The 288,358-nt window shown below is 41.6% G+C and overlaps 1 protein-coding gene across 1 annotated transcript; it reads left to right on the plus strand.

Moving 5' to 3' along the window:
* The first annotated feature begins 278,170 nt into the window (after positions 1-278,170).
* Positions 278,171-282,718, plus strand: HOXC13 (homeobox C13). The gene is made up of 2 exons (XM_088469287.1): positions 278,171-278,860; positions 281,163-282,718. Exons 1-2 carry the CDS (start codon positions 278,197-278,199, stop codon positions 281,417-281,419), a joined length of 921 nt encoding a protein of 306 aa, XP_088325413.1. The 5' UTR covers positions 278,171-278,196; the 3' UTR covers positions 281,420-282,718.
* The last annotated feature ends 5,640 nt before the right edge of the window (positions 282,719-288,358 follow it).

A 288,358-nucleotide genomic window follows, 5' to 3' on the forward strand; every position in this document is an offset into this window, starting at 1 on the left:
TGCACAGTTGTGCACTGGTGCCTCCCACTTCTCTTTCTACTCTGGTTAGAGCCTGTTCGTGCTGTTCTCTGAAGGGAGTAGTACACACCGTTGTAGGAAATGTTCAGTTTCTTGGCAATTTCTCGCATGGAATAGCCTTCATTTCTAAGAACAAGAATAGACTGTCAAGTTTCACATGAAAGTTCTCTTTTTCTGGCCATTTGGAGAGTATAATTGAACCCACAAATGTGATGCTCTAGATACTCAACTAGCTCAAAGGAAGGCCAGTTTATAGCTTCTCTAATGAGCAAACCCGTTTTCAGCTGTGCTAACATAATTGCACAAGAGTTTTCTAATCATCCATTAGTCTTCTGGAGTGATGGTTGCTGGAAATGGGCCTCTATACACCTATGTAGATATTCCTTGAAAAACCAGATGTTTGCAGCTAATATAGTAATTTACCACAATAACAATGTATAGAGTGTATTTCTGATTAATGTAATGTTATCTTCATTGAAAAAAACAGTGCTTTTCTTTCAAAAATAAGGACATTTCTAAGTGACCCCAAACTTTTGAACGGTAGTGTGTGTGCTATATAATATATATATATATATATATATATATATATATGTGTGTGTGTGTATGTGCATGCGTGTTTGTTCCGATGTAATATGTGTGTGTATTATATTATATATATATTGTCGAGGCTGGATTATTAGCTGAGACAAGATCAGTTTAAAATTGAATCGCAGCGACACCATCTTGAGACTGGCCGCAAGACGCCATTTTGTGAATGGCCGCCTAAGTGCCATTTTAGATAAACTCACACTTTAGTACATGTGGCGATATTACTATTAGCATCATGCAATTGCATCTGTGGCCATCGCCATAAGTTACGGCGATTCACCAAAAGCCCATTTCATGACTTTACGTAGTTTGGGTGCTCTGGATAAAGTGTATATTATTATAATTCCCCTAAAGGATATATTGCATTAGCTAAACACAGCAAATGGCCACGTGACAACTAGCCTGTGTATACAAGCTTCCTGGATATAACGTCTGCTCTCACTCCAGGTGGCCCTGCTCGAATACACACCTTACATTAGCAGGCTTCCTGCAATAAAATACCTTCAAAGCCAAGAGTGTTATCTTAGGTTTGGGTCTTGTAGCTGTGCTAATTTGCATTTACACAAGAGCCTGGGAGAACAAAGGACTTTACTTTTGAGCCTGGGAAGGGTGGGGGCTGCTGAGAGAGGGGGGCGTGTGGAACTATAAGGTTCAGCATTCCACACTGCTAGGTGTTCACTTAGTTTAAGTGAGATTTAAGAGCACCATTTCTCATACACACATTAATACGTACAATTGCGCTGGTAACTAATCGCATATTAGCGAATGCATAAGATCCTATATGAAAACGCTGTTCATTAGCTTTATGAGCACGCATCTGCTCCAAGTTAACTAGCGTCTTTATATCAAACCCCGCATACTCACACATTACATATCCACATACAAGGTTCCATAAGCTTTAAGGTATAAGATTTAAGTTTGTTCATTTACTAAATAAAGATTATTTGGTAACTAAGGTTTTATACATGCAAAGTAAGCAGTGTTTGGTTTTGTACTGATGCATACTCTTTCAACAGAATTCCGGTATTATCAGTGTGGAGATCGCATAATGCATTCTCAGCTTATGGACCGCAGAGACTTCAAGCAACAAAATGTATATTATATGAACAGCTGTTAGGATGTTGCATGGGGCGGAAAACCAGAGACCCTCAGTTGTTGGAGGCTGGGTTGTGTCTATTTGAATCAGCCTGTTAAATGCTCTGTAACAGATACATCCCCCTTGAGGACCAATGTCATCAGCAACAAACTTCTCTATTGTGTTGTCTATTTCTGGGGGGGTATAAATATGTGTGCTCCAACACTAGGGGCCAAATGTAATATGTAGTCTATTTTGGTAAATTGCGAGTTTGGTGCCAAACTCGCAATTTTTCACAACTCTCCAATGTAATAGGGTGTCTATTCACTAAAACTAGCATTTTTCAGAGTTACTAAAACTCTCCATTCTCAAACTCGCATCAAGATGTTTTCACATTGAAAACAATCAACTCGCCCAATGTAATAGAGTGTCTGTTTCAGACTCGCAAAAAAAAGATTACCAAAAGTCCCCAAATAATAGACCTGCTTGAGGCTAGCGAGTACATCCTGAGCAGGTCAGATTAACACAGAAACATGCACATATCCATGAGATATGTACATGTTTCTGTGTGTACTTATGTTAAATGTTTTTAAATAAAAAAAATTACGTGCACCCCCTCCCCAAAAGCATAACCAGCCCCGGGCTTTATAAAGCCTGTTCTGGTTCTAAAAATACAGGGGCCAAATTGTGTAGGGGGTCCCTGTATATTAAGAGCCAGCACAGGGCTTTGTTGAGCTGGTCCTGGTTCTGGAAAATCAGGGGACAAAACGAGTAGGGGTCCCCTGAACATTCCAGAACCAGCACTGAACTCTGTCTAGTGGGGGGATAATGCCACAGCCAGGGAAAACCTTTCACCGGTTTCCCCGGCCAAAGCATTATCCCTGACCGCTAGTCAGTCCAGGCCGGGGATCCCTGGGGAGTTGAGGACCCCCCCAATAAAGGGGTCCCCCTTTCCAGGTCGCGACATTGTATCATTGATGTAACCACAAGATTAACATCAATTAATCTTGCGGCTACGATGTAACGGTTCCCACAATAGACGTCTATGGGGATTTCTCACCATAGACGTCTATGGGACACACAGGCTGGCCGCATTCAGCTAATCAGGGAGCTGCTCTGACGGAGATGCTCCCTGAAAAGTTCGGAGGCTATTGAATTTGCGAGTTTCAGTACAAACTCGCACTTTTTAAAAGTGCGAGAAAGTGCGAGTTTGTACTGTTACTAAAACTGACTACCTTTTACATTTGGCCCTAGGTCTTAGTCTTCTTGCTGAATGCTGACTGATGAGGGGTTTCTTCCTAATGCCTAACATCTGGACCAGAGAGCGCTGCGTATGTATACTGTACTTGGGTTTGTATAATTCCTTTGCGCCAGATTGTGTATGGATCAATAGCGTGTAACTGACTGTACTTTTACTTGAATAATACTTTGTGCTTTGGAACCACATGTTCCAAGTCTGGAGGTTTTATTTACTGTATGACTGCGTACGCAAAATAGCGTCATCCTTAGAGGTTTATAGGTATAGGCAGGGGTATATAGAGGTTCAAATATAGATTCCTTAATATATATATATATATTAGGGGTGAGCGGGTTCGGATTTCTGAAATCCGAACCGCCCCGAGCCCCCCCGATCCGAGGCCGATCCGAGTCAGGCTCGACTTTTCCCGCCTGACTCGGATCTGAAATCGAGGCAAAACGTCATCATCCCGCCTTCCGGGTCTCGCGGGTTTTGGATCCTATATAAGGTACCCGCATCGGCGCCATTTTCTCACTCGGCTGTGGACAGTAAAGAGGGAGGGTGGGAGTTAGGGCTGGCTGGGCTGTGTAGTGTAGTGTAGTGCAGAGTAGTGTTGTGCTGTGCTGCGCTGTGCTGCTGTTGTCCATAGGGGCTGTGTCCACTACTTCAAAGTCCATAGGGGCTGGCTGTGTTGTGCTGTGCTGCTGTTGTCCATAGGGGCTGTGTCCACTACTTCAAAGTCCATAGGGGCTGGCTGGACTGTGTTGTGCAGTCAGTTGTCCATAGGGGCTGTGTCCACTCCAAAGTACTGTGCAGTGTCCCAGTCCTAAAGGGGTGCTGTAGTGTTGTCCAGGGGGTGCTCTGTTTGTCAGGGGTGCTCCCCCCAAGTGCTAAAAAAAATATATTTTTTCTGTGTTTGTGAATTGTGTGCGCAGTAGCCGCACGTGCATCAACAAAGTAGTGCCAAGCGTGCGCCTGTGTCATAAGTAAAGGGCCGGCTGGCTTGACCGTTAAAGGGTGCTGTAACCCCCAAAGTACACTCCAAACCAAATAAAAAAATATATTCTGTGTTTGTGAATTGTGTGCGCAGTAGCCGCACGTGCATCAACAAAGTAGTGCCAAGCGTGCGCCTGTGTCATAAGTAAAGGGCCGGCTGGCTTGACCATTAAAGGGTGCTGTAACCCCCAAAGTACACTCCAAACCAAATAAAAAAATATTTTCTGTTTGTGAATTGTGTGCGCAGTAGCCGCACGTGCATCAACAAAGTAGTGCCAAGCGTGAGCCTGTGTCATAAGTAAAGGGCCGGCTGGCTTGACCGTTAAAGGGTGCTGTAACCCCCAAAGTACACTCCAAACCAAATAAAAAAATATATTCTGTGTTTGTGAATTGTGTGCGCAGTAGCCGCACGTGCATCAACAAAGTAGTGCCAAGCGTGCGCCTGTGTCATAAGTAAAGGGCCGGCTGGCTTGACCGTTAAAGGGTGCTGTAACCCCCAAAGTACACTCCAAACCAAATAAAAAAATATTTTCTGTTTGTGAATTGTGTGCGCAGTAGCCGCACGTGCATCAACAAAGTAGTGCCAAGCGTGAGCCTGTGTCATAAGTAAAGGGCCGGCTGGCTTGACCGTTAAAGGGTGCTGTAACCCCCAAAGTACACTCCAAACCAAATAAAAAAATATTTTCTGTTTGTGAATTGTGTGCGCAGTAGCCGCACGTGCATCAACAAAGTAGTGCCAAGCGTGAGCCTGTGTCATAAGTAAAGGGCCGGCTGGCTTGACCGTTAAAGGGTGCTGTAACCCCCAAAGTACACTCCAAACCAAATAAAAAAATATTTTCTGTTTGTGAATTGTGTGCGCAGTAGCCGCACGTGCATCAACAAAGTAGTGCCAAGCGTGAGCCTGTGTCATAAGTAAAGGGCCGGCTGGCTTGACCGTTAAAGGGTGCTGTAACCCCCAAAGTACACTCCAAACCAAATAAAAAAATATTTTCTGTGTTTGTGAATTGTGTGCGCAGTAGCCGCACGTGCATCAACAAAGTAGTGCCAAGCGTGAGCCTGTGTCATAAGTAAAGGGCCGGCTGGCTTGACCGTTAAAGGGTGCTGTAACCCCCAAAGTACACTCCAAACCAAATAAAAAAATATTTTCTGTGTTTGTGAATTGTGTGCACTGTGGCTGCACGTACATCAACAAAGGAGCAGTGCCAAGCGTGCGCCTGTGTCCCATAAGTAAAGGGCCGACTGGCTCATTTCTTAAAGGGTGGTGTAACCCACAAAGTGCACTTCTCCAGCAAAAATAAAAAAATATTTTCTGTGTTTGTGTGCGCCTTAGCCGCTCGTATATATCAATATAACATAAATGGAGGACCAAACTTTCTCTGATAAAAATAAAATAGGGAAAGATCAAGAACCACTTCCTCCTAGTGCTGTTGCTGCTGCTGGGAGTTGTTCATCATCCCAGAGAGGAAGTAGGAACACCACTACTTTTACTAAACAATTGACCCTCCAACAGTCCCTAGCGATGAGGATGAAGTACGACAGCAGTCATCCTGAAGCAAAATGTATAACTGAGGCCTTGACTGCTATGTTGGTGTTAGACGTGCGTCCGGTATCCACCATTAGTGCAGTGGGATTTAGACAATTGATGGAGGTAGTGTGTCCCCGGTTCCAAATCCCGTCTAGATTCCACCTGCATCCTCAAAGCAGCAGCGACAAGCATGTGTCTGTCTGTTAAAGGGTGGTGTAACCCTCAAAGTGCGCTCCACAAACAATAAAAAAATTCTTCTTTTTTTCTCTCTTTGTGAAATGTGTGGGCTGTAGCCGCACCTGCCTCCTTAAAGTAGCAGCGACAAGCGTGCGTCTGTCTGTTAAAGGGTGGTGTAACCCTCAAAGTGTGCTCCACAAACAATAAAAAAATTCTTTTTTTTTCTCTTTGTGAAATGTGTGGGCTGTAGCCGCACCTGCATCCTTAAAGCAGCAGTGACAAGCGTGCGTCTGTCTGTTAAAGGGTAGTGTAACCCTCAAAGTGTGCTCCACAAACAATAAAAATATTCTTCTTTTTTTTTTCTGTATTTGTGAAATGTGTGGGCTGTAGCCGCACCTGCATCCTTAAAGCAGCAGCGACAAGCGTGCGTCTGTCTGTTAAAGGGTAGTGTAACCCTCAAAGTGTGCTCCACAAACAATAAAAATATTCTTTTTTTTTTTTTCTGTATTTGTGAAATGTGTGGGCTGTAGCCGCACCTGCATCCTTAAAGCAGCAGCGACAAGCGTGCGTCTGTCTGTTAAAGGGTGGTGTAACCCTCAAAGTGCTCCGAAAAATAAAAAACTATTTTTTTTATGTGTTTGTGACTTGTGTGCAATGTAGCCGCACGTGCATCAACACAGTAGCAGCGCCAAGCGTGCGCCTGTGTCATAAGTCAAGGGCCGGTTTGGACATCTGGTCCGGACTGAAGGACGTGCCAACAATTTCTAACAAGTCTACTGTCACTGCAAATGATACTGTCCTCAAAGCAGCAGCGACAAGCGTGTGTCTGTCTGTTAAAGGGTGGTGTAACCCTCAAAGTGCGCTCCACAAACAATAAAAATATTCTTCTTTTTTTTTCTGTCTTTGTGAAATGTGTGGGCTGTAGCCGCACCTGCATCCTTAAAGCAGCAGCGACAAGCGTGCGTCTGTCTGTTAAAGGGTGGTGACACCCTCAAAGTGTGCTCCACAAACAATAAAAATATTCTTTTTTTTTCTGTCTTTGTGAAATGTGTGGGCTTTAGCCGCACCTGCATCCTTAAAGCAGCAGCGACAAGCGTGCATCTGTCTGTTAAAGGGTGGTGTAACCCTCAAAGTGCGCTCCACAAACAATAAAAAAATTCTTCTTTTTTTTTCTGTCTTTGTGAAATGTGTGGGCTGTAGCCGCACCTGCATCCTTAAAGCAGCAGTGACAAACATGCATCTGTCTGTTAAAGGATTACATCGGTGACAGCATCCAAGTAGGCATGTCAGACAGTCCGTACCTGTACTGGCAGGAAAAAGAAGCAATTTGGAGGTCCCTGTACAAACTGGCTCTATTTTACCTGAGTTGCCCCCCTCCAGTGTGTACTCCGAAAGAGTGTTTAGTGCAGCCGGGAACCTTGTCAGCGAAAGGCGTAGGAGGTTGCTTCCACAAAATGTGGAGAAGATGATGTTCATAAAATGAATTATCATCTCTTCCAGGGAAGAGTACAGAGGGACCTGTGGTTGTGGATTCCAGCGGGGACGAATTAATACTCTGTGAGGATGAGGATGTACACAACACTGAATAGGGTGAGGAATCGGTGGATGAGGAGGATGAGAACGACATCTTGCCTCCGTAGAGCCAGTTTGTGCAGGGACAGATTAATTGCCAGCTTGTTTTGTGGGGGCCCAAACGAACCAATCATTTCAGCCACAGTCGTGTGGCAGACCCTGGCGCTGAAATGTTTGGTTTGTTAAAGTGTGCATGTCCTATTTATACAACATAAGGGTGGGTGGGAGGGCCCAAGGACAATTATCTTGCACCTCTTTTTTTTCTTTGAATTATGTACTGTTTGGGGCCTAGTTTTTCAAACTGCCATCCTGTCTGCCACTGCAGTGTCACTCCTAGATGGACCACGTGTTTGTGCCGCCCACTCGTATCTCTCAGCATAGTCATCCAGCTACCTCGGTGCAACCTTTTGGATATAAAAACACTATTGCGAGGTGTGAGGTGTTCAGAATAGACTGGAAATTAGTGGAAATTAAGGTTATTGAGGTTAATAATAGCATAGGAACAGAAAAACACACAAATTCTGTGATTTTAGCTGTTTTTATGCTTTTTAAAAAAAAAATTCAGATCCAAAACACAAAACCCAGAACCCAAAACACGGAAGGGTGGTTTTGGCAAAACCAATCCAGATCCAAAACACGAAGAAAGATCCAGATCCAAAACACAAAACACGAAAAGTGGCCCGTGCACACCCCTAATATATATATATATATATATGTGTGTGTGTGTGTGTGTATGTGCATGTATGTATGTTCCTATGTAATATATGTGTGTGTTATATTATATATATGTGTGTGTATGTGCATGTATGTATGTTCCTATGTAATATATGTGGGTGTTATATATATGTGTGTGCATATGTCCTATGTAATATATGTGTTTGCTATATAATATATATATATATATATATATATATATATATATATATATATATATATATATATTAGGGATGTGCGCCTGACCATTTTTGCCGGATTTGGATTTGGTTCTAATTCGTCGTCCGGCTTTGGATTTGGATTTGGATTTGCCAAACTGCGGTGACTGGCTTTGGATTTGGATTTGGATTTGGATTTGGATTTTTTTACAAAAATTGACAAAAAAAGCTAAAATCACATAAATTGGTCTTTTTTTTCTTCCTAGAGTATTATTAACCTCAATAACATTAATTTCCAGTCAATTTAGACCATATCACAGCTTATAATATTGTTTTCAACATTATTGGCCAAAGGTTGCAGTGAGCTGACTGGTTACTAAGCGACAAAGCAGCGGCACAACGACACAGACACCACAGTATAAAGCACATCTATGACACATTGCCACACAGCAATGGCAGAATTGAAAAGTAGTGCACCCACCCAGTGGGGTACGGCCAGCAGAGTCACAGTACTTGTTTACAAAGTGTGCTACGGCCCTAGGAGTCACAGTGCACAATCTTATTAGCATTACACCGCACATAGGGCCTGATTCACATTACACCATAAAGTAGTGTCTCTTATTTATGTTACGACACACAGTAGTGCCCCTTTTACACAATGCCCACAGTAGTGACCCTTTTACACAATGCCCACAGTAGCGGTGTCCCTTACACAATGTCCCCCAGCAGTGGTGCCCCCTATGCAGTCCCCTTAGTAGTAGGGTCCACTATGCAGTGCCCCCAGTAGAATGCCCCCCAGTAGTATGCCCCCCATTAGCAGGCCCCCCCAGTAGTATGCCCCCCATTAGCATGCCACCCAGTAGTATGCCCCCCATTAGCAGGCCCCCCCAGTAGTATGCCCCCCATTAGCATGCCACCCAGTAGTATGCCCCCCCAGTAGTATGGCCCCCCTAGTAGTATGGCCCCCCCAGTAGTAGGCTGCCCCAGTAGCAGGCCTCCCCCAGTAGTAGGCTGCCCCAGTAGTAGCCCCCCCTGTAGTATGGGCCCCCCCTGTAGTATGGCCCCCCCTGTAGTAGGCTGCCCCAGTAGCAGCCCCCACCCCCAGTAGTAGTAAGCCCCCCCAGTAGTATGCCCCCCCAGTAGCAGGCCCCTCAGTAGTATGGCCCCCCCAGTAGCAGACCCCCCCAGTAGTATAGCCCCCCCCAGTAGCAGGCCCCTCTGTAGTATGGCCCCCCAGTAGTATAGCCCCCCCCAGTAGCAGACCCCCCCCAGTAGTACAGACCCCCCCCCAGTAGTATAGCCCCCCCCAGTAGCAGGCCCCTCTGTAGTATGGCCCCCCCAGTAGTATAGCCCCCCCAGTAGCAGACCCCCCCCAGTAGTGCAGACCCCCCCCAGTAGTATAGCCCCCCCCAGTAGCAGGCCCTTCTGTAGTATGGCCCCCCCAGTAGTATAGCCCCCCCCAGTAGCAGACGCCCCCCAGTAGTGCCCCCGGCCCTTGCACAAATAAAAAAATAAAAACTTACCTGTATCCCCGCTCCCGCACCGTCCGCTCTGTCACACGCTGAGGAGGGAGCTGGAAGACGGAGCTCATGTGTGAGCTCCAGCCGGCTCCCTCTGTGCAGCAGCCAATGAGAGTCTGTGTGACTCTCATTGGCTGCTGTAACAAACACACAGCTGCCGCTGGCGGCTGTGTGTCTGTGTCTGTGTAGGGCAGAGCGCTATCACTGCGCTCTGCCCTACACGCGAGGAGACCTGATGTCGGATTCTCTAGTGAGAATCCGACATCAGGCGGCCGCCGTTCGGCCCCGAACGGGGATCCGAGTCAGGCGGTGAACACCCGAACAGGGTTCGGGTGGACTCGGATCCCCAATGTTCGGAGCGGTTCGGATTCCACAGAATCCGAACCGCTCATCTCTAATATATATACAAATACGTGTGTGTATGTGCATGTGTCCTATGTGTGTATAATATATATATATATATATATATATATATATATATATATACAGTATGTGTATGTGTCCTATGTAATATAGGAATGTGCTATACTATAACAGTATATGTGTGTGTATGTGTATATATTATATATATGTATATATATATATATATATGCTCATACATACACACACATGCAAGGAAACCCCCTCCTACGTACCCTGCATTTACCCCTGGCCACACACTGTCGAGGAGTTGACATCTGGCTGTGTGTGAGGCACAGTAGGAGTCACCAAAGGCAGGAGTTGGTACCAAAAAGGGGTGGTGCCAGGATAGAAGAGAGGAGGAGTCAGGGTTATTACTGTTAAACCGCCACCCCCTAAATTAAAAGTCTAGATCCACCACTGTCTTGAGCTACTGTATGAGGTTACTACTTGTGAAGGAGACAACAGCTCTGACATCACTTGAAAAATTATTTGCAGACCTCCAAACTGTCCCGATTTTGGCAGGACAGTCCTGCGTTTTGGGTATTATCCCGCCATTCCACTCATAAACTGCAATGTCCCATGTGGCGAGGGGGGGTCTAAGGTTGGGAGGTCTCCCTCTTACCTGCTGCTCTGCATAGCACTAAGTAGAGGGACTGGGGGCAGCTCAGCAGCTTGGGATGCGCTGGGCATGCCCCTAAAGTGATAAAAAATGGGGATGTGATGCACTGCCATGCTCTGCATCATAAGGCCACACCCCTTCAGCGGGCACAATGTTCTGCTCCCCTCCTGCCTAATGTTGTAAGGTATGTGAAAGACGGCAATGATAATACTAGGCATTTTTAATTTATCTCTTTGTCAGGATAGGTCTTTTTCGAGTCGACTGTCCCAGGCCGGCTAGTCTTTTTCTATAACTACTGGTTGTAGTACCCGGCTTCGCTTGGGTGGAAGTCAGTGACATGTCTCTCCCTAGGCAGCCGGCTCCCTCCCTCAGTAGACTGCACTCTATTGATCTCTGCCACTTGGACACCTGCTCTGTTGTACTGAGCTGCGCCTCCTGCACAGGAACCACCACTAGGGACTTGTACTGAGCTGGCCCCTCTGTTCTCTTCAGTGACTACCCTCAGGTATTCTCATCACTGAGGACAGTGCTGCAGCCTCCCTAGATGACAGGGAGCTCCACCGATCAACGCACATAACGGGTCCGTGGACAGCAGGTACACCAGCGCTTTTGTAATGGGTCTCCTCAGGTGGCAGCTGCCCTCTTTACTGCAGGCTCTGGACTCCTCTCTCTGCTCACAGCAAAAGGTCCTCTTCGGAGCATAGAGCTGAAAATAATTTAAACTTGCTGAAAGCAGTGCAGGAGACTGCTCCCCGTGGCGTCACGCCCACAGCCCCCTGACTACCGATCATGATGATCCTTAGCCTAAAACCTGCCTTGGAAAATTACCTATTTAGTGGTAAAAAACGCATTCACAATCGATTAAGTGGTTCCGTAGTTTATCACAATCAGACAAACAAACAGACATTCACATTTATAAGATAGAAGTGAACCGCCTCGGTTTTGCATGGGAGCAATTTCATCTCACCACAGCCCTCTGCATCTCATAACAACCTACGCCATGTCACCACAGTCCCCTGCATCTCACCACACGATTTGGTGCTTTTTTCACACATGATCTAACTTACGATCACTCGCCCCTATACGACGGGTCGTGATACAATCAATCATGTGCCTCACAAAAAACATGCGATCATCCAATAGATTGGGCTTTAGTTTAAATAGAGGGCTGGGCTTCACTGGGGGTATAAAAAACAGCAGCCATTTTAGGTCTGCGCACTTCTGTTTGCTCTGTGACTAGTGAGGCTTGGTTTTTGAGCTGAACGCTCCACATTGCTAGCTACTGTGCATTGCTTTGTATTGCCTGGCTTTACAAAATGCTTTATCCTGCTCTATTTCCTGTGTTCTATCTTGCTTTTTGTGGTGATGGATCCCTGCCGTTATAAAGCTCTGCTGTCCTATGCTGTGGTCAAGCAGAGTGAGGAGAGGGCCCAGCAGAGGATTGGTTGCTGGAGAGGGAGAGTTGATCCTACATGCCCCTGCTGATGGAGATGAGGGAGAACAATCCGGACGACTACCGCAACTTCCTGCAGATGGATGACACCACCTTCCAGGAATTGCTGCGTCTGGTGACCCCTATATCTGGAAGCAGGACACCAAGTTTCGGTTGGGCATCATGGCCGAGGAGAGGCTCATGGCTATGCTGAGGTACCTGGTTACGGGACGCTCCTTTGAAGACCTAAAGTTTGAGATCCGCATCTTGGCTCAAGCTTTGGGACGCATAATCCCTGATACCTGCAAGGCTATCGTGAAGGTGCTGCAGTTCTGTTATTGTAAGGTAAGATAAAACACACACCACACTTTTTTTTATAGTTAAACCAGAAAAATGTTTTATTTAAAATTTCTATAGTTTTATTTAGTTATTTGTAATATTAAAGACTCAATAAAACTGTATTTTTATGTGTGTTTTTGCAGCCAACATGGCCTATAAAATATATACAACATAAATACTTATATTAAATATAATATATATTTAGATTTATAAAATTCTAAAAGTATCTTCATGTTACCTAAACCCTGATAAGGATGGTGCAGCATGAGCTATGGTGTTTGTGCCACAGATTTCAGGGGTACAAACACATGCTGCAAGTGCAAACTCAGTGGTCCCGGCCCCATTGAGATGCACTTCCAGCATCTGTTCATTAAACGGCCTGAGTCTGTGTCACAAACACCATGCTGCATACAGCACCATACCTATCAGGGAGTATGAAACTTCCTCATTACTGTGCTAAACTATGCCAACATGGTGGATTTTTGTTAGAAAACAACTGTATAAAATACAAAAAGTATAATTACAGGGGGGGACCCACATCACAATTGTGCGAAAGCAGCATTTTCCTCATCAGCTTCAAATAATGCAGAGAAAATACTGGGCTGGGAGGGTAGAGAACTGGGTTTGTAGGAGGAGGTGGATGGTGGAATATGTTGGAAGGAGGAGGTGGGTGGGGGAAGACATTGGAAAGAGGAGGTGGGTGGGGGAGCAGGATGGTAGGAGGAGGTGGGTGGGGGTAGAGTTTGAAAGGAGGAGATGGGTGGGGGAGGAGTTTGGAAAGAGGAGGTGTGTGGGGGAGGAGGTAGGTGGAGGTGGATGGGGAGGAGTTTGGAAAGAGGAGGTGGGTGGGGGAGAAGGTTGGTAGGAGGAGGTGGTGGGTGGGCAAGGAGGTTGGAAGGAGGAGGTGGGTGGGAGAGCAGGATGGTAAGGTGGGTAGTTGGCCATTGGTGGAAAGTATGTCTGTGTTGATAAGTAGGTGGGTGGTGGCATGGTGACTGTATCGGGGGCAGGAACTGCGGGCCGGGTTACAATGGTTGTGTCAGATGCGAGTAGAGAGTCCAAAGCTTTGAATATGCTGGGGTGCTGGGGATGTCAGGAGTCTGTTAACATAGAAAAATAAAATTATTTCATATAGAATTTTTTTTTTTATTCTTTCACAGTTCCCTACAAGCAGAGAAGAGTGGATAGCCATTGGGGACTAATTTGAAAGCCGTTGGCAGTTCCCTAACTGCGGGGGAGCTTTCGACAGCAAACATATTCGGATTACCCCACCTGCCAACAGCGGGTCGTACTACTACTACTATAAGGGGTACTTCAGTGTTGTTCTGATGGCGGTGGTGAACTCCAACTATGAGTTCCTGTTCGTAGATGTGGGTAAGACAGCCTGCTTCCGATGGTGACTTGTTTAAGAACACGGCATTCTATGAATGGCTCACCACGAAGACCCTGCATTTGCCGTCCAGAGGGGCAACAAAACACAGCCTGAACTATGTATTCATAGCTGACGAGGCTTTCGTCCTTCATGAGAATGTCATGAAGCCATTCCCACAGAGGGCACTTAATCATGACTAGAGGGTCTTCAATTACTGACTATCTCAGGCAAGGCGAATAGTAGAGAACGCCTTCGGGATCTTGAGCAACCGATTCCGGATTTTGCATACCCCAATTAATTTAAAGGTGGAGAAGATTGACTGGGTAGTCACCGCTTGCTGTGTCCTGCACAACTTCCTGCCCAAGAAAGGCAGCCGGCAAAGGATATTGGGCACAGCTGCAGTGGAAGACTTAGACCATCCGGAAGAGGTTGCTCAGTTCCGCTCAGTGGCTGTACCACCAGTGATGGAATATTTGGCCTACTTTAACGGGGATGATGCAGTGCCGTGGCAGGAGGAGTATATCTGAAAAAGTGGTGGGGGCTCTGTATTTTTAATTGCTTGCAATCCATATTGTTGGGTCTCTACTTACCGAAGATGCCTCTGCTGATTTCCCCGCATCCTCTTGCTGCGCTCTGCATGCCTCTGTCTCTGCCATAACCTGCACAGATGGATGGACAGGATTCTGCTGCACCAAGAACATGAGCTGCTCGTAAAACCACAGCTTGCTTTTATATATGGTGCCAGTTCCAGCTCCCGATCACTTTGAATTTTCCACCTTTTTGTATTCTTTGATGAAGGCAGTCCGCAGATTTTGAATCTTACTGCGCACCCAATCTATGGACGCAGCATCATGGTATGGTTTTTTGTAGTCAGCCAGCTCCACATACACCTGGTACTGTTGTTGCTTGTTGCTGTACATTTTGGAGTTTGTGCGCCACAGACACTCATGTGTAGCTCCATGAAGCCAGTTACAAAACCCGGCTCACGATCCAGAGACATTCCTAGAAAAAAAGAAAAACGTGGACATTATAAAATAATGGACTTATTCGTGCCACCCCTAACAGTTGGGGTGGCCATTGAACTTCATAATTGTGGCCCCCATATAACGGGGGCCTTACTGGACTTATTCGTGCCACCCCTAACAGTTGGGGTGGCCATTGAACTTCATAATTGTGGCCCCCAAATAACAGGGGCCTTACTGGATTTATTCAGGCCACCCCCAACAGTGGGTGAAAATTCTTGCACCCATCGCGCCCGATTTTGGATATCCACGCTCCCGATACCCGTGGTATCCAATTTTTAAAAAGTGGTTGCGGGGTTTTCAGCTCTGAAAACCCTGCAATGCGTTAAAAAAATAAATAATTCAGCACTTACCTGCCCCGCGGTCTCCACTGCTCGCGGTGGCCTCCCCGGCCTCCCCTCTATCTTCTCACTGGAGAGGGGGCTGCTGGGAGTCCTGAGGGCTGCTGGGAGGCTCCAGGGGCTGATGGGAGGGGTACACATATACCGGGGATCACACACACACTCATGCACATTCACACTCACTCATACACACACACTACATACTCTCCGCTGCTACAGGAGACCGGGTTCCGACACTGGATGCAGAAGACAGCACTTTGGAAGGTGAGTATTACTGACTAATTAAGCAAATTGGAAACTTCCAATTGCTTAATTAGTAATTAGGAGGTGTGCTGCCGGGGTCCCAGAGCATTTACAGACCTTTTTTCCTAAAATTGTGGTTTTTACGAAAAATTGGTCATGCTCTGGAGTTGTGCAACAAAAAACCTCCCGGCACGCAAAAAGTCAAAATCCCCGCTCCTGAATGAATAGCAAAATTCCGGCACCTGCAGGCAAAACCCCACAGGTGCGGGATTTTTGCTATTCACGCACCCAATTGAATATGCCCCTATGTCTCAGATTAAAACACCCAGTTTCTCCCAATCTAGATTTTTAGGACAGTGACAGCAGAGGATAATGACAAGAAAAAGTGCAATTATGATTGGCCACGATCGATAATTGTTGCTGCGCATGCACAGTAAACGCGCATAAGGTCTTTTAATTTATAATTTGCATATGTGTGTGTGTAATCTCTATATGAAATAACGTCCCTGGTTTAGGGGTCTGTCTGTTCGTTTGGGATGATCTTTTGAACCACTGGACGGATTTTGATGGGGTTTTCACTATTCTATACAGCATTGATCAAGGAAGGTTTAGGTGTATGAATCGAAATAAAAAATCTTGCACCAAGCTGATGTATAGGAGTTAGCCAGGGTGGTGAAACAGCAAGAGTACACTTCAAACTGAGCCAATCAGAGAAAGCAATGTGTCATGTTGTTTAGCTGCAGCCTAGAGAGGGAAGGAAGTCAGGGACTGAGCAGGGTCACGTCTGAGGTAGACAGTGAGAGAACCCATGAAGATGCCCTGATGCAGACATGCAGACATGGTAGCCAGGAAAGAACGAAGGGAGACATAGCTATCAGGAATTTAATAAAAACAAACAACAATCAGAACATAATTAAATGATTTCTATTCGATGGTGTCAAACATTGGACTGGCACCATGAAATGTTAAAAGCACTACCATGAGAACAAAACATTGACGGTTAGTAACCATTGAATTCTGTTGTCCATCCCTACACTGAATCTGCAGACGGACTCCGACCTCCACTCCTCAACCGTGAAGTGCTCCCTCTCCAGCGTGATATTCCCGCTCAGCCACTCGCCCTCAGTGAACAGGGGTCACTTCCCATGGAATTCAGCACTGTTCTGGGACGGGGCACCATGGGAAGGAAACTCAACAGGAAGCCAAGAACTACAGGGCACATTGTGCAAAGAGGACATTGCTCATCACCATGTACGGCAGCTGGAAGGGTTGCACATGGAGAGTGCGGAAATATGCACAGGTGCACAGCCCCGGGGACATGCTGCTGATAATGCTTATGGTAGCTGCAGTACAAATCTCTCATCCATGATCCTCCTATCCTTCCCAGCACATTCCAGTGGCTGGGCCCAAGCCAAGTGCAGGGTAGCAGCAGTGGAGGTTGTGGTGATACTGGTGAGATGCAGGGGGCAGGAGTAAGAAGCAGGGGGTTGTAGTGAGATGCAAAACCTGTAGTGTGATGCAGGGGGCTGTGGTAAGAAGCAGGAGTGAGAAGCAGGGGCTTGTGGTGAGATGCAAGGGGCTGTGGTGAAATATAGGATGCTGTGGTGAAATACAGGGGGCAGTAGTGAGAGGCAGGATGCTGCTGTGAGATGCAGGGGGCAGGAGTAAGAAACAGGTGGCTGTTGTGAGATGCAGAGGACTGTGGTGACATGGCGTGGGTTGTTATGAGATGCAAGAGGCGAGATTAAATTGTTCCCTTGTGAAACTGGGGTGGGTCGCTACTGAGAAACAAGGAGGTGGCACTCAAGGCTCAGCTCAATAACGAGGAGACCAGCCTGTAGAGGTGAACATTTCAGTGATCTTAACTTTCGTCAGGACAACTGTGCAAAATAAAATAACATAAGTATTAAAAATTTATCACCCAGTGGCCATCCACTCTGACACAGCTTCCGGCAGGGTCACGATGATACCAGCACATGCACTGCATTAACAGACTCCTATGGGGACTGGTCCACCAACTTGTGCCATCACCATAAAAACAGAATAACAGGCTTTAACAGAATAAACAGCAGTGTATTACAGTGTATTACTGTAAAGCACACTGTAAAGTACCACAGATTTAAACATTTTATATATATATATAATATATATATATATAGTCACTAAGATCCCGGCTCTCCCATCCTCCGTATAAATACTATATACCGGGTGCCTTCACAAATGCATACCAATATGCTATATACTTCCCAACGGTGCGGCACTCCTGGTCAACACATCACGCTCAGACTACGGCAGGTATGGCAACGTTTCAGTGCCCTTTAATCGTGTGGCACTTTTGTCAGGATAACAATGACTAGACATATGTCTTACCTTAATATTGACAAACACCAGGTGGACGCCATTGCTAATTACGGGATCTCACACCCGATCAGCGGCGCGTGTGACATGACATCATCATAGCCCGACCCACGTGTGGGCAAGACGTCATATTCGTGCTCCCCATCACCATAGAGACCAAACATGGCTATACAAAGAGAACGTGGAGTACATTATTCGCATAATATCAATACAATAAAACCAGTTATTTAAAAATTACTATACATTAATGGTTCATATTGCGCTCATAATAATGCTATATAGGAAAATGAACCCCCTATAATACTCACACCACTTAACTGTACTATAATCATGTAACATATCCATAAACTTGTATTGTAGTAGAATAACCAAAAGCTTTCAAAATCATGCATCGATTAACATGTAATTCCAAATTTGTGATCTATCAGATAATATGCCCGTGCGGACTGTCTTACATAGGCAAGACTGTGCAGGCTTTCAAGGAGAGAATGGCAGCCCATCGTCATTAAAACAGATTCCGCGAGAACTGCGGAATCAGGCCCTGATTCAGAGCCGGACGCTCTGACAGAGCGCTCGCTCTGAATCAGGGCCGTCTTTGCTCCTTTTTGGAGCGGCCTCCTGGCCACTTGCATAGCTGTGGGTGACCACCCACAGCCATAGCGAGCGTCCAAAATGATGGTCGCGATGGTCAAGACCATCGCGACCATTGGGCTTTCGACGAGACCGTGGTAGGGTCTCGCTGCCGCAAGTCCAGGAGTGCTTTTGGCTCTATCAGAGCCAAAAGCACTCCCACTGACATCACTAGTGATGTCAGTGGGGCCGGACCCAGACGGTAGGCGTTCCCATGGGAACGCCTCCGTCTGGGCAGACACGCCCCTGGCACGCCCACCAAAGGGGGCGTGCTGTCAATCACCATCGACAGCACGCCCCCTTTGGTGCGAGACCCTTAACGACGGCTTGGCCGTCGTTATTGGGGTCTCGCGCATGCGCAAGACGGAGCCGTCTCAGTCGTGCGCATGCGCACTTGGGCACCATCGACCCGCTTGCGAGCGTTCAGCACTCTCGAGCGGGTCTGAATCAGGCCCTCAGTGTGTTATACCTGCCAGCACGAGGCCGAATAGTGCGGCCTCACGCAGATTTTACCTCGCACCTACATGAGGTGCGAGGTATAGTCCGACAGCGGGGACTCGCGCGCGGGGTCTCGGGGACACCCGTGCTTGGAATCACCGCTAATCGAATCCCGACCTGCGTGATAATTGGATGTGCCCCTTAGAGCCCTAAAAGCTTTAGGGATTTTGATAATGTGAAATCAATTTTAGATATTTTTTAACACTATATAGGATAAAAGAAACCATATTATATTATAGAAAGTTATCCTACCTGTGTTCATACCTCTCCTGTGTCCTCTGTGTCCATCCACCTATTCCCCATATCTGTTTTATTTCCCCTTTCTTTAATGTCTCACATGTCACCTCTGCTCCTCTTACTACTTCCATCCCTTACTTGGTTACCCCTTGCCCCTCTCATATACTGTCTATCTCTCTTTAACTCTGCACTTTTCACTCCTTCCTTCCATCTCTCATCCCTGTACCTCTTACTCCCTCCTTTCCTCTTTATCACCCTTACGTTTTTTTTTATTTACAAAAAAAGAAAACACCAGTCATCATCATGATGACAATGATACATAATATACAGTAGGTAGGTATTCAATTAGCCGCGGGGTTTACCCTTGACTAATTGCCAGCCAAAATCCCAGTGGCGGGGAAATAGCCTTTTTCCTGCGCCGAAACATCGGGACTCACGCGCGGAAACACACTGATTCCGCATAAACAGTGGAATCAATAGGTTTTTACCCCGCGCATGAGCCTGATTTGGTGTTTTTTATGCGGATTTTACCTCGCACCTACATGAGCTGCGAGGTAAAGTCCGACTGCGGGGACTCGCGCGCGAGGAATCCCCGCTAATTGAATAGGTCCGGCGTGGCAATTAGCTGCGAATATGCCTCATAGAGACCATCATCATGAGACAGACAGGTGACTGATCATGTTTGTGGAGGTGGCTAAGTCCGTGCAGGAGCCACCACAGCCAGCCTAGACGCTGCCCCCATCACATGGAGGCCAGGTAGCACCGCAGCCTCTTCCCTCCGGGGATCTGCCCAACTACAAAAGTCTCAACTCTCAGGCGGCAGCAGCCATTTACACACATGGCGCCTGCAGCTCACTCACCTTCCCTAGGATATTATAGGTGGCTGGGGTGGCTCCCTACCTCCTGTGTAAGTGACACTTGGGTCTGGGGAGAACGGAGGAAGATCCCCCCCAGCACTGAGCTCAGGCACGGCGGTCACTGACCTCCTGGAGATGACTGCTTCCACAACGCATCCAGCAATCACATAATCTGACAGCCATGGCTGCGGGAGCAGGTTCCCGCACACAGCACCTGGCTGCCCCTGCAGCAGTATTATGGTGGCAGCAAGCAGGCATCGGGCCCCCTAGGACAATTGGATCTAGGTAATCCGGCTCTGGCACCCAGTAATGCATCAGGACTCCATGATGCAGTTTCAGCAGGACAGCATAACCAACCGGCATGCTGCCTGCTTTAAAATTGTTGCACACCCCCTTTATCCACCAATAAGAAGGAAGGGGGATTATCAGTATGATCTGCAGCGGATGGACAGTGCAGCAGCAGGAATGAAAGCACTGAGCGGAGCTGCAAAGTCAGAATCACAGCTGAGCAGGGAAAGCAGACTAAAAATTCAGTGAGGGAATAAATTGGCGGTATACCTTACCACTGTATGCCACCCCACTTCGAGCACTATATATATATATATATATATATATATATATTGTAACATGGGGTATAGAAATGAGGACTCCAGACATTCAGGTACTCGGTAAAACAGTGTCTTTTAATGGCAGCAGACACTGCACTTTAGCTTAGTCCTGGACACACACAGGCATATAACACAAATAAACAACTAAACATAAAAGGTCACAGCGTGCCTCGTGCTTAGCAGTCAGCAGTGTCCATGCTCTGCCAGGATAGCCCTTTCCTTAGCACTATAAACACATAATCCTACTACCTGGCTGCTAGACAGCATCAGGGCCATGAGCAACAGGTGTGTGAGAGTTTTAAACCCTTCCTGTGATGCTCAGTGATGAGTTGCAGCTGGGCCTGTGCAACTGTGAAAACATGGAGTTCTACACTTCCCTTGCTGCAAACTGGACAGGGTTCACTCTAGACTCCCTTGGGGGGAGCTGATCCCACCAGAATGTGGGCAAATCAGGTGAGAGACAACCCCTCTCAGCACAATGTATTTATATAGTAGAATTGCATATTGCATACAAACAACCAAAAAGTAAATCCTTTATTTAATGAGTAGTCCAAAGTGGTATCTTTGTGGAAAATCCCATGGCACTTGCATACATGCTCCAATATTATTCTTCTCATCATTAAAAAACCACTTCTCAAAAACATTAACAACATCATCCTCATAGAAAAAGCTTTAACCCCTTTATAATGATTAACTCCCCTCATCCCCTCATCCTCACATCAATTAATCCCCACATCCGCAATTAATCCCATTCATATTAATTAACCCTTGATTACCTCCCTAATTTACACCAATATGGGATGTAGACAGGATCCTGACCGTCAGTATGCAGATGGCCACAATTCTGACAGGGGCATCCCAACGGTCACAGTCCCGACAGATTTAGTTGGTAAGTATTAGGGCTTGGTTAGGGTTAGACACTAGGGCAGAGGTTCCCAAATGTGGTCCTCAAGGCACCCCAACAGTTCAGGTTTTTGAGATAGCCTTCCCCCTATAAACTCCCACAACAGCAACACCCTCTCCATTAAGGTGTAGCCAGTACTTACTATAGGGCCTATAGCTGAAAGGAAAATTGTCCCAGTTTTCAAAAATTCTAATTCTCTTCTTTCTACATCAACATTCAGCTACTTGTTTACTTCCTTAAACCAACATGGCTTACTGACGTGACACGTGTTTCATAAATTAAAATCTTGGAGGTTTTTGCTTTATCTAGTATCTAATTCCACTGTCTATTCATCTCTAAATTTGTAATTGGTACCTTTGAGCCTAGCCACTTTTAACAATCTGTCATAATATCCATAATATGCCGGACCCAAGCATCTGGGAACCAGCCCACTGCTTCCTTGGTTTTGCCAAGGTTCACAGTTATGTAATGTACAGAATGGGCCGATGGATGGGCCTTCCAAACCACCGGATGACCATTCCAAGTATTGCTAAGGTTTGTGCACAATAGATCTTGTGCATGCACACTTTCCAATCATCTGCCTGATATGTTGACCCACTTACTTGTGATGCCATATTCAATGGATTCTGTGCCTGAAATATTGTTTGGCCATGTGTACACACTGAATGATGTGAACGATATATCTGCACAATATATTCCAGCGATATGTCTGTGAACGATGTTGTTCACAGATTTATCAAGTGTACACATTGACCGATGGCCGGGATGATATGTCATTTGTCGGCTGTATGAACAATATATTGGCTAGTGTATACCCAGCATTACTTGCTCTTTTTTGTTTTACTCCCTATTCAGAATCAAGCCCACAGTCACATGGCACTTTATGTTATGAACAGAAAGGCTTTGGAATGCCCCTCTGAGCTCTGTCTGTACTGTGACATCCTCCTTCTCACAATGCTGCTATCAAATGACATACTGAGGGCAGTGAGCCTGTATCTGTGTACCAGACTGACTGTGTAGGTGTCTGGCAGCCATTTTTGTTCGCCAAAAAGAGATTTTGAAAATGGAGACAATGATTTGTAGGAGGATATCTAATGATGGGTACACAATAACAGATATATTGGCTGATCAATTGATCAGTCAATATATCGGGTGCCTGTTGGCCAGTGTGTACCAACGATATGTCTGTGATGTCGTTCACAGACATATTGCGTCGGCTCTGTTGCACAGCCGATTGCAGATATATCAGTCCATCGGCAGAGTGTACGGGCGGTCGACACTTGAAGCAGAGGCCACGGGGAGGGGGGCAGGACATACCCTCCGGCCAGCGAGACCCGAGGCTAGAGACAGATGATGGTCGTTCAGTGTGTATGACGACCATCATCGGCAGGTATATCTGTTCAGTGTGTACCCAGCTTAAGAAAAATTAGAAATGCTTAAAAGGTACTTAACTTGTTATTTAAAGAAAACTAAAATCTTCTATGTGGGATTGCTGCTTTAACTTAGCAATATCCAACCCATTTGATTTAAATACTTATTTTTGTAAATGTAGCTAATTCTGCCTTGCCTATCAAAGCATTTTAAATCTATCTGGTATATTGCATAATGCAGGGGGAGAATCTTTGTTTTACATACCATTTTTTTTATTTGTCTTTTTGCTTGATAGCTCTGTCATTATCTTTTTTTATCCTTTTTCATCCAAACAGCCTCCATAAATGTGATGTAAAACAGCACAGTATGTAAAGTATCCATATGTCATTGTGTGTAATGCTTGTAAAACTGTACACAGAAAAGAACATTTATATCAAAGAAATTTTAGATCTGCAATGTTTTATGAATGCCCCATTGACCTCTATATGTTTTATAGTGACTAATGCTGCTTTAATTTTTTATGAGGTTTTTATTTCAAGAGATTATTATTCTTCAAGATTAATTTATGAATTGAAATATGTTATGCTAAAATAAATTTTTACAATGAATTGCTCTGACCTAATACGTGTCTTAGTTGCTCTATCTTTAAAATAATAAAAAGATTTTAAGAGGATTTTTTTTGTCAGAGATTTAAATGAATCACTCATTTAGTGGTAAATCATTTTACAGTTGTGCTAGAGGATACGGAGATGGTTAACCAACTGGTAAATACTATAAAAAACCCAAACAAAAGACAAATGCTCCCCCCCAGAATGCTGTTTTGGAATGTTTGCACATTGTGATTTTATTGTATCTATATTAGCATACTGTATACAACACCCGGAACCGATGCATGGGTCCCTCTTGCTGAAACCCCCCCCCCCCCCCCGCTAGCCACACTTTGCCACAGTCTCTTCCCTCTGGCCCCCCTCAGTTGCAACCATTGGTGGGGGGTGAGGGGAGCACGGCACTGCTGACACTGAGCATGTCTGACTCAGGACACACCTTGTGTAAACTAGCAAAGGGCCCTGGCACATGGCAGGTCTCTTCAGTCTGCACTCCATCCCTTACTCTGTCAGGCCCCAACCCCTCTTTCTTTTGCTCTGCCCTCGCTCTGACTGTTACTGGTCCTCCCCCCTTCCCCCCACTCCAACCTAGCATCCCATTCTTCTCTATCCTGTCCACCCCCTCCACCTGCTCTGCTCCATCTGCACCCCTTCGCTCCGTCACAAGCTGCTCTCCGCTCCATTCTCTCCCCTCCGCTCTAGTGGCGAAAGTACACAATATTCTCACACTCACACATGCACACACTTATAAAAAGGTTCCCTCACATTAAGCTTAATATTAGAGGTTTTATTATCAAATGCTTATGTTGTGAAATGTAATGAATATGATATTTAAGGTACAGAAACATAGTAGACAAGTCATGTTTGGTACCATTCTAAATCCCTGTTTAATCGCAGATCTCCGGTTCTATATGCAAGGAGATCGCATCATGTATCCGAAAGTTATGAATTATAGGGAATTAGTGGTTAGAATGTATACCGCTGTATGTAGTGTCTTTAGCTAGTGTAAACCAGTTCTTCGGCGGGAAAACCACACAAAGCAACTTCTGAGAAACTGGGCAATACCTCTAGTGACACTGTATGAACTGACCTATGACCTGGATCATACCAGAATGTCCAGGAGCAAGAACCTATGGAAATCTGTCAACTAGTTTCTTTGTTAGAGCTGAACTCTGTAAGGTATATAACCTGCCTGCTGATTCTAGTGTACAGCCATTCTTCTTAGATGACCACAGGCTTCTGGATAGACGACTGTATACTGGGACCAGTGCGCATGTGTATGGCTTGTACCTTGTATTTACTTGCTTTTTGAGCTAATTGTTTAGATCACAACATGTTATACTTTTTCATGTAAAATATAACTTTTTGTGCCTTGGATTGGAAAGCAATTATTTCAATATAGCGACATGAGATGCTAAATAGCGACATTTAGGTATAGCGATTAAGGGGTATCCATACCCGGTATCTGTGGAATTGTCGTCAATTTCCACTTTCATATAGGTGATGGTGACGGCTAAGGCCCCGTTGTTTACCACTGCACCGAGTGGCACCGGGGTCTGCTCCATTGCTCTAAAGAGGCAGAATTTACAGGCTCCAGGAGCCCAGCAGACTCCACTGGCTGTGCAGTTTATGCAAATTATGGTACCCGCTCTGGGTCTGTCATATGGTGGTGGTGCAATGTCCCATCCAGTGCCAGATTTATCTGGTTCGACCATGGTTCTTGATGCTGTTATGCGCTCTGTTTTCGGTCAGTTGTTGTCTCCTTCTTTTTCAGGTGCTGCGAATGAGGTTTTGGCCTTCTGTGGCCCAGCAAGGCAAGGAGGCATTCATGCAGTTCCTTTCGAGGAGGAGCAGCCGGGTCTCTCCAGTGAGTCTTTGTCTACTTCTCACTTAGGGGCATATTCAATTGCCTGGTGCACTTTCCGCCTACATCACTGGTTTTTGGTCCAGAAAAGTATTGTGCGCGCCCGCTTTTCTCCCCATTCAATTCCAAGGGACGTGAAAACGGGACCCGGTTAAACTCATACAGGCGAAAAGTGCTGTCAGTTTTGGGGAAATCTGCTTGACACCTCCCAAAAGATGCAGTGACATGGGGGATCAGTATGGATACCCCCGAATAGCCCTGCTGAAGGTATTTGGGGTACTTAAATGGTCTCAATAGGTGGTAAGTTGTGTATTTGCATGAAGGGTGAAGAATAGCATTTAGCAATATTTTTTCTGCAAAATAACCAGTCCTAGCAAATTTGAAGTACCTGAAAATGGGGGCTAACATATTTAAAAGTTGCTAAAGTGCAGTTTTAAAAATCATGGAAAATCCACCTGCCGCAAACACCTGCAAAGTAAAAAACACCTGGGGCATACTTGGGGACCCCCCTGGAGTCTATTTCGCTAGTTTTTATTTTTGTCCCCCAACTCTGCACTTTTTCACCCCCAAATCGAAAGTACTTTTTTGGGGTGTCCTAAAGGTTTTTTTTTTACTTTTTGTTGACGCAGTTTACCTTTGGGGGACTGTCCTAACACTGTATGGGGCTTCCCGCAACTTTGCACCCCAAAACCCCAAATCTGCACTTTTTTCTGCCTCCATTCAGAGGTGAATCTTTTTCGCCTATCTGAATGCATTGACTTTCCACTTAGGCGAAAAGTAATCGCAATTGAATTGGGTGGAAAGTCTTCAACTGGCGAAATGACATCATCGGTAAAAACTTTTCGCCTATCACGGCTGTTCGCCGGCAATTGAATACGGCCCTATGTGTGAGGAGTCTGTATAAGGGCTTCTGGTTCAGAGGATAGCACTGGTCGCGCTGACTTTGGAGGCTTCTCCAGTGGAGTGCTTAAGGTGTTTGCACAAGCAGAGGCAGTATGGTAGGTGTTCACAGGATGCAGTAAATTTGTTGGAATCTGGGAATCGAAATCCTGACACGGGACTAAACATAGGCATCGAAATGCTGATGCCAGTTTAGAGACCGACACCGGAACCCTGACAGCCGCCATGCCGAACGTAAGTACACCGGAGCGCCTTAGCTGTTAGCCACGGGGGGGAGGGTTAGATTTAGGCACCACAGGGGGGGTTAGGGTTAGGCTTTGGGGGGGAGGTTAGGGATAGGCACCACTGGGAGGGGGGTTAGCCACCACTGGGGGAGGTTAGGGTTAGGCACTAAGGGGGGAGGGTTATGTTTAGGCACCAAGGGGGGAGGGTTAGGTTTAGGCATTTACGGGGAGGGTTAGTATTAGGGAGCAAGAAAGGAGGGTTAGGGGGAGAATAAAGGGAAGGTTGGTATACTTACCTGACCCCTGTCGGGATACCGAGCATCAGGATGCCACTGTCGGCATTTTGACAGAAGGCATCCCGACTGCCGGTATTTCATACCAATTCGGGTGCTCATGATACAGGGTCTTAAGTAATTCCTCATTGTCATCATTGAAAGCCTCATCTGGGTCTGGCAGTGCCAGCAATGCAGACCCTTGCAAGCATAGGCTGTGTCACTGTTTGAGCAGCATTAGTGTATCGTCTTCTGGAGAGCAGACAAAAATCTTTCCATGTGCCAATACAACGGTGCTGCTTTGCTTAGGCCAAGGGATCAGATTCACATGGGCTGGTACATTGATGTTTTTACGTTGATAAGTAACTCTAAGTAGGCCCTTGCTGCTGCTAAAAAAAGCAAATGGCATTGGTGAGGATGGGTACAGGTTATATCACAATTTTCTCAGCGTCATGTATGTGTTTGCATTTGCAGTGTGCTACTTGGAGAAGCACCTTGCTGTGCACATGAACATGTTTTTTTAATAAAATGTTATGCACAGCATGTGCCAGCTGAGGGTAACGTTTAGCGGGCATACAATGAGGGGTTCTGTTGGAAGCAACATGGATTAGTTCTCATGAACCTCAGCTGTAAGTATGTTGAGGTTTGTTTAGAGGCCACAGTGTCAAGGTTAGGAGATGGTTTTGCCTAAGCTTGCACCTGAGGTCTCTCAAGTGAAGGGCAAGTGTTTTCCATATATCAATAGCCAGTGTCCCTTTTTGGTTTCAACACCAATGTCTTAGATGTGTGATATCCTCATCAAGCCAAGGAGTGTGGTTGTCCAGGGGATGGGTGGGGGAGCAGAGACCGCCACCTGGGAGACAGTCAGTGGGTCCTGGTCTGAAGTTGAGCTCCTTCTTTGGTGGATGTGGCTGCCATGTCTCAGTGGCCTGGCATGTACCCATGTCGTGTTGACGTAACGGTATTATGGGATGGTTTCCTTCATGGCTTGTCTGCTCATAGAGGGGGAAGTGCAGGTGGAATTGCCCAGGAATTTTCGATCTGTTGTGAATTTTTCTGTGGCGGTTAAGGAGAAAGTTATGAAGGAAGTTCAATTGAATGATTGGTCCATTTAAGGAGCCGTCTTTGCCAAATTTGGTTTGTCCCCAGTGGGAGTGGTCTCAAAAAAATTCAGTTTAAGTCATTATCTATCTTATCCTGAGGGCTTTTCGGTGAACAATGCAATCCCAGAAGATCTTGATCGAGTGACATCAGTCCTTTGATAACATTTGGTTATTGTAAGATATTTTGGGGTCAGGGCCCTCATGGGTAAAATAGATGTGAAATCCATCTTTCGGCTGTTGCCTTTGCACCCTGACTCTTTCTGTTTCATGGATTTTTGGTTGCTTGCCAATGGGTTATTCACTATTGTGTGCATACTTTGAGAGATTTAGCACGTTCATACTTTGGTGCATAATCAAATGCATAGGGGAAGGGAGGTGACTCTGGATTCCTCTCGTTTTCACTCCTCCTTTCAGATGTCCTAGCTTTGTTTACAGAGTTTGATGTTCCTACCACCAGTGATAAAACTGAAGGTGCATCCTGCATGCTGTCCTTTTTAAGTATCGAGATCGATGCCATAGAAGGTCTTTGCTGTCTTCTGTCCGATAAGGTGGTACAGCATAGTGAAGCGTTTAATAGGGCTTTGGAGTCTGGTAAAGTTACTTTCAGATGCAAATGTTGCAGATGTTGCTGAGTCTCTTGAACCTCCTCTGTCCGGTTATTCCCATGGGTCAGGTTTTTTGCTAAAAAATAAAACGGTCTAAAGCGGGGGCTCGCAGACCACACAATTATATTCGCCTTTCTGTGTAATCTAAGAGGGACCTCAGAGTTTGAGAGGAATTCTTCTCTCATTTCAAAGATACATGTATTTGGCTTACCTCTATGGAGCCCAATTGTGTTCTTCAATTGTTTACTGATGCTGCAGGCTCAGCCGGTCTCAGAGCATACTTTGATGGGAGACGATATGCGCCTCCCTGGCTGGATGAGTGGGTGACCAAGGGTTTGACAAGGAATCTTCTCCTTCTCAAACGCTTTCCGATTATGATTTCTCTTGAACTCTGCAGTTGCCTTTTGCAGAATAGTATTGTGGTTTCTTGGCCGATTATCTCACTCGCCAGATTGCCATTTCTGTTCCGGCCCTTCGTTTACTAGTCTATATAGTTTTCCGTTGTTTTCAGTTTAATATTTTGTTTTGAGCCTGGCATGGTCCAGATGTTCAGACATTGATGATACATTGTCTCATTTAGATTGAGTGCGTGTTTTGGGAGTTAGCCCCATCTTCTAGTTGGGTTGATGAATTATGCCCTTTTTATGTGTGGCAGGTTAACAAGTCGGCCCGGCGGTGCTAGCCACCAGTCGGCCCGGCAGTGCTAGCCACGGCGGCCCGTGCACCAGGTCTTAGAATCTTTCAGAGTTATCGCTTGACCTAATAAAAATGGTTTTGCAGTGCTGACACAACCTATAAAGTTACCAGATGAGTTGATTTAGCAACATAAATGAAGTTATGGACATTGAAAAAGTATGTGTAAATGTTAGCATAACATCAGACTTTCTATTGTAATGTATATTAAAACATGAACCACAATTTATCCAAACAGACTTGCTACAAGTATGTAGCTACTATAAACCTTGATATCAACTTGGTTCAAGTGATACAAAGAAGCAGCATGAGATCAGTCATTTGAAATTCTTCATGTATGATACAAATATGCCATATATTGCTCCTAATTAAAGTGCAGCTAATGCAATATTATGGTATTCAGGCCGATCATGGACATCCCAATAATATCTTTTTGATGGTTTTTGCAAATATCCATGTAAGTAGCTATTATGTGCCAGTCGGGTACAGGTCTATCCACTAGTAGTGGGATCATGGGGCCCCGTAGCTGGCGTGTATGCTTCCAGCTCGTGCACAGTTCCAATGTATATAATTATCTCCACGTATGCACTGTAAGCGCTATTCAGTGGTCAGAGTGCCTGATGCGGCGGATGCCATTGTCTCCACTAATATTAAGTCCATGGGATAATTTAGCCGGCATGAAGTGATTCCAACCCAGACACCATCTAGATGTGTGCACCTGTCAATATGCACACGTTGTAGGCTCTGGTCAGCGCTCTGAATGTAAGGTGTGCTAAATCAGCAGCCCTTGATACAGGGGTCTATTTACTTAGCCTTGGATGGAGATAAAGTTAACAGAGGTAAAGTCCCAACCAATCAGCTCCCAACTGTCATTTTTCGAACACAGCCTGTGACATGGCAGTTAGGAGCTGATTGGTTGGGACCAGTGGCGGATTCTACCTAGGGACTGCAAGGGTGCAGTCTCCCCAGTAAAATCCTCCGCTTCAGTGGTAACACTTTGGCTGGAGGTGGCTTTCCATTGGAAGCCTCACCTGCCAGTCATGCACAGGACAGGCAGCCCCAGGGAGAAGTCTCTTCCCCCTGGGACTGCTAGTCCAGGCTGCGATTAGCCCGTTTAGGTTTAGGGGCTACACCAGCGATGTATTGCATCCACCTCTGTGGACTGTATGCCCTCTTCTATAGGTCACCATTTAAATAGGTTTATAGCTGTGCTCATTGGATAGTTACTATAATTCATTGATGGCTTATAGATGTTTAAAGTTCGACAAGTATGGGTATATGTTAAACTGTGTTCTTTTAAGAAATTCATGCATTCAATCTACTAATATTAAATCCATTTTGCTTTCAAAAGTAAAGGTAAAAATACATATAAAAACATATATTAAGTCTCTATAAACTATATAATAATAATAATAATAATAATAATAATAATAATAATAATAATAAAAAACAAATAATGAATTACATTAGTCTTAAGGCGGGTATCCACTACTAGATATACAAACGAGAGCACGATTACGACATTGCAATCGTGCTCTCGTTTGTATACCTAGTGATGTGCCTAGACTGCACGTTGACTCGTTGCATGCGTGATTTGCAAGCGATTGCACTATAACTACATCATTATTGTGCAATCGCTTGCTAAAATCGCCTAATGGATATCCCCCTTTAAATGTTTTTTTTTTACCATCTGTATCACATTACAATATATATTTTTCATGATACGAGTAGTGTATATGTTCACTTGTCACACAGACAAAATGAGAGCATGTATATGTATAAAACTATATATTTTATATTACTATTATATAAATAAAAAAAATACAATCATAAATGTTGAATATATTTATTTATGCAAATTCATATAAGCTGAATCATATAATTTACTGTACATCCAACAAATATGCCAAAAAATTGTTTTATTCAGACCAATAGTGATAAAATAAAGAAAAGAAAAATAGATGTTATAAATTTGGTTTTATATTTGATATTATTTATTTAATTCATATCATCATAGATAAACCCATCCCACTAACACAAAAGGTCCACCAGGACCTGTGATACCGCTGACTCCAGTAGGGAAAAATCAGCCTAATCCGCGCATTGGTGGGGAGAGCAAGATCTAAATCTAAACTAGATCTAAAGGCAGATAGCAACTGCCTTTTGGGACGAGAGTTGGCCTCCCATCTAATCGTAAGTGAAGTTGGTGTGCATATGGTTATATTGCTTAGTGGGGCTGCTCTGCTCTGCCACCATACTTTAGCCCAGATTTATCAACAAGTGATATGCTTGTTATCACTTACTAATCTCAGATGGTGCTCCAACCAATCAGCTTCTGTCATTTTTCAAACACAGCTTGTACAGTGACAGCAGCTGATTGGTTGGAGCATCATTTAAGATTAGCAACGAGTGATAACAAGCATATCACTTATTGATAAATGGGGCCCTTTATCTTTCCTCTTTTTATTTACAGTTATAAATAAAGCTGACCCCCTACACACAAATATGCCTTTGTGTCATTATTTAAAATGTTTATGGTTATTGGTATGTTCTTTACTTCTACACAGGAGTAGTCTGACATCAGACAATAGGGCATTTACTGTGTGGCAGCTCTGAGAGTTGCTGGCTCAGCATGACAGCATGCTGAGTCCAGGACAAACAATTTTCCAATGGACATTGAGTATATACCTTAGTCTAACCTTTTGCCATACATAATAGAGTTAAAAGTCAATGGCAAAGTCTGCCCTGGGCAACGCTTGTTCCCTAGTCAGGAGCTGAATTCAACTATGGGAGCTGTTTATTTAATTGCTAGCACAAAAGGTGTAATTGCCATTATTTCTGTCATGATAAAGGTATGTGTCTCCACTGCAAGAGCACAGACAGCAGCGCCCAAAGCTACTTAGTAATTAACCCTTTTGACACTATAGACAGTGTGATATTAGTAAGAAACCCTCCTTCCCCTGCTGCACATATGAAGAGGCTATTATTTAAAAATGTCCAGAAAGAGCACGTAGAATATGCTGTTACATATTAAAATTGATGTTTCCTTTTGTCTGCTACTGAAAGTTATTTAATAAAAAAAACTATCTATTTATCTATTTCTCTCTCTTTATCTTTATTTTAAACAAGCCCTACGATATGACCATTCCAATACTATCATCTGAGTCTTTTCATTAATATTTGTAAATAATAAGGTTGCATAAGAGAATCAGACACATGGTCACACAGATGACCCATTGCACGCCATGGAGTGTATTTTGAACACGAAACAGCCAGAATATTTAGAAAGTGTACAATGACTTTCCTATCTAATGTTGTTTCCAGCCAACAGGTATTAAAAAGGAACGCAATATTCATTTTATTACTAATAGAGGAATATAATGCTTTATTTTGTTTACAATTTATCAAAAACATCTCACTATAGCTTTGCTGGGTAAAAGAAGTATCATCGACCACATAAGAAGACAGGGGTCTTTACCTGGAAGCACAAATGAATTTTGCAAAAGGATGGGTGGAAAAAATTAAGTATAATTGGTTAATGTATCCATTAGCAACCAGGTATGTCTACACTATATGCAACTATGGGGCTTATTTATCGAAGGGAGAAAATAAACTATATCAATGGCAATAGGGCTTATTTTCACTTTTCCCTGTACATGATGGAGATTACCACCAATGTCCATCTTATGATGGTGAGAACAAAATAAAAACATATAAAAAATGCTTTATTTTCAGAATAAATAATTTTTTTAAATGCCTTTAAATTCTTTAAGCCCAAATCTAGGCAATTAGCGGCAGGCCAGCTCTTACAGTACATGAGCACAGCTGCAGAGTCTGGCCTGGAAGAGCGGCAAGTTCGTTGAGTTGAAGTATTGCTCAACTGCTTGTTGATACTTTTTTTTTAATAAACTCTGGAGATAAGTGCTTGCACATTGCTAATTCCCCTCTTCACCACCATTGGCAAGCATTATTGATTCATTGGTTCTGTATTACAGAATCCAAACAGCCCTGTAACACCTTTGCATGTAGCAGCCCCTAATGTTCAATATAAGGAAATATTTCCTTAGGTTATAAGACAGCTTTAGAATTGTATCAATATAATTTCTTTTGAATAAGTCCTTGTCTAGTTGGTCGCAACTAGACAACCTCTGTACAAAATCTGTAGCAATGTTGAAAGTCTTCCATTTCATTTGTATACTGTAGCATGCAGGTGCAGCATTTATTTTCCGTATTACTCGTTTACTATTACTAAAACTGGGTATACACGCTACAATTATCGGGGTGATCCGCCCGATATCCGCGCATCGCCCCGATAATTGTAGCTTGTGTGCGGGCGACCGAGGGTTAAATATCGCTCGGTCGGGCATGCCGGATCGACCAACATGCCCCTCCGATGCGATATTTGTGAGTTAAAATGCCGGCCCCATCGGGCAGCGTATGCCCAGCCGCGGCCGACAGACCAACATTTCCTGTGTTCCTTCCCATGGAAGGAGCAGGGAACACGGAAATGTTTCCTCCCCCTGGGGGTAAAGAGCACAGATGTCGGGGCTAATACACTGTGAGATATCTCACAGTATATACCACAGACATCTGCGGCCTGACAGACATTTTATCTGCCAGTGTATGCCCAACATAACCAGTTGGTCATTTGCTAATGGACAAATTCATAGCAAAGTCTCCACACCCTCATAGACATCTGATATCAGAGGGCCAACCCCTGTGCCAGTCAGTGTTGTGTATTGCCCTTTGCAGGGAATGAAACTCAAACATCAGCAATAAAAAAAGAGCCTCAGTAGACTATTTGGTACTTGTAGCATGGGGTAAGAGTGAATAAAGTTAGCTTTATCTGCTGACACTTAGGTTGAGTGGCCCTGTTATTACTAAAAGCGTACTGTACCATTGCAAATATTGCACAGCCCAAAGACCTTTTTTGTCAGATGTAAAGGTCACAATGTCGGTAGGACATGCTGTCTGCCACTACAGATATCCCTCTTTTAATATGTATGCCTGTTTTACATTGCATGAGAATGTCTTACTACTGTGGTGCAATGTGCAAGTAATTTCCATAAGCAGTAAAGTAATAATTATAATGACACAAGAGACCTCTGAGCACACAGTAGTGCAAATTATCTACTGGTAAGAATACTTGCAGGGGTATTCAATATGGGAGCGAAAACATCGTTTTTGCGTTAATATCGGAGGTATGACGTCATTATCGCAGGTTTTTCTTTTACACCATATTCAATTTCAAAGACTTATCGCAGTTTTAAAAAGTCTTTGATAAAAAACGGGGATAACTTTTCACCATTGAATAGGTGTCGAAAAAAAGTGCAGAATTGGGGTTTAGGGGTGCAGGCTTAAAAAAAATAGCCTGCACCCCTGGGAATGACATTTAAAAAAGAACTGTGTCAAAAAAAGTTTTTTAAAAAAAAATAGGGACACCCCAAAAAATTATTTTAAAAATTGGGGTAAAAAAAAAAAGGGAAAATATTGTATAACAATAGGGAAATAGGTTCAGGGCTATTCTGCAAGTATGCGGCAGGTGTTTTGAAGAATAGAATTATAGCGGCAGGTGCACAAATGCAGAATTTTTAAAAATTTACTTTAGGGACTTAAAAATATGCTAGTACCCATTTTCATGTACCCCAAATTTGATGGGACCACTTAAAAAAATGAAAAAAATAACGTAAGTGCTCTTCTGCAACACTTCTTCAATGTCGGGAAAAAAACACCTGCTGCGGCTATTTAAATCCCCGACTTTCAATTAAAGGCTAAAACGGGGGTACCCATAGTGATCCCCCATGTTTTTACAACTTTAGGGTGGTCTTACAATTTTTTTAAGGAAAAATTCGTAACTTTACGCAAATCCAACTTTGGAGTTTCCCGTTTCGTTAATTTTATATTGAATACGGGGATAAGCGGGAGCGCGCCCGATACTTTAACGCAGTTAAAAACTCCGATATGAAACGTTAACTTCGACAGTGAAGTTAACGTTTCATATTGAATACCCCTCTTGGACTCAGTCATGTATTCATTGGACCTAAAACAATGTGTGTATTTGCTGAGCTCAGCAAATACACATCTCTCTTTTGCCTGGGCAAACATAAATTAAATTCTCAGTAGACTTTAGGGAGAGAGGTACAAAGCCAAGAGTGGGAACACATTTTAACCCCTCGATGACCAGAGGCATTTTGTATTATAAGTACCAGACCAATTTTCACATATTTTTTTGCAATGTGTCAAGCATTATAATTGTTTACTCTAATAAAGTGTAGCTTCTTATCCTCATGGGTGTAGATATGTGGATTTGCATTGGCAGATCTAGAACCTCATGCCCCATATTAGTGGCAGCCATTATCACTGCATCTACATCCTCCTCAGGGTTTTGTGAGTGAACATTAGGGAAATGGCCATTGCACATACAAGTTTAAAAAAAGGTACATTATAGACCATCAAATAATTATATGCATCAAACTTTCTCTCAATAAAATACTATGAAATTGTGTGATACTGAGCTAAATAATATACATGAAAAACCTATGTTGTCCCTTATGCTTTCCTTTACCTGTCATGTTATAAGTATCTTGCTTCTCTACCATAGTAAACACAGTGCAACTCACAGCTTTGCAAACTTACTTTCAAGAAATAACCTGTGGGGATTGATTGATTTGTACACACACAATGGTGTCCACCATTAGCATGGTTTACTTATCTGTGTCCAGGACTTTAGTCCATGAGACTGCCTCATCCTGCTGGCTATGTTTACGGGTTATGGTGGGTACACACTACACGATATGCTCCCTGAGCGATATCGTGTAGTGTTGTCCCCGGCTGGCTGTGCTCAATGTCGTTCATGACATTGAGCACAGCCGCTGAACGATATCATTAACGATATTGTTCAGCGCCGGGCTCTCTCCCCCATTCCCTGACATGCAGCAACCTGACGAGATCGTCAGGTTGGCCTGCATGTCAGCCCGATGAACGATGATGACGAACGACCCGCTGGAAAGCGCGTCGTCATCATCGTTCATCTTTTTGGGGTTAAAAATGGACGATAAAGTGGACGACTGAACGATAATGATATCGTTATCGTTCAGTCGTCCACTTTATCGCCCAGTCTGTATGCACCTTTAGTGTTTCTTAGGCCTGGATATGCTGTGCATCCACTAGCTCCCCTGGAACTCCCTTGTGGTGTCCTTGGCTTGTCCCTTTGGAATTTTTTTCAGCAGCAAATGGTACGGGACCAGACTTGCTGTGCATGCTGTTCTTCAGGTCCCGATCCTGCTACTCTACTGTCTCTGGGTCTTTGTGTTAATTGTGCCTCACACTGTCGGGACGTATTGAGCTATTAGGGCCTCTGGGGTATGTGAGCTTCAGCACCAGCTAAGCCTCTGCTATCTAAGCAAGGTACCATCTACATCCATACTCGTTATCTGGGCACTGGACTTCTGCTCCATCTATGCCTCTGCACCATCCAGGCCTCTTCACTAACCAGGCCTCTGCACCATCCTGGCCACTACACCATCCATGCCTCTGTACCATCCTGGGCACCACAGCATTCAGGCCTTTGTGCCATCCCAGCCAATACACCATCCAGGCTTTTGTACCATCCTGGCCACCACACCATCTTGGGCTCTGCACCATCTAGGCCTCTACACTATCTAACCCTCTGTACCATCTACCATTGAGGACCTACTACATCCACTCCTACTCCTTCCAACAATATGTGGCTTCTCAATTCAAACTTCTGCATCAACACAGTTCTGCTGCACCTCAGGGCCTTTGTCCCTTTCCTCCCTATGGTACCTTGTCCTTGCCCTGACCAACTTGTTACCTCCATCTTAATCTCTACCATTGTCACCTTGCCCCAACATGCCTAGTCCCCCCAAACAGGCTTATTGTCCCAGTTAACTTACAATATTTGCACTGGCATTACCAAATCTCTTCCATAGCCTTTACCCCTAGAGTCCCCCAAGTTTCATTGTGTGGAAACATTCACCACCATCTAGAATGTAAGCTTGTAAAAGCATGGCCCCTGATCCGTCTCACATCTGTTTCAGATTTTGTCTGTTTCATTAGTAATATATCCCCTATGTTCTTAATGTATAACTTAAGTGCACCCAAGATGGCTGCATTATCCTCTACTATGTGTCTCATTTCTGTTTCTGGTCTCATCTGATTTGTGATGTAATTTGTACCTAATGTTCTTTATGCATAACTCGTGTGTGCCCAAGATGGCTGCCTCACCTTCTATTGTCTCCTGTACATTCCTACTTTTATATGTTTATTTGTATCGTGTTTTGTTCCTGAAAATATAAATTACTGTATGTACCAATGAGAGAAAAGTACAAATTTTGTTTATAAATAAAATAATTATTATATCCCAGTCATGTATATGGATATCTATCTATCTATCTATCTATCTATCTATCTATCTATCTATCTATCATCTACATGGCCACATAACCCTTTGACAGGTGTGCAAACTCTATGCTATGACCCCCTAAAGACTATTGGCATCAGAGTATAGCACATACATTTCCATAGCCTTCGAGGTATACACATTTCCAAAACTGTAAGGCACTTTTTTGACAGTCAAACGCACATTCCATTAACAGGAGTTCACTTCACACATTTCCACAACTAAGTACAGTCATGCATCCTTACAGCTAAACGGGCGTGAATTATCACAGCCGGACAAATGCACATACTGTACACACATATTGATTGAAGATATATAAGTATATTCATATATATATATTCCAGCAACCAGCTGTACACATACATTTCAGTCAATAATCCCATAATAATCCCATTTTATTTATTTAGTGATGGATTTAAGTGCATCTATGAGTTGACATTCTGTGCATCAAGTAAGTAAATGTGTCGGAGTGCACAAGTGTTATTTTAGATGCAGATATGATATCTAATGCATGCGGAGGACACTGGTACATCAAAGAGATGGATCAGGGGTATTTATTTGGAAGTGCAGTATATTCAGGGCACAGAGGCACAAGATAAGCATGCCCCAGTCATTTTTTGGGTTACACAGATCTTTGAATTATGTTCCTCATCAAGTGTAAATTGTGTGTCTACACAAGACTGGCCAGTTACTTGGTTTATGATGATGATTGTGGGGGTATTTAATATTGAGTGATGTGCTGCCAAAAATCTCCGCAATGTCCAGCTGTGTACATTTAATATTGTGGGAAATCTTTAATAATTCTCTTGTGCACTACTATGGGGTACAACAAAAAATGAGCAAAGATGTTGATCCTTTGCCCATCCATTTCAGGCAGCTCAGAATTTAATTCTACTCTTAGGGGCATATCCGATTGGCCATGAGGTTTTGCCTGCAAATAATTACATGGACCTCGCAACCAGTTTTGTATTACTGCGGGTATGTACGTTCCTGATACTCATGGTATCCAATTAAAAAAAATCGGGAGCAATTTTATTAAATAATATACCCGTACACAAAAAAATGGGGAGATCAGCCTGTCTCAGCAAAAAGCAAAATAAATTTTAAAAAGCAAACTTTTTTGGTTTCATTTCATACAAATTAAATGAAAACAAATAGAAAAAAGGTAATTTTGGAGTAATTTTAGGTAAAAAAACCTCAGAAAATCATAATGTGAAAATAATAAAAAAAACTTTTTTGTTTAGATTCAAACTGATTGATTTTAGGGTAATTTTAGGTAAATTAAAAAAGTCAAATAAAAATAAAAAAGGAAATTTTATTTGATCTTTAAATGTTTTAATTACATTTGGGGTGCAGTAATTAACAAACAAAATTGATTTTGGGGAACTTTGAAATATTGGACTAATTGGGCTAAATGTAAACTTCTAATTGCTTAATTAGTCATTGAGGGGGTGTCTTAGGGGTTCTGAAGCAAGTCCCAACAATTTTACCTAAAACTGAATAAGGAAAAATTAGGCCTGCTCTGAAGGTGCACAAAAAAATTGCACACTCAAAAGAAAAAAAAAATCTTGTACCCAATCGTATACCAAAAATTTCACACCTGTAATTCCCGTGGCATGAGATTTCTTTTAAAAATCGCTCTCAATTGAGTATGTTTCTTAGACTTTCAGCTCAATTAGTAAAAAATAAATAGTTGAATTATAGATGAAAATATAAAAGTAAAAAAAAAAACTTTAAACATTGAAAAAAAAATGTATTAAGAAAATCAAACATTTTTTTCTTCAGTTTCCTAAAGGCACAAAGTACACACAAAGTATATAATAATGCCTAGTTCACACATACAATAAATCAGAGGACCTTAGACATAAAGATCCTCACACAGCGAACACACTCACAAAAGGCCCACACACAGAGGGCCTGATTCAGACCCGGTCCTGTTTACCTGCATACCAATTACATTTATCAAGTGAATTCTGCTGTTGTTCCAGTCTCCTCGTTACCTGCATTTGTCAAGTTCTACCTGGAAAACCTGCTCCAGTATTGCCTCAACATTCTGCTCCAGTGCTATCTAGAAAACCGGCAACAATCACTGGTTTCTGGGATATACATCTGCAATCAGTTACAGTGGCGTAAGTTCATCCCAGACACCTGGAGGCAAGTTATAATTTGTTGCCCCCTCCCCGTCACAGCCGCTGACACTGTAACGTAGCAATTTAGGTAGAGGAAGGCGGCAGCTGATGGTCTGACATGGAGCTCTCCACTAGTGTATGGTGGCTTCTCAGGTGCCGGGAAGGGGTGCCATGTATTGGGCAACCATGACAGTATACTCCAGGTATATAATTACAGGCGTAAGTGGGGTGAATATGTTGTGGACAATTGAGGAGGTGCCCCTTCAGAGCTGGAGCCCAGTGGCAGGTGCCTCCAATGTCTCCCATAGTTCTGCCCCTGGTCAGTTATCCATTCCTGGGCTATTTTCCTAGACTGGTTCTTTGGTATCCTGTGTTATCAGCCTGCTAAAAGTACCAGCTTTAATTTTGCACTATACCCTGTATAAGTAATAAAGCCTCATTGGCTCACCCATACCCTAGTAGTGCTGCATTTTTTCTAATCAAGCAAACACACAGGGGAATTCCTCAGTTACTGTGACAAAGGCCTCTCAAAGGACAAAAGCCTCTCAGGAACATGAGCCCTGCCTCACTGGGCAGCTGAGATTTGGCATTACGGGAGTAGGGATGGATATCGATTCTCTATGGTTTACCATTGAGAAGCCAGCCCATCTCTATACAGGAGGAGAGCTTTAGGCCCAGGCATGTGGGAATGGCTGGGAGAGAAAGTTGTATCAGATTGTTTTTCAACTGTAAACCTGAGTTCCAATGTATACAGCACACACGTTGAATGGCTGCATTCTGCATGAGGCTTCAAAACCATGAATCATTCACCTGTATCCAAAAAATAATACGAGAATCCTTCACTTTGACATATATCGCATATTGCACCCTCTCCTCAGCTAACTATCAGGCAAAGCGTATCTATTAATTTCCACAATATATATAAATATAATTTTACAAAATAAAATAATAAGCTATTTAAATCCTCCTAGCAAGAATATCTGCATACAAAATAAAATGATAGTAAATGTGTTATTAAGTAAAATTAAAATAAATGATTTTGTCAATATAACAAAGAAGAAAAAGTGAATTAATGTAAAGGTGATGGTAAAGAGTCATAAAACTGTCAATAATGGATGCCCCATTATAGGTTACCATTATAGCAAACCACAGTCTAAGCCAATAATGTTCTACACATGTTGTGTTCCTCATTATAATAATAAGTTCATTGAATGTTGAGTATACAGTGTAGCTAATCAAATGCAAATTGTCAGTTTTGCTTGGCAATTAAGCAATTAAACAATCAATGATGACTAATGCACATACTGTACGAGATAGAAATTATTTTCTTATGTGTGAAAGTAATTATTATGTAGCAATACAGTAGGACATTATGTACTAATAAAAAAAAGTTTGGACTCATCCTTGTATAAACCGAAACAGGATAACAAATAGCAATTATAAGGCTAATGGACCATTGTACGTCTACATAACTTTTATTTTATAACACAGATAAACATTTTATACAAGTAACAAGGGCACCAATGCAGAAGTCATTACAAAGCAAATTACCTGATCTAATGAGCTAATTAAATAAAAAAAATATATCCAGATACCCACTGTTGAAAATTGTACTACACATATATCTGATTTTTTTCCTGAGAACCAGGGGAAAAATATTCACCTAACTAGGTAACAATTGCTGTCATAAAAGCTAATAAACAGTTCTAGTAAGTCTCATTTTCAGAAACCCCACTGTCAAATCTTCCTGCAGGATCATGTGCTTCAATATATAATTTATTCATTAACATGTTAACATATTCTATCACAGTGTTTCCCAACTTGGTCCTCAAGGCACACTAACGGTTATGGTGATATTCATGCTTGAGTACAGATGTTAAATCAAAATAACTGAAATACTAATTAAGTCACCTGTGCTCAAGTATGGCTATCCTTAAAACATGGACTGTTATACCCCTTTTACACCGAGCAAAAAATCCCGGGTTGATCCGCATTAACCCGGGATTTTTGTTGGTGTAATTGGATCCACCCGGGTTCCAGGGACCCGGGGATCCAACTCGGGTATTTTGCAGGGTTGGCCACGGGTCGTTCCCGTGCCACTCTGCGGTGTAAACGGAGCGATCTGGGTCAATGGCGCTTGGAGATGACATCATCTCCAAGCGTCCACTTCAACGCCGGAACAGCCGGGTCACTGCTGACCCAGCTCTGGTGTGAACGGCGCCGACTCGGGAATATCACCGGGGAAGTTCTGGGTCTGATACGGATTGGACCCTGTTCCTACCTCCGGATTAGACCTGGAACTTTGGTATAAGAGCGGTATTAGTGCACCTTGAGGACCGTGGTTGGGAACCCCTGCATCTATCTCATATGCAAACATATTTTCCAAGTTCTTTTTACAACTTTGATTAAGGTTATTTTCATATGACTACTACTACTCTAAATATCACATTTCCTCAGACAAGTCATACTGACATTTCATAAAGGTGTCAAAGATAACGGGATAAATGTAATAGCTGATGAATTGCAGATGGCTGTGAGATTTTGGTGATTTAGCCAGTAGATTTAAAGCAACAATATTTTAATAGGTAAAATTAATGCCACTTTAAATCTATCAACTAAATTGCAGAAATCTCGCTCCTGCCTGCAACTCGCAGGCTATTACATTTACTCCAATAAGTATTTCAAATAGATTTTGGAAATAATAAGCAGTAGAGACTTTATAATGTTTGTTATACCAGGGACAAGGTATGCATTAACTTATAAAATTAAAATTTTATTATATCCAGGTCAAAGGTCCAAAGGATCAGTGGGCCTGATTCAGCATGGATCGCTATTGCGATAGCGTATATAGACGAACAATTGTTGCGTACTGCGCATACATATGCAGTCCGTGTGTGTGGCGGCAGCATTGTGCTCGCACTGCGATCACGCAGACCACGGAAAACAGAGTGAGTGACAGGCAGTCAGCATTTGGGGGTGGTGATTTAGGAGTGGTCGGAGAAACGCGGGCGTGCCTGTCCATTTGAACGCCGTTGCCTGGGCGTGCATAAATTAGCCACTGCAATGGCATATGCAACTTGAGTACTCACTGCGTGCGACGAGATTAGCAATTTCTGAGTAAGGTCTGACCTGTTGTAATTGTGCGTGAGGGGCCAATGTTACTCGATGTTCCCGATGTATACGCAGGTCTACAAGGTATTATGGATGTGAGATAGCGGTAGTAGGCAGTAGTGGGCGTCTCTATGCTGGCTGTGCGACGTCTTTGCGATAGCATTCATAAGCATATTTTCGCCGCAGATCTGCATGCGTAATCGCCGCCGTAATCACGATCCGTAATTAATCAGGCCCAGTATTAATAAAACTGGCATAACAAGGACCAAGGCCTAGTGATTAGAACAATAAGGGGTTTTATTTAATGAAGTGGGGTTTAAAGCCCCCCCCCCTTTTTAAGGCAAAACCCAGTGTTATGGGAACGGAAAAAAACTCCACTCTAAATTTTATTGAACAAAATCATCATTAAATTGCACTGTATTAAATAAACCCATAGGGAGTGAATACGTTTGTGAAAGTGACAATTCTTCTGTGATTTTGCCATTGGATTTAATGTGGCTGAAAGTCATGAGTATCCCAGGGATTCTGGGAAAGTGGAAAAGTATGGTTTAAACTTTAAACCAAAATCAACAAAAGCTTGTGTGGAGGCTCAGAGGTACTGTATATTTACTAAAGTCCAGGTTTTTAGAAGTTAGGTTGTTGCCCGTAACAACCATTCAAATTCTACTTATTATTTATCTAGCACCTTCTAAAAGATAATAGCTACAATCTGATTGGTTGCTATGGGCAACTACACCGCTTCTAAAAATCCGCACTTTAGTTAATTTTTCCCATGCAATGTCAATAGGAAACACATCAGTTAAGTTAATTAAAATATAAACAAAGATGGGAACTAAAGATATGTAATAAAAAAATGTTGATCAATAGCATATGTGATAGATTGTTATGCTTAAACTGATATATGTTAATTTTTGTATTGGGGGGGTGGCAAAGAAGATTTTTTCCCTGGTCTCCACTTGGTCTACAACCGGCCCTATCTCCAACTTTCTATACCAGGCCAATAAAAGACACTAATACATTATAGAAACACTACAGGCTGCACTGTTAGCTGCTAATTCTATAAGCAAGGTTTTTTCTGATAAGTGTTTTATGCATGAAGTACAGGGTGTAATGCTGGGTACACACTGGCCGATATATTGGGCGATCAATTGATCGGCCAATATATCGTGCCCCGTCGGCCAGTGTGTACAGACGAAATGTCTGTGAACAACGTCATTCACAGACATATCGCATTGGCTGTGCTGCACAGCCAATGTACTGATATGTCTGCAGACATATCTGTCCATTGTCAAGTGTGTGCGGGCGATCAGCACACAGGGGCGTCAAGAGGGGGGGGACCGCGAGCGGGTACTACTTGCCTGGGTCCAGCACAGCTCCCCATCCACAGCAGCCCAGCACATGCTGCTGTGTGCTGGTCTGCACTGAGAGACTGTCGGAGGATGCTAAAGCAGCAGCCCGAGCAGTCCCCTATGCGCCGGGCTGAAGGGCACACAGCGCTCCCCTCCCCAGTGTGCAGTGCCATGTCACATATGTTTTTCTTTTTTCGAAGGGGACGTGGCCACGCCTTCCATGATTAGGCCACGCCCTATCCGCCGCCAGTCTAGCCCGACCCGCTGCAGCATGCAGATGATGATTGTTCAGTGTGTATGAACGACCATCATCTGCAGATATATCTGCAGATCACTCAATCTGCAGATACTGTATATTGCTATAGTGTGTACCCACCTTTACACTCACTATTGGTTCCAACATTTTTCTTATAACTTTTAAAGTAATGGATGTAATTTAGTGAAATGTGACACAGACATACCTTGGTCTATGAGAAACATGAGGATGTCATAGCAAGTGTTGAAAGTGTTCACCATTAGCATCCAGGCCAGTTTGAAAGTGTCGCTCCATTTAATGGAAGGTTTTAACCAATATATTGGGAGTCACAGTCTCAATAATAAAAAAAGAAGAAGCAGGAATACCTACTGACCAGCAGTGGCGGCTCCAGAGCAAAATTCAAATAGGGGAACCACACCCACTGCCATCCTCACTTGCTCCCCTATTTGAATTTTTGACTGCGCTGCTGACTAGTGTGGGAACAGTTGGCCTTCACTTCGCTAATACATGAACAGCTGGCCTGGATGCTAATGGTGAACACTTTCAACACTTGCTATGTCTTCCTCATGTTCTCTTAGACCAAGGTATGTGTGTGTCACATTTCACTAAATTGCGTCAATTATTTTAAAAGTTCTAAGAAAAGCTTTGGGGCCAGTAGTGAGTAAAACACCCTGTAGTATGATGAGACATGATAGGATGGCAGATGAGTAAATGAAAACTGCTTTTGTTTTGTTAAACAATAAAATGCTGGTATACTGTATATGCTGCATAAAATAGTTACTGGAGATTGTTATTGAACAACAGTAATTTTTAAAGTACTTCTACTAGATTACATTTGTGCAATGTAAATGTATGTATTCATTGTTAATGTGATGATATTATTGCTGGACAGGAATGGTTGATTTACCTGGACATACTGTTAAAGAGTGTACACAGGAGAGCAATAGAAAAGGAAAGAGCTAAAAAGAACAGTCAGGCAGATATGAATGAATAGCACAGGAAATGAAAAGATGATAGGGAGAAATTGATCCAAGAGAATGAAAAGAAAGCAAACATAGACACTTCTCTGTTAAAGATCCACCGACAAAGAGCCTTAGGTTTGGGATGGCTATCGACCTTTGAAGTTAAAGGTTAACATCCATCAATGGTTAACAACTATCGATGGTTAACCACCAATGGTAGATGGTTTTACCATTGATGGCGAAGATCCAATGGTTCTCTGCCATCGATGGTACAGAGCACCCCGTTTTTTTTTCTTGTGCTCAGAACCGGGACAATGAGCCTAGCTCCACTCCCCAATGTGCCTATGAAGCTCCGCCTCCCTCATCTGATTGGCTGCTGCCCAGTTAGTAATAGAGCAGGACTGTCCATTGGTGGGTGAAACCATCAATAGTTCCCCTGGCAATGGTTCCATACCATCAATGTTAACAATCAATGGTGACCATTGATGGTTAACCCTGAGATGGCCATCCCTAGCTCAGGCCCAGTAAGGCAACAGATCTTAAAGCTTCTGTTAATTCACCCCTTTATAAATCAATTTGTGATTGACACTTGGGCTAACCCCCCAGTGTTGTGATTTAAGCCACTTCCTGCACATTCTGCCCTCAGTCCTCCTTTTGTGCCAAAATGTCAGATAAATATAATAAAACAGGAGTCTTGAAAGCTGACATCTATATATGTGTGCTATACCAGTTACTGGACCCCTCAGATGCTAATCAGGATCCTGTGACAAATTCATGTACAACATTTTTGTAAAAGCTCCTCACAAATGTTCCTTGCACTTTCCGAATTGATATTACACTTTATCAATGTGCCCTAGTGACCCACACACTATAGCAGGGTAATGAAGTCCCATAGTCTAATACAGAAAGAAAACATTTATTCTTTGTTTCACCAAAGTGAACTATAAGCTTAGATCGGAACACGTTTATCTCTTATATTTATATCCTCAGTGACAGGTGCAATAAAATAGGAAAATACACAGAATATTTGTCTCTTCCATTTCTTTTTAACAAATCTTCCCTAGATTTTAGTCTGGCATTATTCCAGGCATATAAGCTTAAGATTTAGGATATCCCCTATTAAACAGTCTCTCATAAAGCTCTTGAGCTTGTCTCTCTTTATAGCTATTTTGCCAAGAAATAACGCAAGCTGGAAAAGACGTATACTTTCTCTGAATAACACCCTTTATTTCTGAAGTACAAAGGTCAATGTGTGGATAATTCTAAACATTTTTTTTTTAACAGTAATAAAAATGTAGGTAGCAAGACGAGCGATGGGGGTGTTGCTTGCTATATATTTTCTATCATGTATTTGTTCATTATTTTACCTAAAGTGAAAAGTCATTTATCTGTCTCATCAGTGGAGCTGAACAATCCATTTAGTTCTGCTCTGCAACTAATATGGGAATGACTGTTTCTCTAATTCCAAACAAGTTGTACGTAAATTAGAACCATTAAATGTTTTAGAAGTGGAAATGATATAAAAAGATTATGATAATCCACAAGAATGCCTAAGGGAACGATTTACGAAATGCATAGTTTAGCTAATCTGTGCCAGGATCCGAAGGGGGTAAAAACAAAATCTGATATATATATTTCCTAATCTGACTGACTGTAAGAAGTGAAAACTGACCAACCACATTGCAGCAAAACTTATGTATTTAGCAAAATATTTATTTATTTTGCGTCAATCACTAAGATATAAAGATCACTATGTTGCAGACAAACAATAAGACCAATATACCAAAATAAAACCCAAGTCTAGACTGCTTTGTGTTGATTCTGATCATTTTTTTAAAATTTGTGTTGAAGTACCAAGCAATGGGGCTAATTCAGAGATGTGCGCTAACCCCATGTCCATGTGCAGTACAGGTACTGCGTGATCGCATGCAGAACGGCAGCAGACTGACAGTGATTGACAGTCGGCTGCCTTTTCTGGGCGGGCAGGGGGCGGCAACATCCTCTGTTTCTCCAAACGTTGGCGCCGCTGTCGGGGGGGAGGGAAGAGGCAAGCATCTCTGTTGGCTGACAGAGATTTCCTGGCCTCTTTTGAGTAACTGCGTTTTTCAGAGGATCACAAAGATGTTCCAATGCTGCGTCCATGGACACTGCTCAGAACAGTATTGCTTGCAGGAGGCGTGATGCCTCCTGCTGCATTACCATAATAGTGCTATCACAGCTGCTACCATAGCAACTGCGCTAACAATAACGTCAGACCTTGAATCACCTCCTATATTATTATAGTTCAATCCTATAGATTGTAAACTTGCAAGCAGGGCCCACTTACATCATTGTCTGTCTGTTGCTACCTAGTCTTATTTTATTACTGTTTTGGGACGGGATGCATCAAGTATCACATTTTGAATAATTTACATCCCGCCACTGATTGCATGCATAGCTGCATTTAGTAATGCCTTATGCATGTAAAATAATAACAGCTCTCCCTTGCGGTGTGAGGAATTCCAGGTTTATGATCCGGGAGTCCTTTTGCACATGCGCAACTATCGGCCAGCATATGCCACGGGCGACACTCATATGGATCCTATTGCATCCCTTTCAGGGAATGATGCAGTAAGAAACCCATTATTTTCTATTAGACAACGTCATCTATAGATATTGTGGTGAGAGGGATTGTCTCTTACCTGAATTACCAACATTCTGATGGAATCCGCTCCCTCCAAGGGAGGCTGGAGTGAAACCTGTGAGTTCTGCATTAGCAGTGGAGGTGTGGAATTCCAGGTTTTCACATTTACACAGACCCAGCTGGAATAATCACTGGAGCACAGGAAGGGTTTACAACTCTCACACACCTGATGCTCGTTGCCCTGATGCTGAGTAGCAGCCAGGAAGTAGGGACACAGTCTTGTAGTGCCAGGGTCCAAAAGCTATGCTGGGAGGGCATGCCCAAATTGTGGCTGCAAGCCACTGCTGACTGATTAGCACAAGGAGTGCTGAGACTATTATGTTTGTTTATTTTATGTTATGTGCCTGTATGTGTGCAGGCCTAAACTCACGTATGCTAAAGTACAGTCTCTGATGCCAATAAAAGACACTGCTTTACCGAGTACCTGCTTGTTTGGATTCCTCATTTCTATACCCCATGTTACAATATAGGTACAAGTGCCAGAGAGTTTTGAATTTCCGGATATTGGTGCATATGGGGAACGTGGTCAAACTTTCTGAGTTTTTACTGCATTTTGGGCTTAATGCATCATGCCCATGTCCCCAAGATTTATGTACAATACCCCTTTTACACCAGAGCTAAAACCAGGGTTATTGCAGGGTTATCCCAGATTGCTCCTAGGTGTAAAAGAGGCCAGGGTTCGATTCACGGGTCAAGTGACCCGGCAATCCAACCCTGGTAACTTGCATGGTTTTACAAGGGAACAACCCGTGACATCCTGCAGTGTAAACGGGAACCCCGGGCAGAGGAGTAGTGTGGAACCATGGCACCTGGAGTAAGTGCATGTCGTAGCGCCCCTCTCCCCCCCCTCCCTGTACTCAACTGTGCCATTGGGGTATGTTAAAACTGTGGGGGAATACTGAAATGAAGAGAAAAAACAGCAAACAGTGGCAGTATCAAGCTGGGCATTGAGGTCCCATTGGGGTAATAGAATGCTTCAGTGATACACTATCTGACATTAAGGGGTTGCTCCTTTGCATTGCTTTATTTATGTATAGCACCTAGGATCTGACTTTTATCTCCTTTGAATCATTGTTATTAGTCAATAGAGCAGATTGTATTATATATTCTGATCATTTTGCTTAAATTGACAAAATACATGTGTTAGAGTCAGATTCCACAGGGTGCACAGCTTATTACTGCAATTACTGCCCCGAGCAGCTATCACTGGAGTGGGAACACCTATGGGAAGCTCCATGTTCAGCTATGCTCCTACTTCGCAAATATACATTGCACCTATATTAATGTGAGTACTACTAATCATGTTCTGTCTACCACCATTATTACAGGTCTCCTAATACAGTATTTTTTAAAAGATCTTTCAAATAACACTTTGTGGTAAAATCTAGGAACACCTCATTACTTTAAAAATCAAAGCAGTGACTTTTTTTAAACTCATACCTGCCAATAAGAAAAGCAGAGGAGAGGGATGGTGACAGAAACCAAAAAGAAAGGAGTAGGCAGTGGCAAAGAGCCGATCCCATGGTAGAGAGGGGAGGGTATTAAAGAGGAGAGAAGTGAATATAATCAATCTGACAGGAAAGGGGAGGTGACAGAAGATGATCACAGAGGAGGGAGGGCCGGAGGGGAGGCAATCTGGGCAGCTTGAGGAGCATGAAATGTAGAAACGGATCTCAGATCCATAACTTATTTAGGATATAGAACAAACAAATCGAGATAAAACTAACAGGCGGCCATCATACTGTGCAGCGCCCCATGAATTCCGGAAACCTGGATGGCGCCCTCTGTCCATTTTGGTGTCCGGAACTCATGCTCCACTGGAACCACCCTCGCTACTCCCTTGACCCCGGGTCAATTGACCTGGGTCATGTTTACAGCATGGGGACTTCCGGGTTTCTCTGCGTTTGGAGATTATGTCATCTCCAAGTGCTGGGAGAAGTGATCCACTGCACCCGTGTGCAGTGTGAACGTCGCCGATCCGGAAATAATCCGGATCAGCGCCGCAGTAGAAAAGGTCTGTCCTGGGTCTGACCCAATTTGAAACTGTGTTCCAAATCTCGGGTCAGACCCAGGAAAAGCAGTATAATAGAGACAATGATTGTCAATAGTAGTACTCAGGCTGGTTTACCCACAAATAAAATACAAAACAACTTTCCAAATGGGAAGTTAAATTCAATGCAAGGGTCATTAAGACACAGGCAACAAAAGTTCAAAGCCAAGGTTAGTGAAGGGAGCAGACAGAGGGGCTGAATCACTACGGGTCGCTATTGTGATCGCGGCTGAAATTACACATGCAGATCTGCTGCGATAATATGCTAATGAATGCAATCTCAAAGCCATCACACAGCCAGCATAGAGCTGCCCACTACCGCTATCTCACATCCGTAATACCTTGCTGTCCTGCGTATACTTTATATAAGGAAAATAAATAGTGTAATGGTGCACTGGTCACATAAATGCATTAAAATATAACTTTTATTCATTTATTTAAAATAATTGTAACACCAATAAGTAAATATTAACATATCCATATACCCTACATATATTGTATCATATTCACATGAATAGGGTGAGAAAATATTTCTAAAATCCGTGATAGGAATTCATGAAGAGCACACATAACAAATAGAAATCTTTTCTTTTTGTGAGTATAACTCCTGTACTTATCTCCAGAAGCTATGTAACAACCTCACCAATAACTACAGGATATGTCCTTGCAGCATTAGTTGCACCTTGCAATTGTACAATGTTGCTAATCTCTCAATATAAACCGCCACTGAAATGAACTACATGGAGATGCAGATTTAATAAAATTGATTATTGTATGTGCGCTTGCATGGCGTTGATGTGACCAGTGCACCATTACACTATTTCTATTCCTTATATAAATTACTTGATCTCTATAGTGGGTAGCACCTTTTATTTGAAAATTAACATTAGTTTCAATAGAATATCAAAGAGCAGGTCATGCACTAGTGCAGTTGTTCTCTTTCTTTATCAGTCCTGCATATACATCGGGAACATCGAGTAACATCGGCCCCTCATGCACAATTACAACATGTCTGAACTTACTGCCAACCTCGTTGCACGCAGTGAGTACACAAGCTGCGTATGCCGTCGCAGTGGCTAATTTATGCATGCCCATGCAACAGCGTTCAAAAGGAACATGCACACCTGCATTTCTCCAACCACTCCCCCGTCGCCACGAAAACTTTGACGTCCCATCCCTTGATCTGCGATGGCTTTGTATCTGGGTAGGTGATCGCAGTGCGATCTCAATGCCAAATCATGCACGTGCACAGCGGTGCATACGCATGCACAATACGCACCATCGGCCGATCTGCATATGCTATTGAAGTTGCAATCTGTAATAAATCAGGCCCAGAATCAGGAGATAAGTATGGTCATAGAAATCCAATACAGCTGATTGCTCTCAAGTATCGGAGATGATCTCTTACTTTAGTGGTAGTTTAAAAGACCCCAGTTACATATACATAAGTCTATGAAACCGGTAGTGAACACTGATTCTTTAAATGTTTTGGAGAGGACAAAGTGGAACTGGCACCTCAATAAGAGTAACTCCACTGCATAAATTATCCACTGCGATGCCCTACTCAGCTTGTGTACTCACAGCGTGCGACAAGGTTAGCAATTCCTGAGTACGGTCAGAGCTTGTGCAAGTGTGCGTGAGGCTGCAATCGTACTCAATGTTGCCGATGGTTTTGCAGTTTTGCTAAAGATTACAGAGGTATGTAAGGTAAAGTGGGCGTCCTTATGTTGTGCTGCGACGGCATTGCGATCGCAGTGGATTAGCATACTATCGCAGTAAGACTGCATGTGCGTAATCGCTATTTCAATCGCATGTTGTGATCCGTACTGAGGGCCTGATTCAGAGATGGACGGAATTGCACAGCCGCACACAAGCGGCTGTGCAATTCCATCCATTTAAAATGCAAATGCAGAAGGTGGTGTCACACACCTCCTTACTGCATGTGCGTGATCCCAGCATTGTTATCCAGGTCGCAGCCTGGGGTCACCATCAGTCACCATAGAAACAATTGCGACCATCAGTTGCGATTGTTGTCGATGTTCCATTGGCCAGGCTGCGGGAGCTAAAGCTTCCCGCAGCCTGGTCGGGTCCTGGCAGATTGCCAGGCCAGGAAGTCTGCGTACACCCATGCAGACCCTGGCCTCGTCCCTCCCGGAAAATGTGGAGTGACACGCCCCCATTTCCGGGAATGCTTCTAAGGAACACCCACCTCTGCCTCCCAAATGCTGCAGCCTGTCAGGCAAGCTGTGGCTGGGACACACTGTGAGTGGGCTCGCAGTCGGAGGGCTGTACATGCGCAGTCCTATCAGGCCCTGAATCAGGCCCAGAGTCCAGTGGTCAGTGTCAGAATTCTGATATATATTACTCTGATGTTTTTGTTTCCGCTTTGTTTTGGCTGAAGCTGAGTAGCCTAAATCTCCATGAAACTGAGCAGCCCAAGCACTTGAGAAAGTACAGCTTGTACATGTATCCAGCAATGATTTTGTCAAAATGCCACATTCTTGGTGTGTGTTTTTGGGCAGTTTACAAACCTTTGGATTTACTAAACAAAAAAACCCCCAGAAAATGTCTGCACGATCACCATTTCCAACCCAACATACTACAAATTGCAATCTCAAATTTTTACATATTAAGAATAAAACTCTTTGGATTTATTAAGATGGCATTTCCCAATTCATGGGAAAAGCTAAAACAAAGAGGTGATTATGCAGACAAATATGGCAATAGGAATATGGTAGAGCTGTGGAACCTTATGAAAAGACTCATTATGGAGGCTGTGGTGAAGAACATAGGTGAGAAGAGGATGTAGTTTAAATCCCGGTGGTCAGGATGCCGGCTTTCACAATGCTGGTGCCGAATCCCGAAACCAGTCAGAATCCCGGCACCAGCATCCTGACTGCCGGCATCCCTATGGTACCCAATGGGGTAAAGGGGAGGGTTATGGGTTAGGTACTAGGGGGAGGGTTAGGGTTAGGCACTGGGGGGGTTTAGGGTTAGGCACTATTGGGTGGGTTGGGATTAGGCTACGGGAGAGGAGGGTTAGGTTTAGGGGCAGGGTTAGGATACTTACTGACAGGAAGTGGCGGCTCAAGAGGTGGGGCTGCAGCACAGTTCAAAATTGAAATAGGGGAGTCACACCAACTGCCAGTGAGTCCCAGCCAGTGACGTTTGGCTTTGTTTGAAATGGCAGTTGGTGTGGCTTCTCTATTTGAATTTTGAACTGCGCTGCAGCCCCACCTCTGCAGCCGTCACTGCTGACAGGTGTCGGTTACCTAACCCTGTTGGGATTCTGACCGCCGGTATCTCGAGCATTGACATCATGTACTCAACCCTTGAGAAGGGCAGTAGGGTGGATGAGCCAGAGCACCAGAATCAGGGTCCCTCATACTATGTTAATAGGTGTCAGCGGTGTGTGATGGAGGTCAGTCCACATGATAAATAGCTTAAACAGGGAATGGTTTATTAACCAGGTAGAACAACAGGATGTGTGACAACACAAGGTTAATGCAGCACAATGTAGGAACATGTAGTATAAGGCAGATCCAGCCAGGAGCAGGATGATGCAGTAGACGTGCGGTGAGATGGAGCACGCACCTGCAGAAACATGAAATGGTGGTAGTGGCATACACTGGGCAGTATATGGTGGTGACACAGTGGTTTATTATTGTACCCACCAGTGTCCAGCACAATCTCCACTTCGGGGACACTCAGGAGCATATCCTTTTTATCCAGAGGACGGTAGAGAAAGATGCTCGGTAATGGCGCGCCTGCACAGTAAGCACATTGGGTGGGAAGTCAAGCATACCCAGTAATGAACCTCCATTACTATGGGGACACAGCAGATACGAGGATCCTGCGCAGAGCGCTCGCCTCAACACCTCATTCTCAATGTGAGAATACAGAGGTGCAGGCCAAAGACAGATTCATTCTTCACATGTACGTGTTTATGCAAATTTAAGGTTTAGTATGATTATACCTTTTTACCTTTTATACCAAATCTAACTCACATTGTTTGTTTTCTCCGTTTAAAGCATTAACCAGTATAGTGAAAATATCATGTGGGCTAAACCAGTGCTACCCTTAACTTGGTATGTGTAGTACATTGGGCCTGATTCAGATGTGGCCAGTATTCCAAAGCTGCTTCCTTGAGCAATATCGTCCAGCAAATATTTAAATGCTGCAGGAAGCAGTCTATAGGAAGCAGGCACCTCCTGTCAGCAATTGTGATCCGAAAGCAGCATCCATAGAGTCTGCATCATATTACCATCGCAGCCATCAGTTGTATATATTTAATTTATACACTCACATGAGCACATATATAAAACAGCATACCACATAATGTTACATGTTAAAACACCGAAAAAGGGTCCGCACCAGAAAAACAAAAGAATTGGAGCCTGTAACAAGTATTCAACAGATTTCCTTATTGAAATCCTTGTTATAGTTGGTTTTCCATGAATGCTGGGATGTGTTAAGCTGCATACACACATAAAGATTTTCTGTCCAACCATCCAACTAGTTGATTGGTTGGAATGAAAATCTGGTAAGGGATGAAAGCAAATGACAATCTGCAATTTGCTCCCGAATGCCAGAAAATGGAAAAAAATTGTTGTTTGAACAAATTGTTTAGATCAAACATTTAACAAACTTGTCTGATGACCATTTTCATCTGTATTTAGGAGCAAATTGCTGATCATTTTCATTCACTCATTTACTCCCATGCGTTACCAGATTTTAATTCCAACCAATCAACTAGTTGGATGGTTGGACAGAAAATCTTTACGTCTGTATGCAGCTTTATGGTGCATACACACGATCAGATTTTTCCTTCAGATATGAACGATAACGATTTAAAAATCGTTCAGTCGTTCATATCTGAAGGAAAATCGTTCATATCTGACATGCCTGAACGATGGACGATCAACGATGCGCGTTCCCGATGGTCAGATAACGATTTCTGACATCTGATGGGTTTGCAGTCAGACTTGGACGATTCCATTCATTTTAATGCAGTCAAAAATCGTTCAATCGTTCAAATCGTTCAAATCGTTCAAAACTTTGTTTAAATCGTTCAAATCATTCAGATCGTTTAATCGTTCAATCGTTCATCTGACAAATCTGACAAGTCTGACAAATCTGACCGTGTGTACGCTCCATTAGAGTGATAATGTAATCTGGCTCTACTAGATTCACATTGCTGTTTTATGCCTGTAGTACCATGCCTCACCACTGTGCTGTTATACTGTGCTGTATGCTGCAAAATCATGTTGCTTTATGTTTCTGCTCAGTTCAGTAAAAGTTGTTGAAAGCATGTCTATCACAGCTCCTGGTCTCCATGCCTGTTTGTATGAGTGAGCACATACACAAACGCTACAATTGGTGATGAGCAGAACCCAGGCCACATCTCCCAGACCAGAATGGAAGTGGAGTGCAGCGTTTGTGAGGGTATCACTGTGTACTCCATTCAGCTGCAAGTACCAGTAAGGACCCGCTACCATGGCTATGCACATAGGCAGATTAAGTGACTTTGACATAGAAAAGGATGATTGGCTCCTGTATACTGAAAAACTGGAACAGTATTTTGTGGCAAATAATGTTGGTGAAGAGAAAAAAGTGGCAGTTCTATTAAGCGCTATGGTGGGAAAAGCCTACGGTTTGCTCCACAGTTTAATAACCCCTGACGAACCTGCTGCAAAGTCATTTGCAGATACTATTAAGATTTTGCAAAAGCATCTGTCCCCTAAGCCTCTCCTGATAGCAGAACGGTTCAGATACCATAAACAGAACCAGAAGGAGGAGTCAGTGGCTGTGGCAGAACTGAAAAGACTGTCGTAGCACTGGAGATGGCCTGAACGATGCCCTGAGAGATTGTCTGGTGTGTGGGATTTCAAGCAAGAGTGTGCAAAAACGTTTATTAACAGAGACAGATCTTACGTTCAGGTGGCACTGTCTATAGAAACTGCAGCTAAAGATGTTATGGAGCTACAGATAGGAGGAAAAAGTGGAAGCTGTGCTAAAGGCTCCCTCACCAAAAGACATGTCCAATTTCACTCCTTCGTGGGCAGAGCCGTAACTAGACTTTTTGGTGCCCTGTGCCAGAAAGAGCATTGGCGCCCCTCTCATTTTTCAAAGGGACATAATGCACCCAAAAAGGGCCATGGCTTCATGGGAAAGGGCCAGGGAAGAGATATAGGAGGCCAGGAGATGCTGGGGATGAAATAAGAGGAAGCTATAAGTGAGAATGATAATAAACAGAAATTTGACAGGCCCAAACAGCGCCCCCTGCACTGTGGCGCCCTGTGCGATGGCACCGGCCGCACTACCCTAGCTATGGCCCTGTTCGTGAGGTTCAATAATTATTACCATAGATTCTTGTCATATTTAGCAACAGTTCTGTGCCATTACATCAGTTGTTCCAGCAGGGTCACAAATGGATATAGTCAAGAGACTGTGAGCATGCTTTTACACAGGCAAAGGAATTGATTATGTCAGACACTGCATTAACACACTACGAGCTCTTGCTTCCTGTCAGAGAGGCCTGTGATGCCTCAGATTATTGAAGCTGTTATGTCACATACTATGTCAGATGGACAGGAGAGTCCTAATCGCCTTCAAATCTCATGAGTTATCCAAGGCTGAACGTAACTATGCACAAACTGACAGGAAAGCCTTAAGCCTGGTTTGGGGCATAAAATGGTTCATTTAGTATTTATATGGCAAGAAATTCACGCTTATAACTGACCATCAACCGCTTTTGTCCATCTTTAACCCTCGGAAGGGTTTCCTGTCACTGCAGCTGCACGGATGCAGCGCTGGGCCCTGTTCTTAGGTGGACATTGCTATACTATAGAATTTAAGTGGACTGCCCAAAATGCTAATGCAGATGGTTTGTCACGATTGCTTTTACAGACCGCCCCATTGGCACAGAAAAACGGGGATTCTTGGGATGCTTAAATATAAACAAATAGGCTGCACGAGTGTCTGACCATGTAAAACAAAACAGAGTGATGCTCAAATGTTCATGTGTTTCAACATTTATTATAAAACATACGATAATTCATATTTGTAGGGCAATAAAAAACATATATTGACACTTAATAAAACCAAGATAATATATTGTATGTTGCTTCTTGGGATGTTTTCACAATGATGCAAGTGGAATGTCTTCCCATTACTGCCTGTTTGATCAGATGCAAGACTGCTGGAGACCTCCTCTTTACTCAAGTACTCACAGAGACGCAGAAAATGGAGGGTTGCACCACTGTGCCAGCAGTTGGCCCCTTACTTTAATCAGAGGCGAGAGTTGACAGTTAATTTTGGCTGCCCCCTCTGGGGGGTTGGATCATCATGCCTGTCAAACTGCAAACAAGGCGAGGTCAAAATGAAGGTGCAAGCCAGGAGTTTTTTATGGTGGTCAGGGATGGATCAGCAGTTGGAGGATATGGCCAGAGAGTGATCCCGGGTGCCAATTTATCAAAAATATGCCTGCACTAGCGCCATTGTACCCATGAGAGTGGCTGTCCACCCTTAGGCAGTGGATTCACGTAAACTTTTTGGGATCTTTTATGGGGTCCATGTTTCTGGTGGTGGCAAATGCCTTTTCCAAATGGTTTGACATTTTTACAGTCACTTCTACTTCAGCTGTGCATATGGTAGAAGTGTTAAGGAGTCTTTTTGCCAGAACAGGGATGCAGTTGGTCAGTGATAACAGGTCTCAGTTTAGCACTGAAGAGTTTCAGACTTTCATGAAGAAAAATGGAATCCGACACATTGTCTCTGCCTCGTATCACCCGACTACAATTGGACTGGCTGAATGTTTCATACAAACCTTTAAGTAAGCTTGCTGCGCCATGCACACAGACAGGGGTACATGAGAACTCAAGCTTTCAAATTTCTTGTTAGTGTACAGGAATGTGGTGCATGCCACAACCAATCAAACCCCAGCTATGTTGTTCCTGGGTAGGAACCTCAGGTCTAGACTGGATTTGCTCAATCCAGATATTTGTGGGTTTATTAAGCTACAGGTGGCACCAAAATTCAGGTTTTGACTGTAGGACAGACTGTATGGACATGTAACTACCATGGAGAGCAGAAGTGGGTAATCACAAAGATTACACAATGTAGAAGGCCATTGTCATACATAGTGAAAACCGAGCCCAGTGTACTATGGCACCAACACCTGAATCAGGGAGCACAATTGATTACCTGCACTTGACAAAGAAAAATGTTCTACAGAAGCTTTGGTGTCAATGCCTGCACCAGTAGACTCAGATCCCTTTTCTGGAGTGGTGCAATTGTTTTAACCCAATGATAATGTCGGAGTGAACTCCAATATGGTCCGCAGACACCATTATTGCTCCTGCTCCAAGTGCACAGATAATACATGAGGAACAGCGCTACCCTCCTCACGCACCACAAAGACTGGGCTTGTAAGCAGAAGGGGGGAGAGACATTTATCTACATGGGGAGGGAATTGTTAGATATTGGATCTGGCTCTGTGTGGACCCCCATGTTTTGGTTTTGTCAAAACTACTATGAAGTGTTTTGGTTAGTTTTCATTTTTTTATGAAAAGTGGGTGCAACATGTGACACTGGAGATGAAGAAAGCATCCATCACATGGAAACACACATCATCCCCATCTACAAAGAAATGCAAAACAACTCCATCAGCAAAGAAGGTCATGGTGACCATGTTTTTAGACCACAAGTGCTTTTTGTTAATTTCCTCATCAAGGGCTACCCATTTTCTGCAGAAGTCTTTATTATATTTCCCAATAGTTGATGTGTTTTTTATTCTAAAACCTCTAGGGATCTTTTTTTCTTGGAAATAATCTGAGAGTGACACTGCGTGCAGTCAATTTCCCGTTTCTTCAGTTTCAATAACTGGAAATAAAGTTGTTCATTAGACACATCACCACCCATGGTACATAGTATACCCTCAGCTTCTAAATCAGTGAACGTTAGAGCTTCTCCTAGTGGTAAATTCACATTAAGAAATCTCTAATTGTCTGTATTCGGCGTCTGTGTTGACATGACATTGTCCAAAGCATACAAGCATAGCAAAGAAGATACAGAATGGAAAATCCACTGATGTTGCGGTAAAAAGTATAGAAAAAAATGTATATATAATATATATATATTAGGGATGTGCAGGCTCGGTTTTACTCGGATTTACTCGGTTCTTATCGCCACTTTACCGCAAATTCGGATTTATTATATTGGCTACCCAAAACACATGATAGGCGATAGCCAATAAAATGCCGTTTAAAGATCCGAGTAAATCCGAGTAAAACCGAATCCGCTCACCCCTAATATATATATATATATATATATATATATATATATATTATTTTTTTTTCTGCTTATACTGGACTATGCTATACACACATATATATATATATGTGTGTTACTATGTGCTTGTGTGGCTATGACTGTATTTATATGTGTGTGTATAGTGGTGTTACTGTATTTGTGTAGTAATGTGTGACTGTATGTGTGTATTAGTGTGCAACTAAGGGCCTTGTTTATCAACAAGTTTATCTTTCACAATGAGTGATAAAACTGGTTGCATATGATAATGGTGATCCAGCCAATCAGCTCCCAACTGTCATCTATTTGAAAAATTACAGTTGGGAGCTGATTGGCTGGAGCAACATTTATCATATGCAACGAGTTATATCACTTGTTGTGACTGATAAAACTCGTTGATAAATAAGGTGCTATATGTATGTGTGTATAAGTGTGTGATCATAGGCGTCGAAATGGGGGGTCAAGGGGGCAGTTCGCCCCACACCCCTCCAAACATTTGAAAGGCACCAGTGTAGCGGCGGCCAAGACAGATAGGTGCTGTGCTGTAGAGCAATAGGCTGCACGGCCCCTGCACTGCACAGAGGAGGAGGTGTAATATGCAGTCTTTAAGTTGAAAGACCGCACATTACACCTCCTATGCCCCCAGCAACAATCGCTCCGACGCCCCTGTGTGTAACTATATGTATGTGTGTGTAGTAGTTTGTGACTGTGTTGAATAAGTGTGTCTGTTTGTATGTATGCGTGTAACTATGTATGCATGTGACTATGGGCCTGATTCACTACTTATCGCAATAGAGATTACGCACCCAGTCAGACTGTGATAGTATGCTAATCCATTGCAAACGCTATGCCATCGCAGCATAATATAAGGACACCCACTTTACCTTACACACATCCTTAATGTTTAGCAAGACTGCAAAACCATTGGTACAATCGAGTACCATCGCAGCCTCACACACACTTGCACAAGGTCTGACCTTCCTCAGAAATTGCTAACCTCGCTGCACGCTATGAGTTCTCAGGCTGCATAGGTTATCGCAGTGACTAATTTATGCACACCCCTGCAACGGCGTTCAAACGCACTGGCACGCCTGCTTTTCGTCAACCATCCCCCGTCACCTCCCACAAATGACACTTCCTTCAATCACTTTGTGATGGGTCTGCGTAGTCACTGCATGGGCAGAACGAAACAATCGGCCGATTGCGTGCATAATCGCAGTTGCGTTCGGTAATGAATCAGGCCCTATGTATGTATGTGTGTGACTGTATATATGTGTGCATGTGTGTAACTATGCATTTGTGTATGTGTGACTGTATATATGTACATGTTTGTGACAGTATGTATATGTGTATATGTGTGTGACTATGTATGTATCTGTGACTGTATATATGTGTGCATGTGTGTAACTATGTATTTGTATGCTGTATGTGTGTATGTGTGATCCCCAAACGGGATCCAATAGGATCCCTCCCAGGAAGCCCTCACATCACAAAGGACAGTTCTTATCGGAATAGCTGTCCTTTACGTAAATGATCCCAAATCTTCATACATACGGCATTAATAAACGCCACTGCATATGGTAAGTGTCGTGATGTATCGCATACAAAATATGATGCTTGATATATTCTGCCTTATGTATGTATGCAATTTTGGCGGGACTGTCCTGCATTTCGGGGGAAAAGGTGGGAACACTCTCACTTGCTCTGCAAAGCTTGGGAAGTGATTTACACACCTCCAGTATGACATGAAATGGGGGCATGATGTGTGGCCATGTCCCCTTTTCACGTGTGCACCAAAGGCTTGTGCACGTGAAAACGATCCCCGTGTCCCAAGTGATGCTCTTTAGGGTCCCCCATTCTTAAATATCCTGGGATTCTAACCAGTGGCATCCCGACAGCCGGGATTTCACACCCAACCCCTTGGCTACAGCCGGCAATAAACAAGCCCTGTTGCTGGTAAAACACTTTCTCTAGGAAAAGCTTTATAGCCTATCTGCCCCTGTGTTCTTTACATAACACCACCTTTTAAGGGTGGTAAGCTGCTTATGGGCCAGTGACGTGTGCTTGCTCCCAGGCTAAAATTTTCCAGCCAGTCCCTTATAGAAATACAATTTTAATACTTATGATCTCTGGGCCTGATTCATTAAGGATCGCTATTGCGATCTCAGCTCCGTAATCATGCGCAGGTTTGCTGCGAAAATATGCTAATGATTGCAATCGCAATGCCATTGCACTGCCAGCATAAAGACGCCCACTGCCTCCCACTACTGCTCTCTCACATCCGTAATACCTTGCAGTCCTCCATAAACATTGGTAACATCAAGTATCATCTGACCCTCACGCAGAATTACAGCAGCTCTGACTCTACTTAGAAATTGCTAACCTCATAGTATGCAGTAAGTACTCAAGCTGCGTATGCAATCTCACTGGCGTTCAAACGGACAGACACACCTGCGTTACTCCAACCACTCCCAGTCACCACCCCCAAATGCTCACTGCCTGTCAATCACTCTGCGATGACTCTCTGTGGGGTTTGTGATCGCAATGCGATCACAGTGGTGCCTTTGCTAACGCACACTATGATGCATATGCAGTACGCAACAATCGGCTGTCTGCGTACGCTTTAGCAGTTGCGATCCTTAATGAATCAGGTCCTCTGGCAGACAGTGTTGCCAGCTGGACTGCTGGTCATCATCATACTTTGATGATGACGGGCCTATTTTTATGTGGTGGCCTGGATCTGTAATCTCATCCACCCTGTTGTTAATCCAACAACAGGGTGGATGAGACCTCCTTTGCTCGGGAGAGAGATCTCCTTTGCTACCGGAAAATAGTGGAGAGTTAGCAAACTTTCTTCAGTTTATCATCGGTAAAACTCGAGAACCTTTTTGACTAGTGAAGATAGGATTCGGGAATTTACCAAGCAGAGAGTTTCTAAACTCTCATGAGAAGGAAAAATTCTCCTGTAAAAAGTAAAACGTGAAAAAAAAAATCACCTGCCTGTGATCTACGAGTTTGACAGAAACATACACAGATCACTGTGATCCATGTTTGTTTCCACCTGTAAATAGAAAAATAAGTTTAAAAGTTAAAAAAAAAAATGACATAGGGTCCACCCCCTAAAGCTTAACCAGCCCCAGACTTGCCAGCCAGTCCTGGTTCCTAAAATTACGGGGGACAAAATGTGTAAGGTTCCACTGTAAATTAGAAACCAACACCAGGCTGCAGGGCAAGTCCTGGTTTAAAATATAGGGGGAAAAAATGTGTACGGTACCCCCTATATTTAAAACCAGCACCAGATCCAAAACGGGCAGGCTGTAATGCCACAGCCCGGAGACCCTAATCCCGGGTCTTCAGGGCCAAAGCATTATCAGCCCAAGCCCGGGATCTCAGGGGAGGTGGAAACCCCCGAAAAAAGGGGTCCCCCCTTTCCCTTAACCCCAGGCTTGGACTGAAGCCCGGGGCTCTTCCCCGCACCCCTGGAGCATTGGGTACAGAGGTAATAATGTAAAGAGTAGAATTAAACTATTGTATTTTACAGTGAGACTACAGGTGCCAGCATGCCTGCCCTTTGGCACTTGTGGAACTACAAGTGCCAGCAAGCGGCCAGCACCTGTACTCACAACTGTAAAATAAATAGTTAAAGAAACACAAAACACACACCGTGACAAGTATAACTTTATTTCATACCCCTACCCACTCACACATACTTACCTACTGCCAGATGTTTCTCTCCTCTTCTCCAGTACAATCCTTAATGAATGGCCTGCAAAGAAGATTGCATACTCACCTATATCCTGGTGCTGATCTCCATAGCATCCCCAGGACTTGGCAAAAAAAAAATGACTTACCCGAGCCACAGATCAGTATCTGTATGTGTGTTGCCACACATACAGATACCTCGCGAATGCCAGCTGATGGGACTGCACGGGGTTTGCACGTCCCGCCAGCCAATCAGCGGCTGCTAACTGTAGAGGGGTCGCTGATTGGCTGGCAGGACGTGGGAAACCTCGTGATGTCTCGCCAGCTAGCATTCGGGAGGTATCTGTATGTGTGGTAACACACATACAGATACTGGGTACATCTGGTTGGGATTCGTTTTCTTTATTTGCCAAGTCCCGGGGATCCTACGGAGACCAGCGCTGTGTCATTACAGCCCGGCCGTTTTGGGTCTGGTGATGGTTTTAAATATAGGGGGTACAATACGCAATTTTTTACCCCCTTTAAAACCAGGACTGGCCCTGCAGACTGGTGTTGGTTTCTAATTTACAGTGGAACCCTACACATTTTGTTCCCAATAATTTTAGAAACCAGGACTGGCTGGTAAGCTATAGGTGGGGGACCCTATGTAATTTTTTTAACAAATGTTTAACCTGTTTTTTTTACAGCTACAACACAAGCAGCTTACACATATCTCACTGATATGTGCAGGCTGCTTGCTCGGGAGAGTTTTGCAGAGAGAAGACACTGCAATCTCGGGTGAGTAATCTCCAGCAAAACCTGCTACTCGGGGGAGAAATCTCGTTCTGCTTCACCATCGGACATCTCACTCTCAGCTAACATCACTTCTAAGTAAGTTTGAGAGGCTCAGGAACCTGAAATCACCCAAGTTTCGGCGTAGCTAATCTAGTTGAAAAATAAGCAAACTCTCCCAGCCTCGATTCTTAGTAAATTTACCCCTAGGTGTGCAATATTTGTCAAGTTAAATCTGATTCACTAGTTGTATACGTAGAACCCAATTTAAACTCCTCACACTCACTTACAAAACCCTCACCCAATCCTTTCCTATTTACATCTCTGAACTCATCTCCCATCACACTCCCACCTACCCATTTCACTATCAACTGATTACTTCCTCCCACTCCTTCTAAGATTTTGCAAGGGCAGTTCCCTACCTCTGGAATTCTCTCCCTATAAGACTCTAAACCTCTTTACAAAACTTCAAACGGGCTCTCAAGACTCACTTCTTATCAAAACTTTGCAGCTCTCATTCTAACCCACTGCCCCATGCTCTTTGCTCATTGTATCTCGCTTCTGTGTCACACCTGTCTGTTTTCCACTTCCTATAGATTGTAAGGTCTCATGCAGTGGCGGGTTGGGCCGGGGGGCAGGGTGCCATGTGCCCCCCGGGCCGCAGCACCATGTGGGCCGCGGACAGTCTGTGTTACTGTGACACAGCTGCTCCGTGTGTGTAGCACTAACCGGACGGAGTATGGTCAGCGCTACACAGTGACAAACACACAGCTGCCGGCGCCGGCAGCTGTGTGTTTGTTTCAGCAGCTAATGAGAGTCTGTCAGACTCTCATCGGCTGCTGCTGCTCCCACTGCGGGAGCCATCTTCCGGCTCCCGCAGTGGGTAAAGGGAGAGACGACTTGACGTCATGACATCTCTCCCATTATGCAAAGCGGCCCGAGAGGACGGACGGAGGAGCTGATAGCAGCGGCGGGACCAGGAGCGGGGTTTCAGGTAAGTGTTTTTTTTTTTTTTTAATTACGTGTCTCTCTACTGGGGCGGGGCTACTACTGGGGGCACTACAAGCGGGACTACTACTGGGGGCACTACAAGGGGGATTACTACTGGGGGCATTACAAGGGGGAGTACTACTGGGGGCACAACAAGGGGGGGCTACTACTGGGGGCATTACAAGGGAGGACTACTACTGGGGGCATTACAAGGGGGAGGACTACTACTAGGGGCACAACAAGGGGGGGTTTACTACTGGGGGCACTACAAGGGGGGGACTACTACAGGGGGCATTACAAGGGGGGGACTAATACAAGGGGGGGACTACTACTGGGGGCATTACAAGGGGGGGACTACTACAAGGGGGTGACTACTACTGGGGGCATTACAAGGGGGGGCTACTACTGGGGGCATTACAAGAGGGAGAGCACTACTAAGGGCACTGCAAGGGGGGACTAGTACTGGGGGCACAACAAGGGGGGCTACTACTGGGGGAACTACAAGGGGGGATTACTAGTGGGGGCACTACAAGGGGAGGACTACTACTGGGGTCACTACAAGCTACAAGGGGGGGACTACTACTGGGGGCACTGCATAGGGGTACCACGACAGGGGGCACTATATAAGGGGCTTACTACTGGGGGCACAAGGGGCACTGCACAGGGGGGACCACTACTGGGTGCACTGTATAAGGGGCACTGCATAGGAGGATCACTACTAGGGGCACTACTGGTGGCCTGCATAAGGGGGTTCTCTCCTGGGGCACAGGGGGCACTGCACATGGGCACCACTACAGGGGGCTGCCTCATATCGTTATTTTTACTTTACATTAATTCCATATGGAGCCGTCTCCTCCCTGGAACACTTGAGGGAGGGGCGCCTAAGCAAACACGTGCTCCGGGCACCCTGGCTACACCTCTGCCAGGGCCACCTGCATGTATTTGCCCCCCAGGCTAAAAGTTGCCAGCCAGCCCCTGGTCTCATGAGTAGGGCCCTCTTCCCTTATGTGCTTTTCTTTCCCTTGCTTATACCATCATCTTCTCACTGATAACAATGGCACCAAACCTTCGGGTTTGGCTGTCCTGCTGCTGATGGGTCTTATGACTGCTGATGGGTCTTATGACTGCTGATGCAGAAATCTTTATAAACTTTGTCCTTGTTCTGCAATGTTTTGTACTGTAAGTCACATTTTTGTGCTCATATTGTTCCTTTTTACATACGTTGTATTAGGTGCTGCGGAGCATAATAATAATTTTATATTCTCTAGTCCTGGCGGTCCTGTCATAGAGAAGATAGTGTATTGGCACAACCATTACGTAAAGCATTTTCTTTAGCTAAACTCCAACCCCCTTAATCTGGTTACTTTTTTCTATACATAAAGTCAGTTAACCCATTTTTATTTTTTTGTCTCCTTAGTTTATCAATATTTTCCTACTGTGCTTCATAAGTCCACCTTTACTTTTGTTTGCAGGACCAACATACTACCGTTGGGCCTGCAAATAGGCTGCGCACTAGGCAATATAATTCTGTTTTAATGCTGACCACACACATAACAATTCTGCAGCTTGGCCCAAGACCCATGTTATTGAGGATAAATGTCCAGTTTGATCACTCACGTTATTAATGGTGGTCAGGTGCGCTCTTTTGCATATCTGATCACTCACATAGGTAGCCAAATAAGATGAGAGTAAAACGTCTGGTATTTAGACCCAGTGACTGGATGCCTCTGAGTCAAAGAACCTGTTACTGCTGTTAGAAGATAATACATGACCATTTCTAACTACATTTGCTCAAAAGGACCGCAATAATCTGATTTTGACTGACTCAATGGCAGGCACGTAATAGACCTGTAGACTTTATCTGTGTTGCACAATTCAGCTTGACATAAACTGCACAGCAAATGTCACTGCAACACTATATACAGTATATATATATATATATATATATCAAGTTAATTTTTGTGAAAGTAACTCTCCCATACAATATATGGGCATTTTTTTAAGGATTGATATCAGAGACTTCCTACCCAATGTCATAGCTATCATGAATGCAGTTTGTGCAATGTACATGGGCCCTGGGGGCCATGGGGGACACATGCCGCACACTCTGGGCCTGATTCAGACCCGGACGCTATTTGCGGATGCTCGTTCTTAAAAAGGGCCGGGATATTTAAATTGAGCGCTTACTCTTTGCGGTGTGTTGACGCCTCTATGTCTGAGCGAACATCCGAAAAATGTGCTCGCTATTTTGTAAAGATGCCCCTTTGCCGTTCGCATCACACATCATTGCCGGTATTTATTAGATTAATCGGGAACAACGAAAGGCATCTGTTCTGCTCACAGTGCTTGTGGTAGGATTTTCGTCCCGCTATCATTGCGAGCAGTTCAGGCTAAAAGACAACCAAGTGACGGGGTCGATGACGCTGCTTTACTAATTATGCACTCCCATTAAACGCCCTTTTGACCGTTAGGCATGCCTGCGTTCGGATCTCCACTCCCCCGTTTTCAAGCACCCTCCCCTGTTACCACCCACAAGCGGTACATTCTGTCAATCAAACTAGCAGCCCCTCGCTGTTTTATGAGCGCACGATTTCCGACCGCAATGACTGTTTTGCGCATGCGCATTACGACCCATACGCATGCGCAGTTGTGTGAACATCGCTCAGAGCGAACGAGCGGCCGCTTACGAGCGGCTCTGAATCAGGCCCTCTGTACACAGTTACTTACTTCCTGCCCATCTAGTGCCATTATTCCCTTGATATCTTAAGTGCCATATTTCTAAAGTAATTGTCTGAAATGTGGTGCTGGCACCATGATTTCCAAAAATAATGCCAGATTATTTTACATGCCCGGGAGACATACTGTGCATGTGTGATACCCCTGACTCAAACAGAAGTCAATGGAAATTGCAATATAGGAGGCTGACACAAGGTGGAGCCTTTATGCGCCAAATCTGAGACAAGGCAGCAATAGAACAGTGTGTTTGTGGCTGCACATGTGCAGTTGAGAGCAGGACATACCAAGAAGCAGAATGAAGAGTGGGGTGAGCTGTCACAGGTCTGCTGTGAGAGATTGGGCAAAGTGTTATCGCTGAAGTGGTGAGATGACACAATTGGTGATGGTGCGCTGAGTGACTACTACAGAAATTCCAGTTGAGACTGAGAGCCAGAGACAGTGCGTAATCACTGGAGCCACAGCTGAGATCCGCAGAGGCTGTAAGTAAGTGAATGAGCTGTAAAAGGGAGACTTCCCTACTGAGATACAGTGCTACTGAGAATTGTTTAGGAGCTATTGATAACTGTTTTGAAACCTACTGAGAACAGTTACAGAACTATTGTGAGAATGTATGAGAGATACTGAGAATTAATGGCAGATGCTGAGACTTGTTGAGAGATACTAAGTACTGTTATATCTCACGTGCTGTTGAATCCTGAGTTGTGCAAGACACTGAGTTTGATTAAATGGCATGATATTCATCTTGTTTGAGCTACTAAAGAAACAGTGCCTGAGTTTACTAGTGTAAAGTGTGGCAGTCATTTTGTGTGAATACTAAGCTGAGTTAAAGAGCACTTTCAGAGTTATTGCTACTGTAAAGTGCTGAAGATAATTGTAATATACTGCAAGTGGAACTGTGGGACTGATTTAGAAGTGGACACAATGCTGATGTTTGCACAGTTGAGTGATTATTTGCTAATGCGCATGTGCAAAAAAGCTCCTGAAAACTCCTATGGTGCATGCGTTACACAAAGTGTCTGGAGAGTCCACTATTGTGTACGGATCATAATCATTATAACTGGCAGTGCAAGACTATGGCCATTCCATTAAGTGAATGCAAAAATATCTGTCTCATGGCCATGTCATGGGAGTGTCACAGGCGTATCAGTGAATGTAGCTGCATTCCCAAATGCAAAGCCTCTGCCACTGAGTCCATATTTAGAGCACTTTCAGAAGTAGAACAAGTGTCCATGCTGATCACTATGGTTTGTCGATGGTGAAGTGTTGGAATCCATTGGCAGATTTGTGCTGACCACATTCAAAAGTGGGCGTCTAAGGGTTTGCACTGTCTGGCATATACTAGTACTGACTGAAACTAGTATTTACATATTACCACTGCTGCGACTCTGCAAAAAAAAAATCACAACTACACATGCATTAACGTCCATCTTTGAACCAGGCTCTGTGTCTATTGTGCCTTATTATTGGAAAGCCAAAGCTGTTACTCCCTGGAATCAGGAAAGAACAGCATCAGATGCTAAGTTTATTGCTATTACCAACTTTAGCATTAGTACTAAACAGTTTTGAGGTTCATGCTAATTCTACTGAGTAATAAACCATGTTGCTATTATTGCATATCTATTTTTGTATTGAGACAACAGAGTAATTGCATCTTTCCTAGTTATAACCAAAGAGGTACTGCTGCTGCAGCAGCAATGAGAAAGAAGCCTGTTTAACTATTGGAAAGATTGCCTATTCACTACTGAATTCCAAACTACTTTATTGAAAGAGCTAAATCCCTTTTCATGCTGCAATCTCCTGTAATATGTATTGTGATACTTATTTTAATGCAGTGACCCACCCTGGATCTACGTCCTCCTCCCCACCTTTAATAAATTTACTGATTATTCTATTAACTAAGTCTGTCACATTATTTAATTTTACTGTGTGTGTGGGGCTAACCTCTCTGCTATAGACTGAGGTGGAGAAAGCTTGTGGAATCATTGCCATTAAAGAAGGAACATACGCTGGAGTTACAGTCTCAGCTGTAAGGTACCATCTACACCTGATTTATCTGTGCCCACTACAATACCCGGGTACCACACATGAATTGGCAGCACTTGTTTCAGGGGGGAGGGGGCACATAGTCATCTGCACCCTCTATTTTTAAAATGCCCTGTTCCAACTTCTCTCTCTCTCTATAATCCAGAACTTGCTGACTGTGGCCCTGATTCAGAGCCACTCGTAAGCAGCCGCTCGTTTGTTCTGACCGATGTTCGCACATCTGCGCATGCGTATGGATTTTAATACGCATGCGCGAACCAGTCAGTGCGGCCGAAAATCGTTTGTTCGCTATATAGCGAATGCCTGCTATTTTGAGTGACAGAAGGAGGCGTATGTGGGTGGTAACAGGGGAAGGTGCTTTAAAACGGGGGGGTGGAATTCGAACACAGGCGTGCTTAAAGGTCAAAACGGGCGTTTTAAGGGATTGCATAATTAATACAGCAGCGTCATTGACCACGTCACTTGTTTTTTTTTACTCAGAACTGCTCGCAAAATAGCGGTTGAAAAAACCAGCCACAAGAATAGCAAGCAGTTCATACGCTGTTCGATGTACTCGATTAATCTAATAAATAGCGGACATGACGTATGGTGCGAGCGGCAAGGGGGCGTATTTTTCAAAATTACAACCGCAAGTTTTGCTCGCTCGTTCAGACTTAGAGGCGTGAACAGACCGCAATTAGCGAACGGTTCATTTGAATAGCCACCCCTTGTTTTAGAACGAACGACCGCAAATAGCGAGCGGCTCTGAATGAGGGCCAGTGTTCAGTTTCCTGGGCCTTAACGCTAGTGAAGCTCCAGGTAGTGGGACAGGTTTCCCAGCCTGCCTCCTCTGTCCATCACAATCTCTGAAGTACTGGGTGGGGAATGAAGGACCTCAGTTATATCCCAAGTGGTTGGCTCTCTAGGGAAGCACCTCAACAAAAACTTTTCCCCCATCTCTCAAGATCTTACTTGAGCTTTTGTCTGAGGCAAAGTTGAGAATTATATTAGTACAGTAGCTCTTCTATATACTGTAAGACACCTTTTATTTTGAGCAATTATATGTTCTGTGCTGTTCAATCAGATAAAATTAGTATATAGTTAAAAAAAATTAAGTCTTGACAGTTGCATAAATCATGTAAAATTAATTTATCGTCACAATATATCCTCACGCTACAGCTAAAATTGACCTAATTCCAGCGCCCAGTTGTAATTGTAACCATGTCAGGTATGTCTCACCTCACCTTTCTGTCAGTGATCAGTCATGTAGAGGGGAAAGCCTTGCCTTCTGATACAAAATGCCAACCAGAGAGTGATTGAGAGACAGGGAGCTATCATTATTCTAATTTTATAATGCTAATTATATGTATTATCCTAACAATCGTTTTGTTGTTACACAAATAAAGCTGGTTCTGTCATTTGTCAATGCCCTCGGCATCCTCCAGCTCTGTCTCTGCAATGTGGAATATCTAGTTGAACTGACTGACGAGTTTGTCTTTTGTTTAATCATCTCATTTTTTTTATTCTTCTTGGACTTTTGGAGACAGGCGGGACTCGTCTGGGTTTGTGTTTGGATGGGGGTGGTGTCACTGCATCTAAATTAATCCTCTTCACACCCCATGCTAGGATCATTCTGTAGGAAGATCTGCACTGTCACTGTCAATGTAATCTATGGCCTGTCTGACATTTTTCTACAGTCTAGTCTGTTAATCGTTATTTATTTCCTGCTGTACTGAAGTTATATTCAAAACATACAAACAATAATTTCAGACTGATACAAAAAAAATATTATTGTGTTTAAAGGAACAGAAGATAGAACATTTGATTTTTCTGGTTGCCCATTTAGACTGAGCATAATTTACTCTCAGATTAGACCCATGTTATTCCAAATAGGTAATTAAATAAATAAACAAAATCACAGGCTAATAAAAAAAGGTACTATAAATGCATTTGTGTGCTTTACATCTAATAAAATGATCAACAAAAATAAATACTTTTTTGTTGTAAAAAAGTAGTGAAACTTACAATTCACACGCACATCGACTGAATTTCAATTATGGTGGCAGTGAGGATTCAATCCAAGTGAACGGTTGTGGGTGGCAAAGGGGAGTGACGACTAAAATGGAGGCGTGTTCCAGCCATTATATGAGCATGATTCCGGCACTGTCTGTGATCCTGTATGCAGAGAACATGGCTCCAGCATGGCGGCAATGCTGCGTGACCGTAGACTCACTCAAGGAGTCGATGTTTGCCTGACCTGCGTCCGATGCTGAGTATGTGTACGCAGTTGCAGACAGCTGCAAATGCTCAGATGGTTGTCTCAACACAAGTGTTAGTTGCAGTAGCATATTTTCACACATTCAAAGCTGTGCAAATCGCAGCTGCGGGAAGCATTAGTGTACAACTCTCAATCCAGCCATAGTGGTTAAGTGGAGCAGTGCCATTGCCATACAGTTTTAGTCTTAATGTTTCCCTATATTCCACCGGAATCAGTATGATTTACCGCCGGCCGCACGGCCGGTGGTTCTAACCCCGACAGCAGCAGCCCGACGGGAGGAAATCCCGATTGTCTTTAGGGTAAGTATAACTAACCTAATTCCCCCCCTCCTAACCCTAACCCTCCTTTAGGGGTGCCTAACCCTAACCTCCCCCCCAAGTGCCTACCCCTAACCCTCCTCTAAGTGCCTAGACCTAACCCCCCCTTCCCCGCAGCCTAACCCTAAGTCTCTCCAGGTGGTGCCTAACCCTAAGTACCCCCCGGGAGCCCCTAACCTCACCCCCCCTGCGTGGCTGTCCGTTCTCGGCGCCCGGCTTACCTTTGATCAGTAAGCCGGGTGTCGGGCACCCGGTGTAGGTCTAATGACAGGTGTCGAGATTTCGATGCCTGTCATTTGTACCTTGCCGGGATTAAGAAGTCGGGAAGCCGGCGGTCGGCATTGCGACCGCCAGCTTCCCGACTGCTTCCCATTCCAGCAGTGCCTGCATGTGTATAGTGTGCAGACTAAATAAATGTCCACTCCATATGGAGCACAGGACACCCAGGTTGGGGGTTTTCCACACCATCCTTCACACACAAATGCCAGTATGCAGGAGATTGTGGGTGGGATGTATCAAAATCTAAACAAAACATGTGGTTACTGCGCAAGGTGGAGGTAAATAATTATCTATATAGAGTGATTAATAATATTTGCTCTCTAATGATGTATCAAAATCTGTTTGCGATAATTGATACATCCCACCCTTAGTGTTTGCGGTTTGCATATAGTGCTCTAGTGTTTTTCTGATGCAAAATAATAAAATGTACTAAGTAAAGACCTGTGCTTCTTTTAGTTTCTTGATGTGAAACAGTGGGTAACTGTGGATTCTATTTATCAAGAGAGAAGACCTAGAAATCCTGTGAAAATGGCAGTTTTTTGCAGGATGTAGGGATTTCTCCTGATTTAGCATTCCTGCTGGTGGTGGCCATTGCAGGGTCAGCTATGCAGCAAGTCACTGCTTACTGCTGCCAGCCAGCGTATATATCATATTTTCAATGATATATAGCTCTGCATAAAAACATCTAATGAGCAACGATTTAAATATTTAATAAATAGACCCAAATTCTAGTATTGGAGATTAGCATTAATTTTATAGGATAGCATTGAATTGTTTAGATGGTCTGATTAATGTAAAAGGGGTTAATATTATTATAAGGGACTGACATGAATAGCTTACTTTATGCTTTAACATACTAGCCTTGCCCGCGTTTAAATCTTTATTTTCTTTATTATGCTATGTCATCCAAATCCATCCAGTGGAAGGCCCAGAACAGGCTTCCTGGGTCAAAGTTTTGCCCAGCGCACTCCGCTCTGAGGTCCGACCCGAACCCCAACCACTCCATAAGGCATCTCAGATCAATTGCCACTCCTCTGTGAAGTTTTCATCCAAATCCATCCAGTGGAAGGCCCAGAACAGACTCCCCAGGTCAAAGTTCTGCCCAGAAAACACCAACGGAAGGTCTGACTGGGACCTCAACCCCCTAGTATGCATTTAGAGATTCAAAGTTACCACTCTGAAGTTTTAATCCAAACTATGTGATGTCATCCAAATCCATCCAGTGGTAGGCCAAGAACAGGCTCCCTTGGTCATAGTTCTGCCAGGCGCATGCCACCATCAGGTCAGACTGGGACCCCAACTACTCCATTAGGCATCCAGACCAATTGCTACCCATCTGTGAAGTTTCATCCAAATCCATCCAGTGAAATGCCCAGAATAAACTCCCTGGGTCAAAGTTCTGCCCAGCATCCCATGGTCAAAGTTCTGCCCAGCGTACACAAACCAGAGGTCCAACCAGGACCTCAACCCCCTAGTATATCTTCTGGGATACAATGTTACCACTCTGTGAAGTTTTCGTCCAAATCCATCCAGTGGAAGGCTCAGAACAGGCTCCCCGGGTCAAAGTTCTGCCCAGCATACACCAAAGGAAGGTCCGACTGGGACCCTAAACCCCTTAAAATGTGGCCAGGATCCAACTGGACCACCTCACATTGGTTTCATCCCAATCAGTGCGGGGTGTCCAAATACATAACCGGACAAATAAACAAACAAACAAACAGACCAATACATTTTATATATAAGATATGTACATTTTACTTTTCTTGATCTAGTTTCAACTTTGACTAATGTAAATTTCTCTTCTGTATGCACTTGTGACTTGTTTTGCTGCTGATGAAGACAACTGCGTAGTAAATGAATATATGAATTGTCTGCAGCAAAAAAAATATTATACAATGGCTTTAGTTAACGTGCCTAGCATGCAGTGATTTCACTTAGCGCATACATGCGGTCTCCCACTTACCGTTCAATCCAGTTGTAAAAAGTGGTCGCGCTGTAATTTGCTATGATGTTAGCCCTGTTAAGTGTGGGGAACAATGGGGAAATCAGTCTATTCCCCAAAAAGTGCAAACATTGGATAACAGTACTATAGAAGTATATTAGTGGTGATGAGCAAAGTATTTAGGGCTCTTAAAAGATGTCAAATAACTATGTTTTTTTGTATTTAATAAGAACATTGAAAAAAGATAGAAAGTGAGTGTTCTTCAACAAATTAAATGCTCTACATACATTTGGGGTGCATAAAAATATATGTATTGTAAGTTGATTTTTGTGTAATTTTATGACACTTTTAAAAATGTGTTAAAAAACCATGTAACTCCCATCTGCAAACTAAAAACACATGTTCCATCAATACAGCACCACAATATACCTGCCCCACATTATTTAACCCATTATTCTGCATTTTGCAAAATATCACCTAAAAAATGACATGTCATTATTGGCCAAATTAAGGTAATTAAAATCATTAAGGGGGGATGACCCAGGAGTTCTGAACCGTCTCAACATTTTGTACCTTAAAATAGAGATTTTCCCAATTTTTTCACTTGCTCGGGGAAAAAAAAATCAGCATTAAATCCTATGGAAAGTTAACAAGGCTAAATTTGCGCGGCTAATTGGATAGCAAAAAACTTGCGGCTATTCGTTTTAAATTGTATTTAGCCATGTAAACCTCTGAAAACAAGTTAACATGGCTAATTGAATATGCACAATAGTCTTTGAATGAGCTATATATTGATTGCTTAGGCTGCCTTAAAAACTATAGAGTTATTGGAAGTTTGTGTTACAGAAACTACGCAATTGTAACTAAAGTGATTTGAGGACCTATGAGGGTGGCAGGCTACTGGGTGCACACTCATGGATTATGTGGAAATAAAGAAATCTTTACTTGAATTTGAAACACATACATCAAAATGAAAGTTGATTGGCATATAACCAACATAGAGATGCAGAATTCACCGCTTATTCGTCAGCAACACTTGTCGGGATCAGAACAGTCAGTGTCCTGTGTCCACTTTTAATCACAATTGCCAGAATGGCTCAGTGACATCAATATGTCATCGGCCACGCCCAATGCGTTTCATCATTCGGACTGTCTTGTCTACCTGTTGTAGCCGTATTATTTCAGACTTTATCTAGAGCATGATCACCAGGTGAAGAAGACATAGGAAGCCAGGAGGAATTAAGACTAAACTATTAGGGGTTCCTTGGATTGGTAATTTGGTGATATACTTGCACTTGATAACCCTAATGTACGTTCTTACTGTAAATAAAGCATTAGCATAGTGCGTCCCCATGTCTGTTTGTTTTATATGGATTGGGTACAGGCGGCTGGCACTCGGGATCCTGACAGTCAGAATCCTGCATTTGGAATCAGTTGCTGTCGACTCTCAATATATCCAAAGAGCTGTCACTATCAGTGAAGCAAGCCATCATTAGGCTGAAAAATCAAAACAAACCCATCAGAGAGATAGCAAAAACATTAGGTGTGGCCAAATCAACTGTTTGGAACATTCTTAAAAAGAAAGAACGCACCGGAGAGCTCAGCAACACCTAAAGATTCGGAAGACCATGGAAAACAACTGTGGTAGATGACAGAAGGATTATTTCCCTGGTGAAGAAAAACCCCTTCACAACAGTTGGCCAAATCAAGAACACTCTCCAGGAGGTAGGTGTATATGTGTCAAAGTCAACAAAGAGAAGACTTCACAAGAGTGAATATAGAGGGTTCACCACAAGATGTAAATCATTGGTGAGCCACAAAAACAGGAAGACCAGATTAGAGTTTGCCAAACAACATCTAAAAAAGCCATTACAGTTCTGAGACAAATATCAACTTGTACCAGAGTGATGGGAAGAGAAGAGTATGGAGAAGGAAAGGAACTGCTCATGATCCAAAACATACCACCTCATCAGTGAAGCATGGTGGTGGTGGTGTTATGGCGTGGGCATGTATGGCTGCCAATGGAACTGGTTCCCTTGTATTTATTGATGATGTGACTGCTGACAAAAGCAGCAGAATGAATTCTGAAGTGTTTCAGGCAATATTATATGCTCATATTCAGTCAAATGCTTCAGAACTCATTGGACGGCGCTTCACAGTACAGATGAACAATGACCCAAAGCATACTGCAAAAGCAACCAAAGAGTTTTTTAAGGATAAAAAGTGGAATGTTATGCAATGGCCAAGTCAATCCCCTGACCTGAATCCGATTGAGCATGCATTTCACTTGATGAAGACACAACTGAAGGGAAAATGCCCCAAGAACAAGCAGGAACTGAAGACATTTGCAGTAGAGGCCTGGCAGAGCATCACCAGGGATGAAACCCAGCGTCTGGTGATGTCTGTGTTCCAGACATCAGGCTGTAATTGCCTGCAAAGGATTTGCAACAAAGTATTAAAAAGTGAAAGTTAGATTTAGGATTGTTTAGTTTGTCCCATTACTTTTGGCTCCTTAAAAAGTGGGAGGCACATATAGAAACCGTTGTAATTCCTACACCGTTCACCTGATTTGGATGTAATTACCCTCAAATTAAATCTGAAAGTCTGCAGTTAAAGCACATCTTGTTTCTTTCATTTCAAAGCCATTGTGGTGGTGAATAGAGGCCAAAATATGAAAATTCTGTCAATGTCCCAATATTTATGCACCTGACTGTAATATATATATATATATATATATACACCCATATCATCTGGGATAATTATTTAATCTACACAATGATTTAAGCAGCAACATTCCTGGATAGTTTAAATTTTGTAAAAGTATCTATTTTTTTTTCTATATAATTCTCTTGGTTATAATGCACTTAAAAAAATTAAAGTTGTGTAATTCTCTGTTTTACCATATGAATCTTATTTATTTCTGGTAAAAAATAGGATGCTTACTAGGGTATGCAAGCTTTTACAAAATATTTCTCAGATTATAGATTACTTAGCAGCGCTTTAAAAGAGATCATAGATATCAAATACACCCAGTAATGAAGACATTAATAAATAACTCTTCCCAGAATGGATTGTCTCTCCTAGTTTACCCCTGGTTAGGGGGAGAAGCCACCACTGGTTGAAATTTAAATAACTTTCAATGTGATATATTTGTGTATAGAAAGCGACACCTGATTGGCTTCTGTGCTGCAGCTGAGGGACCTCTACCACACAGCTATTGGCTGCTCTATTTGCTCCATTTGGCTATAATTATTTTACATTTTTGTTAGCTATGCATAAAATGCAGCACTACAATGATAAAAATTAATATACAGTAGATTATTGTTTCATTACTAGCAGATGATTTGCTACACTTAAAATGCAAACATTTGCATTATATACATTATATATGTATCCAATTCACCTTCATAATTTATCTTTTAGATATATCACGTAATTACTTACCTATTTAGCTATATCACCTTCTTACTTATATTTTATATATACCTCTGTCTTTTTACTTTTTACGGTAGATATACCACATTCTTATGTACCTTTTCATTATACCACCTTCTTGCTTGTCTTTTAGTTATATCATCTTCTTATCTTTTAATTATATCACCTTCTTCTTACCTTTTAGCTGTATCAGCTGAAAGGTAAGAAGATTATATTGACTTTTAAACATCTCACAATCTTACTTACTTTTCAGATATATCACCTTCTTAATTATTTTTTTAGATATATATTTAGTAAGAAGAAGAAATGGATACTTCTGTAATGCAAATGTTAACATTTTAAGAGCAGCAACTTGCACTTATAATGTTTTATTTATTTATGTGTAGTATTTCATTTGTTTTACCTGCAATGCTTCTAATAGACGTTGGCACTGACTTATAGTATCCATAGTGACAAAAAACAATTACTACAGTTTTATCCCACATTTACACACCAGGTAATCCATTCTGCTGTTGTCTTTTGTCAAAAAATAAATTTGTTTTTGCTTTTTATCACTTGTTATCATGACATTGTTTTTATAATAAAATACCTTTTGGCGATATTGATATTTGTACATCTGTATGAGCCCGAATCAGATGAAACAAAATTGCACTGGAAAATCCCTAATATATTTCATGCCAAGAAGAAGGATGAACTGTCGAAATAAGATGATATGAATATTACTCGTGATCCAGCTACTGTAGATAGCTTATAGTTTAGGTGACTTCACATACTGGCCTTCAAGCATGCACCTTTCATCACCACTTAATGCTCGGGAAAGAAAATGTGAGAAGAGAGAGCGCTGACTGGAAAATCAACAAGACAACGATCTGTCATTTAGCTGTATAATTTATCTGTGACAGTTTGTTCCACTTGTTAGTGCTTCATATAATTACTGTCAAAACAAAAAAACAAGGATCTGATTTAATGCTAGTCATCCACAGAAAAAATTCAGAGTTAACAATTTTGGTGTTGCAGCATTGTGAAATTTTGGCAAGAGGTGAATGTCAGGGGGAGAGGAGGAGAGAACTGTGACAGGAATAGCCAGAGGTGCTACAATGGAAGAATTTAGGTATGGTAAAGGATAATTTGCTTTAGGGCTGAGCATAGAATGCAGTTGAAAATATGAGTTAAGGTAACAGCTATGGTCTGTGATAGTGGAGTTGTGATTTTTATGCAATGTTGTTCTGTGCTAAGTGGTAGTAATGTATGTAGATTATGATCCTGCATACTGTATCCTTCAAATGTACCTTTACCCTACAAACATAGGGGGGATGTATATCAACCAATCACCTTCTATCTATAATTTCTCAAGTACATTCTATAAAATGATAGATAGTAGTTTATTGGCTGCTATGGGTAACTTTAGCAGTGGCGTCCTCTTTAGCAGTGGCGTCACTAGCAGGGTGCTGGCCGCACCGGGTGTCACCCTCCAAGCCGTGTCACACTAAAAGCTGCATCTAGAAATTCTTCCGTAGGTGAGCGGGGGCATCTGGAAATTTCTTCCGTAGGTAAGTGAGAGTATCTAGATTGTCTTTCACCAGTTTAAATCTTTATTGAAAAGCGTAGGAGTTGTCTCAGAATGGGAGCCATGCAAACAGTAGAGATGTTAGACAATGATGTGCTGCTAATGAAAGCGCCGATTGGATTGGCCCGTCGTATTATGCATATTAAGTACAGTGCCAATGCAACCAGGTATTGTGATTTATGGTTTAATATGACGAGGAAGAGTATTAGACCGTTTTCCAGAATTGGTAGTTTTGATAAAAATGTACTAGATAATGTCCGGGATCACATCAGTCTGATGCGCTCCCGAGAGAAAAAAGTAAAATATTATGAATGTTTAAAGTTGTGGCAGCATGAAGGGGATGCGTGGCTTAAAAATACGCAAGCGACGCAAATTAGCGTTGTGAGCGCATTGCCAGAGAATACATCCGCAAAGCTGAATTGCAATACGGGCGAGACGCAAAATGGTGCTCACGTGCGGCAATGTAGCGTTGTGGAGAGTATTGCCAGCAGTTCATGCTCACCTCCCCCACCTGGAGGTGCAAGTACAGTTACCAAAAATACCCATAAAAATGTAACATGCAATTTGTACCCTCTCTTAAGCAACCATAATAAAAATATCACAAAGAAGAGAGAGACCCAGAGCGAAAAACTAATGGCTGTCAGTATCCAAGCTCTGGAAGGAATGACAATAACATCACAGCCAACCGACACACCTGCACCCACACACACCTGCACCTGAACAATTACACGTCCTCACCAATCCCACACCACAGCAAACACATCCTTACCCCACATATCATACACAACCACAGGTCTCATGCTACCCACAAACTTCATACCTCCCACCATACCCTTATCCTCCATATCCTTACCCATACCCACCACCTTTCCCTCTTGCTCAAATCCCACAACAATCTTTTCATCCACCCCGCTCAAAAACATGTTTTAATTGTCACCAAGTGGGACACATAAGTCAGTACTGCAAAGTAAAGAACACCACACATGAACACGGGTTTCCCATGGGTTCATAGGCAACCCCAGTATCTTCTCCTAGGCCTTATATGACTGTTTACAATCTTTTCATTCTGCCAATGGATCTGTTCTAATGTAAAATGTGGACGATTTATTGTTGTATTTTAGGTCATGTTTAAATGATATTAAACTGTTGTGCTTTATCTCCCACTCACAGGACACAAAGTTGCTAAGGATAAACGGCAGCTATGCCAGGCTAAGGTCGAATACTCAGAATACTATCCAACCCAGTGACCCAGGCATCATTTAGAGCAGTAGCTATTAATAACAAGATTTAATTGCAGGAGCCTGTATGCAGATACTATATCCCTAGAATTATTAAAAAAATGATAGGGGGACTTATTTTACAGGTGACGTTTCCAAGAACATGTGTAAGGTGATGGGTAACAACACTAAGATTATCCCAGACTGTCTTTTCCTTTATTTGCCCCCCTTTGAGATACTGTTCAAACAGGCAGCCTCGTGTGAAAATATGATAATGAGGTTACTGTGCAGGGTCTCACGAAGATGAATGAGAATAACCGAAATTGAAAGTGTCATTAACTAACATGTCTAATGCAAACTGTCATGGTGTCAAACCTGGAGAATTTGTTATGATCCAAAATTTTTTTAGCTCAGGTTGTTTGACTGATCAGTGGAGAGGTCCGTATCTGATGATACCACATCCTCAAAGGGAAGATACGTGGGTCCATTCCACTCACTATAAGGAGGTTAACCAACCTGTGGAGATACAAGGCGGAGACAGGGCCGATGGCGTGGACCTGCTTGTGCCAGGAGGGTTGAAAAGGTGACGGTGAGATATCTGAGCTAAAGAAATGTGTAGATCAGTGCTTCCAGCAATGGAGTGGTCTGCTGTGGTCATCCTAGTTCTGTTTTTCCAGAGTTTCTGTTGTGATGATCTGTTTGGGGATACCCAGTGTCTGTGATGGAGGACCAATAAAAGAAATGTAAGCTGATGGCAGAGCTGATGGAGTGGAGTCAGGAGGAGGAGTGCTATACCAAACCAGGGGAGTGTCTGACCAATCTTAGTATTGTAATTGTTATGTTATTTGGGAAGAATACTTCCAGAAGTTATGACCCTCACACATGTTGAAATGCTTGGTATACGTAAAAACATACCATCACCATATCTTCACACGCAATATGAACACAGAGACAAAAGAAATATGATACCAGTGACCCCAAGGAGGTGATAGATCGGAAGATGGATGAAATTCTGTAGCTAAAATGGGAGTTTTGTAATACCATAACGCTTCAGTGGCTGAAGTAGGGGAGAAGATAGTAGGATGGGTTTCATGGCTGAACCCAGTGAAATGGTTCTCAGGTCTAGGGGAATGGGTCCAGGAAGTGATCGCCAGCATAGGCAAATTCTTGATACTTATACTAATTGTCATCATAATAATTGGTTATGCATCCGGTGTGTTCCTATTGTGTTGAAGTGTGGAAAATGTAAAAATAGACTAAAACGAAAGAACAAAACTATGATGGTGGTCAGTAATGACAATATGAATACTGAGGTAAATATAGAACTGCATTACAACCCTGAACTAGGAAATACCATCATTTAATGTATTATATTTAGCCATGCATAAAAATTTATTATTGAAATGTTATTTTTAAAACACCTCAGATAATATAAAGTCTCAATTCCCCTTCAAGACTGCTTTTATAAGACTGGTGCATTCCCACAACTTTCACATGATCTTCCAAGATCCGCGGTGTGCGTATAATAGTAGTTTTATGTCCCCACTCAGAGACACATTATTGATGGATTAAGAACCACCTTGTGCCATCCCATAATAACACTAAATAATATGTAACTGTAAGCCTAAATTAAATTCTAATAGCAGATTGTGATAACATGTTGTTCGCTATCAAAGGGTGGACTGTCAAAACTGGATTATTGGCCGAGACAAGATCAGTTTAAAATTGAATCGCAGCGACACCATCTTTTGACTGGCCACAAGACACCATTTTGCAAATGGCCGCCTAAGCACCATTTTAGATAAACTCACACTTTAGTACATGTGGCGATAATACTATTAGCATCATGCGAATGCATCTGTGACCATCGCCATAAGTTACGGAGATTCACCAAAAGCCCATTTAATGACTTTGCATATTATAAAGCATATATTTCAGAAATGGCTTTACAATATGTCAAAATTGGATTGCATTAGCTGAACAGAGCAAATGGCCATGTGACAACTAGCTTGTGTAGATAAGCTTCCTGGATAACGTCTGCTCTCACTCCAGGTGGCCCGGCTAGAATACACACCTTACCTTAGCAGGCTTCCTGCAATGAAATAACTTCAAAGCCAAGAGTGTTATCTTAGGTCTGGGACGTCTTGTAGCTGGGCTAATTTATATTCACACAAGAGTCTGGGAGAATAAAAGGGCTTTTTTTTTGAGCATGGGAAAGGTGGGGGCTGCTGAGAGAAGGGGCATGTGGAACTAGAAGGCTCAGCATTCAACACTGCTAGGTGTTTACTTAGTAAGTGAGATTTAAGTGCACCATTCCTCATACACACATTAATACGCGCAATTGCGCTGTTAACTAGTCGCATATTAGCGAATGCATAAGACCTTGTGTGAAAACACTGTTTTATTAGCTTCATGCGCACGCATCTGCCCCAAGTTAACTAGCGTCTTTATATCAAGGTTTAATAAGCTTTAAGGTATAAGATTTAAGTTTGTTCAGTTAGTATAAATGCTGTGAAATAAAGATATTTGATAACTAAGGTTTTATACATGCTAAGAAAGCCGTGTTTGGTTTCATATTGATGCATACTCTTTCAACAGAATTCCGGTATTATCGGTGTGGAGATTGCATCATGCATTCTCAACTTATGGACCGCAGAGACTTCAAGCAACAAAATGTATATTATATGAACAACTGTTAGGATGATTGCATGGGGTGGGAGGGCAGAAACCCCCAGTTGTTAGAGGCTGGGCTGAGTCTATTTGAACCAGCCTGTTAAATGCTCTGTAACAGATGCTTCCCCCCTGGGAACCAATGGCATAAGCAAGAAACTTCTCTATTGTCCTGTCTATTCTGGGGGGGTAGAAATATGTGTGCTCCAACACTGGGTTCTTAGTCTTCTTGCTGAATGCAGACTGAGGGGTTTCTTGCTGATGCCTAACATCTGGACCAGAATGCGCTGCGTATGTATACTGTACTTGGGTCTGTATAATTCCTTTGCACCGAATTGTGTCTGGATCAATAGCGTGTAACTGACTGTACTTTTACCTGAATAATACTTGTGCTTTGGAACCACAGATTCCAGGTCTTAAGTCTTTATTTACTGTATGACTGCGTACGCAAATTAGCATCATCCTTAGAGGTTTATAGGTAGGATATTAGAAGGTATAGGCAGGGGCATATAGAGGTTCTGATCCAGTATCATCAATATTTATGTACTGTATGTGTGTGTGTGTGTGTGTGTGTGTGTGTGTGTGTGTGTGTGTGTGTGTGTGTGTGTGTGTGTGTGTGTGTGTGTGCAAACACCCCCATAAAAATCCTGTGTTTGCCCATGTACTGTATTTGATTTTTTTTTTTGTGGTGGTGGTGGGTTGACACCATGAGTTGCAGCACTGGATAACACTAACCCTAGTGAATCATCTGCTCCTTAGAATTTTTTTTTTATAAATTCTTTATTTTCAAATACATTTTTCAATATACATATACAATATCGGAACAGAAATAGAAAAATACTGAAAAAGCATTATTGTTCAATATAAAAACAGAACACACAAAAATCACATGTATGACATCCAACTTGTGCATGTCCAATAAATTGCAAAAAAAGAATACAATCAATAGTCAAAAACACATTAACATAGGGCAAGACAAACACAACAGGAATACACAAGGGGAAAATGAAGAGGGGAAGTGCGGGCATAAGGAATGATAGAGGGCAGAATGCAGACATCCAAAATATGTAGAAAAAATGTGGCCATTCAAGATGTAGTTGGCAAATGTTAACCAAATCTACATATTATAGCAGATTTACAGTCCATCCAACTAAACCATAGTGCCACATAATCAGAATTTTTTTGGGAGTCGAGTAAAAAATGTCATCCATTGACATAAAAAAATCTAAGCGTTGGCACCATTCCCAAGGTGAGGGAGGTACAGAAGAATGCCAACGAACTGGGATTACCATCTGGCTGTATTATTCAGATGTTTAAGTAAAGATTTTTTATATTTAGATATGGGTATATCTGTGTACAATAAAAGTCAAAATTCAGATCCAGTCGGTACAGGTGAGCTGAGAATCTCTGATGCCAAGGCTATAATCTTTTTCCAAAACAGAACGATCAATGGGCAATCCCACCAAATGTGGAATAACGAACCCCTCGAACCCCTATCCTGATGACATCGCCAGCAGAGTGGAGACACTCCTGGAGAAAAAGTATGTAATGTAACCGGGCAGTGATAGCACCTCAACAGTACTATATATTGTGTTTCCACAACTTCCAGACTTGGGGAACATGCACTAGCAGTCTGATACACTTTCTCCCAATTAATCTGTATACCCCTAGTGTTGAATTCCCATTCCCAAACATCTTGAAATACAGGACTATATGCCGGAAATTACATGTACAGGAGCATTGGGATGAGAACACATAGCCTCAAAAGGAGTCATGTCTCTATTGAATTTGGCAAGACCTCCCAGAGAGGAAGCAATTTGGCGGGCCTGTAAGTAGAGCCAGTAATCTTGAGTGCATAACCTGAATCAGCCAACAGATTGCCAAAAGACCTAAACACACCATCTGAAATCAAGTGACCCATTCCAGTAATATCTGCCTTTGACCAGGAGGACATATCACGAACCAAAATCCCAGGGGTAAAAAAAAGGGGTTGTGTACAATGGGTGTGAGTGGAAACACCACTGAGGAAATACCAGGATTTGCGCGCAGTTTCCTCCAAAGTGTTCGAGTAGGGCCCACTGTTGGGTGGTCTGAGTGAGTCACCCTGGAGCATCACAGAAGAAATTGTAAGTAGAGATTTGTGGAATAAGACTCCAAAATCCACCCACTGCTTCTCCCCAGAGCTCCTGGTCCATTCCAGAATCCTACTTAACATTGTCACCTGATGGTAAGCGGAAATCATAGGAAGTTGTCTACCTTCCTGGGACTTCATTTGAAAGAGAACCTGGTGTTTCTCTTTAGAAGGTTTGATATATCTACCCCATAGGCGGAAGACATTTTGTGGACAGCACAAATATTCAATAGGAATTCTGTTTATCCAATAACTAGTGACAACATGGAGGCATGATGTACTTTGTGCTTGGCAGACATACGCCGTTCAGATACAAATGGAGGCCCTAGTATAACATAAAGATAATACCTCAGCACACTGCTCTATCTTGCAGTTATTGTCGTTTTTTGTAAACCGGTTGACTTTAAACAATATTGATGTTTTTTTTATATTTTTTGAAAATAGTTTAAGGTTTTAGATTTATAAACGACTGTTGCCCGTGGCATCGCTCACGATGAAATCGCTCCAGCCAACATTTTTTTTATTTGAGATGTTCTAGTGATATTGCTTTGCGTAGGGGCCCTGTCATGGAAGTGGCCCATGTGGCCAGCAGTGCTATACAGACTGGTGGCAGCAGTGCCTTCACCCACCACATCATAATCATTGTGTGCCCTGTTCACAGACTGCTATGTTGCCTATCCTATTCAAAAATGTGGGTCCAAAGCACCTCTCCGCCACCCCTTACCCGCCGCATGCATGGTGCCACACCTATCTCTTGCATTGATGATGTAAAAAAAAAAATGTTTTTGTTATTGCTGAGCTTTAGCTTGATGAATCAAAATGAAACAAAGTGCAGGTTATTTCTAGGCGTTTCCACTACACAATGATGCATGCAATTGGTTCAGCAGTTTTGGCTTCAACTTGGAACAAACAGACAGACACAACATTCATATTAGTACAGACAAGGGGAATGGATACAGTAAAAAAAAAGGAAGGGGAAGAAAAGAAGTGGAGCATTGAAAAATGGTAGTGAAGAAATGGAATTGCAAACAAGTATAATGTGTGGGTCTCAACAGTTCAAAAATCACAGTGTACAGAACAAATGATCATAGCAAGAGCAGCGGAAGTCACTTAAATTGGTATGAACGTTATAGAAGGAGGTATAACATTAGAAGGAGTAGAAAAGGGGTAAATGTTAGTACGGACTAGTAGTGGGGAAGGGTTACAGAGTACTGTGGATTGCCAAACTTTAAAAGTCAGACTGATATGGGGCTGGGTAGCAGAACTACTCAGGGGGAGGCATTGGATCCAAAATGGGCCAATCAACTGTTCCAGGGTCGAGCATATTGGGATGGGCGCTCATGGACAATGATATGTTCAGATCTATGCCAGAATTTAATGATTAAAGCAGGGATCGAGAGTAAAACATATTGTTTCCAGTTGTGGGCTATAGGGCAGCTATATGTATATGACCTATGAGTTCCTTAATAATATATTTGGGGACAACGCTATTGAAGCTGTTATAACAAATGGTTCATCAGCAATACCAACTCATTGAAAATAAAACATTATTCCACACATTAAATGCCAGGCTTCCATTTTACACAAATTCATTTTAAACATAGATATGGGATAGGGCACACCTGTAATAGGAAGTTAATTCAGTAATTAAATGCAAAATATATCTTATGGATGCCAAATACTGGTAAACAAATATAGGATTCTCTGCCATAGAATTCTGTTAATGACCCTACATTATATGTATGATCTGCAGCAACATATTCAAAGCTAAAGATTTATTATGGCAAAAACATAGGAGGGAACAGAGGACATGTGGCAGCCACAGACAGTCATATTGTGTTTAGTGCTGCGTGACCAGACACATTTTAGCATTTTAGCATTAAACAATAACTTATATATTGAATAAAGAGAATGTAATAGTACTTAGTCATGGCACATATGCTTTCTTGTGACATCATTTTTAAATAAGCAGTCTTTTATTTTTTAGGGTTATACGACAGCTTAGAAAAGCAAAATTACACAGGAATAGTAAAAAATAAATATACAATTCTTCTTGATTATACTCAAGAACATTTCCAAGCAATAACTGCACTCCTAGAAACTGTCATATACTTCTGTTTATTTTGATACATAATATGTGTAATTTTCTGTTAGTTTATCACTCTTATATATTGCTACGAGATTATCAGAATAGACCTTAGGTGACGCTGCAATCATATTAACATTTTTACACCAACTGCTTCTGTGTACTAACTGGAGCTGAAATAGCAGGTCCAGCTAGAGCTGAAGCAAACTTATTTATTAGACTGCTTAGACCTAGTAGCTCTATGTGCTGCAGGAGGTCCCCAGTGATCATGTGAGCAGTGTGTGTGTGTGGAGGGGGTGCAGGCTCAATGTCTGTATGCTGTGAAGAGAAGGTGGTTGGTCCGTAAAATGATAAGCAACTTGTTGCCCTCCAGCTGTTGTGTAATTTTAAACCCAGCATGTCCTGCCTGGGTAAAGAGAGTAACTGACATATGTTTACATCTTACTTGCTAATTCATTTGTGAATAAATATAGTTTTCCTGTCCATATCCTCCTCTTTAATGCACAAGAGTCAGGTTTCCATGAACCACTATTCAACACTGTTTCTTATGCAATTTACCAAGTATAGATGTTCTAGTACTACCTGTATCAGTAAAGTTGTGATACTAGTATTCAACAGTGACCCAAATAAGTATTTTATGAGTACTGTAAACCTGGGTATTACAAATAGTTCAACACTTCACCATGGGCATCATTGAGTACTTGGATGTCGTGCTGAGCTGGCTACAACCTATGCTTTTGATAATATAGAAGCTCAGGAAAATATAGTGCTAAGAAATTATTTGTAGCAAAATTAAGAAGTCAGGCAAAATTAGTGCTTTTCTTCTATGAAAAAGGTGCTGGTACTCAGAAACAGAGGGCTGGTACTCACCTAATGTTACAAGCTGATGCAAGATTTATAGAAGTTTCCACACTCTGAATAAGTGTGCAGATGTGTATTTTATTCATTTCTGGTATGATCTGTCGAAGTCAAATAATTGGTTATGATCATTTGTAATTATTATCTGACGATCTAGTCGTCTGTGGGCTGATAAAGAGTAGATCGGATGCTACGCTGCATCGGCAAAATCCGATTTGCACAATGCATATATATGTATATTTATATCTATGCAAGGTTTAGTCAGTGATGAGAAACAGGTTCTGGGTACATGTCTGTGACTAGTAATTAAAATACACAAAGATACTGTGAAGTGTTTAGGAATATTTAAATTGCAAAGTTAGAGACAATTGTCAGAAGTTAGACTATAGTTAGCAATTGTATGCCTTGTGTTCAATGCTATTATAGTTCAGAGGGACTGACATTTACATTCTAAATAAGCATAGGGAAGCCTTTGTTGAGTTATCAAACTTCTTGACTCCTGCAAAGGCTTGCTATGTCACCTGTGAGCAGAACAACTTCATTGTATATGACACCTTGGAATTAGATTCAGACAGATATAATATCAAAAATGGCAGTTAATGGATATATATATATATATATATATATATCAATATATATCTATATATATATATATATATTAATCCATGACACATACAATGATGCACATTTGCACACACATATATACATGCATACACATAGATGATCGCATGTGTATCCACATGCGTACATATGGAAGCTTACATGCATACTCACATACATATACATAGTTCCTATTTCAATATACAGACGCACAACGCATACTGATGAATTCCTGTAAATATCTCACATTCACTTATGCAAGTATACATATAAAAGGTTCCCTAGCATTGAGCGTAATATTAGAGGTTTTGTTAGCTAATCATTATTGTGTAAAATGTATATATATATATATATATAATATATATATATGATATTTAAGGTATAGAACTTAGTAGACATGTCATGTTTGGTATCATACTGACACCCTGTTTAATTCCAGATATCCGAATCTATCGGCGAACGAATCGCATCTTGCGTTCGGTGGTTATGGATTATGGGGAATTATTGGTTAAATTGTATGTTATAAATTGTATTGTATGTAGTGTCTTAATCAGTTTTGGAGGAATGGACCATATCCCTGTTGTCACCATATGAACTGTCCTATGGCCTGCATCGTACTAGAATGACAAGAATCAAGAACCAATGAAATCAAGTATGCTTGTCTCTATTGTTGGTTTAACACTCTGGAAGGTATATAGGCTTGTGCTTTTGGGGCTAGTTCTCAGTCAAACCCATTTGATGACCACAGATGTCAGGATTGATCATGTGGACCTGGATCCGGGGCGCATGCGTATGTATTTGCTGTACTTTTTGTATTTAATTGTCTTTGCGCTAATTGTGATAGATCAAAGCGTGTAACTTACTTTTGTTGCAATAAGAACTTTTTGTGCTTTGGAACCACAATGAAAGTCTGGAAAGCAATTATTTCTCTTTAGCGATATTGGGGTATTCATAGATCTTACTAATAACTCCTGTTTCTGGAACTAGATATAAGAATAAAAAATTAGACCAAAAAAATGTGCCGGTACTGCATACCCCTGAGTACACCAACAGAAAAATCACAGGGCCTAATGTAAACTAATGTTTGCATGAATTGCTTAATTCTATGTTGTACTCTGTAGAATATACCATTTTTTTTCTATCAAGACATTATAACAGGACAGCATGGGCATGTGTTATATATTATCTACCCTGCAAATTATTTGTACAAAAATAAGGTATGCGCCGCACAAGATTAACAACTATAATGCACTGTATGCTACAGATTAAAAAATATATTATTAGATTATGTTTCTATAAGGAAAAATATCAACTTAAAAATCCTTAATACAAAGCAAGATTTTACTTGTTTTGTTCAGCATTATATACTTGTATTCGTCACCATTTAATGTTAAACGGATACGAGGCAAAATAGAAATATAGTGTATTAAAGATGGGTAACATTTGTGTTCAAGGCTAAATAGTGTTATGCCTCGTACACATGCACTGAAATCATACATTCAACACAGTTGTTTTGTGATAATATTGTTTTTTCTAACAGTACAAATGAATGTATAATAAATTAATGTATGATGTGTGAACAATATTCACTTTATATCATATCAGTTTGCATTGGGAAAATCAAACACCATTTCTTTTCTAAAACTATCAATGATAACCATTGAATATTTTCATGCAATCTTATAAAACAAATTTATTTTCAACTAATCAAATAACACATATTTTAGTAAAATATTTTAGTTTCCTTTGTGAAAACTGTCATAACTAATTTTATGTACAAAGAAAATATTGGGGAAGAATTTATTTTCCAAAGCATCATGGATATTAGGCATTTATTGTCAGAGGTATCATGGGTCCATAAAACTTAGATGTAAGTACACTCAGTATGCATTGCCTGTGTTTTTTTGCACAATAGATTTTATTAAGGGATTTGCATAATACAAGTTATAAGTATCCATAGCCTCAGGTAAGGATAAAGTTAAAACAATAAGAGTCAGAGAACCCAAGCTGGGAGCAGGGAATATAATGAAACAAGAAGAAAATGGATGTCATTCAGTGCATGGTGGAATGTGGGGGATATGTATCAAACAGTGAAACAAATGGAAATGTGAACCAGTGAACTTGCCCATAGCAACCAATCAGATTTGAGATAGCATTTATCAAGTACATTCTATAAAATTCTAGGTAAAAGCTGATTGGTTGCTCTGAGCAACTTCTCTACTGGTTTACTTCCCCAATGTTTAAACTGCTTGATTCACCTCACCCTGTGTCCTTGGGAGGACTAAAATGTCTCACAATAAAAGAAACAAAAAATTTAGTGAATGGGTAGGTGTGAATGTAATAGCAGTGACACAACAAATTGGTTCATAGTACAAACCCCCAGTATGTGTTACGGCGCACATTCACTGGGCGATATTAATGAGAGATTGAACGACAACATAATCATGCAATCGCTCATTAATCGTGTACAAATTGTGTACTATAATGTCGGTAATTAGCAGTGATGCGTGCTCCGGCTGGTCGTTTCCGACATCAATCATCACCCGAACATGCCGGTCAATCTGCTGATAACGACAGATTGGCCATGTTCGGGGATGATGGAGGGTGCCTACACTGAACGACTAATCGTTCCGTGTAGGCACTACAGGGGATGGGGAATGACAGTACGATTATGATGTTGTACTCATACTGTCTTTTCCTAGTCACCTAGTGGATGTGCCCCTTAACAGGCTGGAGTTGATGTTATCAGGAAAGGAAAAGGCCGTAGGCTATTCAAGGTTGGAAAAATTATTTAAAATTTCTCAAGGCAATTGTTTAGTCAATGGATCTGTGTTTTCACTTTCTTAACATATGTTTAAAAATAAAATAAATTATATTGATTTAGAAAATTTGAGAGTTTGGCAGTAAAGTCTCACACTATTACATTGATCGAGTTGTATTTTTAAAATGGGAAAACATCTGGATGAGAGATTAAATCGTGAGAGTTTTTTGAGTCTAAAAACATGCGAGTTTGTCTGCTCTCCGACTCTATTACATTGGCCGAGTTTAAAAAGTGTGAGAGTTTACTGCTAAACTCTCACATTTTCTAAATTCTCACCCTATTACATTTGGCCCATCATATTTACAGTAAATGTGGGCTGACCTATCATTGGAGCTTTACAGTACAATAAAATAACAGACAAGGTAGGACAAGGATTTAAGAGCTAATCCAATTACCCACGAAGAGTGCGAGTTGCCGTTAAAACGCCAGCAACGGCACCTCATCTCACACCCCTCGTGGCTGACTCCAAGCCCGAATCCGCACAATTTTGCTCTGAGCCCTATGGGCCTGCGAGCACTTTTGTGTGAGTTCGAGCTACTGTCAAGTGCAGCTGTTGTCACGATGACTCGCACCCATGAGATCATCACAAACAATTGGACTGACCCCTTTGTGTGAGAGTAAGGTAACCACTGTTTCTTGTATGTGTCAGGACTGAGGAATCTGGATTGCCCGGGAGAGACCTAGGTACCTGCTCACAGGTGCTACGGGAGGTTTGGATTAGAGATGGTTTTACATAACTCCTCATAAATGTAATAATAACTATATGTATGCAGCAGGACACTATTACTAAGAAGGTGCAATTAAAGCAAACACTGGGCTAGTACTGTAGCAGACACTGGAGCCGAACTAGACATAACAGGTACTGTAGCTGGATTGGGACCAGATTGGAAGTGTACACTGGATCCAGAGTGAGATCAGACTAGGGGCCTGATTCAGCAAGTTTCACTATTGCTAATGCATATGCAGTTTGTCAATTGTTGCATACTGCGCATGCGTATGCATCGCAGTGTGCGTGTTCGAAGGCACCACTGCGATCACACTGCAATCACGGAGACCACGCAGAGCCATCGCAGAGTGATTGATAGGTAGTGAGCATCTTGGAGTGGTGACGAGGGAGTGGTTGGAGAAACGCAGGCGCGACTTATAGCGTTCATAAATTAGTCATTGCGATTGCAAACGCAGCTTGAGTACTCACTGCATGCAACGAAGTTAGCAATTTCTAAGTAAGTTCAGGACTGCTGTAATTCTGCATAAGGGACCGATGGGAGTCGATGTTATCGCTGTTTGTGAAGATTTGCAAAGTATGATGGATGTGAGATAGCGATAGTGGGTGGCGATGCGACAGCATTGCAATTGTAATCATTAACATATTTTTGCAGCAGACCTGCATGCGATTATGGAGCTGCAATCGCAATAGCGATCCTAACTGAATCAGGCTGGAACCGGAGTGGGACCGGACTTGGAGTATACACTGGAACAAGAGTGGGACTAGACTAGAAGCACAGACTGGAGCCAGAGTGGGACCGGACTTGGAGTATACACTCAGGGCCAGATTAAGGTCTGTGGGGGCCCCTGGGCAACAAACTTGTGGGGGCCCCTATTAATAAAATGATCAAAGTGAAATATATACACTTCAAATTTTGGTTCATTGTACTTGCTTATATATATATATATATATATATAGATATATAGAACTCTTTGCCCTGTACAAACAAGTTTGTATGTATATACTGTATATCTATAGATATATATCTATAAATAGCTATATATCTAAATTATTAAATTCTGGGATTCCCGGGATTGAGTTGAGCAATAAAAATGGCTTCCCCAATTTATTTTATACCTGTGGTGAAGAGGGCCCTGACATTATTTTCCTGTGGGCCTGTGCTTCTATCCCAATAGCACAGGCCCCCAGGACAAAAGAAAAGAAAATCAAACTTTTAGGGCCCCCCACAGAAATAAATCTACTTTTATGGCAGCTCCATCCAGGACCACACTAAAAAAAAAAACATTAATAAACTCCCTCCAGGCAGTGCAGCACAGAGAACACCCTCTGTTCTGCTCCTCACTCGTTTCCTTCATCCTCTTCACACAACAGTGGTGGCGGCGACGACAGTCTGGAGTCCAGCTAACTTTGGTGCATTGGGAGTGAAACTCTATGACAGGAGGCGGCCGCGGCACTCCATCTCAGGCTACCCCAGTCCCCAGTCAATCTGCAGCTCTGCTGCTCACCTCCATGGCTGCTGAAGGGGTGGGTCGGTGGCTCCGTCGTGTGCATGCGCGAGACCTGGATAGCGACAGGCAATCCGACGCTCCGGGTCTCGCACCAAAGGGGAGCGTGCTGTCAATGTTGAGTGACAGCATGCCCCCTTTGGTGGGCGGGCCGGGGGGGTGGCTGCCCAGATGGAGGCGTTCCCATGAGAACACCCACTGTTTGGGGGTGGCCCCACTGACATCACAAGTTATTTGAGCCGAAAGCTCTCTGGGGCTTGCGGCCACGAGACCCTACCACAAGGGTCTCGTCACAAGCCCGATGGTCGCGATGGTCTAGACCATCGCGACCATCATCCTGGCCGCTCGCATTAGCTGTGGGTGGCAACAGCTAGGAGGCTGCACCATAAAAAAAAAAAGACGCCCTGATTCAGAGCAAGCGCTCTGTCAGAGCGTCCGGCTCTGAATCAGGGCCTGAAGCCAGAGTGTGACCGGACTCGGAGTACAGACTGGTGCCAGAGTGGGATCAGTCCTGGAGTATACACTGATGCCAGAGTGGGACCGAACTAGGAGCACACACTGGAGCCGGAGTGGGACCGGACTTGGAGTATACACTGGAGCCATAGTGGGAATCATCAATGAGCCTAGGGCAATTAGCTAGGAGTAGAGCCTCGGAAATGTATCAGAGATGAAGCTCAGACACAGAATGCTGTCAGAGCAGAATACTTATACCCTGGGTCTCGTAGGGATTGGCTGATGCAGTCAGGTGGACACGAACCTGGCTGTCACTGAAGACTAGCGGTCAGCTGACAGGGACCAATATGGAGGCACCCAGTGTCTGGAGCCAGCGGAAACACCACTGGAGCTCCGGGCCCCTGAGATCACCACCACGCCAGGGACCCATCAACGGCGCACTCTGAGAGCTCCCAGGCCGGGTCCCCTGCCAAGACAGAGCAGCATGGCCCTGAGTGTAAGGATGGTGCCTGACAGTATGTCAAGCAGAGATGAGTTGCAGGGGGGGGGGGGGGAGGACAGTTCAGTCACTGAATGGGACTTGATACAAGAGTCAAGGAAAACTAACCGTATAGGATGTGTTAGGGCATGAGTGACATTTTTCTAGGGGTCCACTCATCCCCTAAGGAATACAGCCACCCTGCTGATTGGCCTAATGATGGTTTGACACTGCAGGTTTCCCTGCTATAGTGCAACTAGCCCTGCCTGGCAAAACCTAATGTTGGTAGCACAATTTCACGCTTTTTGTCCCCCTTATTTTGCCACTGCTTTTCTAGATGTTCAGTACTACTGCTGGATGCAGGGTTTTTTAATTCTTAAAATTTATTTAAAAATCTGCTGCAAACATGCAAGCCACCGAGGATGTGAGTGTTTACACCCATCACACATTTTCAGCAGCTTGGATTCTCAGCCTTTAAATTGCCAGCAATTTGGAGGCAACAATAACCGTAATATACCCTTCTATCTTGTGTACTGTGCCCTTCAATTAATGTACAGATTCAGTCAGGACTAGTGATCTTTTGCATTGAAATGTAGTTTTAATTACTAATGCTGTATAATAATATATGTTAGTTTTACCTGTTATTTTATGGACTTTACTGTATGTTCTGGTGTACTATGTATGCACTTTGTGTACTGTTATATTTGCACTGTGCTTTTGTATGCACTCTGTACGGTGATGCAGACCCTTTGTGGCACCCTAAAAATAAAGAACAGTAATAATAATAAGTAAACGGTAAGTATTGGGGTTAGGGGGAGGGTTAGGGTTAGGCACTAGGGGGAGGGTTAGGTATAGGCTGCTAGGAGGGAGGATTAGGTATAGGCTGCTAGGAGGAAGGTGTTAAATTCGTCCATAAACCTTTTAATATATTCCTTCCTATAAACCTCTAAGATTCACCTGCCTAGAACCTCTAAGACAAAACCCTGCCTAAAACCTCTAAGACAAAACCTGCCTATAAACCTCTAAACACAACGCTAATTGCGTACGCAGTATGACCGCAAATAAAGACAGGAGTGGAATCTGTGGTTCCAACGCACAAGTATTATTCAGGTAAAAGTACAGTCAGTTACACGCAATCTATACATACATAATTTAGGCGTAAAAAGGAAATAATACAGACCAAGTACGGTTATACATACGCTGCGCCTCTGGACCCAGAGATAGACTTCTGACTAGATATCCTCAGTTCACCCAAAATTCAGCATGAACTGGCAAACCAGTGTTCGGACACATGTATTTATTCCCCCCCCAGACTGAAACAGGACAAAGGGGGAACTTCCTACTGATCTCATTGGTTCCCAGAGGAGAAGCATATGTAACGACACATTTAACAGGTTGTTTCAAATAGACTTTCCCTGCCTCTAACAGCCGGGGTCTTTCTGGTAACGCCTCCTGTAGCATCCTAACAGTTGAATCTAAAATATACATTTTGGTTGCTTGTAGGTTCTGCGGTCCATAACTCGAGAATGCATAATGCGATCTCCTCACCGATAGCACCGGGAAACTGTGGAAAGAGTATGCATCAGAACAACTCCAAGAATGACATGTTTATCTTGTATAATTCCTTAGTTAACAAATATCTTTATTTCTTAGCATTTAAACTAACTGAACCTTCTTGAATCATACATTTTGATGCTAATGGAACCTTGTGTGTGAATATGTAGTGTGTGGGTATTCGGGGTTTGGTATAAGGATGCTAGTTATTAATGGGTGAGATTTAAGTGCATAATCTCTCATACACGAAGTGAACATCCAGCAGTGTGGATGGCTGAGGGTTGTAGTTCTACATTCCCTCTGTCAGCAGGCCCCCACCTGTTGTGTGTTCAAAGGAAAACAAAACCTCTTTTGTTCTCACAGACTCTTGTGTGAAATGCAAATGTATTATCACCTCAAACTGTGGGATTTGGGGCCATCCTGTCTAGGATTCAGGCAAATCCAATTGTGTAGATATTATATTACAATTGCCACAACTATACTTTATCTGCATCCAGGGATTCCCAATTTGTATGTAAAAATACCCATTGTCTCTTCTTATTTACTTTTACTCAGAAAGCTTGTTTTTTTCAATTGCCCTTGGTAGGTTAACAAAAACATTGCCATCTGTTCTTAGCTCCTGAGTTATAACTTGAATTGGCTGACCACAAAAATGGTGTCTTGCGATCTCATTTCCAAAATGGAGTCTTGCGGCCATTCGCAAGATGGCGTTGCTGCGATTAAATTTTAAACTGAACTTGTCTCACTCAATTATTCAGCTTCGACAGTGGGTTAGGTTTAGGCTGCGGGAGGGAGGGTTAGGTTTAGGGATAAGGTAGGGGTAGGGTTAGGACTTCGGTTACTTACCGACAGGTGTCGATATCCTAACCCTGTACCCAACCCATTAAATGTCACACAAAAGGACAGATTGTAACAGCACATTAAACATGTTTGCTATATACTTGGCTAAAATATTAGGTTTCTTTTGCTAATAAATACTCAAAAAGCCCTATGAAACACAGTGTTTTTAAGATTTAAGGCTTTTTATCACTTATTAGATTTCCTAAGTGGCGCTAAGTGGTGTAAGAATGGTTGTAAATATATTTACCTCAATAAATTGCATATATGATAATAATATAATCAAATAATCCAATAATGGAAACACTGTATGATCTATTTAAAATGATAAAAGTGAGAATGACAAAATATATAAATGAAAGTCTATAATAATTTTAATATAAGCTCTTTGTGAAACTATAATAGTAAAGATACACTGGGGGTAAATAAGCATTTTTGTAAATACATTTATAGATATGGTATACATTTAAAACATACCAGTACAGTAATAGATCAAATGCACTACTGACATATGACAGAGGTTTTCCATTATACAGTAGTCCATGTTTTAAGGATATCCATGATTGAGCACAGGTGAATTAATTAGTAACTCAGTCAATTTTATTTAATCATCTGGACTGAAGCATGGATATCTTTAAACCTGGACTGTAATGGTGGAGTTTGGGAACCTCTGACATATGAAATTAACTTTTTTTTAACAAAAATATATTTATTATTTTTTTTTGTAAAATATTTTTTAGCAGTGTATCTTTACTAATTAAAAGAGCTTATATTAAATGTTTTATAGTTTATTTTTATTTATTTTTCTTCTTTGAAAAATCATTGGTGCTCAGTCTCTCGAGTCTGCACAGCAATCAACAAAGGCCCGATCAGGAGAGAAAAACTGCAGACAATGTACAGCAGCTCCATTCCAGACATTTTGGATCTAGATTTGCAGCTGAGGCACTAATGAAATAGAGTTATGATATATTTGATATATTTAAATTTAAATAAATACATAAGGAAAAGGTCATGATAGAGACTGTATTTTTCCAATATTATAATAAAATATATATTTTTTATAATTTCCTGTAGAAAAGAGTTAACTCTGTAATTAATGTAATAAAATGTGTAATTATGTTTTAAGAGATTTATTAAGAATATACCTAGTGCACCTCAACAAAAGCACCTCAGTTTTAGTAATTGTATTGTATTCATTAAACTATAAAGTAAAAATGTAACTACACAATAATATTTAATAATGACTAAATAAACCATACATTTGATACTAGGAATTTTAGGGTGCTAGAATTTTTTTTTTGTATATCATTAGCGCACTATATTCTATTATGGGGACTAGTGTAGGTGGCTCAAATACATAGGTGCATTCGTGCATATCACTTTATCTGCCAGCAGCGTGTGGCTATTTTTTGAAAGTGAGAAAACCTTCAGAGAGGAGCATAGTTTTTACCAATGCTCCCAGAGGAGCACGAGGATGGTAAATTGCTGCAGTGATACACTCTGTACCATTGCGATAAGCAGTAAAACAAAATGTAAATAACTAATGCTCATATTAAATAGACTCTGTACTGTGCTTTATTTAAGTGGTTTGTCCAAAACGGGTTAAATAATCTATTGTTTTTTACAAGAAATGACTGGGCCCTATAAAAACATTTTTTTAAATGGCCCAAATGTCTTCACTTATCTCCATCACTAAAGTCACAAAGATCTGCTGAAATCTGCTCCATTCCAAAACAATATTTAGCACATGACATATATTTTTACTAATCTGATACATTAATCTAAACAATATCAACTTTATTTTCACTTCTAGTAGCTGCCAGGCCAGATTGACAGAGGGCAGAAAGAGGCACTTGTATACCTGTAGAAGCTAAAGTACAGTAAAACTATGATCTGAAACATCTTTATGGTACACTCTGATGATTAGTCTATAAATATACAGTACACTTAGAATTGTGTTATTTTAACTACCAAAGTGGTAAAATAATACATACAAAGTAAACCACTATGACACAACCCAATGTACATAATAAATAAAGTCATAGTGATAGTGTGTAGGGGTCTCTAAGCTATGATTCCCAGTAGAAACATTTATCTATTGTGTTTTGTCTGTTTAATACAAAACAGCATCAACAAGAATTAAATGCTTAAAGCTCTATTCCCAGTTACTCAAAGAGAAATTGTTATTATTATTATCCTGTATTTATATGGCGCCACAAGGGTTCCGCAGCGCCTTACAAAGTACATAAACAAATGTGCACACAAAAGACAAGTACATAGACAAATGAGCACACAAGAAAAACAGTTATTAACAGTACAACCAACACAGGACAAACACACGATTTATTCATTGCTGCATAACACTTAAATAAGCAGCATGGTGTCAGCAACCAAGGGTTAGGTGCTGTTGTAAATTAAAGTAGGAGTAAGTGAGGGAGAAGCACATGAGGGAAGAGGGTCCTGCTTGTGAGAGCTTACATTCTAAAGAGGAGGGGGCAAACATACAGGAGTGACACAGATGGTTGGATTGTGAGGAAGGAACATGGAGTAGTGGGTTAGGATGCGAGCTGGAAAGCTTTGAGGAAGAAAGGGGTCTTGAGAGCCCATTTCAAGGTTAGAAGCCAAGAAGCAAAGTTAACATGGAATTTTGAGTTAAGGCCAGGGGGACGAGGAAAGGTAGCTACTCGAGGATGTTGGAAAAGGCAACTGATTTGAGCACTGAATGCAAATAATGAAGTGGAGAGTTTAGAAGGTAAAAGTTGGTGGGAGTGACCAGATGTTAGAAGGCCAAGGAGTGTGAAAGAATGTGAGGCTCCCAAAGGAGATAGCTGCAGTAGAAGTGGTGTCAGATGGGTAAGTCCAGAATTTGGTGATGGCTAGGAGATTATAGGAGTTGAATATGAAGCCGTAATGGACAGGGACCAGTTGATTATAGACAGGACTGGCATACCAGAGGAGACAGGAGAGAGGGACAGAGTTGGGAGAAGAGAGAAGGAGATTGTTAGGGTTGCTGTAGCGTGGGGTTGAGATTGATTTAGAGCAGGGGGATAAGGAGAGTGTGGGTACTTGGTGGGCTTCTGAGTGAGGAAGGGTGAAATCAGGTGGTGGGCAAGGTGGAGGTTTAGTGTAGTGTGGGTTGAGAAGAAGAGGTGTATCTTGGAGAAAAGGTAGGGTGCAGGACTTATGAGTTATGGGAGATGCGGTGGAGAGTACTAGATAAGATGAAGGGAGATAGAGGAGAAAGTGGAGGAGACTATGGAGGGAGAAAAGAAATGGGAACTGATGGTAGAGGAAAGTATTATTTAGCTTCTGAGTGAGGAGGGGAGTAGAAGAGAAGAGAGACATTGCGTAGATTATGAAATAGAATTTAGGATTACGTCACTTTAGTTGTATAAATTGATTATTTTATGCTATTTTCCAATTATTTGTTAAGTACTGAGTACTTAGTAAGTAAGACTTTTTTTTTAAGGAAAAAAATAAATAATATTAACTACTGCAGCAAAAATATTTTCTCTTTATTAGCAATATATACAAGCTGGGATTGTTATTAAAATTTAAAGAGATTATTTTATAACCCAGAGTATTTTATTGACAGCTAATAATGATTTAAAATGAAATGTTATTTATTTATTTTAGATTTTAACATTTTAACAATAGAGTGCATTGTGCTGATTATCATGAGCAAATAAAAAATAGATGTAAATCCAGGTTGCTAAGTATTCAGTAACACCACCAATGTCATCCAGTCATTTAAACAACACATTGACGTTTGGCTTTTTATTCTGCCAGGGGTTAATCAGAAGAAATTCTCTGCTATGTGAAATCCATCCCCCGTGACGGTTAGCCGAGGACTTGATGCCTTGGATCCCTGCTGTGGTTATTTGGGCTGATGACAGATTGATTACCAAGGAAGAAAAATCCAAGTTGCTTGCCAAGAGGAGAAGCACAAAAACTGCAGACAGAGCTCTATGTGAGTCAGCAACCTCTTGCAACACATTTGGCAAACAAAAGAGCAGTCCATTGTCATCTATGTCCTACTGCTGCTATCACTCCTGTTGATGACTATATACCAAAAATAGGCAAAGTCCAGCTACAACTAAACTAAGTATACCATGATGCTCATCTGGTACGGCCTATACTATACCTACCAGTGCAACAGTAACTGTGGAATGTTGACTGTTTCTCTTGTAACACACCCTGTGTAAAATATAATCTAGTTAATTTAAGTGAACATACTGTACTTTCAGTGTTATCAAATCATCTTAAAACATAACTTTAGGAAGAAGTCCCATTATTGACTTTCATTTAATCTTTGGATCGCCAATAGGATGTGGATACATGACAAATTATGATCTCGTATAGTACTTTTTGTTAAGTATTATTAGCACTGGAGATATGTCTGTAGATAACAATTAAAATAGAAACACAATGAAAAGCTTGGCAGCTCCAGGTAGAATATATTTATTAGAAATATTAAATGTACAGCTGGCAAGATTTCCATTGTTAATTGTGAAAAAGCTTCAAACAATCTAATAAAGACTTATTGATTTATACATATTCCAATTACATATCCTGACATCCAACTGCCAGTCTTTTAGATATTTCCCTACAACGGGTGCCAGCATTATTAACAACATAAATCTCTAGTTACCCACTGGTTTTAAGAAAATGCCAGTGACACTGCATGTACAACGTCAATCAGGTTGACATGTGATGTTAAGCACTGTTTACTTTGGTGGTCAGCAGGGGGGTCAATGGAGAATACTATATTGAGCCTCCTACATTTACTTGTAGTAAAGGCAAGTAAGTCAAGTATACAGTATCCAAAAAAATCTTGCATACGGACCTGCAGGAGCATTCTCAAACATGCTTACCTGCTTTTACTAGAGTTAAAAAAACACACACATTAAAGCATGAGTTTTAATACCAGTGGGTAAGAGCCTAAATTTACACTGTGGTAAAAGAAAATTATGGTATCTTGGGGTTAAACTGGCTCAGACAACGCTTTCTCATTCAGTAGTCATTCCCACCATTACCTGTTTTCAGCATCAATCGTTTAGGGGAAACAGCAACATTTGTTCATTGAAGCAACCAAGACTGGTGGTAAATAAAACCTCGCCAGACTGGGCTTTTTTAACTTTGACAAAATGGATATGTTAGGCACAACCAAAGCATCTGTTTGCACAAAAAATATTCTTTCTTTAATGTTTCAAATTCCTAAATGACACCTTGTGTTTTAACAATTATATTATTACTAATAATGGTTCAGCGTTATTGTTCTTTATAAGTTGTAATTTTCCAATTGATTTTAATTACAGCATAGGCAGCCATTTTGTGGGTGGAATCAATATTCATCAGAATGTACGAAGGAAGGAGACAGATAAATTGCATTAAGAAATGCTGCTGTGTATGTTGGTGACAGCTTGATGCTTTTTAACATAACAATCTTGAGTTGTTAACTCAAGATTAACAATTCAAGATTGTTAAGTTAAAGTATTTAAACGGTTGCCCCTTATTATGTAAGCTCTCACGGCCAGGGTGCTCTTTCCTCTTGTTCTCTCTTTAGCAGTGTTCATGCTACCAGTTCTCTTTGCCTTTTGTCTTCAACTGGGTATCAATTGGTTTGGAATATCTTATAGGATTGTCTAGTACAGATATACCTTTGATTATGTAAAATTTAATGATGTCAAATTCAATGATGTAAAATGTATACCTTGGAATACTGTGCATAATATACTATATATAATTCTGTGGTGGTCACCAGACAGGGGATATATGAATATAGGGGGGCATTGTTGTGCATATCAACATCGATTGTTGTGTCAACCATCGATTGTTGGGTTAATTAATTTTAAGGTATTTAGCCTGTGTATATTATAATTGGTCACAGGTACTCGATTCATGGAATGAAATCTTCCTGGTATCATGCATTATGTGTATGTAATACTTAGTATAATGTTGTGGTGTATTTAACATGTGTGATGGTAATTGTTTATTATGGATCAATTGGGTATCAATTGGGTTGGTTTGGAATATCTTATAGGTCTGTCTAGTATAGATGTATTTTCAATTATGTAAAATTTAACTATGTAAAATTTATGAAATCAATGAAACTGGATCAGAGCACCAAAAAGTACCACAAAGTGTAAAAGACAGTGCATATGTTTAAAATGCAAGTGCTAAAGTACATACAAAATGACCTAATTAAAGGAATAGTATAGTACTGACCAATGAGTAAGCATAAAAACAATACGGTTTATTTATAAAAGTATAAAGGTAGGGACATATATAGTATACAGACTGTGTAATGACAAATAACGAAATCAGACAATAAGATAATAAAAGATGCATGGATAAGAAACATAAAAGATATGAGTTTTAAAAACAGTAAATGTCTTATCTTATTTTAAGGAGAAGTATTGCAATATAGGAAGGCTCCAAACGCGTTTCGTCTCCTGTTAGACTTCTTCAAGGGGATAATGTGCCTTGGATATGGTCAGCTATTTATACCCTGCTGGGGGGATGAATGTCCCGCACTTTTTGTTGTCACTTCCTGTGACTTACTTCTGGTTTGTCCGGAATGATAATAATAATAATGGGATAATACATATTAATAATAATAAAAGAATATCTAAAAGACTGGAGTCTAGATGATATAGACTTAAAACATTATCCACATATTCATTATTAGTGGTTGGAGCATTGTGTGAAAGTTCAGCAGCGCTGCCCCATTTCCGGTGTGTGCGGGTCTTCCGTGTCTCATTACCGGTGACGTCAGGTGCTCATTTCCACCAGGCGCCATCACCCACGTGTCCGTATGACACTTCAAATCCGGCTAATGGCGTGTAGTTGGATTTAAGTCTTGCGATTACTCCACTCCTGGCAAGCCCGGTTTTCTCCAGTGCGCACACATAGTATCTTGGTGGCCATTTTGTTGGTGGATATTTGGATAATAGGCAATGAGATGCATAGGGTCATGTCCTGGATAGCTCCCTGGATCGCGGACTTCCCCAATTGGCATTAGGGGATGCATCTTTACATCAAATTCACAAGCTGCGGAAGAGATATCATTAATAAAGAGGAATACTTTATAAGACATCAGTGGTTTATTTTTATTGTGTGAGTGATGTCATATGAAAAAAACTGCTCCTCAAGAATTCTATAGTGAGGATCATATGAAGTGGCTAATCATTTATATGTATATACATGGAATTACAAAGTGGACAATAATTATCAAATAAGTGTATACATAAAGTGCTATAAAGATTGCAGTAGACGCTGGAAAGTAACATTCATAGGTGTACATATACGGTGTCCTGTTAAGTACTCTGTATTGTATTCAGTACAGAATAACTGTAAGGAAAATTGTAAACATAAAAGTGTGTACATAGACCTGCATATCTGTAAAAGAGAGATTTTATGCCTTTCATCACCACTTATAATGCACAGGAACGAAGGATCAAATACTCTCTGAATAAACATTGGCATATACTGAAAATGGATCCCATTTTAAAAGACTCCTTACCTCCCAAACCACCTATTGTTTTTAAAAAAGCCAGAAACTTACTCATTGGTCAGTACTACTCAGTAATACTATTCCTTTAATTAGGTCATTTTTTATGCACTTTAGCACTTGCACTTTAAACATATACACTGTCTTTTACACTTTGTGGCACTTTTTGGCGCTCTGATCCAGTTTCATTGATTTCACAATGGGCTAATTATTGTTATATTTTTTTAAAGTACATATTTTAAATATTATGGCAATGAATTCATATTGCCTGGATTGCACTTAATGTTGTGCAATTATATATATAACTGGCATACTGATGTGCCGTTTATATCATATATTATTTGTTTTTATGGGTTGCCCAGCAACGCTGAGTTGTGCTCACATGGGGGAGAGGAGAGCCGGTGATGTCATTGGACGGCGACGTGCTGTCTGGCAGCGTTGTCCGGGACTTCCCTGGCTTGCTCTCACCGGGTGTGGTGCATCAGGATGTTGATTGGGTAAGTGCTATGGGTATTTATATGTGGGTTTTGTCTGTTTATTTGTTGCTGTATGTCCCCGATGACGGGTTGAAGTTCCCGAAACGTAGGAATAAAGGACCGTTTTACTATTGCTGTAAAGTCTCATGTGTGCCTCTCTTTTGGTATCTGTGTATATATATATATATATATATATATCCACAGAAGAATTCAGGCACTCTCCAGAGTATTGCAGAAACAACTATTTATTTATTAATCATACCTCACAGGCGACATAAAGTGCAGTGCATATAATCGAGGTTTCGGTCCACCGGGGAACCTTCATCAGGACATAGCAGCCAGACAATGTGTAAACCAAACAGCCAAAGGAAGTTACTTAATAAATAGGTAATTGTTTTTGCAACACTCTGGAGAGTGCCTCAATTCCTCTTTATTGGAGCACCCCAACCTCAAGTACTTTATTACTTTATTATGACTGCGGACACCGTGGACTAGTGGACTGTATATATATATATATATATATATATATATATATTATGAATACCTATAAGTCGCTAGTCGCTATTTAGCGCTGCAAGTCGCTTAAGAGAGAATTGCTTTCCTGTCCAATCTTGTGGTTCCAAAACACAAAAAGATATTTATGTAAACAGGGAAAGATTTAATAATTAGAATAAAAAGCAATGAAAATAGTAACAGCCGATGCATACGCATGTGCTACTGGTCCCAGTATGCAGTCCTTCAATCCTGAATTCTGCGGTCACCCAAAATGGAGAATGACTGAACACTGAGACCAGCACACAGCATATATATGGTACAGATATCAGAATTAACAAAGGGACTAGTTGACAGGTTTCCATTGGTTCTTGCTTCTGGATAATCTGGTCATTGGTCAGTTCATATGGTGTCATCAGAGGCATGGCTCAGTTTTCCAACAGCTTCTTTGTGTAGTTTCCCGCCAAAGAACTAGTTAAAACTGGCTACAGACACTGCATACAAGTAATAGCATTCTAACCAATAACTCCCTATAATCCATAACTAGTGAATGCAAGATGCGAATCCTTCGCTGTTACAATTAGATGTCTGCAAATAAACAGGGATTTAGTATGATACCAAACATGACATGTCCACTGTATTCTGAACCTTAGATCTCATTCAAGTACATCTTACATCATAATTATTAGCTAACAAATACCTTTAATAACTCTGGTTATTAACTATAATGTGTGGGAACCATCTTGCACATATGCGTTCGCATATGTGCGTCTGTGTGTTTGAATAGCAAATATGTGTAGGTAAGTATGTGACTATATACAGATGAGCGTCCATGTGCAAGTATGTGCATACGCATATGAGCGTTTGTATGTATATATACATTTACATGTGTGTGCGTTATGTGCATCAGTGCATGTGTTTTGTGAATACGCAGCATTGGGTTGCACCGACGCAAAGTAGCATCCTAGCAATACATCATCAGACCATAGACGACTATATCGTCAGATAATAATTGTACAACGGTCATAACCAATTATTTGACTTTGACAATATATATATATATATATATATATACAGTACCAGTCAAAAGTATGGACACACCTTCTCATTCAATGGCTTTTTTGTTTATTTAAATTATTTTCAACATAGTAGATTAATTCTGAAGACATTAAAAGTATGAAAGTACACCTATGGAATTATGTTGTAAACAAAAAAGTGTCAAACAATTCAAAATATGTTTTTTATATTTTACATTCCTCCAAGGTAACCCCCTTTTGCTTTGATGGCAGCTTTGCACACTCTTGGCATTCTCTCAATCAGCTTCATGAGGTAGTCTCCTGGAATGGTTTTCCAACAGTCTTGAAGGAGTTCCCAGAGGTGCTGAGCACTTGTTGGCTGCTTTTCCTTCACTCTGTGGTCCAACTCATCCCAAACCAGCTCATTTGGGTTTAGGTCGGGTGATTGTGGAGGCCACGTCATCTGACGCAGCACTCCATCACTTTCCTTCTTGGCCAAGTAGCCCTTACATAGCTTTGGAGGTGTGTTTGGGGGTCACTGTCTTGTTGAAAAACAAATGATGGTCCCAGTAAGCACAATCCAGATGAGATGGCATGGCGCTGCAGAATGCTGTGGTAGCCATGCTGGTTATGTGTTCCTTGAGTCTTCAATAAGTCACTAACAGTGTCACCAGCAAAGCACCCCCACACCATCACACCTCCTCCTCCATGCTTCACAGTGGGAACCACACATGCAGAAACCATCCGCTCACTTTCTCTGCATCTCCCAAAGACACGGCAGTTGGAACCAAAAATCTCAAATTTGAACTCATCAGACCAAGGTACAGATTTCCACTGGTCTAATGTCCATTCCTTGTGTTTCTTGGCCCAAACAATTCTCCTCTTCTTGTTGTTCATCCTCAGTAGTGGCTTCTTTGCAGCAATACGACCATGAAGGCATGATTCATGCAGTCTCCTCTGTATAGTTGAAGTTGAGATTTGTCTGCAACTTGAACTCTGTGAAGATTTTATGTGGTCTCTAATCTCAGGTGCTGTTAAGTAACGGTTTCTGAGGCTGGTAACTCTAATGAACTTATCCTCTGTAGCAGAGGCAACTCTTGGTCTTCCTTTCCTGGGGCGGTCCTCATGAGAGCCAGTTTCATCATAGCATTTGATGGTTTTTGCAACGGCTCTTAAGTATACATTCAAAGTTCTTGCAATTTTCCGTATCGACTGACCTTCATGTCTTAAAGTAATGATGGACTGTCATTTCTCTTTACTGCTGTGAGTGGTTGGTGCCATAATAGGATTACAACAGTAGTCAAATAGTGGTGTCCACTGTGTACTAACCCTAACTCTGCACAACACAACTGATGGTCTCAAACAAATTAAGAAGGCAACTAATTCCACAGGTTGACTCTTGACATCAAGGCAAACGGTGGCTACTTTGAGGAATCTAAAATATGAAACATATTTTGATTTGTTTAACACTTTTTTGTTTACAACATCATAACTCCATATGTGATCTTTCATAGTTTTGATGTCTTCAGTATTAATCTACTATGTTGAGAATAATCAAAAAACCAAGGTGTGGCCAAACTTTTGACTGGTACTGTATATATATATATATATATATATATATATATATTATATATACAGTACTGTGCCAAAATATTAGGCAGGTTTCAGAAAAAAAATGCTGCAATCTAAGAATGCTTTTAAATACAGAAGTGTTAATAGTTTATTTTTATCGATTAACAAAATGCAAAGTGAATGATCAGGAGAGAAATCTAAATCAGATTAATGTTTGGTGTGACCACCCTTTGCCTTCCAGATGACATTTCTTGGGAAGACAATGCATTCCTTATGTGAGCATCTCTATCTCACTGGCTGCTTACTACTGAGACATCAGCTTGGCAACAGCCCTGTCATTACATTAGATATTTAATGTAAATAGCTCACACAGATTTATGCAGACTGGGCAAAATGTGTTATTAAATGAGACATATAGACTGTACTCACATGTTATACAATTAAAACTACCTTGCAGGGGCAATAAGTCACTTTGAAGTATAATTCCTGACTTCTAAAGCATGTTATCTTGGAAGAAATCCTTTATAGTTAGTTATTCATACCTTAAATACAGTATAAGCCTTGCTTTGCCTGCACACATTAAATACTAGTCTGGATACCTGGCGTTGCCCGGGTTGATGACTGGACACTGAAGTACACCAGAAACCTTTATTTGTTTACATTGTCCTCACCTATAACCCCATTCCATTGATCCTGAAAAGGACCCCACTGTTTGCTAACATGCACGCAAACAGTGGCGTAACAACTGTGGATGCAAGTGGTGCGGCTGCTATGATGCCGGAGCTGCTTCTGTGGCCTGTCGCTCCACCTGCACCCTGTCATGCACACAAGGCTGGTCCATTCAGGGCTGTCGATAGGGGCCTGAGTGTTAGCGATGTTGATTTGGTGGTGGCCCATCAGCTGATTACTGCTGGGGCACTGGCAGGCATTCATGGAGAGACAGCGGACCGGCAACCAATCGGCAGTGACGGCTCATAATTGGCTGCAGATCCGCAAGCTCCGTTTGGCTCACAACCAGTGCCAGATTCAAATTGTGCCGGCTCTGTCTGTCCATGTTTGCCATTTACTGACGTAACGCTAGCTGCAATTAGCTGGTAGCCTGGCCCCAAATCCACACCTGCTGGCTGCTTATGGCACACAGCGAGAGGTGAGAGGCTGCTGGGAAGACATGGGAAAGTGAGTTGCTGGGGGGGCTAATGTGTAAGGGGCACTAATATTGTGTGGAATAATGTGTTATATGGGGCACTACTACTATGTGGCATAATCTGTAAATGGCATTACTGTGTGGTATAATGTGTAAGGGGCATTACTGAGTAGTGTAAGGGCATTACTGTGTGGCATAATGTATAATTTGCACTACTACTGCATGGCAAAATGTGTATAAGGGGTACTATTATGTGGCATAACCTGAATGGGCTCTGTGTGGCATAACCTGAATGGGGTCTGTGTGGCATAACATGAATGGTCTCTGTGTGGGGACAAATGTATGAATGTATGTGGGTTTTTTTTTTAACTCTGGGGGGTAAGCTTTTAAGCTCTTGCTATGTGGCCCACAAAGTTCTAGTTATGTCCTTGCATGCAAACACAGATTAGTGCCCTTGCATGCAAACACAGATTTGCTTGGATTTAATAATTTAATATGAACTTGCATGAGTCAAGTTTGCGCAGACTCTGAGATTAAAAGAATACCTTTGTAGCTTTCTCACAGGTTTTGGCAGACAGCAAATTTCCACTGGAGCCGGCCCCAGAACCTGTGTAATTTAAAAGTGTACCCATTTTTAGGGATTGTGTTACAATGTGTGGTCCTAACGATGTTCAAACCTAAGCAAATACCTAATCGTGGTCAAACTACACCACCATGCCAAATTTGGTGTAGCTAGGTCCAAAACTCTGGCCGTGCATAAAGGACAAACAGACGGACAGACACACTTTCTTGTTTATTATATAGATTAAGATAGATAGTTTAATTCAGAGCCCACTACTTTAAAAGTTTATGTCTTTGTGGTGGGAGGGGGATTCCTTCCTTCCTTCCTTCCTTCCTTCCTTCCTTCCTTCCTTCCTTCCTTCCTTCCTTCCTTCCTTCCTTCCTTCCTTCCTTCCTTCCTTCCTTCCTTCTTCAGTTCTTGGAAATTCTGAATTGCATTCTTTATCCTGCAAAATGGGACAAGATTGTGGAAACTGTTGCTTCAGTTTAGTTTCATCAGCAGCATTAGTATATTGTAGGCATGGTGTACTTAATTACTGCAAAAGCCTTTAACTGAAAAGTCATGTTTGCTAAACATTACAGATAATAGATCCCACACCTGTATATATCCTTTTTCACTATGATTTAAGTGTAACTGTAAAGTGTTGTGCTATAAATTGTGTCTAGATAGCAGAGTTTTGGAACTGATGGCACTTTTATTATATCCACCAACCCTGTTCTGCCTTCTTTAGGTCACAGCTGATGATTGGTCTTTCTCTGCCCTAGAATCGTCACATCCTCACACCCAAACGTCTATCTGTCCATCATGGTCAACAATAGCAAATGATTGTTAATGAAGGAAAGTATATTTATATTTTATATATATATAATTAATCCCATATTTTCACATGCAAAATATTTTATTGACAGTGAGCTGTTCATTGGTAAACTGCAATAAAGACACTGTGGGGTCATGTGATGCAGCACTACTGAGTGGCTACTGAGGCAAGCAAAGAGATAAAAACATTTGCTAAGGAGATACAGGGGACAGGAGATGACAGACCCTGACCCTCTTTCAAATATCCTGGCACCAGGTTACTAATTTCATCAAGGATGGAAGAATTTATGGGACCTATTTCAGATTTACTATATGTTGCTGCCATCTTAACAACATGTGCAATGGCCCAGGCACCAGGTCAGCTCCCTCGAAACCAATTTAACAAGCCAAGTTTGCAGATTTTCCCATAGTAATAAAGAATTGGTAAAGCAGAGCAATCAGAGTTGAAATATTGAAAAGTAGGGGGGTGTCTGCGCTCTGACTGGGAGCTGCTTAAATAAGGAATAGAAATAAAAATTATGATTAAGTGCTTGTAAATTAAATTTCCTAATGAGCAGACAAACATACAAACAAACAAATACCATATATATGTTTATAGTCTTTTGAGACTAGGTGTAGGGATGGAGGCTTGGTGGTGATTCCCAGTATACTCCGCAAATAATAGTCTGTGTCCTATCCTATATGTCCCTTACTATACCTGAGGATCTCCGGAGGTAGCGATCTTCTCCCTGTTACACGGGGTGCTTTCCTTACGGGTCTCGGCTTCACATGCGGCACTTCAGATGTTACGTCAGGCACCGGGTACCTGAGGATCTCCGGAGGTAGCGATCTTTTCCCTGTTACACGGGGTGCTCTCCTTCCGGGTCTATGCTTCACATGTGGCGCTTCAGATGTTACGTCAGCCGCCAGGTACCTGAGGATCTCCGGAGGTAGCGATCTTCTCCCTGCTACATGGGGTGCTTTCCTTCCGGGTCTCGGCTTCACATGCGGTGCTTCAGATGTTACGTCAGCCGCCGGGTGTAGTACGGGCTTAGCGGTGGGATGTGCTCAACATGACTCCAATCTCTCCTACTTCCCCAACGCATTTCAGACCTCACTGGGTCCTTTGCCAAGGATGGGAATAGTGCTCTCTTTTGGCTCTATTTATACTACTCTTTATTAACAACTTTGTTTAAAACAGGAAGCCCAATACCGGAACTTCCTCCTATTTTTGATGGCAACCATGAGTACCAAAATATATAAAATCCATTGAATAAAAAATTCAATCAAATATTTTTGCTATTTGTACATTTTGTCAGTTTGTTGCTCATTCTGCAATTTGGTATATATATGTGATTAATGGAAGTATCTAAAATGATGAATTTATATATAAAGAATTGTTATAAAAAGAGTGGATTTATTTAAAATAAGGTGAAAGAATTTTATAAGAAAGGTTTCAGCTCAATGTCAATATTGAGTCCGTGTGGTTCTAAAGTTTTTAGTGCATAGATCCATTTGGTTTCAGTTTTCTTCAACAAAGTTATTATGTTCTCACCCCTCCAACTGGGGTTCACTTTCTGAATGGCCAAAAATTTTAGACCTTTCGCATTTCTATTGTGACATTCATGGAAGTGTGCTGAGACACTATGGGTCATTAGTCCTTTTCTTATGTTATTAATGTGTTCATACTGTATATTCGCACTTTTATTTTTCTCTTCGTTTGTCCCACATACTGTTTTTTCCCACTCGGAGGGGGGAGCAGTGTGCTGGGCTGCACTGGGAGACTGCTCGCAGCTGCTAAGCAGCAGCCGCAGCAGTCTCCTATGCCTGTGGGGGGAGCGATCACACTGATTGCGCCCCCCACTGGCTATGCGCCGGGCTGAGAGGCTCACAGCGCCCTCCTCCCCAGCGCAAACACTGCAAAAATTTATTTATTTTCCTCCTAAGGGGGCGTTGATTAGCCCACACCCCCTTCAACCGGGCCCGGCGTGGCTGTTGGCTCGTCTGCCTTCACTGTGTCTTGGTTCTAGCCTTATGGGTATTTTGAAATAGAAGTATTTTATTTTGTTTTAAACAATATTATTTTATAGGAAGCAGATTAGTCGCTTTGCTTGGCAGAATAAAACAATACAGTAAAAACTTAGGACATCCATTATAAACCATACACATAGAGGCTAAGCCAGAACTTTGTGGGTCACATAGCAACATTTTGGGGCTCCATCCCAATGGTTCTAGAGAGATACCTCTCTCTACATTGGTTATGCATTTTATGCACCATAGTAGTGCCCTAGTTAATGTTATGCCCCATAGTAGTACCTTAGTTCATTTTATTCTCCAAAGTTCAATTTAAGCCTAGGCGGAAAGTCAATACAATGTAATAGGCGGAAAAGTTTCGCCTATGAATAGCAGGCGGAAAAAAGTACAGAATTGGGGTTTTGGGGTGCAAGTTGCGGGAACCCCCGTGCAGCCTTCAGACAGTCCCCCAAAGGTAAACTGGGTCAAAAATTTTAAAAAAAACACTTTAGAACACCCCAAAAAAAATCACTTTGAATTTGGAGGCGAAAAAATAAAATGTTGGGGGACAAAGATAAAAACTAGCGAAGTTGACTCTGGGGGGGTCCCCAAGTATGCCCCATATGTTTTTTTCATTGCAGGTGCTTGCGGCAGGTGGATCTTTCAACTTAACTTTAACACTTTTAAATATGCTGGCCCCCATTTTTACGTACCCCAAATTTACTGGGATAAGATATTTTCTCCAAAAAATACTCCTGAATACTATTCTGCACCACTTATACAAAAACGTTATTCAGCAGCTATCGAGCCCGTTTAAAAACACCAAATACCTTCAGCAAGCCAAATCGGGGGTAACCATAGCTAACTCCCATGTAGGAGCATCTAATGGGGGGTGTCAGGCTGATTTCCCCAAATCTGACAGCACTTTCCACCTGTTCAAGTTTCGCCGGGTCCCGTTTTTGCGTACTTTCAAATTGAATACGGGGATACGCGGGCACACACGCGATACTTTTCCGCCTACAAAACACGCGATGTAGGCAAAAAGTCCAGGAGGCGGAAAAGTATTGCGCGTCCGCTCAAATTGAATACGACTCATAGTCGTAACCTAGTTCACATTATAAAACTCAGTGCCTCCAGTTTATATTGTGCCACATCGTAGTGCCCTCAGTAAATTTTAAGCAACACTGTAGTGCTTCCATTTCCCAGTTCATATTGTGTCAAATTATTGTGCCCCAGTTCATATTATGTAACATTACAGTGCCCTTCAACTCACATTATACAACATTACAGTGCTCCCCAGTTCAGAGTATGCCACATTACTGTTCCACCAGTACATTATAACACAAACATCCCTTACCATTAACATTCACTACACATGCCACACACTAAGAATGGAATGTCACCCCATTAGTTAGCCTTATCTTACATAGAAGTCTGGTAAGAGATTGAGGGGTCTATGTACTAAGCAGTGATAAGTGACAGAGTGAAAAGTGATGTCTGTGATAAAGTGCCAGCCAGTCAGTTCCCAACTGTAATTTTTCAAACACAGCCTTACAGTTGGAAGCTGATTGGCTGGCACTTATCACAGACTTATCACTTCTTCTGAGGAAACCGTTGTATGGACTAATAACGTAGAAACATGTTAAGTTTGTGGACTTAATACTGGCTGCTTGACAAGTGGATCTGTCTGAACATTGTGGTGTTACGGATGCAAAACCTCAGTTTTTTTATGCAAGAGCTGTGACTTCTCATATCTGGGCACTGATGTGTTGCTCCCACTGTTGCTGACGTCATCACGTTGGTAAGCGGCAATTCTGATTATCAGACGGGGAATGTGATTCACAGAAGATTGCCATACCACTTGTACTATCTGGGGACTTTGCCCTTGCTCAGGATTTCCCTAAGAGTGGTGAGACTATATTGATGCAAATCATACCAACACACTGGCTCTGCTAGTCAAGTTTCTATACCACTAGTGGATTTCCACAGGATCCTTTGAATGACCTTTTTCCAGCGACTAATATTTGCCAGTCATCAGTGGTTATATTGTATCTTTTAACTCAATTTTATTGATATATTCATATGCAATGTTATATATGTATTAAATTTATTATCAATTAATTCAGCGCTCCCTTGGGTGTATATACATATATGTACTCATTTGGTTTTTGTTTATCACTTTCCACTCTGTCACTTATCACTGCTTAGTACATAGACCCCTAAGGGGTGTATTTACTAAGCAGTGTTAGGAGAAGTGAAAAGTGAAGAGTTAAAAGTGATAAGGTGCAAGCAAATCAGCTCCTAACTGCCACCTCACAGGCTGTGTTTTAAAAATGACAGTTGGGAGCTGATTGGCTGGCACCTTATCACTTTTCACTTTTCCTAACACTGCTTAGTAAATAGACCCCTATATACCATTGACCTCTTCCAGGGAGTGTAAAGACAGAGGAAGAGGCAGGGACAAACCAGCTCCTACCTGAGAGCGATACTTCATAATGTGTCAAATTCCACATTGAGGGGAGATCTTCTAAATACCAGCACACTGGGCGTGATTCACAGGTGTTTTAAATCTGTGCATGCGTCCTGATGGTTACCACCGGCGGATGCACCCCGGAATTGCATGGAAATCCATGCAGTTTCGATAGGCGTTCCTGGGCACTGACTAGGGTGGTGGCTTTTGGCGGTGGGCATATCAGCGCACATGAAGAGGGCATGCCAGTGTCACAGACATCATTCCACTTGCCCCCAGCAGCCGGGTACCTTCGGACACTCTGAGCAACCATAGGTTTGCTCTAATGTCCAAAGGTGTGGCTGATGTCTACTTGATGGTGCGACTTTCAACTTACAGCATCAGATTAGAGACGCAGCCGGTGGGAATCTCAGTGGAAACCGTAAATTTGCAATAGCTGCTGCATAAAAAGTTGCATCCACTACTACACCTCCTTCCACCATTAAATCATACCTACTGGGACAATCCTTGTCTCGGAGCTCAATCCTCTCCCCAGCTCACTTCACAAAGGTTGTAAACAAGGTGAAATCTGCTCTTTGACATTGCCAGGCTCACTGATTAGTTCAGCTTTGCCTGTGAGGATGAAACAGGAGCTCGGGAGATTAATCATATCAGTGTGGAGCTTTATTACGAGGGAGAGACAAAAACAGCCATCTATATTAGTGATGACGAGTGCCCCCTTTTTTAGCCAGGTAAAAGGTCAGTCTCAAATGCTTAGCTGGGAACTTAGTAGACAATTATATGACCTAGTTCTTGGGACCCTTAAACCACTGGGCCCCAGGGCAATGGCACACCCTGCCCTCACTATAGCTACACTCATGCATATTCATTTGGGGCCTGATCAGAGTTAAAAGGAAATTGGGTTTATGTTCATACCAAACTGCATGTCTACTTGAGAATGCCCCATTACAACCCAGATACTCATCCTCAGTAAGTGTGGATGCAACTGATATGCATATGTGTCTGCATTGGCCCTATTAACTTATGATCAGATCCAAAGCACACACGGGATGCTCCGCTAGCTAATTTTTTTCAACTCAGCATCAGTCCTATTATCCATAACATTACAGAATATTTTTATTATTCAAAGCATACAGCCTTTACTAACACTGGAGACAGATTTATGTCCTATCTGCCATATGTTCATCCAATTTCTTCCGAGCACCAAAGTAAAATAATAAATATGAATAGTGATGCACATGGAAATCTGGAAACAAGTGTGCTTTATCCATGTGCTAATAAGCCCTCTGTTTTCTCTTAGTATTGCATGGAAAACATTTCTTCATTCCTTCCTTAATGCCAACACATGATCTTGTAAGTTTATGCAGCCTCCTCGCCGCTCACAGACATGTTGCCTTACAAGCTTCAAACACACAGAGCTTTGTAAGTAGGTGTGTAAGAGCCTTTGATGCTGCTTTATTGTTTTTACAGTCAGATAGGGTATAATTGAAGCCTGTTAGCTTTGCCATGCACTTATGTCCAAAAGTAGCACTTACCCTGGTATGCAGAGATAATAAAATGCCCTTATGATTTGGAACCGAGAGAGAAGGATAAAACAATTATATTATTTATTTATGTTGCATAGTTTAAATGCGATAAATAATAATACTTTCCTAATTATAAACTCTTCTATAAGGCATTTCATATGTTGGTAGAACGCTGGTGCCCTATCTCCGGCACTAGCACTAACTTGAAACCACAGCCGAGTCTACCATTAGGCAGCCGGGATCTGGGGAGGGCCACTAAGTCTGACTTTCACAAAATTAAGGATTTCTCTGAGAGAGACATTCTTGTCATACTAAATGCTGGTGTCATACTAAATGCTGGTGGCGGCAGTAGAACTTCTAAGACAACGCCTCCACACCCTTTTACCTGAGGGTCTGGAAAGTGGGCATTGGTGGAGGTGAAGAAGGGGAGTGGGGGCAGTAGATTGAAGTTTTGTCTAGAATTCTGAGAAACCTTGCACTGGCCCTGCTTGGAGCAGTTCATTTTTGAACAGCTGACACATGCACATTTTAAAGTAACATAACTAATGCTGGATTTGCAGTCAGTATAGCAAATTTATAAAGGTACAGTACTGTGGCATAACTCTTGGAGGCATCGGAAACTTTTTGCATCTGTGAACCGGGTGTGGAAGGGAGTGCTAGCAGGGGCATTGAGAGAGGGGGACTCAGAATCTCTGAAGCCTTGTGCCGCGTACTTTCTGTAGCTTAGTGAGGCAACAGGAGGTTATTTACACACTTCAGAATCATCCCCACCCCTTCTTACCAGGGATAAAGTTCAATCACAGGTGAGCCTGCTGAGACAGCGCAACAGATTGCGAGTCTATTACCGGAGAGGAGTATTGGGAGTCAGATAACATCACCTGCAAGTAGGGGGAGGCGGCAGTTGCTAGTCAGGTGATCCTGCTTATGAGCACCGGGACAGAATCAGCCATTGTAAAGATATACTGTATTACATAGAATACAGAGTCAGCTCTATGCTGAACTTTGCCCCAATGTGCCATGCTTTGTGAGACAAGATGGTACCTTTAGTGGACCTGTACGAGATTAGACCAAGGCTACAGTATGTATAAAGATTGTTTTTGCAATTATATACTAGAAGCAGTGCAAAAGTACACAAATAATATTTTGTCTGAGTGTCAAAAGGTGGAAAATAGAGTCAATTGAAAGCTATCCACAACCCAAAAACCTTTCATTATAACATCATCTAAGACAGTGATGGGCAACATGTAGGCTCCAGCTCCATCGCGCTAGTTTGTCCCATATATTTGTTATGACTTCTAACACTTGTTCAAGTTGCCTGTTGATATGTTGTTACATGTACTGTAGGTGTCTTTTTTCATTTATTTTTTGTAGCTTTTTACTAAGATTAAGAGTAATGTGCAGCCCTTTTGAATGTTAGACAACAGGCCAGTGCTGCCCCTAATGCTTATGAGGACACTGATCATTGATCTAAGAGGTGTTTTACATATCCTAGGAGTACCATTTACATATTTTAGGAATACCCTTACATATCTAGGAGCACAAGATGATGACCCACAGTCCTCTAGAAATAGACCACTGTATTAATAATTACATATAATATGTTTAACTATTCTATGGCTTTATTATTTTCCAGAGTTAATTAATACCACACTTACCATCATATAAGCAGTCCTTTGGAAGACATCCCTTGATTTTTAATTTAGTGAATGGAGATGATGACAGGAGAGTGCAGGGCCGCAACTAGGGGGGGACAAAAGGGGCACGTGAGCCGGGTGCAGGATTTGAGGGGGTGCCAGGGAGAGGCTGCTGGGAGGCTAGGTTGCAGCTCTTGTGGGTTTGGAGCCGCATCCCGGCCTTGAGAGGCACAGATACACCGTCAGTCTAATGTGGTGCCGGTCGCAAGTCAATCAGTGCTCGCAGACTGGCAGCCAATCAGCAGAGGCTGCTGGTCCACAAGCTCCAATTGGTTCGCAAGCAGCGCCACATTACAATGACGGCAGTACTGACAGTTCCCCAGCATGTGGCAGCCCCGTCCCGCGCCACCATGAGCTCACCCACCGCACGGCCCTGGCGGGTAAGAGAAGGGAGATTGGGCCTTACTGTGGCTTAATGTAAAAGAGGCCTTACTGTAGCATAATGTGTAAGGAACCTTACTGTGACATAATGTGTAAGGGGCCTTACTATGGCATAATGTAAAGGGGGCTTTACTGTGGCATAATGGATATGGGGCATTACTGTGGCATAAATGTATAAGGGGCATTACTGTGGCATAATGTATGAGGGAATTACTGTGGCTTAATGAATAAGTGAATAAGGGGCATTACTGTGGCATAATGTATGAGGGAATTACTGTGGCTTAATGAATAAGGGGCATTACTGTGGCTTAATGTATAAGGGGCATTACTGTGGCATAAGGCCATTCAATCCTTGAGAGCAACATACCTGGGGAATTTTAAAACCTAACTTCTATTATAGTAGAGGTATGCTAAAACTGACTAACAAAACACAAGTGCTGTGATGTCTAATTAGAAAAAGAGGAGAAATGTCCAATTTGTCTAATAGTGGCGAAATATAAGGGCATTACTGTGCAGAATGTGTTGTAATGGGCATTACTGTGTTGCATAATGTGTTGTAAGGGACATTACTGTGGCATAATGTGTTATAAGGGACATTACTGTGTGGCATAATGTGTTATAAGGGATATTACTGTGTGGCATAATGTGTTGTAAAGGGCATTACTATGGCATAATGTGTTATAAGGCTCATTAATGTGTGGCATAATGTGTTATAAGGGGCATTACTGTGTCACAAAACCACACACCCTTTTTGTCCTCTATGTTGTATTTTTTGGTGTGGGCGCCAAATTATGGCCTTGCCCCGGGTGACAAAAAGCCTAGTTTTGTCCCTGGAGAGTGGAGATTGAAAGCTGGTAGTACTTTGACCTGAGACTGCACCTTAGCAGCATCATGTTCAAGGGAGCACCAAAGTACACAATGGCAATTCCAAACCATCTGGACAAACATCCTACTTTATGCACATAATGACGCATGATCCTAAGCGTGTACTGGGTGCAAAAATACATACAAGAGCTATAAACAAGATGCACAACTTTGAATGGCAACTTCGTATGGCTGCATTGTAAATAATCTTTATTATGTCTAGGTCAGTACATTCATTTGTGCATTCTGCTGTTGCTGTACCTAATGTGTTGGACAGATGATTCAGTGAAAACTGTTTTTAAAGAAATAAAATGTGTTATCTTCACTTCTGCTACTCAGGTGTTAAACTCTCCCCAGAACATTGTTTGAGAGGATTATGTACTTCTCAGAACAAAGTGACTACTGTATTTATAGAGAAGTGTGGTAAAAAGACCATGTTTAGGATATACATATTTGAGCAGCTTAATGCACCTGTATGGATCTGTTACATATCTGGTGAGGGTATTTGAGGAAATGGTTGTGAAACCTGGCAGTGGTTATAAATCAATATAGGGAAAAGTGCTTATAAACCCAATGCATATTTCCTAAGATGATTTTTTTGCCAATAACATCTGGTGTTTGATCTTGCTTTGTTTTTTTTGGCACAGATTTCCTGGGTGTCTTAAAGGCTTTTTTCACTACAGTGCAAAAACCATTATGCATCATTAATAGGTGTTCACTTGATCCATAATGATTATGACACCATGAAATAAGCTACAATGATTTAATACATACTGCATGTAATGTCTATGTACATAGTCCTATATGAGTTACAGTAAATCTATGAGAAGGAATTTCCATACACCACGGCATTAAACAAATAAAATAAAGAAAATATATCTCAATTGTAACAAAATAGTCATCAGCAAGGGGCAAACGTAATGCACAGAATAAACATGATGTTTTTTAGGTCTCTTTCTTCTCTTCTATGCTTTCCTCTTCCTAATGAAATTTCATCAATTTCATCAATTTTTGCCCTTTTTCATATGAGATCCTCTTTTGATAAAATTATGTAACTTACAACTAGCTTTCGATAACCAGAATGGTATAAAGAAATATCCCAATTTAAAACTAAACATTTTACTCCACCCAAAGGTTTAGTCTTATACCTCTTTTCCACCAAACACCCGGGTCTGACCTGGGTTTTCAGACATGGTTCCAACCCAGGTCAGACACCGTTTACACAGCACCATCGATCTGGTTATTCTCAGGTCAGGCCAGTTTACACTGAACCTGGGTCTGCCCTGCTAAACTTGTGAGGTCATAAAAAGTGTGAGGTGACTGCTCCACAACCACCAATCAGCTCATTTTAGGCATGACCCAGGTCGGATAACCCAGTTTGCGCCATTTACATTGCACCACTACCCAGGTCCATCCTGGGTTCGACTTTGGTAGCAACCTGGGTTGGATTGCCGGTTTACTTGACCAGGGTTATTTTTCAGGGACCCTTTCACACTGAGCTGCGACCCGGGTAGACCCAGCAAAAACCCAGGTTTTTGCTCTGGTGTAAAAGGGGTATTAGACAAATAGGACACTGCATTGTCCTGCCTTCTTTGTCTCTTTTATAGGCACAGGTCTGTTGAACCAGAGGCGCACTTAGCAGGGGTTTCCAGTGGCCCAGAAACCCACAAACTACCACATAACAGCAAAGTGGTTTAAGGAGGAGCAAAGCTTCTAGGAACTTCCAAATTAGTGCCTGTATTATAAACTATAACAGTTTAGGTGGTAAATGTATTAAAGGTTGATTTTAATTGATTAAAAAATCATTCTAAATTGATCAACATCGATGTTGTCATTCAGGAGCTAATTCACACATTTAGTAACACTTAAAAATCAAAAAATCATCTATTAGTAGATGTGTGATTTAGCCCCTGAATCACAATATCGTTGTTGATCGATTTAGATCAATTGTTTAATCAATTAAAATTGACCTTTAGTAAATTTACCTTTCGCCCGTTCGTGAAGTTTATCTTTTGTGAATATTCACTGCGCATACAATGGGCACATGCAATTATGGGTTTGCAGAATAAAGCACATATTAATCACATCTACACTTAGAACTAGGTTAGCAGAATGGGGAGGCACAAAGTACCTGGCCACAGAACGCACTAGTGGCCTGAGGGTGCAGGGTAGGTACATAACTCCCACACACACATGGTGCCACAATCATATCCCATCTACTTCACAGCTTAGGGGGGTATCCAATTAGCCACGATAATGGCAAGTTTTCACCGGCTAAAACTTTTCGGACCAATCACACAAATTTGCCCCTTATCGCATGTATGCGCACTCCTTTTTATCGTGCAATCCAATAACAAAACCGGCGATAACATATTCGCATGATAATTCTTGCAGGGATGACAGGAGAAAGGTGCAGGTGAAAATGGGGAAATCAGCCTGTACCCCAAAAATGTAAACTATTCGGTAACAATATAGAGGGGGTTTGAGTTCTTAAATGAGGTTAATATTAAATGGATTATGTTTTACATGAATGTACAGATTACTTTATGTTCCATGTTTTTTTTTTAATATAACATACATTATTTTATGTATATACATTGTACTTACTTAATTTTATTATTATTGTGACAAGTGTATTCCTCTTGTTGTTTTGTCATGTTGTTGTTTGGATATCCCCCTCTAGAGATCCTGTATCTGCCCATGTGAGCTTAGGGCCTGATTCAGAGACGGACACAATGGCGATTATTACACAGATCGAGCGATTGCTTGCCATTGTGAATGCATATAAACTGCACCGCGCATGCACTGCAATTGTCTTGGGATTCAACACGCATGGAGAACCCATTTGGAAAGTGAGTGACAGGTAGTCAGCATTTGGGAGAGGTAAAGGCAGGGTGGTCATAAAATGCAGGTGTATCAGAATGTTTAAACGCCGTTGCATGGGCGTGCATAAATTAGTAATTGCAAACTTCTAGGCTGCATGAGAGCCACCTGCGTGTCAGGAGAGCTGCCGAGTCTGCTGCTGGTCAGACCCATACATGCCTGCTCTCCTGGGAGTCACGGGAGGCTCCCAATTTTTCTGGTAATTCCCCGCATCCCGGGAGGGTAGGCATATCTCCCGCATCCCGCCCACTTCCTAGTAAAGTGGGCAGGATGGGGAGATTTTCTGTGGAATTTTAGGAGCTGTAGGGAAGAGGCGGGACTAAATGGTGCAAATTGCATAATTTAGCCCACCCCCTCCTCACAGATCTGCAAATCAGAGAGATTTTCTGTAAAGGGGGCTGTGGTCTAATGACATCTATAGTCTGGCCCTGAAGAGGAGAGCAGCTGGTCCCCTCCGGCTGCTCCTGGAAAGGTGCCCAAGAATGTCAATAAGTATGGTCAGACCTGCTGCAAGTCAAAGATGGATGGTCGATGTGTGGCGATGTTACCGATATTTATGCAGGTAAGCGCACATCGTACGCAGATGAGAAGACAGCAGTGGCCGTCCACATGCTTGGATGATCTTTGGAACCATTAGCATATCTTTGCAGCTGCATTCCATACGAAATCGCAGCTGCACTCGCATTAGCGTCCATCTGTGAATTAGGCCCTTAGGCCCTCATTCAGAGCCGCTCGCTAGCGGCAGTACGCTCGTTCCGAGCGATGTTCGCACATCTGCGCATGCGTACGGTTTTTAGTACGCATGCGCGAACCAGTCAGTGCAGCCGAAAATCGTTTGTACGCTATATAGCGAGTGCCTGCTATTTTGAGTGACAGAATGAGGCGTATGTGGGTGGTAACAGGGGAAGGTGCTTGAAAACGGGGGAGTGGAATTCGAACGCAGGCGTGCTTAAAGGTCAAAACGGGCGTTTTAAGGGAGTGCATAATTAATACAGCAGCGTCATTGACCACGTCACTTGTTTTTTTTAACTCAGAACTGCTCGCAAAATAGCGGTTGAAAAAACCAACCACAAGAATAGCGAGCAGTTCATACGCTGTACGATGTACTCGATTAATCTAATAAATAGCAGACATGACGTATGGTGCGAGCGGCCAGGGGGCGTTTTTATCAAATAAACGAGCGTATGTTTTGCTCGCTCGTTCAGACTTAGAGGTGTGAACAGACTGCAATTTGCGAACGGATCATTTGAATAGCCACCCCTTGTTTTTGAACGAACGACCGCAAATAGCGAACGGCTCTGAATCAGGCCTTTAGTTCTAAGACTCACAATTCACTTTAAAACATGGATGCATTAGAAAAGAAATCACAGAGAACATCAGGACTTGCTCAAAACCCCAAAATAAACAAATGACAGTGAGCAGAGAGGCATTAGTATATGCAAATACAGATAAAACCATAGTGTTGTTGTTAGAGTGTGGAAAACTTATCAAGCCTATAAATTAGGGGTGAGCGGGTTCGGATTTCTGAAATCCGAACCCCCCCGAGCCCCCCGATCCGAGTCCGATCCGAGTCAGGCTCGACTTTTCCCGCCTGACTCGGATCTGAAATCGAGGCAAAACGTCATCATCCCGCCTTCCGAGTCTCGCGGGTTTTGGATCCTATATAAGGTACCCACGTCGGCGCCATTTTCTCACTCGGCTGTGGACAGTGAAGAGGGAGGGTGGGAGTTAGGGCTGGCTGGGCTGTGTAGTGTAGTGTTGCTGTTGTCCACTACTTCAAAGTCCATAGGGGCTGGCTGTGTTGTGCTGTGCTGCTGTTGTTAATAGGGGCTGTGTCCACTACTTCAAAGTCCATAGGGGCTGGCTGGACTGTGTTGTGCAGTCAGTTCTCCATAGGGGCTGTGTCCACTCCAAAGTCCTGTGCAGTGTCCCAGTCCTAAAGGGGTGCTGTAGTGTTGTCCAGGGGGTGCTCTGTCCATCAGGGGTGCTCCCCCCAAGTGCTAAAAAAATAATATATTTTCTGTGTTTGTGAATTGTGTGCGCAGTAGCCGCACGTGCATCAACAAAGTAGTGCCAAGCGTGCGCCTGTGTCATAAGTAAAGGGCCGGCTGGCTTGACCATTAAAGGGTGCTGTAACCCCTAAAGTACACTCCAGTCCAAACCAAAAAAATATATATTTTCTGTGTTTGTGAATTGTGTGCGCAGTAGCCGCACGTGCATCAACAAAGTAGTGCCAAGCGTGCGCCTGTGTCATAAGTAAAGGGCCGGCTGGCTTGACCGTTAAAGGGTGCTGTAACCCCCAAAGTACACTCCAGTCCAAACAAAAAAAAAAAATATTTTCTGTGTTTGTGAATTGTGTGCGCAGTAGCCGCACGTGCATCAACAAAGTAGTGCCAAGCGTGCGCCTGTGTCATAAGTAAAGGGCCGGCTGGCTTGACCGTTAAAGGGTGCTGTAACCCCCAAAGTACACTCCAGTCCAAACAAAAAAAAAATATATTTTCTGTGTTTGTGAATTGTGTGCGCAGTAGCCGCACGTGCATCAACAAAGTAGTGCCAAGCGTGCGCCTGTGTCATAAGTAAAGGGCCGGCTGGCTTGACCGTTAAAGGGTGCTGTAACCCCCAAAGTACACTCCAGTCCAAACCAAAAAAAAAATTATTTTCTGTGTTTGTGAATTGTGTGCGCAGTAGCCGCACGTGCATCAACAAAGTAGTGCCAAGCGTGCGCCTGTGTCATAAGTAAAGGGCCGGCTGGCTTGACCGTTAAAGGGTGCTGTAACCCCCAAAGTACACTCCAGTCCAAACCAAAAAAATATATATTTTCTGTGTTTGTGAATTGTGTGCGCAGTAGCCGCACGTGCATCAACAAAGTAGTGCCAAGCGTGCGCCTGTGTCATAAGTAAAGGGCCGGCTGGCTTGACCGTTAAAGGGTGCTGTAACCCCCAAAGTACACTCCAAACCAAAAAAATATATATTTTCTGTGTTTGTGAATTGTGTGCGCAGTAGCCGCACGTGCATCAACAAAGTAGTGCCAAGCGTGCGCCTGTGTCATAAGTAAAGGGCCGACTGGCTTGACCGTTAAAGGGTGCTGTAACCCCCAAAGTACACTCCAAACAAAAAAAATATATATTTTCTGTGTTTGTGAATTGTGTGCGCAGGAGCCGCACGTGCATCAACAAAGTAGTGCCAAGCGTGCGCCTGTGTCATAAGTAAAGGGCCGACTGGCTTGACCGTTAAAGGGTGCTGTAACCCCCAAAGTACGCTCCAGTCCAAACCAAAAAAATATATATTTTCTGTGTTTGTGACTTGTGTGCACTGTGGCTGCACGTGCATCAACAAAGGAGCAGCGCGAAGCGTGCGCCTGTGTCCCATAAGTAAAGAGCCGGCTGGCTCATTTCTTAAAGGGTGGTGTAACCCACAAAGTGCACTACTCTCCAGCAAAAATAAAAAAATATTTTCTGTTTGTGTGCGCTTTAGCCGCACGTATATATCAATATAACATAAATGGAGGACCAAACTTTCTCCGATAAAAATAAAATAGGGAAAGATCAAGAACCACTTCCTCATAGTGCTGTTGCTGCTGCTGGGAGTTGTTCATCATCCCAGAGAGGAAGTAGGAACATCACTACTTTTACTAAACAATTGACCCTCCAACAGTCCCTAGCGATGAGGATGAAGTACGACAGCAGTCATCCTGAAGCAAAACGTATAACTGAGGCCTTGACTGCTATGTTGGTGTTAGACGTGCATCCGGTATCCGCCATTAGTGCAGTGGGATTTAGATAATTGATGGAGGTAGTGTGTCCCCGGTTCCAAATCCTGTCTAGATTCCACCTGCATCCTCAAAGCAGCAGCGACAAGCGTGCGTCTGTCTGTTAAAGGGTGGTGACACCCTCAAAGTGTGCTACACAAACAATAAAAATATTGTTCTTTTTTTTTCTGTCTTTGTGAAATGTGTGGGCTGTAGCCGCACCTGCATCCTTAAAGCAGCAGCGACAAGCGTGCGTCTGTCTGTTAAAGGGTGGTGACACCCTCAAAGTGTGCTACACAAACAATAAAAATATTGTTCTTTTTTTTTCTGTCTTTGTGAAATGTGTGGGCTGTAGCCGCACCTGCATCCTTAAAGCAGCAGCGACAAGCGTGTGTCTGTCTGTTAAAGGGTGGTGACACCCTCAAAGTGTGCTACACAAACAATAAAAATATTCTTCTTTTTTTTCTGTCTTTGTGAATTGTGTGGGCTGTAGCCGCACTTGCATCCTCAAAGCAGCAGCGACAAGCGTGCGTCTGTCTGTTAAAGGGTGGTGACACCCTCAAAGTGTGCTACACAAACAATAAAAATATTCTTCTTTTTTCTGTCTTTGTGAATTGTGTAGGCTGTAGCCGCACTTGCATCCTCAAAGCAGCAGCGACAAGCGTGCGTCTGTCTGTTAAAGGGTGGTGTAACCCTCAAAGTGCTCCAAAAAATAAAAAACTATTTTTTTAATGTGTTTGTGACTTGTGTGCGATGTAGCCGCACGTGCATCAACATAGTAGCAGCGCCAAGCGTGCGCCTGTGTCATAAGTCAAGGGCTGGTTTGGACATCTGGTCCGGACTGAAGGACGTGCCAACAATTTCTGACAAGTCTACTGTCACTGCATATGATACTGTCCTCAAAGCAGCAGCGACAAGCGTGCGTCTGTCTGTTAAAGGGTGGTGACACCCTCAAAGTGTGCTACACAAACAATAAAAATATTGTTCTTTTTTTTCTGTCTTTCTGAATTGTGTGGGCTGTAGCCGCACTTGCATCCTCAAAGCAGCAGCGACAAGCGTGCGTCTGTCTGTTAAAGGGTGGTGTAACCCTCAAAGTGCGCTCAACAAACAATAAAAATATTCTTCTTTTTTTTTCTGTCTTTGTGAATTGTGTGGGCTGTAGCCGCACTTGCATCCTCAAAGCAGCAGCGACAAGCGTGCGTCTGTCTGTTAAAGGATTACATCGGTGACAGCATCCAAGTAGGCATGTCAGACAGTCCGTACCTGTACTGGCAGGAAAAAGAAGCAATTTGGAGGTCCCTGTACAAACTGGCTCTATTTTACCTGAGTTGCCCCCCTCCAGTGTGTACTCCGAAATAGTGTTTAGTGCAGCCGGGAACCTTGTCAGCGAAAGGCGTAGGAGGTTGCTTCCACAAAATGTGGAGAAGATGATGTTCATAAAATGAATTATCAACTCTTCCAGGGAGACCAGCCTCCAGAACGTACAGAGGGACCTGTGGTTGTGGATTCCAGCGGGGACGAATTAATACTCTGTGAGGATGAGGATGTACACACTGAAGAGGGTGAGGAATCGGTGGATGAGGAGGATGAGGATGACATCTTGCCTCCGTAGAGCCAGTTTGTGCAGGGACACATTAATTGCCAGCTTGTTTTGTGGGGGCCCAAACGAACCAATCATTTCAGCCACAGTTGTGTGGCAGACCCTGGCGCTGAAATGATTGGTTTGTTAAAGTGTGCATGTCCTGTTTATACAACATAAGGGTGGGTGGGAGGGCCCAAGGACAATTCCATCTTGCACCTCTTTTTTTTCTTTGCATTATGTACAGTTTGGGGCCTAGTTTTTCAAACTGCCATCCTGTCTGCCACTGCAGTTTCACGCCTAGATGGGTCACGTGTTTGTGCCGCCCACTCGTGTCGCTTAGCATAGTCATCCAGCTACCTCGGTGCAACCTTTTGGACATAAAAACACTATTGTGAGGTGTGAGGTGTTCAGAATAGACTGGAAATGAGTGGAAATTAAGGTTATTGAGGTTAATAATAGCATAGGAGCAGAAAAACCTACAAATTCTGTGATTTTAGCTGTTTTTATGCTTTTTTTTCAAAAAAATACAGATCCAAAACACAAAACCCAGAACCCAAAACACGGAAGGGTGGTTTTGGCAAAACCAATCCAGATCCAAAACACGAAGAAAGATCCAGATCCAAAACCAAAACACAAAAAGTGGCCGGTGCACACCCCTACTATAAATCTGTTATATTACTAAACATTCATTTTGTAACTTTGCAACAAATCTTTTCTTCTGTATATTATAGTAAAAAAATCAAACAAAACAAAAATATTTGTATTGTGTCTTTTTTTAAAGATAAACAATTATAGAATAACAAAACGAGTGCTTACTTTGTCCATACTCCATACACATACAGTTATTTACAAGGGTACATAGAAAAAGTACAGTTATCAATGATTGGACAAATTGTATTAGCATAGGGCGCATTGGCGATAGAATGTTACGAGCAGGGCCCTCTCTATCCTTTCTCACACAGCTGCATTGGCGTCTCTATAGCGGATGCAGATTCTGGGTGTGCGGTGCACACAGGCTCCTGGGTCCGGGTAGCCCACATCCTACGCCCATTGAATATACTTACTTTGCAGTCGCCGTTGAAGAAATCTCTGGGAAATTGGAGCTGGCACCATTTTCCAGGATATTTTGGGTTGCGAAATGAAGAACTCACAGGAAAAATGCGGTAGGTGCCAGCGTCTACATTGTGCATGTGCTGGCGAAAGGGGTGAAGGGTCACTTGGAGACGGCACACGGGCCTCCTTCTCTCATACGACACCCCCACACATTCTTCTGTCACCCTTGTTTGAGACCCTGGAAGGGAGATAGAGCTGGGAGGTGCAGGGGCATGTAGTGCAGCGAACTACGTAATCAATTCCACACTGGAATGCTGCATGAGGCGGCGGGGGTATGGGGCATAATGATGCAATTCAACACATATCACTGGGAAAGAGGCTCTCCAAACTTCAGGAATCTACCGGACAATCTCCAAACTTCAGGAGTCTACCGGACAATCTCCAAACTTCAGGAGTCTACCGGACAATCTCCAAACTTCAGGAGTCTACCGGACAATCTCCAAACTTCAGGAGTCTACCAGACAATCTCTAAACTTCAGGAGTCTACCGGACAATCTCCAAACTTCAGGAGTCTACCGAACAATCTCTAAACTTCAGGAGTCTACCGGACAATCTCCAAACTTCAGGAGTCTACCGGACAATCTCCAAACTTCAGGAGTCTACCGGACAATGCAAGGGAAGTAGACAAATATTGTTTATTATACAGTTGTAATTTACATATCTGTGTGTTAGAATTACTCTGCAGTGTTATGCTGCTATGTATTTTATTATATGTGTAATTCAAATGACAACTTTGTTCAACAACTTTGTTCACGCAATTAACAAATTCTCTACAAACTGTTCCTTTCCCTGAAGTTATTTCCAGAGCATGCTTTCAGGAGATCACCCAGACTGGCCAAACTGTGAGCACTATAATACCAAATAGTTGACAGCTATTACTCTGAGCATGTAAATGCTTTGTGTCTGTTTGTCAGCCTCTTAAATGCCTTTTCGTATCACTCATAAAAACCCGCAGAGGAAAATGTCTGACGTGACACATTCTGGGAGGTGTGTCTCCGTAATAGGAGGGATTTCTTCATCAATGTTATTCTCCATTGTAATGTGACAGGTGAGGTATAACCTGCCAGTCATCTGTAATCTGGTTGGGGGATCTGCAGTGCTGAGGATGTGAAGCCATATGTGGACCAGAGAATAACAGGGTGGGGAAGTAAACCATTTTCTGGGGCAATGGAAGATTTTAACAGAGATGCCAGCTTTTTGTTTCACAAAAATATTAATATGCTGTGTAGGTGTTATATTATTATTATTATTATTATTATCATCGTTTATTTATATGGTGCCACAAGTGATCTGCAGCGCCTTACAAAGTACATAATCACCCCACCCTAGGAGAGCCTACCAACCGCACTGCCTTGCAAATAGGAGCCTAGTACAGATATTTGTGTGATGCTACAACACTTTATCTGTATGCTGTAATCAGAGGGGGGTTAGATACTGTACCTCTGTATCCCCCCTGAAATTATCTATCTTTTAGATAAATGCCTGTTTAGTTGCTTATGTGTAAAGTTTTCAAAATTATAACATGATATAAATATTCAAATTAACTATTCTATTCTATCATTTGAAGAATGCAAACAAGGCCAGTGCAGTAAAGACCACTACAGAAATGAATATATTGTGACAAACTGGACCCCTTATAAAGTGTGAACCTATCCACACACTTTGCAATGCTGCTGCTCAGCCTGACACTCAATTTTATTTTATTTTTGGTCACTTCGACAGGTTACCACGGAGTCAGAAAAAATCAGCCTTATCTCTGGGAACGAGGCTCCATTGATAAATAGGCCCCTCAATGTCAAATAACCATTTGAATTAGACACAGAAGAGATTATAGCTTATTTTAGATAAACTGAATTAAAAATATTTATCTAAAGCTAGTAATATAGACAATGTGAATATGTAAATCGGTATCCAAACTCTGCACAGGGGGCATCCACCTGTACAGTATAAACTGGGTACAGTCACAATCCCGACTGCGAGGATTCTGGCGCACAGACTGCAGGCGCCGGAATACTGACACCTGTCGGATTCCCGGAGCTGGCAACTCAACCGCCGAAATCCCAAAGGTAAGTAGCAGAGTTAGGGGTAGGGTTAGTGTTAGGGTTAATCATTAGGTAGAGGGTTAGGCACTAAGGGGAGAGGGATAGGTTTATGGTGCGGGGAGGGGGAGGATAGGTTTAGGCTCTAGGGGGGAGGTTAGGTTCAAGCACTAGGGAGGGAGGGTTAGGGTAGGGAGAGGGTTATGATACCAATCGACAGGGATGCCGGCGTCGGCATTCTGACCGCCAGGATCCCGACCGCTGTCATCCCGTATCCAAACCATATAAACCTTAAGAATTGTCACCTGCTCTTCAAATACAAACAGCAAGCAAAGAGATAGGTACAGTACACTGAATTTGTGCTGACACTAAATCAATATGAATATATACAAACAAAACCACAATACACCCTGTATAGGTGTGTCGTTCTTCTCAAGGGAACAAATTCGAGTTCAATGTTCTTTCTTCTGCAAGTGAATAGTAATACATTGTAGGGAAAAAAAGGACTGCAATAGAGAAATATGTTCAAAAATTACTGGAAAAGTCCACAGTCCACAAACAAATGTAGATGACTCACCAAAATGTCAAGATATAATCTATCACCATGTTCTGGGGGAGTGGGGGAGGTCTGTGTGTGTGTGTGTGTGGGGGGGGGTGTTCAGCCAGTAACTAGCCTCCATGTACTGCAGCTACAACTGGTACACTTACAGTAGCTGGACATAGCAATGAATCTTCATATATTCTCTTTGGAAAGATCCTTAATTCCCCAATCACCTGGTATATGATAGTCACATGGGTACAGACCCAAAATAGTTAAATGGCATTTGATAGTGTAAAACAATTTTAAAAACATGAGATACATAGTACAGCTGGGCTCTTACCAGAGGTTGATTAAAGTAAAGAGTGTAACAAAGCAGACAGATCAGAATAAGTTGGATGTCTCCGTCAGTCAGTTATTAGATCCTAATTACAGTACACTGCACAATTCACAATTCTGTCAAAATGTGGATGAAAGGTAAGATTAGGGGGAGATTTATCAAAGCTTGGAGAGCTATAAAGTGAAGAGTGATAAAGTACCAACTAATCAACTTCTAGCTGTCAATTTACAGTATGTATTTAAAAAAATGACAGTGAAAAGCTGATTGATTGGTAGTTTATCTCTCTCCAAAGCTTGATACATCTCCCTCTGTAACTTTTGTGGTCAGCTTCAGAGCTGTGTTCTGCTCTATCACCATCCCAGTTTATGGAGTAGATTTTCAAGCAGGTCCTCCAGTTTCATGAATATCCATCCTCAATTCTTTCTCTCCTGTAACTTATGCAGGTCACACGTTTTCGGCCCTGATTGCCCATTCTGCTGAAAAAATCAAATCCACCAATTGGTGATCAAAAATGCGGATATCAATAATTTGCAACCATTGGCGAATTGGGGGACAAAAACTGCATGTTACAAAATCCCCAACTCATTAATCGCAATCATTTTATGTTTGGGAATTTATTACATGTTGGATTTCCCAGACCCTGGCATCGGCAGTACAAGCAAATAGGTCAAAACATTGCAGATGTATGGGCTCTTTTAGTCTGAGGTCTTGAAATTCCTCTTGCTTCTTTACCTGTTCCCTTAATCTTTGTCCAATCCCAACTATTCCATTCCCTTTTCCCCAATACTTTGCTCACCTCTTCAACCTTTCCCTCTGCATTGGGATTTTCCTGTCCATTTTCAAACATCCACATCTCTTCTTGGGGGAGATGTATCAAACCTTGGAGAGAGAGATAAAGTGGACAGAGATAAAGTACCAACCAATCAGCATCTAACTGTAATTTTACAAACACAGGCTGTAAAATAGAAGTTTGAAACTGATTGGTTGGTAATTTATCTCTCTCCACTTTATCTCTCTCCAAGGTTTGATACATCTCCCCTCTATTCTAAAAAATATAATCTCAATGCTACCCCACTCTCCGGCTATTGCCCTTTTCTCTTTCCCATTTTGCTTCCAAACTACTTGGCAAGGTTGTCTACAACCACCTGACCTATTTTCTGACACTCACTCTATTCTCTATTCATTCAGAGGGAGAGATTAATCAAAGCTTGGAGAAAGCTAAAGTGAAGAGAGATAAAGTACCAACCAATCAGCTTCTGTCATTTTTCAAATACATTCATAAAAGGGATAGGAAAAGAGGAATGTATCTGCACACTCAATTGTCTAAACGTGAGGCCCCAAATAAAGTCAAATAAATTGTATATCAGGTTATGGGGGTGCAGCCCTAATCAACCAAAATGAATCATGGAATTTAAAGAGAAAAGAATGGGGTTGTATTGTAAGGCGCACAAGAGAAATTAGTTCAATGAAATATAACTTTTATTATATATTATATAAAAATTATTCCAAAGCAAGAGGGATAGAACAGTGAAATATATCTAAGAGAAACTAATTGACAATACACGTGTTAGTGCAAACATAAAAAAAAGGGAAAAATTATAATAATGTGAACTACACATAGTTAAAAAGCAGGGCCCACTGATACTGATCGTTCCCTCTAAACTGATGTACTGTAATAGGATATAGTGAGAGTTAAATTGTATTATGTCAAATGGACCAGGATATAAATGGGTTTGTATATAATATAATATTAGCCTGTGATTGGCTTAACATTCCTATCTATGCCTAAAATGAAGCGGGATGACTTCCTAAACTCTCAATCTTAATCAGTGCACAACTATGTAAGGAGGTCAAATTGTGTGATTAATCTCATACCTCAAATCTCAAAAAAGCACAATCAATCCAAATTATTGAATTTAGAGGTAAAATATCCTTACATTAATTTGAATAAGAAGTGTTTCTTTTTGAGATCAGCTGAATCCACAGCATATATGACATAAAGTCAATATTTAATACTCGCAAAAGCATACATACATTCTAGCACTCATGTGTGTGCCTGTTATGAATGAGAGAGTTGATACTGTGTCTATTAATACAGAGAGAAACAATCATAGGTGTGGATATTGCAAGTTGCAAAATGTCAAGGTGGTAAATGACAGAAAATAGCAACAGTATCATCAAGTTATTAGCTGTTGGTATAGATTGCTTCCATAACTGGTATTGCTATGGTTTAAGGATTCATTTGATCCTAAATATGTTACCCCCGCATGTGAAATACAAACTGGCAAGGATATTAACAATTTAATTGATGGTAGTAGTGCTTCACTCAATATGCAAATATATAAATTAGAACTGTCAGGGATATTCACAGTTTGTTAGAGTTTAGTAATGTCTCTGTCAGTATGCAAGACTTATATGATGGACTCTATAAGCTTACGAGCTTACGAATGTGTCATACTGTATATATATTGACACTGATTAATGTTGTAATGAGTGCTGTGGTTCGGACGGTTCTGACTGTTAAATAATATACCAGTAGCTGATCGGGAATTGGTTGTTCTGTTATCCCAGCTCTATCTGGTGTCGAAGCTGGATGATTGGCTGAGACAGAATCTGTTAAAATCCAAATCTGCACAACACCATTGTGCGACTGGCAACAAGACGCCATTTTGCGAATGGCCGCACAACGCCATTCTTCATTCCCCACACAATATCAGTAATATATGGCGCTATGTTATTATTTAGCATGGTGCGTCTCGTATGCAATAGAACAATATTAAAAGTCCTTACTAAAACTATGCACCCATTTATTAATACCCATAATAGGAACAACCCTGAAAAACACATGCCATGGTGTACTCCACAAACACGTAGATGCACAACGCTAACTAGCGTCTTTTCTTAATAGCCCTAGGCTTACACAGAAAGGTTCCCTAGCATTAAGGTTAATGTTCAAGGTTTTATTCATTATTAATTATGTTATGAAGTGACTGTATTTGAGATCTAAGGTTTAGTACATGATAAGCAGACCATGTTCGATGCTATTATAAACCACTGTTTATTTGCAGATTTCCGATTCCATCGGCGAGGAAATCACAACATGCGTCTGCGAATTATGGATCATAGAAAGATAGGCATTGAAATGTACTCTGTAATATAATGTTTATTAGCCAGTTTAGACTTGTTCTTCGATGGGAAAACGCACACAAAGAGCTGTTGGAGGCTGAACTATTACAATACAAACTGACTTATGAACTGTATCGTAACAGAAGAACCAGGAAGAAGAATCAATGGGATTATGCCAACTTGTTCTATTGTATTGCCTATCTCTGCAAGGGTACATATGCAGGCACCCTGGATCTGGTAGTCAGTCATCTTTTCTTTTTGTTGGCGGAGGTTTCATAGCTGATGCCGGGAAATCTGGATCCAGAGCGCATGCGTATGTATCAACTGTACCTTGTATTTTGTATAACCTTTGCGCCAATTGTGTTATAGATCAAGGCGTGTAACTATATGCTTTTATGTGAATAATAACTTTTGTGCTTTGGAACCACACTCAAAGTCTGGAAAGCGATTATTTCATATGCATACGCAACGCTAAATAGCGACTTTATGGTATAAAGGTTAAATAGGAATTCATACTGGGATAACAGAACAACCAATTCCCGATCAGCTACTGGTATATTATTTAACAGTCAGAACCATCTGAACCACAACACTCATTACAACATTAATCAGTGTCAATATATATATGACACATTCGGAAGCTCGGAAGCTTATAAAGTCCATCATATGGCTTGCATACTGACAGAGACATTACTAAACTCTAACAAACTGTGAATATCCCTGACAGTTCTAATTTATATATTTGCATATTGAGTGAAGCACTACTACCATCAATTAAATTGTGAATATCCTTGCCAGTTTGTATTTCTCATGCGGGGGTAACAAATTTAGGATCAAATGAATCCTTAAACTGCAGCAATACCAGTTATGGAAGCAATCTATATCAACAGCTAATAACTTGATGATACTGTTGCTATTTTCTGTCAGTTACCACCTTGACATTTTGCAACATTACTTGCAATATCCACACCTATGATTGTTTCTCTCTGTATTAATAGACACAGTATCAACTCTCTCATTAATAACAGGCACACACATGAGTGCTAGAATGTATGTATGCTTTTGCGAGTATTAAATCTTGACTTTATGTCATACTGTATATGCTGTGAATTCAGCTGATCTAAAAAAGAAACACTTGTTATTCAAATTAATTTAAGGGTATTTTACCTCTAAATTCAATCATTTGGATTGATTGTGCTTTTTTGAGATCTGAGGTATGAGATTAATCACACAATTTGACCTCCTTACATAGTTGTGCACTGATTAAGATTGAGAGTTTAGGAAGTCATCCCGCTTCATTTTAGGCACAGACAGGAATGTTAAGCCAATCACAGGCTAATATTATATTATATACAAACCCATTTATATCCTGGTCCATTTGAAGTAATACAATTTAACTCTCACTATATCCTATTACAGTACATCAGTTTAGAGGGAACGATCAGTATCAGTGGACCCTGCTTTTTAACCTTGTGTATTTCACATTATTATAATTTTTCCCTTTTTTATGTTTACACTAACACGTCTATTGTCAATTAGTTTCTCTTAGATATATTTCACTGTTCTATCCCTCTTGCTTTGGGATAATTTTTATATAATATATAATAAAAGTTATATTTTATTGAACTAATCTCTCTTGTGCGCCTTACAATACAACCTCATTATTTTCTCTTTAAATTCCATTTTTCAAATACAGCCTGTAAAATAAAAGAAGCTGATTGGTTAGTACATTTTATTCTTCTTCTCCTACCAACTCTGTGAAGGGAAGTGCCAGGGCTCCCATGTGACTGCATTAATTTCATCTTTTTAATTAGGATGGAGTAAATCCATTTTATCCTAGAGACAATCCCTCAGGTTATTATACTAAGTCTGTTTTTTTTTTTTCATTTGATTTGTGACATCTTTGATCAAAATTGAAGTGAAAACGCCCTCGAAGGAAATTTGACTGGACAATCTTGCTAGTATGTTGAGGCCTTACGGAGAGATTTATAAAGTACATCCTGTAAAATGACAGAATGACAGAAATGACAGAAAGACAGTTAGAACTTTATCTCTCTCCACTTCATCTCACGCCAAGCTCATGCTCCCCTACTCTTTTTCAAAGATCTGTTCTCATCGTCCTGTTTTTCTCTCTTTTATGGGGATATTTATCAATCGTTTGAAAGAGATAAAGTGGAGAAGTTGCCCACCAATCAGCTTCCATCTATCATTTATCTAGCACAGTCTATAATTATAATTATAATTACAATTATAAGCTGATTGATTACTATGGGAACATCTCCATCTCCCTTAACCTCTACTCTCGGTGAACTCTCCAGTTCATCTTTATTCAGATGACACTCAAATCTAAATCCTATATGTATGTGTGCGCAGGACCACCAACAAGGCCTTATTAAGGATTTTGGCGCACCCAAAGTTTAAAAACAAATTTCTTGTTTGTCCTACTCATAAAGGGGACTATTTACTAAGCCTTGGATGGAGATAAAGTGAACGGAGATAAAGTACCAGCCAATCAGCTCCTAACTGTCACTTTACAGGCTGTTTTTGAAAAATGTTAGGAGCTGGTTGGCTGGTACTTTATCTTCGTTCACTTTACCTCCATCCAAGGCTTAGTAAACAGACCCCTTAGTGTATTAAGCTTGTAACATACTTCTGACTCCACCTCATTGTTCAAAACACAAAACATCATTTGTAAAATGAAGTTCAATTCACACCATGAAGCTACACATATAACTAAGGTGCGCAGCAAGCTCTCAACTTCTTTGCAACAATAGTGCAGATGGGCTCAGGTGCTGATGGCGCCCCCCAAGACTTGGTGCCCTAGGCTGCATCAGCCTAATAATTGATCAAGCGCTGACAACAAATCAAAACAGTTACTATGGAGATTGTGGCTTTTGATTGGTCCTCCCATTCACACCATCCCCTCTGCAACTATTGAAAAGTGGTGAACTTAAATGTTCTGCCTCTCAGGTGCTGAGGCACCCTGGTTGCTCTTTAATAACTAAGTAATATCAACTGATACAGTACATATGGCCTTTGCTTTCTTGTGACTGCCAAGTCACCTGTAGCTACTTATGAAATAGCTGCTATGAAACTAGCACCTCTTCCTACCAGAATTATTAACTCCAAAAATACAGTACTACTCCTGCAGCTTTCTGATCTGGAAACCTTTACGAGATTCATAAATTCAGTGTTTAACTCTTTAATTCCTACAAAGTTTTTATTGAAACCCCACTCCCAAATCTTTTGAAGAAAATTGACACAATAACTAATAGAAACATGAAACAACACTATGCTTTTCAGACAATGTTTCATAATAACCAGAATAAGCACACCTTAATTATAGATTCATTTAAACTTTTGTGCTATAAGAGTGAGCGATAAGATTGGCTTTTACTTAAGCATTCACTTCAACAATACTAGGGGCCCCACTTATTAACGAAACATAATCCCTTTAGCGCTCACAGCTGTGCAGCGGTGCCGGCCCCGGAGAAGACGAATGGATGCCGCAAGAGAGCTGGGGCAGCCCAGCTACTGACGTAGTACTGGGCTCGCCCCCAGCCTGACGTTAAATGGGAGGCGTGCCATACGGGCTTGCCCTCAAATAGAGTCATTTAGGGTGTGTGGCCTATTGTAATTAGGTCACACCCCCTTTCCATTAGGTTAGGGGTGTCCGGGTCCCTCACTGCACAGGGGGTGGCTCCTGCTGGAGCCCTGATGGCCGGGTCTTCCGTCCACCAGAGATTGACTCAGGAAACCTCTGCCCAACACCTCTAACCTTTTATATTCAACCAGCAAACCACACAATGTTTGTTGCTAAAACCACAAGGGTATATTTATTTATATTACATATAGTTTGTGGCAACCTTTGAACCATCAAAACAATAACATTGATCAGCAACAACAATCATCAGAATATGAACTTGAGATAATACACGGTTATTTAGATAAATGAAATAGTTATATAAGTTGAAATAGAACAATCTCACAAGTGAATAGGACATAGAAAAAGAGACAAAAGGCAATACATGGAAATATCAATAGACATTGGTGATATTTGATATTTGACAATGTTTGAAATCACCATCGGACAAAAGAAATCGGCCAATACGCATGAAACAAATCTATGGCATAGATATTCACAAGACATTATAGATGTTTAGCAAGGATCTTCAAACAAGAACAGTAATATGCAATATAGAAAATAAAATAGAAGAGAATGTAGACAAGAGAAGACAAAATCGTTACTTGGAAAATTGGAACAACAATCAACACATAATTTGCACCAATGACTCCTAAACTCCAAAACCACAAAACAATTAATTTCTAATAATTCCTACACAGGATAATAGCCACAGTCACACAACACTATCACATACAATATTGCAGCATAGAATACACATTGCAATGAATTATCATTGTGAGCTCGGGGGTCGATTCAGACCCGGATGCTAAGCCGCGTTCGCTCGCTATGGGCGATTGTATGCGTATGCTGCAAAATAAGCATGCGCGAACCAATCTGTGTGATGGGAAGTGCTCACTCGAAGCCAGCAGACGGGCCGCTCCTTTGAGTGATAGATAGTGCCATTTGTGGGTGGTAACAGGGGAAGGTCCTGGAAAACGGGGGAGTGGATGTGCGAACGCAGGCATGTCTGAGCGTCAAAACGGCGTTCTTTGGGCAAGCATAATTAGCATGTCAGCATCATTGTACACGTCACCTGGTTGTATTTCAGCCTGCAGTGATCGCAGTGTTTGCGGCGGGGCAGGGTCTACCTTAAGGGCTGCGAGCAGGTCTGATGGCTCTCGATTTTACTGAATAATCATACACTTCCTGGAGATGACGTGTGCTAAGAAAGAGAAGTGGGCATCATTACACTGGCAAGCGTTCACTCTGCCGTCGCTCTCTAAGACATAGAGGGCATCCTTTAGCCTGGCTGTGCGATCGCGGCATTTGCATATCCACACCCTGACGGCTGCAAGAGAGCGCAGCTTAGCGTCCGGGTCTGATTCGGCCCCTCAGTCACCTAAAACACTCCCGGATGGAGTGGCGCAGCTTCTAGCTGCTTTGCGGTGGCCATCTTGAGGAAGTCCTTCATGGGCACCACCATTTTGAGTGAGCCCATTTCTAGTTTGCTCCTTTGCTCCCCTGGTCATGTAGCACCAGTAGGATTGCGGTGCTACATTCTCCCCCTGATAAGTAGGTTGACAGGGAATACTGGACACTACCTGCTCATCACCTGATAAAGTATTAGTCATGACATTATGCAGCAAACACATATCAGCAAACATGGCATTCACACCAACTTCAGGACCAAAGTATGGCCACTGAAGCATCCACTTGGTAAACACTATTCTAGGCACTTCTCTACACTTTTCCTCAAATCAGTACCATAGGAGGCCTAATGTCACTTTTAGGGTATGAAGCAGAGAATTCCCCCCCCTCTGTCTCAGTGGCACCCCCTAACCTATGTTTTATTTAGGGAACTAGTGATCGTCCACTCTCTTTATGCCCTTCTTAGCTAAGGGTCTTTCCAATTGTTCTGGAGGGCAATGGCACTCTCTCTAGTCCTTTCGCTCTTTCCACTCTATATGTAGGCCAAGGCCTTGTCTCTTTGTCTCGAAACGTATTCAATAACTCTAACAGGTAATAGATGTTGTTGAAGATACGTTCTGACAGCACAACTTTTACCTTCAGGTCTCACTCAGTAGGACAGTAAGCCATTGATCTTTGCAATCACCTCATAAGGCTCTATTTGCCATCTACTGTAGGTGTCGACTTCTGTCTTCCATGTGATCCCAGGTATTGTATTAACACATGATAGCCAGGCATAAAGATATTCTCTTTAATCCTTCCATCAAATTCTTTCTTATTTTTCTGGCCATATAACTCAGAAGCTTCTCGAACAAGTCTGAGGGGGCCTCTCTCAATTCTCTCTTTAATCGTTCTTCATACTGTGAGTCTTTTGCAGTGTGCTTTTCCAAACATCAACTTAGTAGAATAATTTTGAAGGCTCAATCCAATTAGAAGCGAAGGGGGCAAGTTGCTGTTGTAACGGAGTACAATTTGCCCCTCTTGTGGCCCGATCTCACTACAGATTCGCACTTTTTTGCAGACAGTCAAACGGGGCTGCAAACAAAAATGCGTGAGTCTGGTGGTACAGTAAGTGCTGCATAATGCCGCACTTATTTGCTCTGCAAGTAATTCCTACTAATTGAATCAAGCCCTTAGTACAGTTCTAAGCATGGACCAACTGACACATTCACTCTTTCAAGTCTTCTGGTATGGGTTCAGGGTAATTAACATATCCAAGAGGGTCTGGTTGAATCTCCTTCACCCAAGATCATTCATGAGATGAAATAGAACTGTGCTCAGCTTCCTGACTTCACATACTTGTCACAATCCTCGGAATATAAACAATATATTTACCTTGATCTGAATAGGTGTGGGCCAGAAAACCATAATGGACAAAAAAGTTCTTCCAGAGAGCCTTTACACTATGATCATGGACTAGAAAGGCTTGGGTGTACGTGTGAAATTGTCTTTCGCCATCAGTACAATGTTTTCTTCTCTCCCCTGACTTCATGAGCAGCAACTCTAGGGCCCCCAACTGCATAGTACCTTTGCTCGAGAAAATTGGCTCCAGGAGCATCTTCTCTTGAGGAGGTCCTCTTCAAATCACAGGTTTTACTATATTTTTCCACATTGCTTTCCATCTTCAGCCACAAAAAACAATCTAATGCTAGCCCAAGGGTTTCTCAATTCCTAAATGTTCATGTTGATCTTGCAAACTTTTTAAGATGATTTCTCAAAGTCTCTGAGGTAGTATCATTTGATAATGTCTCTTCATTGTCTCTTTGCCACTTTCCAAACCATGCCCCCCCCTACTCGCCTCCCCTGCTCACTCTCTTCCTTCGACTTTGCCACCCTCTTCACATATAAAATTAACTCAGGACATTTCATTCCACCAGACCCTCATCACCCCACCCCCTCCTTTCCCAGAACCTCCATCTTACCAACTCTGAAATTGTTCTCCCCTGTATCTGGAGATAACGATATTCCCCCTTCTACCAACCCATTTACCCTATCCCCTTTCTCCTTCTCTGCTACCTCTCATCTGCTGCCTGTTCCCAACTTGCCCATCTCATCAATCTCTTCCTCACATAAGGCACTGTTCCCTCTGCATTCAAACATGCCCTTGTTACCCCGATTATTAAAAAACCCACCCTTTATCCAAACACTCTCTCCAACTACCACCCCATCTCTCTCTTCCGATTTGCCTCCAAACTCCTTGAGCATATTGTATATAACCACCTTACCGACTTTCTTTCCTATCACTCCTTGCTTGACCCATTTCAGTCTGGCTTCCATACAGTCCACTGAAACTGCCCTCATAAAAGTCAGCAATGACCTCCTTAATGACAAATCCAAGGGCCATTACTCTTTGTTCATTCTACATGACCTCTCTGCTGCTTTTGACACTGTGGATGACCCTCTCCTCCTGCAAATCCTTCATTCCCTTCTAAGCGCCTAGGAGGGTCCTACTCCCTACTGTATCACAGCCCTCTTCTCAAGCACTTCATTGACAGCCTTCCCAGCTGTAGTGTATATGGAGAATTGTTTTGCTATTTGTTACTTGTGCTCTGTTTATATGTTGGTAACTGTATTGTAAAGTAATGTTCTGTGTACCCTGTACTGTATGTACAGCACTGTGGATCACTTGTGGTGTCCTATAAATAAAATGTAATAATAATAATAATTCCCTTGGTCTGTTTGATAATGCCTTCTCTCCTACCTCGCTGAGAGCTCTATCAACACCTCCTCTCATGACTCCACTTCCCTCCACTTCCATTCACAGTAGGCATCCCCCAAGGTTCTTTTCTGGAACCTCTCCTATTCTCCCTCTATACATCCTCTCTAGGTGAGCTCATCAGCTCTTTTGGCCTCCAATGTCATCTCTATGCTGATGACACTCATATCTACCTCTTCTACCATGACTTCCCATGACCTCCCTCCCTCCTCATTCATATCTCCAACTGTCTCTTTGCTATTTCTTCTTGGATGCCCCATCACTTTCTTAAACTTTACAGTTCTAAGATTGAGCTGCTCATCTTCCCACCCTCCTGAATAACCTCACCTCCCACAATTTAATTATATATTGGAAGCACAACCATCTCCTATAGCCCCCAAGTGCACTGTCTTGGAGTTATCCTACCTCTCCATCAAACTTCACATTCAGTACCCTTCAAAGTAATACCATTTCTATCTTGAGATTGGACTACTGAAACCTCCTCCTATCTGGCCTCCCTGAATCCCATCTCTCTCCACTCCAATCAGTCCTCAATGCTGCTGCACAATTCATTTTCCTCTCCTAATGTACTACATCTGCCTCCCCACTCCTGCAAGCCCTACTGAAAGGGAAGGAAAGCCCTGGATTTCCTTCCCTTTCAGAACCCAATTCAAGCTTCTCACACTCACTTACAAAGCCCTCACCCAATTCTCTCCCATTTATATCACTGGCCCAATCTCCCTTCACACTCCTGGCCGCCCACTTCACTCCAAAATGTCATGCTGCCTCTCCTGACAACTAATTACTTCCTCTTACTCCCACCTCCATGATTTTGCCATGCTGCTTCCTGACTTTGGAATAGTATCCCTATCAGTCTCTCTACCTCTATACTAAACTTCAAACAGGCTCTCAAAACCAACTTCATCGAAGCTATCCAGCTCTCTTCCTAACCCACTGCTCCTTCCTCACTATTTACCCCATATGTGTCACTCCTGTCTGTCTGCCCCTCCCCTTTAAAATATAAGCTCACATGAGCAGGGTTCTCTACCCTCATGTGCTTCTCCTTTCCCTTACTTACATTATCATATACTCTCTACAATGGCACCTAATCCTTGGAGGTATAAGAGCTTGGTCTCTTATTTCTGCAGAAATTCATCTCACACATGAACAGTGATGCTTGGTAGACTACAGAATCACTAAAATAGAGACATCTCTTGCTTGATCTGTAATCAATTGGCTCAATTGAGGTAACTCCCCTAACACTATAACATTGGAATGGCTTTCTCAGTAGCTCCCAAAGGGGTCACATTTTCCTCAATGGAGGGAGAGACTGCTTGCTCTTTGCCTTTGGGCCAAGTACTCCTTTATGTTCTTTTGTGATGAATTCACTATTTTCCAAACACCACTTCTCCATAATACACAAACATTAGATCCATTGATAACTTCATGTTCTTCTGCTTCTGAATCAGGACATTATAAAGAAACAATTCATACCTCACTAGTATATGATAGCCCCATGAGGGAATTTGCAGATACTTTGCAGATACTCTTGGCCTCCTCCTCCTCTGAAAGTCATCTTCACCTAAAACACTCCGGAAGGAGGAGTGTAGCCTCTATCTACTTTGCAGCTGCCATCTTGAGGAAGTGCTTCATGGGCACCACCATTTTGTATGGGATCATTTCTAGTTAGATCCTGCGGTCTCCTGGTCATGAAGCACCAGGAGGATCAGGTGCTACATAAGTGCCTGGTATAAACCAAGTGCATATGTTACTGTTGTTGACTGACATACATTTGAAATTGTGCTTTCCACATGTTCCCAATTTTGGCTTTTTTAATTAACACAATTTGCATCTCGGGGGGCAAAGACAAACGAGTGACCCAGGCTCTTCTACAAACATGCCGCAATGTGATATTAGTGATAAAAATATGTGTATGTGGTTTATCTAATGTGGATATTGTTTTATAAAGCAAATCAAATGTAGGAAACATAGTTTTATACTTTTGACTAGCCCACTTTAACTAGTATTCAACAGCGCCGTAGCAAGATGGCAGTGTGCTCTGTGCTGCACTGCCACCCCTCTCGCTCCTCCAGTCCCCTCGCATACCTTTTCATCCAGCCATTGGGTGGAGGGCGGGGATTTCTTTACAGTTGCTCTGCCCTGTCGGGTAGCAATCCAGGAGGTCTCTTCCTGCAGACCTCCTGAGCCCGGCAGGTAGCGGATAGTGACCTTGCAGGATTCTGCCCTGTGCGGAGGCACCAGCCGCACCACCCTCCCTATGGCCCTGGTATTAAATATTTTTAGGATTGACATACAATACAGAGACCACCATCTTAGTGCCTGCCATATAATACATAAGCATCTAATTGACTGCCATACAATACAGGGAGCATCTTAGTGACATCTACACAATACAGGGAGAAACATTGTGACTGTCATTTGATATAGAAATAATCTTAGAGGTAGATAAGTATACTACTGGGAGTATTCTACAGACCACCATACAATACAGAGAGCATCCTAGTTATTGTCAATTGTCATACAGTACATTAAGCATTCCAATAACCATACAATACAGAGAGCATTCTAGTACAATACTGTCACTATATTAGTGACTGCCATTTAATACAAAGAACATCTTAATGACCACCATACAATACAGAGAGCATCTTAGTGATCACTATATTATACAGAGAACATCTTGGCCACCGCTATATAAAACAGAGCATTCTAGTTACGGTTAGATATTACAGAGAGGTTTTAGACACTATAGTGTCTTGGTCAGAAGTTATGGTTGGGCTTCTTAAACTGTGAATGGACCAGAGTCTCTCCCTGTTTATTTTATGATTCACTCCATTGTACTTCTCTATGTTCCAAGGCATCATGAAAAGAGACCTATCTATGAGTGCAGAGATCAGCTGCAGCATGGGGACTAATAATCAACTCCCACAAGACACAGTCCACTGGGAGTTAATGGCCGAGATAGGGCTAATGACACTAAGGAGGTCTATTGCGACTGGTAGGGGTAAGTAATCCCACTTCAAAAATGGATTGCCACTGGGGGTGGAGGGTTGGTGCAATACTTTGATGGGTACATATGGACACTGGAGTGGTGGGTTGTTAGCCATCCCCTGGGAATATTTCATTGTACTAAAACATTTATATACATTTTTAAAAGATAATTCTTAAATAAAAAAATCAACAATATTTGATGACTTTTTTGACAAATATAATCAGCAGTTAAGTGGGTAAACCTCTTGCTACCCCTTGCTACACAGGAGGGAATTAGAGGGTTGCTTCTCACTGCACATCCACATGGAGGGAAGGAGGTTGTTGGACCTATTTATTAAGCCATTGCAGGATTATTGCAAGTCTAAATAGTACAGCTATTTATTATGCCTAACACCGGAGATATCACAGATATCTCTGGTGTTTACTAAAGTATCCTAAATAACGCCCATCCTCATAGTTGCTGTGGGGATGGTGATATGGAGCTAATAAACAAGCTTAGAAAAGATTAGCTTTTCAGAGCTTGACCTCGATAGCTAACACCATCTTCATATGACAGTCTATGGCCCATATTCAATATTGGAGCGAAAAGTCCTTGCTGGAATTTTTGCTCTACATCGGAGGTTTTGCAGGGATAAAGTATCTGACGCGCGCCCGCTTTATCCCCGCATTCAATTAGAAAAGAGTGAAAACGGGACCCGGCGAAAAGATAAGTATCTGGAGAAAATAGGGAATTTTTGGGAAATCATCCAGGGACCCCCCTAATGATGTCCTGATATGGGGGATCACTATGGGTACCCCCATTTTTGCCTGCGGAAGGTATGGTTTTTAAATAGCCGTGGCAGGTGTTTTTTTCCGCCTGGGAAGAAGGGGTGAAGAAGAGCACTTAGGTTTTTTTTTGTAAAACTAGGTGCATCAAATTTAGGGAACATGAAAATGGGTGCAAGGCTATTTTTAAGTCCCTGAAGTGCATTTTTAAAATTCTTCAAAAATGCACCTGCGGCTACCACCCGCATTCTTTAAAACACCTGTCGCATACTTGGGGACCCCCACTGAATTAATTTAGTTAGGTTAAAACTTTGTTCCCCATAATTGTTTTTTTTACCCCAAATTTGAACTTATTTTTTGGGGGTGTCCCTATTTTTTATTTTTACTTTTTTGACACAGATCATTTTTAGGGTCCGTTCCCAGGGGTGCAGGCTATTTATTTTAAGCCTGCACCCCTAAACTCCAATTCTGCACTTTTTTTCACCTGCTAAAGGCTGGCAAAAAAGGGTGTAGTAGGTATTACCGCTGGACGCATGGCTGGCGGTTCAAATCCTGACAGCGGCAGTTCGGCAAGGGTGAAAATCCTGATTGTCCCTAAGGTAAGTATCGCTAACCTAATTCTACCCCCTAACCCTCCCTTAGGGGTGCATAACCCTAACCTCCCCCCAAGTGCCTAATCCTAATCCCCCCTCTAAGTGCATAAACCTAACCCCCCCCTTCCCCGCTGCCTAAACCTAAGTCCCCCGAGGGGGTGCCTATCCCTAACCTACCCCCGGGGGTGCCTAACCCTAACCTCCCCCCGGGGGTGCCTAACCCTAACCCCCCTTTCCCCTAGCCTAAGCTAGGGGAAAGCTTAGCTTACCTTCATTCGGTATGCCGGGCGTCGGTCTTCCGGCGTCTGGTTAATGACAGGCATCGAGTTTTCGACGCCTGTCATTAGTACCACACCGGGATTAGAAAGTCTGGAAGCTGGCGGTCGGCATTTAGACCATCGGCTTCCAAACTACATCCCGGCGAAAAATTATCCCCGTTTTTTTACATTGACTTTTCGCACCGGCGAAAAGTCAATGTAATTGAATATAGGGATAATGACAATAGGCGAAAATGACATCATCGGTGATAATTTATCGCCAATAACGGGTTTTCGCCTCAAATTGAAAACGGCCCTAAGTCTACATTTTCACCAGTGATGGGTTCTATGGATACCTCTCCAGCAACGAGTAATGTTTCGATAACTCTTTTCTGTTTTCTGAGACAGCTGTTCTGCAAAGATTGGTAAATTGCCCCGATACAACAGCTCTGTCAAAGTGAGGTATATTTACTAAAGTGCCGTTTTTTAGAAAGAGATGTTGTCGATAGCAACCAATCAGATTCTACTTAACATTTATCTAGCACCTTATAGAAGATGATAGCTAGAATCTGATTGGTTGCTATGGGCAACATCTCCACTTCTAAAAACCCGCACTTTAGTAAATATACTCCTATGACACGTCAGTTCGAAATTCAATTTTGGATTTCACAGTAATCCTCGCCTAGTTATTGAACTTCTACAATTCACGGAAAATAAAAAGAATATTGAATTATTTAACTCATATCTAAATAGAAACAACACAGGTATTTTTGTAATTATAACAGTTATACTTATATGAATTATCTTTATGCCTTTTCTATTTACGCTTTATTGTTTTTATTGGATGTCATGCTCTGTAGGAATCGGCCTACATTTGAATGAATATGACATGGGTTGTGCAAATTATCTGTTATCAACAATATTGCTTCCTAGTCCCTAAACCCTGTTCTTATTATCCTGATAAAGTAGAGAACATATGGTCTGAATTAGAGATGCACCTAATGCAGATGTCTTTGCAAATGGGCGATGTTTTTTCTACAGCGCATGAATTGTAGTTGCCATGTGTCTGTGCTGCGATGGTCTTGTGATGACGGTCGCAGAGAGGATTTATTGGCAAAGTGATTGACAGTCAGGGAGCATTTATGGGCGGTAACAGGGGTGACAACTCAAACGCAGGTGGGTCGTGACCGTTTTCCAGGCATGTCTCAGTCTGCAACTGCGATCCCATTCTCAGTTGCGAAAGCTCCCGCAGTTTCAGTTCCGATGGCCATTCTGAGTAACCATAGGGTTACTGGGAACTTCGGTAATCAATTGATATGCGTCCGATGCTACGTCTTTGTACGCAAGCGCTTGGAGTTGCAAAGCTGCCGGTGGCTGTCTCAGTACAAATCCTGGCAGTGGTGACATCGGCAGATTTTTGCACAGCCACTGTGTACACAGCTGCAGTAGCAACGGGATTTGCGTGCATCGCTGAATCAGTGACATAGGGGGGAATTCAATTCAAAGCGATGTTGAATAGCCGCGGGAGGGAGCTCCCGCAGCTATTCAATTCATCGCGCTGTTTGGGCACGCTAAGGATTTTTTCTCGCACCCACCTGGGGATGCAAGGAGAAATCCGGCCAAAGTGCCAGGCGCACAGCTGTTTTTCTGCTTAGCGCGGCGCTAACAGCTGCGCACCCGGCACTTTGGTCAGAGAAAGCCGGTTAACGCGCCCTTGTTAAGGCGTGATAGGTGCGATAACCGGCATTCTCTGACCACACGGCGCACTGAATTGAATAGCTCCGGGAGATTGCTCCCGGCGCTATTCAATTCACGTTGAATTGAATCACCCCCCATATTTTGTAACAATGCAAAACATTAAGGGGTCTATTTACAAAGCAATGTTAGAAGACAGAGTCAAAAGTGATAAGAAAGTGATAATGTGCCAGCCAATCAGCTCCCAACTGTCATTTTTCAAACACAGCCTGTGAGATGACAGTTGGGAGCTGATTGGCTTGCACCTTATCACTTTCTTATCACTTTTCACTCTGTCTCCTAACACTGCTTAGTAAATAAACCCCCAAGAGAACTAACCCTCATATGAAAGCATACTTTATTTTTCATATTTGTAATAAACATAAATCTATTTCTGTGTGACTATATAGTCATTGCTATTATGGAAATAAAGTGCCCTTTTGTCACCTGCTGACAATGTATATAGGATTTCTGTTGTCACCTATTGTTTCTTAACAAGTGTTTCAAGCTTTGAGTGATAGGTTGGATGATGGCTATTATAAGCTAGAAGCCTCACGTTTTCCCTCTGGGTCACAATGCTTGTTTTGTTGTGCTGTAAACCACTAATTTCCTCATGTCTGCAAGTCCATCCTGCAATTTAAAGGGCCATAAGTTGCTTCTTTCTCTTTGTCATTAGTGAATGTAAGACAGATACAGTATGTGACACAGCTGTGTCAAGTCTCCGCCATTTATATTCTGCACAGAGACATCTCCAACTCTCAGGCAACACAGCTGTAATTCTAGTCTTACTAACCATATAATAAAAGAGGTAACCTTGTACCATAGATAGTACACTATCCATTAACACCAAATTGTGGATTAGTGCAATGTTTATATTACTTTCGTCTTATCTTTCACTTCCTAATGCCGGAAGCCACTGATCCACTGGATATATACCTTTCAAAGAATTTGGCTGAAATATGAACATGGGGTCCATTCACAATTATCAGCAGATACTGACTATTGAGAAGAACACATAATAAACAATTTATTATTTTCTTTTCTGTTTGAAAATGGAAATATATTGGTAAAATGCTATTTATTGGACAACCAGTTAACAATTTCCTCTATCACGGACTGTCAAACCGTAGTACCGTTTATTCAGTATACTAACAGAACTAATGTTATTACTATTATTAGCGTTTATTTATATGGTACCACCATATTATGCAGGGCTGTGCAGAGAATATCAACAAAGTTTGGTTGTGGATATGTCTGTCCTCCCCCACCACCATCACCACCCTTATTAAATGTTCTGGCCTGTTGCATAGATTTCATTTTTTAGTGTTACAATGAGAATTAACAGAACATTTTATTTACAGCTATATATTACCACACATAGCAGAAGAGAAATAGCTTTACATATAAGGTTTAAGTGACCATGAGTCTGTACATAAGCCACAGTAGATAAATATTTCTGAATGATATGATATATAAAAAAGAAAATAGGTAGGACAAGCGCCAATAATTCATGTACCCCTTACTGTCAAACAGATAAAAAACTTCAACAACTCCCCTCTAGCCTATCAGATATAGGCATCAGCTCTCTGTTAATAAGTAGTTAGTAATGGTAATTTTACTAACATCAAAGATAGTTGTACATAGATATTAATTATAGAGCGACCAGCTAGTTGGTTATAACTATAATAAATTGTGTGACTAAAAACCACATGAAAACATATATACAATAGGGGTGTGCACCGGCCACTTTTCGTGTTTTGTGTTTTGGTTTTGGATCTGGATCTTTCTTCGTGTTTTGGATCTGGATTGGTTTTGCCAAAACCACCCTTGCGTGTTTTGGGTTCTGGGTTTTGTGTTTTGGATCTGTATTTTTTTGAAAAAAAGCATAAAAACAGCTAAAATCACAGAATTTGTAGGTTTTTCTGCTCCTATGCTATTATTAACCTCAATAACCTTAATTTCCACTCATTTCCAGTCTATTCTGAATACCTCACACCTCACAATAGTGTTTTTATGTCCAAAAGGTTGCACCGAGGTAGCTGGATGACTATGCTAAGCGACACAAGTGGGCGGCACAAACACGTGACCCATCTAGGCGTGAAACTGCAGTGGCAGACAGGATGGCATTGAAAAACTAGGCCCCAAACTGTACATAATGCAAAGAAAAAAAAGAGGTGCAAGATGGAATTGTCCTTGGGCCCTCCCACCCACCCTTATGTTGTATAAACAGGACATGCACACTTTAGCAAACCAATCATTTCAGCGCCAGGGTCTGCCACACAACTGTGGCTGAAATGATTGGTTCGTTTGGGCCCCCACAAAACAAGCTGGCAATTTATCTGTCCCTGCACAAACTGGCTCTACGGGGGCAAGATGTCATCCTCATCCTCCTCATCCACCGATTCCTCACCCTCTTCAGTGTGTACATCCTCATCCTCACAGAGTATTAATTCGTCCCTGCTGGAACCACAGGTCCCTCTGTACGTTCTGGAGGCTGGTCTCCCTGGAAGAGTTGATAATTCATTTTATGAACATCATCTTCTCCACATTTTGTGGAAGCAACCTCCTACGCCTTTCGCTGACAAGGTTCCCGGCTGCACTAAACACTCTTTCGGAGTACACACTGGAGGGGGGGCAACTCAGGTAAAATAGAGCCAGTTTGTACAGGGACCTCCAAATTGCTTCTTTTTCCTGCCAGTACAGGTACGGACTGTCTGACATGCCTACTTGGATGCTGTCACCGATGTAATCCTTTAACAGACAGACGCACGCTTGTCGCTGCTGCTTTGAGGATTCAAGTGCGGCTACAGCCCACACAATTCACAAAGACAGAAAAAAAAAAGAATATTTTTATTGTTTGTGGAGCACACTTTGAGGGTTACACCACCCTTTAACAGACAGACGCACGCTTGTCGCTGCTGCTTTGAGGATGCAAGTGCGGCTACAGCCCACACAATTCACAAAGACAGAAAAAAGAAGAATATTTTAATTGTTTGTGTAGAACACTTTGAGGTGTCACCACCCTTTAACAGACAGACGCACGCTTGTCGCTGCTGCTTTAAGGATGCAGGTGCGGCTACAGCCCACACATTTCACAAAGACCAAAAAAAAAAGAACAATATTTTAATTGTTTGTGTAGAACACTTTGAGGTGTCACCACCGTTTAACAGACAGACGCACGCTTGTCGCTGCTGCTTTAAGGATGCAGGTGCGGCTACAGCCCACACAATTCACATAGACAGAAAAAAAAAGAACAATATTTTAATTGTTTGTGTAGCACACTTTGAGGGTGTCACCACCCTTTAACAGACAGACGCACGCTTGTCGCTGCTGCTTTGAGGATGCAAGTGTGGCTACATCGCACACAAGTCACAAACACATTAAAAAAATAGTTTTTTATTTTTTGGAACACTTTGAGAGTTACACCACCCTTTAACAGACAGACGCACGCTTGTTGCTGCTGCTTTAAGGATGCAGGTGCGGCTACAGCCCACACAATTCACAAAGACCGAAAAAAAAAGAACAATATTTTAATTGTTTGTGTAGAACACTTTGAGGGTGTCACCACCCTTTAACAGACAGACGCACGCTTGTCACTGCTGCTTTAAGGATGCAGGTGCGGCTACACCCCACACAATTCACATAGACAGAAAAAAGAAGAATATTTTTATTGTTTGTGTAGCACACTTTGAGGGTGTCACCACCCTTTAACAGACAGACGCACGCTTGTCGCTGCTGCTTTAAGGATGCAGGTGCGGCTACATCGCACACAAGTCACAAACACATTAAAAAAATAGTTTTTTATTTTTTGGAGCACTTTGAGAGTTACACCACCCTTTAACAGACAGACGCACGCTTGTCGCTGCTGCTTTAAGGATGCAGGTGCGGCTACAGCCCACACATTTCACAAAGACCGAAAAAAAAAGAACAATATTTTAATTGTTTGTGTAGAACACTTTGAGGGTGTCACCACCCTTTAACAGACAGACGCACGCTTGTCGCTGCTGCTTTAAGGATGCAGGTGCGGCTACAGCCCACACATTTCACAAAGACCGAAAAAAAAAGAACAATCTTTTAATTGTTTGTGTAGAACACTTTGAGGGTGTCACCACCCTTTAACAGACAGACGCACGCTTGTCGCTGCTGCTTTAAGGATGCAGGTGTGGCTACAGCCCACACATTTCACAAAGACCAAAAAAAAAAGAACAATATTTTAATTGTTTGTGTAGCACACTTTGAGGGTGTCACCACCCTTTAACAGACAGACGCATGCTTGTCGCTGCTGCTTTAAGGATGCAGGTGCGGCTACAGCCCACACATTTCACAAAGACCAAAAAAAAAAGAACAATATTTTAATTGTTTGTGTAGCACACTTTGAGGGTGTCACCACCCTTTAACAGACAGACGCACGCTTGTCGCTGCTGCTTTAAGGATGCAGGTGCGGCTACAGCCCACACAATTCACAAAGACAGAAAAAAAAAGAACAATATTTTAATTGTTTGTGTAGCACACTTTGAGGGTGTCACCACCCTTTAACAGACAGACGCACGCTTGTCGCTGCTGCTTTAAGGATGCAGGTGCGGCTACAGCCCACACATTTCACAAAGACCAAAAAAAAAGAACAATATTTTAATTGTTTGTGTAGCACACTTTGAGGGTGTCACCACCCTTTAACAGACAGACGCACGCTTGTCGCTGCTGCTTTGAGGATGCAGGTGGAATCTAGACGGGATTTGGAACCGAGGACACACTACCTCCATCAATTGTCTAAATCCCACTGCACTAATGTCGGATACCGGACGCACGTCTAACACCAACATAGCAGTCAAGGCCTCAGTTATACGTTTTGCTTCAGGATGACTGCTGTCGTACTTCATCCTCATCGCTAGGGACTGTTGGAGGGTCAATTGTTTAGTAAAAGTAGTGATGTTCCTACTTCCTCTCTGGGATGATGAACAACTCCCAGCAGCAGCAACAGCACTAGGAGGAAGTGGTTCTTGATCTTTCCCTATTTTATTTTTATCGGAGAAAGTTTGGTCCTCCATTTATGTTATATTGATATATATACGTGCGGCTAAAGCGCACACAAACACAGAAAATATTATTTTATTTTTGCTGGAGAGTAGTGCACTTTGTGGGTTACACCACCCTTTAAGAAATGAGCCAGCCGGCTCTTTACTTATGGGACACAGGCGCACGCTTGGCGCTGCTCCTTTGTTGATGCACGTGCAGCCACAGTGCACACAATTCACAAACACAGAAAATAATTTTTTTTTTGGTTTGGACTGGAGTGTACTTTCGGGGGTTACAGCACCCTTAACGGTCAAGCCAGCCGGCCCTTTACTTATGACACAGGCGCACGCTTGGCACTACTTTGTTGATGCACATGCGGCTACTGCGCACACAATTCACAAACACAGAAAATAATTTTTTTTTTGGTTTGGACTGGAGTGTACTTTCGGGGGTTACAGCACCCTTAACGGTCAAGCCAGCCGGCCCTTTACTTATGACACAGGCGCACGCTTGGCACTACTTTGTTGATGCACGTGCGGCTACTGCGCACACAATTCACAAACACAGAAAATAATTTTTTTTTTGGTTTGGACTGGAGTGTACTTTCGGGGGTTACAGCACCCTTAACGGTCAAGCCAGCCGGCCCTTTACTTATGACACAGGCGCACGCTTGGCACTACTTTGTTGATGCACGTGCGGCTACTGCGCACACAATTCACAAACACAGAAAATAATTTTTTTTTTGGTTTGGACTGGAGTGTACTTTCGGGGGTTACAGCACCCTTAACGGTCAAGCCAGCCGGCCCTTTACTTATGACACAGGCGCACGCTTGGCACTACTTTGTTGATGCACGTGCGGCTACTGCGCACACAATTCACAAACACAGAAAATAATTTTTTTTTTGGTTTGGACTGGAGTGTACTTTCGGGGGTTACAGCACCCTTAACGGTCAAGCCAGCCGGCCCTTTACTTATGACACAGGCGCACGCTTGGCACTACTTTGTTGATGCACGTGCGGCTACTGCGCACACAATTCACAAACACAGAAAATAATTTTTTTTTTGGTTTGGACTGGAGTGTACTTTCGGGGGTTACAGCACCCTTAACGGTCAAGCCAGCCGGCCCTTTACTTATGACACAGGCGCACGCTTGGCACTACTTTGTTGATGCACGTGCGGCTACTGCGCACACAATTCACAAACACAGAAAATAATTTTTTTTTTGGTTTGGACTGGAGTGTACTTTCGGGGGTTACAGCACCCTTAACGGTCAAGCCAGCCGGCCCTTTACTTATGACACAGGCGCACGCTTGGCACTACTTTGTTGATGCACGTGCGGCTACTGCGCACACAATTCACAAACACAGAAAATATATTATTTTTTTAGCACTTGGGGGGAGCACCCCTGATGGACAGAGCACCCCCTGGACAACACTGCAGCACTCCTTTAGGACTGGGACACTGCACAGGACTTTGGAGTGGACACAGCCCCTATGGAGAACTGACTGCACAACACAGTCCAGCCAGCCCCTATGGACTTTGAAGTAGTGGACACAGCCCCTATTAACAACAACAGCACAGCACAACACAGCCAGCCCCTATGGACTTTGAAGTAGTGGACAACAGCAGCACTACACTACACAGCCCTAACTCCCACCCTCCCTCTTCACTGTCCACAGCCGAGTGAGAAAATGGCGCCGACGTGGGTACCTTATATAGGATCCAAAACCCGCGAGACTCGGAAGGCGGGATGATGACGTTTTGCCTCGATTTCAGATCCGAGTCAGGCGGGAAAAGTCGAGCCTGATTCGGATCGGACTCGGATCGGGGGGGCTCGGGGGGGTTCGGATTTCAGAAATCCGAACCCGCTCACCCCTAATATACAATTATACATATGTATATAAATAAATAAATAAATTATAAAGTGACAGTGCAAGATGTGCAAATAATACCCAATTGTGATTTAACCTATTTCATATATAGGTATATAAATACATACCATCAAGTGCAAGGAGATAGTATATGTAGACTGCTACATTCAAAACTAACTCAGTACGATTTTATATTGAAAAAGTGCAACCAGTAAAAGTTAAAAAACAATTTAATAGTTTTAGAATAAAAACAATATTTGTTTAAAAGACAAGGCAATTCATAAAACATATACAACAGGGAGATTTGGGATTAGGTACAAAAAAATTAAATAAATGAGCTATATAAATAGGTAAAGCAGCTTATCTGAGGTAGCAGCTTAATAGTTCATGTGGCAGGTATGATATATAAGTAGAGATTCTCTTTTTATTGTTTTAAGTGAAGCTTGGGAAAACCCCACTCACGGCTTTCCTGGGGTATTCAATTAAATTGTATGAGTCGTGATTTCTGATAGACGGGCAAAATTAATTGGATTTTTTTTTAGTGGAACAGGTTGTTTTGCAGCTGCGTCAAGTTCTAGCGATACAATCTTCAAGTTCCACTTTTGCTTCAGCGTTCCACAGCATCGGTAATCTTTGTATTTCACAGGATGGGGTAATGATGGTATCAACTCACTCTGCTCTGTGGTGTGGTTCGGAACTTTAGACCGAACAAAAATGGTAAAGGGAATTCTACATGGAATATTCAAGACTAAGGGCCTGATTCAGACCCGCTCGTGAGTGCTTGAGTGCTCGTGAGCGGGTCGATGGTGTGTTGTGCGCACGCGCAGCGGCCGCACTGCGCGTGCGCAAGCCCCGGAGCGAGAGAGAAATTCTCTCGCTCCGTGGCTCACTACAAAAGGGGCATCTGTCGATGTTGATCGACAGCTCGCCCCATTTTATAGACATAGCATGGGGGTGGCTTCACAAACGGAGGCGTTCCCATGCGAACGCCTGCCGTTTGTGGGCGGCCCCACTGACATCACCAGTGATGTCAGTGGGAGAGCTTCCGGCTCTATTAGAGCCAGAAGCTCTCTGGGGCTTGCGGTCACGAGACCCTCCCACAAGGGTCTCGTCGCAAGCCCCGATGGTCGCGATGGTCTTGACCATCGCAACCATCATCCTGGCCGCTCGCAATAGCTGTGGGTGGTCACCCACAGCTATGCGAGCGACCAGGAGGCCGCGCATAACAAAAACAAAAGCCCCGATTCGGAGCGAGCGCTCTTTCAGAGCGTCCGTCTCTGAATCAGGCCATAAATTCCACCAGAAACCCGTTAAAAAAGTCTACAGTCGAATGCAAATATTCCATGGAACAGTTTTGAAAAGTGCACTAATTTCCCGTTCTGGTTATTGCGCCTAAGCAGAATATAGTTTGCGGGGGGGGGCACAGGGAAGATGTAGCACTAGCCAGCGTTAGCGCCTGCCTGTAGGCACTATCATATGTATCATGTATTTTTGTACAAGCTCAAGCTCTAACCCTGCTTGAGAATGTTGAAACATTCTCGTGATAATTCCTGAATTTGGGTGATATTATCACACTTCAGTCCACATTTGAAATGCGGACTGTAGTAAATAGGGGCTTAAGTATCAGAATCCCCACTAAAAACACTGAAAACCTGAAACCTTAGATATAGGAGTGGAACAAAGGGCCTGATTCAGAGCCGCTCGCTATTTGCGGTCGTTCGTTCTAAAACAAGGGGTGGCTATTCAAATGAACCGTTCGCTAATTGCGGTCTGTTCACGCCTCTAAGTCTGAACGAGCGAGCAAAACTTGCGGTTGTAATTTTGAAAAATACGCCCCCTGGCCGCTCGCATCCTACGTCATGTCCGCTATTTATTAGATTAATCGAGCACATCGAACAGCGTATGAACTGCTCGCTATTCTTGTGGCTGGTTTTTTCAACCGCTATTTTGCGAGCAGTTCAGAGTAAAAAAAAACAAGTGACGTGGTCAATGACGCTGCAGTATTAATTATGCACTCCCTTAAAACGCCCGTTTTGACCTTTAAGCACGCCGGCGATCTAATTCCACACCCCCGTTTTCAAGCACCTTCCCCTGTTACCACCCACATACGCCTCCTTCTGTCACTCAAAATAGCAGGCATTCGCTATATAGCGAACAAACGATTTTCGGCCACACTGACTGGTTCGCGCATGCGTGTTAAAATCCGTACGCATGCGCAGATGTGCGAACATCGGTCAGAATGAACGAGCGGCCGCTTACGAGCGGCTCTGAATCAGGCCCAAAGTTCATTGTACAGACCTCACATTTGTCACTGACCTGTAGCTCACAGCTTCAGACCAAATATTCTGACCACAGCTCCAGTAATTATATGCCTGGGCTCTTTATGAGTCATTTTCTCCCAGTCACTCCTCTCACACTGTCAGATCATGACACTGCCTTGCAGATCATGGCAAAGGATGGGCTGCTATTATCATGCAATGGCCGTCAGAACACAGAACAGTGATGCATCATGCTTACTTCACATTAGTCGTTAAATCATCAAAGCAATCTTCAACATCTATTAAACTGAATAGTTTTGCTAGCTCTAGCCACGCTTTACAAATTCTTTTATAGTTGTTATTGATGTGTGAATACATATGCAAACAATAAAGGGCTATAAAGTATTTATTAGAAGTGTGCTAACCATTAATGATGTGTAGTACTAGTATCCGTGTATTTCTCTATTTGCAGTGCACACTACAGTCCCTATGAACCATACACACAGCAGTGCTGGTTCTAGTCTCCAATAGACACGTTATGGAACATCGGGATCAATGTCCTGACAAGTTTGTGACTGTTAATGTAATTATATGTGTAACATATAATTATTACATATTCAGTCTGTGAACATATGTATAAAAAGACAGATCATATTTCTTTGTGTCACTTTTGCATGCAACATTTGAGTAAAATCTCAGTTGTGTTTCTGCAGTGATGCTTTATACACAGATATTATTAGGTTTTTAGAGTACTGGGTGATACGTTGTTGTTCACACTCCCATTTGGCAGGAAGGATACAATTAATAATGTCCTTAATGGCTGAGGACTGCTGCATACAACATTGTACCTTTACCATTCACTTACTAATATTCTGTATATGTATAGTGATGTGTTTAATGCTCTCCAAGGCTAAACGAGACCTGAGAGCACCAGTATATTTGAGCTTGAAGGAGCCCTGGCAATCACTACCCTCCCACAGCCTAACCCTAAGCTCCCTCTAGTGCCTAACCATAACCAACCCCACAGCCTAACCCTAACCCTCCCCCACAGCCTAACCCTAACCCTCCCCCACAGCCTAACCCTAATCTCCCTCTAGTGCCTAACTCTAGCCCACCCCACACCCTAACCCTAACCATAACCAACCCCACAGCCTAACCCTAACCCTCCCCCACTGCCTAACCCTAACCTCCCTCTAGTGCCTAACCATAACCAACCCCACAGCCTAATCCTAACTCCCCCACAACCTAACCCTAACCCTCCCCCACAGCCTAACCCTAACCTCCCTCTAGTGCCTAACCATAACCAACCCCACAGCCTAACCCTAACCCCCCCCACAACCTAACCCTAACCCTCCTCCACAGCCTAACCTTAACCTCCCTCTAGTGCCTAACCATAACCAACCCCACAGCCTAACCCTAACCCCCCCCACAGCCTAACCCTAACCTCCCTCTAGTGCCTAACCCTAACATACCCCACAGCCTAACATTCCTGCTCGCAGCCTAACCTTCCCCCACAGCCTAACCCTAACCTCCCTCTAGTGCCTAACTCTAACCCCCCCACAGCCTAACCCTCCTGCAAGCAGCCTTACCCTAACCCTCCTGCCCGCAGCCTAACACTAACCTTCCCCCATAGTCTAACCCTAATGCTGACATTATGGCAATGTTGATCCTTCACCTGTCGACATTCTGAGAATGTCGACCAGTTGTCTGTTGACATTTTAAGAATGTCAACATCATAACTGACGACATTGTGGTGTCGACATATTGAATGTAGACATTGTTACTGTCATCCTTTTGACTACATCCCATTTATATTATAACATGACCAGTAATGATATAAGACTTTGCTGCACAAATGATATAACACATTGAGCGATATATAGTACATTAATAAAACTGTCAGTGAGGGAAAGTGTTGGCAACATTAAGCAAAACCTGTTGCATGCTAGAAGCGCAATATTTGCAGAGGACTTTTTTTTACCCACTGCAACACCTGCAGCTGTCTTTGAACTGTATGGATCTGAATGAGAGTGACGAGTGATTGAACAATTGAACAATTGATGTTTCTAAATATAAAAAATAGATGAATTTGAAGAGGTCTAGCAACCACACTCCAGTTATATATGGACAATCACTAACCATGATGTTAGCCTACTCTTTTTTGGAATATAGCAACAACTACAGACTGAGTATTTCTTGAGAAACTATACTAAAAGGATAAAAGGTGGAGCTGTATTGTAGTGTTTTGTCTTCTAGGAATCTTATTAAACGTCCATGTTATGTTATGAAGCTTTCATGTACTGGTAATAGAGTTTATCCCACAATTGTGCCCTGTGTTTTTGATGCCTGAACAGAGAAGCATATTTTGCAGCACTATCCACTCTCAGGAGATGCATCCACAATCTAGAAGTCGAGTTGGTACAAAATGTGTTTTTGCAAAATGAAAGTGAAGCAGTTAATGCCCCTTTCCATCATATTATCTCATTTCAATAATATCGCCTGACAAAATTAATTCTACTTTTTACAGTGCTCCCTAATTAGCAGGTAGCACCCTCACTGTACCCAATTCCTGTAATTGGCCAGCTCAAACCTCTCTATTCTGCAATCTTTCTAGAATTCTAGTTGCACCTGTGCAAATTGCTTTTTTGTGGCCCAGTGACTTCACATAGTACAGAGAAAATTGTTAACTTAAAAGTGTTGTGTTGTAACATTGATAAACAGAGGCTGTTAAAAATATTTTGATGATAATGTCCCTTTAAAGCAAACAGATATATTTACAATATTATTATATATTAGCTTTCTTCATACTGTGATAAAGTGTCTGTTGCCACCGTCTCAGAGATAGAGCTGAGAACAGATCACCTCCATGCCTCTGAATCATGTGTTCTAGTAAATATGTTGGTGGTAAAATGAATGCTCAGATAAATAATTCTCTCCCATAAATGTGCATACAGTTTTATATTTTATATAATAATATGCAAGAAAGTGAAACATTCTAATTAGAAAATGAAACAATAATTACATGCTGAATCCTTACAAAAGATTTACAGTATATATAAATAACACAAGTAAAAAGAAACAAAAACATTAATCAGCAACAGTATTAAAAGATGACGGGAAAAAAATCTCTCTATATAGAATTTAAAGGTACACAGACTATTTACTGTCATTTACTCAGTAGGACATTCAAGCATCATCGAACTGAATGGACACACTGTTATATTCTGCGCAATAAGAGATCTGTTATTACAGAAAAGTTGATTTCATACAAATACTATGAGAGTCTGGACAAACCATGTTGCAATGCAAGGGGGCAAATACATTTATTCTTTTTTCAGGGATCTGGTCAAAATACAGACAGTTAGGATGCTGGTGCTTAGAATGACAAAATCCTGACTGTCAGAATCTCCGCACCGGCATCCTGACGGTAAGTACTGGGGTTAGGGGGAAGGTTAGGAGGGAGTTTGGGGGCTAGGGTTAGGCACAAGGGGGAGAGTTAGGGTTAGGCACTAAGGGGGGGAGGGTTAAGTTTTAGGGACCAGGGAGGGAGAGGTTAGATTTAGGAACTAGGGGGAAGTTAGGTTTTGGCACTGGGGAGGGAAAGTTGGAGTTAGGGGGAGGGAGAGGGGGAGGGTTAGGATACTGAACGACATGTGTCGGTATCCTAACACTGTTGGGATGCCGGCATTGGGATTTTGACTGCCGGGATCCCGAGCACCAGCATCCTGTACCCAATCCTTTTTTCATGGACGGTAAGTCCTGGCTGCTTTTGCATGTAGCCCACAAATGCTGGACAGCTTTATTATTACACAGCAGTTTAGATTTGAGTTTGGACACATCACTCTCAGATCTAAGGCTGGGTATACACCACATAATTACGGCTAAGTGCATACACACTTTCCGATAGTTTGGCCGATGTGACTATGTTGACATCACACTTGGGCAAACAATGACATTTGCCCACCCAGTTGAGATGTGAGTCACCAGCGGGTCCCTGCAGCAAATGTATGGGCAGTCGCCAGGTCGCCCATACACAAAGCCAGATGTATCTGCAAGATATAATGGCAGTGCTGCAGGACAGATGTGATATGCCTGTGAACTGTGTAGTTCCCAGACATATCATCTGTACACTACCACCAATGCACTACAAATATACATCGCCTGTTCAATGGCACGGGTGATAGGTCTGTCAGTGTGTACCTAGCCTAAATCTCTCTGCACATTTTACATCTGCCCCACCTGCAGTGCAGCACAGTTTTCCCAAGGTGCACAGTTACTTGTTCTTTTTCCTTTGCGCCCAACAGGGGTGTATCTAAGGATCCAAGCGCCCCTGGCAATGTAATGAACTGGCGCCCTCCTCCCCCCCTATGCAGTGCCCCCAGTAGTAATCCCCCCTATGCTGCATTGCCCCCAGTAGTAGTCCCCCCTATACAGTTATAATGGGCAATGATTCCCATCACAGAATCTGATGTTTGCAAATTCAACAGATTATCTGTTGTTTCTCTGAGAACTACTTTGTTGTTGAGTCTGGATATCTGTATTGTCACCTCCTGGTTCAGACACACTTTCTACTGCTATCATATCAAATATAACAAATGTAACAACCTTCTTTTGCAGTTCTTGTTTCAGCTTTATTTTATTTCTTAGTAATAATATAATATTATGTCTCTTGACTTTATGAGCTTTTTCTTTGTGGTGCCCCCAGTAGTAGTCCCCCTTATACAGTGCCCCCAGTAGTAGTCCCTCATATGCTTCATTGCCCCCAGTAGTAGTCCCCCCTATACAGTGCCCCCAGTAGTAGTCCCCCCTATACAGTGCCCCCAGTAGTAGTCCCCCCTATACAGTGCCCCCAGTAGTAGTCCCCCCTATACAGTGCCCCCAGTAGTAGTCCCCCCTATACAGTGCCCCCAGTAGCGACCACCCGCGCCTAAAGTGCCCCCAGTATTGTAGTCTGTCTGACTCTCATTGGCTGGCTGCTATAACAAACACACAGCTGCCACTGGCGGCTGTGTGTTTGTATACTGTGTAGGGCGGTCTGCCCTACACTTGTGGGACCAGGGGACTAGCGGGGGTAGTCCAACCCTTGGATGCTGGTGGCACTGCCAGACGGCGCCCCCCTTTGGTCGGCACCCCTAGCGAGTGCCATCCTGGCCAATGGGTAGATACACCCCTGACACACAACTCAGAATCCGGCCCTTAATCATACATGACATTTGCTAATGTGAAAAACACGTTAATAAAAGCTATGCAAATGCTGTGATTGGATGACATTGTGACTCGTGCACAAATGCAGCGTTTGTACGGATAAGTACATGGGTCTCAGGGTAATATGGCAGTGTGCAGGCATGCAGAGAATAGCATTGTACTATAGTGGTGGAGATTCAGGGCCTGATTCTGATGGAGATGTTCACAGGGCTGAATGATTTTATTTCTAGGGCACATGCACGAAGAACCCTAAAAACACGTATGTGCCTGCATCACACTGTGTGTTCTGATAGAGGCGCAGATAAGGTTGAGATGTACGGTATGAGCAATGTATAGGAAATGTGAAGGGGGGTCCCTGGGCAGTGACTGGGAGGTGGCTGTTCAGACTCACAAAAATGGTTCATCTTATGGGCGTGTTATGGGAATGTCGCTGTAGTGGTTGCGCACCCTGGACCTGATTCAGAGATGGACTCAATGCCGATGTTTATGCAGCTGAGTGATTATCATGATCTGCGCATGCATCTGTGTGGCATCTGTGTGGTGTCTGAGTGGCGTCTGAGTGGCATCTGAGTGGCATCTGTGTGGCATCTGAGTGGCATCTGAGTGGTGTCGCGGTGGCATCTGAGTGGCGTCTGAGTGGTGTCGGGGTGGCATCTGAGTGGCGTCTGAGTGGAAGCTGAGAAGCATCTGAGTGGCATCTGAGTGGCGTCTGTGTGGCATCTGTGTGGTGTCTGAGTGGCGTCTGTGTGGTGTCTGAGTGGCATCTGTGTGGCGTCTGAGTGGCGTCTGAGTGGCACTGCACATGCATCAAATTTCATTACCGACAGAGGTTGCAGCAGGGAGATGGCTGCAGTGTGATTGACAATCAGGGAGTGTCTGTGGGAGGTAACAGGGTAGTGGTGATGAAAACGCAGGTGTGTCACAACTGTTTTCAGGGCATGCCGCAGACTGCAACTTCCATCCTGTACGCACTCAGGGTTGGAAATGCTCTGGCCTCTCAGTTCCGGAGGCCATTTCTTAGACCCATAGGGTTACTCAGAATTTCGATAATTGACAGATTTGTGATCGATGCTGCGTCCGTGGATTTGTGAAGCCATCAGTGGGCGTCTCAATATTGTCGCTGCAATATTTGAATATTTTCGCTAAGCTACTGCAAATAGACAGCAGTGATAGACTTAGCGTCCATCTCTAAATCAGGCCCACAGACGCTTAGGGGTCTGTGTACTAAGCCTTGGAGAGAGATAAAGTGGAGAGTGATAAAATGCCAACCAATCAGCTCCTAAATCTCAGTTTTAAAACACAGCCTGTAACAGGAGTTGATTAGTTGGTACTTTATCTTCATCCACTTTATCTCTCTCCAAGGCTTAGGCCCTGATTCAGAGCCGGACACTCTGACAGAGCGCTCGCTCTGAATCAGGGCCGGCCTTCTTGTTTTTTAGAGCGGCCTCCTGGCCGCTCGCATAGCTGTGGGTGACCACCCACAGCTATAGAGAGCAGCCAGGAAGATGGTCGCGATGGTCAAGACCATCGCGACCATCGGGCTTGCGACGAGACCCTTGTGGTAGGGTCTCGTTGCCGCAAGCCCCATAGAGATTTCGGCTCTCACAGAGCCGAAATCTCTCCCACTGACATCACTCGTGATGTCAGTGGGGCCGCCCCCAAACAGAAGCGTTCACATGGGAACGCCTCAGTTTGGGCAACCACTCCCCCGGCCTGCCCACCAAAGGGGGCGTGCTGTCACTCAACATCGACAGCACGCCCCCTTTGGTATGAGACCCGGAGCGACGGATTGCCCGTCGCTATCCGGATCTCGCGCATGCGCACGACGGAGCCGGCTCCGTCGTGCGCATGCGCACTGGGCCACCAGTGACCCGCTTGCGAGCGGGTCTGAATCAGGCCCTCAGTACACAGACCCCAAAATCACTCACATATAAAAAAAATCTACACTTACCATAGTGATGGTGCAAGTTTCGGTTGTGCGACAAATGGTTGAGTCCAAAAATGCACCAAGTGGTATTACAGCACCTGAAGGCGCATAAAGTGGGTGTCCCAGCACTTGCACAGTCAGACGCACACTTGTACACCAGGTGAAGAGCTGACACTAGCATTAGAATAAAATTGCAGAAACAACTCCAGCAAAATACACTAAAGAAATCACAGCAATGAGCGACTCAGAATCACCCCCTAACATAGGCGTGCGCAGGAGCCGGCACAGGGGGTGCCACTTCCGCACTTCCCTCTCCGCCTGGTCATGGACTAATCCTTCCCCCCTCCCTCCAGGACATACACTACTCACCTAGACTCACCAGGCCACACAGGTAAGTAATGTATGTCCCGGGGGGAGGATGGGATGAGGTAGTGCATGGCCTGATGGAGGAGGAAATGCTGTAGTGGCACCCCCTGTGCTGGCTCCTGCGCACGCCTATGTCCCCTTATGGCTCATTTACAAACAATAAAAATGTGGACTCACTCTGCTTATTTATGTGCATACTTATCTATTTAACACATTCTATTGGCCCTCCACTTCAGTCATTTACACTTTCCCGGAATTTTCTCATAGAATACTAAAATATTTATCTTCATATAGCTTCATTTATGTCACTAAATAATTATGAGACTTTGGAACTGTTTTATTACGTTTCACTTTTGTGCGTTTTCATTATATTACAAAGTGCCTCCATGAATGTACTTTTCAGAAAAGTGTAACTGGGACAAAAGGCCTGATCCAGCAAGGAATGCAGTTGCTAATACGCACACAATCGGCCGATTGTTGCATACTTCGCATGTGTATGCATCGCAACGCACATGCACAAAATAGCCATTGTGGTTGGGACTGCGATGGCAGTGACTACACAGACCCATCGCAGAGTGGTTGACAGGAAATGCCGTTTGTGGGAGGCGACAGGTGGGTGGTTGGGGAAACACAGGTGTGCCAGTGTGCGTTTGCACGCCGTCGCAGGGGCGTGCATAAATTAGGCACTGCAATGCCATATGCAGTCTGAGGACTCATAGCGTGCGTGGTTGTTAGCAATATCTGAATAAGGTCAGGGCTTGTGCAAGTGTGCGTGACGCTGCGATGGTACTTGATGTTACTGATGGTGTTGCAGTCTTGCTAAGTATTACGGATGTGTATAAGGTAAAGTGGGCGTCCTTCTGTAGTGCAGTGGCAGTCGCAATGGATTAGCATACTATCACAGTTGAACTGCGGGCATAAATACTATTGCATACACAGTTGCGTACGGCGGTGAATCAGGCCCAAACTCACTAAAAAAGGAGGACATACAAATGTCGCAACCGCCAGGAGATGTATTGAGACACCAACCTGTGGGTTTGTAAATTCAAGCATTTGCGTAAAATCTTGCAGGGTCTGCATACACAGATGCAGCATCGGTCACAGATGATTAGATTATTGCAGTCCTGAGTGAATCTATGGGCTCGCAGAATGGCCGTGGCAACTGAGATGCTGGAGCCATGTTCCTTGCATATGGGCTCGCAGTCGCATGGTGATACACGCCCGATTTCCTTGCCACCACTCCCTGTTGCCTCCCCCAAGCGCTCCCTGTCAATCACATTGCAAATAAATAGTCACTGTGAGCAACTATGATGATGTACCTTGAGGCATGCGCAGTGAGACACAGACACGTGCACAGATGCCCATTGAACATATACACAGATAGGGGTGACTCTTCCCATCAAATGGTTCAATGTTTTGCATTCCTGCAAATGTTACTATTGTGCAAAATATTCCTGCACATACCCTAAAACAAGGTGCCAATGTGTGGAAAACTGTGTGACTCACAAAGGGACACTGAAAGGTTTGCGCTTCCATAATTGAGCCTTAACATGATGTATTTTGTACTTTTCAAATCACGCTTGTAGACTGACTTCAACCTGTGTAATAACCATACTTGCCTACTTTTGAAAATACTTTGAGGGAGATTGTAGATGGTTGCAGAATGCGACGCGCCATTGTGGGGGCGTGGTCTGCTCCACCCAAAGGGCGTGTCTAACTCCACCTATGGGCGTATATATTCCTATAAACTGATGCCCTAGCTCCCCCACTGACATTAATACATCTCTACCCTGCCATATTGACAGTAATAGATTCCCCCCAGACACACACATTCATTTATATGAATAGATTCACACACACACAGTTTCACACACATCCCATGAATAGATTCATACACAGTCACACACACACATCCCGTGAATAGATTCATACACAGTTACACACACACAGTCTCACACACACATTCCATGTATAGATTCACACACAGTCACACACACACACACACACACACACACACACACACACACACACACACACACACACACACACACACACACACACACACACACACACACACAGAGTCTCACACACATCCCATGAATAGATTCATACAGTCACACACACATCCCATGAATAGATTCACACACACAGTCACACACACACACTCATACAGTCTCACACACATCCCATGATTAATTCATACACAGTCACACACACACAGTCTCACACACATCCCATGAATAGATTCACACACAGTCACACACACACAGTCTCTCACACAGATACCCAGTCAGTCACACACATCATATGAAGATTTCACCCCCACACACAGTCACACACACACACACACATACATCACATTACTACACACACACATACATCACATTACTACACACACACAGATACATCACATTACTACACACACACACATACACATCACATTACTACACACACACATACAACAAACACACAGTAATAGATCGCCCTCCCTCCCCCACGGCACTGACATGAGTTATACATGTGGCAGGAGTTGCAGTGAGCTCTAACACTCACAGTCTCAGGCAGCTCCTCTGTCTTCAGTGTCCTCCGGCGTCGGCTCCTCCCCCTCTGTCCTCTGTCATCACAGGTTGGCCAGGGAATGCTGGGAGCAGCAGTGTGTGAGCAGGGGAAGACATGCCCAGGAGACCTCCGGGCCAGCAGCAGCCACACTCCTGCCTCCCTGCACACGGTGAGTACGCCCCTGCGTCTTAAGCTCAGGCCCTGCCCCCTTTACCTCCAGACTCGCGCATGCGCAGTCCGGTTTTTTAGACAGGGCAGAGGGAATGCGGGGGATTCAACCTACTTTATGGGGTAGCGGGAGCTCCCACCTTTATTCGGGAGACTCCTGCGAAAATCAGGAGGGTAGGCAACTCTGGAACAAAATGTAAACACACAAAAGAAACACATGATCAAAAATGTGCTAGGAGAGGAGCACTCTGTGCTGCATCTGCACCCTGCTGGCACTACTGTATGCTACAAGCGCTCCTAGTGCATAATGCCCAGCATACCCCATATGCTCCAGTTTGAAACTGGCAATATCTCTGCAGCCTGTACCAGGGGTGTCGGAGGGGGCCCGTGTGCACTCCCCGTGCGGGGCCCCCTCCTCTCTTCCTGGTGGCCGGCAGCCGACTGACGCGGCTGGCCAGCCCCCGGAGCATTAGTAGACTCCGGGCACTAGAGTGTGCCCGGAGTCTACTGCGCATGCGCAGAACACCGGAAAAATGGCCGTGGCGGTGTTCTGAGTAGCGCCGACACCCGCCACGGGACCACGGACAGGTAAGTTTAAATTAATATGGGTGTAGTGTGTGCGGTGCCCCCACACACACTGCACCCACTATAGATACGCCACTGTACATACAAATTGACCATGTGTTATATGTAACCTGTTGCCAGGGCCGGATTAAGGTCTGTGGGGGCCCCTGGTCAACAAACTTGTGGGGCCCCCTATCAGTGATCCGAGTGTATATATATATATATATATAAATAGTATATATATATATATATACATACATACACAGTGTGCACCCCCAACCCCACGACCAGCCCACCAGCAGCACCACACTTTAAGAAAAAAAAACATTAATTGCCGAGGCAATAATACAGCAGCAGCAAGTGACCAGAGGCAGCACCTGCAGCTCCTGTCTCCGATTCACCTCTGCGGGCTCCAGAGGTGGCTGTTGAGGAGGTGGGCTGGCGTGGGGCTGCGCAGCGTGACCTCTGACGTCACGTCTGCATTGCTGTACAGCCCCACTGCAAAGCCTGCCCTCCGGCCGGAGCAGCGCCGCGCTCTGAGCCCAAGTGCTCAGCGAGCACTGCCCGGCTGAAGTGATGGAGGACCGCAGCGGAGACAGTAGTAATGGCAGGGGACAGGGTGTGGGGGCCCCCTATGTGCGGGGGCCCAGGGACGACCGCCCCTGTCGCCCTGTCTGTTGCTACTTGGTTAATAAACCGACTCCCTGGTTAAGTCAGTCTGCTGTGACTCCCTTCCATGTGCACACCTGCTGTGCACTTACCGCATTTAATTATTTATTACCAGTTTTTTATATAGCGCACACATATTCCGCAGCACTTTACAGAGAATATTTGGTCATTCACATCAGGCCCTGCCCCAATGGAGTTTTCACTCTATGGGCCTGATTCAGAGGCGCTCGCAAAAAGCGAGCGCTCGCTCTGAATCAGGGCGGGTGCTGTTTTTTTTAGGAGCGGGCTCCTGGCTGCTCGCATAGCTGTGGGTGACCACCCACAGCTATAGCGAGTGGCCATGATGATGGTCGCGATGGTCAAGACCATCGCGACCATCGGGCTTGCGACGAGACCCTTGTGGTAGGGTCTCGTTCATCGCAAGCCCCAGAGAGCTTTCGGGCTCTAACAGAAACGGAAGCTCTCCACTGAGTTTTTTTTTACCTTGGGTAGTGGAGAGTATAGTAAGAGCATAAAAAGTAATACAGACACTAGAAGGAGAGGGACTCAAATAAGGGTTCCATATTCTATCCTGTTGTGCCAATGAGTGCTCTACACTTTCATGACCCTATGTTTATTGTGTTCAATAAGTGAGACCGTGTGATAAATGTATTGACATTTGCAGAGTTTTAATAAATTGTTCCTTAATAACTCTGTGGTCACTTGATCCAAACTAGCGCTCCACATTTTGCATTTGGTTATATTTTCAGCAGGTGCAGAACCTGCTGTGTGAGCTGCGTGCTTGCTCAGGGTACACCTTCTGGTAATCAGCGCACCTGTTCTTTTTCTATATCTGAATCAGGCCCTCAGCACGTTAGTCAAACTCTGCCAGTAATATTGGCCCAATGTGCATCATTGGCATATTTAGGTCAAACCACAAACTTGCAAAGCACCTTACAATGCGCTAGGCAGGAAGGTAGGTGCACAGTAAGGAGCAGCAGGGTCCTGTATTCTCTGGGCTGAACCATTATTCATAAGAATCCTGTGCAACAATTAAGTAGGAACCAGAGACATCACTAAGTTCACCAATGATAATATGATATCACTAGTTGGCAGCAAATTGATAGCCAGCATTCTCATGAATATTATTGTAACCCTGAAAATGTCTCCTCCCACCTGTAGCCAGCAGGTGCTCTCTGCGTGTAGGAGGAAATGTGCAGACCACTGGTTAATGCGGTTAATGCACATTTGTAAAAACAATTGGGCACCACATTAGAGGAGTGGAGATTACTTAGGGAAAAGCAGATGAAAGTTAGTGCCTGGCTAGACTTCTATTGTGTTTAGTGCTAATCCCACCTTGCATTCAGTTCCTACAGTCCTGTTTCAGTTTTCAGAGCTTTATAAAGAGCACTAAACAATGGCCCTCATTCAGAGCCGTTCGCTATTTGTGGTCGCTCGTTTAAAAACAAGGGGTGGCTATTCAAATGATCCGTACGCACATTGCAGTCTGTTCACACCTCTAAGACTGAACGAGCGAGCAAAACATACGCTCGTTTATTTGTTAAAAACGCCCCCTGGCCGCTCGCATCCTACGTCATGTCCGCTATTTATTAGATTAATCGAGTACATCGAGCAGCGTATGAACTGCTCGCTATTCTTGTGGTTGGTGTTTGCTACCACAAATTTGCGAGCAGTTCTGGCTATAAAATAACCCAGTGACGTGGTCAATGACGCTGCTGTTTTAAATATGCACACCCATAAAACGCCCGTTTTGACCTTTAAGCACGCCTGCGTTCGGATCTCCACTCCCCATTTTCAAGCGCCTTCCCCTGTTACCACCCACATACGCCTCATTCTGTCACTCAAAATAGCAGGCCCTCGCTATATTGCGTACCAACGATTTTCGGCCGCACTGACTGGTTCGCGCATGCGTACTAAAAACCGTACGCATGCGCAGATGTGCAAACATCGCTCGGAACGAGCGTACTGCCGCTAACGAGCGGCTCTGAATGAGGGCCAATGTCCCTTACATTATATGGACACAGACCCAGGACAATTTTCCATAATACTCACAGAAGTTGTGACAACAGCTTATTTCACTAAAGGAGGAAAAGAAATGTGTACAATATACGAATATATATATATATATATATATACAGGTTGAGTCTCCCATATCCAAAATGCTTGGGACCAGGGGTTTTTGGATAACAGAATATTCCGTATTTTGGAATAATTGCATATCATAATGAGATATCTTGGGAATGGGTCCCTAATATACACACAGAATGCATTTATGTATTATATACACCTTATACACACAGCCTGCAGGTCATTTTATACAATATTTTCAATAATTTTGTGGCTCAAGCAAAGTTTGTGTACATACATGAAATTCATTTATGTTTCATATACACCTTATAAGCACAGCCTGAAGGTAATTTTTTACAATATTTTTAATAAGTTGCGCCTTAGACAAAGTCTGTGTACATTGAACCAACAAAAATCAAAGGTTTCACTATCTCAGTCATGCTAAAAAAATTCCGTATTTCGGAATATTCCGTAATTCTGAATATTTGGATATGGGAGACTCAACCTGTATATATATTAGGGGTGAGCGGGTTCGGATTTCTGAAATCCGAACCCCCCCGATCCGAGTCAGGCTCGACTTTTCTCGCCTGACTCGAATCTGAAATCGAGGCAAAACGTCATCATCCCGCCTTCTGGGTCTCGCGGGTTTTGGAACCTATATAAGGTACCCGCGTCGGCGCCATTTTCTCACTCGGCTGTGGACAGTGAAGAGGAAGGGTGGGAGTTAGGGTTGGCTGGGCTGTGTAGTGTAGTGTAGTGCAGAGAAGTGTTGTGCTGTGCTGCGCTGTGCTGCTGTTGTCCATAGGGGCTGTGTCCACTACTTCAAAGTCCATAGGGGCTGGCTGTGTTGTGCTGTGCTGCTGTTGTCCATAGGGGCTGTGTCCACTACTTCAAAGTCCATAGGGGCTGGCTGGACTGTGTTGTGCAGTCAGTTGTCCATAGGGGCTGTGTCCACTCCAAAGTCCTGTGCAGTGTCCCAGTCCTAAAGGGGTGCTGTAGTGTTGTCCAGGGGGTGCTCTGTCCGTCAGGGGTGCTCCCCCCAAGTGTTAAAATAAAATATATTTTTTCTGTGTTTGTTAATTGTGTGCACTGTGGCTGCACGTGCATCAACAAAGGAGCAGCGCCAAGCGTGCGCCTGTGTCCCATTAGTAAAGGGCCGGCTGGCTTGTCCATTAAAGGGTGCTGTAACCCCCAAAGTACACTCCAAACAAAAAATATATATATTTTCTGGGTTTGTGAATTGTGTGCGCAGTAGCCGCACGTGCATCAACAAAGTAGTGCCAAGCGTGCGCCTGTGTCATAAGTAAAGGGCCGGCTGGCTTGACCATTAAAGGGTGCTGTAACCCCCAAAGTACACTCCAAACCAAATAAAAAAATATTTTCTGTGTTTGTGAATTGTGTGCGCAGTAGCCGCACGTGCATCAACAAAGTAGTGCCAAACGTGCGCCTGTGTCATAAGTAAAGGGCCGGCTGGCTTGACCGTTAAAGTGTGCTGTAACCCCCAAAGTACACTCCAAACCAAATAAAAAAATATTTTCTGTGTTTGTGAATTGTGTGCGCAGTAGCCGCACGTGCATCAACAAAGTAGTGCCAAGCGTGCGCCTGTGTCATAAGTAAAGGGCCGGCTGGCTTGACCGTTAAAGGGTGCTGTAACCCCCAAAGTACACTCCAAACCAAATAAAAAAATATTTTCTGTGTTTATCAATTGTGTGCGCAGTAGCCACACGTGCATCATCAAAGGAGCAGCGCCAAGCGTGCGCCTGTGTCATAAGTAAAGGGCCGGCTGGCTTGACCGTTAAAGGGTGCTGTAACCCGGAAAGTACATTCCAAACAAAATAAAAAAATATTTTCTGTGTTTGTGAACTGTGTGCACTGTGGCTGCATGTGCATCAACAAAGGAGCAGCGCCAAGCGTGCGCCTGTGTCCCATAAGTAAAGAGCCGGCTGGCTCATTTCTTAAAGGGTGGTGTAACCCACAAAGTGCACTACTCTCCAGCAAAATAAAAAAATATTTTCTGTGTTTGTGTGCGCCTTAGCCGCACGTATATATCAATATAACATAAATAGAGGACCAAACTTTCTCCGATAAAAATAAAATAGGGAATGATCAAGAACCACTTCCTCCTAGTGCTGTTGCTGCTGCTGGGAGTTGTTCATCATCCCAGTAGTGGTAGGAACACCACTACTTTTACTAAACAATTGACCCTCCAACAGTCCCTAGCGATGAGGATGAAGTACGACAGCAGTCATCCTGAAGCAAAACGTATAACTGAGGCCTTGACTGCTATGTTGGTGTTAGACGTGCGTCCGGTATCCGCCATTAGTGCAATGGGATTTAGACAATTGATGGAGGTAGTGTGTCCCCGGTTCCAAATTCCGTCTAGATTCCACCTGCATCCTCAAAGCAGCAGCGACAAGCGTGCGTCTGTCTGTTAAAGGGTGGTGTAACCCTCAAAGTGCGCTCCACAAACAATAAAAAAATTCTTTTTTTTTCTCTTTGTGAAATGTGTGGGCTGTAGCCGCACCAGCATCCTTAAAGCAGCAGCGACAAGCGTGCGTCTGTCTGTTAAAAGGTGATGTAACCCTCAAAGTGCGCTCCACAAACAATAAAAAAATTCTTCTGTTTTTTTTTTTTTTTGTGAATTGTGTGGGCTGTAGCCGCACTTGCATCCTCAAAGCAGCAGTGACAAGCATGCGTCTGTCTGTTAAAGGGTGGTGTAACCCTCAAAGTGCTCCAAAAAATAAAAAACTATTTTTTTTATGTGTTTGTGACTTGTGTGCGATGTAGCCGCATGTGCATCAACACAGTAGCAGCGCCAAGCGTGCGCCTGTGTCATAAGTCAAGGGCCGGTTTGGACATCTGGTCGGACTGAAGGACGTGCCAACAATTTCTGACAAGTCTATTGTCACTGCATATGATACTGTCCTCAAAGCAGCAGCGACAACCGTGCGTCTGTCTGTTAAAGGGTGGTGTAACCCTCAAAGTGCGCTCCACAAACAATAAAAAAATTCTTTTTTTTTCTGTCTTGGTGAAATGTGTGGGCTGTAGCCGCACCTGCATCCTTAAAGCAGCAGTGACAAGCGTGCGTCTGTCTGTTAAAGGGTGGTGACACCCTCAAAGTGTGCTACACAAACAATAAAAATATTCTTCTTTCTTTTTCTGTCTTTGTGAAATGTGTGGGCTGTAGCCGCACCTGCATCCTTAAAGCAGCAGTGACAAGCGTGCGTCTGTCTGTTAAAGGGTGGTGTAACCCTCAAAGTGCGCTCCACAAACAATAAAAAAATTCTTCTTTTTTCCTGTCTTTGTGAATTGTGTGGGCTGTAGCCACACCTGCATCCTCAAAGCAGCAGCGACAAGCGTGCGTCTGTCTGTTAAAGGATTACATCAGTGACAGCATCCAAGTAGGCATGTCAGACAGTCCGTACATGTACTGGCAGGAAAAAGAGGCAATTTGGAGGCCCCTGTACAAACTGGCTCTATTTTACCTGAGTTGCCCCCCCTCCAGTGTCAGCAAAAGGCGTAGGAGGTTGCTTCCACAAAATGTGGAGAAGATGATGTTCATAAAAATGAATTATCAACTTTTCCAGGGAGACCAGCCTCCAGAACGTACAGAGGGACCTGTGGTGGTGGATTCCAGCGGGGATGAATTAATACTCTGTGAGGATGAGGTTGTACACAACACTGAAGAGGGTGAGGAATCGGTGAATGAGGACGACATCTTGCCTCCGTAGAGCCAGTTTGTGCAGGGCCAGATTAATTGCCAGCTTGTTTTGTGGGGGCCCAAACGAACCAATCATTTCAGCCACAGTCGTGTGGCAGACCCTGGCGCTGAAATAATTGGTTTGTTAAAGTGTGCATGTCCTGTTTATACAACATAAGGGTGGGTGGGAGGGCCCAAGGGCAATTCCATCTTGCACCTTTTTTTTTCTTTGCATTATGTACTGTTTGGGGCCTTGTTTTTCAAACTGCCATCCTGTCTGCCACTGCAGTGTCACTCCTAGATGGGCCACGTGTTTGTGCCGCCCACTCGTGTCGCTTAGCATAGTCATCCATCTACCTCGGTGCAACCTTTTGGACATAAAAACACTATTGTGAGGTGTTCAGAATAAACTGGAAATGAGTGGAAATTAAGGTTTTTGAGGTCAATAATAGCATAGGAGCAGAAAAATCAACACATTCTGTGATTTTAGCTGTTTTTATGCTTTTTAAAAAAAAAATACATATCCAAAACCCAGAACCCAAAACACCGAAGGGTGGTTTTGGCAAAACCATCCAGATCCAAAACACGAAGAAAGATCCAGATCCAAAACCAAAACACGAAAAGTGGTCGGTGCACACCCCTAATATATATATATATATATATATAATATATATATATAATATATATATATAATATATATATATATATATGAAACAGAAAAACTTTAACTATCGGCACTAACCATCTATGTGTGTGCAGCAAATAAAACCAAAGGGATTTTGTCATGATTTGATTAGAGCATTTAAGCCTACAGCCCAGCGTCAAGGGACCCCTTCTTTTTCTGCAGGTCCCTACACTAGTATTTATGCCCAGCACATCATTACATTGCAGTTAAATGTACTCAACTCCTAGATACAGAGGGACACATCTATACAGGGGCTGGCTCTGAGCCACACCCAACTAGGCCTTTTATAGCCTTAATTGAAAGCTATCGCATACATGGTACTAGCAGCGTGGCAATATTAATGCCATAAATGTATGTTTTTCAAAACAGTTCTTCTGTTTTGTATACATTTATGGCATTAATATTGCCACGCTGCTGGTACCATGTATGATATGGGTAAAACCGAGCGCGGCCATATTTCTTTTCTGTTTTGTTTCAACATTTTGCCTTCTGCTATCATGGCAGCTTTCAATGATGCTCATGATGCTCTTTTCTCAATCTCCACAGGAGACGGCCAGGTTGCGGTGGCTGATGGATGCGGCCCTGGGTAGCTGGACAGCTTGAACAGCCCTAGAGCTAGTCCTGATGGTGTCCACCAAGTAGGCCATGTAGTCTCTGATTTAAAATTTTTGTTTAAGCAAGTTCGCTCAGGATGTCTGCCAAAAACTGCACTGATCTGAAGGCACGGGCTGATATGCACCAGAGGGAGTCAAGCCGAGCTACAACGGAAGAGCAGTGAGTTGGAGAATCAACTGTCACACTGCACCTGCACTGGCAGTTACTAATTTCCACATATAAATGGATAGATAGGTAATTTTCAGTGCTAAAACCATGTTAGCAATTAGTGGGGTCCTTTTCAGGATCAATGGAATTGGGTTATAGTCGAAAACAATAAAAAAAATTAAAGCTACAGCTGTACTTCAAAATCCAAGTTCAACCCAGGCAATGCCAGGTATCCCAGCTAGTAAAAAATAATGTAAGTCAGGACTTGACTTTTAAAGCAGTTGAACATATCAATATTGGCGAAAGAGGTGGCGATATTTTAAATAAACATTCCAGAAAAAAAATGTTCTGGATCTCTGAATTGCAAACTATGGGGTCTATTTACTAAGCTGTGTTAGGAGATAAAGTGAACAGGGATAAGGTACCAGCCAATCAGCTCCTAACTGCCATTTTTCAAACACAGCCTGTGACATGGCAGTTAGGAGCTCATTGGCTGCTACCTTATCACCGTTCACTTTATCTCCTAACACAGCTTAGTAAATAGACCCCTATGGTTCCTGCATGCTTCAATGAAAGCTATGAAATAACCCCTATTTTGTGATTCACCCCACATATATCCTTTATTTTTATTTTTCTATTTATGAATAACATATAATATATAACTTTATGTCTATATTTAAAATGTCACATAATGCACTTTATTTAGCACTTTACTTACTGTCATTTTATACGTATGCACTTTATAAGATTTTCCATAATGCGTTCAGTTTTTGCAATGATTATGCATTTCATAACAATTATTTATTACTCTTTTAAAACAAGATGACTGTTCCCTTTTAAAAGAAGGAGAAACTAACGGACAGTAATTGTTACTTCAAAAATGTTTACAGTTTGATCACTTTATTCAGCTGTATTATACAAAACTGCCTCCACAAAAATGGCCGCTGTGTGTCTGAGTTTAAAAAGAAGGAGAAACCTAAGGATCAGAATTGTCATCACAAAAATGTCTGCCACTTGTTAAATCATTTTATTCAGCTATATATTACTATTTGTCTTCACTAAAATGGCCAATGTGTGTCTTCTTGGGTATCTAAAGATGACTACTATATGCCCAGACCAATGTTGTTGATCTATGAATTGGAAAACTGGAAGTGATGGTTGCGTATGTGATGTCACATGGTCCCAATGTGTTTCATTGAAAGGATATGAACCGGGCTTAGCAAGCAGAAATGCTGTATGCGGCTTATGAGAATTCCAGAATTTCCAAACCGGAAGTGACGTATGCGTTCCACAGACGGACTAATATTGCTCTTTGGTTTTTTTATGTATTTTATTCTTATTCTTCTTATTATTTATTCTTTATACCCTTGTTATGTAAAGTAATTTAGCACTACCATCATGGTCAACTTCCTGCTTTTTACTAGGCCACAATGCAACATGAAGTGAAGCAACAAGAAGTGACTTCACAACCTGTGGCCACCAGGGACATGCATTCAGTTAGGCAGTACTCCTGATATTTTATATAAAAATTATTAGAATAATACAACGAAGATGTTTATAACTTATAAATATCTTCTTTGTTTATTTTAATAATTTTTATAGTTCACACTTACCAGCTTTGTGAAGCTCCCTGGGATGAGAGATGAGGCAGCAATAGCTCAGCCTCGCTTGTGTATAGTCAGACACTGCTTGCAGAGCTGGGGGTGGGGCCATACCACAGGCAGTAAGCTGCACAGAAAGTAGGCTAATAGACACATGCCACTGAGTATGGGGGGCATGCCTTGAGCACTGATGGACACCTTGGATGTGCCATGTGACCAGGCATTGCACTGGAGTGTTCAGAGATCGGAGCTCATTCAGCTCAGACAGCAGCAGCAAGAGAAGACACAGTGAGGCAGGTAGAGAATCAATGGACACTGAAGCTTAGTATAGTGAAGAGAGAGTTACAGTGAGTAGGGGGTGAGACAGGCTCCCAACACTCAGACCCATCTCCATATGTGCCTCCCCAGCCATTGACCTCACCACACGTCACTGGTGGCCACATGTGTATTGTATCTTGTTTGTTATGTTTAGTATAAATATGGATAACTAGCTCATTAATACCATCCTCATGATGAAGTCTTTTCCATAGCGTTGGACACTGAGACACTGTACTTGAGACCCCTCTATAGACAGATAAGCACTCTATTTTATGTCTTTTTGTTCATGTGCTACCTACTATTTTTATATCACTGCTTGTAATAAATAGTTTTACCCTTTAAACCATCTGTATAGCAATTGCTTGGGACTAAGGGCCTGATTCAGAGCTGAACGCTCTGACCAGAGCGCTCGCTCTGAATCAGGGCCCTCCTCCATGAAAATGGAGCGGCCTCCTGGACTCTCATATAGCTGTGGGTGACCACCCACAGCTATAGCAAGCGTCCATGATGATGGTCGCGATGGTCTTGACCATCACGACCATCGGGCTTGCAACTGAGACCCTGCGGTAGGGTCTCGCTGCCGCAAGCCCTGGAGTGACTTTGGCTCTATCAGAGCCAAAATAACTCCCACTGACATCACCATGGGAACGCCTCCGTCTGGCAGGCACGCCCACCAAAGGGGGCGTGCTGTCAATCAACATCGACAGCATGCCCCCTTTGGTGCGAGACCCGGAGCGATGGAAAGCCCGTCGCTCCCCGGGTCTCGCACATGCGCACGACGCAGCTCCCTCCGTCGTGCGCATGCGCAGTGGGGAACATTGACCCGCTTGCGAGCGTACTGCCGGTCGCGAGCGGGTCTGAATGACCCCCTAAATGTTCATATGTTTGTTTTTTAATTCCAATGATTTGGTGTCACTGCAGGGTATTTTTATCAAACAGTGCACACTATTTTTTATTCAGAATAGGGGAGAAATCTAATGGGAGAGAGGAGGGACATTGGGAGCAGGAGGGGTGATAAGCTGCAAATGTAAGAACGAGACTAGTCAGAGGGGATGTGAGGAGGGTCCACAGAAACTAACTAGCCTCTGATTGTGTTGGTGACAGAGCAGGGTGCAGGGAGAAGTGCACCCCTGGAGGAGCTCCGGCCCCTGCGTGTGTCACAGTGTGAAAGTATGTCTGGTGTTTGACTTGTGATATACATGTCCATCCTGTGTAACGTGAGGGTTTCTCAGATGACCCATGTTCACACATATGAACCGATGCTGCATCTTCGCACCCAGCAGAGGATCACAAAAGTCTGCAATGGACGTCTTTCTACTACAGACGCCTCCTGCTACTTTTACATATTTTCATCAGCTGTATCCAAAGATGTGGCCATCTCTGAATCAGCCCCCATGGCCAAGTTCAATAAATATGCTGCAATATTACATTTAAATGACAGGCCCTTGTCGTCTCTGTGTTAACTTTTGGGTTTTTGATATGTTATTATTGGAAATGAGAAAACCATTCCAAACACCTATGAAAGCTATATCCGTATCACTATTTCTAAGACTCTATAAAATGTTTCCTACACCACTTTGCATAGGACATTTATTAGGCTTGCGTAATGATGGCTTATGTGAGTGTTTGGTAAACACCCTGGTATTATAAATGTTCTGAGAATACAGAATCAATTACGTGGAATCCTCTGCGACATAAAGATGTGGCTGCAGATCCAATGAGTAACAGATGAGGATCGGATCTGATAGGATACTGTCATATCCAGATGGCATTATCCTGCAGTAGCCTATGAGCTACTATTTAACAAAGATTACCGGGAAAGGATTCCTTAGTAGTGGCCGCTGCACCTGATTGGCCAGTAGACCATGCATGCTCATGAGTCCTGAAGGAGGGGTAAAGAGACCACTGATGTGGTCACTTTACTCCAAGCAAATGGCAAGTGAATATTGAATTAATTTCTTATTGCCGAGAATAGCAGGGATTAAAATTTACAATTATCGGGTCTAAAACCCAATTATTGATAAATATTCCCTTTAATTACTCTGTCAGTGATCATGGCTCAGTAATACATAAACATTAACTCTTTCAAGGTGCACTACAACTAAAATTGCTTAATCTTCCTTTCAACATCTTTGTGACCAGCGCAGTTATTGTCTCTCTGAGCTGCGTTTCGTTGGGAATAACTTTTCTTTTTTTTAAAGCTATCCAAGTGACCTTTATATTTTATTTTTTTCTTCTTTTGGTACCATATCTGAATAAATATCCTTGTTTTATCTCATGGGCATCTGATAAGGATGAATAAATAAATCTCTGTATTTCTTTCCAGAATTATTTTCAACATTTCCTGAGTATTAGCATACTAAATGCATGCACTTTAATTCAGGGTCTATGGACATTAGTCAGATGTTAACATTCTAGCAACATAGCGAGAACTTTAAATTTACAGAAATATAATTTTGTTTCTCCTATCTTATCAGCACTGATAGGTCTAACACAATCTGGATTGAAGAGTGGAAGATGACAATTGGTATTTGTTCCTGTGCAGGAATTAATATTATTATTCTGGAAGTCTGTACACCTGGGTCCTTTTTTCATGTGTGTCACATGTTGCTGTCACAGGATTGACAAAGTAACACATAATAGTTAAATACCCATAGCCGACACTGAATGAAACAAATCATTTTCTGCTCTTAACAAATTGTTTAATTGTAGGTTGCTTGTAATTCGTGCATAAATGAAAGGACACTGAAGCTGTGATAACTTTGTTTTTATTGCATGCTAACATAGGAAAAACTAAGCAACATGGCCCCTGAGGGGCTTCCGGGACAGGGAGTGGTTAGGAGTGAGGTCACTTCCGCCAACCAGGATACACAGACATCTACAATCTCCCAGTTTGTAAGCAACAAATAACAGGTGTGTGGGAGCAGAACAGTGTAACAATGGTGAATGCAGGAACAGCGTGTACACAAACAGATGCAAACAATATGGGATGAAGCAAAGGAGGAGACTAAGGGACAATGTCTTGGAACCTGGAATTAGGCTTGAAGACCCTAGTAGATCTGGTGAAAAAGAATGGGGCAAGTGGGCAGACTCTTTTGAGACTTGTCTGTGCTAGGCACATATACAGAGGTGTCTGGGACTACAAGGGTATCACCTGTAGAGTCTTTGTCCGAATCAAGGAGAGTGGATTAAGAGAGGAGCTGGCCCATGTGCAGTCTCTGCATAGGGCCAGCCTCTCGCCATCGCGTGCCCCAAGTAGACTCTGACACTGAGCCAGAGTCCACTCCGCATGCACTGATCTCCAGGATAATGGCGTCCGTGCAATTTTCTCCATGATTGCTCTACTTTAGAGCTGTGCACAATTGCAACCATGCCATTTTCCCAGTGATTTCTTCAATGCAGATGGACTGGTAAGTGTTGTCTATGGGTGCAGGGTGTGGGGCCTCCAATTATAGATATGTCCATGGTTCACTTTGTCGAAGCTGAATAATTGAGTGAAACAAGTTCAGTTTAAAATTTAATCGCAGCGACGCCATCTTGCGAATTGCCGCAAGACTCCATGTTGGAAATGAGATCGCAAGACACCATTTTGTGTGGTCAGAATTAATTCAAGTTATAACCCAGGAGCTAAGAACAGATGGCAATGTTTTTGTTTACCTACCAAGGGCAACGGGAAAAACCAGCTGTCTGAGTAGAAGTAAATAAGAAGAGACAATGGGTATTTTTACATACAAATTGGGAATCCCTGGATGCAGATAAAGTATAGTTGTGGCAATTGTAATATAATATCTACACAATTGGATTTGCCTGAATCCTAGACAGGATGTCTCCAAATCCCACAATTTGAGGTGATAATACATTTGCACTTCACACAAGAGTCTGTGAGAACAAAAGAGATTTTGTTTTCCTTTGAACACAGCAGGTGGGGGCCTGCTGACAGAGGGCATGTAGAATTACAACCCTCAGCCATCCACACTGCTGGATGTTCACTTCGTGTATGAGAGATTATGCACTTAAATCTCACCCATTAATAACTAGCGTCCTTACCAAATCCCGAATACCCACACACTACATATTCGCACATAAGGTTCCATTAGCATCAAATTGTATGATTCAAGTTGGATAAGTTAGTTTAAATGCTAAGAAATAGAGTTTTTTGATATCTAAGGTATTATACATGATAAGCAAGGTATGTTTGGTCTCGTTCTGATGCGTACGCTTTTTACAGAATCCCAGTGTTATCGGTGGAGAGATCGCATCATGCAAACTCAAGTTACGGATCGCAGAACTTATAAGCAACAAAATGTTTTAGTTGATGGAATGTTACAGGAGGCGTTACCAGAAAGACCCCGGCTGTTAGAGGCAGGGAAAGTCTATTTGAAACAACCTGTTAAATGTGTCGTTACATATGCTCCTCCTCTGGGAACCAATGAGATCAGCAGGAAGTTTCCCCTTTGTCCTGTTTCAGTCTGGGGGGGGAATAAATACATGTGTCCAAACACTGGTTTGCCAGTTCATGCTGAATTTTGGGTGAACTGAGGATATCTAGTCAGAAGTCTATCTCTGGGTCCGGATGCGCAGCATATGTATAACCGTACTTGGTCTGTATTATTTCCTTTTACGCCTAAATTATGTATGTATAGATTGCGTGTAACTGACTGTACTTTTACCTGAATAATACTTGTGCGTTGGAACCACAAGATTCCACTCCTGTCTTTATTTGCGGTCATACTGCGTACGCAATTAGCGTTGTGTTTAGAGGTTTATAGGCAGGTTTTGTCTTAGAGGTTTTTAGGCAGGGTTTTGTCTTAGAGGTTCTAGGCAGGTGAATCTTAGAGGTTTATAGGAAGGAATATATTAAAAGGTTTATTTACAAATTTAACAACTTGCACAAGCAGCTTTGGATGCGCACAGTTTGACCATGGTGTATATGGGTCAAACAGTGTGAGGATCTGTCATAGCTTGCCTTGAGTGTGGTTGTAAGTTGCATTTGGATGTGGCTATTCAGTACCAGTGCATTTGGAGAGAAGGCGCTGTGCAGGGGAATGAAGTCAATCCTTTGGAGTGTTCCTTAGATTTAAGAGCACCAGGAACAAGTCTGACCCACCACTTCTCTAACAAATGAGCGAACTGTCCTTTCAGCAAGTCCAATTGACTGTGGGTAGCTACTTGCTATTCTGCTGGTCTTGTGTGTAATGTCTCACTCACTTGTGAATTTCTTGAACTCAGTGCTCATGAATTACAGTAGATGGTGGTCGCTTGGTAGCTGAAGCATGAAACATTGCATCCTGGTATGTGCAGTGACTTGCGGAGGTTCATGATCAGAGGCTGATGATCAGTTTCAACAATGACTGGCCGTCCATAGATGAATTTATGGAATGTCAAAAGCTCCTTATCAATCTGAGCATACCTAGATTTAGTCTCTGTGATAACCATGGAAGCCAAAGCAATGGCGCAACAAGCCCCAGAACACCAGTAAAATTAGGTTATGAAGTGTTAAATTCTACTTTCATCATTTTAAGTGCACCGACAGTACAATTGTAATGCAAATAATTTAGGATCATGTTTACAGTTGTACTGCAGGTGCATAAAATGCTTTAACCACTTTACAGTCATGGTCACATGGGATGCGACAGCATCAGTTGTGCATCAGCTGACACAGTCGCATACAATGCAACTACACCACCCGGGTGCATCCCTGGCTTTTAAAGAGGAGAAGCACAGACCCCAGTTAATGATGCAGTGATCTGTCACCAGCAACATCACTGCAGGAATCGTGCCACAAAATGCTGGAGCGCATTCGCTGGGGACAAAAGTGCAAGTAGGGGAACTATGGAGCTCATTCAGACTTGCTCGCAAGATGCGGCTGCTCGCTGGCAAAAAGGGGCCGGATATTTAAATTCCACGCTCACACTGCATGGCGTAAGGACACCGTCTATGTCTTAGCGAGCTACGGCACTGAGCACTCGCTAGTGTATAAAGACGCCCCCATTCCCCTCACAACACACGTCATCTCCTGGAATTGTTGGATTAATCGGTAACATCGAGAGCCATCGGAGCTGCTCATAGCCCTTGAGGTACCCTTACCCTGCCGCAAGCACTGCAATCAGTGCTGGCTGAAATACATGCAGGCGACGTGTACAATGACACTACTTTTCTAATTATGCACGCCCCTTTAAATGGCGTTTTGTCAGCCTGATATGCCTGCATCCGCAACACCACCCCGTTTACAACCCACAAACGGCACTATCTGTCACTCAAAGTAGCGGGCAGTCTGTGTACTATGACCGCATGATTCCCCATCGCTGAAACAGGCTTGCGCACGCACACTGCAAATTAGACGCATGCGCACTGAGCAACAATCGTCTGGCAGAGAGCGATCGCGCCTTAGCAAACGGGTCTGAATCAGGTCCTATGTCCCCCACCAAGCACTATTTTGCTGTTCAGAGATCAGCAGCAGTATGAGGGAGTGATCACCAGTCCCCCCTGACACACTCTTGCTTGCATAGAGGGGTAATGCCCCACGGAGGGATCTACTTTAATTTGGGGTGGGTCCCATTAAAGTTAGTTGAATCCAGGGGGGTAATTTTTTACAAATTACACTAGTCATAGGGGAGTGGTAGGAGGGGGTGCAAAAAACAGGGGCATTTTACATGGGGGGGTGGTTGGATTATAAAACAGTGTCTGTTAAGAAGATGACCGCTGGGTGGTCTATTACCAATGGAGGATGGGAGGTAAGTTTACATCTGGGGCCTATGGACACGAGACACCCCCTAGGCATATATTGTATTTCAATAAAATATTTAATATATTTAAAAAAAATATTTCTAATCTTTATTAAATTAAAGAAAAAAAAACAACAACAATTTCTGACCGGTTTTGGGGGAAAAATTGTCATTTAAGTGTTTAAATAGCATTTTACACTTGTTAACTTAATGGTGCCAATGTTCTGGGGTCCACTTACTTGATATTGTGATTGTCGACAAAATGTATGTATGTATGTATGTACAGTACTGTATGTATGTATGTATCCTGTAAATATACCAGGTCAATGCAGATACCCATAGATCCACTCTTCTTGACAGCAGCCCCATGGCAGACTTCTATTGAGACAGTGGCTTCTTCAATAGCGGTAATCACTCAGAGCGCAGTCATGCTATTGAGCTCTGCAATTACTTTGTCTCTCATGACAAGGGGTATGCGTCTGCGAGCAACAGATTATTTGAGTGATTGATGTGATTGATGAGGTCAGCAAAGTCTCTAATGTCTGGGACATCTAATTGAATAACCTGCACACAGGCTCCAGTGTATTTACACCCAGCTTGGTACTGTCTGGTCAGGGGCTGGCTGGTGAATTTTAGCCTGGGGGACAAGCACACAGCACCAGCCCATGAGCAGTGACTCAACCTTCCCCCTCTCCCTACCCTAACTCGGAATCAGTATGAAATATCGCCGGCTGTATGGCCGGCGGTTCGATTCCTGGCAGCGCCTGGCCGACCAAAGCAGAGTTCCCGGCAGCGGAAGCCCGACAGCGCTGGAAATCCCGATTGTCGATAGGTAAGTATTGACCAGCCTAACCTAACCCTCCTTAGGGGTGCCTAACCCTAACCTCCCCCCCCAAGTGCCTAACCCTAATCCCCCCTCTAAGTGCCTAACCCTAACCCCCCCTTCCCCGCTGCCCAAACCTAAGTCCCCCGGGGGGGTGCCTAACCCTAAGTCCCCCCCGGGGGTGCCTAACCCAACCCTCTCTCCCCCAGCCTAAACTTAACCCTCCCGGGGGGGGTGCCTAACCCTAAGTCCCCCCCGGGTGCCCTAAACCTAACCCTCCCCCTCCGCAGCTGTCCGCTCACGGCAACCAGCATCCCTTCGATTGGGATGCCGGGCACCGGTCTCCCGGCGTCGGGGAAATGTCAGGCGTCTACATCTAGACGCCCGGCATTTCACCCTCGCCGGGATATGACAGTCGGGAAGCCGGCTGCCGGTATTTAGGCAGCCGGCTTCCCGATTGTATACCCCTAACTCTAACCCTCCCTCCCCGGTGCCTACACCAAACCTCACCCCTAGTTCCTAAACCTAACCTCTCCACCTCCCCTCCCTGCACCCGAAACCTAACCCTCACCCCTTCGTGCCTAACCCTAACCCCGTCTAGTCCCTAACCATAATGGTGCATACACACGATCAGATTTTTCCTTCAGATATGAACGATAACGATTTAAAAATCGTTCAGTCGTTCATATCTGAAGGAAAATCGTTCATATCTGACATGCCTGAACGATGGACGATCAACGATGCGCGTTCCCGTTTGTCAGATAACGATATCTGACATCTGATGGGTTTGCAGTCAGACTTGGACGATTCCATTCATTATAATGCAGTCAAAAATCGTTCAATTGTTCAAATCGTTCAAATCGTTCAAAACTTTGGTAAAATCGTTCAAATCGTTCAGATCGTTTAATCGTTCAATCGTTCATCTGACAAATCTGACAAGTCTGACAAATCTGACCGTGTGTACAGGTGCTGGCGCTGGGATTCTGATAGGCGTCGGGATCCGGCACCGGTATCCTAAGTGCTGGCATCCTTTGTGCCGGCATTCTGACTGTATCCCTACACCACACATCATACAAGTGAAGGGGGGACAGAAGCACAGATACGGAAGGGCAGAGGCACAAATATGGGGAAGGGGCTAATGTACAAATAGGGAGTGGGCAGAATAAGTTGGGTAGTCTGAGCATGGCACAAATATTGCGAAATAGCAGAGGCACATATATGGGGAAGGGGCAGAGGAAAGATGGTAAAGAGGTACAGATATGGGGAGGGGGCAAAGGCAGGAATGGCAAAGAGGATGGTGGGAAAGATTGTATAGGAGGAAGGGCTGGGGTACCTCTGTGTATGGCAGACATTTTCTGTGCAGTGCATGCACACTATGCCCGGCCACTGGGACCGGAGAGGAGAGCTGGCAGTTGTAGAGGCAGATATAAGAACACAAAAGCTTATCCGAAAGGGCCAGAGAGGCGGGACAAACACCCCAGCACCAGTTACACACTCCCCCCCCCTTAACACCACAGCACCAGTTACACATCCCCCCCTTAACACCACAGCACCAGTTACACATCCCCCCTTTAACACCACAGCACCAGTTACACATCCCCCCCTTATAAACACCAAAGCACCAGTTACACACTCCCCCCCACCCCAACATCACAGCACCAGTTACACAATCCCCCCCCCTACCAACACCAGTTACACACTCCCCTCTCCCCCCTTACTATCACCAGCATCATTTACAAACATCCCCCCTTAGCAGCACTATTTAAAAAAAAAAAAAAAAAACCTTCCTTACCTGATGCTGGTGACTGCTGCTCTTCCAGTCACAACAGTGCCCGAAGCCTGAGCCTGAGAAGCTCCGCCTCCTTAAGCTCTGCTCGGAGCTTCCCGGGCATGGCTGCTTTTGCTCCTGCTATATTGTCGGCTGGCAGTAGTAGCAGTTTCCCGGCAGCAAATACAATAAAAAAAATTTGCCTGAAAATGACAGGAGGGGGGGTCGCGGGAGGGGGCGGGGCCTGCGGTTTGGGGGCGGGGCCTCCAAAGCCCCAGGCAGATTGCTGCTAACAAGAGAATGCAGCACTGAGCCGGAACGTCCAGGAGGGGAGGCGGAGCTGCGGGCTTCCCCTTCGGTGATGAGGTTACAGTGCCGGCCCGTCATGTGTATGCAGCAAATGGCTGCAGTCAGGGGGTGGCCCCCCTGGGCTTAAATTATGCCGGCCCGGGGGGCAGATGGCACCCTGGCCCAGTCCGCCACTGTGTCTGGTAGACCCAGGGGCTTCTTGATGTCACCTTCCACTACAGTACAGGGACACTGAGAGGGGATGGCAGGTACTGATTACTAGGCCTATCGAAGAGGCCTGGTGGAGGCCCAGGCCAGTTGTTGAGGGGAACAAATGTCCCCCGTTGCAGTGAACAGCGCGTGTTTTTTTTGGGAGGGGTTGTGACCATGTCTCCCGGATTAGACCATACCCCCTCAATACATGGGCGTAGTGGATGTCTCAATGGCCCTGAGTATGTGAAATGTTAACGAAAAGCTGGTAGAATCTATGGTGGCCATATCTATGGTCTGGATCACCTGATTACCGTATTCAATAAGGCCAATTTAAGAGCGGTAACTTTGGGCATTTGGATTTGTGTGGTGCAGGAGGTCTTTTGACAACACAATACACTTGGCACCAGGGTCTATTTTAATTCTGACATCATTATGGGCCTCTTTGTCACCTCTTAGCTCTGAGGCCTACATGTGCATAATGGATGTCTGTGACCGGTGTGAACGCTGTGCAGTGGGCTGTTTGGTCATAGTGACTGCTTGTCATAATTTCTGGTTTCGGACTTTCACCATTTTGCAAAATGGTTGAACTTGCCATAAGCATTGCAGTGTTTGTTAATTGCACGATACTTAGGGCTTGATTGGTAGTAGTATGGTATTGCACAGCCGCCGGAAAGTGACTGTGCAATACTGTACAACTAATATGTTAATGGAGCAGGAGGTGTCTGGTGTAAATAGACGCCTCCTGACCGCATTGCAGATCCGAGTGCTGCTGAGACGCAGCATCGGGTCTTCTGTGAGACCGTAGGGAAACTGAGTAACCCTGAGGATACTCAATTAGCCCCCTCACAGCTCTGTGGAAGTCTGCATCGGAAAACGCAGACCCTGACCTCCACCCTCCCAGACAACTAGGACATTTCTGGAACAGAGGCCGGCCTCTCCTGCTCCCCGTCCCCAATCGGCCAAGGCCTGTCAATCAGGCCGTGGTTTGGGGAAACTGTGAGCAATCTTGCAGAGGGAGACAGTACAGATGTGTAGGCCTGTTCTTTCCTAGACTTGGCAGCTAGCTCAGCATAACAGTAGATGCACCACTCCGTGCGAGGGGTTGGGTAGGACTGGTCTACTTGAGCATAATTTTGATTATTTGTCGGCTATAGCAAATACTGTACACAGTGTCAATAAACACATTGCTTTTATGGCAGCACATTGAAAATAATAACCTCCCTAAAGAGAGACATCCTCCTCACACAGTGTGGTCACAGAGTAATCTAGACCCTGGTTTGGTGTCCAGTCAACATGTCGACATGAATGTGTTTGGAGACAGTTACCAAGTATAAATAAATATGATATGATGTAACCAACATACACTGAATAAGGAATTAACTGTGTAAAGGTATAGTTCACATGGGAGGTAGTTGCAATCTTGGCTGTCGGGATGCCAGCGCTCAGAATGATGGGTGCCGGAATCCCGACGCCAGTAAGAATCCCAGCGCCAGCATCCTGACCGCCGGCATCCTGATTGTAGGTAGTGGGGTTTGGAGAGGGATAGGGTTAGGTACTAGGGGGAGGATTAGGTTTAGGCACTAGCAGGAGAAGGTTAGGTTTAGGCACTAGGGAGATAGTCAGGTTTAGGGGTTGGGTTAGGATATTTACTGACAGGTGTCGGCATCCTAACCCTCCATGCTGGCGTCTGGATTCTGATCGCCGGGATCCCGTACCCAACCCGTTCACATATATAACCTGGCATATGACACCATATAAAGACACTGGGATATTTATCTGGTCTATCTACTGAACAATCCCCGATACTCATTTTATATTTACTAATATTTCACCAATTTTTTTATATTGTATGTTCTAAATCACAGGTTCTCAAACTCGGTCCTCAGGACCCCAAACAGTGCATGTTTTCCAAATCTCCTCACATAATCACAAGTGAGATATTAGCTCCACCTGTGCACCTGCTAGGTGACCTGGAAATCGTGAACCGTGTGTGGTCCTGAGGACCGAGTTTGAGAACCACTGTTATAAATGAAAACAAATTAATTTTAAACACTTATTAATAAAAGTTATATTTTATGTATTTGTATGAACAGTGCACCACATTGCTATATTGCTTTTTCTTTAGCTGATGTTTAAATTGTTGGCAGGTATTGTGTCAACATTGTGTATGTAGAACCATGTCAAAATATGGAGTTAGGGTTATGGTTAGGCCACAATAAGAGTTAGGGTTAAGGTTAGGTTTAGGCTACAGTTAGGGTTAGTCATATTAGGGTTAGGGTTAAGATATGGTTAGGGTTAGGCATAGGCATATTAGGGTTAGGGTTATGCCATGGTTAGGGTTAGGCACAGGCATTTTAGGTTTAGGGATAAGCTATGGTTAAGGTTAAGCATAGGCATGTTAGGGTTAGAGTTAAGATATGGTTAGGGTTAGGCATAGGCATATTAGGGTTACGGTTAAGCTACGGTTAGGGTAAGGCATAGGCATATTAGGGTTAAGCCACGGCTTGGGTTAGGCATAGGCATATTAGGGTTAGGGTTAAGCTACGGTTAGGGCTAGGCATAGGCATATTAGGGTTAGGGTTAAGATATGGTTAGGGTTAGGCATATTAGGGTTAGGGTAAAGATACGGTTAAGGTTAGGCATAAGCATATTAGGGTTAAGCCACGGTTAGGATTAGGCATTGGCATATTAGGGGTAGGGTTAAGCCATGGTTAGGGTTAGGCATAGGCATATTAGGGTTAGGGTTAAGAATAGGCATATTAGGGTTAAGCCACATATCATACCTAACCTGTATAGTGCCTTTCTTAAGAAAGCAATATTAAACAGCAGAGATCGTGCAGTTTTCAAACCGGCTACAAAAGTTTTTGTGGGCCTCATAATTACCAGAACTTAACATAGGACTCAGAACAATAAACACAGTGGTGCATTCTGGCATATGTCCTTGGCAGTTGCACATTAAACAAAGTTTTGTAATTGAAGAGCAGAGTATTGCCAGAGGCTATCTGATTCCTCAGCAATAAATGGTTAAGAAATCTTCTTCCAAAACTATTAGACGATTTAATATTTCAAATCCTTTTGTGGCTGCTTGAAGAATTTTTTACAGCATTAGGACTAATATTCTTTTTCTCATCAGCCATTATCTTTCTGCATGTAAGGTAGCTTATAAAATGTTCCAAAACATTGGCTATTATAATGTGTTGCGCCTGTATTTCCCATTTTATTGCTGTTTTTTTATCTTTTCTATAGATGCAACAACACTTTCAATCTGTGTTAATCTCACCATTAATCTGCACTTGTTTTCTGCCAAATGTAAAAGTTTAAATTCCACTACTGCGGGGAGAGGTGTTTGCTTTATTTCAAATGTGTACAATATGTTTTATAGCTGTTTATTGTCTTATTAACCTGCATGAGCTCGGAGAGGACAACTTTACTTATAAAAATCCCTTAGTCCCAGTCATTCCAGGTTAAGCAGACTTTACCATAAAGGGTCACTAATCTCACAATAAAAGCGAACTGAATATAAAAAAAAGATATCATGCAATAATTAAAAATGTATATGTATAATAAAATGTTAGATATGGTATTGAACACTGTTATTTAACTCAATGTCATCTATTCGAGGCAGTTATGGTTCCTGCAGTGTTTTTTCTAGGCTTATTGCCATTAAGGGGCATATTTTGTGACATATAATAAAGTGAAAAGGGCTAAAGCATTAAAGCATTTGCTTATTTAATAAGTATTGTCATGATAACTGTATTGTGCAATATTTGTTTGATTTCAGTATGGCAACAACAATTAAAGTATTATTAATAGAATAAAGCATTTGTAATGGTCAGACAAATGAAGGACTGCCACATGGGAAGAAGGGGTTAACCACGGTGTGCAATCGGGAAACCGGCTGCCTTAACACCGACAGCTGGCTTCCCGACTGTCATATCCCGGCTAGGATGAAAAGCCGGGCGTCTATATTTAGACGCCTGTCATTTCCCCGATGCCGGGAAACAGGCTCCCAGCATCCCAATCGAAGGGATGCCGGGCGCCGTGAGCAGACAGCCGCGGGGGGGGGAGGGTTAGGTTTAGGGCACCCGGAGGGGATTTAGGATTAGGCATCCCCGCGGGAGGGTTAGGGTTAGGCTAGGGGGAGGGAGGGTTAGGGTTAGGCACTCCCGGGGGGGGATTAGGGTTAGGCACCCCCCCGGGGGACTTAGGTTTAGGCAGAGGGGAAGGGGGGGGTTAGGGTTAGGCACTTGGGGGGAGGTTAGTATTAGGCACCCCTAAGGAGGGTTAGGGGGTTAGGTTAGTTTATACTTACCTTAGCAACGATCGGGATTTCCAGCGCTGTCGGGCTTCTGCTGCCGGGAACTCTGCTTTTGTCGGCCAGGCGCTGCCGGGAATCAAATACCGATTCCTTAACCACATGGGTTTCAGATGGTGACTCTACCCCTTTATCACAGGTGTAGACTTCTGGCCAATATAAGCCTGAATTGTTGTTTCTTTGGTGTAAAGTAGTTTAGCTGTGAACACTAAATGGAGCTGCTGTGTTTGTACCTGACAACTCCAGACCATGCTTGGAAGCAAGCAACTACAATTGTATAGAGGGCCTGAGGCACTGATTCAGAGCCGCTCATAAGCGGCCGCTCGTACGCTCCGAGCGATGTTCGCACATCTGTGCATGCGTATGGGTCGCAATGCGCATACGCCAATCAGTCAGTGCGGTCGGAAAACGTGTGTTCGCAAAATTGCGAGTGCCTGCTAATTTGAGTGACAGGATGAGGCGTTTGTGGGTGGTAACAGGGGAAGGTGCTTGAAAACGGGGAGTGGAGATCCGAACGCAGGCGTGCCAAACGGTCAAAACGGGCGTTTTAAGGGTGTGCATAATTAACAAAGCAGCGTCATCGACCACGTCACTTGGTTGTTTCTTAGCCTGAACTGTTCGCATGATTGCGGTAGGAAAATCCAACCACAAGCACTGCGAGCAGTACAGACGCCTTTCGATGTACTTGATTAATCTAATAAATAGCGGAGATCACGTATGATGCGAGCGGCCAGGGGGCGTCTTTGCAAAATAGCGAGCGCATGTTTAGTTCGCTCGCTCAGATATAGAGGCGTCAACAGACCGCAAAGAGCGAGCGCTCAATTGAAATAGCCGGCCCCTTTTTCTGAACGAGCGAGTGCAAATAGCGTCCGGCTCTGAATCAGGCCCTCTGTCAGCAAGGATAGCAACTGCTAAAGTGTATGCAGACGTTCGATTGTTTCTCACTTTGCATGTGTATGCATCGCAATGCGCGTGCGTGAAGGCTCCACTGCGATTGGATCTGCGATTGCAGTGATTACGCAGACCCATCACAGCCTCTGAGTAGGTGAAAAGTGGGGAAAAACTTTATTTTGAGTTAGAAATGTCACTTGTAGGCATTTAAATAGCATAATTTAGCCAATAATTATGTAACTTTTCAGGTGATTTTCTGTACTGTTATCCATTGTTATTTTTCACTTTTCTGGTGTTCAAGGTGCTTTCCCCTATTTTTCATACACTTGTCTCCAGGTCTCACACTGTACCGCTATAAGCATGTTCTAATTGATCTGCGCTGGGTGTGGGAGCGAGCATGCTAAAAAATAGGCTGCAAAGTACACATTAAGTTTTCACGCTGTAAAATCTCAGCATAATTTGGCTAATTGAATCAGCTCCATAGAATGGGCCTAAGAAGGCAGAAACACCATCACGGAACCCCTTCAAAATTTTAATGCGGACTCAGCAATGCAGTGCTCCACCTGTGTCTATAGTATCACTAAATTATGGTATAGCTGGATGAAATTAATTATTTGGTATAGCTCATTTCACTAGGTTAATATAAGGTTATAGATTAGAATGTTTATTTAATACCATGAACTCCAGTACCTCTATATATAAAGTGAACTTTTTTTTTTTTTAAATGTGCATATATTGTACAATGAATACATTATGGTGAGTTATAGTCACCTTTTTATATTATTTATTAACAGTTATTTATATAGCGCACACATATTCCGCAGCGCTTTACAGAGAATATCTTACCTTTTTATATCTTTCCCACTGTGTTTACCTGATTGCTGAATAAACACAACATGAAGTCAACTCTATCCCAGATTGTCAGACCTACAGAGGAACAACACAATGCAACATGGTTAGGGCATATATGCACGGCTGCTGAAAAATAATGGATTAAAGCATAGATACTTTGTCATCACATAGCAGGGCATTGATTAGCATGTCTCAAAATGTAACTGCAGTATAGAGTACTATCTATCTAATCAGGGACATAACTAGGTATTTGAAGTACCACTCAAAGGTGAGAAATGTATATAACACATGTAACTTTGACAAGGAAGATAGGCCGCCCAAACCTACGGGCCCCACAAAGCTCTGTGGGCCTGATTCAGACCCAGTCGCAAGCGCTGAGCGCTCGCAACCGGGTCGATGGTGGCCCACAGCCTATGAGCTCGACAGAGCCGGCTCCATTGTGCGTATGCGCAAGACTCCGCTAGCGACGGGCAAACCATCGCTCCGGGCCTCGCACCGAAAGGGGCAAGCTGTCCATGTTGAGTGACAGCAGGAAATCCTGACAGCGGCAGGTAAGTGATCTAACCCTCCCCTCTCCACCCCTATCCCTTACACTCCCTTAGAGGTGCCTAACTCTAAACTCCCGCGGTGGTGCCTAACCATAACCTCTCCATGGGGGTGCCTAACCCTAACCCCCGTTACTACTCCCTAAACCTAACCCTCCCAGGGGGGCGCCTAACCTCTACCTGGGGGTGCCTAACCCCTCCCAGGGGTGCCAAACCCCCCCCCCAAAAAAAACTAATGCTAACCCTGCTAACTACCCCAAACCTAACCCCCACAGCTAACAGGACGGGTGCCTTGGACTTACTTCATTTGGGCACGCGTCGTCCTGGATTCCAGCGCTGGGTTTATGATAGGCGTCGTTATTTCCACGTCTATCATAAATCCTTTGCCGGCAATCTTCAGTCAGGATTGTGACACATAACTACATCCCTTCTACAGCTATATGATCATTATCTAGCCAGAAACCCAACACAATAGAGTTCAGTCTCTGTTATGTCACAGGATTTGTTCAGACCCAACTCCATCTAAATTGGAAAACACCCTTAAAGCTATTGGATATGCACCAATGTTGCTTTGATAAGTAAGTATAGGGATGCACAATACCTGCAAGTCAATCAGATTTTACTAGTTGGCCAGACACACATTCATTGGTTAGCAAAACGTCTTTCATTATAAAACTGTAAAATTCCATTTACCGTCACAGCTACTAAACCTTGCAGTCCAGTGATCTTAGGAAATAGATTAAATAAATCTGTGTTTTTTATTTTTAATTGGATGATTACAATCAATATGATAATTGTAGGCATATAATTTTTATTTTGCCAAATTAAACAGCTATGCGTATCTTCTGGACAAAGAATCTGCACAATTAGAACAATGTAGCGTACATAGATTATATACTAATATGATCCTTAATCAATCAATTGTTCATCCACAATCAGCAAATCAATATGTAGCTAGCAAAATTGACTGAGAACATCCACAATAAAGGTACTCGTGTTTTCCTATTGGTTTTGCTTTGCATTAAGCACAGGTACACCAATCTTTCATCAACGGTGCTTTGTTCTCTGTTTATGTGCTCAGCCCTTTATATGCTGGAACAGTTTTATATCTGCTTGTTTTGTATTCCATTATTTCATTTACATAAAGTCATGATACAGTTCACCACATCAAATGAAATTAATCTCTGTTAAATCAATTATGAATAAATAAAACTACCATGCCACAAAACACATATTAAAAGGCACCAAATTAAAAGCAGAGTTTTATAGAAATATAAAACAAAACCTAATACAGTAGGATGATCATCATATAATCCAAGGTGTGGCTTAAATATGTTGAATGATCTTGTGCTATACGGAAAGTATTACAGTATATTCCAGAAATACAGCTCATTGTAAATGTACTTTAACTGTTACAGAGATGTTATGAATTAATGCAATTAATATAGAATTACATGAACAATTTTTACTTAGTTGTATATCTGTTAGTACAAGATGCTCTTTGCACCAAATATGAGGGAATTGTAGTTTTCTATAGTACAGTTTTATGTTAGTTTAATTTCATATATCTAAAAGTTGTAGTGTATTTATGTACAGTACTGTGCAAAAGTTTTAGGCAGGTGTGGAAAAAATGCTGCACAGTAAAAAGTTAATAGTTTATTTATATCAATTAACAAAATGCAAAGAAAATTAACAGAAGAGAAATGTAAATCAAATCAATATTTGGTGTGACCACCCTTTGCCTTCAAAACAGCATCAATTATTTAAATCTTCTAGGTACACTTGCACACAGTTTTTGAAGGAACTTGACAGGGAGGTTGTTCCAAACATTTTGGAGAACTAAGCACAGATCTTCTGTGGATGTAGGCTTGCTCAAATCCTTCTGTCTCTTTATGTAATCCCAGACAGACGCTATGATGTTGAAATCAGGGCTCTGTGGGGGCCATATCATCACTTCCAGGACTCCTTGTTCTTCTTTACGCTGAAGATAGTTATTAATGACATTGGCTGTATATTTGGGGTTGTTGTCCTGCTGCAGAATAAATTTGTAGCCAATCAGACTCCTCCCTTATGGTATTGCATGATGGATAAGTACCTGCCTGTATTTCTCAGCATTGCGGACACCATTAATCCTGACCAAATCCCCAGCTCCATTTGCTGAAATGCAGCCCCAAATTTGCAAGGAACCTCCACCATGCCTCACTGTTGCCTGCAGACACTAAGCTCCAAAAGGCAAAGCTTTTTGGAGTTTAAAAATTGTAGTTTACACCATTTTCAGATAGTTTAAACTGCTTTAGGCCTATGGAAACTACAGAAGCACGAGAGAGATCTTTTGATCTCACTCCCTTAGCTTCCAGCCTGCTCCAAAAGCTGACACTTATATTGACTTTCTTCTAGGAATTAGATCATCAATTTAATAGCAATGTCATTGGTAAAATGCAAGAAAATAGAGCAGACCAATTCATAGAAGAAAACTACTACTACTACTACTAATAATAATAATAATACCAGTGAAATCATAATTTAAACCCATGGCTGCATTACAACGTTAATTGTGATTGGCAGGGAGATTCAGTAGCAGCACATGTTCCAAATCCCCAGCCGATTGCTATTGTTGTTATGTGGTCAGAGTTTTTCACCCTTTGTCAATAAATTTCAAATTTATTTTCGTTTGTTCCAGAATTAGTGGAAAAATTTTAGTTAGCATTCCCTGAATTGTCTGCCCTGCATAATCTTATTCCAAGCATAACAAAAACCTGATAACTGATAATTATGATAATTTACTGCATAATAACATAGTATCCATGGGCAATACAACATATCTATTAAAAGAAAAAAATGCTGTCTTGCAACAGAGCAACAAATTAATGCTAGCAATTCAATGGCAGTAGAATTAGATAATGTAGTAAATTGTAGCTAACTTGAAATGCGGGAGAATGTATAAAATATGTTTTTTAGCATTCTAATTTTGAATTTTAGTTTAGTGGTTCAGGCATACTCTAGAAGTAATTATAAACAACCAATATACTTCAAGAGCCACATGTGTGGCCGTCAATCCTACAAAAGGGCAGCACATTACCCTTAATTTCAAGAATAAAATAAAAAAATCCCAAAACAATTTTTGCACACAAACATCACTTTCCCCACACTTGCTGTTGTTAACCATATGCCCCTCACTTGCTCTAAAATTCCACCATATGCCACTCAGACCTGTCGATTAATCCAAAATAGCTCCACATACCCTCAGGTCCTCCTTAAAAAAAGGCCTGCACATGCCACAGACCTCCCCTCATGCTTCTCCAGGCAGCCCACAAGGTAGAACAGTTTGGTGGGGTGATGTCGGGCTAGTAACAGTGGCACCTCCTAAGCTTTGTGGGTGGGGCACCACCAGTAGCAAACTAATCATTATGGCCCTGCCTCAAATGAACCTCAAACCTCTCCACATGCCACTCACATACCACTCAGACCCCTCCACATGCCACTCACACTTCCCCCACATCTCCACACATGTCTAAGAATACCTGCACAGCAGGAGCCTGCAGAGTAAGGAGAGAGAGTATGTAGTGCAGAACACACTGCACTCCCACCTACAGCCGCTATAATATCTCTTTAATCAGGGACACATATGAATAATTATGCAGGTTCTGTAGCTGATTTAAACTAGGTGACATGCACACTTGAAATCAGCCAGCCTCAGTGCAATTTATATGTGTTCCTGATTAAAGGAATATTATACCAACCATGCTCCCACCTTGCACTGTGCTGGCTTGATTTCTCAATTCCAACCTGAAAATGGCTGCAATCAGCAATTTCGTGATAGTTTCCCCGATGGATCGCTGATCATCGATGTCCACGGGTCAACGTTTTTGATTGCCAATCATCAGAGCGGTGTCAAGGAATCTGGGACTCACAGTGCTGATGTATGGCCTGCATAAGTCGGCTGCAGAGCTGAAGGCTTCATGAGCTGACAATTGCACACCAATTATTTGGGTCATACATCTGCACCACGATTAGCCAATTCCCTGATGCCGATCCGCCGTTCGGTGATTAAAAATGTTGACCTCTGGTCTTCAATGATCGGCAATCCATTGAGGAATTGGGGAAAGTCAACATTCTAAAAATTCCAGACTCATCGATTCTGACTATTTTCGGGTTGGAATCGGGGTATCAAAATTGTCCAACATGTTGGATAACCCTGATCCCCTGACCCTGATGTTGGCAGATGGGGAATTGGGGCAATATATAGCAGATGTATGGGCCCCATTACTGTACAGACATTTTTTTCAAGTTGCGCTCCAAATGGAACATTGACAACATTATGGGGTTGATTGGATTAGGAGTGAGTTGGGTCCTGGAGCCATTTTAACAGCGAATTTGCACCACAAATTTGAGCTTCCAATTCCATTCCAAATTAACATTGCATTTCCCAGTAGATTCACATTTTTGTGTGCACCCCTGACCAGGTGGAAATCTTTATTTTAAGGTAAAATAAATGTCAGGACACAGTGGTGAATCTCTGATACACCATTGCCAATGAATAATAATGCATTTAGAGGTTTTTAAAGAGAAAAATATGGCCATTAAAGTCAGGTCAGTTTTAAGATGAATTTCTCTAAAAAAAGCATTAATGGTGTAAATGATGTGGGGCAGGTATGTGGAGGTGTAAATGATGTGGGGTAGGTATGTGGAGGTGTAAATGATATGGAGGCAGGTATGTGGATGTGTAAATGATGTGGGACAGTTATGTGGAGGTGTAAATGATGTGGGACAGGTATGTGGAGGTGCAAATGATGTGGGACAGGTTTGTGGAGGTGTAAATGATGTAGGACAGGTATGTGGAGGTGTAAATGATGTGGGACAGGTATGTGGAGCTGTAAATGATGTGGGACAGGCATGTGGAGGTGTAAATGATGTGGGACAGGTATGTGGAGGTGTAAATAATGTGGGACAGGTATGTGGAGGTGTAAATGATGTGGGGCAAGTATGTGGAGGTGTAAATGATATGAGGACAGGTATGTGGAGGTGTATATGATGTGGAGCAGTTATGTGGAGGTGTAAATGATGTGGGACAGGCATGTGGAGGTGTGAATGATGTAGGACAGGTGTGTGGAGGTGCAAATGATGTGGGACAGGTAGGTGGAGGTGTAAATGATGTAGGACAGGCAGGTGGAGGTGTAAATGATGTGGGACAGGTACATGGAGGTGTAAATTATGTGGGACAGGTATGTGGAGGTATAAGTTATGTGGGACAGGCATGTGGAGGTGTAAATTATGTGGGACAGATATGTGGAGGTGTAAATGCTGTGGGACAGGCATGTGGAGGTGTAAATGATGTGGGACAGGTATGTGGAGGTGTAAATGATATGGGGACAGGTATGTGGAGGTGTAAATGATATGGCACAGGCATGTGGAGGTGTAAATGATGTGGGACAGGCATGTGTAGGTGTAAATGATGTGGGACAGGTATGTGGAGGTGTGAATGATGTGGGACAGGTATGTGGAGGTGTAAATGATGTGGGACAGATATGTGGACATGTAAATGATGTGGGACAGGTATGTGGAGGTATAAATGATGTGACACATGTATTTGGAGGTGTAAATGATGTGGGATAGGTATGTGGAGGTGTAAATGATGTAGGACAGGCATGTGGAGGTGTAAATTATGTGAGACAGGTGTGTGGAAGTGTAAATAATGTGGGACAGGTACGAGGAGGTGTAAATGATGTGTCCACGAGCCCTGCGACATATCATTTCTAATTGGATCTGGTATTTCGCAGGTGCGCTTATTTCTGCGATGTATGAAAGTTTTATGATGCAAGTTGACTTTCACAAACTCGCATCTAACGAAATTACCCCTAAGTTGTGAGTCTACCGCAAAGCTGGAGAATTAAGCTGAAATGTATCAATTCAGTTTTCTGTAGTCATACAACTGCTTCACTTCTCTATTCACTAGAACAGACAGCCAGGACAAGCAGACAGGGCTAATGTTATTTTTTTATTTTTTAAATTGTTGCACCAATGCAGTTCTGTAAATCAGTAAACTCTAGAAGAAGAGTTACATTTTTAAAATCAGAAAATGTCAGAAAATTAACATGTGTACCATCTCATTACCTGCATAATATATAGTATGTTTATTATGGTAATAATGTAAAGTTCGCTCTGGCATGAACTTCTTTAGTCAGATTGTTTACACCTGTATAAACTGCTTTGTTTTAATTGTGGTAGAATGGTTACACAATAGAGAAAAATGAAAAGGCTTATTATTCCCAGAGCAATTTTACCCGAGCATTAATAGACAAAGGCTGAGGGGTCATCCATAGTTTATAAGTATAGTTCCTCATTTAATTAATGATATTAAATGTTCCTTTATAAGAAGCACACACGATACATACCTTGTAGAATTCTTTTAGTGCAAGGTCATTGGCAGTGGAGTGTTCATTGTGCCCCATCCAAACACCCACATCTATGGCAAGAACTGACTATTGTATAGGAAAAGAAGCTGTGGTTTCTGTGCAGTGTACTGGTGGCTGGGTCATACAGAGGGAAAGGGTAGCAGAAAATGAACTTACCCTATAACAGGTTTCTTATCTGACATTTGCCTTGTTTCTGCTGCCAGATTGAGTTTTGTTAGTTAATATAACCATTACTAAGGTTTTTTACCATATAAATAATGAGATCATAGTCCATAGACCATAGACCAGAGCTCTCTCCCTGCAAATTTCTATTTTTGTGATGATTTTATAGATTGATATTATAACTCTGCGAACCTGTACAAGTCAGTGGTGACATAAATAATACATCAGCAATTGTAATCTCGATATTACTTGGGCACTCATTAGTGAATCCAGTTGCTTCTTGTGTTTGGAAATGATCCACAGATTTGTGGATCTTACATCAATTGTGGGCATTGTACTAACATAATGGACCACCAGTCACTGCTATCATCCCCAAGTACATGCATTGAGATCTCTCTCTCTCTCTCTCTCTCTCTCTCTCTCTCTCTCTCTCTCTCTCTCATATCACGACCCATCCCTTCCCAGTACCTACTGGTAGATCTGTCAGCAATGAATTGATATATAATGTTGTATGTACTTTTAGGCCAATTAAATTGCGATTACTCAATAAAATGAGTCATTATTTTTTTTTTTACTATTTTATAGGCAGTATAATGTCAGAGCTACTATTACAGTATACCTGTGTGCTGCTCCTTCTCACTGCATTGCTCTTGTAGTGGGAGAGTGCACGATGGCAGGGGTGGAGGTGTTAGTATAGACTGCAGACATAAAGCAGACATAATTATGTCTGTGCATTAGAAAACATACATGTGATGAGCCAAGGGATTAATGTGTTTCTCACTGACCGCCACTGGTCACTGCTATGAAACCATACCCACATCCCTGAGCTTCATAGCAGCTCTGCCGTGAGCGGGGATGGGGGAGAAGGCACTGTGGTATTTATTATTCAGGTATAAACCTTTATATTGCCAAAGCAGACAAGCCTCTGCAGAGTGCTCTGTCTAACAATACTAGTAGTCACTGAGCAGTGGGAAACATCAATTAACAAAACATTGCATGAGCCACCAAGCATGACATAAGGCAAGTTCTTTGCTGATCTCTGCAATCAACAAAAGGTGTCTACCAAAGACCAGCAGACATTAGATACAAATAATCGGAGAATGAATCTACCAGTGAGGAGAAATGTACTCTCTGGATTTCATATAAACGGTTGGAGATTTATCCAGATGTTGTCATGCATGCACTAAACCAGACTTCTATGTGTATAGATACAGCTTTAAAAATGCGGCATGGCCTCAGAGCTTACAATCAAAGTAATCAAATTTGCATATGCTTAATAAAGAGAAGAGAGAGTAATACAATGTTTACATTGTCTAAGTGAAACTATTTGGTAGTACCGGAAAGAGCTGGATAAGACACATGATAAAGATTTATCAAAGCTTGGAAAAGGATGGAGGCAATTTCAGCTCCTAACTATCACTTTACAGGCTGTGTTTGAAAAATGACAGTTTGGAGCTGATTGATTGGTCCTTTATCTCTCTCCAAGCTTTGATAAATCTCCACAGTAACGTTTGCACAGTAATATTCTCATGAGAGTACAGTTATGTATGAGCTCCTGCCAAATGCACTGAACGATATGGACTGCAGGGACTATATATCGCCTAGTGTGTGCTTCATTGAGGATAGATATTGACAAAACTGTAATAGTTTCTTATGTATGTATGTATTTAATAAGGATATGTGGCCATTGACAATGACAACATGCAACTGCAACTATACCAATTGCTGTGGAACTACTTATACGCCAGAATGCTGGTAATTGCAGCTGCACAGCACCTGGAGAGCCACAAGTTCCAACCCAATAGTCTCTAGACTCAAGTGCTTAGAATAGCTTGATTGATCCGAATACAAATCAGTAGTACATTCTCATCTACCATGAGATCATCTGATATGTTTTACATTTTAATTGAACTTGCTATATAGGTTACTGCAAGTTATTGCTCTCTGTTATCAGTCACTTGATTAATTACAGTAAGTGGCTAAAAATGAATCGCTGCAGTTTCCAGCATTGGGATTACAGATGGGATGTCTATCCCCCATATTATTTCTAAATTGTTTAAAATGCTGATATCTTTTGAAATTGAAGCAATTATATTATCACTAAAATATTTACTGTAGCATTAAGTGTTACACATACAGATGGCAACTTTTAAAAAATTAACTACAATTGTCGATTTGATGTATTGGATTGAAGAAAAAAATTAGACAAAAAAATCAAACTTTTATCGTGTCAGGACAAATACGCTGCAGTGAAGATTTGTACGATTATAACACACACACACACACACACACACACACACACACACACACACACACACACACACACACACACACACACATTTTGAATGCAGTAATGTAATAAATCTGATTCTTTTTTTCCTTCTGAATTATGACCAATTTGATTGTATTGCTAATTGTATTTCTACCACAGAATTATATATTTCAGTAAATTAATTCTTATAACTATAATAATAACCTGTTTGGGCTACAGTTTCTAATTGCCGTGATAACTAAATTGTTTAGTAGATATTTTATAGTTATGAGAACTGATAAATGCGACCTATGCAAATGTTATTCCCCTAATAGAAGACCATTATTAAATATGGGACCATTTTACACAAGTAAGGAGAAAAATGTCGACTACTGAGTGATTTTATGAAAAAGGACTGTAACCATTATGAACCAATCAAATGCCGGTTTTCAGTCTGTGCTACTGTATAAAAATAATGCGAGAATCCGATTAATTACAGTACAAAATGGCACATACATGTAAACAGTGTTATATTCTCTAAACAGAAGGGTATAATAAATGGTAAATTGGATACTGTCTTTATTTATTCCTGTATATTCCTATTTGCACTCTACCTGGGTTAGGCACCTTGTGTGGTTGATTAGGGAATGACATGGCCTGCTGCGACTTGTAGTTCCACGTTAGATAGATATTTCATTAGGAAATAAATATTGAATATCTCATTAATTTATTCATCCCGCTTTCTGCCTGGGAACCTCTCGCCATATGATATATACATTCATATATATTACTAGGTGGGTTACTAACATGACACAGCGCATAGCTGCTCTTCCCAGAATTGCAATTATTCACTCCCTGTATTACTCCCTACCATGGTCTGTTTGTAGGTTGTACACACAGTACAGGACGTCTGCGCCACAAAGCGACTTTTAATTATTATCCAGGTTAATGCAGTTAATCACAATAACAAACATTTAGTGAATATTCGCATTTAAGTCCTCAAACAATAATATTTAATGACATCATCACCTGGCGTCCTTGCCAAGAAATAGTGGTAAATGAGCTTATTTATCTATGACTGACATTGAGGAATCCATTCACGACTGCATGATAAGGAAACTATTTGGGCACATTGTTTTTGTTTTGCTTCTATAGCATTAACAAATATATTGTTCTTCTCTATTTAAATATCACAAAATAGCAGACAAGCAAAATAAAACTAAGATTAATAATCTGTAATTCTATTGTTTGTGTGTGTGTATATATATATATATATATATATATATATATGGACATATGCAGGTTACACAATAAATTCTTTAACTTTTTAATCTAGTTTTTGGACAATACAACGAATATAAATTATTACATATTAATTAAATAGCCATACATTTTAACTTCTTAACTTTGGATCATATTTTATACAACTGAGATATGTTGATTATATGGTATATAACAGCAAACATATTTATAAGAGAAAATATTTGTTTTAATTTTGGTGTACATTTAACATCTGGTACAGTTTAATATAGGTTTGGCTAAAACATTTGCGGCTGCTTCCGTTTATTTAATCTATCTATCTATCTATCTATCTATCTATCTATCACTATATATATATATATATACACACAAAATTAAGATGAAAATGTGAAATATTACTATATCGACGATATATATATATTTCATCCTTACGACAGCTATGAACATATTATTCATAAACGTAGTTTGCAGAACTTTGTATATTGCAGACACCGATATGTATTAGTGCAAAATAAAAAAGTAACAGTATTATTTGTAAATATAACGCACATTGTTTCTGAACATAAGGCACTTATAGGTAAGTTATATTAGACACCTGTAAAAGGCACGTCAATCTCTTATCTCAGATAAGGAAGTAGAATTAAAGGTTAATTCTACTAGAAAGTTATCACCGTGAGGTGTACAATACATAGTATATAGTATATAGGAATATTGTGTAAGTGAAAATGATACAAATAACTGAGGGCTGACGCACAAATCATACATTACATTTCTAAGAAGGGAACTCCCATTAACTTCTAGGAGCAGAACTTGCTGTTCTATTCAGTCACTATGAGAAATCACCTTTTTGGACCAGTAAAATGAGTAACTGAGTGATACATGCACATGTACTGTAGATGCCCAAGGGTTATTTACTAAGGCGTTTTATTTTCGCCAGCTCAGAGGATCCGCATTCACCCCTTACCTGTCCTGTGTGGGAGATTTGTGAGTGTTTTTCCCCACACACCTTAATGGTCAGGAGGAAGCCAAATAAGTAAATCATCCCCATTGCACCAGTTCATTTGCAGTAGTTACCTATAACATAACTTTAATAGCGAAACACAAATGGCTCTCAAGCTGCTGTGGAACCACAATTACCAGCATGTCCTGTGTTGCCTTGGCACTTACTTTAAAACAATAGCCCAAGGTCTCCTGGCTGCCTATTGATCAATCTATCCTCTCTATAATTATTAAATAGCGTCCTTTGTTATACATGATCTGACATTAATTCAAGGACAATTTATTCATATCCATTACGATCTATTAATGTCCAGTAATTGTCGATGCCTCTCTTGTTTTCATTTGCCGAAACAGTAGTTTATTCCAGACGTATTATTTCTTGCCAAAAACCAGGGATTTACAGAATACCTCGAATTTACTTGGAAAGTTTGATTAACGAGAAATCACAATATAGGAAAGTCAACATCCTAACTGAAATGACGGTGAATTTACAGACTTGCTATAAACTTAAATTATACATTAGGTGAAACCCAGCCCTTTCTATAAATTTGGAACTAAAATAATTAAAATAGCATTACGTGTACAGACCATCTCAGCCTGAAAAAATAGCATTTGAACAGATAAAATTATTTTGTTAATCACAAATTAAACATCTAATACTTATACCTCTGATTTTACCTAGGAGAAGATGAAAACCTCGATTACATGTGCGTCTCCGTAGCAATGTATAATGCTGCCATAGGCTGTTATGCACATTTATAGCAATGTATAATGCTGCAATATTCTGTTCTGCACATTCATAGCAATGTATAATGCTGCAATATGCTGTTCTGCACATTCATATCAATGTATAATGCTGCAATATGCTGTTCAACACATTTATAGCAATGTATAATGCTCCAATAGGCTGTTCAACACATTTATAGCAATGTATAATGCTGCCATAGGCTGTTCCGCACATTCATAGCAATGTTTAATGCTGCCATAGGCTGTTCCGCACATGCATAGCAATGTATAATGCTGCCATAGGCTGTTCCGCACATGCATAGCAATGTATAATGCTGCCATAGGCTGTTCCGCACATTCATAGCAATGTATAATGCTGCCATAGGCTGTTCCGCACATTCATAGCAATGTATAATGCTGCCATAGGCTGTTCCGCACATTCATAGCAATGTATAATGCTGCCATAGGCTGTTCCGCACATTCATAGCAATGTATAATGCTGCCATAGGCTGTTCCGCACATTCATAGCAATGTATAATGATGCCATAGGCTGTTCCGCACATTTTAGCAAAGACATGTTGTGACCATAATGTTGTGCAGACACATTTTGCGGTATATAGGTTTTGGGGTTTTATAAAAAATAATACATAAATAAAGCATTTGCTTTAAAGCTAATTCGTTTAGATAATTTGTTGATTTCGTAATCCCCTCTATCATATTTATTTTATGACCCCCTCTTCCCATTCATCCCCTATTCAATAAGGAGCATTAACTAATGCAAACATCTCCCATCTTGCATCATTTTGAAATGTATAGACTTCTTATTTTGTCGTTTTTGCCACATATGAAATAAATGCTTTCAATAATGCATATGTTAATATTGCAAAGTCATAGGCAATTGCAGTGATCATTATGTAAGTTTACAAAAGCATACAAACACACGTGTATACATGCATGTATGTATGTATGCGTGCGTGCGTGCGTGGTGCGTGCGTGCGCTCTCTCTCCCTCCCAACGTTACTTTCTCTCCATCTCCCCCTCCTCTCTCCCTCCCTCTCTCTCTTTCTCCTCCCTGATCCATATATGTTTATCTTAATTTTCTTTCTTTCTTTCTGATATTTCCCTTCATTTTACTCCCATTATTCCATTCCCCCCTCCGCTTTCCCTATCTCGTTCCCTCTTTTTCTCTTCCCCTTTCTCCCTCCCCATCCCCTCTCCTGTTGAAGTCAAGTTCAAGACTATTTTATTAGCCAATCATGTAATCTCTGAGACAAGACGTTGGTATCTGTGCCTCCCCAGTTCTATCCTTCGCCCCAATTGGGCTAGGGACCTTTCCTGTAGTAGGCAGTGTGATGTCACCTGTACAGTAGAATATCTGTGACATCCATGAGTGATAGGCAGACTGAGGCTTTGCAGTTTCCTTCCAATCTGCATCCATGCTCATAGTGTACGTGTTTCTGTGACCAGCTGGTGTACAGCTAAATCGGTATGCTCAGCTCAGCATGAAATATTACACCATGCCCGAAGTTTTCCTGTGCTCAGCCAGCAAAAATAGCCACATCAAGCATTGGCCTTCTCACTGCTTGCCTGAGTATTGTCATTGCCATATAAATCTGCAGGGAAGAGAATTATTTACCATGTCAACAGCACAGTCCAAATTATACAATATATCAAATAGGATATGCTAATAAGACATCTAAGAATACTTCAACAATTCAAAAAAGACCGTAATGGATCTGTCAAAGGACAAAGAAACAGCATTCTCTCATTTGAACTTAAATTGAATTATCCCTTGCATTATGAACTTACTGAGCATATGGTATGTCTAATTAATCAAAATCACTGTAATGATTTTGTGCATGTGTCTATATAATATATATACATTTATAGATGCAGAGTTGAGAGGGTACTCAGGGACACATAGAATCAGTGGATGATACCAAGTATATAACAATGTTTCAATACTCTATAGGGTTCCCTGAGGATAATACAATAGAGTATTGAAACGTCGGTATATACTTGGTATCCGTATCCTCCGCCCTATTCATCCCTGAGTGCCGCCTCAATCCTGCGCCTATTTTATGCTACGAGCTTTGCTCTCAGTGCACTTAAGGAGAAGCAGTATCCTGCAAAGAGACAAAGTGAGTGCCATACGTTTCTTATATAGATATATATTCCCTATAGATTGTAAACTTGCGAGTATGTCCTTCCTACCTATATGTCTGTCTGTTATTACCCAGTTTTGTTGTATTTGGTTCCAATTGTAAAGAGCAACGGAATATGCTGCGCTATATAAGAAACTGTTAATAATAATAATTATATATATAGATATATATATATATATATATATATATAAAACATAACAGTGCTGACACTCTCTGTTTCCATGTAATAGTCGGCGCCGGTGCCTTCCCTTGTCCTGACCGAGGCCTGGTGATGTGTAACAGCAACCGTGAGGGCGCGCACTCTAGGCACCTTGTAAACAGACAAACAGTCTCCTTTAAGTTATCGACGTTTCATGAATTTAATTAATTTCTCCATATGATGAAATGAATTAAATTCATGAAAAGTTGATAACTTAAAGGAGACTGTTTGTCTGTTTGCAAGGTGCCTAGAGTGCCGCCCTCACGGCTGCTGTTTTATATATATATATATATATATATATATATATATATATATATATATATATTAGAGAGAGAGTCAGCACATCCAATTGATATGAAAAATTATTTATCCACCAGAAACATGTATATTCATATAAAGTGCATATCCATAAAAATGGTCAAGGCTCAGAGGGACTTGGTAAACATCAAGTATAGAGTATATAGCAGCAACATGGCATCATCAATGTGAATACTCATCACAAGTTTCCCTCCAGTGCACAGGGCCCATTTTTTACATATCAATTGGATGTGGTGACTCTCTCTCCTATATCAGCAATATATATATATATATATATATATCTATATATATATATATAGATATATATATAGTATATTGGTTGGTTATGGGATCCTGGCAGTCGGGGTGCCAGTAATCAAAATACAGACAGCGGCACCCCAACAGTCACAATCCCGACCCAACTAGGTGAGTTGAAGTGAAAGAAAAAGCCAGAGCAATATAGAAAACACTGAAATAGCCACGTTCACATAAAATACACAGAAACAAGAAAGATCCACATAAAATACATTTAAAATACACATCCACATAAAATACATATTGAAATCCAGAACCACATACAATACATTGAGAAAGTCAGTGCCCATTATGCTGTGCTCCCTGTAGTTGTGCCCCATATGCAGTGCCCCCCTGTAGTTGTGCCCATTAAGCAATGCCCTCAGTAGTTGTGGCCCTTATGCAATGCCCCCTGTAGCTGTGCTCATTATGCAATGCCCTTAGTAGTTGTGCCCCTTCTGCAATGCCCCCTGTAGTTGTGCTCATTAAGTAGTTGTGGCCCTTATTCAATGCCCCCTGTAGCTGTGCCCATTAAGCAAAGCCACCAGTAGTTGTGCCCCTTCTGCAATGCCCCTTGTAGTTGTGCCCATTAAGCAATGCCCCCAGCAGTTGTGGCCCTTATGCAATACCCCCTGCAGCTGTGCTTATTATGCAATGCCCACAGTAGTTGTGGCCCTTATGCAAGGGTGTGCCCATTATGCAATGTCCCCCAGTAGTTGCACCCCTTCTGCAATGCCCCTTTAGGTGTGTCCATTATGCAATGTCCCCCAGTAGTTGTGCCCCTTCTGTGAAAACTTTCAGTTTTCAGAGTTTGCTGAATATCAGGGGGTTCCTTTCGGACCCCTGATGATGAATGGCCCGATAACTAAAACATGCGGAAGCTAGCATTTCTGCATGGTTACCGGGCCAATTTTTGTTTGATGAATAGGTCCCAAAATCTCTAAATTGGACACAATAGACAAGTAGCACAGGTGGCATGGGTAGTGCTAAGGAGAGAACATATGGAAAGTGGTCCCTGCCCTTGTGGGTCTATATACTAAGGGTAGGGGTGAAAATTTTGAGGCTAGAAGAACAAGATAATGTGGAGAGGTAAACGGAGATTTATGAGGAGAGCTGATAAATTTGAGTGCATGTTTGAAAGTTTCTGTTCTCCCTGTGCCTTAGAACACCTGCTTTACGGTTTGACAGGTATACTGCCCCAGTCAAACTCCACACCTGCCACTAACCCACTGGTGGAAAGACTGACTTGGAGAGAAAAGGAGTTCCAGAAGAGGAAGGCACAGCAGGGGAAATCTTGGAGACAGCCATGAGAGGAAGTATCCATGATGGAGTTCTGGTGGCAATCAGTAGAAGAGCAGAGAGGGAATATGGATAGAAATGAGGAAGAATGGGGAGGAGTAATAAAACATTGTGTAGTGCCCTCTTCTAGTGGACTACTGCAGTGCTTATTAGCCTGTGACCCAGTCATTTAATTAGTTGATAGTGCCACCCTCGAGATTGTCAGATAGTGCCAGTGTCGAAGGACTTAAACTTCTGCTCTGGATCCCAGGGTTGAGGTTGGTTATCTGGAGCTCTTCTGAGTGCAAGTTTAAGCTATTTTGAGTTTACTACTCCATTCCCCTCAAATGCTGATATCTGATCCCTGAATCAGTAAGCCTGTCAGGTGCAGGCCTTTGAGATATCCCTGACCTTGTCAGTAACCAACATAGATATAGTGCTGATCTACTGTGGTTGTCGGGGTAGGGGCTGCACAGAGTCAAGCTAGTCTGAGATCCAAGAGATAAGCTCCAGGTCTTAGTAAGTGTTACACATAGTTCTGTGCAGTCCGTGAGTACTAGTGAGCTATGCCAAGAGAACAGAGACAAATTATTTAGAAGGACAAGAGCCAAGGCTTCTGTTATGTGATTGGCCCACCTGTATGGAGAGACCATGTGGCGGAGAAACACCTAACACACAGTGGGTTATTCATGAAAGCTTAGAGAGAGATAAAGTAAAGAGAGATAAAGTACCAACCAATCAAATGCCATGAGCTGATTGGTTGGTACTTTATCTTTCGCAATTGTATCACTCTCCAAGCTTTCCTGAATACCCCCCACCATGTAATATTGCAAAAGCATAGTGGCAATCCCTAAGTGCCACCTCTTGTGTAAATTTGTAAACCACTGTCTGTAATATTTGTACCTATCATTCTAGCATCTATGATTGCACTGCACTAAAGCTGTGTCACCTCAAGTGGCTATTAAACTTAAATCTGCAGGGGCAATCTTACACTTAAAGCACCATAGAGCCTGAGAAAGAAGGCAGTCAGGACACAGCTGAGATAAGAGGACATAGAGCAAGATGCAGGTGCATGTATGTGAGGCAATCATTTCAAAGAAGAAGAAAAGAAGAAAGCATCTTGAGGAGTGCACTCTGAACCAAAAAATAAATTAAAACTTATACTTTTGTTATTGTCTGTTTAAAATATATATTTTCAAAGTATTGGTGAGATATTAAAATGTATAGATGTGTACAGATCAAGAAACAGTGTTTTATAATAAACATTAAACACCTACGACTGCTGTTATGAACCTATTCACCTCCTACAATGGGAAAGCTGTACTGCTTATATTAGTTCTGTGAGGCTGTGCTATTTATAAATTACTTTGTATATATGTTCAGCAGAGTTCCACCAATTGATAGTTTAATTTCTTATACCATATAAAATTGTTTCAGGTGAAGAGTATTGAACTGAATCTTATGTAGCATGGGATTTCTTGTCCCTAAGGCAGTGGTTCCCAAACTGTGCGCCGTGGCACCCTGGGGTGCCTCAGGACACTTGCAGGGGTGCTCCAGATTGGTGGTCCAGCACCAAATCAAATTATTTATAATCAATGTAATGTAAATATGTGGGCAAACAAAAACTCAAACCTGTCCACAACCACATACATTAACCTAAGGATGACACATCAGCATAAATGACTTCACTTTACTACTTTACTAAATTTCTTCTGAATTTTGCGACAACAAATGTTTGGTTTAAAAGAGCAGTGAAAACAATGCTGATACTCTAGGGCGCCGTGATTCAAAAAAGTTTGGGAACCTCTGCTCTAAGGTGTAAACTTCAGCTGACGGCATATAAATCATAATATAAGCAGTACAGCTTTCCTATTGAAGGAGGTGAATAGGTGCATAACAGCAGCCGTAAGAGTTTTATGTTTATTTTAAAACACTGTTTCTTGATCTTTACACATCTATACATTTTAATATCTCACCAATACTTTGAAAATCTACGATATTTTAAACAGACAATAATAAAAGTATAAGTTTTAATTTATTTTTTGGTTCAGAGTGCACTCTTCAAGGTGCTTTCTTCTTTTCTTCTTGTTTGAAATTATTGGTTTATAACTTATAGCATCAGGATAGCACCATATATCCATGCTTACATTATAATAAGGAAATATTTAAATGCGTGATAGTAAGTATTAGGTTATAAGAACCATTAGTTATTGGATAATCTATACCTAGGCAATGATTTGGCAAAATGATCTAATACTAGGGGGTAAATTTACTAAGCTGAGAGTTTTGGAGAGTTTGCAAACTCTGGAGAGTTTGGGCATTTTTTCCCACTCTCAAATTTACTAATGTCAAACTTGGGAGAGAAATCTCCTTTGCTACGGGAAAATACTGGAGAGTTAGCAAACTCTCTTCAATTCACCATCGGCAAAACTCGAGAACCTTTTCACTGGTGAAGATAGGATTCTAGAATTTACCAAGCAGAGAGTTTCTAAACTCTCATGAGATGTGAAAACTCTCCTGTAAAACTCATGAAAAAAATACAACTGGCTGTGATCTGAGAGTTTGGCAGAAACATACACAGATCGCTGTGATCCATGTATGTTTCTGCCTGTAAATATAGAAAAAAAAATAAAATATCAGAAAAAAAGACATAGGGTTTCCCCCCAAAAGCCTAACCAGCCCCAGGCTTGCCAGCCTGTCCTGGTTTCTAAAATTATGGGAACAAAATGTGTAGGGTTCCACCGTAATTTAGAAACCAACACCAGGCTTCAGGGCCAGTCCTGGTTTTAAATATAGGGGGGGGGAAATTGTGTAGGGTCCCCCCTATATTTAAAACCAGCACCAGACCCAAAATGGCCGGGCTGTTATGCCACAGCCCGGAGACCCTTTCACCGGGGCTCCGGGGCCAAAGCATTATCAGCCCAAGCCGGTCAGGCCAAGCCGGGGATCTCAGGGGAGGCGGGTCTGAAGCCCGGGGCTCTTCCCTGCATCCCTGGAGTGTTGGGTATGGGGGTAATAAAGTGGGGAAATATAAGTAAACTATTGTATTTTACAGTGGGATCACAGGTGCCAGCATGCCAGCCCTTTGGCACTCGTGGAACTTCAAGTGCCAGCAGACGGGTGGCACCTGTACCCCCACTGTAAAATAAATAGTTAAATAAAGACAAAACACACACACCGTGATTAGTAAAACCTTATTACATACACCTACCCATTCACACATACTTACCTATACCAGATTTCATACTCACCTATATCCTGGCGCTGGTCTCCGCAGCATCCCCGGGACTTGGCAAAAGAAAAAAACGACTTATCCGACCAGACGGACCCACTGTCTGTATGTGTGTTGCCACACATACAGATAGCTCGCAAATGCCAACTGACGGGACTGCACGGGGTTTGCACGTCCCGTCAGCCAATCAGCAGCCGTTAACTGTAGAGCGGCCACTGATTATCTCCGGCTACTGACAGTTCCCACATGGGAACTGTCAGTAGCCGAAGCCAATCAGCGGCTGCTCTACAGTTAGCGCAGCCACTAATTGGCTGCCAGGACTGCAAAGCCCGTGCAGTCCCGACAGCTGGTATTCGCGAGGGATCTGTATGTGTGGCAACACACATACAGATCCTGGGTCCGTCTGGTCGGCTAAGTCATTTTTTTATTTTGCCAAGTCCCGGGGATGCTGCGGAGACCAGTGCCAGGATATAGGTGAGTATGAAATCTTTTTTGCAGGGCCAGTGATTACGGATTCTACTGGAGAAGAGAACAGAAGCATCTGGTATAGGTAAGTATGTGTGAATGGGTAGGTGTATGTAATAAAGCTTTACAAATCATGGTGTGTGTGTTTTCTCTTTCTTAAGCTATTTATTTTACAGTGGGGGTACAGGTGCCGCCCTTCTGCTGGCACTTGTAGTTCCATAAGTGCCAAAGGGCTGGCATGTTGGCACCTGTAGTCCCACTGTAAAATACAATAGTTTACTTCTATTCTTTACATCATTACCCCCGTACCCAATGCTCCAGGGGTGCGGGGAAGAGCCCCGGGCTTCAGTCCAAGCCTGGGGTTTCGGGGGGAATCCCTTCTTGGGGGGGTCCCCATCTCCCCTGAGATCCCTGGCTTGGCCTGACCGGCTTGGGCTGATAATGCTTTGGCCCCGGAGCCCCGGTGAAAGGGTCTCCGGGCTGTGGCATTACAGCCCGGCCATTTTGGGTCTGGTGCTGGTTTTAAATATAGGAGGACCCTACGCAATTCCGCCCCCACCCCCCTATATTTTAAACCAGGACTGGCCCTGCAGCCTGGTGTTGGTTTCTAAATTATGGTGGAACTCTACACATTTTGTTCCCCGTAATTTTAGAAACCAGGACAGGCTGGCAAGTTTTTTTACAGGTACAACACAAGCAGCTTACACATATCTCACTGATATGTGCAGGCTGCTTGCTCGGGAGAGTTTTGCAGAGAGAAGACTCTGCAATCTCGGGTGAGTCATCTCCTGCAAAACCTGCTACACGGGGGAGAAATCTCCTGCAAAACTTGCTACTCGGCAGAGAAATCTCGTTCTGCTTCACCATCGGCCATCTCACTCTCAGCTAAACTCCCTTCTTTGTAAATTTGCAAGTCTCAGGAGCTTCAAATCACCCAAGTTTAGGTGAAGCTAATCGAGTTGAAAAAAAAGCGAACTCTCCCAGACTCGATTCTTAGTAAATTTACCCCTATGTATCTACAATCAATGCAGGATGACATACATCTACTCAACAATGGCAATAACAAGAAATATAATACAAATGCAAAAAGAAAAATTATTATGTTTATTTAACTATTACTTTAATAAGTGTACATTATACTACTTTGATAAGTGTACATTATACTTAATTACCACTGTTTCTTACCAGTGGGAAACACTAACTACTGATCATATATAGAGTCGATTATCACAATATAATAAAATGATTTTCTTTCTGACTTGGCTAGCAGCCATTCCAGATACAATATTATTAGACATCTCCTGTAAGTTGTGTATTACACTGCTAAAAAATAGATGACATAGAGCCACTGTTTTTTTTAAATTATTATTTAATTGGCTATGTGTCAGTGTGATAGGGGTACACTATAAGCACAGTATAATCTCTTAGCTGGCCATTCATTGTAAAGTACTTATCACTGTGGTATGAGGCTGTGAGATCATTGATGTTTGGATATCTGCAGGCTCCCGCTGCATGGCAACCCTCTGTTGGTGGGGGTAGAGGGTTACAGGGCATACGGCTTCTCGGAAGAGGTGTCTAATCAGTAAACATTTATAGAACTCAAGGTTGGGCAGTGGCTAGTAAAACATAACAGGAGAGGGCAGCGTGCACAATATCTTGTAAGAGACTACATGAGTGAGAAGAGAAATACACATTAAAGACCAACATCCAGAAAACGACATATTTTACAGCTTCAGTTCTCGTACATGTGTATTATCAAAAATTAAAAAATTGGCAACTATTTACTGATTGGCCATTGGGCCTTTTTCTTGTTGGGTGATCTTTAGTGAGGGTATTTTTAGGAACACCCCGGATATATCAGCTTCTGCAATTCCACACCTTGAGGTATATTAGTGGAAAGGACTTGAAGACACAGTAAAGATGACATACTGATCTTATCCTATGATTTCATCACTCGTATATGTTAATATTTCTTCTGTATAGTGTTTTTGCATTTGTATATATATATATATATATATATATATATATTAGTAATAATGTATTACAAAAAAAAAATCAGATTATGGGCAATTTCAGTCAGACTGATATTTGACTAGTGGAGGCATATGTAGCTCCCCTGCTGTCCCAATTTAGGCCTATCAGTCTGCATTGTAGGGGAATATGCCACTGTTTCAGCTGCTAGTACTTTAGTAGGAACTTTGAGGCCTGTCCTCAGTTTTCAATGTTGGAGTGCATGCATATACACCAGTGCTTAGAAATCCTGTGCTGTTGTCTATGTCTGTCATCATAAAAATATTATTTGCAGAATATATACAGTAATACACTGTAGAAATGGGAGGAGGCAGGAGCAGAGGCTGCCATGGGGGTGACGAGTGTTTAAAAATAAATAAATGTAAATAAATTGAAATCTCAATTTGACTCCATAGGTGCACAGGAGCTCTAGGTCTTCAGATGCGTAAACACTAACAGCCAATGTAAGTTATGCTTTTGTTTTATTCTAAACAATTGTTAACACTATGTATGTGAAATATAGCATAGCAATTTGTGAGGCACCCATGCAAATAGTATTATAAATGCTCAATTTTACAGCATGAAATATTTTAAACCAGGCTAATGATTAGTCTTTTGACAGTTAGAAATTACCAGTACAGACACAACTACCAATGGCTCAGTTAAGATCTTCGTGAGGAATACATCAAAGTCATTTTCAAATCTCTATTAATGCACACTCACAGAACACTATCCCCTTCCCTTCTAGCAGGTACACCCTGGATACACATAACCTGAAAATTACTGACGCTAGATGCATTAAGATAATGTGTTAGGTGTCACAAACGAAATCTCATGTCTGTTGTGGGATTTTGGTTACTGGCGGTGACTAAGAATTGTCTCCAGTTGGCTGCTGTGTCTCTTTATACCACAGTTTAAACAAAAAAAAATCTGAAAATAATACATCAAAAAATGAAAGTAACAACAGCTACACCAATATGAACAAGTACCACCTCACCAGACCCTCCAATCTGACCTGTTCCACCAGGTATAAAGGAATTTCTATATGATTGCAGTCACCTGTATTGAACATATTAATTCATAAGAACAAGTGTATGTCTTGCACCTAAATTTCTGTATTAAAAAATGAAAGCATATATTTACTTATTGCATTGTGCACACAACATCAAAAGACAGGAAAATATAATGTAGTATCCTTGTAAATATATGGGAATCCCCTTTGTGTAAAAAATAGGATTTTAGTGCTCAACATAAGTTCCACAATTTATTTCCCAAAGATAGATTCCAGACGTAAATCTTTATATGTGATGGCGCCTATTGGACCCCAATGTGGACAAAACAGGGGGGTTGGTTACTGCATTGGAAAATATACAATGCTGTAAACAGTATTTGCCTAACCACATCAAGAAGTCTGGTATCAACCAAATGGTGATCCCCAAATTCTAAAATAAATTAGTAGAAGTAGAGAAATAGTACGCTTTTAGTTGGGGGAACTTAAAGGTGATTTGAGAACAGTATTAAGATATAACTTTTATTAGATATATTAGATATAAAGTGGGTGTGATTTATTTTCCTACAATGCTATTGTCACAAACTCTCGGACAGATTATGAACGCAACCCGTATTCAGGGAATTGGCTAGACCTATTCCTGAGGCGCCGAGTCTAATGTGCCAGCGGTATTCACCAGAGACCCTCGCAAGAAGGTATGGACTTGGCTGCATCCAACACACAGGTCGCAGCCTTTAGGTTATGTTTCCCTATACAGGTGCTGGTGAACATGGTTGGAGTGCAGGAGACTTAGCGTAGCTGACAAGCCGGGTCAGAACCAAATAGACAAGTTGGTACCAGGGAGCAGACATAAACGGGTCACAAGGAATAGCCGAGGTCAAAACCAGATATCAACGCAGAACCAGGGGTCAGGCAGAATCGGAGTCATGAACAAGCCAAGGTCAGAACCAAAAATCAGGATATGCACAGGAATGCTGGAGTATGTTATGGAGCCTATACTCTAGCACAGGAGGTCTCCAAGGGACTTCCTTAAATAGACAGGCTTGAATCTGGCGCCTGCTGTGTAGTCACCACTGCATGTGCCTGGCCCTTTAAAACTTCCTGCAGTACAGCACGCGCGCACCCCTAGGGGAGCCGCGGCCATCTGCACACAAACTTACACCGGAAGCTGTAACCGCAGCGGGCGCCGGATCTCCCTGCTGCCGCTCTTCGAGGCACACACCAGGAGCCGCAGAGGACCTCTTCAGCAGCGGGTGCCGGGATCTCCCTGCCCGCTGCCCGTCAGGGAGCCAGTGCTGCTGGACCAGGTAAGTGATGACCGGTGTCCGGCACACTGTGACAGCTATTGGTGAGCTAAACATTTTTAAACTTAGTCTTGTTTGCCTCTGTCATCAGGGGTGCCAAGAGGGCTGGGAGAGAGTGTGCTAATTACCCAGGCCCGGGCTTGCTGCAGGGGCAGGGCGGGGGCCTGGGTCCGATGCCGCCCCCCTCCCTCTTACCTCTCAGCAGCCAAGCTCACGCTGGCTCTCTACAGTCCTGTCTGTCATGTCTGCTCTGAGAAAGATACGTAAGTATTAAAATGCATCAGCTGGGTATACAGAGGCATTTGAATCATCTGTCAGAACTTCAACATTGACAGAGACACCAATGAGAGAATGATTCCACTTGTCAAAAATATATGTTGTCAGGTATTCATTCATCTTTTATTTGCATGCTGGAGTAACATGAAAATGTCTTACACTGGGAAAAGAAGAGAAATCAATAACAGATACGCCTTGCCCACATTGGGATCCAGTAAGCACAATCACATAAAAATCTACATCTGGAATCTATTTTTGGGGAATAAATGGTGGAACATATGTTAAGCACTAAAATCTGATTAGGGTTAGGGGTTTCCTATATATTTAAAAGGATACCACACTATATTTTATTATTTTTTAAAACGGTTTATATATTTATATACAATATTGAATGTCGATACAGGAAAAACAGAAAAATAATGGTAAATGATGATAAATTCAAACCACCATGCTGTCAGTCAAATTCTTCCTCATATGGGATAAACTCCAAATGGACAGGATATGAAAAATAAACAAAAAGAAAAAAACAAATGTGAAGCACAATAACAATTAAGGGTAAAAAACTCAAATAGGTGCTGAGACCAGTGGGCTTTAAGAATATTTATACAGACCAGGACTGCTATGCTTGGAGGTATGCAGTGAGTTCCACTTGTATTAAGTCTGGACCTTGTTACCTGTGATTGGACTAATTGCTGCCCTACCTTGCATGGACAATTTTTGGACTCTGGCCCTCATTCAGAGCCACTCGCTAGCGGCCGTACGCTCGTTCCGAGCGATGTTCGCACATCTGCGCATGCGTACGGTTTTTAGTACGCATGCGCGAACCAGTCAGTGCGGCCGAAAATCGTTTGTACGCTATATAGCGAGTGCCTGCTATTTTGAGTGACAGAATGAGGCGTATGTGGGTGGTAACAGGGGAAGGTGCTTGTAAACGGGGGAGTGGAATTCGAACGCAGGCGTGCTTAAAGGTCAAAATGGGCGTTTTAAGGGAGTTCATAATTAATACAGCAGCGTCATTGACCACGTCACTTGGTTTTTTTTAACTCAGAACTGCTCGCAAAATAGCGGTTGAAAAAACCAACCACAAGAATAGCGAGCAGTTCATACGCTGTTCGATGTACTCGATTAATCTAATAAATAGCGGACATGACGTATGGTGCGAGCGGCCAGGGGGCGTTTTTAACAAATAAACGAGCGTATGTTTTGCACGCTCGTTCAGACTTAGAGGTGTGAACAGACTGCAATTTGCGAACGGATCATTTGAATAGCCACCCCTTGTTTTTGAACGAACGACCGCAAATAGCGAACGGCTCTGAATCAGGCCCTCTGTTTGGTCATTCAAGATCCTGCTCTATTGTCCCCATTTTATTTAAATAAAGTATTCTTCATTTGATTTATCCTGTGGAAATCTTTTGGATTAAAAAACTAAGAAGTTTAAAGATACTGCTACATGTGGATACCCACCTCCTGAAAACGTGAGTTGGGGTACGCCCATCCAGTACTTGTGATACCATTTGGTTTAGGGTGAAAGATACCTTTATATAATTTTCCTACCCACTTTCTATGTGTCTTTGGTACGTTCAGTCTCCCACAGATTGGTGGCGAGGTTCTATCCCTTGTTTTATCATCTCCAGCTGACACACAACTCCATTTCTACACGGGACTTACAATTATTTGAGATTTTTACCCATAATTGTTATTGTGCTTCACATTTTTTTTTTTATTTTTGTTTATTTTTCATATCCTGTCCATTGTCAGTTGAGGAAGCAGCCAATGAGAGTCTGTGTGACTCTCATTGGCTGCTGTAACATACACACAGCAGCTGCCACTGGCGGCTGTGTGTATGTCACTGTGTAGTGTGGTCACGCTCACTGCGCAGTCTACACTACACTAGCAAAGGGGACACTAGCGGCAGGTGCAGACAGTGCACCGCTGCTAGTGGGGGCCCCTCCGTGTGTGGGGGCTCAAGGACGACCGCCCCTGTCGCTTCCCCCTTAATCTGGCCCTTTTGATGCCACAGAATAATAGTGTTCATAGATAATTGGTACTCTGTTGGACTGATGCACCTTGTACCCACCAGTAGTTGAAATTCTTATTGTGGTATATCACATAAGGAATTAACTTTTTGGGCTACGAAAGTGGATCTGTGTCCTGACGTAGAAGAAGATGTTGCCCTGTATTGATTTTCTGTATGTATGTACTAAAGGTCTTACTAGAACACTGTGGAAAATTACAGCACAATTCTTTTTCTATTTTTGCAGATATTGAATAAGAAACGGAACAATACCACTAAAAGTTGGGAACAACATCACTAAAGTTGGGAACAACAGCACTAAAAGCTGGGAATAACATCACTAAAAGATGAAAAATGGAGAACACTGAAAAATGGAGAAAAAACAGAAATTCAAGCCGTCATTACATATATGCAAATGATGCCTACTGACATTCAGACTTAAGCTCAAAGCACACATTCGTGGGAAGACCTTTGCATCTGATGGCAATGGCATGACTGCTGTACAGGACTGGTTTAAGGACCAATCACCAGACTTTTTCCTGAACGGAATCAAGAGGTTTGAGCATCGATGGGAGAAGTGTATTGAAGTAAATGGAGACTATGTAAAAAAATAAATGCCATTTGAACTTAAATTTCTCTTCTCAATTAAGAAATTGGTAGCTGGTACACCGTACCTGCCCTTTCCACCATATTGCCTCCATTAGTTGTGCCTCCTAGCAAATCACAGTGCTCGGTAGGTGAGATGGATCCCGGTGCCTGGACTAGCTTGAGAGTTACTGGAGGCAGGCCAGCAGCTCCTGAGGTGCTAGGCGTGCCCCCAGAGTGCAGATAAACCAGTGGTGTTGAGTGGACATGCCCACATGACGAGACACCACACAACTTGTGATGCGTTGCCATGCCACCTGTGACTCGTGGCCATACACATTTTTGCTTTGGCGTGTGATTTGAGGTAATTCTCAAGCCTCTTAAATATTAGCAGCTTAATGTCTGCGTAGGTAGCAGGCCCTGAATGACCATCTGACACATAGCAAATCCCATAAGGGCCAATGGCCTGATGGGCCAGTCCAGACAACCAAAGTCAGAGGTGTACGAGGTGAGGTCCTAAATGCCACTAAAGTAGGGACAATTACACCATGCTTAAAAGTGGGAGGTAAGGAATTCATAAGTGATGTGGAAGGTGTTCTATTTGTGCCTAACCTAGGAACTAAACTACTTGCCATAAGTGTTCTTGAAATGAGAGGATACGTAGTCCAATTTCCAAATGGTCATGTTGTGTACATCCAAAGAGGGACTGGTGTTACTGCAGCAACTCAGTACAAAAAACTATATACCCTAGACACTGTGGAATACTGTGCAATGGTCACTGAGGAATCCAACCAATCAATGGAACTGTGCAGAGAAAGCTAGGATGCCTAGGCTATGTCAATGTACAGAAGCATGAGTAGTAAGATGATGGTGTCAGAGTTCAGCCGGGGATCGGCCGTCCTTTACCATCCCGCCGGCTTCCTCTGACTTCCCGGGCAGTCGGGCGGCTGGCGCGGCAACGTGGGAGGAGCTGAGCATTCACCCTGTAGCTGTGGTGTCAGGTGACCGGTGAGTGGGGATCGCAGTTTCCGTCATGGGCACCGCCATGACACTTTCCCTATGTCAGTACTTCCTTCCCTGAGTGGCCCGGCTGGTCAGCTGACGCTGTGGGCCTATCAGCAGGCTTCCAGGGGTATATATCCGGCTCCTGTGCTCCAGGTAGTTGCCTGAACAATCATTGTTACCGCTAGTGTAACTAGAGGAGTCTCGTTCCAGGTTCCCATGCTTCCAGTGTGTTTCTTCCAGAGCTTCTGAGCTATCTCACCACAGTGCCTTTACTATTAACAGCCTGTGTACAAGTTTAATCTCCATCTCTCCACAGTGCCTTTACTATCAACAGCCTGTGTGGCAGCTAACCTTCATCTCTCCACAGTGCCTTTACTAATCAACAGCATGTGTGCAAGTTCAACTTCCATCTCTCCACAGTGCCTTTACTAATCAACAGCCTGTGTGCAAGTTAACCCTCCATCTCACCACAGTGCTTTACCATCACAGAATGTGTGCAAGTTAACCCTTCATCTCATCACAGTGCTTTTACCATCACAGCCTGTGAGCAAGTTAACCCCTCATCTCACCACAGTGCTTTTACCATCACAGCCTGTTTGCAAGTTAACCCTTCATCTCACCTCAGTGCTTTTACCATCACAGCCTGTTTGCAAGTTAACCCTTCATCTCACCTCAGTGCTTTTACCATCACAGCCTGTGTGCAAGTTAACCCTTCATCTCATCGCAGAGCTTTTACCATCACAGCCTGTTTGCAAGTTAACCCTTCATCTCATCGCAGTGCTTTCACCATCACAGCCTGTGTGCAGGTTAACCCTTCATCTCATTGCACCCTAGTGCATGATCTCCAGCCGGCAATCTGGTATATACTTCATGGGATATCCAGCTGTTACCTCAGCCTACCAATAAATCTCCATACCTCTCTAGCCAGCACCTCAAGTGCCTTTCTCCAGCCAGGAGTTCTATCCCACTCCCCACGTGCCTATTCGAGGCATTACCCTTGGGCCACAGGTGTTTTGATTCTCTTTTCCCTGCAGCCTTGGTCACCAAGTCAAAGGACTGCGACCTGCTTACAGGGAGCCGCACAAGCCCATATCCCGCTTGGAGGGGTCACTGGCGAACACCTCCTTGTGAGTTAGACTCCGCACCATTGACTAGGTCTAGCCAACGACCAAGACTTGTGGATGCGGAGATCATACGTCCAGGCCCCTCACCTTCACCTCCTCCCACAGCCTCAGACCTCGGCTTTCAAAAAACCGCCTCCCAGCGTGACAGTTTGTTCAGGCCCAAATGGAAGTCGCAGGTGCCCAAGGTACTGGGACTCTTCAAGAGTTAACAAGCCATATGGATAACCAAGAGGCGGCACAGTGACATGTGGCTCAGTACGTGCAAGAATTGTCCGGACAGTTAATGAAAAATACACTGGCATCTATGTCCACGGCCTCGCCACCTGTCGTTCCTGCTGGTTTTCCAGGGTTACCTCAAGGAGCTATGCCACAGAAGTCTCGTCTCCACTTGGCCACCCCTGAAAGGTTTGACGGTACTCCCCAACATTGTCGTGGTTTCATAAACCAATGTGAAATCCAGTTTGAGTGCCTCCCCCAGAATTTCCCTATTTCCCGGTCTAAGGTCGCCTATGTAATTTCATTACTGACTAGGGCTGCATTGGACTGGTTTTCCCCTCTTTGGGAACGGGCTGATCCGTTAGTTTCTAGATACGAAGATTTTGTGACAGCCTTCAAACGGATTTTTGATGAGCCCAGCAGATCGGTTTCTGCTTCCTCAGACTTACTCCGTGTCCGCCAAGGTACTCGCTCGGTGGGACAGTACGTGGTGCAGTTTCAGACCCTTGCATCGGAACTTAGATGGAACGAAGAAGCACTCAAAGCAGCCTTCCTCCATGGGTTGTCCGAAAGGATGAAAGACGAATTAGTATCCAGGGATTTACCAAAGTCTTTTTCTGAGACTATTTCCCTCTGCATAAGGATTGATTTACGCCATAGGGAGCAGTGGGGTAATAGAGGTCATGGGGATCGCCCTCGAGATCATCCGGCCTCAGGAAGTCAATCCTATTCCCCCACCTCCAGGGGTGAGGAACCTATGCAGATCAACAGAACCAGGCTAACCACAGCCGAACGCAATCGGCATTTTCAAAATAAATTGTGTCTTTATTACGCTGCCCCTGAGCACATCTTAAAGAATTGTCCCCTGCTGGTGGGAAATGCGAGACCCTAGTTGATGTCGGGAGCATTCAATTAGGGGTCATTTTTAAGCACTCCCAATTAACTGACACTTTATTGCCTGTATCTGTTTCCCACCAGTTCAGGACAAGGGATGTTAAAGCCCTTATAGATTCCGGTGCTGCGGGAAATTTTATTTCCAAATCTTTAATCCAGTCCCTTGGTATTTCGGTGGTACCTTTACCTGACAAATTACTGCTCTCCGGTGTAGATGGTAAAACCATGCTAGGTGAATCCATATCCTTGAAATTCCAGCCTGTGAACCTCAGGGTTGGTTGCCTGCACCAAGAGACCATTGAATTCCTCATACTTCCTAACTCTGCTTACGAGCTGGTTCTGGGTTTACCATGGTTAAGGAAGCATAGTCCTACTTTTGATTGGTCCAATATGCAAATTGTATCATGGGGACCAAACTGTTTCCATCGGTGCCTAACCCAAGTACTTCCTGTACGTACCCACTCTGTGCACCCCAGTACAGGTGCAAAGTTCCCCCCAACCGACAAGCCAAAAGATCCCTCTGTCTCCAGTCTACCACAAGCATATCAAGATTTTGCCGATGTCTTCTGCGAGCAGGCTGCTGATCAACTCCCTCCTCATCGGTCGTGGGATTGTGGAATAGAACTTCTCCTGAGGAAGATTCCCCCTCGGGGCCGGACCTATCCTTTGTCAGTTCCAGAAACAGCCGCCATGGCAACTTACATTAAGGAAAATCTAGCCAAAGGGTTCATACGGCCTTCCTCCTCCCCTGCAGGGGCAGGTTTCTTTTTTGCGAGCAAAAAGGATGGAGGCCTCCGGCCCTGTATAGACTACTGTGGCCTCAACCAAATTACTGTAAAAAATCGGTATCCATTACCTTTAATTCCTGAGCTTTTCGACAAGGTTCGTGAAGCTAAATTGTTTTCTAAACTAAATCTTCGTGGGGCATACAATTTGATACGAATCAAAGCTGGGGATGAGTGGAAGACCACCTTCAATACCAGAGATGGTCATTTCGAATATCTGGTAATGCCTTTTGGACTCTGCAATGCGCCGGCTATATTCCAAGGCTATGTAAATGAAATCATTTGGGACATTCTCTACAGCTTTGTCATCGTCTATTTAGATGATATTCTAATCTTTTCTAAGGATCTCCAAACTCATTGCCAACATGTTCGAGAAGTTTTAGCTCGCCTTCGAAAACACCACCTTTATGGAAAGTTATCCAAGTATCTCTTTGAACAAACGACAGTTCCTTTCCTAGGACATATAATTTCTGGGGAAACCATTCAGATGGATCCAGAGAAACTGAAAGCGATCTCTGAATGGCCATTACCAAAATCTTTAAAAGCTACCCAACGTTTTTTGGGATTTTCAAACTATTATAGGCGGTTTATACCGAATTTTTCCACTCTGGCGTCTCCCATTACTAGTCTCACACGGAAGAGCGCTAACCCAGCCCAGTGGCCGGACTCAGCCATACAGGCCTTCCAGAGATTGAAAGAGGCATTCTCTACTGCCCCTATCCTTTGCCAACCCCAACTGGATAAACCATTTTTTGTGGAAGTGGATGCCTCTTCGGTGGGTGTAGGGGCGATATTATCCCAAATTTCCAGTGACGGGAAGAATTATCTATGTGGATACTTCTCTCGTAAATTTTCCTCTGCAGAGAAAAACTATGCGATTGGAGATCAAGAACTCCTAGCTATGCGTCTGGCGTTAATGGAGTGGCGTCATCTTTTGGAAGGGGCCAAGTTTCCAGTTACCATTATTACGGACCATAAAAACTTAATTTACTTTCAGACGGCTCATCGCTTAAACGCCAGGCAGGCCTGCTGGTCCTTGTTTTTCTCAAGGTTTAACATTAAGCTTCAATTTCGCCCCGGTAATTTGAACAAAAAAGCGGATGCTCTCTCCCGGTCTTTTCTACTCAACACACAGGAAGAAGATCATCTGAGATCTCACCCAATCCTGGATCCTATGGTCTTCGCTTCAACTCAAATATTGACTACGCCTCCGGGGAAAATTTTTGTGACTCCCGAATTACGGAAAAAGTTGTTAACCTGGGCTCATAGTTCTCTATTTGCTGGGGATTCTGGTATTTTCAAAACATACAAGTTTCTTCAGCGTTCTTATTGGTGGCCCTGGATGAGAAAAGATGTTCAAGAATTTATTTTGTCATGTGTAAAATGCTCACAGCATAAAGTTTCTCGCAAAAAAAAAAGTGCAGGTCTTCTACGCCCGTTACCCGTTCCTACTATTCCTTGGACCCATATATCCATGGATTTTATCTCTGAGATTCCACGCTCCAAAGGATATAACATCATATGGGTAGTGGTGGATCGTTTTTCAAAAATGGCGCATTTTATACCATTAGTAGGTCTGCCATCTGCTCCCCATTTGGCAAAAATTTTTGTTAAAGAGATTTTTAGATTACATGGTCTTCCAAGAGAGATTGTTTCCAACCGTGGAGTCCAATTCATAGCCAAGTTTTGGAGAGCCTTATGCAGCGCTTGTGGAACCAAATAAAAATTTTCATCTGCTTACCACCCACAAACTAATGCGCAAACCGAGATGGTTAATCAGGAACTGGAGACCTTTATAAGTCTTTTTGTGTCCTCTTCACAGGATGATTGGGTGGACTTACTACCTTGGGCCGAGTTTTCACATAACTTCAAATACCACACTTCCTCCAATTCCACACCTTTTTATACTGTTTTTGGTAAACATCCCCGGATTCCAGATTTCCAACATTTACCTTCGGTGGAGGTCCCTGCAGTTATTGACGTTGTAGAATCTTTTTCAACCATTTGAAGATCCATGCATTGTTGAAACATTCATCCAAGAATTATAAAAGATTCGCTGACAGACGACGGGTCGCGGTTCCTCTGCTGAGAGTTGGAGATAAAGTCTGGGTATCTACTAGGAACATCCAACTGAAAGTTCCCAGTATGAAGCTGGCCCCATGCTTCATTGGTCAGTACCGCATTCACAAAGTGATCAACCCTGTTGCGTATAAATTGGAACTCCCACCTCAATTGAAGATATCTAATACCTTTCATATTTCTCTATTGCGACCTTTGGTGTTAAATCAGTTCCAAACCACGTCTCCTAAATTACCTCAAGTACAAACTTCTCAAGGTACAGAATTCGAAGTTGGGAAGATTCTGGATTCTCGGTTTAGATCCAACATTCTCCAATACCTCATTGATTGGAAGGGTTATGGTCCTGAGGAGAGAACCTGGATCAGAGCCACAGATGTTCATGCACCTCAATTAATTCGAGCCTTCCACATCAAATTTCCTGGAAAGCCTGGTGGGTGTCCGGTGTCCACCCGGAAAGGGGGGGTACTGTCAGAGTTCAGCCGGGGATCGGCCGTCCTTTACCGTTCCGCCGGCTTCCTCTGACTTCCCGGGCAGTTGGGCGGCTGGCGCGGCAACGTGGGAGGAGCTGAGCATTCACCCTGTAGCTGTGGTGTCAGGCGACCCGGTGAGTGGGGATCGCAGTTTCCATCATGGGCGCCGCCATGACACTTTCCCTATGTCAGTACTTCCTACTCTGAGTGGCCCGGCTGGTCAGTTGACGCTGTGGGTCTATCAGCAGGCTTCCAGGGGTATATATCCAGCTCCTGTGCTCCAGGTAGTTGCCTGAACAATCATTGTCGCCGCTAGTGTAACTAGAGGAGTCTCGTTCCAGGTTCCCGTGCTTCCAGTGTGTTTCTTCCAGAGCTTCTGAGCTATCTCACCACAGTGCCTTTACTATCAACAGCCTGTGTGCAAATTTAATCTCCATCTCTCCACAGTGCCTTTACTATCAACAGCCTGTGTGGCAGCTAACCTTCATCTCTCCACAGTGCCTTTACTAATCAACAGCCTGTGTGCAAGTTCAACCTCCATCTCTCCACAGTGCCTTTACTAATCAACAGCCTGTGTGCAAGTTAACCCTCCATCTCACCATAGTGCTTTACCATCACAGAATGTGTGCAAGTTAACCCTTCATCTCATCACAATGCTTTTACCATCACAGCCTGTGAGCAAGTTAACCCCTCATCTCACCACAGTGCTTTTACCATCACAGCCTGTTTGCAAGTTAACCCTTCATCTCACCTCAGTCCTTTTATCATCACAGCCTGTTTGCAAGTTAACCCTTCATCTCACCTCAATGCTTTTACCATCACAGCCTGTGTGCAAGTTAACCCTTCATCTCATCGCAGAGCATTTACCATCACAGCCTGTTTGCAAGTTAACCCTTCATCTCATCGCAGTGCTTTCACCATCACAGCCTGTGTGCAGGTTAACCCTTCATCTCATTGCACCCTAGTGCATGATCTCCAGCCGGCAATACGGTATATACATCATGGGATATCCAGCTGTTACCTCAGCCTACCAATAAATCTCCACACCTCTCTAGCCAGCACCTCAAGTGCCTTTCTCCAGCCAGGAGTTCTATCCCACTCCCCACGTGCCTATTCGAGGCATTACCCTTGGGCCACGGGTGTTTTGATTCTCTTTTCCCTGCAGCCTTGGTCACCAAATCAAAGGACCGCGACCTGCTTACAGGGAGCCACACAAGCCCATATCCCGCTTGGAGGGGTCACTGGCGAACACCTCCTTGTGAGTTAGACTCCGCACCATTGACTAGGTCTAGCCAACGACCAAGACTTGTGGATGTGGAGATCATACTTCCAGGCCCCTCACCTTCGCCTCCTCCCACAGCCTCAGACCTCGGCTTTCAAAAACCCGCATCTCAGCGTGACAGATGGCTATGTCAATGAACTGTCCTATAAGACCAGCATGTGAAAGCTGTGTGAAGGGCAAGCAAATATGTTGCACCTTTCCCAAGTTTGTATCCTGGCCTTTGGGATTAGTGTATACTGGTGTGTAAGAACAAATGGAGGTAGAATCCATGTTTGGGAAACATTACTTTATGACACTCATCGATGATGTTACAAGGATGACACATGTTTTTTTCTTAAGAAACAAAAGTGAAGTAACAAGTAAAATCAAAGTGTACAATAATCTTGTTGAAAACCAAACAGGTCAGAATTTGAAAGTTCTAAGATCTGACAATGATGGAGACTACAAGAATACAGAACTCAGCAAGTACCTGAAAGAAAATGGCATACAGCATCTGCTAACTATTGCATATACACCAGAACAAGATAGCATCAGTGAAAGAGCAAATAGACCAATAGTTGAGAGAACTTGAGCTATGTTGAATGTTTCAAATCATGACAAGAAATGTTAGGCTGAACCAGTAATAACAGTTTATCTCAAGAACCGATCACCTACTGTAGCAGTCAAGGAAATTAGACCAGTGTAAGCGTGGCCTGGCAAAAAGCCAGAAACAGTCATCTATGTGTGTTATGTGTATTTGGAAGCTGAGTTTATGCTCATGTACCTAAGGAGAAAAGACACAAACTTGATTCCTAGTCCATCGAGTGCATCATGCTAGCACACTGCACCATCTATGGGACCCTAACAACAGGGAGCTCATGCTATCACGAGTTGTTGTGTTTAACAAGACTACTTCAGTTACTGTTAACAGGAGTATTGTACAGCCAGAGGGACCTGTGTCTCTGGGTATGCTTGCAGCTGAAAATGTGTCAGAAAGTGAAATAACAATAACAAATGTAAACAATCATTCGGGGAACAGGAGCTCCATCTGGAGCAACAATGGGAAACCTCTGAGAAAGTTTAGTGAGGAGTTTGCTGGACTTGCTTGTTGTGTTCCTCAGACACTCCATGATCCTAAATCAAGCTATGATTGACATCAATTATAGATCCTGAGATCCAAGACAAGTGTCCAGTAAGCATGAAAGCATCAAGTGTTGTGTAACTGCAAAGGAAGGAAGTGGAAGAATACCTGCAGTTACATTTGAACTTATTTAATTCAGAAAGGGTCATCAATATTGCTATCATTCTCTATCAGGGATCTGATAGAGAATGCTTTGGCCAGTGCTGTTAATGTATCCAGTGAAATGTTGACCAAAAGTCTGATTTTTCCATACTCAAAGTCTTTCCTTGCAGGAATGATGACTGGAACATATTTGAATTGTTGATGATTTATTTGTTAAATCTCTGTGCATAACCCTTTATGTTTTTTTAATACAGAAGATATATCAAATGTTGTGTTATGCCCTGTGATGGAAGGCAGTCTTGAGTAAGGAGGGATGTTGGGAGGAGTGCACTCCTGCATTGCCTCCAATCCAGTATCCTGCAAGGTAAGCTGATTTGACGGTCACTAGGATCTGCCAGACCTCAGCTAGACAGGCCCAGCCTCTGTCATGCGCTACTGTGCATGTGTGGCCTGTCCAGGTGACTTTTCTCTGTGCCATTCCATGAGAACAAATGAACCCAGGAGCCCATACTGGACACTGCATGTACACTGTATCACCACCATTATATTGAGAGGCAATAGTGCTACCATCTGACTGTGTATTTACTGCTACCATGCTCAGTGCACTACAATGCCCAGCAACACTCTAAGCTCTAGGCTGCTCATATATATATATATATATATATATATAATATATATGCATACAGCTGTTACACCTGTGACATCTCTGTGTCTTATGCTACTTATTGTTCAACCTGATTCAATAAATCTAAGAATGGGTTAAGCTGTACCATGTGTGAACTAAATGCCAGTGCAGTAACAGGGTGTTACAGCGCCCTGTGCCAGCCACCCCCCCGAGGAGCTGTATAGGCTGCGGTGTCCATGTCTGGACCATCCAGAGGACACTGTAGGTGCACTACAGCAACAAAGATTCTGGCTGCAGGGTGCCATTCCAGACACCCTGCTAACCAGGTGCAAGGATCATGGGGCAGCGATGGTGCTGCCCACACACTCCTGCACTCTTTGCGGCAGCACCACTTGCACACTCCTAGTTATGGCTCTGCTAACTGCCACTAGCACCAAGAAGTGTGTTACATATTTAACACCACATGTACCATGGCCAAATATATTGTATCCTGGCCACTGGTGTAACTTCATCCCCCGCAGACCCCACGGTGGCTTGGGGGCGTGGAGGCTGGTGGGGCACAGAGGCTTGGCCATCTGCATTGAATCTGCTGAAAACGGCCCTCCAAAAATGGCTGCCTCCTAGGAGGAGACAGATGCTAGAGGTCCTACTGGACCTCTGGTGTCTGTTAGGCCAGCGCATAGCATTCTCGGAAGTGCCGGGAATGCTGGTGCTGTCGGGAGCAGATGGAGAAAGCTGCATCTTCTCCCGTGAAACCCCTGGCAATGAGCATAAAACTCCTGGCAATGAGCATGAAACCCCTGGCAACGAGCATGGAACACCTGACAACAAGCATGAAACCCCTGGCAACAAGCGTGGAACACCTGACAACAAGCATGAAACCCCTGGCAACAAGCGTGGAACCCCTGGCAACAAGCGTGGAACCCCTGGCAACAAGCGTGGAACCCCTGGCAATGAACGTGGAACCCCTGGCAACGAGCATGAGACCCCTGGAAACGAGCATGAAACCCCTGGCAACCTGCATCTTCTCCCGTGAAACCCCTGGCAACGAGCGTAAAACCCCTGGTAACTAGCGTGAAACCCCTGACAACAAGCATGAAACTCCTGGCAACGAGCATGGAACACCTGACAACAAGCATGAAACCCCTGGCAACGAGTGTGAAACCTCTGGCAATGAGCATGAAACCCTGACACCGATCATGAAACCCCTGGCAACAAGCATGATACACCTGACAACAAGCATGAAACGTAATATGAAGAAAAAAAGTTATTCTTTAATGGGGCACTCACGGACTTAAAGTTATTATTATAATATGACAATATTGATGTCAAGTAAATTGAAGAGAATGTTACAATTATTAAAATATAACCTTTATTATGGTATGAAATAAAATGAGTTGTCCGTGAAATATTATACAATATGCAATGCTACATAGGTCAACAAAAGTATAATTCAAAAATTAGAATAAAATGAAATTTATAGAACCACTATTTATCTCCTGTGTGTCTTATTTATAAAATAGATGTAATAGTATTCCATAAATAATGGTAAACATATTCTTCGGGTGTCTATAGAGCTAAGGACATATCATATACCTTATAAAAGATAGATATAATCTTGTGATCCATGAAACCCCTGGCAAAGAGCATGAGACCCCTGGCAATGAGCATGAGATTCCTGGCAACTAGCCAGGGGTCTCATGCTGGTAATAAGCATAAAAACCCTGACAACGAGCAGGTAATTTAAAAGTAATTAGAAGCCTTATTGTGGGGCATAAAATGGTGTAAGGGGCAAATATGTAAGTAGCACTTTGGTAGTAGGCATTACAGTGTGTGACATAATATGTAATGGGCATTATGGTGTGTGGAATAATGTGTAAGGGGCATTCCCCACCATTTCTGATACTGGGCAATATCATAGGAGACACAAATTGTCCAACTGACCCTTATAAGCTTTATGGACTCTACGGACTGTACCGACTCCTAGCCCAACTCCTGGGCTATGGTAACAGTATGATAGGATTGGAGATGGTTTGGAGACATTGGAGGGGATTTATCAGATGTTGCAGAGATATAGAGTATAGAAGTTGCCCACAGCAACCACTCAGCTTTTAACTGTTATTTTACAAGCTGTGCTAGAAAAAATGCTAATTGATTGATATGAACAACTTCTTCACTTTATCTCCCTCCAAGATTTGCTAAATCTCTCCCATTTAAAGACATTTGTATTACTCCCAAATCTCTCCAACCAACAATAATGTAACCCATGTTGTGGACATAAAGGAAGCAAAATAGGCCCAGGGAGCTCTACAATAGAGCTGTGCGCCATCATTGTAGCACTACAGGTGCAAAACATGGTCACATGACCGCTTTCTCTTTCTAGCCTCTACTAACAAGAGTAGTTTATCCTAGATGGTGGCGTGATATTACACAACAAATACTGCTTTACTTACTACAGCAGGATGCAGGAATAGCTCATGCCAATAATAATAATAATAATGCTGAGACAATTTCGGTGTTTGGAAAAAAAATGGCAGATACTTAGAGGGGAATTCAAGTAGGTGCCAGTTTGTTCCCAAGAGGCGAGCATGGAACACCTGACAACAAGCATGAAACCCCTGGCAACAAGCGTGGAACCCCTGTTAACGAGCGTGGAACCCCTGGCAACGAACGTGGAACCCCTGGCAACGAGCATGAGACCCCTGGAAACGAGCATGAAACCCCTGGCAACCTGCATCTTCTCCCGTGAAACCCCTGGCAACGAGCATAAAACCCCTGGCAACGAGCGTGAAACCCCTGACAACAAGCATGAAACTCCTGGCAACGAGCATGGAACACCTGACAACAAGCATGAAACCCCTGGCAACGAGTGTGAAACCTCTGGCAATGAGCATGAACCCCTGACACCGATCATGAAACCCCTGGCAACAAGCATGATACACCTGACAACAAGCATGAAACGTAATATGAAGAAAAAAAGTTATTCTTTAATGGGGCACTCACGGACTTAATGTTATTATTATAATATGACAATATTGATGTCAAGTAAATTGAAGAGAATGTTACAATTATTAAAATATAACCTTTATTATGGTATGAAATAAAATGAGTTGTCCGTGAAATATTATACAATATGCAATGCTACATAGGTCAACAAAAGTATAATTCAAAAATTAGAATAAAATGAAATTTATAGAATCACTATTTATCTCCTGTGTGTCTTATTTATAAAATATATGTAATAGTGTTCCATAAATAATGGTAAAAATATTCTTCGGGTGTCTGTAGAGCTAAGGACATATCATATTCCTTATAAAAGATAGATATAATCTTGTGATCCATGAAACCCCTGGCAACGAGCATGGAACCCCTGGCAATGAGCATGAGATGCCTGGCAACTAGCATGAAACCAGGGGTTTCATGCTAGTTGCCAGGGGTCTCATGCTGGTAATAAGCATAAAAACCCTGACCAGTATGAGACCCCTGACAACGAACAGGTAATTTAAAAGTAATTAGAAGCCTTATTGTGGGGCATAAAATGGTGTAAGGGGCAAATATGTAAGTAGCACTTTGGTAGTAGGCATTACAGTATGTGACATAATATGTAATGGGCATTATGGTGTGTGGAATAATGTGTAAGGGGCATTCCCCACCATTTCTGATACTGGGCAATATCATAGGAGACACAAATTGTCCAACTGACCCTTATAAGCTTTATGGACTCGACGGACTGTACCGACTCCTAGCCCAACTCCTGGGCTATGGTAACAGTATGATAGGATTGGAGATGGTTTGGAGACATTGGAGGGGATTTATCAGATGTTGCAGAGATATAGAGTATAGAAGTTGCCCACAGCAACCACTCAGCTTCTAACTGTTATTTTACAAGCTGTGCTAGAAAAAATGCTAATTGAATGATATGAACAACTTCTTCACTTTATCTCCCTCCAAGATTTGCTAAATCTCTCCCATTTAAAGACATTTGTATTACTCTCAAATCTCTCCAACCAACAATAATGTAACCCATGTTGTGGACATAAAGGAAGCAAAATAGGCCCAGGGAGCACTACAATAGAGCTGTGCGCCATCATTATAGCACTACAGGTGCAAAACATAGTCACATGACCGCTTTCTCTTTCTAGCCTCTACTAACAAGAGTAGTTTATCCTAGATGGTGGTGTGATATTACACAACAAATACTGCTTTACTACAGCAGGATGCAGGAATAGCTCATGCCAATAATAATCATAATAATAATAATAATAATAATAATAATAATAATAATAATAATGCTGAGACAATTTCGGTGTTTGGAAAAAAAATGGCAGATATTTAGAGGGGAATTCAAGTAGGTGCCAGTTTGTTCCCGAGAGGCGAAATTTATGACAAATTCGGATAGCGAATTACATTTGCAATTCAATTCCAAACTCGCATTTATTTTTCAGAGTAAATTCCGGGACTTGCTTCAGAACCCCTTGGACACAGTGGCAAACGCAGGATTTACAGAGGGGGGTTTCCAAATGCTTCATTTTAGAGCGAGCGTGGCCTGTCAATGAAGAGGGCATAATTAGTACTTAACCAGCTTTAATAAGTGTCATACAAAGTGTATTGTGTGTATTAGTTCCAGCATATACAGGACCAGTGATCACAATAAGCCATTAGATGCGGCAGTAGGGCCATCCTGCCTGAGCTGAACATATATTTATTTTAGATGTGAGCACCATTCTTGACTATTGGAACAAGTCAGGGAGCCTGGAGGAGCAGCAGAATAACCTAGCACTGCCCTGGACATACTGTATATGTACATATTGGGCTCTATAGCAGTGCATCTCCAACAGTGCACATGTTTTCCAGATCTTCTATTTGGTGCACAGGTTATTTATTACTGGCTGATACATGTTAAAAGATCCACAGGTGGTGCTAATTATTTCATTTGTGATACTGAGAAGAACATGCAGCACTAGTAACAATCTATTATATTACTATTTCTAATGTGGCCATAGTGTGGGCTGGGGAGGGGGTTCCAGGTAGACGGAAACCCCCCCACCTGCGTTTGCCTATGGGACACCCTCTCTATTGACTAATTAGGCATTTGGAAATTTTCAATCAGCTTAATTGGGCCTAATTACATGTCATTTTTGGGGTGAAAAAAAATAAATGACCTCAGATTACCCCAAAATAAGCTTTTTAGCTAAATAACGCACCCCGAATTTAAAGAAAGTATTTATTTAAACCAAAAATAATTGATTTGTATATTTTTTTTTACATTTTTTAAAGTTGCCTCAACTTACCCAAAGCTTCTTTTTTTCTACTTTTTTGCATTTTTTGTTTTAATTCCTTTGTAATTAAACAAAATACTACATCTTTTTACATTATTTTAAAAGCGTACAGTACTTTCCTTATACCCATTTACAGTCTTCTATATGACTCTGCTAACGAAATTGTCACTTTTTTGGGGTTCAGGAAGGTCTCCGCACTTTTTAAATCTATTTTCTCTGTTCGCTTCTTGGACAAAATTCGCACACTCTTTCTGCGAGTAGTGCGAGTTGGCATTTCTAATACCCCTTTTACACCAGAGCAAAAACCTGGGTTTTTGCTGGGTCTACCCGGGTCGCAGCTCAGTGTAAAAGGGTCCCTGAAAAATAACCTGGGTCAAGTGACCCTGCAATCCAACCCAGGTAGCTACCAGGGTTGGACCCAGGATGGACCCAGGTAATGGTGCAGTGTAAACGGTGCAACCCAGGTTATCTGACCTGGATCATGCCTAAAATGAGCGGATTGGTGGTTGTCGAGCATTCACCTCCCACTTTTTATGACCTCACAGGTTTAGCAGGGCAGACCTGAGTTCTGTTTGAACAGGGCTGACCTGGGAGTAACCCAGATCAAAGGTGCTGTGTAAATGGGTCTGACCTGGGTCTGACCAGGGTAGGAACCATTTCCAAAAACCCAAGTCGGACCTGGGTTTTTGGTGGAAAAGAGGTATAATTGAATTGTGCGTATGTTTGGAGCGCGCATGAAGGCGAAGTGTACAATTTTAACGCCTTTTCAAACTCATACCTAATTGAATTCCCCCTTGCTGACCTCTGCTCTCTATCGGCCCATTTATTAGTGATCGCATTGTGCAATGCGATCAGGGCATGCGGTACCGCCCATGATCGCTTTGCAAATTGCGATCATGGCTCCGAAAGGAGCCCGTTCCTGCAATGTGGCCGGAGTGCATTTGGGGCTGCATTCTGGATATTGGTACTTTTGGCAGCATCACATCCCCCATAGAAACCTATGGGGGAGGCGACTACCTGCTGCGGTCTCTCCTTCATACATCAGGGGGATACTTAGTATTTGAAGTAAACCCCCGAAAATGTGTGTTTTCGGGGATTTTACCACAAATATTGAATGATAAATGGGCCCCTATGAGAACTCTTTTCTCTCCTGTCAGCTACTGCTAAACCAGTGCCCACTGCTCCTGCTCGTGGCACCAATCACTGTACAGAACAGAATGGACACTGAACACTATGACCCAGTAATAGACCCATATAGTTCAGCATACTCCATGCAGTAAACAGCGCAGGAAAGGTGTTGTTCTATTAGCTAGTATTCAGCTAGCAAGAAGTCCATTGTTCTCATGGTGGGAGGTTTGGTCTTCTTATTGCTCTTTGAAGATACAGGGAAGTGGTTGGCAGCATTGAGAGGAGTAGTAAGTAGACAGTAGTTGTGTGGCCAGCAGCCATAATCTCTCTTCCTGAACTTGGCACCAGGGCAAGGGTCACGTATATTGTGCAACACATGCCTACTAATTGTAAAGGCATGCACACCTACTAGGACTGGCACATGATAAGACGACAGAAACTTATCAGGAGAAAAAAAAAAACAGTTTCCTGAATCTCCTGCTAGTGGAAATGACTTTCTTAAATGGAATTTCACATTCAGGTAGTCTTGTTTCTTTTCATCATTGGATAGAATAACATGTATTCTCCCGCCACTGGGCACAATTGTATCTAAACAACAAATTTCTTGTTGTTGTATCTTGTGCTGGGTACACACTGGCAAATATATTGGCCGATCAATTGATCAGGCAATATATTGTGTGTGTGTCGGCTAGTGTTTACTAGCGTTATGTCTGTGATAAACGTCGTTCACAGACATATCGCGTGGGCTGTGCTGCACAGCTGATTGCAAATATATCTGCAGATATAAATGACCAGGGAAGGGGGGAATAGGGGGATATAGTTTGAGCACAGGATATAATATATTGGATATAATTAGTCAAAAGAATAATGAAAATCCACAATTATAAATATCAAACCCTAGTATAGGTGTCAAGCAAAAATATTATAAAGTGTGGAGGTGCTCCCCATGAGAGTATAGATAAACGTAGTATGGGGAAGAAGAAGAAAACTCTCTTGTTGGGGGCACTCGAATGTAAAGGTTATAATAAGAATAATATATAAAAAATAACTTTTATTAGATATATTTTAAAATACCAAAAACAAGTCTGAGCCTGTTACTTATTGGCATTACTGTTGGAATAACAGCTATAAATAATCACAAGCAGAACACGAACATACATAGAACATAAGACAACATATAATACAATACTTATCACAATTGTGTGAAGCTAAGTGAAATATTACAAATAGGTCTATAATTCTCTGTCTCATACAATATTGAGACCTATATAAAACATTTACTAGTTCAATGACCTCATAATGTCGTCATAACACAATGGCTAATCAGAATTACGGCAGAAGCATACAAGGAAATCTTCTAGAAAAGAATGTGATAATAACCATACAATATTCAATATAGGTTACGTGAGATATCACAGCACAATAACACTGAACAGTAATCAGAGAAATACAATGATAAGGGGGTCAGATTAAATAATAGCTGACCCTGCAAATATCAAAATGAATATAAGTAAATCTCAGGTTGTAATGAGAGGCAGATCACACGTAGGTCGCCTGTGATGCCACCCAGGTACTTGTAGACAGTAAGGTTATAGGAAAAAGTAAAGCTACTCCTTTATGTGGAGTTTACAAAATAGCAGCTGCTGCATGCCATTGTATAGCCATTGAATGGCATGTGAGCGTACTATAAAGGTACTCCCAGGGTAGGGAATAAGTACAATGAGTATCTGCTGTTGGACTGCGTTAAAAAGAAGGTCCTGGTGTAAACATTGCAGGAACCTCTAATAGGCGCACCCCAATGAGAGTACTCATAGAGACAATAGTTATCGTAATGAAATAACACAGCATAGGTTTGCGATCTTTGCTGCTGCCAGTCATATACCAAAGGTAGTGGTGAGTGGTGGGAAACCCAGATCGCATATGCAGTGATAGGAAGAAAGAGTATGAGTGTAGCTGCACTATGGCTAGTACAGGACAAGTGGAGCTCTGTTGCCCTAAAGGTATTGCAGGGTCACAAACTTGTCTCTGTTAAATAAAGCCACTCAGTGCGCTAAAGAAAGTGTAGTATGAAAAGTACCTGAGCGCTCACCTCCAGGGAGCCGGTGTGTAGTATAGAAAATCTGCCGCTAGAAGAGCCTGTCAGTATGCTGCCATGACGAATCCCGCCTGTACACAGCCGGATTCGCGGGTCTGAGACGCGCGTTTCACTGTCGCTTCCTCAGTCAGATGCATGTGGACTGTGATACACAGGTGATCTTTAACCTGCATTGTGACCAATGGGAGAGCAGGTGCTGTGTGTTGCAGATGCAATACCCTTGTCAAGTGTTAACTCCCTCTATTGGTCCACAGCAACAGGAGGGAGTGAGTCATAGGAGGGGGGAGTGTTTGGGTTAGATGAAGCTCATAATGATCAGGCTAACAGGCTAAGGTGGAAAACCTGACTAGTAGCTAAAGTGTCTGTCTTGCAGCAAAATTAGTTATGCAAAAATGCTAATACCAAACATACATATATATAAATAGTAGATATAAATAAGTGTGTATAAAGTGATTAGAATAAAGAAAATGTCGCTTCCTCAGTCAGATGCATGTGGACTATGATACACAGGTGATCTTTAACCTGCATTGTGACCAATGGGAGAGCAGCTGCTGTGTGTTGCAGATGCAATACCCTTGTCAATAGGTCCAAGTGTTAACTCCCTCTATTGGTCCACAGCAACAGGAGGGAGTGAGTCATAGGAGGGGGGAGTGTTTGGGTTAGATGAAGCTCATAACTGAAGTGTCTGTCTTGCAGCAAAAATAGTTATGCAAAAATGCTAATACCAAACATACAGATATATAAATAGTAGATATAAATAAGTGTGTATAAAGTGATTAGAATAAAGAAAATGATACCAAAATAAAAATAAAATAAATAAAAATAAAAATTAAAATTAAAAATATTAAAAATAAAAATAAATAAATATAAAGATAATAAAAATAATAATAACAATAATAATAATAATAATAATAATAATAACAACAATAATAACAATATTAATAATAATAATAATAATAATAATAATAATAATAATAATAATAATAATGAGTAGATAATAAATAATTAATAAATATATGAATATGAATGGTGATGTGACGACAGTGATATATTCTAGAAAAGTGCATACAAATGTGAATACAGATTGTGTGCAGAAATACCTTGACATAAGTTGACATGAAGTATAAGGTAAATACCAAAAGGATATGTTGGATGTATAGAGTGATCAGGAATTAAGGTTATAAAATTGATGAAACATCAAAGTGATGAGAACATGGCTAAGATAAACAAATGAGAAGACAAATGAAAACAGTGTGGGGTAATGAGTATTCAATAATAATGCTGAGATATGTATTTATACATAGAGAATAAGTATATGTGGAGATGGTGAGAGAGAAAAAAGTGTAAAAAAATGTTAAAAAATATAAAAAAATATATATTAAGAAATATGTGAAATATCAAGTTTAAGAATTGGTCACTAAAATACTAAAATTATGTCTGTGTTGGAGTTAAGCTTCCAATGATCGTCCATTGCTGCTTACATATAAAAATTAGTCAGACATGACATAAGTTTTAATGAAAAAAGACCTCTCAGAGAAAGATACTGTAGTTGATCATTTCATTGAGTCCATTAGGGCTCACAGTATTGAGTCTAAAGGTCCAGTTGCTTTCCCTCTGTAGTAATAGTTTTGTCAGGTTGCCACCTCTTATGCCCAATCTAATATGTTCTAGCCCAAAGGCTTTCAGATCTTGTGTTGTTCCATTGTGGTATTTTATGAAGTGTCTGGCGACAGATGTCAGATTCTTCATTTTAGTGAGGTCACTTCTTGCATTTTTGATATTCCCCACGTGTTCTAAGATTCTCTGTTTAAAGATGCGACTTGTCAAGCCTATGTACCTAAGGTTGCAACTGCACTCCAAGCAGTATATAACCCCCATAGCATCACAGTTGATAAATTGTGTTAGCATGATAGTCTGGCCATATCTATCGATAATGTTATCTTTTTTGGTGATATAGCCACAGGCTTTACACTTACCACATGGGTAAGTACCTTTTAATTTCATCTGCCTTCTGGGATTTCCTACAAAATGGCTCTTTACCAGTCTATCCCTGAGATTTGGGGATCTTCACCAGCTAAAGGTGGGTTTACTCTCCAGAGAATTTCTCAGATCATCATCCATGAGTAAGACATGCCAATGTCGTGTGACGATTTCCTGCAATTCTCACCACTCATTACAGTAATTTGTAATGAAACGTACTTGGTTTTTTGTTTCACAAGATTTGTTGTTGGAGAAGATCAGGGTCTGTCTATCCATTTTGAGAGCCTGGTATTGGGCACTCTTAATCATTTTCCTACTATAACCTCTGCTTAGGAGGCGTTCAGAAAGATCTTGACTTTTGCGCAGAAAGGTCTCATCAGTTGTGCAATTTCTTCTGAGTCTCAGAAACTCACCCTTAGGTAAGTTTTTGATAGTAGGCGGAAAGTGAGCACTACTGCAATGAAGAAGACTATTCGTAGCTGTTTCTTTTCTGAATAGTTCTGTTTGTAGGTATCCATTCTCATTAGTAAAGAGGTGAAGATCAAGAAAGGTGGCATTATCTCTGCTAAAGGTATATGTAAGTTTAAAATTTATTGAGTTTTTGTTCAACTCCTGGATAAAGGTAAGTAGGTCGTTCACATCTCCCTATCATATAATAAAGATATCATCAATATATCTTAGCCAGGTGGTTATATGGCTGGTAAATCGTTCAATCGACTCTTTGAAGACAATTTCCCTCTCCCACCTACCGAGGAACAGGTTGGCATATGTCGGTGCACATGCTGCACCCATCGCCATTCCTCGGATTTGGAGGAAGAATTTGTCATCAAATGTAAAGAAATTTTTGTAAAGGATGAACTCCAATAAATCCAGTAAGAACTCTTTAAACTCGTCCATCTCCTCCATCTGTAGGAAATATCGAATTGCTGAGATGCCGATGTCATGTTGGATACTCGTGTACAAAGATTCCACGTCTAAAGTGACCAATAATTGGTTTTCTTCAAGTTGTACATCATGTATCTTTTTGAGGACATCCCTAGTATCTTGGACATAGGATGGTAAGGTATCGACGTGATGTCGTAAGTGTTGGTCTAAAAAGATACTGGCTTGTTCGGATAGTCCCCCAATTCCTGAGACAATTGGTCGTCCTGGAGGGTTGTGAATGTTTTTATGCACTTTGGGTAGCATGTAAAAAGTGGGTGTTTTAGGTTTGTCCACAATTAAAAAGGCGTGTTCTTGTTTGTTAATGACGCCTTTTGTGAAAACATCATTGACAAGTTTATGATATAGTAAATTATATAGTTCTGTGGGATTGAAAATCATTTGTTTATAGCAGGTTTTATCATATAATTGCCTATATGCTTCCTTTAAATACATATCCTTTGGCCAAAGGACTATGTTACCCCCTTTATCTGAGGGTTTGATAATTACATCGTCCCATTGATTTATCACCTTAAGTTGTCTTTCATCCTGATTAAGATTGTCGCTCAAATGAGAGGTATCTTTGTTACTGTGTGCTTTGTCCATGTCGCGGGAGATTAGGTCCAAAAAGATCTTAACCTCAGGACATATCATCTCTGATGGTGTGAACATGCTCTTCTTTTTACAGATGTTTCTGCGTGTAGATAACACTTCTGGAGGGCTATTGGTAGATTCATTTACTTCCATAAGTTCCTCTAAGTCTATTAAAGCTTGTACTTCTTCCTCTGTATGAAAGGGTGGGAGAGTATCTCCAGAAAACAGCCCTTGCGTTTGTGTATCAATAACCGTCAAATCACTTTTGTCTTTATTTGAAAAAAATTTTTTTTAAAGTAATTTGCGTTCGAAGAGACGTAAGTCCTTTTCCCATGTAAATCTGTTAAATGTTTTGCTGGGAGAGAATGACAGTCCCTTACTTAGTACCTCCATCTCAGTAGTCGTAAGGCACCTAGGTGACAGATTGATAACCTTCAAATTGGATGTCACCTCTAATTCTTGTTGCGGATTCTGGACGATGTTCTCTGGGGTATGGGAGAGTCCCAAGTCCTTGGGTCTCTTCCCCTTCTTGATACTTCTCCTCGTCCTCCTCTTTTTGTACGGAAACCTCGCGTACTCCTGCTTTCTTCTAAAAAAGTGAGTGTGTTCCTGCGAGGTGGTGATACAAGATCTTCCGTAACCAGAGGACTCTGTTTCGGAGGAGCTATAACCAGCGGGATATTTGCAGATATGTCTGCACATTGTGCTGTGTGTACGGGTGGTCAGCTGACCACCTGTACACTTGCTGCACAGGCCGGCAGAGAGAGGGGCATGATGCGACCCCCGGCCAGCGGGACCCACAGCCAGGCGGTCAGTGTGTATGAACAACCACCAGTCGATCTGCAGATATATCTTTCTAGTGTGTACCCAGCTTTAGGTAATGCACCTGTGTGAACCCAGATTACGCACGTGCACTAACACTGCCGGGTAATTAGTAATTAGCAACAGAATCAGTTTTTAAATAAATAAAAAAAACAGCTAAAATTTACGTAATTTTGACCTGTTAGCGTGCAATCCAAAACCCGAGTTTGTTATTTAAATCCGAGTTCCGAAGTGCAGGAACATCCAAACCGGGACTCGGTTCAACTCGGTACCCCAAAATGATTCCGAACTCGGACTCAGTTTGACTCAGAACCCTTAAATTCGGTTGTTGTCGGTTCTCTGAGACCCGGACCCGCACATCTCTATAAATAATGTCACTTTATCACAAAAATTCTAGTTTATTCCTAAAATATTATAAAGCAATGTTGTAGAATTTAACATTCACATATTTCTTATACCCCTTTTACACCAGAGCAAAAATCTGGGATTTTGTTGGGTCTACCCGGGTCGCAGTTCAGTGTAAAAGGGTCCCTGAAAAATAATCCAGGTCTAGTGACCCGGCAATCCAACCCAGGTAGCTACCAGGGTTGGACCCAGGATGGACCTGGGTAATGGTGCAGTGTAAACTGTGCAACCCGGGTTATCCGACCTCGGTCATGCCTAAAATGAGCTGATTGGTGGTTGTGGAGCAGTCACCTCCCACTTTTTATGACCTCACAAGTTTAGCAGGGCAGACCCAGGTTAAGTGTGAACGAGGCTGACCTGAGAACAACCCAGATCGATGGTGCTGTGTAAATGGTGTCTGACCTGGGTTGGAACCATGTCTGAAAACCCAGGTTGGGCCTGGGTTTTTGGTGGAAAAGAGGTATTATTGTGCTCAATGTGTTCACAGTACTGAAAGTGTGTTCTTGCAAGTTTTTTTTTAATTAATTTAAGACAAACATTTAATCTGGATGTAATATATATATATATATATATATATACTACTGTATATAATATGTTTTTGGAGAGCTCAGGTGAAAGTCAGTAGTTGTTAGCTGCTACGCTTGGTGAGGATCTTCGGAAAATGTGCATACTGTATGAGTTTGTGTTTACATTTTGTTACAGACAATATTGTCTCCAGGGTTTATTTGTATAAAGGTCAGCAAATCTCTCCTAAAATAGGTACACAGCACGCATTAAGCAAATATGTAAATGTAACCTGATGTCACCCTGACTTGTTCTCAGTTACTACCAAGTATTAAGGTAGCACAGCGCTTATAGGCAAGAGTAGGTGTCTCAGGTTCCCTCTGTAGACCACTGACCCCAGTCACTGGTGTTTTGTCATCTGGGTGGTCTTCCATTTTTACTTAGCAGATCATGCTACATGGCACTTATAATAATTACAATTACTAGTAATTACATTGATGAAAGTTAGTATTATGTGAAATAAGGGTATTTAGAAGTTAGAAACATGGAATAGCTGCCAATTAAGCCTTTAATAACGAGACAAGCCAAACTCCTAAAATGCTGGTTTTTGGAGGCATTTTCTCCAAAATAATTAACAATTTTAAGTATTAACTCTTTCAAACAACAATATTTTAAATATCAGGTATAGATGTAAATCCTCGTCTCCTTCCAAATGCATTCTGCCTGATAATTGCAGTGTATCTGTTCACATAGTAAGCCAGGAGGCTCAGCAGCAGGAAAACCAGTATGTCAGTGTATGTAGCTTAAGGTCCCCATACACTAGCTGACAGATTGCCAGATCCTGCAATCGGATCGGAAACGCTGATCCGCCAGTAGGAAATGCAGACTGGCGGCCATCAATGTTACGCAAAATGTCTGAGGATCGGTGAAATTCAAATTATACGTATTAAATTACTCCGATTTGCAAATCACAATCATATATTGATCATCATCAGCAAATCAGATGCTCTAACGCGGCAACTCAGGATCGCAGTGTCACAACAATTCATCGCTAGTGTATGCATATGGGGGCCATTAGGTATAACCTCACATTCTCTAGTTATGTGTAACTATTGAATCCTGGTCACACAAGGGATGATCCTGCCTCTTGGGCAAAGCTTCAAGTAACAGGATCCCTTGACCCTGGTAGCTAAGTGTACCCAATACATGGTCAATTGCCTGGCATGGAGTTGTTCTCTTACCCCATCTGGCTTTGACAACCTGTTATACTGGCAAATAGCAGTTCCATTTCCTCTATTGGGGTCCCTTAGCAAATAATAGAATGGGCTAATACTAGCTTCTTGTCATGCACTGTACTCCTCTGACAGAGTGAAAAAGACCAATTGACTGCTAGTAGCTTGTTACTAGGGCTCATTAAGTAAATTAAATTTACACTACTTCCTAACAACCAATCAGACATTTGCTTTCATTGTGTGTCTTGCATGAGACATATTAAAGCTGATTGTTAATTGGTTGTTGTGTTTTAGTGCAAGAGTTGTACCTAAATAGTAAATTATCCCTATTGTCTTTTACTTCCGGACTACTTTTCATCTCCCAGCTGAATGGCATTATCTAATTTGAATAGAAGGGTGTGAGCATTGCAGGGAGCTATGCTGACAGGAGCAGAAACTGTGCTTGCAGGAATAGCATGTTGTTTTAATAGGCACAGGGGGTAGCATCAGAGGAGGAGTGGGGAGAGGGGGGAGAGATGTTGACGTGGAGTGGGATATACTGGTTGTGACTTCTGAAGACATTGAGGTGGTATTTCATATAGCTACACTGTATCTTGCGGTTGTTCCATTAAAGAGCGCTGCATGAACCAGAATAGGTAATTTTAGGGAAGGTGAAAAGGGTTTGGGTTTTTTTCAGATGCAATAGGCATGTAGACATAAAGATGCTTGGGCATGTCCCGTGAGACCTGTCCTTCTTTGCCAGCATAGTCAGCATTCATAATATTTCGATTTGCAGCCTTCCAAAGGTACAGAGTTATATACTGTAGGAATTACAGTGCACTCTGATTGCGATTTAGCTGGAAAGTGTGGACTGGAATACAGAACAGAGCAGCAATCATCCATATTACATATGTATACTGTGGAAATAGTTTTTTAAAAGCGTATAAATAACTAATTTTATTCTAGAAAAATAAACAGAATTTTCTGGTCAACTTTACACTGACTAAAGTTATTATTGCTAACTTATCTAATCACTTTTGCTGCATGCATTCTTATAAATGGTAGCAGACATAAATGCCACCATAACATGATGTCATACTATGGGGCACAAAATGAACTAGGGCACTACTGTGGTACATAAAATGTACTAGGGCACTGCTACAGGGTATAAAATGTATCTAGGGCACTACTATGGGGCATAAAATGTACTTGCGCACTACTATGAGGCATAAAACATACCATGGCACATAAAACATACTAGGGCACTACTATGGTGTATAAAATGCATTAGGGACCTACTATGGGGCATAAAATGTACCAGGGCACTACTCTGGAGCATAAAATGTGTTAGGGCACTACTATGGGCAAAAATGTGCTAGGGCACTGCTATGGGGCATATAATGTACCAGAGTACTACAATGGAGCATAAAATGCACCATGGTCACTACTATGGTCCATAAAATGTACCAGGGCACTACTATGGTGCACTAAATGTACTAGGCACTACTGTGGGGTACCAGAGCACAACTATGTGACATAAAATGTGCTAGGGCACTACTATGGTATATAAAAGATACCAGGGTACTACTATGAGGCATACAATGTGCTAGGGCACTACTATGGGGCATAAAATGTACCAGGATACTACTATGAGGCATAAAATGTACTAGGGGACTATTATAAGGCAAAAAATGTGCTAGGACACTACTATGGGGCATAAAATGTACCAGGGCACTACTGTGGGGGCAAAAATGTGCTAGGGCACTACTATGGTATATAAAGTATACCAGAGCACTACTTTGGGGCATAAAATGTACTAGGGCACTACTATGATCCATAAAATGTACCAGGGCACTACTTTGGGGCATAAAATGTACTAGGCACTACTGTGTGGTATACAATGTACCAGGGCACTACTTTGGTGCAGAAAATGTACTAGGCACTACTGTGGGTATAAATTGTACTATGTGGCATAATATATACCAGGGAACTACAATGGGGCATAAAATGTGTTAGAACACTACTATGGGGCATAAAATGTACTAGCCACTACTATGGGGCATAAAAAAATACCAGGATACTATTACGGGGCATAAAATGTACTAGGGGATTATTATAAGACATTAAAATGTGATAGGACACTACTATGGGGCATAATATGTACCAGGGCACTACTGTAGGGCGTACAATGTGCTAGGGCACTACTATGGTGTATAAAGTATACCAGGGCACTACACTACTATGCGGCATAAAATGTACCAGGGCACTACTTTGGTGCATAAAATGTACTAGGCACTACTATGGGGTATAAAGTATACCAGGGCACTACACTACTATGCGGCATAAAATGTACCAGGGAACTACTTTGGTGCACAAAATGTACTAGGGCACTACTATGGGGTATAAAATGTACTAGTGCACTAAAATGGTGCTTAAAATGTACTAGGCAATACTATGGTGCATAAAATTTACTAGTGCACCACTATGGGGCCTAGACAATATTATAAGGCACAACACGAACTAATGTACTACTATTGGACATAAAATGTACTAGTACACTATTAAAGGGCATACAATGTACCAGGCCACTACTATGGATCATAAAATGTGCTAGGGCACTACTATATTAAATAAAATAAACCAGGGCACTACTTTGGGGCCTAAAATGTACTAGGCACTACAATGGTGCATAAAATATTAGGCACTATTATTGTCCATAAAATGTACCAGGGCCCTACTATGGTGTATAAAATGTTCTAGGGCACTACTATGGGGCATAAAATGCAACAGGCACTACTACGGGGCATAAAATTTCCTTGGGCACAACTATGATGTATAAAATGTTCCAAGGCACTATTATAGTTCATGAATGGTACTAGGTCACTACTATGGGGCATAAAATGCACCAGGGCACTACTAAGGGGCATACAATTTGGTAGGGCACTACTAAGATGTATAAAATGTACCAGGGCTCTACTGTGGGGCATATAATATACTAGTGCACTACTATAGGGCATAAAATGTACCAGGGCACTACCATGGAGCATAAAATGTGCTAGAGCACTTTTATGGTGTATAAAATGTAGTAGGGCACTACTATGGTGTGTAAATGTACCATGGGTATGACTATTGTCCATAAAATGCACCATGGCACTACTGTGGGGCATAAAATGTGCTAAGGCACTACTATTGTGTATAAAGTATACAAGGGCAATACTATTGTGCATAATTGTACTAGGCACTATTATGGGGCAGAAAATGTCCCAGGGCACTACTATAGGGCATAAAATGTGCTACAGCAATTACTATGGGACATAATATGTTCCATGGGCACTGCTATGGTGTATAAAATATACCAGGACATTACTATGGTGCATAAAATGTATTACAGCACTACTATAATGTATAAAATGTACCGGAGCACTACAACCGTGCATAATATATATTAAGGCACTACTATGGTCAATAAAATGTACTAGGGCATTACTATGGTGTATAAAATGTTCCAGGGCACAATTATTACCCTTATGTATGTCTTTTATGTATGTATGTATGTCTTTTACAACCCAGTATAATGTTAATGTTGATTCAAATTGTAAAGCGCAACGGAATTTTCTGCCCTATATAAGAAACTGTTAATAAATAAATAAAGTTTGGGCATAAAATGTGCTAGGGCACAACTATGAAGTATAAACTGAACTAGGGAACTACTATGGAGTATAAAATGCATTACTGTCTCTACTATGGTCCATAAAATGTACCAGGGCACAGCACTACTGTGGCATATAAAATGTACTAGGGCACTTTTATGTGGGATAAAATGTACTAGGCACTATTATGGGGCATAAAATGTGCTAGGGCACTACTATGGTCCTTAAAATGTAACAGTGCACTACTTTGGTGTATTAAATATACTAGGGCACTATTATGGCAAAAAAATGTACCAGGGCACTACTATGGGGTATAAAATGTGCTATGACACTACTATGGTATATAAAATATACAAGGGCAATTTTATGGGACATAAATTGTTCTAGGCACTGCTATGGGGCATAAAATGTTCCAGAGCACTATTATGGTGTATAAAATGTACTAAGGCACTACTATTGTCCATGAAATGTATCAGGGCATTACTATGGTGCATAGAATGTACTAGGGCCCTACTATGGGGCATAAAATGTACAAGGGCACTACTATGGAGCATAGAATGTGTTAGGGTACTATTATGTGGCATAAAATGTGCTAGGGCAATACTATGGAGCACAGAATGCACCATGGTCACTTCTATGGTCCATAAAATGTACAAGGGCAATACTATGGTGCATAAAATGTACTAGGCATTAATGTGGGGTATAACATGTACAAGGGCAGTACTATGTGGCATAAAATGTGCTCGGGCACAATTGTGGTATATAAAATATACCAGGGCACTACTATGGGGCACAAAATATACTAGGCACTACTATGGTGCATAAAATGTACTAAGGCACTACTATTGTCCATAAAATGTATAAGGGCACTACTATGGTGTATAAAATGTACTAGGGCCTTATTATGGAGCATAAAATGTACCAGCACACTACTATAAAGCATACAATGTGCTAGTGTACAACTATGGGTCATAAAATGTGCTAGGACACTACTATGGGGCCTAAAATGTATAAGGGCACTACTAAAGGGCATACATTTTGCTAGGGCACTACTATGGGGCATATAATGTACCAGGGCACTACTATGGAGCATAAAATGCAGCATGGTCAATACTATGGTGCATATAATGTACTGGGCACTACTGTATTGTATAAAATGTACCAGAGCACTACTATGGGGCATAGCATGTGCTAGGGCACTACTGTGGTATATAAAATATACAAGGACACTACATGGGGCATAAAATATACTATGCACTACTATGGGGCATAAAATGTACCAGAGCTCTACTATAGTACATGAAATGTACTAAGGCACTACTATTGTCCATAAAATGTGCCAGGGCACTTCTAAGGTGTATACAATAAACTAAGGTACTTGTATTGACATAAATGTACCAGGGCACCACTATGATGTATAAAATGTGCTAGGGCACTACTATTGGGCATAAAATGTGCAAGGGCACTACTGTGGGGCATAACATGTGTTAGGTCACTACTATGGTGTATAGAGTATACTAGGGAACTACTATGGGGTATAAAAAGTATTAGGGCACTACTATGGGGTATAAAATGTACTAGGCACTACTATGGGGCATAAAATATGCTAGGGCACTACTATGGTCCTTAAAATGCACCAGGACACTACTTTGGTGCATAAAATGTACTAGGCTTTACTCTGGGGTATGAAATGTACCAGGCCACCGCTATGGGGCATAAAATGTACCAGTTCACTACTATGGGGCATACACTGTGCTAGGACTGATCTACTTGTTAAAGTTTTAAGTGAGTTAAAACATTTTTAACCAAGAGTTTAACTAGTTTGCCAAGCAAATGCACATTCCGTCTCTGAATAAAATCGCAATAGGCTTCAAAGGTTAACACCATAGAAAGATTCAGTCAGATCACAAGCCCCATAGAAATCTATGGGGACTGCTCTTCCAGAAGAAAATAGGGGTATTGCTGCAGACAGATATCATACATATGATGGAAACGTAACAAACAAGAATATCCTGCGATTATCCTGCCATTTTCTGAGGATTTTCCTCAAAACTGTGTTAATACATTTGCCACATGATGTATTTTTCAAAATAAAATTGCTTTGATTATTCATTTGGCTAATGTCATTGAAAGTGGTTGTTGGGTATAACATGGGTAACGACTATGGTGGAAGAAGATGATGGTGATATGAAGGGATGTGACAATGATGAAGAGACTTGAAGCTATTAATGCATTAAACTTATAGGTGGCAGTAAGCACACTCGCATGTCCAGTCCGGTGGACATAGGGGCGCCGAGAGGGAGGGCGCACGCTACTGTGTGTGGGTCCAGCAGCAGTATCTGCTGCATGCATGATGTGCAGGGGGAGCGATTTCGCTCATCGCCCCCTCCTTTGGGTCTTCCCCTGGCTGAGGGAGCACATCGCCCCCCTATGTAGCACGCAGCACCATGCATACAATTTTTAGTTAATTTTTAAGGGGCGTGACCACAACTCCACTATTAGAACACACCCTGTACAGTAACCGGGCCCACCCTCTATGGCCCTGGGTGGAGAACTGCAAACAGAGGGGTATATCTATAAACATTTGAGGTCCCTTTAAAATGTTACTATGGGGCAAACAAGTTTCTGTTCTTGATCCCTGAGGGAGATTTATAAATATTATATCATACTTACCAACCTTGAATATTCTGTCTGCCAGAGTCTTCCCCCAAGACAAGTGTATGTAGGTGGGTTGGGGAAGGGGGACAAATGACATAATTTGGCATGATGAATCACATCATCACAACCACCCCACTAGGTGGTACTCATCCAGGAGTCCTGGGGACTCTACAAAAATCCTGGTGTCTCCTAGTCGTTCCAGGAGGGTGGACAAAGTATAAGGTATGCAAAGCACACTGAATAATGTACACATGCTTCAGACCCAACATAACCCTTCCTCCTGATACTGTTTATGGGAGCGGAGCCCTAACTCCTGGTACTGACTGCAGCAGCAGAACATATTGTTTACCAGGTCGAAGGGGTCAACTTGTTGGAATGTTTGATGTTTTCATGCATTCAAAAATACAAAATTGATTCACTTAGAATTGATATGACTGCTGCACTTCAGTTAAGCTATTGTTTTATTTTTTATTTTTTTTCTAATTTGGAATCAATTTTGCTGTTTAATATTTAATTTACATTGTCATTTTGGTGTGGTTGGGACTTTGAAATTAGGACTAATGTGCTTTCCCTCAAGCTACTGTGGCTTTATGAAGTCTTTTGGAATCTGGTTTCTTTTGAAGTAGATGTCCTGCACCTGGGTGTAATTTTCAGCAAAAGCCTCTCACTATTTATATGAATACCTTGGCTTTTAAGGGGCCCATACATCTACTAATAGGAACACCGATCTGCTAGTCGGAAATGCCAGTGATGATCGCCAATCCATTGGGGGACCGATTAAAATCCACTTTAAAAGTCCCCGATTTGCTAATCACGATCAGGTTTTGTTTCTGTTTGGCAAATCAGTGAAATCCAAAATGTTGGATTCACCGATGCGCCGAACCTTACATCTGGGGATCGGTGAATTGCCCCAATCAATCGTTAGTGTATGGGGGCATTATATTTAAAGACCCTGCCTAGTTTAAGCAACATGAATTCTAGAGTCATCATAGATCACTGCACTTGTATACATGTATATTTTCTATAGAAGAAAATATCATCTTTGAAGTGAAAAGTGCATCTGTCATTAAAACTTTGTGACATTAAACATATCAGGTCATATTTTTTATTTGCAGAGGTCTGGCTCCCTGGCTCCTAATTGCCTGCTGATGTTGCTAACCTCTGCAAAATGTATCTACATTTTTCATACATTGACACAATCTGTAGGAAGCAGCAATACATATAGGATACAGGCTATGAAGCAATTTTCATCTGCACTCATTATTTCTTGAAACTGTTTGTGATGCTATTGATTTGCAGGTTACGAAAAGTTTTGCAGATTAAAACTCAAGAAGCTGATTCAATGGGATGCAAATTGGCTGTAAAAGCTCCTGTATTGCGTGATCGGAATGAAATGCTTATATTCACCACTATGCAGAGTTGTATGTACCTAGGTATTGCACCCACCCCTGATCTGTCCGCTTGTTTTGCTACTCGTAATCATCATCAATGCAGACTTGCACCAGCCATTGCTTGGTGCAAATGATACTTCTGTTTCCAGGCATATTTACACTTCTGACAAAATCTGCATAGCCCGCAGTTCCATCCACACACTCTCAATGAACATTGCATACATGAGCACCCCCCCTTCCAGATAGGCCTCCCTATTCACTACCGCCACCGTCGCCATCTCCTCCGCATGATGTCATGATGGCATGTGTTCCGGGGGCATAGCGGGCACAGGGCATAGAAAAGCCCTGATGTGCAGTGCTAACAGGTGTATGTTCTATTCAACTTTGTATCAGCCGCAAGAATGACACCAGGTACAGTGCTTTTCACAAAGATCAAAACAATATAAATAAGAAACTAAATGCTGCACATATTTAAAGCAATACGATGGTCAGGTCAAGGTGTGGTGATAAATTATACACATTGGAGTTGATTCACACATGTACGCTAACCCGATGGTTATCGCACATCTCCGATTGTTACTGCTCTGTGCTGGTGCAGGACCCGAATGTGCAGTATGGGTCTGTGATCCCGCGTGAGGTCCAGCAGCAGACTGTCAGTGATTGACAGTCTGCTGCCATTTCTGGGCGGGGAGAGGGGGCGACGGCCTCTGTTTCTCCAAACAGAGGTATTGGAGGGGAGGGAATAGGCCAGGGTCTCAATCGGCTGACTGAGATTTTCTGGCCCCTTTTGAGCAACTGCGATTGCTATGGGGGTCACTCAGCAGAGGAACATGCAGATAATCCGATGCTGCATCCAAGACATAGTATCGGATCAGTAATTCATGCAGGAGGCGTGACACCTCCTGCTGTATTACCATAGCAGTGCTACCGCAGCTGCTACCATGTTAGCAGCTGCGATAGCTGATCTGTCTGAGGCTGAATCACCCCCATATTGCATAAATATATGCTCATGTATAGCATAGTTAGCCAGCCAGTGGTTAGTTAGTTAGTTGCTGTTGAACTATAACATCAAGCTGATTTTGAGATACAAAAACAAAATTATATTTTGACTAAGTAACATTATCACCAAAACTAAAACAATGATATAATTTAAACAGGTGTTTACAAATGATAAAAAAAAAAATTATGTCTTTCCAAAATTGGAAAATTCTCAGATACAAAAAAAAGCATTTTTGTCTTTCTCCGTATTGTTTTAGTAAATGTTTGTCATTTGAAATATTTACAAAAATAAAATAAAATAGAACATTTGAAATGTTGTCTGGTCTATAAACAGCCGTTAAAGCCACACAAGCATCCTAGACACACAATAGACCACTTTTTAATGAGGTTTCAGGTTGGGATCCCGGGGAAGTTGAAAAGACGTTTTCTCACAATCCAACATTATACTGCCTCTCTCTTTCAGTTTCCTACATTCACATGGGGATGCGAGGGGCATTAAAGCACAGACATAAAGAGGCATCCAAATTTCATGATTTTATGGGGCTGGTGTGATGCTCTTGTTTTTGAAATGCAGGTCTAGCAGGACACATGATGAATCAGGCAACATGTTAGCTCGCTTGCTTTTGCATTTAGAATTTTCAAAACGGTATCTTGTTTTTCTCCCAAAAAAAATAAATAAAGCAGCACCAGTATTTTTTAAATATATATATTTTGCAGCAAAGACCTGTGGCCGTGAATTTTGTTTCCTGTTAAAACCTATAAGTATCATACATTCCAACAGGATCCATTTTACCATGTACACAGCGCTCTGTTTATTCCGCCCTTACGTATTTCCTGTTGCAGTAATCTCTCCGATTTAATTGCTATGGATGACATGTTTCTCTAAAGCTAAGCCTGTGTGGTCAATTTTCAGTTGCACATGAACTGCAGTACAATAAAATGTGCATTTGTTTACAAAAAAAGTAAAAACTACTTTTTATATATTTACATTTTAAAATAGCATTTCCTGCCCAGGATCACCTACCTTTGTTTGTTTTTTTGTTTGTTTTTAAACAATGAATTGCCTTGTCTCAATAAAATCTATACAAGATTAATTGCATAAAGTTCATGCAAGGAGATTCAAATACAGAATTCAGCAATTTTGCACACAATGATGAAGCAACTTTTGTAGAATAGCTCATTAAAAAATTATTATTATTATTATTATTATTATTTTTATTATCATTATTATTATTAATATTATTATTATTATACTGTTATGAGAGTAATTGCTAGGCCATGGCTAAAAATTGGCCAGGTAAGCTATCCCCTCAATTATTAAATTCAATAAAGGTTACTGCAGTTGGAAAAAATTAAAAAAGTTAAAAAGTATAATGTCCATTGGGAAAAGAAGTTTTGGGTGGTGCACAGCTTTACTTTTTTTTAATTGACATTATGGCATTTATGACATTTATTCTACTTTTAGTTGCCAATAAACAGGCTTGAATTTGTCATTAAAGTTACATGAAGGTTTGTCTGAAAGACGCCAACATAGGCCAAGGAAAGACATTTTGGCGCAATTCAGTTAGGCACGATGTGCGCAGGGTGCCTCTGGAACGATTGGGCGAAGGCACTCCTAGACCAATACAATCACTCATTTTCCACATACCCCATAGACAGGAGCAAAGATATCCTATTGAAATTAGCTGTAATGTGCACAGCCGGACATTATGTTGATGTCCGGCGGCACATCATTGATAAGTGATTTGCCCCCTTTGATTGATAAGTCCATATATGATAGTGGCACACAAAACTCCACTAAATTGTATTGGGCATGTATTATTCTAATGTGGTTGTAGTTTGTACATATGTGGGTGTGGTTTTAATGAACAAAACTGTCAAGATGATATTTTTTTGCACTGAATAACTAAGTGTGGAACAGAATTAACTGGTGTTGGGCTATAGTGCAATTAAGGCAGGCTCAACTCCATAGTTACCATGGTAGCGGTCAGCCATGAAAGTCTCGTTTCAGTGAAGAGTAACTGGATGTTTTGGGTTTCAGGAGCCTGTAAGGCTGTTAATTAGCTCCCCATAGTTACACACCAAATAGTAAAATACACACTTTGGAGACTTATGTTTTCATTAGCTTTAGAATTTGTGGTCATTTACCTTAATTAATTTAGCATTTTTAGTTATTTAGTATGAATTGTTTTAATTTATTTATATAAATATTGGTGTCGGGATTCCGGCGCCAGCATTCTAAGTGCCGGCATCCCGACTGTCAGTATTATGACTGCATCTCTAACTAGTTTGTATATATCTATTAATTAGTACAAAACACTGAAAAGTCTATATATTAGAACACATCATGCCCTAATTACCATATTTCTCACCCAGAATTAGGTTGATTATTTGTTTTTGTTTTTATGCATATTTTTTTAACTTATCCCTACTCATTTTATTAAGATAATTGAAATACAATATGATTTTGTTACTTTGCTATTATTATCATAAGTATTTGCTATTTTTAGATATTTTTATTACTTATTTTGTTGTCAGAATGCAGTCAATTTTGACAATCAAGAATCTTAAATACATAGAGTCAATTTGCTCTGCATAGCTGTATATGGGGCAATTTTAGTCTATTAACTTTATGATAACTTTATGATATATATACCATTATACTGTATATATAGGGTACTACTAGACCATGTGACACTATACAAGACTTGCCAAGTCCCGTGATGGAATTTCAGACATGTAAGAAGACTATATAACTTTCACCCCTATGCCAGATCTTTGTACCACAGTATGAGAATGGAAGATAATGTTTAAATTTTATCAATATTATTATTATAATTATTATTATACTTTTTATGTTTTGTTTATATTTTTCCACAAAGAATCCGTAGCATAAGATGGAACATACTGTAAATTGTATACTACAGGAGCTATCAAATAGGACAGTAATACACATAAATACAATGCGCAGGATAGTTATGTAGAGACCACATAAAGCAATATATTATATTATTATGTAGCAAAAGTAGAAATGGTTGAACTTTTTAAGGTTTTCTCAAACTAGTTTGTCAAATTGGATCTAAAATTCCAAAACTCAAATTAAAAAAATCGAAATTTATAGACTGACTAACTAAGCTTGGCAAAATTTGATCATAAGTATGAGATTATTCAAGCTGGTCTTACTATATTCAATACACTTTCCAAATTGTCATGCCAGTTTCCTAATTTATTTAAATATTTTTGACATGCACCATTGGCGAATCTCAAATTTTGAACCAGGGACACAAAAAGATTCTCTAAGCTAAATGAAATTGCTGTAACAAGGCTTTTAGCTTGCCATATCTAATATTGAGCTTGTTTGGCTCACAAACAGATTATTGGATTATTGTCTGACCCTATAAACATCACATTAATAGCCATTCCTCAAATAACTTGTACAGGGTATAAAGTGACTCCAAAAATAGAAAACATTTTCCTATAATACAACAATATTATTGCCAAAGTCACACACGTGAAAAAAAGTGTAGTAGCCAATATACCTAGTCACAGCCTCCTCAGCAGTCAACTTAACATCAGAAAAAAAGTTATTTAAAAAATAAGAGATAGTGAATCTTAGGTTAGTTTTATGTACACCATGGTGAGTGGTGCCATAAGAATCATTAATCCATGTGGCCAAAGCTAATCATCCATCAGTGAATCATATACCAGAAATATTGTTTGCGTACCACAAAAATATGTATTTATATAATGTGTATACTATTTACATATATATAGTGCATAACTTCAAAAAGGTAGGTAGAATTATCAGGAGATTACCAGAATAGAAGATGCCTGAGATAAAGTTGCTAATATTGGTGGAAGATATTTTTTCCTTCTGTCTTTTTAACCAGAAAAGGAATGAAAACAGTGAACGATACTTTGCACTTATTATTATCTCTTATTTTTAATGTGCCAAAAAGTGTCATACAAGGAATTTACATAGTAAAAGTATAACTTGACATATTATGCATTAAGTACTATACAATGTAAATTAAAATATCTAGGAACAACACACGGCAATAATACAAGAGATTAGGTAGGACCATGACACAGGGTGAAGTAAATAGTATGTCAAATATATTTTAGGTTCTGTTAAAGCATGGGCACATTTACTTCTATATTTGTGAATGTTATTAATAGCTCTTTTGTATACATTTTTTGTATTTTAGAAAATTTGATGGTTCTTTAAGTTCATGAATACATCACAACAACACAATGTGGATGCTACAACATGAAATGTTAAAACATATATAAAAAGTAAAATCTAACCTATCAGCCAAACCTAAAATAGATGAATAACTAACTACTAGCTGCTCTATTAGTACACTCTTGATGAATGCCCCCTTATTAATGCATTTATATAATCACTGCATAATTATGGTGTTCCCTGCATAGGGCAATTAAAGAATCAAAGAGGACCAGTACTGTTTGAGGAACAGTTTTAAAAAACCTTTACAATAGTACTGCTTTAAGGTTTATAAATAAATATAAGCAAATATAAGCATAAATAAATAAATATAAGCATTTTGAAAATTGTGTTAGAACTAATACTATACATTAGAGAAATAAATTAAAATATGAAGTTACATTGACATATAAATAAATATATATATTTTTTTTTTCTCTGACAATATGTAAGTATAACAAAATGAGCTTAAACTGTTCTCTGCTTGGTATTTAGCATGGAAATACAGTGAGTCCAATTTGCAAATGTGGGAACTTGATTTGATTGTTCAATCTATACCAAATAATCAATGATTTTCCCAGCACTTATACTATTTCATTACAGGTGTTAATGTTGTATTTGTTAAAACCAGGCTGAGCCTTTCCTACTTTTATTTATTTTATTTAGCTAAGTACTAAGTAGAAGAACTCTCAAAAAAATTACACTGCCTATTAAACTCTAATAGAATGACTGGTCACTGCTCCTACTATTCACATAGAGTTATGCTTTCAGGGTCCTGCATTTTAATATATTAGAGGTGTAAGAGGGCTAGAACCACAAAAAACACAGACAATGACCCGTCTCCATCAATACTTAAAAAAAGTTTCAGAACCTTTTTATGCAACCTCGTCATGTATGTATAAAGTTAAATCTAGCAACTTAATTTCAGCACCTGCTACTGTACAAATAGCTGGTTATTAGATATCCCATCTGTTCCATTAGCAAAATGAAGACTAGGCAAATTATTACAGACACATGTAATACAGGTTGAGTCTCCCATATCCAAAATACTTGGGACCAGAAGAATTTTGGATATCAGATTTTTTGATATTTTGGAATGTTTGAATACCATAATGAGATATCTTGGGAATGAGACCCAAGTCTAAACACAGAATGCATTTATGTTTCATATACAGTACACCTTATATACATAGCCTGAAGGTAATTTTATAAAAATATTTGTAATACTTTTGTGCATCAAACAAAGTTTGTGTACATATATGAATTTCAATTATGTTTCATATATACCTTACACACACAGTCTGACGATAATTTTATGCTGTATTGTTAATAATTGTGTGCAGTAAACAAAGTTTGTGTACATTGAACCATGAGAAATCAAAGGTGTCACCTTTGCAGTTGCGCTAAAAAAAAATCTGTATTTCGGAATATTCCATATTTCAGAATATTTGGATATGAGAGACTCAACCTGTATTCTTTGAAAACCGGTATGGCTAAATGCAGTGCAGTGTCTGTGAGCTACTCCAAATACAACATTAAAGACAATAAAACATACTTCTTCACAAGGAAAGCTGTCCTGTTCCAAGCCATATTAAAAGGATACTATTCTCCAATTTGTGGACTTTGAATTTGTGTTAGCTGTATCTAGTTTAAACTGTTGTTTATTTTCAACAGATAATATAATTGTATATTTTATTTAATTCATGCAATGTGTGCCATAGAAGCATCATTGGTAAATCAGTAACCTGTTTCATTTATTATCATTAACTTTTAACTACACATGAAATTTGTTTATGTCTCATATACACCTTATACACACAGCCTGAAGGTGATTTTATACAATATTTTTAATAATTTTATGCTTTAAACAAAGTTTGTGTACATTAAACCATCAAAAAACAAAAGTTTTACTATCTCAGTCATGGTGAAAAAAATTCTATATTTCGGAATATTCCGTATTTCTGAATATTTGGATATGGGAGACTCAACCTGTATTTTGAAAGGCAGACTTTCTAATATGCCCTTAGACCTTTGTCTATCTAGCAGAGGCCTGTACAATAACGTGGTTCAATTTGAATGTTCTCTACCCCTCAACAACCTCTCACCAACCAATTGGATTTTAGTTGACATTTATCCAGCATGGTTTAAAAAACTGAAAACTATGATCTAATTGGTTGCCATGCATTGCATCATATCTGTGTGCATTGCACAATGTTACGCAATAACAGTACCCTTTTTATTATAATTTTTCATTTTTCTATCTAGTTCCAGAAGAAATCAGTGAAATAATTTGAGAAATCAATAAAATTAGTGTCTGAAAACTTGTTCATGGAAGCTACTACAAGTCACACATAAATTTGTAAATTAATGAAGTTTTCTATAGAACAAAATGAACTGTATTCAGTATACGGTATATTATATCGTACAGTAGATTATATTAAAATATAATAGTTTAACTTTAACTGATTTGACATAATTTATTATTAATTAATAAAACATAACATTTTAATAGTGTATATATATATATATATATATATATATTTTTTTTTTATTATTATTATTATTATTTTTATTAAACAAACTTGCCACGGGTTGGCAGTCCAGTACCTAATTGAATTATTTATGGTCAATGTGATAGGCAAAACCAACAGTGTCTGCCAATCATTAAATATGTGGACAAACAGAAGTACAACCCTGTCCACCACCACATAACCAAGCCTAAGGATGACAAGTAAGAACAATTTATTAAATTTCATAATTTTTTCGGAGTTTCTAAAAAAAACCCACTTTTTTGGGCTAGGGGTGCCATGAACATGCTGATACCAGGGGTGTATTTATATTGGGTGCAAGGTGTGCGGTGCACACGGGCACCTGGGTACAGGGGGGCCCAAACACTGCACACCCTGCACTCAATTAAATATACTTACCTCTCTGTCAGCCCAGTGCTGGCTGCAGCGCTGCAGAAATCACCTGGAAAATGGCCACCGTGGCCATTTCCCCTGTGATTGACATATGCGCAGTAGAGATGTGTCGGGGAACGCAGCGCGGGTGCCTTTTTTTCGGAGACCTACGCATGCACAGTAAACTCTGGCACAATGCAATGTCACAGTTGTGTTCCAATTTAATATTGCTGTAATTATATATAATGCATTGATGTAACTTTATTTTGTATTTTTATATGTTCATGTGGAGGGAGACTCCGTTTAATGCTGAGAATGTGTTTCTCTGTGTTAGAACACTATGTTATTCAGTGCTTTAAGGGGTCATTATCAACGGCGGCTCCTACCCTCTTGGATGATGGGAGATGCCGCTGCCGAGAGGGAGAGAGGGACTGGGGAGACACTCACCTCACTTCCCAGCCAGGTCCTGGCGCCTGCATAATAGAGCTGACAGGCGCCGGGACTGGCGCATGCACACTCATGGTGTGGAGCCGCATATGCGCTTATCCCCAGCTATTAGTGGCTGCGTCGGCTGCTGCCCCTAATAGCTGTCCGAAATACAGAAGAGCGGCTTCCTACTGAAAGCCACTCTCTGCTAATAGCAGCCTGGACTGGCAGTCCCAGGGGAAGGAGACACCTCCCCCTGGGTCGGCATACTATGTATGTGACTGGCAGGCAGAGCTTCCAATGGGAAGCTGCTGCCAGTCACAGAGTAGCCAGTGCAGTCACTGAAGTGGTGGATTTTGCTGGGGGGCTGCAGCTGGTAAAATCTGCCACTGGTCATTTTAGACCAACGTGCTTTAATGAACAATGTACCTGTCACCAGTTAAATAGAAGTCAAAGGCACCGACATCATCGTTATGGCGAGGAATCAAATGAGGGAATAAGAACCCAATTTAAGCTTTACACACTCACTTACAAAGCACTCACCCAATCTTCTCCTATTTACATCTCTGACCTTATCTCCCTTCACACTCCTGTTCGCTCCACAAATGAATGTCGCCTCTCCTGCCAACTGATTACATCCTCCCACTCCCATCTCTAAGATTTTGCTTGCGCTGTTCCCTACTTCTGGAATTCTCTACCTCTCTCTATCAGACTCTCCACCTCCCTACTTACCTTTAAATGGGCTCACAAGACCCACTTCTTCATCAAAGCATTCCAGCTCTCTTCCTAACCCACTGCACCATGCTCCTTCCTCACAGTCTACCCCATCTGTGTCACCCCTGTCTGTCTGCCCATCCCCTTTAGAATATAATCTCTCATGAGCAGGGCCCTCTACTCCAATGTGCTTTTCCTTCCCTTATTTATACTATCATCTGCTGCATACTTCCTACAACAAAACCTAACCATTGATTTCTGTCACCCTGCTGCTTATTTGAGTGTGATGCAGCAGTGTTTATAAACCACGCATTTGTCCTGCATTGTATTGTACTATAAGTCACTATTTTCTTGTTCAACTCATTTCTTTGTGTACTTTGTGAGGTGCTGTGGAACCCTTGTGGTGTCATATAAATAAAGGATGATAATAATAATAATAATAATAATAACATGGCAAGCGGTGGATGCATATCTTAAACCGAGCATATGTGAAGCAATCCCATTTGATGATTCAATGGTGGATGCTCACATGCATTGTGAAAAATCAGCGCTATGCGAGGTAGCGTTAATATGTTTTTTTTATAGGGGGGGGTCATGTTGAGTTGGACACAATCTGAGTTTTGCTTCATAAAATATGCATTTTACTACAGCGCATATGCACAAAGCACTACTTATGTTTAAGGGCACATGAACAGTCAACGTCATCTTGCCAGGGCTGGTGCAAGGTGTCTGGACGCCCTAGGCAACATTTCACCCACGCCCCTGCTCCCTCCAATTCATACTATGCTACATATTCGTGATGATAATTTATAATATGCCACACAGTAGAGCCCCAAAATCATACTGTGCCTCATAACCCTGTCCCAATTCATAATGTTATGTTTGACAATTCATTATATGCCTCACATCTGTGTCCCCAAATCATAATTATGCTACACATCAATGCTTCCAATACATACTATGCCACACATTTATGCCCCCCAATACATATGCCCATTTATGCCCCAGTACATAATATGCCACACATGTATGCCCCGATACATAATATGCCACACATTTACGCCCCAAAACATAATATGCCACACATATATGCCCCAATACATAATGTGACACACATTTATGCCCCCAATACATAATATGCCCATTTATGCCCCCTGTACATAATAGGCCACACATTTATGCCCCAGTACATAATATGCCACACATTTATGCCCCAATACATAATATGCCACACATGTGTGCCCCAATTCATATGCCACACAACTGTGCAAGAAAGTGATTGTATGCCACATAGCCATGAATTATGCCAAGCAATGCCCCTAGTACATATGCCACACATGTGCCCCAAATTCTTTATATGCCATATAGCTGTGTCCCCAATACATAATGACAACCATCCATGCCCCAATATATTTATGCCACACATCTGTGCTTCAATATATGTCAGTACCCATTACCCTCCACATACACACACTCACCCTGACATCACTCATTAAACCCACACACACATACACTAACCCTGTCAGCACTCAATAATACCACCCCACACATACTAAGCCAACCTGTCTGGGACTGAAAGAGACATCCTTTTTTTGTGGACTCAGCAGTGCCCTGCAGTGGCCGGCGTCCCTAGGCAGCTGCCTAAAGCTGCCTAATGGTAGCACTGGCCCTGCATCTTGTGCTTTTGACCATTTGCAGCCACTTACATTTGAAGAGGCATATCCAGGAGAAGGAGGGGACAAGTAACCATTTCCAAAGCACAATACGAGTTAGTTAGTGTAGATGTAACTTATGCATATTCGTTTGTCAGGAGACTGTAAACTTGAAGGTGCTCGACTTTGGAGTAGGTTTCAATGTGATGATGATGATGATGATGATGATGATGATGATGATGATGATGATTGGAAGGATATGATACCCCTGAAGAGCTATCAACATCTTGTGATTTTGACAGCTCATAATGGCTATTAAATTGCACTTTTCTTCAGACGCAAATTATGCTTCCAGTTTGAGTGCTACTTTTTGTTCAAGCCAACATGACCCTCTGTATGTTTACTTTAGGTTTACATTATGGGGTTCCACACAGAATAAAAAAACATTTGCACACCAATTTGAAAAATGACATTTATAGCTTAATGTGTGCTATGGTGGGGGGGCAAATTATGTATTATTATTATTATTATTATTATTATTATTATTATTATTAGCAATTTTATTATTATTATTATTGTTATTTGTACTATAATTGTTATAATTATTATTTTATCCATGGTTGTAGTAACAGTAGTAGTAGTAGTAGTTGTAGTAGTAGTAATAGTAGTAGTAGTAATAGTAACAGTAGTAGTAGTAGTAGTAGTAGTAGTAGTAGTAGTAGTAGTAGTAGTAGTAGTAGTAGTAGTAGTAGTAGTAGCAACATTATTATTGACAAAACCCTAACATATTATATAGTTAGCATTTTTGCCCCAGCAAGAATATAACACATGGAATGTGTGGGAACACAGTTTACTAAAACAGCCTAATATATAAAAAATGAATATTGAGCAGACACATAAACAGGGGAATTATTAGACTGCCTCTTATGTGGTTCTAAGTGGATCACTCACATAGAACCACATAAGTAGGAATATAGAAGGACAGCCTTTCAGCACTAAATGGACCAACTACCCATATGGGTCCTGTCTATGCACAGATATAGCATAGGTGGAGAATAAGGGTGTGATTTACTAAAGCCACGTGTTTTATAACAGCTAAGCATATTTGTGTTCTTCAAAATGGCCATTTGGCAGTGGAAAAATACTCTTGTGTGCTTTTTTTAAAGAAAATATTTCTAAATCATGTTCTCTCGCATCTAATCTTGCATACACACTTTCAGACTAATCATTGAACTGCAAAATAAAACTATAATTGCTTTGTGTCACCAGAACACAATTTATAGAACAGCCACTACATCATATCTTCTTTACCCAAGCTAGTTAAAAATACTGTTTCCTAATTCAGTAGTAGACACAATCAGTCTCTTATATGTCTTGCTAACAGCATTGCAGTGAAGGGGGGAGTGAAGAGCTACAGGCAATATTTTAGCAGTTTAAAGAGAAAGCATCTGTTACTTTCAAGAATAGAATTAGGAGAATAACCCTCATCTCTATCTACTTTAATTATATATTAATTTAAGCAACTTCTCACCTGATTGTTTAGTAGATCCAATATAACTGAAGCAGGGTAAGGCAATATCACTGTTACAGTTTAAGAACCCTAAATGGTTTGATAATATAGGAGGCACAAACTGATCCCTTATTGAGTGTTTTTTTTTGGAGGGGTGATCATTTATTTATTTATTTACTTATTTTTTACCAGCAAATTGCAAAGTTGCACAATGATAATAGACCCCGGACTAAATATTTTAGACATGTGCTATATATGTGTGTGTGTGTGTGTGTGTGTGTGTGTGTGTGTGTGTGTGTGTGTGTGTGTGTTGCATTTATACTTGCATTGGTTGATTTATCATTTATCTTCATACATGTGTTTTATCTATCCAACAGATCTTGGACTCATTTTTGCATCAGCTTCACATATACTGTATAGTAAAACAGGCTACGATGCTATAAACGGTATATAGAATGGCCCTTATAGGATATACATCACCTGCCTAAGCCTAAGGCACTCATATGCTCTGTCACTGAGCCCGGCACATTGCCATCTATATCTATGCACCACATTATTTGCTGGGATTGTATTGCTGTTGCTAATACATTTGATAATAAGACATATTCTGTATGTGGTTCCTTTGTTATATTATTAATTCCATCATTTATATCGCATGGAAAACAGATAATGCTCAAAATATAATTACCCACGCTATTCAATTATTTATATTCATCATACTATCTCTCTTCTACCCTATCAGAACTGTTATATTAGCTACTGTATATTTGCTTATTTCTTCCCTGTAGCTTCTTAATATTTAACGCTCCCATCTCCTCATCCAGGGCACTCAGCGTGTAAGATGGGGTATATGTCACATAGAGATATTTGGACATTTTTCTCTCAGTACTTCCAGAATTACACCAGCACGGCCCAGAATACAGCATAGGGCGTTTATGTTGTGTGTACAGCAACTATGTCTAACGGTGTCTACGCACCGTGCCACAGTAATATAGCCTTGGTTCCAATGGCCACTGTATATTTCTGTATATACCATTTTTATATAAACATTAATAAATGTATCTGTTCCTTATATTATGCTTGTATATACAAGAATACAGCTTGCAATAGTCAATGTCTGTATAGCAGTATGATACATTGTCATATATACATTGTATATGCGACTACATATATATATATATATATATATATATATATATATACATACACTCACACACACCCATATATATATATATATATATATATATATATATACACACGCACAGTTATATATTTGCTTAGCTGCATATATTTATATATAAATAGGTTTGTATATATATATATATATATATATATATATACACTGTATATATGTTGTGTGTATATCTATCTGTCTATCTATCTATCTAGAGCGGATTATTTCCATGGTATCAAAATGGATTCGTGTCCATATTAAATTGATGTGCATTTAGGTGTTAATGTATTATTGTGCATGTAAAAATAATACTAGGTAGATAGATAGATAGATAGATAGATAGATAGATAGATAGATAGATAGATAGATAGAGAGAGAGAGAGAGAGAGAGATAGATAGATAGATAGATAGATAGATAGATAGATAGATAGATAGATAGATAGATAGATACATTTGTACTATGAATATATTTTTGATCTTGTTCCAAAACATTTGTAGTATTTAGATAAACTGTATGTTGCATAAAAAAAATATTGCCATTTATATTTCTAAGAATTACTTACACATGTATAAATATGATTCATATCGTGTTTATGATTAATAGTTCCTAAACCGTGGGTTATCGAAATATGCTGTCCAGATCATATATTTTAAATCCATATTTATTAGTTGGATTTATTAAAAATAAAATATGTGAGAATTATATTGGAGCAGGAATATAGACTTCTAATTAACTAGATGGCATTAGTCTGTATAAAACTAAAATAATGATACAAATTGTTTATATACAGATGAACCGAAATCATATCATAAATGGGGTATGCTTTAATTAATATATACAGCAGAATATTCCGACTGGAACATTCTATCGTCACAAAATAATCATGTATCAGCTTTTTCCATCGCTGTTGAGCTATACAGAACCTCGAAACAGTTCTATCTATGATTTTCCTGGGTTGTATTACATCATGTAGAGTGTAGCGTAAGGTGTACTTGCGTTGTATTCTTTGAAACAAAACTACAGTTTCTACCGTTGTAAATAGGGTATCTTTATATCCCATTAATGTGTAGTTATCGCCACAATGTTTGTTTCAGTCAAACTGATTATTTTTTCATCAGCGCTTTGTGTTATGTGCAATATGCATTATATGAATAATTGGACAGTGCGATATATCCTTATATGTTATTAATATAAGTATGATTCATGGGTTGTTTCTGTTGCTATTATGATTATGGGATTATTTTCATCATTATCATTATTACTAGGGCTTTTAAACTAATCCAAACTTCCTAAATCCCCCCCTATGTTTCATGCTGGTGCTGGAGAACCCATACTAATGGCTATTACCAGAGTGGCTCCGTTTAGCCTTATTTTCACTTTTATATGTGCTAGAATATGGGCAGTTATTTATAATGCAATTACAATGTAACTCAGACTAGAATTCCCTTATGTAACTACATACATATCAAATAATGAAGGCTGGACATCTTGTGATTTTCCTGTAAATACACATTTATTATATAGTTCAAATTAATAGTGTTAATAATGGTCAAATGAGTGCCCATTCTGCTTCCTGCAATCTGTGCCCATATTCATGGGATGCACTTAGTGAGGGTTAAGCATCTTACAATCAATGGTGGACATGTGCACAGACATGTACAGTGTATGACAAGTGAGGACATGTGACCGGTAGTGACTTTAGCCTTGCCTTCAATTTGGCACTACATATGATCAACGTATCAGTATTATACACTGAGAAATGGATCATAGTTTTACTGGGCTTTATGCCTGACCACATTAGATGTACTGTATACACTATTTGTATCCCATATCTATAATGACGAGAAGGGCACTGTTCTTACCGGATTTATACCATAACTTAATACTTTTCACAGTGTCCATAAAAGTCCCTATGGTTTCCTATAGTTCCTGTACCGTTATATACAGCAACCCCACAGAAAGATAAAGATGAACTGGATTTAATTAATTTTGTTTGCAGCACTGAGAGCAGTGACTGAGAATATTAAGTCAGGACCTCTCCTGTCAGACCAATGGGGTCTGATATTTATTAAGCCTGCAGAGATCAGGGGCTGCGAGGCCAATAGTGTATGAAGACTGACATGTATCTACAGCATGTTTTGGGGCACTCGGGAACCACCGGTTCACCTGGATACAGGGAGCTGTCCCAGACATTCACCATACTCCCTGTGTTCCATCACTTCCCACAGATAACTGAGCAATACTGTACAATACACTGCACTTACTGTATTATATTAATCTACCAATTTCACTCCACAAGTAGTCATCTGTCTCAGTGTTCGCAATGTGTGTGTGTGTGTGTGTGTGTATATATATATATATATATATATATATATATATATATATATGTATATATACATATATACACGCACACTCTCTAATGTGTGATTACATACATGTGGGTAGTACATATACTTATAAAGTTAGACCCCAATGTGAGATTACACACAGTCTGACAATACATTGTGAGGTATATCAGCTGCCACAATATCTGCTGAATTTCACACAAAGGAAACAATGCTTTTCATGGCCTCAATAATTGTATAATGATCTTTATACTTAGTACGTCTATTATTTTACTGCACTGTCTTTGGTGATGTGGTGAGGATTAGTGTTGTGTTTGGGAAATAGATGCCCTCTCCAAGTTCACAATGAACACTCATCGCCTAAACCCAGAACATGAGAGAGAGAGAGAGAGAGAGAGAGAGAGAGAGAGAGAGAGAGAGAGAGAGAGAGAGAGAGAGAGAGATGAATATGAATATGAATATGAATTACCTTGTGTGTCTCGTTGGTTCTGCAGGTCCATTATGCATATCCAGTCTGTATGTATTAGTTTTAGTAGGTTTGTGACCTGGCATAGGAAGGATAATGTCTGCATTGTACCTGGGACTAGGATGCTGGCCCATCTAGAAGTGTGGTGGATAAGGATTCCTGCACCACTTATCACAACCTTGTGACTTTGGTGGTCTGGCTTGGAGATGCTACAAGAAAACATGTCAGTTATTGGTCCACAAATGGGAAAAGAGAACTTACATAGTGTTATTATTACATTTAGCCACTCAAGTTGTGCAGTTATTTCATGTGCACCAATGTCTACTTGTCCTAATGGTTAAAATGATTTATTAATCTATGTCTGGTGGCTCCTGTTGAAAGGCATTATCATGACGACATTGTGTTTTCCATTAATTAGAATGAACACATTCGCTTTACATATATTTAAGAGAATAACATCAACTATGCTAGATCTATAGCTCTACAAGGTATTGTGGATTGGTAAATGTTTTGAATTTCAAATAATTAATTAGTTAATTAAAATGTATTATACAAATTCCATGTGAATTCAGGTCTCTTATATGGTCATTTAACATAAGGATATATGAGCTAACTTCCTTAATTACATTTAAACATTGGTAAATCTTTTTTAATTTGGGCAAACTGAAACAGCCTTTTTTTTGTCGTTTTTTATGTAAATGTAAGTGTGCTTGTCTTGTTTTTCCTATGGAAAGGGATGCCCTATCTCTTACACTTGATTGTATCAATTCTAGGCAAAAGTACGTCTGTGTTGTAGGGAGTTGAGACTGTAAAATCTTAAGGGGCAGGGATAGATGTGAATGAACACATACATTTTCTGTACAGCGATGCCTAATATGGTAGCGCTATATAACTATTATAAAATAAATATGTAATTGTAGGGTCCCTCACTAGGATATAAACAGAGCAGACACCTCTCTCTCTCTCTCTCTCTCTCTCTCTCTCTCTCTCTCTCTCTCTCTGTCATGAACAGAAGTGTCTGGGAGCGGAAGACACAGTCTGCATTGCTGCATTTGAACTTGGACTTCCGACTACTGTCTGGCTCAATGAATGAGGGGTCGTATTTGTCTGTCTCCAGGCTGTTTCGCATCCCTGTGATCGCTTTATCTTAGGAGATAGTAAACCTGTGGTGTTTACAACAAGAGCACTTACATGCCAAGGCTTCCATTGCTCCTGGTTTCCTGTTGGCATTGTAATATGGAAAAATCACACATCCTGTAAGGGCCAAAACTGCTGTATTGTCTGCAAACAAGGTCGATTTTGTTGTACCAATTCACAGACAATCCCAAGGAGCAGAAGATGCAAGCTTCTCCATTACAGTACAGCCTGAAATTACAGGGTACTAGTCCAGGCAGGCGGATATGTCAGATTAACATAAGATTTATTTCACTTTTTCAGCGTCTAATATTCAGACAGATGAGTGTTCTTACATCCATTACTCGTCACGATATACCTGTCAGCAGTAGTGTAACCTTGGAATAAACGTATGAAATATAGGTTTGAAAACTTATCCTTGTTTTGGCACTACACCTAAGCTTTATAGTACATAAAGTACATAAATCAATAAGATTGAATTTATCCTTATTTATCAGACTCTTTATTGCATCAATCACTGAATACTTGCAGGTGTGTGTGTGTGTGTGTGTGTGTGTGTGTGTGTGTGTGTGTGTGTGTGTGTGTGTGTGTGTGTGTGTACAATGTATTTGTACTCTCAGATATCAACGTTTTAGGACCTATGAGTTCTGAAAAGGGTTTGTTACCCTGAAAACAGAAATCCGAGGTCCTGAAAAATTGGTATCTGAGGATACATATAAATCTTGCTTGCTGGTACAACTCAGTGTCTGAGTGCCGCAGTTTTCTTCTGGTTATCTATCTATCTATCTATCTATCTATCTATCTATCTATCTATCTATATATATATATATATATATATGTACATATATAGGCGAATTATATTTGTACACACACACACACATATATATATATATATATATATATATATATATATGTGTGTGTGTGTGTGTGTGTACATATATATAATTCGCCTATCCTATATATGTACACATATATATATATATATATATATATTATATATACACTCACAAATAAATATATATATGTACGTTACATTTCTGTGCAAAATGTCGTAGTAAACTATTATATGGAGAAGGACGAGGAGGGAATCTAATCTGTACCGATGAAAGGTGTCTATTTTATTATGTACATTTTTTAAGAATGGGGAAAGGAAAACATTGAGACAAGTGTAAAGGGTAGTGTGATTACAGAGATTCATGGCAGTCTCTTTATACACTAAACATAGTCATAAAGGTTCAAAATTGAATGTACAATGATATAATGAAAGACACATGCAATAGAGTTGGCGATAGAAGTATATAAGCAAACAGTGTGCCCTTTATATGTTCTACATTTAGATGTAAACATAAGAACATGAACATCCGATAGAAGCATTTGTTTGTGTGGAAAGAGTTATAGAGAAGCTGCATTTCGTGTGAGATGCTGTGACTTGCACAATATTGTGTCATGTGAATTTTAGGTGCAATAAAGTAAATTATAGAGCACTGATGATTTTAGCTTAATCCTGGAGCGGCTGAAACCTTATTATTTGATGATCATCCTATAAGAGACTGTGGGACACAGTCAAAGGAATATAAATTCTTGTCCTACATTCATGAACGTGCTGAGGTATAGCAAAACATACAATGCAATAATAAGCTGATGTGAATTCATTAATGATCAACTGTGTGATATAAGAGCAATCCAGATACACATTATATAGTCAATATACCATTTAGATGTTTCATGATATATTCGTAATAGTATAACTGCAAGTCTACGTCATATAAGATGTTCTACCTCTTCATAAAGTCTATCATATAATATTCGCAAATTGTGTGCTGTAATATATGCCTTATTTACACTATAGATAAAATTTATCAGTGTAAAATGCTATATACTATCAGGCTGATCTGACACAGGACAAATAGTACTTGAAGGGGAATTGTTTTGCTGTCAAAGCTACTGTCTAATATCCTGTCATTAATTTTTATATTATTATATCACAAAGATGAGTATTTTATAAAGCTTTGATATAGCATCTGGAAACAGGAAACGGAAATATTTAGACTCTATATTGCTATATCATAATTATTCTAGGTACCTATTTATCATATATCTATTTATTATCTATCTATCTATCTATCTATCTATCTATCTATCTATCTATCTATCTATCTATCTACCTATCAATCATGCGGAGTATGTTTAATGTTATGATAAAAAGAAGCCAATAGCAGTAACAATGTATCTACTCATTAAATGCTAGCATACTGTATGCATGTGTTTTACACAGATTATTTCTTCTCTATTCAAAATAAATAAAATATACCCGCCTCTACTTTTTATAATCGGGGTACAATATAGAACCCACAGTCTTACTCATTGTTCTGAGAAGGAGAGGCATAGATGGTCGCTATGTATGTAGCTATCTGGCTCAGAATCAGGCAACGCCTCCTAAAACCAACACTTGGCCAATGTCCATGGAAAATCTTCACTGAAATCTTGGAACGAGACCGATTTCACATGCACCAAAGCAGAACTGAGCGTCCATGTTTTCCTCTAAGATAGAACTACACTACCTAACACAGCCATGTCCCTGTGTTATATTCAGTTTATATCATTATAATTCCAGTGCAACTTTTTAATAATAAAGAATAAACAGCATACAGTGACATCTACCTTTATTGTAAACAAAGCTGCTACATTTTACATATATGTTTGTTCCTTTCCAGCACCATATACAATAACTGTGCTAGTTCTAGTGGATGGTTTAGGCCTTTAACATGTAGTACACATAAAAAGGAAACACACAGCACAGAGCTAGCATCCTACAGTCCCATGTAAGCCTATAAATAAACACACATGTACAAACATACATATACACACACACAGAAGTTAGTCACACAAGCATGAAAATATATATATATATATATTCCACTGTGTCTGTATGTAGGATAGATAGATAGATAGATAGATAGATAGATAGATAGATAGATAGATAGATAGATAGATAGACAGATAGATAGGCATTGATATATGCCCAATCACACTAAGACATATAACTTCAGGTTGTTGACGATATTAATACATACATATTATACCATTATGATTCAAAATAGTTTTATAGAGAAATACAGTGCAGTTTGTATTATGTGGGGAATATATGAGTATATAAAAATATATGGAGAAAAGAGACACACAGCCACATCAATTACAGCCACATAATACTGTTCTCCTTTATACTTTCCTACAGTAGTACACTCGTACAATTGCAGATTAAATATTACTAAAGCTTTTATAGGAAAACAAAAACCGTAAAACACTCATTGTATTCATGGGAGAGTAATATATAATTTCTGTGTTTGCTATTTATTTTAATCTGAAAATGATATGGTGAATTGTACAATAGATTCTTTAATCATGCACACTTTACAGTGTAATGCTAACTGTGACACCCTGGTACAAGCCTAGCAACTAATAATAAGGTGTAATTTCCTCTTACTGCTCAGGCTGTGTTTTAAGGAGTCTTATTTATTTCCATACTCTTATTTATGAGGGATTACTTCAGTTTGAGGGACTTTTTGAACAATTGCGTTATCCAGACTCTCTCATCATAGTTATATGGCTTGGCCTTAGAATGGGCCTGACAAGAACCTCACCAGATAATTGATATTCTACTAAAAGTGCATATAAACCAATGCACAATGGGGAGGAAGACACAAGTAAACATGTTTTCCATCCACAAGTTTTTTTTCTTTATATAGGAGCATACCAGATAATATTATTGAATGTATTTATTTATTTACAAACATAAAGATTTTTTTCTTTAAATTATGATTCTTAAAGATTCTTACAAAAAAAACAAACAAACAAACATGAAATTGTGATGGGGTTTATTTTTGGCACAAAAGTCTTCTTGGGCGAGCAAATCTACCTCTTCTATTTTATGTTACAAAGGATAGATCTCGGTGGAAAATGAGTCTTATAGATCTGTCTTTGGGATTAAACTACTATAGTGGTAATGCACCTTAATCCAGAGAAAGAGGTGATGCATTTTAAAGTGGCTCTCCAAACCCTTGATACTAAAAGCCCATTACTGTTTGTCTAGACACTAATTAAGACCCCGTTTGTCTGGCATCTCTACCTTGACCTTGGCCTTCCACATATTTTTTTGAGGCTGAACAGTATAAAATGTGGAATGTCCGGGACAATGCCTTGTAGCTGAGGGCTTTCTGAGGCTTCTCAGCATTTCAAATAGATGTCAGTCCCCAGGACCCTGTTTGTAGGTCAGTGGACATTGAAAAAGTTTACTATCGTTCCTGAATAATGTGATTTACCGTCACAATGAGAAAACAAAAACTCTGGTATTTTCTGGCTGCAAACACTGAGTTGGTGAAAGGAAGCTCTTGTGTGCGGCACATTGTACAAGACAATCGTCATAAACTGTGTCCTGGCTACAAGATCAATCCGAATATGTCCAGCAAAACCAACATATAAGCAGATGAAATATTTATGTTACTAAATTAATTTCATGGGGAAAATGCACCCAATATATTCCCAGCCATGTGACGTTTTGTTGCTATTCCACGCTGTACCTTATCACTGTGATAAAGCAGAATTGCCATGAGCTGTTCATTTAATCAGGTCACAGATACATAAATGTTAGAATGAATTGGTATCCTGTGATTGAACACATTATACATAATTATATTACACAGGAAAAAATGTTTTCCTGCTCTTACCACATTAGTAAGACATACCCCATGCAGACTTCTCTGCTACAGACAGTGTTTTCAGCAAATAAATGATTAATAAAAGAAATGTATTGTAGGGTTTTCCCTTAGTCGTGTTGGATATCAATCTCCTAGTACCGACTGCTTATATCTCAGTGATAGTGTATACTGTATATACTGTATACTGCATTCATAGACAGAGTTTAACAGAGACAAATAATGATATGAATTGTGCCTTTGTAATGCAGATAGGAGAATAACACAGATTTATTTACTTTAAATTATGTGTGTGCTGCCGTGTATGTGTGTTTGTATGTATGCGTGTGTGTGTGTTATTATTTATATTATTATTATTTATATTATTATTTTTATATATATGTACACGCCAACAACATGCAAATTGTATATATATATATATATATATATATATATATATATATATATATATGACACAATTATACACGTAATAGAGTATAAACATGTATATTAAATTAAAAGGAATTTAATAAATATCAATGTACATGATGTATGACTATTTGTGGTCTCACAAACACATGGAAATAGCTAAGTAAAGCTTTTTTGTCGCTAAAGCTTCTAGATTCTCTAACCAGTTTCTAAACCTCACTTCTAAGGTCTGTAGAATTGCAGTAATTGTAATACATTTTGTTTTCCATATTAAAGACAAATCGAAAGTATAATCCCCCCTGCATATCATTGATAAGACATTGGGATGGATTAGTCAAGTGTAATGAATTACCCATTGACCATACGTTTCTGTGGGCTTTGTAAACCGTGGAACATTTCTGGGTCGGCCCACAAAAGGTCTTTTTATTTTTCTCCGTGGCCATCAGTGGGTGTCACCCTCCGCCTGTCAGGGTCCCCTGGTGCAGAGCCTCCAGCCTAATCCCCAGTGCAGTGCTGGGACCGGGCTGTGCAGGGAGGGAAGGAGGGGGTGGTGGTGGGGGGGTCATTGTTGTCCCTGAGCTCGGGATCACGTGTGCCAGATTTCTTAATGAAGCCGACCCATAGTCCTGCCCCGACCTCCGCACTGCGCACGCGCGCGCGCAGACAATCATCTTGCAGGGAATTAGGTGACTCTCTTTTGGGAAGCTGACTTTTAAAAAGCACGGCCAGACCATGCTATGACGACTTCCCTGATCCTGCATCCACACTGGGCGGATACCTTGATGTACGTGTATGAAACAAGCCCGAATGAAAAGAATCACAAGAAAAGCCCAGACATGGAGGGACTGAGTGGGAACTGTGCAAGCACTCACTGCAGGGATTTTATTTCTCACCCAGCACTGGGACGCCATTCCAGCACCATCGGGAGCCACCAAGGACCTGTCTATACGGATATTACCTCTCCAGAACCCAGTAGGCAATGCCCGGGACCCACCTCTTCCTCCAATGCCTCCCTGGGCTATGCATACCCGTTTGGAAGCAGTTACTACGGCTGCAGGTTGTCTCAGTCCCACAACGTCAATTTGCACCAGAAACCCTGCTCCTACCACCCAGCTGACAAATACCCAGAGCCCAGCAACTCGTTACCCAGCGAGGATTTCTCTTCCAGGGCGAAAGAATTTGCATTTTATCCCAGTTTTGCCAGCTCTTACCAGGCAGTCCCTGGCTACTTGGACATGTCAGTGGTCCCTGGGATCAGTAGTCACCCGGAGCCCAGGCATGACACCCTCATCTCTATGGAGGGCTACCAGCACTGGGCTCTCCCTAACGGCTGGGACGGGCAGGTCTACTGCTCTAAAGAGCAATCCCAGTCCAGTCACCTATGGAAGGCACCTTTCCCAGGTAACCCTATCACTGAGTCCCCTTCCCCGCATGGAGGTGGTGTTACTTGCAGGCAGGGTATTGTGTTACACTGTGGCTGTAACTGCATGGACTTGCCTTAGGATTGTGTCTGCAAGCAGGCATCTGCTTCTTCTAGCACATCAACATATTTTAGGTATTAATGGGCTCTTTGTCTGCCTACAAGAGGCTTCTTGGCGTTGACAGTCAGGTTCATTGCTGATCCCATGTTATAGTCTGCTGATCTCAACTAACGTGTAGGAGCAGATTGGTGCTCTCAGCCTGGTTCCGAGACACAGAAGTCTCCCAGCCTGCCATTATATATCTAGGTGTCATCTGCCACATTATCCGTCTCCTTACACTGATATTCATAGCCAAAGCCGATGCTTTTACTTCCTTTTCCGTCTGGGAGTCATTTATCAGCAGGCGCTTCTTTTACTTGCAGACTGTGAAAAAATGTAGTGACTTATAGACTGGATTGTGCAATTCACAATGTTTACATGCATATTCATTTACATAACTCGGATCAACTATATAATATGCGAATCATGCTCTAATCCATTTGTCATTGAGGCACCTAAACTGGAAAGCCTCACTGAGAGATAAGAATCCATTTTATATAATAAGTTACAGTTATAAAACAACAATAATGATTATTCTACTAACCAGGAAGTGATATACCAGTTATATACCAGACCGAGAAATATAGAATTAGACACCAAAACACTACACCTTCTGGTGGGAAACTACAGATTCTATCTATCTATCTATCTATCTATCTATCTATCTATCTATCTATCTATCTATCTATCTATCTATCTATCTATCTATCTATCTATCTATCTATCTATCTATTTCTGTTCATCTATATATCTTACTGGAATTGACCGTATCTCTCACCAACTGATCTGTATATGCATGTCAAGCAAAATCAGTATATTACCTGTATGTATTTCATTCATGTCATTTACATATGGCTATTCTATAATTTAAGTATCTATATCTAGTTATCTATATATCAAAATATCATACTCTAATACAACCCCTACCTCTTCTCAATTTAGCTTTCTTTGCATATAAAGCGAAATCAATATATTATTGATATTTATTTCATTTATGTAATTTATAAATGCCCATTGCATAATTTGTGTCTACCTATTTCTATTCTCTGTCGATTTAGCTGTCTATTCTTGGTATCTACACACACACACACACACACACAGTCAATTAAATATAAATCAGTAATTCATTTTTATTTATTGTATATGTATGTAATATGTATTGTTCAGACACATAAATGATGTTATGTATGTAGAATTTTCTGTGTATGGTAACGACACATGCTAGAAGATAATAATGATGATAGATAGATAGATAGATAGATAGATAGATAGATAGATAGATAGATAGATAGATAGATAGATATACATTATTTTGTGTTTGAGGAGTACTATAGGAAGATGATATAATATGTTATCTATCTATGAATCGTCAGTTAGAAATGATGGATATGGTGGATAACTATAATACCTGCAAGTTACTTACAATATTCTATATATTAGAACGTTCTATAGAATCTTTCAGTGTAAACAAAGCTTTATAGCATAAATGCTCTATTGACTTACTTGATAATACTTCGCATGTTCCTGAATTAATATTATAATATTATTATTATTATTATTATTATTATTATTATTATTATTATTATTATTATGTTTTGCCGTATGTATTATGTTTTATTGTATTTTTATTATCGCAGTATAGACAACACTGCTGGCATCTCAGTAAAGTCAGACATAGCGCCTATGACCAGGACTGTAGATCTAAATACACAGTTATAATAGGAGTAGAAATAATTGTGTCAGGATTGGTGAAAGGTGGAACTATTGTGACTCTTCAGCTGTTACATAAGCCCCTGGTCTCTCTGTAGAAGACCAGGTGCCAGTATAGTGTGTAATACAGAAGAACACGTCATCTGTCAGAGCACCTGCAGTCTGAGCATTGCCACTGTCCATGGCAATAAACTGACAGTCCAACACCCTATGTGCATAACTATGAGCATTGCAATATGGGTGATATGTGATTGAACTTGATATAGATGATAAATCCATCCGCCGTTTTACGTGTAAGTGTTTAACTAATGTGCACATCTAAAGATGTCAGGGGGGATTTATTGGGGCAGGATCCATGTTCCTGGGAGGTGTACCGGGGTTAGCCTGGTGGGAATGTAGCACAGATCCTGGAGTGCAATGCCAGGGAGAGGCTGTGGGCTGTAGTGTAACAATATCCTGTTTGTCTACTGCAGATGTGGTGCCCCTCCAGCCAGAGGTTAGCAGCTACCGCAGGGGAAGAAAAAAGAGGGTCCCCTACACCAAAATACAGCTGAAGGAACTAGAAAAGGAATATGCAGCCAGCAAATTCATTACCAAAGAGAAGAGACGGAGGATCTCCACCACCACCAGTCTGTCTGAGCGCCAGGTCACAATATGGTTCCAAAACCGAAGAGTCAAGGAAAAAAAAGTGATCACGAAATGTAAAACCTCTCACCTCCATAATACCTGACAAGAGGGGGGACCCTAACCATTCCCCACCTCCGAACAAATATTTATCTCATTCCCATGTATAAGACATTTCTCCAAGTGAACTATGGATTATTTAATATAAAATAAAAAAATGGAATGCAAGTGACAGAATCTACCACTGCTCCCAGCACCCCAATGTCCACCCTTCTCCTTGCACCCTAACTGTGAATATACAGAAGTCTGATGCTTTGTATGCCACGTGCATATAAATATATATATATATATACATATATTTAAAATTTTAAACGATCAGCTCTTAAAAAATATTCCAGGACATGGTTCTGTCACTGTCATCGACAACCTTGATGGCATAAGACATTTGCTCGTTTCATCCATTTTCTAGAGTCTTAATGAATTGTCTAATAATATAACATACGTTCTAAGGTGCATCTGTAACACATGTTTTGTTGAGTATGCTTGAATATCTTGTATATTACAAAAAAAAGAACAGATCTGTGCTCATGTATGTTCATAAAAACAAACAAACAAACAAACAAACAAACAAACAAACCGATTTCTAATTTATACTATGGCGTACTAAGGGATCAGGCACCAGATTGCAGTATGCCCCTGGTCATTATAGCATAGCCGCTCAATAACCTCTCAACGTTCCATTGTGGAATACTGAGACTTCACACAAGTATAAATGTATGATAGAGAGTATCTTATTCTGTGACCACAGATTTATTATTTTGAATCGCAGATGTATAATTGTTCAGAGAAAGGTCTGTAAAAGGCTCTTTCCTCTTGTTATGTTGTAAACCATCAGTATTATGAGTTACTCAGCAATTACTGATACACGGGGCAGACAATGCATACATATATGCATTTTTTGGGAAGTATGATTTTTGTTTCAGTCACATTGATTGGACGTTATCCTGTAATATTTGCTGCATCTAAAGATTCACGTTGTTTTGTTTTCCTTTTTTTTGGTATGGAATATACTCAATGCCAGTCTTAAGCACTGCTACATGTGTCCAGGAAAACAGGATGTGGACAAGGTATGCTGCATAGATCTCATTTTATTATTTTTGTCGTGTATAATGTATAGTATTGTGGTGTCTGAATATTATCTGTAATGGAATAATTTCATTTCTTGAAATAAATATCACCTGGCTTGATGTACATATTGTATGTGTATTGGATTAGGACATTTACAGACGGTGTGTTTGAGGAAAATGTGGAGAATAGACGACATATACCTAGCCAGGAACTGTGTGTATATTGGGTTAGACGTGTAGAAGTGTGACATCATATCCCCCTGGTGTTGTCAGTGTGGTTCAGGTTGTTATTTTCATAATGTTGTAATTGTATTACTTTATATTTTACCTTGAAATATACAAATATTACCTATATGTAGCTTATCTCCATGACTTCCATTGTGTTGTTATTTTTTCTAAAAAGCATATTATTTGTAAAGCAATTGACCTGCATTTTAGTACTATAGTCGGCTTTATAACTGCTTAGTGTGTTCAAATATATGTATATATATATATATATATATATATATCTATGTAAGTATGTGTGTGTATATGTATGCATATATAAACATGGCGATTGGCAACCATGGACTAAGATAGGATATTGGCAGTACTCAAGTTTCTGTGTAAATATATATATATATATATATATATATATATATATGTGTGTGTGTGTTTGCCATCCTACTTCTACTCTCTCTCCTGACTCTCTATTATAGTCTTATTGCGGTCTTGAGGTACACCCAAGACGTATAGTATTTATAAGCACACACACACACACACACACACACACACACACACACACACACACACACACACACACACACACACACCAATTATCTATCTATCTATCCATCTATCTACACACAAGTACTGTGTGTGTGTGTGTGTGTGTGTGTGTGTGTGTGTGTGTGTGTGTGTGTGTGTGTGTCTCTCTCTATCTGTCTATCTTTATATCTATCTATTATTGATTTTACTGGGCGTTGTAAAGTTTTCTACATATTAAAGAGTCGTATTTATTTCAAATATCAAATTTTGATATCGACATATTAAAGAGTCGTATTTATTTCAAATATCAAATTTTGATATCGACATTGGAATAAAACGGACAGTTGAATAACACCCATTTACTATTGCGTATGGGGAGCATCTAAGTTGGTCCATATTCGCAAGTAGCGATGTTTCTATTGAATCCGCTTGCAAATAATTATGTGCAATTAAAATGTTTTATACAATGGCCTCTTATAGCCGAAAATAAGTAAGGGCTATATCTCTGATGGGGTGAATCACCAAGCCCATGTGTAATAGAGCATTTCAGTGTCAGCACGCACACCCTGAAACAAATCCTAACATTTAGCAATTTGCACCTAACCCAACTCCTCCTCCTGCCTGTCCGTAGTCACTAAGCTCTTCTACGTTTTATTTATTTCTTCATTTTTACTTAATTCATTTTTGTATATATATATGTGTATATATATTGTTTAACATGTGTATATATATATATATATATATATATATATGTTAAACATAATATATACATAACAGGCTACACATGTATACATATTATATCTGTGGTGTAAGATAAGCAATTCCGTTTAATTTAAATAAAATCCAGAGCAGCAGTGTTGAAATATTTATAGATATATGTTAAAGAAAAAAACAACACTTTGTAGAATGTGGATTGTAGATTATAGGAAGTGTGCTCTACATAGAACCTTTGTGAGTCATTTGTACTGTCACGATGATTCTTGTCACTGCTGTATGAGTACACAATACACAATTGTTGACTCCATTGATTGAGGGTTCCCAGAATACATGCCCACTGCTGCTTGAGAGCAATATTCATTTCCAGTAAGTTTTCCACAAGCTGCATTTCCTACAGCCACAGACAGGAGACATCGCATATTTCAGGCGGACGCCTTGAGAAAAGAACTGATTTATTGCCCTTAAACGCGCATTACATTGCTGCTACCTAAGGTGTATTTCATCCCAGCAAGTTTTCTGCTAAATTATGTACAAGCAATAACTAAAAGGCTGCTAGGAAGTCATTTTTTTCGAGTATAAAAGATGGCAATCATTTAAATGATTATATTAGACTACCCTCCTGTACAGGGGATACTGCTGAAAGTATAGGGGCTACGCTTTGTCTTTCTTTCCTGAAAACTGCCTGTAATCTAGGGTCATTCTGACGTGATCCAAGAGATGTGATTATGAATTAAGATGAGAGACACCAGTCTGGCATGGTATAGTTTGTTTGGGGGTTAATGTGTTAATGAATCTTTCATAGAATAATTTGATGTATCTAACAAATGCTGACATATGATGATAGTCAGCAATACAGATAATATATCATAGCAGTGCATTGGAGGGGTATATTGGCAACCATAATATTACATAAACTTGTTAAAAGTCAAAGGGAGATTTTTATTTGCCAACAGTGTTAATGGAATCGTCATTCAGTGATAATCTGTAATATTGTAATAAAGTAAAATTTACACTATAATGTAATATCTGGATTTCTGTATACTATGTAGACATGTTATACAGTATACTATGTAGACAGTATGCTATGTAGACAGTAGCCCTTTTGATTATTTTCTAAAGTTTCATGTACGCTTTGGATGTGCATACAGTCTATGTAATCCTTGTTCAAATGCACATTTTTCCCATATTTTCCACGCCTTTAAACATTTTTACGGGAAAATCTGACTTTCTGGGTTATTGACAATGGCCCTAGTTTATATCTATAAGTTGCCCTTCATGTCCATTAGTGTCTGTTTAAAAAAATGTTTGTATGCATGTGTGTGTCTGTATATGTATATATATATATATATATATATATTTATATACATACAGCAGGCTATTCTTCCTAAGTGCGGTGTTGTAACCCCACAAATTCAGAAAAAAAGAGGCGGCACTCCCACAAGAAATGGTGAAAAAAAAGTGTAAATGAAAAATAAACATTTTTCAATAACACTATTTTTCACCATTCTTCGTGGGAGTGCCGCCTCTTTTGTCTGAATTGATGGGGTTACAACACCGCACTTAGGAAGAAAAGCCTGCTGTATTTTACTTCTAGGAAGGCACCCCTAAACTCTTTATTCTATATCTGGAGTGCCGAACCATTGTGAACTCTATATATATATACAGTCTGCTTGATCGGCACTCCATATACAGTGTGCAAAATCCGGGGTGCAAAAATCCCAGGAGGTAAACACCACCCAGATAATCCAACAGTACAGGCAGCACTCCACAAATAAAGACAAAGCCTTCAGCGTGTGTAGCAGATGAAATGTTGCTGCACACGTCAAAGTCTTTGTCTTTTTTTGTGGAGTGCTGCCTGTACTATTGGATTTTATATATACATATATATATATATATATATATATATATATGTGTGTGTGTGTGTGGTGTGTGTGTGCCTGTATATATGTATATATATATATACACAGTATGTGTGTGTGTCCGTATATGTACATAAACTAATAAGTGAACAAGAAACGAGTAACTTACAGTACATTACAGTGCAGGACAAGGACATGGTTTATATACATTGCTGCAATAGCGATTAAAACACTCACAATAAGCAGCAGGGAGTTAGCAGTCAAGTGTTAGGTGCCCTTGTGGGTGGGGAGCAAGGAGTAGAAGAAAAAAATAAATAGAAATATATAGAAATAGATTTATGTGTGTGAGTTTGTGAAATGTGAGAATTTTGTATCAGTAATTATTTTAAGTATATGTTCTTTATATGCATACAGAGAATGTCTACTTAAGAATACATTTTTACCCTCAAGTTATAATGTACATATTTACCATGAGTTGGTATATTTCATATTACATCAATGTAGCTTAAAGATGTAGACTACGATTGTGTTATAAATGCTATCTATGCTACAACATCTCGTATTATCATATCTTGAAATATACAGACTACACCGATATCATAATAAGTATATATTCTGTTACTTTATAAATAACACAGCCATGACCACAGAATCTAAAATACAGACTACAATGGTATCAGAAACAGTATATATAATTTTGTATAGATGGAACTGACCTCGGGATTAGGTTGTATGTTATACATACTACACTGATATGAGAAACATTATATATGATGTTATATTAGAAATATATAACCAAGTCAACTACAGATTACACTGATGGAAAAATTGGTGTATATATAATATTATATTACAAATATACCAGTGAAGTTTGGAAATACAGTTTGCCCTGGTGTAAGTAATAATATATATAATTGCCATTTATATATGTGGCAGTGTGTTATTTACTATTACAGTAGATTAGTAGAAGTCACATTGGAATTCTGTGACCAGTATGAAGGCAAATAGGGCCTTGTACATTTTTAAAGGACAAATAGAACATCTTACTATGTTTAACATACTTTATAGTTAACTTAAGTTACTGGAGCTTGAAAAATGCAGATTGCACTGGTTGTTGGATAATATTTGTTTTTCTAACTATGGAGCCATCGGCGTTGCCTCCCTAAGCAAGAGGATTTCACTAAGGATAATCATTTCTCAGTTTTATCCCTCAGGGTCCAAGACGAGTTGGGTTTATATCCTTCAAAATAGTTTTATAATTTAGAATATCTTTGTAAGAATAAGTGGGACACAAGATCAGTTTTTAATGGAAAAAAAGAGAGAGATACAGTAGAAAGAAAGAAACAAAGCACATTTACTAAACTGGGCAAAAAGTACTGTATTTTTTTTTTTGCTTTATTACGGCTGACATATTTGGAACGGGCATGAAAAAGGGGTTAACCAACAGTGTTTGTGTCCTGCCAATATTTATTAATGATGTGTTTAAGGCACAATATATATCACACCATGCATTCTTTCATTGTTTTTATATATAGTTTTTCATTGTATGTGTTACACTATTGGCTCATACACATAAAATACTAGTTAAAAGCATAAACAAAACCTTGTACTTTGTCCTCACTTTAACAGAGCTAGGAAGAAGTTGTTTCTCAAAACTTCCCTGTAGAATAATGCACTGTGTTCTTAGAGAACGTTGGCATAGGACACTGTTGTATGTAACACTTCTAAATGGAGTCAATGTAGAAAGTAACAAAAAGCCAAAAACTGTCAGAATATATACTGTATGTGTGTAGGGTCCATTTGCTTATATTATATTTTAGACAAGGAGCACCAAAGCACGTTTAATAGGCTTAACAGTAGATGTTAAATGCTTAAAATGAACGCCTGTATGTACGCTTCCAAGGGACATAACTCAACCCCTGAAACTGTTTATATCAATATTGATTTGCGGAAGTTTTCTAATAATGGAGATTGTGTTGTCTATTTTGTCATGCAGTGTGGATTGAAGTTTATGTTGTCTAAATGTTTTTTCAAACAGTTAAAAAATTTTTTTTTGTATAGTAGAGCTTTATATGCATACTGTCAGTTTTAAATTAAAAAAGAAAGGAGTAATAAGATTATTCTCCAAAAAGGAAATAGCAGGGCTTGGTTAACCCTCACCAATTCTAGGCCGTCATCATCAACTATCTATGTATCAAGCGATAATGTATCTGTTTATCTTACAGACTGGTAGATTTTCCTGACTGACGATCAAATTGAATTCCATTTCATCAATTAATTTTTCCCTCTTTGAAGTCAATTAAATTTGTATACTCTGCACACTTAAAAAATAATTTGGTTAAATATTAAAAGAACCTTTTTGAAATTACTTTGCCAAATCTAATCTGCATTGTTTCTTGTTTATCAATGTACTTTAGCTTCCATAGATTCAACATCAGATACCCAGTCACTGATTTATGGTTCTTTATACCAATACATTTTCAAAATATAAAGAAGTGATGCAGCACTTTATAGAGAATGCTTAATCATTTATTCCAGTCCCTGCCCTAGTGGAGCTTATAGTCTAAATTCTAAGAAACAAGCAAACACACTGGG

This window comes from Taudactylus pleione, unplaced genomic scaffold (genome assembly GCF_031769625.1).
Source record: "Taudactylus pleione unplaced genomic scaffold, aTauple2 ptg000089l, whole genome shotgun sequence".
Classification (NCBI taxonomy): Eukaryota; Metazoa; Chordata; class Amphibia; order Anura; family Myobatrachidae; genus Taudactylus; species Taudactylus pleione.

Coding starts and splice junctions, on each gene's coding strand:
- HOXC13 (XM_088469287.1), top strand. CDS start 278,197: ATGACGACTTCCCTGATCCTGCATCCACACTGGGCGGATACCTTGATG. Junction 278,861..281,162: donor ATGGAAGGCACCTTTCCCAG/GTAACCCTATCA, acceptor TGTCTACTGCAG/ATGTGGTGCCCCTCCAGCCA.